Below are 288,358 nucleotides of genomic sequence, written 5' to 3'. Positions count from 1 at the left end.
GTGTCATGATTGATGACCAACTAACCTTTAAGGAGCATGTGGCTTCTGTTGCTCGGTCATGCCGATTTGCCCTGTACAACATCAGGAAGATCAGACCCTACCTGTCTGAGCATGCAGCAAAACTCCTAGTGCATCACGCCTTGACTACTGCAACTCCTTACTGGCAGGGCTTCCGGCATGTACGCTCAAACCTCTGCAGATGATTCAGAACACGGCCGCGCGTCTGGTCTTCAACCAGCCCAAAAGAGCACATGTCACTCCGCTGTTCATATCCCTCCACTGGCTCCCAGTTGCTGCCCGCATCAAGTTCAAGTCCTTAATGCTCGCTTACAAAGCAGCAACCAAAACGGCTCCAACCTACCTGAACTCCCTCATTCAGGTCTACGCTCCCTCCCGCCCACTACGCTCTGCCAAGGAACGGCGCCTGGTGCTGCCACCACAACAAGGCCCTAAGTCTCTAGCCAGACTCTTCTCTTCTGTGGTTCCTCGGTGGTGGAACGAGTTACCAAACTCCATTCGATTCGCAGAGTCCCTCTCAATCTTTAAGAAAAGGCTAAAGACCCAGCTCTTTAGTGAACACCTTCTCACCTGATGGACTGTGTAACCAAAAAAAACATTGCCTCTATGCACTGCCTCTATGCACCTATGTCCTGTTGGACCAGAACTTGGCTTTATGGCACTTATTCTCATTGTTCTCTCCTGACTAGAACCTTGCTTGTGTTGTATTAAAATCTCATGTGTACGTCGCTTTGGATAAAAGTGTCTACCAAATGGGAAATTGTAATTGTAATTGTAATTGATCTGAGGTGGCGGATGGGGGTGTGGCAATGGAGAAGGTTTGTCAGGTATGAGGAGGCGAGATTACTGAGAGCTTTATATGTGATGAGGAGGATCTTGAAGTGGATTCGGTGCTGTATTGGGAGCCAGTGAAGGTGTCGAAGGATGGGTGTTATGTGTTCTCTGGAGCGGGAGTGGGTGAGCAACCGGGCAGCTGAGTTCTGAACATATTGTAATTTTTGGAGGAGGGTGGAAGGGAGGCCATACAGGATGCTGTTACAGTAGTCTAGTCTGGAGGTTATGAATGCATGGATGAGAGTTTCAGCAGCTGAGACATTTTGTTGGTGGTGTGATATATGCTGAAATGCCTGTGCATAATATATTATGCCAGTAGGTGGCATGAAATATTTGTAGATATATAACAAGCTCTGTCCACTAAACCTCTTGGGAATGTGCTTTTATGCTTGTCTCTCTCCTCTCTTCTTATTCCTCCGACCCACAGTCAACACTCTCATGGGATACTGCTACTAATCACAACACCCTACTACACCTGCTATTTTCCGGTTGGTGGTCCCGACCGGACAATGTAAATGCGCAGTCCGGTTTTGCAACATAATCTGGCACCATAGCCAACATCGCCTACAAACATTCTCAGCTCCCAGTTCATAGCTTTGGCTCCATTATGTATGTGTATTAGGTATTTGATTCACATTTGCTACTCACTTCCAGCTCCCTCTGCAGTCTGTGCAGTCCATACTGCCCACATCTACCCTTCCACAACTTTATCCAAATGCGTTTTGGGTCCGTATTTCTTGGTCATTCTATTTTCCTCCCTCTCTGCTTGTCTCTCCCCTTTCCGCTTCCCAGGCCTTTGTGGTGCTGAAAGACGTATATGATGGTGCACTTTACAGAAAATTATCAAGACCAGGTGAAATTCTGTCTGATCACAATCATTTTTCTTATATTTAGGGGCCAGCAGCAGCTCCGCTAGTGTGTTTGTATGTATTATTATTATTCTATCTTACTAAAACCACCTTCCCATGCATTAAATGTCACCAAACGTGGCACATAGCTCCAGTTCCATGCCAAACGACACTCACTAAAGTGAAAGGCAAATAGTCCAGATGGTGGCACTACAGCAGCGATCTAAAGTTTAAAACTTAAAAAAAAATCATAAAAAACTTAACATACATGCTACAGCTCTGTAATTCTCTGAGGCTATTGGCCCAAACAAAACAAAACTTTCATACACTGGTACCTATTCTAAATAATGAAGTCCACTACTCTCACAAATTAAATCTAACTAGTCCCACATACTTTGCACAAATTACATGAAAATCACTGCAGAGCATCATTAGACCTGCCCAAATAAAACTATTGTGGGGTTTTTCATTTAATCAAAAATTTAGCCCACAGCTCATCAAAATGTCTGACTGTAAATGGTACTGTATACAGCCACGGTGAATTGCTGCTTACTCGATGTCCAATCTTCATGTAAAAAATATTTTCCTGTCTTGGTAGAGGAAACATACAAAATTTCAGACTTCTAACTCAAAAACTGATTTTTTTTAAGTTATTTGAATTCTGCCTTTATGGAAACCATTGTAGTCAATGGAAAATAGAGCATCTTTAAACATCAGTTATTCGCTTATGGAGCATTCAATCCTTGTACAAATAAATTACAGACATCTCTATGTTGTCTAGATAAAGTAGGCTAGAGTCGCCTTAAATGTAACGCGTTATAGTTGTAACACGCACGTTTTCTCTTGCTATGTAAATGCCATCATGACGTCATCACGTCGGCATGTGGCCAGTGCAGTACTAAAGGTCCCTGAGAATTTTCAACAGGATTCGTCCACTCTGCAGGGAATGGCGGCTGGAGCACAAAGTAAGTAAAAATTAAGATCCAGAGATATTTTTCGAATATAAAGCTCTGTTTGTATGTTGTGGAGCTAAAATCCACACGGTTGTCTGCATGTATCTGTTCTTCGTCAGTTAGCATAGTTTTCACATGTCATCCATGCTAGTTCTGGTCTGTAAGGAATGCCAAAGCATGGGCACGACCAGCAGCTCATTTGTAACACGTTACATTTGTAACTGCCTAGATTTGCAAACACAGCTTGATTGATTTTCCCCTTTGTTTGCTTGTTTGTTTGCTTTTCCAGAATGCCACCAAATAGGGAGAGGAAGAGAGGGTTAGTGCCCAGGGATGTGCTAGAAAAAGCATCAAAAGAAGTCCTCAGACGTGTGGTAAAAGCATATTGCATGTGCCATGTCACTCTGTACAGGTATTGTAAGGCAAGGACGAGCCTGGAGGAGAAGGGGAGCCAGGAGCTTCCAAAGTCAGGGTATAAGAGCCACTTTAGAGTCTTTTCAGATGAGCAGGAGAAGAAACTAATGATTATTTGATGAGGGCAGCTGAACTTTACTTTGGATTATGCCCCAAGGAGGTGAGAATGGATTGAAACAGCAGTAGCTTGGTCATCATACATTAAAATAGAAGGCTGTTGTTGTATTTCATGATTTTGAATTCATAGTTACATAAATGGTAAATAACATAAGAAATTCATGGTCTTAAATTCATAATTTAAATAAATCAGAAACTTGATTTGATAAGATAAAATGTTATGTGAAAAGTCATGTGTGGAAAAAGAACAGTACAATTAAATATGATACATTAGAAGGAAATACGAATAAATATGAATGCTATTTACAATACATATAATGTAACCATACATTTTTCAGCTCCGCAGACTTGCATACCAGCTGGCAAACCAATACGGCTGCAAATACCCAGAGGCATGGCGAGAGAAAGAAATGGCAGGAAAGGATTGGTTCGTCGGATTCATGAAGAGGCACCAACGTTTGTCAATACGGCGTCCACAGGCCACTAGCCTTTCCCGTGCCACCAGCTTCAACCAAGTCAACGTCCAAGCCTTCTTCAGCAACCTGGCTGATGTCCTGGGCCATCCCTTTGAAGCCAAGGATATGTGGAACATGGACAAGACTGGTATTACGACAGTCCAGACACCAAACAAAATAGTGTCCACCAAGAGGGTGAAACAAATAGGGGCAATGACCTCAGCAGAGAGGGGCACCCTCATCACCATGGCCTTTGCAGTTAATGCACAAGGTAACAGCATACCTCCCCAATTCATCTTTCCCAGAAAGAAGTTCCAGCCCTTCATGATTAATGGCGGACCCACTGGCTGCATTGGCACAGCCAATGGGTCAGGCTGGATGCAGGAGGACGATTTCATCGTGTTTCTCCTGCACTTTGTGAGGCACACCCATGCGTCACCACAGGCCAAGGTGATCCTTCTTCTCGACAACCATGCCTCACACTTGTCCATCCAGGGGATTGACTTCTGCAGGGAACACAGAGTTGTTTTGTTGTCTTTCCCTCCCCATTGCTCCCACAAACTCCAACCCCTGGACAGGAGTGTGTACGGGCCTTTGAAGAGGTATGTCAACATCGCCATCGACAGCTGGATGAAGAACAATCCAGGTAATAATAATAATAATAATAATAATAATAATCTTTATTTGTAAATTACTTTTCTGAGCAAAAGTTATAAAGTGCTAACTTTGCAAAATGCCTAGAAGATATAAAAGCATGGATGACTTTCTCCAGATCAGAGAAGTGCAAAAATTATCTTACAACAATAGAAAAATAGAATAATATTTCTCAACTGATAAAAACGTGACTGAAAAACTTGCTTTGAATCTTTTGCTTTGCAGGTAAGACTATAGGGATCTACGACATCCCAGCTGTTGTGGCAACAGGTCTGCCATATGCCGCCACACCAGCCAACATAATGGCTGGGTTCAGATGTACCAGAGTTTATCCCTTCAACCCGCACATCTTCACAGAGCAAGACTATGCACCTTGTTCAGTTACAGACAGGCCTGATCCCTCCAGTTCACTGGAGCCAGCTGCAGCATCACCCACCCGCTCCACCACTGTGAGTGCTGTCTCTCCTACACATGATGGCCCAAGTCCTGCTCGTCCCACTGGCTCTCCTGCCTCTCCTGGGGTTCAGGGTTCTGGCGCTCCATTTCAGGAGGGGGCAGCTGAAGGACCATCCACAGCAGCTGGAAGTACGGGGTGTTTCAATCCTGTTGCTGTTCGCCCTTACCCGAAGGCTGGACCCAGAAAAGCCACCACCAAGGGAAAAAAGAGGAGGACAACAGCTATACTAACAGACACACCAACAAAACGGGCCTTGGAAGAGGAGAGAGAAAAGTGAGTTGCACCACGCAGTTCCAAGCTCCAGAAGAAAAAGCAAACAGCTACCTGGGAGAATAGAAACGCCGAATGCCAGGTTTGTTCCACAGGCCAGACTAGGATCCATTTGGCAGTAGTGTCGCCAATATCTGCGCATGTCTGAAATGCCTGTTGCCAACTGACTGCCTCTACACTTAAAAAACTTCTGGAAGCTTGCGCTAGCTAGAAGAAGATTAATTTCAAGTTCCCTGGTTTCCTGATAAGGATTACATGGTTCCAGCCCACAGTTTTCCTTCCTTTCACTCTGTAATGCTACAGAGAGAGACACTGTCTATGTTTACATGCATGGAGTAACCACCGCTAGCGAAATCTGCTGCTAGCTAGCACCGGCTTGTTTTTAGCCAAAGTAGCTAGCTAGTGCTCCAAGACAGACTTTCGCTGTGTTGTATCTCTCCAAGACTCCGGACTTCTCTTACCTGTGTCAGTCGTGGTCTGCCACTTGAGAGACTGACATCCTCACAATAGTCGGATTGTATCTGGATCAGACACAATGAGCTGTGAAGACTGCCAGCTGCTCCAGAAGGCGAACAGAAGCATAACTAACCTCAAGGAGGACATCCGTAGACTCTCGGATGAGCTGAAAAAGAAAGATAGTCTCTTGTCCAGCTTCATCAACACCGCCTCTACTCAGGCTAAAAAGATATCAGCGATGAACTGCACTATATCCGACACCATTCTGTGGGATCCAGTAACCCGACCGCGACCCTCCTGCTCGACTCCCAGTCACCCGGCAACCTGGACCAAGGTAGTGGTCAGGGGCCGCAAGAAGAAGAAGAAGAATGGTCACCAGGCAGTCTCACCACCTCCCCTCAATCTTTCCAATCCCTTTGCGATTTTACAGAGCGAAGCACCGATACATCCAGCGGATCTCTCCGTGGATGCAGCCATCGACCCGCGCTCTGCTGCTGGCCCGAGGTCTGGAAGAGCTGCGCCCGCGGTTGCTTGCGCCTTCCACGCTCAATCCACCGCTGGCTACAACGGCAACAACGCACCAGGTTCCTCCTCTGCTGCAGTGGCCGTCTCCCATCCTGCCACCGCTGATCCTCCTGTGGTCACCTCAACTGGCTCCTCTTCCACATCACAGCCTGGGAATTCCCGGTATTGCCTCCCCAGGCAAAATAATTGGAGCACCGAGGTGCATCCCCGGTTAGATCTGCCACCACCACTGCCACAATCCCCTTCTCTGCCTTGTCCCTCGACACTGATTCTTGGAAGCTTCATGGTAAGGAACATCAGAGCCAAAGGTGCCCACATGTTCTGCTTTCCTGGTGCCCGCATTCTGGACATCCGTGATAAACTATCTTCTGTCCTAAAACGGCATCTGGACTGATCCAACCTGGTCATTCACGTGGGATCAAATGACGTCAGCAAACAACAGTCGGAAATCCTCCGTGCGGACTTTCAACAACTCATCTCTGCCCTAAAGGACACTGGGAAACGCATCCTCATATCTGGTCCAATCCCGTCCCTTGGGCGGGGCTGTGGTCGTTTTTCCCGTTTACTGTCACTGCACACCTGGCTGAAAGGAGAATCCAGTGCAGCACGAATTAACCTGGACTTTATTGACAATTTCGACCTGTTCTGGAACCGTAGCCAACTGTACAGACCCGACGGACTTCATCCAAACCTGCATGGGGCAAAGCTGCTCTCTGCAAACATTGACTATGCATTGGTTAACCTGCAAAATGCCTGTCAGACTGTCTGAGACAGTCCATGCCACCATGAGGTAACCCACACATACATTCAAAATAATGTTCACTGCCACTGTAAATTTAGTGGTAGGGTTCCTGTTACAAGTGACATTTCTGCAACATCAGGCCAAATTCATCCCCTACCAATCATGGGGCATGGACTGTCAAACTCACATTCAGCTGCTGTACCTGTAAATCACATCCCAATCTGTCTAACACTCAGACACTGTACTTCTGTCTCTAGAGTATCCCGTTCATGTCATGGCTCACCCCTGATGACTTCTCCCCTCTCATTGTGATAGATAGCACCCCGCCGGTTTTCTGTATACAGACCCCCTAAGCCCAATATTGATTTTATCAGTGAATTCTCTGATCTCCTCTCCCACATTGCTCCGAAATACGACAATATTCTCATTCTCGGAGATTTCAACATCCACATTTGCTGTCCCTCTGAAGCCATGACCCGTGATTTTATAAATTTACTTGAATCCTTTGGTCTCCAACAATCTGTGAATGGCCCAACCCATGTTAAAGGCCATACCCTAGATTTAGTTCTCTCCTCAGGTCTCTCTATCTCCAACCCTGTGATAGAAGTTTTTCACCTATCTGATCACAGGGCAATCATTTTTGACCTTGATTTGCCACACGCTTCTCCTGGCCGCCCTGCTCTTCTCCGCTCCCGCATTCTAAACTCTTCCACTGCCACTAGGTTTGCAGAAGCCTATAGAGAGGCTTCCATCACTACCAGTATCGAGGCTGCACCATCTCATGTGAGCACAGAGGAACTTGTCTCACTATTCAACAATACTGTTTCGGCCACCCTTGATTCTGTTGCACCGGTCAAAACTAAAAAACGTAAGCCTTTGGCCTCACCGTGGCTTAATAGCAGTAATATTAGAGAAATAAGGAGAGCATCCTGAGGGGCAGAGCGGAGGTGGAAGCGAGATAAATTGCAGATCTCATTTCAAATTCTGAAGGATCTCTTGGATAAATACCAGCTGGCTGTCAAAAATGCCAGGGCTCAATACTTTTCCAATCTTATTGACAAAAACTGCCATAATCCCAGGGTACTTTTTAGTGTGTTAAACTCTGTCACCTCCTCCACTCCCACCCCCTGCTTAGAAGTGTCTGTCTCTAAATGTGAGGATTTCCTAAACTTCTTTAGAGACAAAGTACTTGATTTCAGAGCTAGTATTAGTCCACCTGTAAATAGCCTATCCATCCCCTCTGAGAATACTGCAGTTCTAAATTCCCTTACTTCCATCACTCTACCAGAACTTCATCATATTATCTCCTCTATGAAGACCTCCACCTGTTCTCTCGACATTATTCCAACAAAACTCTTCAAAGAAGTTATTGGCACCACTGGCCCCAGCATTCTTTCAATTATTAATAGCTCTCTGGAAACCAGCCATGTTCCCCAATCTTTCAAACATGCAGTGGTCCAGCCACTTTTAAAAAAACGGAATCTAGATCCTTCAGTCCTCAATAATTACAGACCAATCTCCAAACTCCCCTTTCTTTCTAAAATCCTTGAAAAAGTAGTTTTTAACCAACTGTTGTCCCACCTGGATCAAAACTGCATTTTTGAAAAATTCCAATCTGGGTTCAGAGCTCTTCACAGTACTGAATCTGCATTACTAAGAATAACTAATGACCTCCTTCTAGCTGCTGACTCAGGTAACTGCTCCGTCCTCTTGCTCCTAGATCTAACTGCAGCCTTTGATACAGTAGATCATTCCATTCTCATTCACAGGTTAAACCATTGGGTGGGGGTCTCCGGTTCTGCCTTAAACTGGTTTTCTTCATATTTATCTAACAGATCTTTCAGTGTCTCTATTAGCGACTCATCTTCTTCCTCTGCCCCCATGTCCTGTGGTGTCCCCCAAGGTTCCATACTTGGTCCAATCCTCTTCTCCATCTATTTACTTCCGCTAGGCCACATTATTCAGAAACACAACATTTCTTTTCACTGTTATGCGGATGATACACAGATCTACCTCCCCCTAGAGCCTAATAACTACACCAAACTAACTGACCTCAAAAACTGTCTTCAAGACATCAAATCCTGGATGGCTGCAAACTTTCTTCAGCTCAATGAGAATAAAACTGAAGTTATCTTATTTGGACCACAGCATTTGACCAACATTATTTCTCCTCATCTTGGCCCATTGGCCCCCTCTGTTAAACCACATGCAAAAAATCATCAGTCATATTCGATTCAGGATTGAAGTTTGACAAACAAATCAATCAGATAGTAAAATTAAGCTTCATGCAGCTCCGCATCATCTCCAAACTCAGATCAATTCTCTGTACTTCTGACCTGGAGAAAGTCATCCATGCCTTCATATCATCCCGCCTTGATTATTGCAACTCGTTATATTTTGGTATCACTCAGTCTTGTTTATCCCGTCTCCAACTACCGTATTTCCTCTAATATTGGCCCGGGCCTTTATTTACCTCAACTGCAGAGGGTACCAGGCCTTTATTGGAAGCAGGCTTATATTAGAGACAGGCCTTTATTTCTAATTCCCTCTGTTTGATAAGTATATTTGCTCATATTTTAGTATGAAGCTTCCTTGTTTTCCGATCTGCTTCTGTTGGGGTACGTTAGGTAGACGTTTTTTTGTTACTGCAATGCATTACGATAATTACGGTAATCGACGACGGCATGCTCCAGAGACTTCCGCCGGCCGAGCCATCTTGTGGCACTTGTACGTTACTACAAACTATAGTTACAAACAGGCACCAGGAGTTTACCGGTATCCACCGTTGTTTGCATGTAAGCTGAAGCTAACTGAAGCTAACTGAAGCTAACTGAAGCTGGGCGCCGATGTGTTCCCGGTGATCCGGCCGAGATTTCGGCGGGGGTCCCGATGCTGATGCGTCACCGGGCGTCCGGGGCTTGGACCGGGAGGATCAATGCGGCTGTGGGCGCGGTGGAGAGGACAGCGGCGGAGAGAGGAGATGGACACGGTCCAGCCATACACTAGGTTTTGACCTAGTCTTTTTCCTTTGTTTTTTCCCCCGGCCTGTATTTGAGGCCGGCCTTTATTTGTTCGTGTCGACGACGGCCCCGGCCATTATCGGAGACCCGGCTTTTAATTGACTACAGGCCACTATTAGAGGAAATACGGTAGTTCAAAATGCAGCAGCAAGAGTTTTGACAAGGTCAAAAAAGAGGGAGCACATTACTCCCATTCTTGCCTCCCTACACTGGCTGCCTGTTAGCTACAGAATTGATTTTAAAATCCTGATGTTTGTTTACAAGGTGTTAAATGGTTTCGCCCCCTCTTACATTACAGAACTCCTGTCCCCATATCACACTGTCAGAGTACTGAGATCGTCTGACCAAAGACTTCTGTCTGTCCCGAGATCCAGGACTAAGTGTTATGGGGACAGGGCCTTCTCTATCGCTGCCCCAAAACTATGGAATTCTCTTCCTCCCACCATCCGATTCTCCCCCACTATTGAGATCTTCAAGAGTCATCTTAAAACATACTTCTAACTCATTAGCTTTTAACTGTGCCTAACTTAACTAGCTCAGGTATTTCTCCTGGAGTCTCTGTAGGCCTGTGTTGTCACTTTGGGCTCTGTGTGACCATGTGCCTTTACTATTATTATTATTATTATCATTATTATTTATCATCACTCTGACCTTTTCTCCTCTTCTATTGTGTTTGTCTCCTTCTTTTGTTTTGTTTTCCTCTGTGTGTGTTGTAAAGCACTTTGGATCAACTGTGTTGTGTGTAAAGTGCTATATAAATAAAGTTGAGTTGAGTTGAGTTGTGGGGAGGACTTTGTTTCATCGAAGCCTGGAGAAGTGTGGGTGCAATGCTGGAGCTGTAAAAAGTGGGCCCATGAGGAGTGCACAAAGGGAGAGAAAATCTACACGTCACAATTGTTAACTCGGTAAACCTACAGCAGGCAATGGGGTCCCTGGAAAAAATTCCAATCAAATTAAAATGGCACACATTTTAATGTATTTTTGTATTCTTTAAGCCACTGAGATGTTGTAGTCTTACCTTGAAAAAAAATTTAATTGACCAGCTCACAAGAGCATTTCTGGATGAAATATTGTTGCACTTGGTTATGTGTGTCATGTTATGGTGTGAACGCACACATTCTAATGTTTTGTGTTGTGTAAGCCACTGTGAGAGGTTGTAGTCTTACCTTGAAAAATTGACCAGCTCACAAGAGCAGCTTCATTTCTGGATGAAATATTGTTTATGCACTTGGTTCTGTGTGTCATGTTATGATGTGAACACACATTTTAATGTATTTTTGTATTCTTTAAGCCACTGAGATGTTGTAGTCTTACCTTGAAAAAAAATGTAATTGACCAGCTCACAAGAGCATTTCTGGATGAAATATTGTTGCACTTGGTTATGTGTGTCATGTTATGATGTGAACACACACATTCTAATGTTTTGTGTTGTTTAAGCCACTGTGAGAGGTTGTAGTCTTACCTTGAAAAATTGACCAGCTTACAAGAGCAGCTTTATTTCTGGATGAAATATTGATTATGCACTTTTTAATGTATTTTTCTATTGTTTAATGTAATGTTTAAATGCTGACAGGAAGTTGAAGTTTTTTCATACCATGGCCTTGTATGTCTGTTTTTTGTCAATAAAACTTGCAAATATAAATGGACTGTGTGGCTATAGCATAGACTGTAAAGCTTAGTGACTTGGGGTGTTGCTACATTTTTGACCCTCCAGGGGTCAGTGCGCAATTACGTACGGGCCTCCCCAAAAAGCATGCGCCATATTGGCCAATACTCTGTGTTCAGTCAGATGTCATTCAATTATATTCTAAATCAGATTAAGGTTGTATAGTATTTTTACAACTTCCATCAATCAAATTCGCTAACTATGTAGGTGTAATCAATGTACTTGCCAACAAGGAAGGACACGAATGCGCCAACTGGTACATCCGGTAAGTTTTAATAATATCATTATGTTTTATACATTATCTGATCACATCCTTGGTATGAAATCAACGTTAAAACAGTTGCTTGACTGAAATATTGTTGATTTGCCATGAAAACTATTTGTTTAATGCTGTTTTTTAGCCGTGTTACAACCGTAGCTGACGCTATTACAATTGAGACTCACATGCGCTTTAGTTGTAACATCGGACAGCGTCCACTTTCGGTTTAATTCCTCACGACTTGTTTTCTCTATTGAAAAACTTTAAGTGGTTTATGATAGCAGACACATGTAGGTCGTTTGCCTGAAAATATTACATATGTAGGTAAAAAAAATCTCTGAGTAAAAGAGTGAAAAGTGAAAAATCTTACAATTACGGCGACTCTCCCCTAGTTGAAAATGTTGAAAACAGAATATTGGACACTAGTTTGAAATCTGCCTTAATATGGATGGACAGATCTTATCATGCACCCTGCTGGTTGCCTCAGTCATAGTGTGAGGCCTCTCCTCTTCAAACCACCAACCAAGGGCGTAGAATTGGGTAGGGACGGTAGGGACGTGTCCCTACCAATATCAAGCGACTCTGAAATGTCCCTAGCAATTATTTTGATTGACAATAAACGTTGTTTTGTCCGTCAGTGTCTAGTCAATGTTAACAGATCGCGTTCTCTACTACGAGTCCCGCTGCATTGGTGTAGTGCATTGGTGTCCCGCGTCGGCATAGCAACGGACGCTGTAACGAAACTTTAGTATAACAGCTGTTATAGAATGTTATTGCGTCACCCGGATAAAAATTGGCGTGACACCGCCTCCCTAACCCCCCCAAAAAATCACTGATTGGCTTTGCCATTTCTTGCTAACGTATGAAATGCTGTGGGCAAGAAGAGCCAAAGCTCCGCCTACCGGCGAGCATGCGAGTGAAGACTCCATCCTATTTTATATTAGTAACAGTTGTGTTTAGCCATTAAAGTTAGTTTATTTAAGTACCGTGTCGCGTGCGTCTGTGACGAGTGACGACCATAAGTAGCCTACATGTCACAAGTGAGATTGAACAATGCTGATGTGTGCCACACTGGACAACACTGATGTAAAACAAATATGCCAACAGTTCATTTCTGTTAATGACAGGCGTAGGCATGTGTTTGGCTCCTTCAAATAGGAGCAAGGCAGTGGACACTCAGCTGTTTGTATGTAGGGCTTGGATATAGTTTACAATATCTTATTATTATTATTATTATTTTAAATGTAAATACAGATCGTTGGTTTGAATAGGCAACAGTACTACAGTACCTGCCTTAAAACAAAATGTGCTCTTCAAAGTCCCATTCAGCTGGCAAATTTGAGTAAAGGATTCATTAATGTGCTACACCCCTGTGTCTGTGTGTCTGTTAATGAGTGTATTGGCTACCATAACTATCTAGATCAGTGGTTCTCAACGTGGGGTCCGGGGACCACCAGCGGTCCTTGAGGGGGTTCCAGGGGGTCCCCAGCAAATTGATGAATTGTTAAACTTCAGCATTATTTAATTTACAAATAGTTAACACAATTACAGAATGTAGAAGAATGACTGTTTTGATCTTAGTTTCACTGTTATCTCTCTACCTACAATACAGACAGTCATGGGATTCTGGATCAAAATCATATCTAACATTAAAAGTATTCTCAGATTTGGGTCCGAGAGACAAAATCTCATCAAACGGGGGTCCATGACTCTAATGTGGACTAAACTAGGGGTCCTCGATATGAAAAAGGTTGAGAATCACTGATCTAGATGACATGAAATGGCGGTCAGAAGTCTATCATAAATGTAAAATGCCTCAGCTTCCAGTGGGGGTTACATCCCCTCCGGACCTCCCCCATTTGTGTCCCTACCAATGTCAAAATCAAACCTACGCCCTTGCCACCAACAGATAACTCAACAAGTTCATGACTTGCTCTTGGTGTCAAAGGTTGTGAGTTCGAGTCCTGGATGATGCTGAGTAAATGTGCTTTGTTTGCTGTAACTCTATTGTTCCTCTTACGCTACATCTGCCGGCCCCGTCCATGACTGCTTGCAGTCCCAGTTTTAATTCTGATGGGTCACCTTTGTACAAATCTTCAAAGTTTTCAATATGGCCCATACATCTTCACTTAAATGAATTAACCCCCAAGGTGAGATTTCAAAATGTTATTCTTGCGGGTCTGTGGTTTGGTGCTCATGAACCAGCTATGCACGTATTCCTAAAGCCTTTTGTTGAGCAAGCTAAATCTCTTATAGGCAAATGTGTGTCATGAAGAAAAAAATGGCATTTGTCACAAATCGGGTCTAGTAAGTGACAAAGAGGGAGTCCACACATGAATCAAAATACAACAAGCACAGATCCTGTACAGACCCACAGCACATGTGTTCAATTCAATTCAATGCACTGAAGCATCACAACACGGTTATCGGTTAAATAATTCCACTAAAGTCACTTAGATACCACAGGTAACAACTTTACCTAACGTCAAAGTTTATAGGGCAACAAAAGACGTGGATGTATGTAAATTAACAGCAGAGAGAGGAGCTCAGTTAGCCCCAAAGGGACGCTAGATGGCTATGTCATTACTAGCGTCCCAAAGATCTTTATCCAACTCACTGTTAAAGAGAACTTCATTTACCGACGCCTTCCAACGCGAATAAATGTGAATAAAAAAACTTTTATTCACTAAAGAGTGTGGCTAATTTAATTCTGGTCAATTTTGAAGTGGTTGTAAGCCCATAATATTTGGACTCTTGTGCTTTCTAATAATGTCACCAAATATTAAATAAATATGAAATGAAATATTAAATAGTAGGCTATATTATTTTTAATTATTTCCCCGGGCATCTGGCAGTGGCAAGAAAAGGACCTGACAACAAGTGAAATATAAAAATATATTTCAAACAGGTAGCCTCTTTATTGTAATTCTACACTTTCAACCAGGTAATGTGCAAGTAAGTGGACATTATTCTTTGCAACCCTCTCAATATTGTCTGAACGTTATGAGACACTGTACATTTATGTTGTGGATATAAATTAATTAATTAATTTATTGCTATCTATTAATTGCTGCAGGTAAATAATTCACTCACGACTAAATCAATAGCGTTTATGAAGATAATTATTTGCGTGCGCTAAAGGATCAATCTGTAAAAACACGTTTCCTTCTAAATGCTCTCCTTATAATGACAGCTCCAGAACCTCTTATAAACGGTGCATTCATTTCTGCTGTTGGGTGTGTGTGATTTCTGGCTTATATGTGTTCATACTATCCAGCTAATTAAAATTTAAACCTGGATTTTTGCAGGTTTGGGCTTAAGGCTCTGTTGCCCTGGTAACAAGTCTGGCTAAATTGTTATCTCGCTTCGTGAAACGGAAAATCCTGGGCTTATGCCAAATTGTCAACAAACTTATCCGGTTAACTGAGTTACCCACGTACGTGAAACGGGACCCAGAGGGCGTGATAAATGCATAAACCTCCCGTGCTCTTTGAGACAGAGGGACCAGCCAGTAACCTTTTAGGATGTCAAATTTACTCACATAAGTTGCCGATCCCACTTGATCTATACAGTCTTCCATGCGTGGAAGAGGAAAAGCATCTGGCTTCGCAACGTTATTAACTTTACGAAAGTCAGTACAAGGTCTATATGTTTTGTCAGGTTTATTGACCAAAAGACAGGGTGACGCCCAGCTTGAGGAAGGAAGGTTCAGCAATATTATTGTATTTAACTTCTTAGTCTAAGTGTTACGCTTATCAGGCGAAACACGATAAAAGCGCTGCCTTACAGGTACCGCATCTCCCACATCCACGTCATGTTCAATAAGATGTGTGCAAGAGGGTCGGAAAACAGTGAGGGATAGTTTTTAACAACTCTGCACGTTTAGAGTCATCCAAATATCCCAACATGCAATCCAAATTTCCCAATGTTTCTGAATTTTTCAACCGACCTTGCTAAACAACATCAGGGGTTGAGCTCTCCTCTGGCAAGGTGTGAGCTGAGGAGGCAAGGGCAACTGATGTTGTACAAAGAAAAGCATTAACACTAGAACTCACATTTTTCCCCCGTCAGTGAAACGCGAGTAATAGGGTTTCATAAGATTTACACGACACAACTTAGTAGCTTTTCTACTTTTAGGAGTCGCAATGATATAGTTGTGCTCCGAAACCTGTCACACCACAGTATAAGGGCCTGTCAATTTAGCTTGAAAGGGAGAAGTGACAATTGGTTGAAGAACCAGAACCTGATCACCAGCATTAAATTGCCTAGGTTCAGCACGTCTATCATAGAGACATTTTATTTTTTGTTATGCGTTTACCAACTTCTCTTTTGCTCTTTCACCAGCCAAAAACAGCCTCTGCCTGAAACCATTTACATAGTCAAGAAGATTTTGTGGGGGTCCTGTTGTTTTCCAGCTGTCTTTTAATACAGCTAAGTAATTCAGGCTAAAACCCGTGCTCTCCTGCACCACCTCTCTGGCTGCCAACAGCAGCCACGGCAATCCTTCCTCCCAGTCGCAACCCAGCTCTATACAATAGGAGCACAACAGCGACTTCAACGTTTGATGGAAATGCTCTAATGCTCCTTGAGATTGTGCCCGATAAGCTGAAGCTTTGTTATACTTGATGTGAAGCTGCTGGAGAATTTCCGCAAACATGCAAGAGGTGAAATTAGAACCTTGAGGCACTGAATGATTTTTGGTATCCCGAACACAGAAATAAACTACGTCAAAGCTTTTACCACGGATTTAGTGGTTATTCAGAGTGGATACGCAGCCGGGTACCTGGTTACTTGGCACATAACAGCGAGCAAATAATTACAAATAATTATGTCCAAGCTTTGAACGGGGGCAACGGACCAACACAGTCAATAATCAGATGCTCAAATGGCTGTTCAACAGCAGGAATTGGACAAAGTGGAGCTGGTCTGATTGACTGGTTTGGCTTGCCGGTTAACTGGCAAATATGACATGTTTTGATATATGCAGAAATGTTACGCTTCAAGCGGAGCCACAAACAGTAACGCAACACACGGTTATATGTTTTCTTAACCCCCAAATGCCCAGCATCATTGTCATGACAAGTCTGCAACACCAACTGTTGAAACTTAGACAGTACCACAAACTGAAAGACAGGATCACCAACAAGAGCTTCTCCATGAGGCACCCACTTCCTAAACAACATGCCATCATGAAAAAAATACCCTTGTGCAGAGCCATTTATTTCGCCAAGTGGCAGTGCTCAGTTCTTGTAGGCCCGAATCATTTTTCTGTTCTGTAACCAAATCAGCGCGAGACATAGACTGGAATTGCTCAGGCAAAGTCAAATCAACCCGGGTAATTTCAGTATCTGCATCCTGGGTGGTACTTGACGCGTCACTGGCAATGTTCATGGCACGCGTAACTTAAGCAACGACACAATCTGACAAACTTTCCAACTGAATTGGACAAGGCAACTTTTGAGTGACTACATTAGGTGGTGGCCCATCAGCCCACACCCGCACACCCAGAATTATGTCCACGCCATCCACAGGCAGCTCAGGGCACACACCCAGGCCGCAGTATCTTTACTGGCACCTGCTTATCACTGCCCACCAAAGATACATAACCTTCAGAGATGTATGGCCCATATTCATCCACACTCTTTTGCTTTAAAGGCTCAAGTTGTTGTACAGAAGACAATGCAACTGGGCTGAGTGAATTAGCCAGTGCAGGAGGTTTTACTCATGCATTAGACAATTTTCCTTTTGATTTAAGGACTGGACACTTGCTTTTCCAGTGCCCACTGCCTTTGCAGTAATTACACGCTCTGACTGGGGTATGCTTGTCCCGTGCGCCACACTCACTTCTTGAAAAATTTGACTCTGATCCAACCTTTGATTGAGGAGAGAAACTCTCCCTATGAAGATTATCTGTACCTGGTCCACTGAAGTTACCTTTGTGAATTAACACGTACTTATCTGCCAAGACGGCTGCCTCACTAGGAGACTTTGCCTTATGTTCCGTAATGTAAGTGGCAACATAATTGGGTACAGAGTTTTTTAACTGTTCCAATACCACCAAATCACAGTTTATATCGACTTCCGATGCAGAACACCAGTGACCAAATTGGGCAATCAAATCTCGCACAAACTCAACATGAGACTGTTTATCTCCTTCTCCTGCCAATAAGCCTCCGGCCATGTCGTAAACTTGACAGTCAGCGGGACTTAAAGCAGAGTATGCCTCTTGGGCTTTACCCGTCGCACTGTAACATTGTATGGTCTTCATCAGGCCATTGCCTCAAATCTGCTATACGCTGGAATAATGAAAAGAACGTATCCAGAACCTTCTCGTTAAATTTCGGAAGCAGACACAAATTACTGATTATATCAAAAGACGAAGCTGGTGCAACCGACTGATTAAAAGAATCGTCATTACCAGATGAATTCAACAGCTTACCGTCTTTGATTAGACTCGGTTTTGTATGCTGCAACTCCAATTTGGCTCAGTCTTTCGTCTTAGTTCTTCCAAAGCCAACTCTTTGTGTTGTCTAATCTTTTCAAGTTTTAATTCCAATTCATGTTTATGTTTTAACAACAAAAGTTATTTTGGCTATTCAAAACTCAAAGCAGTAGCTACAGACAGACTACCAGACCGAGCCCCATCTGCAGGCTTAAGAATTCCCTTCAACAACCCTGCTTTTATACTGTTCTTAAAAGGAATAGTTAACCCAAAAATGAAAATTCTGTCATTATCTACTCACCCCCATGCCAGTAGAAAATCAGGTCAAGTTTGTTAGTCCATACAACAGTACCGGAGATCCCCGGAACAAGTACATTGCAGCTTTCTCCAAAACAACTGTTTTGGTTGCTGGAGACCTGTCTTCAGACTTCAAAAAAATAACGGAGAATAACCATAAAATGGCTCCATGCAGCTCTTACAGCATAATGCAAGTCTCTTGAAGCCAAAAGATCCCAAAGTGACTTGAAAAGACCAACATGTACTCCATTATTTACCATCGCCACTCTAGCTGTTGATTTAAAAAAAAAACATCACGTTTGCGCGCACCCCGGCCTCAATAGAGCTCAGTGACCGCCCACTTTTGAACGGGTCTGGTTCCAGGAAGTGAATTTCCCATTCATTCCTCCATTGACGTTTCAGAAAATCCTTATATAAAGAGTTTTAAGCCTGGAACCAAGCCAACCAACTACGAGATGAATCGTGACCATAAAACATTTGATTCGGAGCAAAAAAAATTGGAAAACAGAAAAAAAGGCAAAGAGTTTTGTTGGGTTTTTTTTTGCCTTTTTTTCCGTTTTCCCAATTTTTTTTTTTTGCTCCGAATCAAATGTTTTATGGTCACGATTCATCTCGTAGTTGGTTGGTTTCAAATATACATAAATCCAAAACCCATTGCTTCCTTCCCTCTCATCCACACACTTGGCAGAGTCCAATTTAAAACACTGATGTGTAGTTAGGCAGCATTTATGTGTGTGCGTGCGTGATTGTGCCTCACCAGGAAGTGGACCTCGGAGAAAACAATGATTAATGGTGGAAAATAAAACAAACTTGGTACAAAGGAAATACAGTACTGTAACACAGAATAAAGTATCTGCATTAATCAACTAAACTGGATCCTGGTTTAGCAAATTAATACGTAACTTAAGAAATAACTAGAATATAATTAAGGATGAATTGTGAGTGAGTGTAGGGGGCTGTTCACCTGATTACTGAGGGAGATCCCTCACAGCCCCCTTCATTATGGTTAGGCAACTAAAACAACTTGGTTAGGGAAATGGTTTTGTCATGGTTAAATAAGAAAAACGTTCGTTAAAAATTAAAATGTGACTTGTGGTTGAAATGTCCTTTGAAAACGCTGGGAATCGTACCCTGGTCGCCACCTCACTGGCCACTGTGCTACTTCAATGTGACACTACTCCCTGTTTATAGTCATGTCTCCTTCACGTAACCGTTTCGTGCTGGGAATACGTAAATTTAACATTTTATGTTCCACCAACACGTAATTTGCTGTTAACAAGTAGTGTTCAATTCACGTTTTTCTGTGAGTTCAGTCTGAATTTGGCACACATTTGAAATGCCTCTCCAGATAATGCTGCCAAGTTTGATACTGATTTTGCAAATGTACATTGATCTATAAGCTATTACATGGTTATTACACCATAGGCCATGCCCACTTTAACCAATGACAAAATTTCAGATCTTGACTAGTACATGATCCTAGAACCCAAAACCCCCAATTTGCATACTATACAATGATGATGAAAAATGACACAACAGCCTGTCCAACCATAAGCAGTCCAGAAATCCAGCAGATTCTTATGATTATATCACCCTCTAATTATTTTTCATACCATAAAAGTTGTCAGTAGAAAAATGAGACCATCACTGAGAAAACTGGTTTAGTCTATGTGTTGCTTTCAGTCTGTTCATTCTCTGTGTCCGCGGGTACGAACTGGCGCAAAGTGTTGTACTGACTTATGGCAGAAAGTCAAACCAAACCAAGGAAACTATAAAATGAGGAAGGGTCATTACGTCACTGTGTAGCGCATGAACGCATATTGGTGCCAAGTGTGAAAACTTTCAGTTCGGCCGACATTGAGGTGAATAGGATCGCCATCTCCTCGTTTATGACCTGTCATTTTAACAGGTTATTACCCCGGATGGCAGAATCATCGGTAATTTGTTGCATTGTTTACTAGCTAACGTTTGATATATTGGTTGATGTATATTTCCTCAGATAGCTTGTATATTTTGCATTTATTTTGGATGTGGCAACCCCTCAACCAGGCTGAGAACTGGAGCTTTTCCCCACCGAAGTCAAGAGACGGACATCGTGTTGATAACGTTAGCTAAATGTTTTCTAGTAAGTAGCTTAAAGTTAATAGCTGTAGTGTAGCTAGTTAATTAACGTTACTTGTTATAGTTAAGGTAAATTGTTATTATGTGGTGAAGCAAATACGACAATAATGATGCTAACTAACTTTACAATGACATGCTTTCAAACTACATTGCTAGTGTGGCTTACCAAAAAATATTTTTAATAATGCTAACGCTAGCTAACATCTTGTTTCATCAATAGACACCCTAACTTAAACAAACTTATGAAAACACATTGCAATTATTTACAAATGTATTTATTGATTTGAGGTAGCTGATCATGAAATTAATAATAACAATGGTATAAATGACTGGAGTAGTTAATTGAGATTGAGATTGTTGATATCTATACCAAATAATCAGTTTTATAGATACTTGCAAATAAGAAGTTATTTAAAAAGTAAACAGATAAAAGACATACAGAATATTCATCCCCTTCTGAAATATGTCATGAACAATTACAATGGAAAATTCAAAAATACAATGGTCAATGTGTATAAAATCTTACAAGGGAAAGAAGAAACAACAATCAGTACTATAAAGATAAAATGGGAAGAAGAGTTGGGAACACAAATAACAGATGAAGAATGGAAACAGATGTTTAATGAAATTCACAAAACTACCAATTCCTTATTTTGGAGAGAATTTGCTTGGAAAATAAGTATGAGATATTTCTTGACCCCAGCAATTATTTCTAAATATGAAAGAAGATTAAGCTCTCAGTGCTGGAGGAACTGTGGTGAAAGTAGTGCAAATTATTTACATGTCTTTTATTCATGCAAATTATTAAATACATTTTGGTTAGAAGTTTTTAAGTTTATAGAAGAGGTTTTTAAAAAACCTCTGTATTTAAAAGCAGAGCATATTATACTGGGAAAACCTTCAACTGGTCTTAGTCAAGATGAAAATTATTTATTCAGAATCCTGAGAATCACAGCACTGAAGCAAATAATAAAAGGGTGGAAAAAAACCAAACCCCCAGATTTAATAAAATGGAAAAGTATGATCCAAGAAATGCAACTTATGGAGAGAGTAAGGAATATGGAAGATGTGTTTGAGAAAAGGTGGACTTTAGATGATGGGAAATTATAACTACATCATCAAAATGTATCAGAAGGTCAGTTACCAGCTTGTCCTCTCTTTTTTAAAACAGACGGACGACTATGTTACTGAAGATCTGACCACTTCCTGTAATTAGCATGTACGCTCGGGCGTGCATACACACACACATATATGTGTGTCTGTGTGTGAATGTATATGTATGGGTAAACGCATGTATGTATATGTGTGTGCATGTGTATATGTATATATGTATGTATGTACAGTATGTATGTATGTATATATATATATATATATATACATATATATATATATATATACACATACATACATACATACACACACATACAGTTTATACACATGTACATATATATGTGTGTATACTGTATGTGTGTGTATGTATGTATATGTATATATATATGTGAATGTATTTAATGTACATAAATGTGTGCAGTATCCAACCTGTTTGTCATATCTCCCTTTTTTGTTTTTGTTGTTGTATTTTTTGTTGTTGTTGTTGTTGTTTGTTTTGTTCTGTTTGTTTGTTTAATTAAAAATTTTGATTACAAATTTTCTTTATCATGAATTGTAAATTTGGAAGCAGCTAAGCTGCATATATGAAAATAGTTTTGAAAAAAATAAAGTATTAAAAAAAAGATTGTTGATATCTAACGTAACAGATTTGTTTGTTGATTTAACGGATGGCTGTTGCTCTCATGGCTGATCTACTGTCATACTGTATTTCTCTGCCTTCAGCCTGGCTCTTCAGGGAAGCTTGGCTCAGCAGCATATGAAGTTTAAGTGTGGTCAACCTTCTAATGACCTGTCTGCTGACGCCATGGCATGGAGGGTCCCAGTCTGTGTAGGCATCCATCGTCTCCATGAGGAGGCCTACAGGATTTTCAGCTGTAAAAAGGTTTGCTTTATTTTCCTCCATTATCTGGTGGAGCCGTAGATGGTGTGTGTGGACATTTTCTGATGGATGTACAAGTTTTCCTTTGCTCTTCTTGATGGTGGTGAGTGCTGCCACTGATTCTGGGTGTAGCTCTGTATAACTATGTTCCTCAAGGGCTTGTGGAGCAAGGGCAAACTCAGTGCAGGTCTGACAGGTGGTCTTCCTCAACTCCTTGAATACAGCCCATCCTGTGAGGTAGTATAGAACCTGCAGTTTTAGGAGTGGCAGAGGCTCTCTCTCCTCCTCTTTGGGAGGCTCCAGGATTTCCACAGGTTCCTCTTTGGCCAGGTGTGGAACAGTGTCGGTGTAGTTGATGAGGGTTGTCTCTGTGTCTGTGGCCTTGCCATCAAACTGGCTTAAGGCGATATTCTTCAGACGGGAGCGACAATCTTTTGCAGTTGGGTGCATGGTAAGTGCACGGAGCTGTGAGTGAAGGTTCTCATTTGCATCTGTAGAGATGGTGCCTGTGTGCAAATGTTGTAGGGGTGTTCTCTCTTCACATAACTCTGCCATCCACCTGATGCTCGAGGGGATATAAGATGGAGGAACATGCTGCAGGTCTGCTTCCTCCATGTTGTCTGGAAAGAGGGCTGAGGCTGCCATCACCAGCACAGTGGACGTTGCCATCCTCACTCCTGTCTGGGATGGCTTCCAGCCTACAAGAGACGGTAAGTAGCTGTAGTTAGTCACATTTAATTTCCTTATCTTAACAATAGTTGGATAGTGGTAATGGTTCAGGTCTTTCAGCGCTACCAACCCTCAACCTTCGCCTTTTTCTTTCTGAAGGCAAGGGTCGTCCACGTGACGAGGAATTCCTGTCTCCCCAACTTCTATGTTGCCCCCAGCTGTTTTATTTGGTGGGTACAGTGCTGCAGAATGGATTTTTAGATTAATTTATGTTAACACTGTTTATACTAGTAATTTCTCTCACAGATGAGGAGGGCATCTGATCCAGATGTGTGGACCTGTGTCACAAGGGTGGATAAACACGTTTTGGAGTTTTTTATATAGATTGTGTTAGGCCCAATCTGTAATTTTTTTGACCAAATCAATGTGGGGTATATTCACATACACTCTTGAAGAGCTTTATCTGTAGATGGAAAATATGCTATTTGACCCATAGTACTTCAGAATAAGTATCTGTTTTACTCCAGTGTTTACAAACATCACCAACATAAATAAACCGTTTCCATCCCCAGAATACAGCAAATACAATTTAAAAACGAATATTTATCTGTTGTCTAGTGTTAGTCCTTGTATCAAGTCATTCAACTGGAGAATGAAAACATGTCTCCATTCTTATTTTTGGTAGTGGGGCTACCCATTTGTTTACAATGGGATCAGTGATAGGGCCTTTAAGAGTAGAATAAAGACATGTGAGTGGACACTTTGTTTTAGGATTAGATCTACTTTCCATGCTCAATGTTTACTGACCATAAAGATATCCTCTTGATGTTATCAAATCGAACCAGTCATTGACAAGGTCGATAAACCAGGCTGTGGTCTCACACTCCTTTGGCAGGATGCTGGAGTGCTGCAGGAGTCGAATGCCACTGGCTGTTGAGTGTGAGAACACTTTGCATGCTGGTAATGCCTTGGAGCAGACAATGGACAGCAATATTGTATGTAAAAAATAAAAAATAAAAAAAAGAATTTCCCTTTTCTAAAGTCCAGTATTTATAACACATTGAAACACATGACATTTATGACACTAAATTTATGAATGTATTGTTTAGGATGAAAGTTGGATATGACATATACCTTCATTTTCTCAAAGCTTTGATCGGTGGAAATGGCTCTGGCTGTCAAGCCAGGTACCAGCTTTTCTGCTGTATCTTTCTGTGTGTCGATAACTTCAGCAACCACAGGGATGGAGAACTAGAGAAGGTATAATGTGTAGTTTTGGTTGTTTGATGATTCTGAATGGCATAAATCTGAGATGTGCTGTTATTTACATTTTTGATTTTTGTTTTTTTTAATTATGTTTACTCTGTGTCAGAGGGTAAATTATGTTTCTTCACTGTTTCCTCAGAAAGTATGAAGTCATGTTTGCACATAGCTGTTTTCATGGCCTTCAGTAGATGAGGGGGGTCTGGGCAGAAGAAGAGGTATGCCCCCTCAAAGCAAGGGTGATTGATGTGTGCCCTGTCCATGGACTGTCCTGGCCTCAGACCTGCCTCCTTCCACATGGCCTGGTTGGAGGAGTCCATGTCTGAGCACTGGAGGATGGATAGAGGTATGAGCTTTGACAGATAGGGTAAAGACAGTAGTATGATTGTCACACACTTATTGAACTGATGTGTGTGTGAAGTTGATATTTCCACATACCACTGCTACCACCTGAATGCCTCACTCTGCACAGGCCACAATCAGATTTGACATAGGCCCACAGATCACTTCCTGACACTGATTTTCCTGTGAACTCATATGCCACCACCTGCTTGTATTGCCTTGTTAGAGAGGACAAGATGGTGGTGAGGAGTTTTGTGGCCAGTTTATGGGGAGTTGGTGGCAAGGTGACTGTTCCCAAAGCCAGCTTGCTTCCAGGGTCGTATTTGAGGTCAGGCTCTATTCCCATTTTATCAATCTTTAGAAGAAGAAGAATGTTTGTTTGAAGTGCTAAATCTTTAATGTAAGGCAGTGGAGATTAATTATTGTTTTTCAGTATGGTTTGTCAAGAAGGTTTTGCTTTAATATAAGTTACCTTAAGGACAGCAAGTCTCGCATTGGATGGAAATCGCTGCAGCTTTGCCACCATCAGATCCAGTATTGTGTACTGGATGCCTGGTCCAAATGGTATGGATTCCAGACGACAAGTTTTTGTCCGGTAAGATGGGATGGGCAGATTCATCTCTACAAATGGTATAAAGAGTTTTGTTAAGTTGCTAATTTTCACCCAAAGAAAGCTAATTGAAACAAGGACTAGGCTGTCTACCATTGTCAGTGTTAAGAGGGACTGGAGTGTCTGCCATTTTCTGTAAAATTGTGGTGCGTAAAGTATAAAATGACCCAGTCTTTCCTGTAAAAATGTTGTAGAGCCCATACCTTGTCTCAAGTATTCATATGCATTCGACCCTGTGGCAACCCTTATTTTCATACAGTTGCTGATTGTTGCAGATGACCACTTTTGGACTCTTGATTCTAGTGGATTAATTCTAGGTGGAAAAATTTTTTATTTGTTCTGTTCAAACTTTTGCGTGTATTGGTTGTATTTTGAAACATCATTTACAATTTACACTTTTGTTCCTTTCTACCACTCCCTGCCTCCCTCCCTTTCCTCTTCCATCTCCCACCCTCTCTTTAGAAACCTGGTACTCCAAGAAGGACCCCGTCACCCCTGGGATTTCCGATGCCTCTCCACAGAAGCTCCCTCAAAGAAGTTGACATCATTCTCTCTCTCTCTCTCTCTCTCTCTCTCTCTTGCTCCCTCATACGCTCCATGTCTGAAAGCCAACCCAACCCAACCCCACTCATTGTGAGTCTTAAGTTTTAGTGATTTTGATACCTAGGAGTTTTATCTCACCTGCTCTTGAGGCATTGAGTCTGATCCTCATTAAAGACAGCAGCAAGCATTTGATTCTAAAAAGAATTAAGTTCATAACATAAGCTCAAGCACCATACAAAAAAAAGTTGTGTGTAGGGGTGTGAAATGTCACATGATACCTTAAGGTCTAATTCAGCTTTGAGCTGCTCAATCACGCAATCTCTGTTCCTCCACAGGTCACATTTGGGGTATTGCCTCCTGTGCAGTGCCATGTTCCAAGACCGAGGAGGGGGCCACTGCAACATCAACCTCAGAGGTGTTGTGGGCCAAATCCTGGCTCAAGGACAACTTGTTGGCATCATTGGTAGTAGTGGGGATTATGGCAGTTGTGTCTTGTACATCTGGGGATGGTGGAATACACATAATGGATATGTTTGTTTTGTTTTTTTCTTGAATTGTGAGTACACTTATTTTAGATAAATTATCTTTTCAACAAATTTGCTACTGTTATTAAGTTGTATGTATTCATTACTCATGTATGCTAAGGTATTTTATCTCACCTTGAGAGTTAGCAATATCTCTGTTGAGACGTCCGGTTTTTAAACCGTTAAAAACCGTTAACGTTAGTAAGAAATAATCCATGTAGGGTTGCCAACCGTCCCGTAAAATACGGAATCATCCCGTAATTGGAAACTAAAAGACGTGTTCCGTATTGAACTGATACGGGACACACTTTGTTCCGTATTTTTGAGAATCAATTCAGTGCAAATCTATGGGAGAGAAATATTACAGGTTAGACTATTAAGACAGGGCGATTTGTATGAGATAGAAGGAAACCCTGCTGCTCTCCCTCAGCCTGTCTGTCATGTTATGTTCCACTACCCAAACAGAGAATGTGCTTCTCATTGGTCGTGAGTCACGACCAATGAGAAGCGCTGTCAGCATTGCTACGATACGCCTGACAGCAGCGCAAGATTTAAAAAATGGCAACCTCCGAGCATAGTCCGCCGGTAAAAAAAAAGAAAAGATTACAAAAATGCAGAAGGGAATGGGAACATGACTACCAATGGCTGGAATGCGTGAGAGAGAATGTGTACAAGGCCAACTGCACCGTCTGCCACCGGGTTTTCTCTATTAGTCACGGCGGAATTTGTGACATCAAACAGCACATCATAGGAGGAGCGAGAGGCTGCGGAGGACACAGGGAGCACTCTCAAAGTTCCTTGTCCGCCACGCGTCTCCAGAGGCTGATATGGTATGTATAATAATCATATCGATTTTTTAAACCCAAATCTGTTTGATAGATACCAGTATTGGGGAAGCTACTTTGAAAGCATAGCTTTGCAAGCTACCAATTACTTCACACTGGAAAAAGTTGAACTACAGCAAAGCTACCCTAGGGAGAAATCTAGATTGGTTAACTAAAGCTACTTAGAAAAAGTAGTTCAAACTACTTTGTGAAAAAATTATCAAATTGACAATGTACATGTGATTCGAAATTATAACAAAATATAATACAAAAAAGTCACATGCCAGCAAAAAATGCCACTCAATTGAGTTTATTGCAAAAAGTGCCCCTTGTTCATAGGTCATACATAAACCAAAAAAATAAAATACCCCACTATTCATGGGAAAGTGCAAGGAATGTCAGCTTTTTATGGCCCAAATTTGTTTGTAGTTTCAGTAGTTAACTACACAAAAAATGGCAAATAAAAGAAGTAATTTAACTACTTGAATCACTATGCAAATATGAATGTAGTTGAACTACCAGCAAGCTACTGCAAAATGTAGTTAAACTACTAGTTTAATTACATGTAGTTCACTACTCCCCAACACTGATAGATACACTGTGATTATTTTTACTATAAAAGTGAAAGTGCATCATATTTAAGGTTCATATAATGTAAACAGTAACAACTGAATAGTAAATATTTACTATTTTATTTATAATAATAATAATACATACTATATACATATATATACAACCTTTTACACATATCTTACAAGTCCAAACAGCTCATATACATATACTATACAGGTAGTTCATATACTATATACATAAACTATACATATATACAGTGAAATTGCATCCTTTTTTCTTTACAGGTGACTGCTGCTGGGCTAGCACATATCTATCATACTGTGAAACACAACTTGAGCTACAACAGTTCTGACTGTGCGCTTAAGCTGACTCACCGAACACTGAGTGACTCCAGCATTGCCAAGAAGATGTCCTGTGGGAGGACAAAAGCCGAGGCAGTGGTCACAGATGTCCTTGCTCCAAAGGCAGTAGAGGAGGTGATCAACAAATTAAAAAGTGCTGAGAATCCACTCCCGTTCTCTATACAAACAGATGCCTCTAACAAGGGCAATCGCAAGATGTTTCCCTCTTATAGGTGTTTTCTCAGCAACTGTCATGCGGAACAAGCAGCAGAGGGAGAAGAAAAACAATGGACGTTTTTTTAGAAGGTGGGTGGAAAATTATGATTCAAGAAGCAACAATATAGTTAGTTAGCTAGCTAACAACACACCAAAATAACTGTAAGCCAGTTATTGTTCAGTGAATCAGTTTATCATGTAATTTGCTGTTAGTCATCTTTACCCAGTTGATGTATTATGTGTCAATATTTTTCAGTCAGAGTAAGGCAGACCAGGGAGGTGACACAGAAGGAGAGCCAAAAAACAAACGACAGAGTGACAGGTGTACAAGTAGTACATGGAGAAGGAGAACAGGCAAAAGGAGACAAAGAAAGTCCAGGGCACAGAGATGAGGGAGAAGGAGAACAGGCAGGAGGAGACTCTGAAGGACCAAGACACAGAGATGCGAGAGGAGGAGGAGAAAAGGCAGGAGGAGACTATGAAGGACCAAGACACAGAGATGAGAGAGGAGGAGAAAAGGCAGGAGGAGACTATGAAGGACCAAGAAACAGAGATGAGAAAGGAGGAGAACAGGCAGCAGGCAGGAGAAGATGAGACAGGATACAGAAACAAGGGAGAGAGAGAGGGAGAGAACAGGGAGGAGACAGGGAAGGACCGGGGCAAGGAGATGAGCAAGAGGTAGACGGAGCCAAGAGAAGAAAGACCACTGCCACCACTGTAGAGTCCTGGGGTTATGACTGGCTGCGCTTTGAGAAGGACAAGAAAGGCTTACAAAGGTGTGGTGCTGCATCAGCAGGGAACACTATAAAGAGCGCACCACAAAACACATAATATGCACAGATACATACATAACTGGCACCACAAACGTTAAAAAATACACAGCCAACACACATAATAACTCAAAAGCTCACATCGCAGCATGCCACCAAGCAACCCAAGCTCCAACTAATGGGGGGATTGCCATGTCCAAGGCAACTTATCTTGAAATCTGAAATTTGGTGAGCACAATCATCCTCCCAAAAGGATAAACCTTGTTAATTTTTGTTAAATCATGAACTTTCCTTTAGCACCACCATCAGGCCAAAATGTCAACTTTGCACATGAGATAACTCTTATTAGCAGATTGCCATGATATTTGGTGAGTGCATTCATACTCCCCAACATTTGTGATGCCTTTCTGATGCCTATTCTAGATTAACTCAGCTCACTTTATATTTGCCTGTCATACTGACCTGTAGGGAGAAATTCAAGAAAATCCTTGTACATACCTGTCTCAAGTTCTGTGGAAAAAAGTCCTGGTTAGATTTATTAGAATATCACCTTGTTATTTAACCTAAAGGAACCAGTTATGATAACAGCCAAATTACTTTAAATATTCAAACGTGCCTCTTTTGAAACATATAGGCCTTATGCCAGCTAAGGCATTTCATGTGTTTTTCCTCTGATTTTTCTCTTCTGGGCCTTCAGCAATAATTTAATTCATAAGCAACTATGTGGCGGAGGGCTCAGGCTAGTTCTCCCACAAAATGTACTAATAGAATGTGTAATACAATGTCTAATAAATGCCTTCATTTCTGTTTTTCTTTTACCAAGATTGATGACCTCCTGATGAGACTGTACTCTCTCTACCGTTGTTCCCCCCAAAAATGGAGGGAGCTGAAGGCCATTGGAGAGGCACTTGAGGAGCTCGTTGTGAAACAGGGGACAAGGTGGATTGACCACAGGAGGAGGGCTGTGTCCTGTCTTGCCACCTCAAACTACAGGAGCATCGTCACCCACCTCCAGGAAAGACAGGACGAGGCCATGCCAGAGAAGGAGAAGATTAGGTGCCATGTTGCGGCAGTTAACCTCGCCAAAGTTTGTTCTCAATATGGCACTGTATCAGGACCTTTTATCTGACCTGGCTGAACTGTAGCTTCATTTCCAAGGAGATCAACTGCCCATGTCGTGTGTGCGGAGTAGGATCCTGGCTGCCCAGGCTGTGCTGCGTAAGCAAACTCAGAAGCCAGGTCCCTATCTCCGCCCAGTCCTTGAATCCTTCACCATCACCCCTGAGGGATTTCAATACAATGGAGTAAAGATCAGAAACTCCAATGTAACTGCAGAGGCCTTCTATTGCTATAGGAAAGACACTGTGGACAACATCATTGCATGCATTGGCAAGAGATTTGATCCCGTGAATTTCCCAACAGAAGAAAAGCTTTTGGAGGAGTTTGGTGAGGAAGAGTTACATCACTTATGCAAGCACTTTGAGCCTCTTCTCACCAAAAACAGCTGCAATGTGGCTGAGATAGACAGGGAGTGGTTTAGAGCGAAAGTTGACATAGTGCGCCACCACAAGGGCCAAACTTTCCTCCCACTATGGTCAAGGTTTCTGATGGAGAAGGGAAGCACGTACCCCAACCTGCTACACCTTATTAGAATCATCTTAGTGTTCCCTGTCTCTACCTCTCAGGTGGAGCGGCAGTTCTCAATCATGAAGAGAATGCAGGGAGACTGGCGCTTAAGCCTGCATACGTCCACCACTGAAGACCTCCTCCTCATCAAGTCACAGGGTTGTGCTCCTGCAGATTATCAAAGCCAAGAAGCAGTGGTAAAATGGTGGGCAGCTGGCATCACCAAAAAGAGGCCAAACATTCATCCATATGGTCCAAGGAACCCCAAAACATACACTGCAACTCCCCCTGACTCCCCATCCCCATCTTCAAATGAGTCCAGTGGACTCTGATTAGTCCAGGGCTGAGCGTGTATGAACTTTTGACTCAGGAGTTTGTACAAATATTGGTAATTTGTAAATACCAATAAATTATTTTGTGAAATAAAGAGTTTTTTTTATTTATTTATTTCACTGATAGTTATACTATGTATTAAAAATACTTAAAATCATTGTTTTATTTGATGGCCTTGCTGCCCTGGCATTTGGCCTTTGTGCCCTCAAAAAATTGACAACACCAAAGGCCAAGTGGCCTTGCCCCTAAAATGATGAAATTCCAGGCCTGATGACAACATCCTCAACCCACATATTTCTGCAAAGAAATATACTGCACCACTACAATGTTGCAAGGAACAACAAAGCTAAGGAACAATACAGCAAGATTGTTCCAGCAAATGTGGCAATGCAGTTTGACAGCTATGGAAGGATAGTGTTGGGTATGCTATTCCATTTTTTTGTCCTGTCCATGTTTTTTTCATGTCTGCTGTTATTTAGAAAAAATAATGTAATATTTTATTTATTCAACAGCTCCTCCCCCACAAGCTGTGATGTCCACTACGTCCTCTGGCCGCAGTAGAGGAAGTGAGGAGCGACAGGAGTGTGAGTCAGCTGCTCTGATTGACATTAGGTTGTATGGTGCAATTGTCATACTTAATGAGTCTTTTTTTGGTGCTCTTTCCTCTAGCGAATGATGACAGTGAGCAGAGAGACTTCACTAGTCTCCATAAAGTAATGGCGAACAGAGCATGCTGGGGACAGGAGCTTCAGAACATCCAGAAACAACAGGTGACGTGAACTTCTGAGCAATTGTACATATCTATGAAGTGTGCTTAATATTATCAAAGATGCAGGTCTTCATTTTTTTTTTCTTCCCCTAGCTAGTGCAGGTTTTTGATAAGACCAAAAATCCAACTGCACACCTAGTATTAGTGAACAACATAGTCCTCACTCAATCTGACTTTTGGAGTCTGGGGTTGGCTGAGGACATGGATGGCATGGTAAGAGTAGAGAACATGCTGTATTGATACTTATGATGCTTATTGATTATGTGCATGTTTATTTAATTATTTGCATGTTTTAATTACCTATGTGTCTGTTCTGCCAGATCCTGAACAGCTGTCTCAAAGTTATTGAGAAGGTAGTGAAGCTCTTGTAAAATATGTTAATGAAATGGAATCGATACATACAATATATTTTTACAATAATAGATTATCAAACTACGTCTGTTACGAAGAGTAGACGATGTGTTTGCTGCAAACAGCCATGTCACTGCTGCTTGGTTTCCACCAGCATCATTGAACCCCATGGATCACCTGCCGGTAATTTATTTAATGATTCATCCATTTCTTATTGTGTTAGCTATTATTTTTGTAATAATGAAGTACTCACGTTTTGTATTCAACTATTGTTTTCCTTTCCCAGGAGAATGCAGCAAGTCTGCAGTGGATTCTTCTTCCAGTATGGGAACCTGGACATTGGACAATATGTGTAAGTAAATTTAGTTTTGCCTTTGTTATTGTTTGTTTACTGTAAAACGAAGTTGCTCATTGCCGATCTTATTCTTTGCTAGAATTACAATGCATCATAGCTATGTTTCATTAACCACTACCTCTAGTTTTTCAGTATAAATCCTACAACTTTAAAGTCATAGGTTTGAAAGTTGTATGTCAAAATGTGTCTGTTCATATTTGAACACATTTAACAGATACTGAGGCCACAAGCTAGGGAGATTTTCTTTCTAGATCCCCTCCGTGGCACTGGCTGGAGAGATGAAAGTCGCACCCAACCATTCAGGTTTTTAGGGCACCCGGTTTCATCCCATCTGGATAGTGGTAGTTCAGTTTTAGACCACTTGTCCATTTTTTTAAATCTATGGCTCTGTTTTATTTTAACTAAAATATGTAATATGTAAACTATGTACTTACATACATGTATGATACATAATTTCCCATTCCGTGCATTAAACAGATGGAAACAGAACCACAGATAACATTTATCAGTGGGGCAGTTCTCTTTGAACCCATTATGACAAAAAAAATGTAAGTTCGAGTTTGAGCCTCTGGGCTAATTCAGTTCCAACTGTGTTCAAAGCTGTTATGCATGTTGGAGTATAAAAAGCTGTTGAATTGTACTTTTTCTTTACTTTCACATACACTGTGTTCACAGAAACATTGCTCAGATCGTGTCCCCTGGACCTTGGAGGACTTTTGGTGTGGATGATGTTCAGGTTAGATATTTCTTTAAATTATTCCACTGAACTGTACCATTTGATTGTCATTCCTTTATTGAAAATTGTACCTTGTTCACACCACAGGGCCTACCAAAGCAAGGTTTCTCAAACAACTGTCGGGTGTTTGTTTTGATGGTAAGATGCTGGCTATTCAGTATATATTATATTAGTCCTATTTTCTGTTGTTATAACATATGAAAAGTTATTGTTATTTCTGTGCTTGCAGCATGCAAAGCACACTATTGTTATTGCTCATACTTCTTCTTGTTTATTATTCTTGCCCCTTTTGGGACCCATTTCCTACAGTTTTTACACTACATACACAATTCATACATCAAACTCCTGCAGAGCTGGACGCTGATGTGACATATATTCCTGGGGGGGGTGGTATTATTATCATTATTACGGTATTATTGTTGTTGTTGTTATTATAACTATCATAAACTTAACAACCTACTATTTCTTAACTTACAGTACGCTCTGTACATTGTAATGGAAGCACAATGTGATTTCACTGAGGTATGCATAAATTATGAAGTTATCTCATCACTAGTGGATATAAGGTTTTTTGGGATACCCATCCGATTGTGATTTTCTTTTTCAAAGGAAAACATGCAGCAAATTAGGCGATGGTGGTGCCTAGTTCTGCAGAACTTTCCCATGCCGTAAGTGTCTTGAATATTATAAAAACTGATTACCATGGATGTATTAAACTAAAGATGGAGCCTTCTTTGGTTCTGATTCACTTTTGCTGCTGCACACTCCGGCTCTTTGGGGAAACCATCGTCCAGGTATGACCCTATCATTTATTCAATCATATAACATTGACTTTATTTGTATACATTTTACATCTGATGTAAAGTTGATTCAGTCTGGATAAAGCCAAGCTAAGGTAACATTGGTAATAGTTAGCTAGAGTCAGCTAACACATCCATGGGTTAACGTTAGGCAAGTTAACTTAAAGATAAAAAGGTTCGCTAGGTGGCACAGTGGTAGCGTTGTAGCCTCACAGCAAGAAGGTCCTGGGTTCGATTCCCGTCTAGGTCGCTGTTGGCACTGGGGGTATGTTCTCCCCATGCCTTCGGTGCCTAGTGCCCAGGTGGGTTATCTCGTAAAAAGGGCCTTTCTGTGTGGAGTTTGCATGTTCTCCCCGTGCTCACTTGGGGTTTCCTCCAGATAACATCGATAAGAACCCCCCACTAAAAACATGCAAGAAGATCGTCGCCTGACCAGCGATGAACGTTAAGAAGTCGGTCCCCGGGTGCTGTATAAAAGCTGCCCACCGCTCCTGGCCTGCCCCCTCAGAGCCTGGCCTGCCCCGCAGAGGAAGGACGGGCCAAGATGGGAAAAATGCGGAGAACAAATTTCACGGCGCCATTAAAAAAATGCATGTGTTGTAAATGGTTGCATGTGACCAATAAAGACGGGGTTTGTCCGTTTTGTTCGACTAAAGTCTGCATGTGTGGTTTGTGCTCCACTCGTGTGTTGAGCGTTATCTTGTGTTTCTTACAGGGAGTCAAGTTCATCCCACACATCACTAGCCAGGCAGTCAGCCTGTGGCTCTGCGGGTTTACTCAGCTTAACCAGGTGAGGAGATTTATTTTGAACTTAAGTGTAGTATCTTCGCATATTCGCTAATATATGCCACAGACACAGTCTTCCGTTATGCCAACTTTATTAGCAACGTAACATGAGGGACATTGTCATCATGGCCTACTGGCTTCGAACCAAGCTCTATCTGACTGTCTAACGGCATGGTTATCTATTAGTACTTGAGTCCCACTATAGGTCAAGGCATGTAATAGCACTTATACATTGGCTTCATAAAATCCCTCCCTTCTTAACTTTTAACTACTCTGTAGTTTACAAGTCAATCAGCAACAAAAACATACCAGTACTTTCTATCCAAAATATATTTAGTTTAAACAAGGAACATTTAAACTTATATTCAGCTTGATTTACCTAGCTTCCTTTATGTAACCTTTACCAAAATAATGCAAGAACAAATTACAATAATATTATTTTCCCATAACATTTGACTTCTTTCTGTTACTTTTTTTTTTTTTTTTTTTTTTTTTAAACATATATCAAAAACACTCATCTCCCACAGTTCTGTGTGTTTTTGCGTGTGTGGTAAGTGTGGGTGGACTACCACACTACCTAAGGAGATAAGGGCGCATTCTTGCCCATGAAGGTATCTCCTTTATGTTGAGAAGTCCTTCAAATGGCGTGGGGGTCTTCTGGTCCTTTGCGATCGGCGCAACTCCTTGGTTGGTGAACCACCTGGTACTGTATCTTCAGGGGTCAAAACCGGCGTTGCACTGTCCTCTGTTTGGTGAGTACTTGTGTCCTCCGGTACTCCATTAGTGGGTGGACAGGGTTCCAGGTTGTCCTCCTCCTCTGTAGTATGGGGAGTTGGCGTCAGAAGATCCTTGTCCTGCCTGCTGAACAGTTGATCAACATGTCGCCTGACTACTCTTCCATCCCCCAGCAACACAGTATAGGAAACTGGTCCTGTAAGCTCCTGTACTAGTCCTGGTATCCATTTAGGTCCACATCCAAAGTTCTTAGTGTAGACAGAGTCACCTATCACGAAGTTGCGAGGTATGGCATGTCTGTCATGGTAGTTTTTCTGACTTGTTTGTTTTGACTCCACCTTTTGTTTCAAGTCTGGGTGAATCAGGTCAAGTGTACACCTCAGCCTCCTACCCATCATCATCTCAGCTGGTGACAATCCAGTGGTTGACTGTGGAGTGATGCGATAACTAAACAAAGCCCTATCTAACTTTGTCTCTACTGTATCACCTGTACTTTTCTTCATGAGCTCTTTAAAGGTCTGTACCGGCCTTTCGGCTAGACCGTTAGATGAGGGGTGTTACGGTGCTGATGTGACGTGTGTGATCCCATTTCTAGACATAAACTCTTTCATGTGATCGCTGACAAAACACTGAGCATTGTCTGACACTATCATCTCTGGGATACCATGTGTGCTGAAACTGTTCCTCAAACAATTTACTGTCACTGTAGAGGTAGATGAGTTCACCGGAAACACATCCAACCACTTTGAATGTGCGTCCACAATTACCAGGAACATTTTACCCATGAAGGGACCTGCATAGTCTATGTGGAGTCTTCTCCATGGCTTCTCTGGCCACTCCCATGGATGAAGTGGTGCACCTGCACTCGCAGGTGCCTTCCTGTGTTCCTGACATGTGGTGCATGACTTTACCTTGCTCTCTATATCAGCATCCATGTGAGGCCACCACATGTAACTTCTCGCCAGACCTTTCATGCGGCTCATCCCTGGGTGAGACTGGTGTAGTTCTTCCAGCATAGGAGCTCGTCCTCTCTCCGGTATTACAACACGGGCTCCCCACAACACACAGCCATCTTGCACACTCAGCTCACATTGTCTCTGTCGATAAGGAGTAAAGTCTCAGTGTCATGATTATCTGGCCATCCTCTCAGGATATACTCATGTACCCTTGAGAGTATGGGGTACTTTGTTGTCCATCTTTGTTGCTTTTCTGACGTCATCGGCGGACCGTGGCCCTGGTCCATCATCAGCACTTGATCCTCTGGCGATGACCAAGCAGGACACTCTGGGAGTGGGAGCATCAGCATTACCATTGTCTTTACCTGCTCTGTAAGTGATGACATACTCATATGCCCTCAACAGCACAGCCCATCTCATTATTCTCTGACGCCATCTGTGGAACTGCTTTCATCTCATGCAGTAAACTTATCAATGGCTTATGATCTGTACAAATTACAAACTTTCTCCCATATAGATACTTATGAAAACGCTTAACTCCAAAAACAATAGCTAAACCTTCTTTATCCAACTGGGAATAGTTCTTTTCTGCAGCAGTAAGCATTCGAGACACAAACCCTATTGGTTTTTCCTCTCCATCTGGCATGCGGTGGGCTAAAACAGCTCCAACACCATATGGCAAAGCATCGCAGGCAAGTATCAGTTCCTTGTTTTCATCATAATGAACTAACACACTGCTTGACTGTAACAGTTCTTTGGACTTATTGAAAGCCTTCTCCTGCTCTGGCCCCCAAGCCCATGGTTCATCCTTCCTAAGCAGTTTGTGTAGCGGTGCCAATAAGGTTGATAGGTTTGGCAGGAACTTGTTGTAAAAATTCAACAGTCCCAGATATGCTTTAAGCTCGGTCACCGAAGTAGGTGCTGGAGCTTCCTGCACTGCTTTCACCTTTGCTGGTAGTGGATGAAGTCCCGTGGCATCCACTCGATGTCCTAGGAATGTCACTTCCTTCTCCATGAATTGGCATATATCGTCTAGATACACAGCCACCATTTCAATTCCCTGCAGCACACCCTCCATAGTACGCTGGAAAATGGCTGGACTGGAACTCACACCAAAAGGTAACCTTGTGTATGTGAATAGTCCCTTATGCGTATTCACTGTAACATATTTTCTTGATTCCTCATCAAGCACAATCTGTTGATAGGCATGGCTCATATCTAATTTACTGTACTTCTCTCCTCCAGCTAAGGATGCTATCATATCTTCCATTTTTGGAATGGGGTACTGCTTAAGTGGTGACACTTTGTTTACCGTCAGTTTGTAGTCTCCACAGATTCTCGCTTCACTGTCTGGTTTTAAGACTGGAACAATGGGTGCAGCCCATTCTGAGAATTTCACCGGTTCTATGATTGTTTCATTTTCAAGTCTCTCTAACTCGCACTCTACTTTTTTTTTCATTGCGAAAGGTACTGATCTTGGCTTAAAAAAGCATGGAGTGGCATCACTGGCAACATGTATCTTAGCAGTGAATCCTTTCAACATCCCGAGCTCATCCTTGAACACTGTTTCATGTCTTGAGAGCACTTCCTGTAGTGTATCCTCTCTGTCCTCTAACTTGTGTACTGCTTGCCAGTCTATTTTTAGCGCTTTAATCCAACCACGCCCAACTAAACTTGGTCCTGAGCCTTTGACTACCACTACACTAACACCTTAGAAATACCTTGGTACTCCACTGTAAGTTTTGATGCACCTAGTACTTTTACCCTATGACCACCGTATGTCCTTAGGTTTATCTTACACTTCACTAGTCTAGGCTTCTTTACATCCTTCCATAAATTGTGGAAAGCTCTCCTAGACATTATGGTCAGTCCACAACCGGTGTCTACCTCGTAGGCTACACTTCTTCCATTTACTTTAAGTTCTTTCCTTATAGGCTCATCTCTGGGAATGAGCCTAGCTTCCTCAGCTCTGCCACATATTCAAACACACTTTCGTCGGATCTTCTATTCCTAGTATTGAACTTCCATCGCTGAACTATCTCACTCGGTCTCGGGTCGAAATGGTTCTTTAGCAATCTCACCAGTTCATCATATGAACGGTCTCCAGGTCGCTCCAGACTCAGCAGGTTCCTAATCAGTGTGTAGGTTTGCGCGCCCACACAGCTCAGTAACACGGCTCTTTTCTTTCCCGCATCACCAATGTCGTTGGCCACAAAAAAATGATGCAAAATCTCGCAGTACTCTTCCCAGGTCTGCGACTTGTTATCAAAAGGTGCCACCGATCCAACCGTAGCAGCCATGTGTCCTTATCTCTTTTTTATTTCACGATAAAGAGAGCGCCCAGCTTCACCTAGCTTGTAGCACAACGTCGATATCACACATTCAGCGACAGCGTCAGCTTTAGCCTAGCTAGCTACACTTCACTTGTTAAGCTAACTAATTACACTTAAAACTCATGCAACAGTCTCCCGAACATTCTTCCGATTTGTCCTCGTCGCCATATGTAGTATCTTCGCATATTCGCTAATATATGCCACAGACACAATCTTCCGTTATGCCAACTTTATTAGCAACGTAACATGAGGGACATTGTCATCATGGCCTACTGGCTTCACATGGATTGGTCTTTTTCCAAATCTGAGACTGTCTTGTAATGCTTAATACTCCCGATAATGATTCACCCATTTAAAATGGAACATGTAGAATTAAATATTGTATTTTTAAATAAATGTTTACGCTAGCTACATACAACAATTTGTCTTGGATCATCTCATAAATAAGTCTCATCTATCATCACATTGTAGTCCACTGCCCTCAAATTACTTTTCTCCGTCTTACCTTGGTTATTACATTTTACCAGCATATACGATACGATACGAAATACTTTATTAATATTGTTTTTCCAGTCACAAATATCAATATTGTGTTACCAACAGTGTTTTTAATTATACAAGCCAGTCTTACAGAATATACACAGATACATTTTTTCAATGTCTCTTCCTTGTGAGTACTTTCTGCCAACATTGACTAAAGCCACACATCTGGATCACACAGTCCAAGTTAATGAACATGCTGTTGCCTCAGTGTAGAGATAGTATTGCTTGTAGCCATTATTATTCTGCTGCATGTAGGCTACTCATTTAAGACATGGGAAAGGTGAGTCGCCTCACAACATTTGTCCATGACATAATATTAGAGCTCTCTGATCAAATGGAGTCCTATGTAAACAGTGAAGATAGGTTTGCAGTATGCAATTTAAATGCAAGTTTTGCTAGTGAAAAAAATCTGTTAAACTATTATCATATTCAGGGTTGGTTTGGTGTCACAGCAACACCAAGGTTTACTTGAGTTTACAAGTAATTAGTATCTAGACTGTCTGTCATTGCAAAATTTCTATATGCTTGATCTCCCTATACAGTGCCCAGACACACACCTGGTTGGAAATAGTCAATTATGTAACTCAAGCAGGTTAACTCAAATTGGACATCTAAAGATAAATTTACAGACGGTAAAAGAAACTTGAACAACCATCAAAGCAACATATATTCAGAACTTTAATAGGATAAAGAAAAGTACATAGGCATAGTCTGTAAACTGACAATTTTGAGATATAAATAAATATACCAGACAGGTGCATAAAACTGCATGCTACATGTAGCTAGTTAACTAACTACAGCAATGTTAGCTAGCTTGCAAGCGACCTATTTAATTGGCAGAGAAAATACACCAAAATAGAAACCATCCGTCATTGTTCTGAAGTCTTGCCTGGTAAACCTATGTGTCAGCGGACTTGTAGGTTGAGATTAACATGATCTAGTTTGATAGATACCGCTAAAAGCCTCTGCTAACAGTCAGCTATCTGTGAAGCCTGTCAACAGTCAGTGGAATTAGGAGCAGTGAATGCGCATAGAGCAGGGGTCTTCAACCTTTTTCAGCCCAAGGACCCCTTGGTCGATAGAGAAACAGAGCAGGGACCCCCTAGATTTAAAAAAAAAAAAATTGTGTTGCATTTTAAGCCTGACCTATAATAACATATTTATAATCCCTTATTAACCTATTTATATACTCAGTTATTATGCTTACGGTTGCAAAAACGTTTATACATCATTATTATTGATGATGATTTTTATTATGATTATTATTGATGAGGCTTATACTTTTTTTTTTTTTTTTTTTACAATGAAACATTTAGCTTAACTTTAGCTTCAGGATGACACATAGGCCTACCTCAGTGAGATGACTGACCCTGGTGAGTGGCACGCAGCTTGTCTATTCTGGGGGAGATGGAGGTTGTCAGGCAGAGCATCATATCATCCTCAGGCTGCAGTCTTGAACGGTATTTACTCTTCAGGTAGGTGAGGGAGGAGAATCCACTTTCACAAAGATAAGTTGTTGCAAAAGGCAAAAGGCTCACCATTGCCTTTGCTGTCAGCTGGTGGAAGGCTTTCTGGCAATAGATCCAGAACTGGATGAGAGGCCTTGACTCATACACATTCTTGTGCGTACTGTCTGTGGATAGGTCGATCAGCTGATCTTCCTCAAAGGCTGTCAAGTTTGAGCCGTCCGATGCATTGTGTTTGAATGGAAACTGTATCCATGTCTTGTCCCTTCTCCAGGACTCAGCCTCAGAAAAGTATTTTTCAAATTGACTTTCGAGTGCCTCCAAGTGTCCAACAATTGCACATTTCACGTCAGGTGAGAGCACCGCAGAATCAGCCAACTCCTCCATTGACGGAAACATGGAAATGTTACCTCCCCTGATTCGCTCTCTCCATCTTTTTGTTTTCTTCAGAAAGCCTTCCATCTTGTCATACAGCTGAATGGCATGTGTATTGCGGCCCTGCATAGAACTGTTCAGTCTGTTAAACTCTGAGAAAACGTCCGCCAGATATGCCAGTTTAGTGACCCAGACATTGTCATTGAAATCTGCAGCCAGCTCCACGCGGTTTTGACCAACTAAAAACTCGTGGATAGCTGTGCGTAACTCGAACACGCGTGCCAATACTGATCCACGAGAAAGCCATCTGACCTCAGAATGGTAAAGGAGCGCATTGTGTTCCTCTCCCGTAGCATCGCAGAGAGAAGCAAAGAGACGCGTTTGCAAGGCACTCTTCTTAATAAAACTGACAGCCTTCACAACAGTGTCCATAACGTCAGCAAATTCAGCACTAATTTCTTTGGCAGCGAGAGATTCTCTGTGTAACATGCAATGAGTCCACAGAACTTGTGGGGCAACTTTTTTGACAAGCGCAATCAGTCCACTTTTTTGACCAGTCATAGCTCATGCACCGTCAGTACAAATCGCAACACATTTTGCCCAGATTATGTTATTTTCTCTGAAAAAGTAATCAATCACTTTGAAAATTTCAGAACTTGTTGTGCGTTCAGGAAGCTTCTTACAAAACAAAAATTCCTCACACATTTCATTTTGGTCAACAAAACGCACAAATGTCAAGAGCTGTGCGTCTTTGGACATGTCCACAGATTCATCCAACTGTAATGCAAACGCCTCCGCCAATTTTAGTTTCTCGATTAATTGTACCCTCACATCAGATGCCATTTCACCAATTCGCCGAGCAATCATTGTGTCTGACAACGGGATAGTCTTCAGTTTATTTACATATTCATCATTCCCAAACATTGTCTTGCACATATCACTGGCTGCGGTCAATATCAAATCTTCTGCAATTGTATATGGTTTTTTTACATTGAGCAATGCGAAGAGCAACTTGATATGAGGCGTTCAAAGCAAGCTCTCCAACTTTTGCTGATTTTCTCATCATTGTCTGTTGGCATTGGAGAGAGTTCAGACGAGTCTGAAAGTGTTCCAGTGTTTTATCTTGCAAGTGGCCGTGATTCTTCTCCAAGTGTCGCTGCAGCTTTGATGGCTTCATGCTTTCATTTGAGAGCGTCGCCGAACAAACAACACACACCGGCAATTTAATCCCTTCGGTTTCTTTGAAGGTAAATCCAAACTGTGGTCTCGGACGAGGTGGAAGGAGTAACGGTAGGATCCTGGGCTCAAGGCCTAGTTACTGTTACAAAGCAATCCATTCTACTTCACATATTAACCTAGTAGTAGGCTAGTTATTAATTATTTTAGCACCGAACTGCGTTTTAGCCAACACTTAGCTTGTTAGCAAGCCAGCTATTTTTTTCAATGGCGGTTGGTCACGTTTTAGGCTCTGCATCACGCACCGTGGTTGCATGGGAATCATTCATTTTGTAAATTGTTTTTGTCAAAAGTAGCTTATTATTGCCTATTAATGCTTGGAGTTTACTCAATATTATTATTTTTGTCTAAAATACATTTAAAAATTTTTCACATTAAATTATTTTGACGAAAATTGGCGGACCCCCTGCAGTACCTCCGCGGACCCCCGGTTGAAGACCACTGGCATAGAGCATCCCGTGGCCTAGAGGTGCGTTCAGGGAGCTCCAGAAAATACAGCTTTATACGACACTTTGTGGCTTCTAAAGAAAAATTGACCCAATCATTTAAAAGTTGATAATTCAAAGAGTCCTTTTTGACTTTGTGCGATGTCCAGAAAACTTTTTCCAGAGTTTTACAGGCATTTCTTTTCTAATGTATCTATGGGAAAAAGTATTTTTGGGCCCCTTGGTGTCACGTCACTTGCAATTCGGAGCTTGTCCAGTACACCAAAATCACTGCACAGCTCAGAGCTGTTCCTGGGGGCTCCTTGAAAGGTTGGAACGAATACATCTGGGAGCGATTACTTGGACCTAGTGGGCGGGCCAAAACAAGTTGATTGACAGTTTGGGCTCGTAAGTAAAAGGCAAAGGAAATAGGGAAATATATACGGAAATAAATGAAGAAATAAATGCAAAAATATATATGGAAATAAATAAATAGATAAATTTAAAAAAATATATGAAAATAAATAAAGAAATATATATATAGATATAAATGAACAGATAAATGTGAAAATAAATATAAAAATGAATAAAAAAAATAAATGTGGAAATAAATGAACAAATAAATGTGAAAATAAATATAAAAATGAATAAAGAAATAAATGTGGAAAAAAATAAAGCAACTAAAGCAGATTTATCAATCTTTTTCTGTATATAATTTTTTTTTTTAATTCTTCTTTATATTTCCACATTTATTTATTATTCTTTTATTCATTTATTTATTATTGTGGCACTTTGAATGTTCCATACACTAGAGGTTCCCTTACATTACTTGATGACCACAATCTGTTTTCTTTCTAGATGATACTGAAAACAAAATGCATGGCGAACTGGGAGCTGTGAACTGGGTATGCAGTCTACTGTGTGTAATGCTGAAGGCTTGATGCATGGCAAGATATAATAGTTGTGATGACTTGTTGAGTAGTTATAGATATCACTGAAAACCCCTTTAGTAATAGTGGGTTTTGTTTGCATGCCTTTAGTGGTATTGTGAAAGTGGGATGTAATTTGTCTTGATCACCCAATGAGGCCCTACTCTTAATCCTTTTTCTTCGTATTGGGGTTGATTATACAGTAACAATGGAACTTTTTGTATTTGACATTAACTCACACATTCTGGGATTATGTTATAGATGTTTAAATAACTATTTTTTTGCTGCAAATGTGAGAGGTTAATTGATACTTAGAAGGTTGTTTAGGTTTACTATTTTGGTATATCCCACTGTTAACAGCTTGATATTGTTTATAGGGGACCCCACAATATTTTTTTGTATAATTTCATTTAATTCAGCTAACACATCAATTTGCAATTGCATCCTTATTTCTTTATATGCAGGCAATGTTTATATTTCAAATGTACTGGTGTAATATGATTTCTAGGCTTCAGTGTTCATAATTTAGTACTTCATGCAGTATTTATGTTTGTGAATGTGCTGTACGGCTCCCGCACCAGGTGGTGCCTTGAGTAAGTAAATCAAATCAAGTTTTATTGTCACGTACACAATCATACACAGTATAACGTATAGTGAAATTAGGTGCCTAGCTCCAGAACGAGTCTAACAATTAGATAAATAAAATATAATAAAGGTGATGTACGGATGAACTCACTGGATGTTCTTCTCTTAACTGGAGTCTGGGGAACAAAAATAGTCTTGTGTCTTTTATTAACGAATTGATTTAATTATTAATACAATAACAAGCAACCAGGCGGCTTTATAACAATATAATAGATCAAATCAAATCAAAGTTTATTTGTTACATATTCCATCATACAAGTACAATGTGCAGTGAAATGTTATTGCTGGCTCCTTAATGTGCTTAATAAGTAGAATAAAGTAAAAATAAAGTAAAAATACAAAATATATACAAGAATGGAATGAGCTGTCAAATATATACAGATATACACCGATGAATTGTACAGTTGAGTTGAATAGATAAGTATAAGTATGATCTAGAAAGAAAAAAATATGGATATTCACATGTGTATTCACAGAATGTAGATATGTATATTCCTAATGAGTAATCTGTTATAAAGATAAGGTGCTGCTGTGCTAAGGTATAGCTACTGAGTTAACTCCCAGGTGTGCGAGTAGTGAGGTTAGAGTGCACCGCCTGGTATAGATGTCCTGGAGGTGAGGGAGTGCACCCCCTGTGATACGTTCCGCTGACCGCCTCTGCAGGGCCTTTCGGTCCTGCATGGTGCTGCTCCCATACCAGGCAGTGATGTTCCCAGTCAGGATGCTCTCAATTGTGCATGCATAGAAGTTCCGAAGTATCTGGGGAGACACTCGGAATTTCCTCAGACGTCTGAGGTGATACAGTCTCTGCCGATGTAGATATAGAAATCTACATTTTTGGAGAAACTCACAAAAGCTGAAATTCTAAATAATTTACACTTGATGTTGCCTATTCATAGATCGGAGCCTGCATGTCCCAGAGGGACAGAGAGAAGTTGTGGCTATTCAGAAGGTTAATGTTTTGGCATAGAGCTGATTAGATCCGCCCCCAGTAACTGAATTTAATTCCAACAAGTAACCAGTATCATGCTCACATTTATAACAAACCAAATTTCATGAAAATACGTTCAGAATTAAGCGAGTTACAGTCGATTTTGTAGAGAAGTCTGCATCTCTCAATACACATTGGCCCTCATTTACGAAATGAACGTACGACAGAAAACTGGGCGTACGGTCATTTCCATGCAAAGCTCGGCATTTATCAATTTGGACGTGAGCGGAAGCTACGATCAAATCTCACGTCAAGTCTCAACTCGTGTACGCAAGTTTTCGAGTCAGCGTGGACTTGCGGTGCAGCATAGTAAATCTGGCTGAGTCGGAGAATTGTTATTAGACCATATATTCTGACTGGCATCTAAGCATATGCAGCCACATCACTTAAAAATATGTAGCCTATGGCAAAATATTCTATTTTGTACAGGCCTACATCGACTATGTGTCAAATATGATGGCCTTGGGGTCCCTGCTACAGTGTAGCTGGTACTCATGAAATTTCCCATATCAAGCTGGGACCCAATACACATATTGCTGGATCACAACCACCACCAAGAGTTTTTACGTCAGTGCCTGTAACTTTCCCCATTCCTGTTTTGACTAGCAGTAGAATAAGCAAGACTTACCCTCTCCATGGCAAATTTGATGAGTGTGAAACAACTTGACAATTGGATATGTGTCCCTCATCACTCGGGTTCAGGCCCTGTCAAAACTTCAAAATTAGCTTTACTAAATGTTAGGTCACTAACAAACAAATCATTTTTAATTAATGATCTTATTGTTCATTTTAAACTTGATTTAATGTTTTTAACGGAAACTTGGTTAGATGAAAATAGCAATGCTACACTTATTGAAGCATGTCCTCCAAATTACAACTTCTATCAGTCAGTTAGACAGGGCAGACGAGGGGGTGGAATAGCTGCAATCTACTCAGATCAGTTTAACTGTACAAAGGTTGACCTAGGAGAGTTTTCGTCTTTTGAATATCTGGCCTTTGTCCTCAAGGCTGAAGCTCCAGTACTTATTTTAACACTCTATCGGCCACCTAGGCAACTACCATTTTTTCTCCCAGAATTCTCTGAATTGGCATCACTTATTATCACCAGATATGATAGAATAATTTTGAATGGTGATCTAAACATTCACATAAATAATATGTCTGATTCGAAGGCTATGGAATTCATCAACCTACTGGACAGTTTAGAACTAACTCAACGTCACTGAGGCTACACACCAACATGGTAACACACTCGACCTGGTCGTGACGAAAGGGTTAACGATTGACAATATATCAGTGTCTAATGTCTCTGTTTCCGACCACTACTGTGTATTCTTTGATGCTCATTTGATTGTAACCAGGAACATGAAAGTAATTGTTGCTCAAAAGCGATTCCTAGATGCAACAGCAGAACTTGAGTTCTCAGAGCTTGTAAGAGAACTGGACTCATGTCATCTAAACTGCTCAGTACATGAAATGGTTGATGCTTTCAATAACAATCTGAGTAATACACTGAACAAAGTGGCCCCACTCAAGGTCAAAAAGAGGTTAAGTGGCAAAATAGATAAATAACTCTGTCCGTGAGCTCAAGAGAACATGTAGAGCAGCAGAAAGGAAGTGGAGAAAATCTGGACTTGAGGTCCATCATAGCATTTATAAAGAATCCTTAACTGCATATAACAATGCTGTACGTGCTGCAAGAAAAGCCCATTTCTCAAAGATCATTACAGAGAGCGGGAGTGATCCTAGAATACTGTTTTCCACCATTGACCAACTGCTGAATCCTGCCCCTGTCTCTGACATTTTAAGCCAAGCCTCTGATGCAAAATGTGAGGAATTTGCTAACTTTTTAAAAAACAAAATCACAACTATCAGGGCTAGTATCGCTTCAGGTGCTGGTAATTTCAACAACCAACCTTGTAAAAGTCAAACATCCATGACGGCGTTTACTAGTATTTCTGTTGCAGAACTTAATAAGATTGTAATAAAGAGTAAATCTTCCACCTGCTCTCTTGACCCTGTCCCCACTACATTTTTTAAGAGGGTTTTCAATAGTGTTTCAAACTCTGCTCTGAAAATCATTAATACATCACTTGAGACTGGGGTTTTTCCTGATGCCTTTAAAACCGCTGTTGTGAAACCGCTGTTGAAGAAATCACATTTGGACTGTGGGGTCCTAAGTAACTACAGGCCCATATCAAACCTTCCTTTTTTAAGCAAGGTACTTGAAAAAGTGGTTTCTAACCAAATTAACAACTTTTTAAATGAAAACAACATTCTGGAGAAGTTTCAGTCAGGTTTCAGAGCCAACCACAGCACAGAAACTGCTCTCACCAAAATAGTCAATGATTTGAGACTTAGCACTAATGCCAACAGGGTCTCAATTCTGGTTCTTTTGGACTTGAGTGCAGCATTTGACACCATTGACCACAATATTCTCATAGATCGTCTCGAGAACTGGGTTGGTCTCTCTGTGTCCTAAACTGGTTCAGAACTTACATTACATTACAGGGAGGACATTTTTCATCTGTCTTGGAGATTTCCATAGCTATGCTGATGATACACAACTATACATTTCTGTAGAGCCAAATCATGCAGATGCCTTAAGCTCCCTCACTACTTGTCTATTGGCTATCAATGATTGGATGAACACAAATTTCTTAAAACTGAATGAAGATAAGACAGAAATACTTTTGGTCGGCCCCAAAGCCCAAAGAGAAGAACTCTCCACAAGACTTGGGAACCTGAATCCCTCGATCAAATCAGAAGTAACAAGCCTGGGTGTTATCTTAGATTCTGATCTAAGTTTTAATTCCCATATAAACAAGGTGACCAGAACAGCATTCTTTCATCTTAGAAATATTGCCAAGGTGCGGCCCTTCCTGACCCAGAAAGATGCTGAAAAGCTAACTCACGCGTTTGTTACAAGTAGACTGGACTACTGCAATGCCCTTTTTACCGGCCTCCCAAAAAAGTCTATTGAGAGGCTTCAGCTTATCCAAAACTCTGCAGCTAGACTTTTAACAAAAACAATGAAACGAGAGCATATCACTCCGGTTTTAGCTGCATTGCACTGGCTCCCAGTGTCCTTTAGAATTGATTTTAAAGTTATTTTACTTGTATACAAAGCTCTTAATGGCTTAGGACCGGCCTACATTACAGAATCTCTGCTGTTCTACATTCCATCAAGAGCCCTCAGGTCTTCTACTGCTGGTTTTTTAGAAGTACAAAACCCCACTCAAAAGAAGATTGGGGATGCAGCCTTTTTTAACTATGCTCCTAAACTGTGGAACACCCTCCCAAAGAATATTAGAGAGGCGGGCTCTGTAAGCATTTTCAAACGACTGCTAAAAACTTATCTTTTCAGCTTAGCTTTGAAGTAGCCTTCATTTTAACTGTTTCTGTTCAGGATCCCAACAGAGCTGACACGGGCAAGTACGAATTTTCATTGGTCTTGTCCGGGTAATGCTTACTTGCACGAGTGAACACTATATGTGGGGGGGACAGAGCTTTACCCTGTATGATTCTCATCCATCTGTGGATGGTGAGGTTTTTGGCCTTAGGCAGTGAGATCTGACGTAAATATCAGATCAAGAGTAGAATCAGGAAGGACAGGGGAAAAGAAAATTAAAGAAAAACATATGGGTTCACTCACAATGTGCATCTAAAAGTGTGAGTATTTGTTGTGTTCTTTTATCTTTCTATTTTACTTGATTTGATTATTTTAATGCAATGCATCTTGCTTGTTCTTTTATATGAATTTTATCTTTTTATCTGTCTCTTATCTGCCTTTTATTGATGTAAAGCACTTTGAGCTACATGTTGTGTATGAAAGGTGCTATACAAATAAAGGTTATTATTATTATTATTATTATTATTATTATATTGCCTATTATATTGCCTAACATAGGTATTTTCAAATTGTTTGCTATTATATTACTATTATATATATAGGCTATACATATCACGGATGTATGAAATATTCAAACCTCAGCTGGAGTTCGATTGTCGACGATAAGGCTGTTGACCGCAGCAGTGATTTCTTTCCATACTGCATTTTTCCGACTTCCTTTGATGCCACTTTTCAGGCTGCCAAATAGAACTAATTGGTTCAATTGAATTTGCGACGTTAAGGTTTCTATTTCGAGGTCAGAGAAGTTTCTCTTCTTGGACGTATTACGCATCTCCATGTCGTAAACTCTAGGGGCGAGGCCTCTAAACCGAGAATATCTAGGGGCGTGATATTTAAATGACAATTCTGCCGCCACATTTATCAACGCCCGATCATTCTTACGCTGTGATTGGCGAGATACGAACGTTTCATGAATCACACGTGAACCCTGTCGTAAGATGATTTCTGCGCTCGGATCTGCGCTGGTTTCTACGTTAGATTGATAAATGAGAGCCACTGTATTTGTTTACTAGTGGATCTTGACCGCTCCAATATGGCGAATGTGCAGATGCATAGCGGCGACATACAGCAGCGCGGATCTTGACCGCTCCAATATGGCGGATGCGCACACGCATAGCGACGACATACAGCAGCGGCCAAAACGGTGGGCGGAGTCAAACGCATTTGACCAAACCAGGAAGAAAACAGAGGCAGTTTGAATGTAGTCTAGTTGCTTACATTGAACAGCGTGAAGCTAATCAATATGGCTGATAGTGGTAACATGGAGGACAGGACTCCGACTGCTGGACCCTCTGCAACAAAACAAGAAACCTATAACAGAAGAGGTTAAAAGAGCTAACAGGGAGAGGGAGGGGAGTGCGAGACCCGGAGCTCCCGGTAGCCCCACGGATTGATCGGCTTGAAGTAGCTGTTCCCCACCCCCCCGGAACACAGCAGACCGGAGACTACGGTCACCAAACCCCGGGAGCCCTACGGTCCCATCGGTGCCCAGCACTAGCTCTGCAAGAGGCTAAAAGAGCTACGAAGGAGCGTGACAAAGCACAAGGTCATGGTACGTTTCCACAGGATCCGTCATTTCCACGCTTCCCATTCATTTTCTCACCAAAATCAACAATTTTCAAATCCTAAACATAGGGGCTTTAATTACTTGGTAAAATATCTCGATTTTGACCTTTCATAAAAAAAATATTTTCAATAATTAGTTAAGAAATCCAATGGAATTCCCTTCTGTACATCCATTTCTGTGCCCATGTCAAATATTAACACATTTTACATCTTCTCATCTTTTTTTGGATGACTGCCAGAGGCCATGGTTAACACTAGATATCATCAGTCTCGTGCACGCGCAGGTCCAGTGCTTATACCAACAATGTCACATATGACTCAGTTTGACATAGGGCACTATCAGCCCCACAGTATAAATGGCCCTGTCATCCTGTAGTTTGTCCCTACAGAATCTTCTCGCCGAGATTCTGAGTGACTGAGTCCAGAATTCATAGAACTGGAGTTACATGCGTAACTCATTCTATTTAATTCTTCCTGACTGCCAGAGGAAGTGTTTAAAACTACACTAACCGATTTTCCGACCACTAGAGGGTGACAGAAACCGCAACACATTTTGTAAACACAGCAAACCTACTGGGCGATGGAAGACCTTAAGGACAAACTGTGCATAAAGGCTAATGGCTAAAATAAACGTAACGAAATGTCGCCGGTTACCAGTCTTGCTTTGCCAGATTTTTCACCCGTTGAAGGTTACACGTCCCACAATGACAAGTGAAGAGGTACGTAGCAAGTTTACTAGTTAAACAAGTTTACTCGCTCGCTTCATCGATTCCGCCATTACCAGAATTTTTTTCAGGGATGGGAGGGGGAGAGCACCGCTTTCAAACAGCGAGGGAGGAGACAAGCTAGTTTTAAAAAAAGGAAAAGCTACCACTCGGGCCGAACAACAAGCTTTAGAAAAAAGGTGAAAAGAACAACACAGCTGGCCCGCGTGTGTGGCTATTTGTTTATATCATTATGTGTCATGGAAATCTCCACATAGCACACATTAGTTTCAGGATTGGTTATAGGGTCTGAAATCGTTTATTGCAGGTTTAACACTGGATGACTATTATCAACAAGGACATAAGAACAGGCTGCAGGCCGACGTAGAACAGCTGCCACCACTGCATGGGGAGCAGCGACATTGACCCTGTAGAATCTGGCAAAGGTACGTGGTGAAACCCATGTAGGCACTGCACATATGTCCTAAATCCCAGGGTTTTGAGACACTTGGAATGGCCCTTAATATTAAAGGGTACAGGAAGGCTCTTCAATCTGTATGCCTGAGCGATGGCCTCCACAATCCAGTTGTAAAGCCTCTGTTTAGACAAGGCGCATGCTGTGTCCACCGTAGCAGACGAACAGTCCATCAGACTGCCGAAAGCTTGCTGTTACCTCTAAATACCGCTTAAGGGCTTTAACTGATCTCACCAACCTTGCCTTGCAGGTGCATAGGATTATATGCCGCTAGCTCAATGCCCTGAGTGGCATAGGAGGTTGACAGCCTCTTCTGCAAAAAAGAGGGGTTAGGCCACAGGGCCAACCCTGAACCATCAGAGTTCATGCGCATGCATGCCTGGCTCACAGACAGGGCATGAATCTCACTCATCCGCTTCACTGAAACTATAGCCAGCAGAAAGTATTTCAATTCAGACTACCCCAAGGGTTCAAAAGGGAGTTGGCAAGGGCTTCAAGCACCAAAGGTCCCATTAGGGAACTTGCATTAATTGGGGGGGCTTTTGTCACTGAGCCCCCTTTAAAAAACGGGGAACAAGGCTGTTTCCCACCAGTGTTGGAAGATCTGTGAAGGAATTGTTCATGGTAAACGAATCTTCCTAAGGAACCTGGAGTCATGACTCAATCTGCCAAATGAGTCGTTCATTCATGGCTCCGCAGCGCCTTGCGCAGAATTGAGTCTCGACTTACGACTCACAAACAAGAGCTGTGTGAGCACGTTGGAGAAATTCAGTTGGGAGTCGCACATGCGCCAAAAGCATAGGCAGGAGGCTATGCAGCAGAGGCAAACAGGCTCTCATCGTTACAAAAAACAGTAAAACAGAGGTATCACGGATTAAATAGTTTTTTTTTGTGACCAACTTTTTATTAGTTTTCCCACACCATCCTCACAAGGTGGCATAAACATACAAGTATACAAATTATACACACGTAAATACAAAAAAAGGGGGGCAAGGAGCCATCCCCTTGCCCACTCCGCCTCCCACACCCTGCCCCCCACCCTTCTTGCCGCTTCACAAATAATACAGATAGTGTTGCTTATCTGCAATCGTAGAAGTTCATCTATTCATACGCATATTAATAACATATCATAATTATACACAAAACTAGGCATGTACCCCCTCAGACTCACCCTTCCTCGTATAAAAATATACACATATCTACAATCATATTCTACATAAAAGATATCACCAGGTCAGCAGCTCTTTTAACGGCCTCTAATGTTTCTGCTTTAGCATTGTTTGCAGATGCAATTGACAATTCTAAGTCTAGTACATTATGAAAGGAAGATATCCATTGATTAATAGATATTGATTAATAGAGTATGTGGGGGTATCCATCTTGTGATAAGGATTTTTTTGGCTGCAATTGAGCCAGCAAAAAGAGCCGGATTAAATAGTTGAAGAAAATTAATGCATGCCTTTTTCTTAACTAGTGACTCTGCTAAATTTTTCATCACATTATAAACATCTACATTTTCTTTTCTAATTACCTTAAAACAGACAGATCAACGCCAAAAGTACAAAAACAGGCCACATCCAGGTACTGATACTGTCATCGCTTAAAGAACAACTTACAATTATTGTGAGAGCTGTGTTTACATCTGAATATTTGTCTGCCCCTAGGCATCATGCTGGGCCAATCTATGCCAGGCAGGTCCTTTGTTCATTATCAACAGCTTCACACAACAACAGTGTAAGCTTATACAACACGTTGATTTGTAGCATAATCCATCAGACAGCTACCTGTATATCCTATTTTTCTGTCAAACAATTTCACTTCTCCAAATATCAATAGACTGATGGACTATGGTATTAATCCTTTTGGTACCACACTCTTCTTTTATCTGTCTCAGTTTTGGAATAATATTGTGACTCCCCTTTAGTTTGTGCACAACAGCCGTTGTGCTGCCTTGTTAGTCAATTATTTTTATTTTGTCATTTAGCACCCCCTGCTGGTGGTTTTGTATAGTAGTCTTTTAGGTCATGTGATCTGTGTTTCTAGTTGATGACATCATCAGTAGGCATCTAGGCAGTTCTCCATGTCAGAGCCGAGGGAAAGCTCATGCCTTTTCATCTGACATCATCCTGACGTTCAGGTCTTTGAAAGCATCGTCGGTATGTAAAAGTAACCTTTGGGTTTATCATTTATCGATGTATATGCATATTTTCACAAATCAGAGATATTTGAACGGTTTGTGTGCAGATAAAAATTCAGATGGTGTATTCATGTTGGCCACATGTTCTGGCTAGCTTGTAGTGAGAAAATGTGCATGAGATACATTGGGCCTCATGCAAGAATCACTTGTACGAGCGATTTAAGAGAACTTGCCGCATTCACCAATTTTCTTGTATTTACAATTTTCTCTTAGGTACAAACAAAATGTACGAGTGATCCAGACCTGTCGTACGAGTCACGTACAATCAACCTGCCGTTCTCCAAAGCAAAAAAAAAACTTTGTTGTTGACTAATGGATTGTATCTCTGTCACTTTGAAGAAATTTTGAGTTTGAATATATAAATGACACTGTAAAGTAATGTATAATCATGTTGAGATTAACCAGTACAGTGGTTACAGGAACAGGGAAAATAGCAAGGGAGAACTGATGGCTTTTTCAAAAGAAGGTAGTGCGTAATTTATTTTACCAGAGCTGCATAAAATCTCATAAGTATCCATGTGGGTTACATAGTAGCCTATAAGTGCGCTCAATACAAAGACAAAACAAAAAACACTAATAATTGCCAGGTTATTTGACAAACACTCAGATGAGACAAAGGCAAGGTTAGATTGTATTGGGGGAAATACATTATAGAGGGAGATAAATCTGATTTATAGGCTATTTTACTCCAGTTGATAACTTTAATGTGGGTAAGTGCAAGAGAATCTAAATTTAGGTCTTACCAGGTTGAGGTGCAAGTCGCTGTCCAGGGCGACATCGCTGAACACCTGACACTGCTAAATCGCCAATTATGGCAGGTATAGGCCTATTCTTTCATCTGTCTGTGTAACGGAGAATTCCTCCTGGCCCCCTCCTGTTGCAGTCATGGATCGCCTTGCTTTTTGCATCTAATTTCATGTCAAGCCATTTCTTTTTTTTTATTTCTGTGACGGTGCCCTAACGACAAATCACTATAGTCCTATAATATTCCTATAATACTCTGATATGGACTTAGAGTGTCTGTGGTACTCAATAGTGAGTTTATAGTGACCTTATCATGGTACTTTTGTCTTCTGTAGTATCACTATAATATTCCTATAGGGAATTAGTTTTGTTGGGATATTTATTTAGTATTCATCTAAAATGTATAGGAATACTATAGTTGTTTTTCGTAAGGGGACGCACAACAGACAACACTGCATTAACAGCACAAGTTATTTTCTCCCATTCCTTGGCTTTAGCAGGGCCTTTGATTCCACTATTGAATTACAGTATATTAAATATTATATGCTTTGGTTGACTTATTTCTGATAGTAGGACTTCAATCTCAGAGCTGGTAGACTTCTCCTTAGTCTTCCGTGTCATTTTTATGAATGAAGCTTCCCGACATATGTGCCGGACGCCTAACCTTATATGGCATTATTGGGGCGTCAATTATGCAAATTCACAATTCTCATGAACGCGTGTTCATTTAGAACAGGTGCCATTCATCATGTTTACGCAGGTCATTTACGACTGTTTTCTGAAGATACGAGCGTTTGGTGAATCTGACGTGGCACACTCGTACGAGTCCACCTCACGAAAAAAGTACGAGAAATTTAAGATAAGAATACGAAAATGTTCTTGCATGAGGCCCATTGTATGTAGCAACATCATGCTTACCAGTAGCCTATCTTTATGATACATTTGGAACTTATTTGTATAACTTGTGTATTATTTTGTATCATTTGTGGTATGCTTAATACTTACCTTGTACTTACCATAAGTGGAATTTGGACACTTTTTGACTATGTTTTTCTTTCTGTTAGTTTTACCCTACTGCCAGTTGCTACATTAAAGAAGGTCAACTTGGAACATCTTTGTCCATGTAGTAATTGGGGATGGAGTTTATCTGCCTGTCAATTCATGCAAGGCGTGTGAAGAGGACAGGACAGCCATTGCAATGTCTTTGACAAAGTTGCAGGCACAATCCCAAAACAGTCTAGGACCATCCCTTGAGATCTTGTGTAATTTTCATTGAAAAGCTCTTTTGTAATTTCTTCAAAGCATGTATCAAAATAATATGGAGGTAATTCGTTAATACATGAATGAAATGGTCTATTATAGAGATAGTATGAATATTTACAGATTGCACAGTCACTTCTCACTATTAGAACAGTAATTTCATACAAATATTGTCCAATGGTTACCTTAACAGCATTCCACCCATTCCAGGATTCAGGGTCCATGATGTCTATATCAGTCTCCACCCGGTAGGTTTCACCTTCCACAGAGCCATCCTGTTGGGCCTCATACCTTGAGTGCTATTTAGCCCCGGACAGATTTTGTTTCTAAATATGTTCCAGTCTTTTTTAAAAAAAAAATAAAAATGTGTGGAGTATGTTCTTTCAAAAACAACTTATCTTACTCTTGTATAAAGATGTACTTGTCCTTTCTCAAGCAAGTACCCAGAAACACGTCCTGTGGAGCCCATGCTTTCTGGTCTAGAAAACATGCCAGGGTTTTAGGAGCACCCCTTTTAATAGTAGTAAGCATTAAGCCACTCCTAGAAAACCCAGAATTTAAATAGAGATCAAACGTATTTGACATGTTATGCAGCATCAAAGGTTTTGGTACCATATACGTACATCCACGTCATGCACCCCCAAACCACCGCACCTGTCCGTGCATTTTAATTACTTCTATTATTATTATTTTTAATAAAGTTTTCAGTCATGCTAATTGTTGTTAGTACAGCAGATATGCAAAAAAAATCTTTCAAATCTGGAAAGAAGCACCAAAATTTGACTGAGTGTACCTCTTGGGTCATTCTTTTGAAAAATCCCATTAGCCACGTAAATTTCAAAATGGCTGCCATTTTTAAAGATGGCTGCCATTTCGGCCATTTTTTACCATAGAATTTCATTGTCCGGGCCGATTTTGATGATTCTGGTGTCGAATGACAGGTTTTTAACTATGGAAAATTCAAATTTATACATCAGAAATCCTTTTTATATCTCCTTCTGCCATTTACTCAGAATATTTTTAAAAGTAATGTGAAAAATATGCATAAACACATTATTTCAGCAAAACTTTTATTAGAAATGATGTACAAAAATTGTCATTTTATTTGCACATGAGGAGCTGAATATGATCCTTTGGTTACTATTGTACATAGCATTTGTACTGCGTAGCATAAAACATACACAATGTAAAATGCAGTCATGTATAACCTGAACACTTAATGTTCAGGTTATGTTCAATGTATATTTTTCACATTGAAGACATCTGTAACCTGAATAACCTGAACATTCCAGGATCAACAGTTCTGTTAAAGTAAATGTACGTGTATAATCAACTAACCTATGCTCTGTGTTGAAACAGAGCCTAATCTTCACATCTGCAGCTACACAGTGCTGTGCAAGCAAGACCAAAGCTGTAGCATTTGCACCTTCCACGGGCATTCAAATTTGCATCCACACTTGGTCAGTTGTTGGCAACTCTCTGCAATAGGGGGGAGATCAGTCCACAAGATCTGCCACAGATCACCTTTCTTGATCCATCCCCAGTCGGCAGGACTTTGTGCTTCTGGTTGACAAAGTATTGATTGACCCCATATGCATCCTGCCTGGTAGGCAGCACGCTTTACATGCTGGAGTAGAGTAGCTTGAGTAGGAGGGATGGCTTCGTATCGCCTCTGCTTCCGAGCAAACATGTCCAGCCTTGCATCATCAACACCATCAGCTGTACTGGACCTGTCATACATCATGACCACAAAGTTTTCCAAGATCTTCATGTTGGCATCATCTATTGTTGGTAGATACTGGCTGAGTTTGCTGAAAACATCAGAAGCCTCGTCACAAACATCCCAGGTTTGCCATGCAGTCTTCTTGCCTTTACCACGGAAGGCTGACACAACATTGCAGCCAGTGAAGGCATGGAAGAAGAGAATTCCTTTGCTCTTCTGTAATCCAATAGACAAAAAGAGTTCATGGATGGGAATCCATCTCAGGTTCCGGCCTTGGCCAAAGGCAATCCATAGTTGCTGAAGACCAATCTCTTGAAGGGTTGGCAGAACACTGACCGCTATGACGAGAACGTCAGTGTCATTGGCTTTGATGAGGATGCTTTTGCAGCCCTCCTCTACTGCCTGCCTGGCATGCACAAATAACTAACCCTTCCTCATGACTACAGGGAGCCATTTTAGCCAGGCTTATTGGGTGATTGCTGGCAGCACCTTCTTCTTTGGTCACAATGATGATGTTTATGGCAGACATCTGGGCTATCTTGTCAGCCAAGAAGTTGAAGATCTCAGTTTTGTTGTCGCTGTCTCTTAGGAAGTTCCGCCAGTTTGAGGGGATGGGTGGTATACGCCAAATATAATGTCTTTCCGTTTGTACTTGGCGGAGTATGCCTGTATGGTGGGCAAAACATCCAATGCTGCATAGTCTTCAAATGTCTTTGAAGTTTGTGGTGGCAGACTGTTGACCAATGCTGAACCATCAATGATGATGCAATCAGCCTCTGGTTCCATATCTGGGATCTTAACAAGGGTCTCAAGAATAGCAGTGAGCTGAGATTTCTGACAGGTATGGAGCTTTCCACCATCACTCAAGGCAGCAGGGAATGGATGGTTCTCATGGCGAAAAAATTCATTGAGATCACATTCTCTGTTCTGACATAAGATGAACAGCTTAGAGAAGAGTTGGCAGTCTTTCTTCATGACCTTCTCCTTCAAAGAGTCAGCAGAGACTGGTTCCTGGCGGAAAAAATCAATTAGATTTTTCTTGATCGGTTCGTAGAAGGTGGATACGTCTTCTCCTTCCATTCCTTTCAAGAACTCTTGAAATCTGGCTCTGCCTTTCTCATAATGTGTGGCGATCAGTTCGGAATGAAGTTGGCTTCCCTGAAGGATCGGATCAGTAGCAGGATCACTAGCTCCATTGACAATATCAGATGCCAGAACTGAAACTGGGGACTCTGCTGTTTGCGACTATCACACCAAGTTTCGAAGCTGGACATTTCCTGGGAGCTACCAGCTGTTTCATTGCAGTAATCAGTGTAAGCTGTCTGAAGAAGCTTATATAGACTGCATGCTGTTATCTGATGCGCCTGACGTGTCATGGTGATGCTTGAAGCCACTAGAAATGATTCTGCTGTCCCAGGAGATGCTATCCCTGCCTCCGCAGTCCAGGGCCACTGTCCCGGAGAAGACTGCCAATTGACTTCAGTGCACCCATCTCAATATGTAGGCCTCCAAACATGAAAACAAACTTGTCTTCACCATACTTTTCAGGCCAGTGCCACTGAATTTGTTTTGCTAAATTCATAAATTGGCTGATCAGCAGCAATCATAGGTACCTGACCTGGGTTCAGGAAAGTCACTATGTCCTTGATCTTGTCCATCACGTGCCTTACTGTGGCAACTGAGTGAGCCTGATCTCGAAGGAGAGGTAACAGAGATGTAATGCTCACTTCAAATGGCGGGCTTCTCTTCATTGAAGTATGGTGGGCTGACCAAGTGACGTTCACCTCCCCATCTATGCCCTCAATCGCTGTGACCCTCTGCAGCCATTCGTATTCATGCCCCAGTTGTAGCCTCAGCAGAGTGGTATCTGGATCAATCACACCACCATGTGGAGGAAATGGCTTCTTTGCAAAGAAGGCAGGATGAATGTTGGTAAAGGAATCAGGAAGTTCTGGAACTTTTTTTACTCTCTCTTCCCCAAATCTGCATTGTTCACGCTCTTCCCCTCTGTCATCTTTGGTTGGATGCTGGACAACTGAAATGCTGGTTCCATGGAAAGAGGTGGTTGCTGTTGTTGCAGTTGGGTTATGGTCTATGTTATCCATGGCGGCTGTGGTGAACAATCCTCTCCGCAAAACTGGTGGACAGACAATCCCATCTGCAACGGACTTCTTGATTGTTGCCTCTCCTAACTGTGCAGATATCTCCAGCACTCTGTCGTAAGATATGCTGATGCCGTGCTCATGAAGCAATTCCACCAACAATCTTTTTCTGGTCTTGGCATAGACAGACATTCTCATGTAAACAGGAAAAGGGGTTTCCCGATCTTTTGAGTGTCTGTGAGTTGCTGCGCCTTCTTTGTACCTTGCGTAGCAGTTGTACTGCAGCAGCTGGGCAATTGCTAAGTCTGTTTTTGTTGCACCAAATCTGAGTTGAGACTTAATATCAGCCCCATGTTCAACCATTCCCACAAATTGAAGAAGACTGGGCGGAATGTCCTCCTCAATACATCCCTCGTGAAAGGTTCCATCAAATGTAGATTTGTGGTCGAGCATGTGCCTTCGCAAAATCTTCGCTGCCTTGGCAAGGATAACGGCTTCACTGTAGTCTGAAGCTTGCGATAATACCAAGCCTATGTCTTTCTGGAAAGCCAGAAGGACATCTCTTCCCTGCTTGTGTGCTTGGAGCTCAGGTAATTCTGCCAGAAGTTTGTCCTTCAGTCTTGTGGAGTTAACATCTGGTGTCTCTACACCCAGCTGTCCAAGACATTGCCTGTATAGGTTCACCATGTCTGCTAGTCGGAAGACAATAAGAGCTTCAGAGTTAGACTTGGTCTCCACAATGTAGATTACTAGCTCTGAAAATGCCAGAGGGTAGGCATCTTGATTGTTACTTCCCATGTATTGCTGATGTCTCTTGATGGTTCTCAGGTGGGTCCTCTCTCTGTTATACAGGTCTGTCAAACATGCGACATGGTACTTGAACTCCTGTGCAATAGCATCCCCACCACCCAGTTTTGCCAGAAGTTTTCCATCATTCAGACTTCGGGCACATTCATTCAATCGTTCATTAAGATGCATTGTCATTACCTGGCTCAGTTCAGATGCTGGAGCTTCTTTTTCACATAGGAAGCATTCTGAAGCTTGGCCTTCATGACTGGTTCTTCTCAGGTTTGTGCGCCCTTCTGCCGGCTGATTACTTTGACCAGCAGCTCTTCTTTTCTGTGCCCGTTCCAGTTTAGTGTTGTTAAAGAGAAGGCGACAGGTCTGGTGGTACTTTGCCTCGTTCTTTTTAAGTGTTTCCTCTATGCCATTACCCTCATCCAGTCTTGTTAGTGTAGCCAGGTAGTCTGAGCAGTCATTATAAAAAACAAAGTCATCAGACAGGTACGACAATATTAGAATAACTACTCCCCTCAGTTATTATGTTCCATTTGCGCTCCCTAGTGGCGCAATTGAGAGAGGGAAGTGAGCATGCGTCGCCGAGTTTTTTTTCTGTCTTTTCTTCTTGCTGAGACAGACACGAGCACAATAGTAGCGGCAGCAGGTAGCTCTTGTGCAGAAAGTTGAAATGGTCTAACCAATTTGATTAAAGTAGAAAACTAGCAACGATAAATGAGGAGAGATTCTTGAAAGCTGAAAAAGAAGTTATACAACAGCCACGGAGCTGCCGACCCGTCCAAACGGCGTTTGTATGGAACATTCCGGTGAGTTAGCTGCTAGCTAAAAAAGCGAATTATCACTCTGGTTGTTGCTAACCTTGATGATTGTTGCTTGGTTATATGTTAAAAAAAAACATTCGGCATGAGCTAATAACCTGATACTACAGACAGAACTGTGCTGCTCGAGCCGCCGTCATCCCACTGCCTCCTGGTCTCCATCTCCATCATCACCATCTTTTCACCGCTCACTGGATCTTCGCAGCCATCATCATCTTCAATCCTCATCTCCACTACTCATCAGATTCAACCTTCTTCATCTTCTCCATCCTCTTGGGAGCCAGGATGGACAGTTTTCCTTGTTAAGGGTGGTGGTAGGAACTTGACTGCATTCAGAAAAACTCATGAAACAGGGTTGAACAAACATAAAGACTGATTTCATATTCCCTTGGTTATTTCTATGAAAGGTATAGACTCATTTCATTTTGAGATTTCGTTTTATTTTTTTCGTTCTTGTTGGGCCTCAACATTTAAAAATTGTGGTTGAAGTACACTGGGTTTGAACCTAAATTGCCTAGCTAAAATTGGTTGCCATAGTGAATAATTTAGTTAGCCATATTAGGTTCTCTGTGCAAATTGATTATAAATTAGTCAATATTAGGAATTTTGTATCATTTCAAGTTGTAATTAGTCCCGGTTGCGGGTGCAATTTTGTTTCATGCCCAAGATGTGTACGAGTTCAAAAATTCCTGTAGCAAAATGGGAAGTGTAGTACTGTAAATGAAAGAACATATGCAAGGTTATTGTTCTAAGTGAAAGGAAATAAGACAGGAAAAAGAAACAATAATACACTACAGTTAAACATAAAGGTATTCGGTTGTTGGTATGAGTTATTAAGGGAAGGATTAAGAAATGTCATTGTGTACTTCACTACTTCATCATACGCCTGTCTACTCTTAGAACCTAGACCTTTACATCTACCTGCAAACTTGGCAACACACGCACCAAATAGGTTACATAAGGTCAAGGACAATTGGGAGTTCATTGATGTCTTGAAAGAGAGGAACATTGGTGGCAATCATGGTATAGCCATTATGTTTACTTGGTATTGGTGGTGATTAGAGAGCTTCCTTTGTCTCCTTTTGACAGAGGCAACATTTGCTCCAGTCAGTTTGCCATGTAGATGGCACTGGAACTGCATTGGCATTGGCCATCTTGTTGAACAGTACGCTATAGCAGACAATTAGAATATGCTATAGGTATAGAAATCTTCTGCAGATGGACTGCAGTGCAGCCCTAAAGCTTCTACCACCTACACCATGCGTCTTAGCAGCCCAGAGATCAGTAAGCAGATTATTTTCTTTCAATGTCTGAAATATGGTAGAAGGAAGCTTCTTAGGATTAGGAAAAATATCAATACCTCAAAGGATCTTTTCAACTAAATAAGCAAAAAATCAAAAGACTTGATTTTATCCAAGCTGGAGTATCAAAGGGTCTCAGAAACTACGCCTGAAAGAGGCTGGGGCGGGACAGAGGTGAAAATTTAACTTTGTCGTAGGACAAAATTAAAGACATTTTTGGAAAGGCCTTGACCTGGAGAGTAACATATGTCAATATGAAGAACATGGATGGATGGTAGTATCAATGCTTCTGGTCTCGGACAGCTTGCAGATAGTGATTTGAAAGTGAAACTAGAAAGCCCGAATGAACAGCTCGCTCAACAATGTACTACTTCCCCAAAGAGCGAGTTTGAAAGTGTGATGTCTTTGTTTAAGGTACATGGCGATCATTCAATCATTTCATGAGCTTTGATGGAAACTCGCAGTGGGAGGAACCAGTACGTACCACTACAGACTCTGTATGTTTCAAGCTCAAGAATGATTTGGTCAAAATGATTTGTTCGTTCTCTTTTGACCAGCACTACTAGACCATGGTTTAACAATAGATGGCTCACTTGCCCGCAGTGTTCTTGTTGCTGATTTGCTACTCAGGTGCATTTGGCGATGTGTCTGTATTATTTTATATAATAAAGTAATGGCTATACAACTCCATTTTCCCCTGTATATATTGTTGTATTTTAGAAATAAATACACAGACGCTGATTTGGTTTTGAAGGATGCCATTTTTTTTTCCAATGTAAGCAAAATTAAGTTATTAGATTGCTGTGGATGCAGGCATCAGCTGTAATGCTGATGCAGTCTGTTGGCTTTTAATTAGGCTAACAGGATTTGCCTTCTGTAGGCTAAATTGCCTGCACTACTGTAGCCTATTCGGTTTCTAGTGCCAATTTGTTCTATTTCACACAGGCTTCGCCCTCTAACAGGGCTCTATTGGCTTAGCCACTCATCTAGTCGCCTAAGCACACTGAAAATTTGCATGCACGTGCTCAGCCAATCAGGATGAGCCTATACACCCTCTATGGGGCCTCACACTATAAATGGCAAGCGGTCCCTCATTCAGCATCCACTTTTTCTTCAGCGCCTGATGAACAAGTTTGCCTAGGATGGCATCGTCTGAGACCAACATCGCTAAATACTGCCCGGGCTGCCCTGGCCTGATCGCGACGACGGATCCGCATGAGGCGTGTTTCGAGTGCCTCGGACCGGAACACGCTGCGGACGGTGTCTCCGATTCGCCAGACTGCAGCAGCTGCAGGGCTCTCTCCATGGTGAGACGCCAGCAGCGTTGGGCTCATTTCAAACGCTATCAGCATCAGTGTTCCCCTGAAATCGAGCTCTGCTGTGATGACAGCGAGGCGGATGTCGGCGGCAGCTTGCCCGAGCCCTGCCCCTCTGCCCCTGTCGCAGCGTCGGCTACTCCCTTGATAGCGGAGGATGAAGAAGGGATGCCGCCAGGGGACAGCTTTGACAACATCTCCTCTGTCTCCGTTATGGCTGCATCCTTCACCTCCGCCGCTCTACCTCATCCATCGTTGAGACAAGACTTCCCCAACGTGATGAGGATGGCCGCCGAGAATGCCAAGATCCCGCTTCCACCCCCTGAACCCCCTCGTGCCGCTGATCGCCTGGCCCAGGGAGTCTGGAATCAGCTAGCGGCAGAGACCAAGCCGGTCTTTGTCGCTCCCGCCTTGGACGAGATTTGGGCTGTGGAAGCATCCTGGAAGGAGCCGCTCCGCTGCAAAGCTCCTATCTCCGGCCTCTCAGATTTTTCCAATGTCCACGGGAAAGCTGCTATCTGCCGCTCTGGTCTTCCCCTGCTTGATGATGCGCTGGCCGCCCATTTTTCTCCTGACCAGCTGGTCTGGCAGCAGGAGACATGCTCCTCTTCAACCCAGAGACAAGGAGACAGTGGAACTTTACAGCAAGTTTTTCCACCTGGCAGCCCAGACGGCAGCCATGGCCAATAACCTGAGGCTGCTGGGGGTGTCCCTATCCACCGTGTGGATAGGGACAGGGAAAGCCTTCCTCTCCGCTTCTGAATTGGATCATGTATCCTGTATTGCGGGACAGATGAACAATCTAACCAGAGGAGTCGCCGCCACCGCTGGACGTGTCATGGCTCTGTCTACTGTCGGGGCTCGACACGTGTGGCTCGGTCTATGCGAGTGTGGAGGCGGGACTTAAGATGCCAGCGGGCCATTAATTGGCTGGCGGAGGGAACACCACTGGGGAGAATGACCTCCTACATGTCGGTGTTCACAGACGCCTCCCTGACGGGTTGGGGGGTCAGTGGTGTGTGGCCTTCAGGGACAAACCAGCACATCAACCTACTAGAGTTGACTGTAGTCATGCTGGTCTTACAGCACTTCCTGCCTCTGTTACAGGGGAAGGATGTGCTAGTGACGACCGACAACCGTTTGACGGTGGCCTTGAGGTGGCCGGAGTGGAATCCGCACCGTTGTTGAAGGCTGCCGAGAACCTGTAGCGCCTGTGGGCCACAGAGCACCTCCGTTCTCTCAAGGCGCTGCATATTCCAGGCCTGGAGAACACGGTGGCTGACCTCATGTCGAGGGGTGGGCCCCTGGAGGACGAATGGAGACATAGTGGACCAGATTTGGTCCCAATTTGGGAAGGCGGAAGTGGACCTGTTCGCCACCCGGCAGAACGCCCACTGTCCCCTGTGGTTCTCTCTGTTTCCCTGAGACGCTCCCCCATTGAGGGTAGACGCATTCGGACACGCGCCATGGCCAGGAAAGCTGCTGTATGCTTTTCCTCCCCTCCGTCTCATTCCTCCCCTGCTGGCAAGAGTGAGAGTGGAAAGACTGTCGCTCATTCTGGTTGCCCCGGACCGCACAACGGCACCGTGGTACGTGGAAATGAGACAGCTGCTAGTGGCTCCGCCCTGGACAGTTCCCAACTTTTGGGGGGCATTGTCTCAGGCGAACGGAGCGATAGGCGCGATGCCCAGCCTGGGACAGCGGCTGCGGTCGAATAGTCTTTTTTGCTTAGGAAGGTTCCTAACTGAGTGAAATGACCCGGAAGTACCTAAGTGGCAGCCATGATAAGAGCTGTTTGAATTCTCTACATGCTAAGGAAAGGTGCTTCAATGCTTCCTTACTTAGCTCCTTTAGCATAGGATACACTGGACCATCCTTTGCGAAAGGAAAGGAGATAATGCCGTCCCACAATTCTTTGCGGCAGCAATGACGCACCATTCGGCCGTTCACGAAAACAAACGATCATAACCGACAAGGGACGCAGATCATCAAGCAAGGTACCGTTGCTTATTAAACATGTTCCATCTTATGCCATAACTTGCTAATATGCTTATATGTTTTGAACTTTCAACAATATGTTAAACCCATAGAGGCGAACTATGAACGTTACGCTGCTGTCGTAAAATGATCAAAGTTGTTGTATTGCCAGCCTTTAGGAATATCATTAATTAATTTTACTTCAGTCACCCGTGCCTTAATAAAGGCCTGTATCAGCCATAACAACTTCAAAGCACAATCAAGGCAACATTTCAAGGTGTTTACTGAGTTGTGTGGTGGTTCTTAAGCTATTATATGCATAGGCTTATAATCAGATCATAATCAACATATTAACCATAACACAGAAGTCTGTCTTTCAAGAAAAAGGGATATGAGACGTTTTTAGCCAGATGATGTGTTTAATTCAACATGTTTGAAACTTAAGAATGATGATATGTACAGTAGCAGATTTGTAGGCCTAACAAGTTATGCCTATCTTGCATGAATTTAACAATAATTTTCATACAATCATACTAATTGGGATTCATGTCGATAAATATGAGTGGACAGGAGGGTGAGCGTGAGCAACCATTCTCAATGTGACAACCATTTCGTTTCACTTTTGTGACTGGTAGCCTATATTCCTTTTTTATTTCAATTCCAACCTTGGTGATGAAGCAATATTTTTCACTGGGTTGTCCACGTTTATATAGCCTGCATGAAACAACACGGTAAGAACGCACGGGGCGAAGTATCTAAGATGCGCTTTTAGTAGTCCATCTCCGGAACATTGTAGTTTCACCATGGCAGACCCACGTCATTAACATCCGCCGTCGCATAATTACGTAGCCTAGTGTAAGTGCAGTCGGATTCTCTTAGCACCGCGGTTGTCTTTTCCTAAGTCCTTATGAATTCTCCTTCACATCTTTCCTTGACCTCATGACGTTTTCCAACGAGGTCAAGGAAAAGTGGTTAGGAATAGGAGTTAGGACGTATTTTTTTGACTATTCGACCGCAGCCAGCCTCTCAGCCCTGTGCGTGCATTGGCATGTTATGTGGAATGCACAGCCACGGTGAGGCGCACACAGCAGCTTTTTGTGTGCTATGCAGACAGTGTGGCTGGCAAGCCCCTGTCAAAGCAGAGACTTGCCCACTGGCTCTGTGAGGGAATATCACAGGCTTATGTGCTGGCGGGTAGGGACCCTCCTGCAGGCACTGTTCGACGGCACTGTTCAGTGGAACAGGTGTGTAGGGAGATCTGCACAGCGGCGTCCTAGTCGACGCCCTGTCCATTCATTAGGTTCTATCTGTTGGATGTGTTGGCCAGCGCTACACCTTACTGTTTGTCAACATGATTAGGTGTAACGTTGGTTTTTCACGCCCCCCATTCTATGGACATGGGTGTGAGCGGAACCATATCTGGCTGACCTATTGCATTGTTACAGTCAATCAAGGCTATGAAACAGCATGCTGTTCGTGTTAGTGTCTCGGCAGGGAGTGAAGTCATCGGGCTTCGCCCCCTAAGTCAATAGAGCCCTGTTAGAGGGTGAAGCCTGTGTGAAATAGAACGACAGTTACGTATTGTAACTCTAGTTCTATGATCACAGGTGGAGCCCTCTAACAGCTCGCCCTGCCGCTCCACGAGTCGCTGAAGACTTAGTGGATGCTAAATGAGGGACCGCTCGCCATTTATAGTGTGAGGCCCCATAGAGGGTGTATAGGCTCATCCTGATTGGCTGAGCACGTGCATGCAAATTTTCAGTGCGCTGAGGCGACTAGATGAGTGGCTAAGCCAATAGAGCCCTGTTAGAGGGCTCTGCCTGTGATCATAGAACTAGAGCTACAATATGTAACTGTCGTTTTTCTCTTGTTATGGTCTTCACCTTCATTAGCCTACTGTAACTGCACTTGTAGTCGGGGTAAAATTGTGATTTGGAAGGTGGGGGAACGCTTGACCGTGACCGTGAAAAGAGGGAATAGGCAGCTCACCTCAAAAAAACTGCCAGAGCAGCACATACAATGAGCAATGTGTGCGGTTTTTTTTTGTTTTTTTTTGGCATTGTTCTCAATTCCCATATAATAATCCAGGTATCACTGAATTATTTTCAATAATGCCACATATCAATGTATTTAATGAGGTGTACTGTATGATGGGTGTGTGTTTCTTGTTGCATATTTTGATGTGCTGTAAATCCTGATGCCTACAGCTGTTTAACTGCCCTCTAAGCAGAGGTTGGTGGGAGTGTGTGAGTAAGTTGAGCCGAATCTGGTTAGGAAATCCCAGGGTCTTAGCTCCTGCTGTCAAGCCCTAGACTGAAATACATTATTAGGTGCTTGGGAGGAGAGGCTCTCTAAAAAAGCCAGGTTCTTTGTTTGTGTGTATTGCTTTTTGCGATGTGCACTGCACTGGGAATTATGGTATTCACTGGTTAGGTCTTGCATAGCCCTGCATAAAGGAAATACAGTGTGCGCTCATACACCAGAAAGTAACAGTAGTCAAACAAGCATCAACCAACTGGAGGTTGACTGGTGCACTGTACATCCACATACCAGGAAGTAGTTTGGTGATTTTCTAAGTCAATGCATGAATATTTTGTTAAGCAATTCTCTTAATTCCAACACTGTGCTACCACAACACTTTGGTGTTAACGGGTAGAGTTTTTAATTAAAGTCAACGTAATTTCACACACTGCAATCATGCATACCCAGTCCACCCCATCCCTCCACCTGAGCACCTAGAAAACGCACACTTGTGTTTTGGCTGCTCTTGTTGTAAATGCATATAACCAAAGCATTCATTAAATAAGGTAAAAACACTATATATTTAATCAATATCCAGATTCCCAGCTCAGAAATATGACAGGAGGCTGTCTCCAATAGATACCATTACTGGTATTAAACAGAATGGGCGCAGAAAGGTCAGGTCAATGTCACACTTACCATTGACACCAGGGTGACCCTTTTCAATTTTCAAATTAAGCGCCTGCTCCTCAAGCAGTCTTTGGATTGTCCTGCTAGCCTATCAGCAACTGGGGGGTGGGGTGGGGTGTGTGTGTGTGTGTGTGTGTGTGTGTGTGTGTGTGTGGGGGGGGTTATGGGGGGAATTCCCAAAAGGGAATTATGCCTGGCCATGGGAGTGAGAGGGGGGTGGAGAGCTGTAAATACAATACCTTTTGATTGGGGTGTTTTTCAGGCTAACAGCAGATCTGTTTTATAGTTCTTATGTCCCGGTATTAGGTATGTAACTGGGTAACAGGTAAACTCACTTTCCATACCAGGAGTGTCAAGTGTCAATTAGCAAGTTAGTTATGTGTCAATTAGCAACCATTTTAATTACATACTGCTCATAAACTATATTGCTTGGTAAAGGAATAACATTTAATATTATTTTTTTAACAATTAGCGATTAAAAATAAAAGCTTTTTTGAACAGTGGCATTCAGTATTAATACAATGGTGTGTTACCACCGTTTTATAAAAACAATAATTCACTGGAAGCCATTATTTCCAGAGATTTCAAAACAGCTAAGATAGTTCTACTTGTAGTAGCAGCAGAAGTAGTAGTAGCAGCAGTGGCAGCACTAGTAGTGGTACTAATGGCTGCAGAAGTAGTAGGAATAGTATTAATGATTAATCCCCTGGCTGGCTTTGTTTTGCAGTGATTTTAGCAAATTGAACAGCTAAGAAGCTTGACTCCACTTTGTATTATACCTGACAACACCTCTTAGCTAGTATAAAATCACTGTAAAGCGTTGTATTTCATGGCCTATATATAATTCTCAATGTATATGCTTCTGGACAGCCTTAACAGTAAACGTGATTACTGCAAAGAGAGACTTCACTTGCACTAGCCACAGCCTTAGACTGCTACTGAAACAAAATCACATAAAAGCAAGAAGAGCAATAAAAATCAGGTAACTGGTATACCCTGTAAGTGTAATGGGCTTATTCATCATTGTCTTTAATGTCGCCTTCATATTCTTACTATCAGCCTGAATGAAGGGAGATATTTGAGAAGAGTATAAAACAATGACTGCATCCTCTTGGGACGGATCATATGTCTGCTTTCTTGGCTCCTTCCCCTTGACAAAAACACACCCTTTCGTATCAGCATAATCAATGATGTGAGGGAGAGAGAGGGGAGGGGGGGGGGCGGAGAGGCCAGAGCAGTCTGCTTGCCTGTGATTCGCTGACATTCCCTCTAATTGGATCAAATAGGAACTTGCTTAGCTGGATGCTTTATGCTCAGATTGAGAGCAGCCTATGAAGAGAGCGCGGACACACCAGACAGGAAGAGGAGTGGACGAAAGACTGTGTATGACTTGGTGAGTAAAAGAGGGTAGGAAAGATTGAGAGAGGGGGAGAGAGATTCACAAGGGTAGAGGAGGGGTGAGAGAGGAAAAAGGGGAGTGTCCCGTCTTCTCCGTCCTTCCGTGTTAATGCAAGTGTCCTCCCCACCCTCTCTCTCTCTCTCGCTCTCTCTCTCTCTCTGTCTCTCTCTCTCCCTCTATGCTTCTGTGGCTGTGCTGAGAGGAAGGGCACCTGCCGCTCCCTGATGATTCAGCCTTTTGGCTGCTTTGAGCTCCACAGACAAGACAGCATGTCCCTCCTGCCACTGCAGTGCCTGGCTATTCTGCCCTCAGCACTATTACTACTGCAGCCGCAGCCTGCTCAACACATTTATACTGCCTCCTCTCTCCAAGTACTCAGGTGAGTGAGCTGCTACTATCCTGCGACTGCTTGGTAGTGGACCATGCAAGACATTTAAGTGAAGAAATCAAATTTTTTGGCAACCTTTTTGTGTTTGTGCTTGCAGCTAATTTGATGGTTCTATTTATAAACTTGGGTGTGCACTTAGTGTGAGAAAGCCATGACAGCAAACCTGAGTAAGGAACTCCTTTCCCTCCTGTACAAAAGGCTGCCTACATACCTACCAGACTGTTAACAAGGTTAGCCTCACACTGAAGAGCTTTTTTATCTCCCACTGCAATCCCAGCCCCCACGCCACGACCTGATAATGGGAAACACTCTTTATGAGACTCGTGGCAGCCAGCCACTGTGTGATGCTTTGAGTTAATTCTTCTGGTGACCAGAGATCCTTCATCTGGCAGGAGTCGGGAAGGATGACTGAGGGAATCGAGGACTCCTCTGTTGTCCCTCCTGGATCAGCCTCCCCCACCGGCTCCACTGCTGATACTGGACAAGCCCCTGAGGAGAAAGAGGAGGAAACGGTGGCAGGTGGTGAGGGCGGGGAAGAGGGCGTGGAGGGAGATGCAGAGAGAGGTGGTGGCGGCGGCAATGGGGAGCGATCAGGGGCTCTGGGAATTCTGGGCTTGGCAAGGACCTGCTGTGTGTGCATAGAGATGGAACAAATTAACCGTTGCCTGCACTCTGAGAAAATCTGCATCCTACCCATCCTGGCCTGTCTCCTCAGCCTAGCCCTCTGCACTGCTGGCCTAAAATGGGTCTTTGTGGACAAGATCTTTGAGTACGAACCACCCACACATTTAGACGCAAAACGCATCGGACAGGGCCCTTTTATCATATCAGCTGACCCCACACTTGGACTTCCTGTGTCATTTCCTCACTCATCCTCATCTGCTGCTTCCTTGATCACCGCCATCACCACCACCACAGCACGTCCTGAAGTCTTATTGAAAGAGAAACCTACAGGAGGACCGTACATACCTCAGTCCCCTAGAGGCACTCAGTTCACCCCTTCTGTTGCACTGGCATACCACGCTGACCAACCCACACAGTCCGGGGTCCCCACCATCCCAAGACAGACCCCCTACCCTCAAACTACTTTGGAATTGAATGACATAATCATCCCCACAATCTGTAAGTACACAAAACTTGTTCATTGAGTACATTGAGATTTTTTTTTCTTTTTTAGACAGATCTTTTTTTTTTAGACATATCCTTTGTTTCAAGACTTGCCACTGAAATACGTGAAATGATGACTGGCTTGATAAGAGAATGGAAGTGGAGAATGAGATGGATGTCGATAACTGATATGACAAAAAAACACTGTGCAAAATAAATGGAAGATTAAATTGATGTATACTTTGGGGAGTGTGACATAGGATGTGCAATTAGGCAGAGGTTACCAGCTGGAGTCCTGAGGATTTGTGCTAAACCACATGGGCTACAACATGTTGACTTTCATCATTACCAATACACACCAAATGTTTTAACCAAATGCAAACCGTTTTTCTTGTTTTTCAGTTAATTTTTTGAACACACTTTGTTCGATGAACTCTGTTGCTGCACCTTGCCTGAAAGCAGACATGTTATGACTTGCAAAGTTGAGGAAACTGTGGTTCTTCACACACCTATACGAGGAGACAGGAGCGACGAAGGTCTCAGTACGGAAACGTTGCTTATTTTCTAATAAGTGTTTTATCTGTAAGTATAGACAGTGTGCGGGAATCTCTTCTTATGCTCTGATGACTTGCAAAGTGTAACACAAGTGGCCATGACTAAGCCTCCAAAACCTATATTGCTACAAACATAGGTTTGCAGGAAACAGCAACTCCATTTCAAAACCACCTTACCACCAGAGAATGTAATCACTACAAAAAATAAACAATTAGGTACTTTTTAGTAAATGTATAATTACTACCATCCACTCTTACCTACTACTATTCATGAACACTTAAATTATACCATATTTAAAAATAAATAAATAAATAAATAAAAATGTAGGCACACTAAACTAAATGTATATTGTTATCGTGTTTATTATATTGTTCCACCAGAATGTTTTAGCTGGTAGGCAACATGGGAAATACGAAAGATCCCTAAAAGGTCCCAAAGCTGTCTGCACATTTCCAGTCATATGAAAAAATGAAAATCAATAAATGATGCATGACTTCCTAAAACTAAATGGTGCGGTGCAGGGAGACTTCCTCTTCTCTGCCTGAGCTCCATTTCAAGGTCAGAGCCTGCTGGAGGCTAATTGATTCCCCCTCCATCCCTGAGCCACAGGGAAAAGACAATCCCAGTAATGCTGTCTGTCTACTAGCAGCTCTCCACCATGACTTTTAGGTTGCATTCACAACAAGCATGTTTAGAGCAGTTTACTTTAACTCTGGAGCTCTTTACTTCGGTTCATTTTTACAGATGAGAACGATACCATTCGAACATAATCCAAACCATTTTATGGGTATAAGGAGACAATGTTGACATCCAGTAGCCAGCAGTTTTGACTACCCCACCACCAAAATCTCTAACCTGGTAGGATGAAAGGTTACCAAAACTCATTTGTAATTGGGAAGTGCCAAAGAAAACCACAGGAGTGGCTGTGCCTAGGGTGGCTGCACCCTAGGCACAATCACCTCTGATTGTGCCTAGCTGCTTTTGTTCAGCTAGCTCTTTATTTGTTTTAACAAATCTATCACTTGGCACCACTTTCTAGTGCACTCTTCAGTATTGGATTGCAGAACGTTGTCAATTTCTTGGTCGGAATTCATGGTTACATTTTGTTGTAATCGTTAGAAGATGGGTCATAGAAAAGCTGCTTCTGGTGAACTTGCTCTGCTAACGTCTCTTTAAATTTGTCCATCATGGATGAATTTCATAAACTGCCAGAAAGGATGTGAGGTAGTGTTTTCATTGGAAATCCTGCCTCATTACTCAGATAAGCGAATGAACGCAACTGCATCTATGGCCCCTCACATGTAGTGGCATTTTTCTAGTTGTGTACCACGCGTCTGTGGGCCCTCTTTCCGACCACCGCAGACATCCTGTGCTGCACTGTGACCACCATTACCATTCAAATATACATTAATCATTAGAGTTGCGTGTGTTACAAATGCTGGAAGTTTACCAGACTGGATTTGCAAGGTTGGTGAGCAGGTTTTTTAGTCCCCATGAAATGTTGTTAAGCCTCTCCTTATCCCTCTTGAACTGGCGACAGTCGGCTTGACTGATATAGTAGTGAGTCAAAATAAATGGAGAACTGAAGATGTAGCTGAAAATAGGATAACTAGTGAAGATTTTCCTATTATTAATGTATGACCAACTCTTGACTGTTAAAAATAGCATAAGTAGGTTTTTGATGTCAGGAGGAGTGTTATGTTGTTGCCTTTTTATATTTTTAAATTGGCTGATCATAGCAAAGAGATAACAAGAGTTATTTCTCATTGTTACATTTAGACATTATTACATTATTATAGTTTTCACTGTGTTGCACAATTGAGATATGAATCAGAATGATAAATTGTTTTTTTTTGTCATTTTCATAAATGCTCACATTTGTATCATGTGGGGCTGCTGTGAGGCCAGAGGTTGGATTCTTTAGAAGTGGATAAGTGTTGGAGAAACGTTAGTTATTCTGTAGTAACTTTTTTTTTTTTTGCTAAATCTACATTTTGGTGCGATATTCGGCGCAGAATTCTGCCCAGGAGTCCGCAGTGCTGCGGAGCAGAGAGGCGAGTTTGCATGCGCTTGTCGCCTCCCGCATAAAAAGCCCTTTAGGCTGCGTAGCAGCTACCTGCTCTTGCTTGGCTTCCTGAGAGGCATAAGGTGTTGCTGTGATGCCGAAGAGACTGCTTGTATTGTTTAGCAGCCTGTAGCTAGTATCACTTTGTACCTGCTGCCTAACAAACGGTAAATGACCATAAATGAAAACAGAACCGAAAATGTAATACGTTTTTATTGTTCCAGAATAGAAACGTTAATTTGAAATCTCTATTGTCGGTTAATACCGTTTTTTTGTTCCACCTAATATTTCACAAGAAACAAATTAGTCTCAAACAGCAAATTTGACAAAAATCCCAAATGTGGATTGATCTCCATCACCCACTGGTGCTTCATCCAATCAGTGCGCCTTGCCCCCTCACTGCTTGCTGGAACCATAATTATGACCATACAAGCAGCACTTTGTACTTAAAGGGTAACTTCGGCATTTTTCAACCTGGACCCTATTTTCCCAAATTTTTGTGTCTAAGTAACTAACGGGGACAACAATTTTTGAAATTGGTCCAGTATTGAGCGAGATGGGCTGCAATGTAATCCGACGGGGCAAATGTGAACCGTCAATGTACGTCCACTAAAAGTGCTTGTTTTTGCCACTGACAGGCTCAGATTGTTATTATAAGTGTCTGACAACATTATGGAAAGGACCCTACAGAAAAATGAAACGTTTTATTTTACTGATCCGGTCTGTTTGTTACTGTGTGTAACCAAGTCAATCTCCTATTATAATCTATATATAATGATATATTTATTTAGCCTATTATACTTATTTATTTAGACAATCTTCCACCTACTCTGCCCATTACTGTCCTCTCCGGTGCTGCTGGATAAAGCTGCGTCCTCCTCATCCTCCTTCCCCGCCTTGAGAGGCTCTGACCCCGGCCTCTGTTTGCTCCTCTCCCCGCTGTGACAGTCTCTCCACCGGGACCGGTTCGCCTCGTGTGCCCGGCGGCTCCTCGGTGTGCTCTCCGTTTCGGGACCCCCTCCCTCAGTCGCCTCGAAGAACGGGTCGAAACCCGGCGGTAAGATCCCGTTCCGCCCCACCGGGGAGAGGAGTGGGGAGGGCGGCTCCGGCAAACGCTTGGGCATGATAACGCGGACGGTAGCGCCATAAACCGTGCCGCCGTACAGAAAACAATCGTTATTGGGGTTGAAGATCCGCTCCGATGAGGGTGGGAGAGTCGGGTCCCCGTGAAAAACAACTTCCTCCGGGGTGTAGAAGCAGGACGGTGGCGGGGAGGCGACGGGACGGCTCGCCTGGTAAAGGGACACTGCTGCCGGGGCTCGGGGTAAGTAACAGTAGCCTCAGTAGTCCGGTAATCTCCCCGCTGGATGGCCGTTATGGTCCCTGAAAGTTGTGTCGTGGTTTTGTCTAGAGAGTTGGACCGACTTGTTGGCCCCGGTCTCGGTTAAAAACGGTGAATTAACTGAGCCAAATTCAGACTTGGACACATAGTAGGTGCAGCTTGGTAAATACATGGTGCATTGTAGTTTACTCTTTCTATAGGCTGGTGTTGTGTTTTTTAAGCGTAGACTTTATTGTGAAATAGGCTATAAGCCTATAAGACTTGGTTACACACAATAACAAACAGACTGGATCAAGCGAAAGGTAAAGAAAGACGTTTCATTTCTCTGTAGGGTCCTTTCCATAATGTTGTCAGACACTTATAATAACAATCTGAGCCTGTCAGTGGCAAAAACAAGCACTTTTAGTGGACGTACATTTGCCCCGTTGGATTACATTGCAGCGCGTTTCACGGCTGCCGGCTGATGCGATCTCGCTCAATACTGGACCAATTTCAAAAATTGTTGTCCCCATTAGTTACTTAGACACAAAAAGTTGGGAAAATAGGGTCCAGGTTGAAAAATACCGAAGTTACCGTTTAACATCAGGTCAACGCCAAGACTGTTGACTGTTAAAATTGATTTCAAAAAGATTTCAAATCTGATTTCAAAAAGATTTCAAATCTGATTTCAAAAAGATTTCAAATCTTTAGTAAACATGTAATGTAACTCCCACTTAGGGTTAAAAACACAGTTTTCTTTTGGTGCGCATCTTTCGCTGGGTAACAACTACTGTCGGTCGATGTTCTGTGAGGCTTCTGCTGTCTGGTCAACAAGAAACCTGTGAGGCCAGTTCCATTTCGATAGTAGGTGGGGCTCTCTAGTGGTCAAACAGAGTATTACAGCCAAAAAAAGTCAATACTTCATAAAAGAAAAAAAAAATTGATTGATCTGGCCCGTTGGCCACAAGTTATCCTTGCCTACATGATTCTTAAAGCCATATTCCACTTAGTTTTAATATGGGGGTTATTCGGCACTTGACTGCCTTGAAAACCATAATATAAACTTCTCACCAAGGTCGGATGCAGAGGGGACGAGTTTGTAGTGTTCATTTTTACTTTCCATTCATCTGATTGAGGCCACGAAAATAGACTGAAAATGTACATTTAACACGTTTGTGAACATATTCAACAACATATCCCGCTACTGTGATTTTCAGTTGACTGTTGGTCCAACATTTTAGAACATAATTCAGCCAAAAAGCACTTATATTGATAGAAGAGAACATAGTGGAGGGATACCATTTAGGAGAGATAGTTCCTGTTTGGGAGACAAGTTCAAGTTTGTTTATTTATATAGCCCTTGATCACAAGCATGTCTCAGAGGACTACAGAGAATGAGCCTAACTGGATCTAACTGATCAACAATCAGTTATAGAACAAAATTATATAGGACAAACATAGCAAAAAGCACAAGACACACAAGAGCAGATTTTAGCAAGACGTAGTTACGTGACATACAATTTTTGACAGTGAATAGGCATAATTCTAGGTTTGCAAGTTATGAATGGCTGTTAGATCTAATGGTTATGTAAATTTGAGTGTTGTCCGTGTAAAAGTGAAATTTAATGGCATGGCTGTGGAAAATCCGCCAAGAAGTGGGCATGTAAATGGAGAAAAGCAAAGGTCGTAGCACAGAGCCCCGTGGTACGCCAAAGTTAACTTTAGAACGTTTAGAGATTGATTACATTTGTTTCCGAAGCAAGTATATTGTGGCCTTTGAGAGACGTTTGGAGATAATGTTGCCACATCAGATTCATCAAACGGTCGTATCTTCAGAAAACGTTGTAAATGACCTGCGTAAACATGATGAATGGCACCTGTTCTAAATGAACGCGCTTGACATGAAATTTGATTAGAAAAGCAAGCCGATCCATGACTGCAACAGGAGGGGGCCAAGAGGAATTCTCCGTTACACAGACAAATGAAAGAATACCTGCTATAATTGGCGATATGGCACGTTCATATGTTAGGCGGATGATGGCGCCCTGGACAGCGACTTGCATGAAGAACCTCAACCTGCTGCAGCATGTGATGATATAGGCTTATGCATGACTCTAATGGTAAGACCTAAAACCATTTCTCTTTATTAAATTTAGATTCACTTGCACTTAAACACATTAACGTTATCAACTGGAGTAAAATAGCCTAGAAATCAGATTTATCTCACTCTGTAATGTATTTTCCCTGTACAATCTAAACTTGCCTTTGTCTCACCTGAGTGTTTGTCAAATAACCTGGTAATTATTAGTGTTTTTATGTTTTCTCTTTGTATTGAGCGCATTTATACTAACCCACAGGGATATTTTTGAGATTTGATATGGCAGTGGTAAAATAAATTACGCACCACCTTCTTTTGAAAAAGCCAACAGTGCTCCCTTGCTATTTTTTCCTGTGACTATAACCACTGTCAATCAGGATAATCTCAACATGATTATACATTATAAAGTGTAATTTGTATTAAAAATGTCTTCAAAGTAATGAAAGAGATACACTCCATTAGTCAACAATAACATTTTTTTGCTTTGGAGAACGGCAGGTTAATTGTATGTGACTCGTACGACAGGTCTGGACCACTGGTAAATGTTGTTCGTACCTAAGAGAAAATTCTATATATGAGAAATTTGGTTAATGCGGCAAGTTCTCTTAAATTGCTCGTACGAGTGATTTAAGAATGAATCTGTTCGTACGGTTTTATCTATTGGATAAGTAGGCACTTCTATTGGATAAGTTGGCACTAGTGCCAAAAGTGCTTTCTTGGGCCAAAAATAGACCAAAAAAAGACACTGTCGCAAATGCTTTTGCAACTTCTTGGCAGCGTTTTTTGCAGCTGGAATCTGTACAAAGTACCAGTAACAAAGTACTGCTGCAGATAACTTTAGCTCAAGCATTAGTTCCTATATTATTCCTAATGACATCATTGTACTATTAAGTCGTTTGCTATTGTGAGAACTCGGGTTAACAGATGTTTGGGGGATCGCTGTCGTTGAGAACATAGCCTATCCAACATTTTACTATTCTGATTCTACGAGCTGCAGCTAATGGAAAATGCTACCGCTAACGAACTAGACTAAACACAAATTAAGTAGCATAATCGGAATATGGAGTTGTATGTGGCGATTACGGCCAATCAAGGTGGAAGAAGGCAGGGCTCATGAACTGGACTAAACAACGCGATTACAACCCACACACTGGACAGGAGGAACGCCATGGTCTGCTCATTGTAAATCGCTATGATGGTTTCTTTCCCTTCTGTAGCCCTGGCTATGTACCAACAAGTGCAGCCAATTTGCTAGGTTAGGTTACATACTGTAAAGGTAGCTGACTACATAAATAAACTATGCCATTACACATAACTGCAGATATAACCCACACTGGTCCTAAAAAAATAGTTAAAAGCTTCGGTAACACAGTTTGACACCCTTATTGGTATTTCATGTGTACAAAAAAGAAAGCCAGCTCTATGTCGGTCTTAAACCCCTTCAGCTCCTGGAGCTCTCTGACAAGTGGCTCCCGGGGTTTGGTGACCAGGAGTGACCGGGGGCTCCTGCTGCTGTGTTCCGGGGGAACGGGTACTTCAAGCCAATCTATCCGTGGGGCTACCGGGAGCTTTGGGTCCCGCGCTCCACTGACTTTCCTTCTTAGCTCTTTTAGCCTCTTCTGTTACAGGCTTCTTGTTTTGTTTTGTTGTAGAGGCTCCAGCAGTTAGAGTCCTGTCTTCCATGTTACCACTATCTACCATATTGATTAGCTTCACGCTGTTCAATCTAAGCAACTAGCCTGCATTCAACTGCATCTGTTTTCTTCCTGGTTTGTTTGAGGCGCCTCCTGTCTGCCATAAGTCAGTACAGCCAGTTCATACCCGGGGACACAGAGAATGAACAGACTGAAAGCAACACATAGACAAAACCAATTTTCTCCACGATGGTCTCATTTTTCTACTGACAAACTTTTATATGTGTTTTTGCTTTTATTAATTGGATGATTATATAATCAGATACAAATTCTACACATAGAGGCTTTAAAGAAAGTTATAAAATAATTTGCAGTGAATGGAGAGCTGACTACAGGGGAGGGTTTGCGAGTAAGTTTTGCTGCCGTGTCGAATAGAAAATTAGGGCTATCTTTATTATTAGGCTATCGTTCCATGTAGGGGTGTAACGATACACTCAGCTCACGGTTTGGTACGATACACGGTACAGGCTTCACGGTTCGATACAATGACGATATTTTTAACAAAGTTTAAATGGAAACAAATTATGACTGTAGAAGATTCTTTCCATATTGCTTAGACATAAAATGTCAAAAAAACTATATTTTCAACTTGAAGTTTCACCTATTCCTACAGTTTCTTTAATAATGGTTTCTTTCTTTGTTATATATTTTTCAGTGCAAAAAGCAAATAATGGAATCTGTTGAATAAAATAAATCAGCTTTTAACAGCGGATGCTTGTCTAAATGAAACAAATTGTAAATTAAAATAAAATGTCTAAACAAGGATGTCCTCTTTACAATTAAGTGCAAATGTCTGAACATGGTTGATCTAACATTCTCCAAACACCTTGGTTGGCCAGGCAGGCCACAAAACTTAAACTTAAATTAAAACAACAAATATGTTCAGACACTGATTTTCTAACCTAGGAGGACATGTTTTCTTTTTTTTCACCTTTGACAGCTACGTACACACTGCCAGAATTTGGTAGTGACAACCGAATTTATGAATGAGAGTGAATTTGCATATGTCTGGTTCACACTGGAGCAGGGTAGAGTAAAATTACCACTGCCTGCACGGGTAACAGGAGTCACTCCACTCCTCCGACTTTGCAATGGTTGTAAATAATGTCTGTAACCATAGTAACGTTTACTTCAGACCAATATGGCGGCTACCATTGCCTGTGTTTTCAGTTTACACACCTGTAACACCAGTAACCAGAGGCGTCAATTTATCCATAAGATCTTAATAAACCGCCACTGACAGTGGCGTCATATTCTCTTTTTCCACCTAATGGACTTGATACTTTCAACCGCAACATTTGGGCCGGGCCGAGACCGCAGAACTGGTAGGAACAACCGCAATGTTGAGGAAACAGACTGGATGGAAAATTTGAGAATGTCTCACAACACTTACCTCTTTCAAAATAACGGTGATAATGTTACGTAACGTAACGACTGTATTTCGATTTCACCGCTTTCCATTTTTCTGTTGCACGCTACACACCTGGCTCATCCGGGTCTCAAGTGAACGTCAGTGAACGTCGGTGTCAATGACGTCATAACGCCAGTCAGGCAAACTAGGATCTAGGATTACTGATTCTGCCCTCTGGCGTTTAAAGTATGTAAATGAAAACAAAGAGTAGTCTACATTTTGGTGGTGCAGCTAATTGATAAGCTTTACTTGATATTGCAAACCATTTTTCACCTCCACGATGCCTATCATCACGTTTTTGGATTGTGAAATTTCGTCCCACGATATATCATTACACCCCTAGTTCCATGCTAGCTGAAAGACCTAAAGTTTGGAAGACCAGATCTACTTTAATTTTAAATACTAATTTTAGTGTAAACCAAGAATAGAAATGCACCAACCAAGGATTGCTTTATTGTCGTAAAAGTGGGATATGTTGTTGAATCTGTTCACAAACTTTTTTCATTTCATTTCACTTTTTTCAAACATTTTCGTAGCCTCATTCAAACGCTACAAACTCATCCCAGCTGCATCTGATCTTGGTGAGTACTTTATATTATGGTGGTCAAGTGCCAAATAACCCCCATGTTAAAACTAAATGGAATATTGCTTTAAGAATATTGTCTTACCAAGTTGATGTAATTATGATTTACTGGCCAAACCCTTGTAGCAGACTTGACCTCTCTAACCAACACGAGTTACTAAGGAATTTAGTAATATTAATTACATGTGAATTGCATGTTGGTTATGTAAAAGACATACTGGTACTCATTTTCCGTTGTTCTTGTGCATTTCACCTTGCATGCAGACCCGCATCACCTTAATATAACAATTGATATAACAATTTTTTTTTCCCTTTAACTTTTTTGGGGTGGCTGTGGCTCAGGAGGTAGAGTGGGTCATCCACTAATCAGAAGGTCAGTGGTTCGATCCCCGGCTCCTCTAGTCCGCATGTCGAAGTGTCCTTGGGCAAGATACTGAACCCCAAATTGCTCCAGATGGTTGTGCCAGCACCCTGCGTGGTAGCTTGCCGCCATCGGTGTGTGAATGGGTGAATGTAGGCATTATTGTAAAGCGCTTTGAGTGGTCGGTAGACTAGAAAAGCGCTATATAAATGCAGTCCATTTTCTAGTCTCTGGTTTGAACATGTTCTGTTAACTAGAGCTCACTTGGCCAAAGAATTACAAGAAATCTCAGTGTTTCACTGCTAATTTTAGCTGCTAGCCTAGTCACAGTGTCTCACCAGAGTAAAGGCCACAATATACTTGCTTCGGAAACAAATGTAATCAAGCCAAATTCTTCACATACCAGCCCTCAGTGTGTGACTGTCTGCAACTGATCTAAAATATCATCTGATTGGTTGTGTTGCCTTGTGGAAAAGCATTTCAATTTCCTTTTCCAGCTCATTGCCTCTCTTTCCATCTCTGTTTTAACACCTCATGGTCAACACTTCAAAATGAATTGTTTTGAGGGTTTGCATCTCTTTCATATTCCCTCATTCACCTTTGTTGCTCTTTCATCACAGCTATTGTTGTTATTCTCTGAGTTTTTGTCACCACTATTTCCGGTTTCTCTAGGTTGCAGTTACCTCTTTAATCTTCATGCACCCCCACTGGCATGGAGTGTAAATACAATACGAAGCCGCAGTGAGTATACACAAATTTGTATGCGGCGCCATGGTCAGCTGTGTTTCTGTATCAAAACAATGCCTTGTCCTGGCACATGTTTGCCAAGCAAAAGTTGAACCTCTTAATTACTGAGTTAGTAGTCTTTCATATTTTTAGGAAACAGATTTTTATTCTTTGAAGATATTTGTCCAATTGCTGGCACACAAGGTATTTCACTTTCTACTTTAAGTTCCATTAATGTTTCATTTATCCACCATAACCCTTCTCAAACTTCTGTCCACTATTCTGATTTGATATGTTTGGATAATTAGGGGCAAACAAGCACTCGAAAAGAGCACTGTGCCAGCAAAAAGCCCCCTTCATCACTAATTGTAAGTTCAAATATAGTTGCTAGTGACAATCAGCGGGGTCCAAGAAGAATGAGAACTGTATTGGCACATACTGTATATGCCAACTGTTGTCACGTTCTGTACATATGGGTTACACTTTTAACTACCATCTACATTCGAAATTTCACCAAATTTGGTATGCTGAGGTGGAATGATAGAGCGACCATATAGGTCAACTTCTGTGAAGATTGCGCTTTGTGTTTGCAAGTTATGGATCATTTTGTGAAATAGGTGCCACACCCCAAAAGAGATTGTGATTGTGATTCTCTATGGTGGCTCAACAATTTGGAGTACCAACAATCTTTTGATAACTTTGAGTCATGTGAGTTTGCAAAAATAGGTTTTCAAAGAATTCAAATTGGCGGAAAATTCAATATGGTGGAAATTGACTACATTATGTGCACTTGTTTTGGCTTGATCCAAGGAGTGTATGCAAAAAATTTTGATTCTTAATTACTGACCAGTATGTAAAGCTGCTTGTTATAGCGCCACCATTTGAACGATCTGTGTAATTTTTGTTGCCTGAGATTTTAAACCTTTGGTTGCTGTTGGTCTTACGGTTTCTGAATTCCAGATACTTTTACTTTCCCTAACAAAAACAATAAGCTTCCAGCACTTTATGCTTGGACCCCTAAATAGTGTGCTTCAGCTTTAGGACCAATCCACCAAAGTTGCCACCCTTGTGCCCTAAAGCCCCTTTATAATTGCTCTGATCTGAGACGCGATGATGATCTGAGACGTGTGATGATACCTGTGTCTTGCAGCAATGATAGCAGCCAAACTAAAGTAGCTGAAGATTTTGATGTATAATATGTGTATGTAGTTTTAAAATTGTGGGCATTTTCACAGTTTAAAAAAGGTATAAAAAGATGAGTTTTCAGCTGTTAGCCTCAATTATTGTATGTGCAGCGCTAGTGTCAAACAAACTTTCATAACTCAAAAACTATACATCATTTCACCTATATATTGGGAGTGAAAGGGGGAGTAGCTGAGCATTTTGATGTGTAATATGTGTATGTAGTATTAAAATTGTAGGAATTATGTTTGTACTACTACTACTAAACAACTTAAACTCTTTCAACTTTCAACTGCTTTACACACTTCAACTGCTATTCATACTACTACTGTTAGTATTACTGCTACAGCTACTAGTAATACTGCTACTAAAGAAACACACATATACACACACGTTAACACACATACTAACACACACACACTACTACAACTGACACACATGTCCACACAACATAAATGTATACAGACATACACCAAACACATACACACACACACACACACACACACACACACACTACTACTACTACAACTGCTACCATTTTAAACTACTAAATCAACCACTTCAAACAATGAAACTACTATTACTGTTGTACTACTACTGCTGCTACTACTAATGCTACTTCTACTGTATTTAATACTGATAGTCCAAATACTACTACTACTGCTAATTCTATTACCTCTACTACTGATATTTAGGTGTCCAAGCACGTAGTGCTGGGAACCCTATTGTTTTTGGTCTGATTATTATTATTATTAGTGTGCTTGCTGCAAGTGAAGCACACTCTTAATATCTTGCATACTTATTATTATTATTATTGTTATTATTATTATTTTTAGGGGTCCAAGCATGAAGTGCTGGAACCCTGTTGTTTTTGGTCGGATTACTAGGGGTTCAAGCACTAAGTGCTAAAACCCTATTGTTTTTGTTCGGATTATTAGTGTGTTTGCTGCAAGCAAAGCACACTATTATTATCTTGCATACTTATCAGTGTGCTTGCTGCACACTCTTATTATCTTGCATACTTATTATTAGTGTACTTGCTGCAAGCGAAGCATACTCATTATCTTGCATATTTATTATTATTATTATTTAGTGTGCTTGCTGCAAGCAAAGCACGCTCTTATTATCTTGCATACTTATTAGTGTGCTTGCTGTAAGCGAAGAACTATTATTATCTTGCATACTTATTATTATTATTCTTATGGAAATATTTTTGCTCACTTTCTTCGTCTACAGTTTTTATGTTACATAGACATATCATACATTAAACTGCGATCTGTCACAAGATTTCTGAGATATTCACGATAAACTGATACTTATTTATCAGACCTGGCAACACTGACTGGCAACCCACCAGGTTCTGCTACTGTCCTCCAATCGCAGGAAAGACCAGGAAGGATGTTAACCTTTAGTTTCTGACAGTGAAGTTCCGGGTTTTTCCAGCATTGACGTTTATCTACCCACCGGGACAGCAACGCTCTCATTTTTGTCCCACTGTTTGTCAATAAGTATTTTCCAGAGTGTGACCAGTATCATGCATTGTAATAAACTGAAGCGTGAAAAGTGAAATCTATACATTTATATCATATCGCCGTTTTAGCGATACATGCAGCACTGACGCTGCTGATGTCTCTTCTGCTCCGGGGGATTCGGAGAGAGAGAGTTAGAAGACTGGACTGTAACTTTGGACTGCTTCGAATACTTCCACGAGATCAATTATGGATGTATGAACTTTTATTCTTCATGAGCAGAGTGGAGTTAGGCGGCATGGACCTTCATCCATAACGATTCTGGCCATTCTTTGGATTTTCAACACAGAGGGAAAAGCTGTGTAAACACACATACACACACACACGCAAAATCTATACATCTATATTATATTGCCGTTTATTCAGATGCATGTGCACAAGACAGTCTCCTGCTTCAGAGCTGTGAGGCAGAGCGACTGAGCTGCTGTGTGGTTACGAGATACGATCTACCGCTACGGAACTTTCCAACGGTTCTATGCTGTTAATATATGCTGATAAAAACTATTTTTGCAGCCGAATGTTTACTTAAACTAGATTGAGCTAGCAGATGTGTGTTTTGTGTAAAAGATTTGGGATTTTTTTCACTTTGGCGAATACAAGACCCGATTTGTCTGTCTGTCTGTCTGTCTGTCTCTCTCTCTCTCTCTCTCTCTGTCTCTCTCTCAAATTCAAATTCAAAATATAGCCGCAAGCGGTGATTGAGGGGTCCAAGCACAATTTCATAAGACAGAGAGATAGACAAAACATTACAGAAGGTAGAAAGACACACACAAAAAAACTGACATGTTGTGAAGTTCGGACATGCAGTCTAACACCGGCTTTTGTGTTGGCCCGTGACTTCTGTCAAGTTAATCTTTTCATATGGTCATTTGTCCAAAAATTTGAAACTTAAGACATTACGCTTAGTGGTATGACGAGACAGCATTACCCACAGGATTTGAACCCACAGTCTTTGGCATTGCAGACGTATGCATTAACCATTAAGCTACTGAGGCCACAGGATGGGCATCGAGGGAACACCAAAAAATAGGGCCAAGTTATGAGACTGTCCAAGCTATAGGCTATTTAGAGCCTTAGAGTATTTTAACTATGGTCAACTATGGTTACAATATCACCAAATGTTGCATGCTACCTCAGAGTTGACCTGTGCACATATGTACCAAATTTGTTTAAGGTAGGCCAACAACTTGTATATTAGGCCTTGCCTACAAATTTTGAAAGCCAGTTGTAGCAAAACGGTATCACGGACTATCAAACGGACTATCAAAAAACTGCTCAATAACTTTTGTGCAGGACAGTCCAGACATGCTATGAGCGAAAATTGGTGAAGATTGGACAAAATATGTAGGAGAAGAAGCGAAAAAACTGTTTTGGACAAAATTCAACATGGCGGAAAACCTTGTGGGCTGAAATGGGAGTGGCCTATATGGATAGATGCGACTTGACCCAAGGAATCCAGGGTAATGGGAATTTTGATTGTGGCCCATACGGTTCAGAAGTTATAGGCCAAGACGTAAAGTTGCTTGCTATAGCGCCACCATGAGGCCAATTGACGTGGATTTCGTAACCTGTGTAGCGGCTGAGACTTTGGACCTATCTGCCAAGTTTGGTCGCTGTAGCTCTTAGGGTTTCTGAGATCCAGATACTTTTAGGGCAGAAACCGCAGAAGAATAATAATAATCCAAACAAAAACAATAGGGTTCCCAGCACTACGTGCTTGGACGCCTAATAAGCTTTAGTCAGAACAAAACAATTTGTGTTGCCAGAGCATTTGCAAGAATATAATCATCAACAATAAACAATCCTATTAAGAAGTCAAATATTATACATATGGAAATATTATAATAGCGCATATTGTACAACAACAATTCTTATCTGTTCATGTTCATTCAGATACATGGAAAATATATACAGTCAATAATAATAAGTTTATAGTAGTAGAGAGAGCAGAGAATATTTCTTTCAATTTAGGGTCATGGGTTTCTCTTATCTTGTCATTGGACATGAGAACAGAAAGTGTATTTCCATGAGATTGCAGTGCTGCAGAGCCTCTGGTCTTTGGTTTTCCAGTTTTTTTTTTCAAACCTGGAATCCCAAAGACCAAAACTGGAAACCCAAAGACTAAACCTGGAATATTTTTTTCAATTTCCAAGTTATGGTCCCCAAGTCTATATTTCCTAAGAATGTTTCTTTCTTTAACAGTATTAATGCTAGGTATTTGGCCAATTTAATTTCTCTGTTAAGTGTGTGATAGCGCTGAAGTTTATTCTGGTTTTTCATTCTGTTATTCCAATTATCTGTGTAGCGCTGTTTTAAGTGGAGGTCAGTGCACTTTATTGTGTCTCTTGGTGTGTTTTGGTCTCTTGGTGTATGTTGGTCTCTTGGTGTGTGTTGGTGTGTGTCTTGGTGTTGACATGCAGCTGATATCTGATACCATCTCGTTCAGGGAATCACGTTGTAGGTGGTTGGTTGCAGAGAAGGGCTTGATATTTTAATGATTATAGGTGGCTGGTTGCAGAGAAGGGCTTGATATTTTAATGATTGCTGGTCTGATTGGTTTAAGTGTTGCCAGAATTTATAAGTTTTCCTTTTAATATGTATGTGGAGGGGGAACAGTACTACTAGTATTGCTACTACTACTACTAGGCTGCTACTACTACTGCTACTGCTACTGCTACTACTACTACTGCTACTACTGCTACTACTACGCATATTACTATTGCTACCACTTCTATCACTACTACTAGTTCTACTGCAACTACTATAGTGGTAGTAGTTGCAGTAGAACTTGTAGTAGTGATATAGCATGTACAAACACCAAGTCAAAGGGACTGTTGCTAGGACAACAAGCACACTTAAATTTTCTTGTGAAAATTTTGCCTTTTCTAGTTAGTGTGCTTGCTGCAAGTGAAGCACACTCTTAATATCTTGCATACTTATTAGGGGTCCTAGCACGTAGTGCTGGGAACCCTATTGTTTTTGGTCGGTTTATTGTGAGTCAACAATCACACTTTTAATATTCTCGCTCTTTATTATTATTATCAATCCATATGTTTTTTTGGCACCTAACTACTCCTTCATACTTTAAGCCAGAAACTCCATTCAAACTTCAAAATGTTCAGCTTGTTTAGGACATAGCTGCTTGCATTCAACTTTTTGATAAGCTTTATAATTTTTAAGATATTTAACTTTTAAAATCAAATTTTCAACCAATCAGTGCTGTTGATATAATCATGTGACTATTCACAGACTTAAAGGTCCCATATTATGCTCTTTTTAGCAGTTTAAAACATTTCCCAGTGGTCTTTAAAACAAGGTTATGCATTCTGATGCAAAAAAACACAAATCCAGCCTCTGTGGTGCCTCTCAATCCTCTGTTTCTCCCCTCATTAACTATGCGCTGTTTTGAGTGGGTGGAGATGCTATGATAATGAAACGCTACTCTGATTGGCTGCCTGATTGGCCGGGTGAGGGGGGAGGGTGCAGACGCAGAAATCCCCCAAACCAACATGGCAGTTCCTGCAGAAGAAAACTCTGTGACAGAACATATAAGACCGTACATGTTCGAGGCGGAATCAAACAAGAGGAGACAGCTGCCGAAGTTTTACAGACACGGTTACAGCAGGATGTCTCTGACTGGTAGGTTGAAATTTGAGTTTGTTGTTCGGCTATGTTGTCTTGCTGGCTAGCCATAGCGGACAAATTTGTATCCCATAAAAATGATATCTAACGTTACCTGCCAGAGTGTCTCGCTTTGTGAGTGTGTGTTATTGTTTTGTCACTATACGGTAACTATGGTTTATTTGATTAATTTTTAGCCTGACGTTCACCGGTGCCGGTGGTTTGAGGTTGTCTAGTAAGTTCGTCAACACAGTAGTACTACTTTGATAGCTACTGTAATGTTGTTCCATGAAATAGCTCAACAGTTTGAGATCTAATGTATATGTACAACTGTAGCTGAAGTATTCAAACATTGCATCTCATGGAAGCCTGCTGGTCATTCCCCCTGTACATAACATCTTACCTGTTTGGAGTTGACACCTTTATTGTTTATGTGCTAAGTTAATTTTGTACAGTACTCACATCTACTCTAAATTGTCTGTGCTAAATAATAAACATATAATATAGATAGTGTAATGTTCTTATAAACCTTGCAAAATTCAATAACAGTTACCCTTTCTCGTTCCTTAGGTTACCAGAAGAATGAATCTTCAGGATCCATCTACATGCATGGTCGATCATCCTGGTCTGGAGCCTGTATGTTTGAATGTGTTCTCGCTACAGAATGTAATGAACATTTATAAAGCAGGCTAAGGGCCCTTATGGCTTAGAGGTATAGAGCAGTAAGTATCTTTTATGCATTGTGTGCATGAATTGATTTGCCAAATAATGATATGGCCAACATGTGACTTTGGTCAATACTGTACATGACGATAAATTTGAGTAAAATAACCTTGTGTTATACTTTATTACACATCCATGTAGAAAAACAACTTTAGCACACCTAAAAGTCTTTTAGTGACAGGTGCATCGGACAAAAAAGTAATATAATCCCGCAAACTGTCATTACATTTATATACATTTTTCCTTTACACACCCATGTAAATTAAATGTGAAATCAATAAGTAACCACAACACTGACTGTTCATACAGAATACAATTATTATAGAAAAGGCATAAAAAAGGCACATGTAAAAACATAACACTGCTTGTGCAGGACCATAATGGGGTGCTGTTATGTTACAAAATCTACATCTGTGAGTGTACACAGGGGTGTGTGTATCAATCACAAAAATGATTTATAATTTGATGTTTTTAGTTATCTGTTATGTATTCGTGGAAAACACCCAACTACAACCTGACCTCATGCCAGTTAACCAAAACAAAGGAAGAAGAGACTAAGTATTCAAATTAAATGTATTCACAGTATGTGTATCCTCTTCTCAGTGGTTACAGGTGTCTAGCCTACAGATACTTTGTCAGCTAGTGCTGGGGCTTTCCAGGTTGCAGGGTCAGAGTAGTGATACCAGTGTGTGTGATGCTGTGCATACACCACTGCGAGTTCCCAGGTGCTGTCAGCTACGTTGGGTTCAGACTCCCTCTTGATTGAACCGAGACACGTAGCCGCAATGATGTCCTCCTCTGCTGGCCTGTCAGACTGGCCGCACAGGTCTTTGCAGATGGGTATCTTCAAAACATGGCTCACATAAGGTGCAGGGTCCTGGAAGACGTGATCAAAGATGAGGTCCATCAACTCATCAATGTAATCTGTGGAGTAACAGAAACACAGAAATGTCACTACATCAGTTGTTCCATTACAGAAGAATGTACATGGCATACTAGTGGGTAGCAAAATGTGCAATTTTGGTTTATAGATTACTTTATACTATAGTTTATACTTTGTTATGACATTTGTATATTTATGTAATTTACAAAGTTTTGTGTGTGCAATAAAAATGTGTGTTGGTAAACATAATGAAAGTTGGTTCAGGGGGTCGGCTCAGCTGACCCAGGGTCGGACGAGGTCTCTTGGATGGTCTCTTGATAGGTGGGGAGGTCAGGCTAGGTTGTAGAGTAACAAAGGGGACAGTGGAAGTGCCTACTCCGAAATCTCTGCAGGGCACTGCTGCTTGGGTACCTTGTATACACAGAAGCAGATTTTGAAAATCCTGTCAGTGACAGATTGTGCAATATGAAGTAATGAAAATTTAACTGACTTTTCATGTCTGAGCTGCAATGAGTTATTCCTGTAAAAAATTCTGAAGACAATAACTGGTGTATTCAACATATCGTCTGCCAGATCAAGAACAAACCTGTGCTTCTGATGTGATGCTGCAGAGTTTTCAGTGATAGCTGTGTGCCAACCGGTCTGTCGCTACTCGCTGGGGGTGGGGGGGACTAATAGCAGTATGCTGGACTAATAGCAGGGAATAGAAATGTTTCATGCAACCAATTATATCAAATATTTTTTGGGGATATTGCATCATGACTAATACATACACCTTACAATATATTGCAATCCAATACTACATTACCACAAACTACAGCCTCAATAATCACTATGTAGTTGATTCTAAATGTCTCCAATACAGTCTCAAGGAAAATAGGATATTATAACCTCCAGAAAGGTGGCATTTACAGTAGTCTCGGTTTCAGGTTTTCTAGTTATTTTTTGCCACAACCCCAGCTGATTACAAGACTAGAGTTACCAGACTAGGTGCAAAGACAGAACGTGAAATGTTACATCTCGTCGGCTAGTAACTCCCTTCCATTCATTTGGCGTTAGAAGTGAAATGTTCGTGGTGACAAGAGTCCCTGATCAACAAAGTACTTTTCGAGTTTTGCCACGTTACAGGTGCAGTTGTCTCGTTTAAGGAGATGCGTCCGCAAAGTGAGCCAGAGGAGCTAACCTTAGCTAACACTACTGCTAATGCTAGATTAGCACGCTGCTAGCGGCACTAGCCCCTAACCTTGATCATAGTAGGTTTGCCCTATCGGTACCGGGTTAACGAGACGAGGTGCTTGTTTTGGCCGGCTGAGGTGCAACCGACTCTGGCTGCACATGTTTTTGCCCCAATTGCTAACGGTTGTCATTGTAGTCAACAGGCTTCCTCATATTCACAGGCCCGCAACAAACTCTGTCTCATCAGGACTGGAGCTAAATCGCTGCCTGACCCAAAGTGGCGATACTTATCGATTGCACGTTTGCTGTTGGGTCATGTCCAGTTGGGATAGATCCATCTTTCAGGAGCAGTTGCTTTTTTTCTGGACATTTTTCCGTGCTACTCTACACTACAGACAACAGGGTTTGGTCTTCCGCATTCAGTTGCTGGGTGGGCAATGGTGGATGGTGCTGTAGGCGGGCATATGAAATGAGCGTACCTTTGTGACATCACAAATTTACGGAAGTCTAAACGGCTCGTTTAAAGGCATAGTTTCTTTACATGGATAGTGTGGATTTAGCTGGGGAACATGTTTTGATACTTCCATGATGTTTAGATAGCACATCCAACTCCTTTATAATCAAAGAGACAAGGGAAATCTTGTTTTCCATATTCTTTCAGCTAGAAACGTCATTTAAACTGTTCCACTCTTTTTGGAGATCTGTCCTTGTATTCAACTTTTTGATAACGTTCATAGATTTTAAGATATTAAAGTTTTAAAAGCTATTTTTTCGACCAATCCGCGTTTGATATGCAAATTAGCATGTTTTGCGGCCAACCAGTTTTTGATATGCAAATTATCTAATTTTCATATCAAATGCGGATTGGCCGCGTCTACCGTCTGTCTACTGTAGCTGAAGCTGCTGGAATATGGCCCGGAGATGTTTCTATGGTGAAGTTTTTAATCAGCCTGGTGAGTAACAACGATCGCTTCTTTTGTCACAGTTGCTCACATAATACAGACTCAAAATGGCGTTTATTTTGCAATTCCTCTGCGCAAATATTGTTTATGTGCGTTTCTCCGCTGGATGCTGTAACGGTCGCAAATATACCTACTATGCTTTTGGAACATTGTTTGGTTGCAGTAACAGATTAAGTCACTGGGTGGCACTCCTTGTTTTTACTGAGACTGAGTTACAGCAACAGGTTGAGTACTACTCCTAGTCTATCTCCTGACGAGTAGCTTGTCTCTTCAGTAATGATTTGGTACGTGTTAAACTATATTAATCTACATGTATGTTGAGAGATTATAGTGCCGTAGAGACCAGGCATTGTATGGTTGACAAGTACAGGTGAATAAAGTGAGAAATCCCAATACTGACGTCGTCTGGCTCTGTCATGCTATCCAGGAGCAGCCTACTTCCCTAAAGCTATGTAAATGTAGCATGCCAATTGCACGCTCCCTCAAGACTTGCGACATCTGTGGCATTGTGTTGTGTGATAAAAACTGCACATTTTAGAGTGGCCTTTTATTGTGACCAGCCCAAGGCACACCTGTGCAATAATCATGCTGTTTAATCAGCATCTTGATATGCCACACCTGTCAGGTGGATGGATTATCTTGGCAAAAGAGAAGTGCTTACTAACACGGATTTAAACAAATTTGTGAACAAAATTTGAGAGAAATAAGCCTTTTGTGTGCATAGAAAAAGTCTTAGATCTTTTATTTCAACTCATGAAAAATGGGAGCAAAACCAAAAGTGTTGCGTTTATATTTTTGTTCAGTATACATTAAGTGTCACTGTATTCCTTAGCTTAATAGAAACTGTACTTGAGGGTTCATAGAGACATAGAAACTGCACGACACTGAGTGTTATACTGACACAAACATCTAAGTACTGGTACACACAAATGTCAGGAGACACACACACACACAGCTCTGCCATTAAGCAATCAGGATTATGCAAATTTTATACAGAAAAAGAAACAAAAAATGGTTGCACAACAAAAGACCAATATGGAACAGTAAATTCTTTCAAATTCTTTATTCTCTCAATGCCCAATTACGGTATGTTTAGGCAAAGAACATGTACCATACTGTAGTGGTCAACAACACTATGGATGAACATTTAGACTATTAAGTATTATCTTTAATTATGTTTAAGTATTTAAGTAATTAAGTTCAAGCTGTGTATTACAAAATGCGGCAGATTATTAAAAAATGCGGGTGTTATTACATAATGAAGTGAAAATGTATTACATTTGTCATGTTATTACATAATGCAGTGTTATTACATAATGCGTTGTTACACGCCCCTTTGGCTCCAAGCCCTTGGTTTGATAGTTAAACTAGCATGCTCTTGGATGCGCCTATGAAACTCTGTATTCCATCCGCCTTTCCAAAATAGGATGGTCCCAACACTTTCCCCTGTTTTTATTGTCTAAAAGAATGAAGGTAACAATGTTGTTACTGCTACTTTCTAGGTCCATTTCCTCTCAGATAATAAGCACAATTTTTTTTGTCATTTTTTAATTAAGATAATTGGAGCATGGAATTTGACCATGTAAAAGTTGTATTTATTTTCAGGCAAACAAAAAACGAATGCTTCACATCCACTCCATCTTTTGTCACTTTGTGGTGAGAGTTGGAGTTAACAGTTACTTTAGGGCTGGGTAATGTGACTGTGCCGGCCTAACTTACTCCATGCACAAGCTGTCTGCTTCCGTAGTCCACATACCAGCAGCTTCCCACAGTCTGTCTGGTGATACTGCTTTTATCCACAAGGGGGAGCAAAGCCCTGACAGCACTGACATAAGAGCCTGTCTAACTGACTGAGCTGTCTAACTAATCACCTGTCTAACTGACCACCTATCTAACTAACTTGTCTAACTAACTTACTGTCTTAACTAATTACCTGTCTAACTGACCACCTGTCTGAGTGAGCTGTCTGACTAATCACCTGTCTGACCATGTGTCTAACTGACCACCTGTCTAACAAAGCTTTGCAACCACCTAGTGCCACTTTATATTACCTATACACAGGGGTTAAAGTGGGATTTGGCAGGTGGGGGAACCCTGTCTCGGGGGGGGGGTGGGGTGGGGGGTGGGGGGGGTTAAAATACAAGATACATAATTGGTGGGGGGGTCAGAAAAAAATAGTAATTTAAAACAAATTTCCTACATTTCTACACCACCTAACCTCTTGGATTATGTCAAGAAACAGCAACCCTGTATAATGTGAACCAAAAATGTAAAATGATGTTATATTACTAGATTTCAGCATTGAGGTGCTTACATTCATGATTTTGCATAGGCACTAACCTAAAAACCTATTATTGGAAATCGCGAGAAAGTTTCAGAGCGACAGACACAGAGCATCCCCGTAACCATAGTAACTCACTCTCACTCCTGCCTGCGTGCGCACGGCGCGAGAGGAGAGGGAGAGACGCAGAAGAGCCGCTGACTGAGATTACTCTGAGCAGCATGCATGGGAATAAATTACAATATAATAGATTTGTGTATATTTCTCGCTATTCAGATGGTCTGAATAACTCTCTGCTGCACGGTGCTGCTCTGTCTCGTCTCGTGCGCTGTCAGTGTCTCTTTTCGCGCCGCGACGTTATCAGTTATGAATTTGTTTTTCACTGCGTGAGAAATTGGACTTGTGGCGTGAGAGCGTGTGAAAAATGTCATTTGCGTGAGTCTCACGGTCAATGCGTGAGAGTTGGCAGCCCTGTGAACTCGCTTGACATTATTATGTATGTAACTGCCAATCAGATTTATTTACTTATTAATCGAAGGTGCCGGAACGCCGTTCCGGATCGTTCCGGCCCACTTTAACCCCTGCCTATACACGTCCTACTAACTATGACTACTACTAGTGCTAAAAGTGCTACAAATATTAATGCTACTACTACTTCTACTGTTACTATCACTTATACTCTTGCCACTACCACTGCCATCTTTTTTATAACAAGACACTTTACGTAGTGGCCTATAACTTCTGAACCGTTTGACTTAGAAATTTTTTTTTCCTGGATTCCTTGGGTCATTTCGCATCTATCCATATAGATTTTGAATTTTCTGAAAACGTTTTTTCGCTACTCCAAAATTTGACTTCTTGCCTCCAAAATTTGTACACAGCATTATTAGACTGAGCTGCAATTAGCTAACGAACTTGACCCGGAATGTCGCTAAGCAGTAAAATGGCCAAAACTCATTGACTGTGTGGCCAATCTTCACCAAATTTAATACTTATGTTAAATCTTGTTCAGCAACTACGTTTGTAAGAGCACTGTAAAATTGTCCAACAGGGGGCACCAAAATGTTGCTAAATTTATTTCTCACAAACGGATGTACCAAAACTGAAATTTGATATACATACTCAGTGGACGAGTACTACATTAATAATAATCCAGAATTTGGTACAAATTACATCTGGTGGGCGTGGCCTATGACATTTTAGCTCTTATGATTGGACAATTGCTACGAAACTTGCTGATCTCCTTAGTAATCCTATTTGGAACATTCCCACCAAGTTTCTTCCCAATCAGTGAACATCAGGCCCGAATGGCTAATAACCAAGTCTCTCATAGACTCCCACTGTATTTGTCAATGAGCCGTATCTATTTTCATTGTATTCGTAAGCATTACGTACAGCAGAATCTTCTTTCAACTTTCTATGTTCTAAGTTTCTAGTTTCTTTCCTTCTTCTTCTTCTTCTTCTTCTTCAAGAAGTCATCTTCAATCAAAATGGCGTGTTGAGCTCGAAACACTATAATCGCCGCTTGCGGCTATTATTGTTTTTCTCCATTGGCTCAATTTCCTGTGACATGGTAAATGCTAGAGCCATGAAACTTTGCACCATGGTCTAGTATAGCTTCAATTAGAACCAGAAGAAATATGACCCGCATTGGCCAGATGAGGGCGCTATAATTAAATGTCAAATATAAAGGTTTAAAGGCCGATTTACACAAAACTTGGTACACATGTCCAGCTAACTTTACTCAACAAATTTGCCTACACCGTTTGACCAATTACCACCAAAATCGGTCAGTAGCATCTATGGACCAAGCTCTAAAAATTTTGTGTATAGATTTTTGATATCTACTTTAGCTTTGAAGATATTAACTCTTAAAGTTGTGAAGGAGGCGTGGCCTATAAGATAAATTGTCATAACTTTGTAATAGATTGTCCAATCATCATGAAACTTGTACCACATATTCACATGTAAGGAAGGAACATGTGTGCAAAGCCAATTTAAGATTGACCAATAGGGGGCGCCACAATGGCCTTAAAACTGTATCTCCTAATCCAATTTGTGAAATTGCTGAAGTTTGGTCATCATTAGTGAAAGTGTGCGTGGCCTACTTTGGCTCATAAAGCAAACAGAATCTTACCAATCGCTATGAAACTTGGTAAACATGTTCAAACCCTTATGTCAAACAGGCACACCAATTTCCATAAAGATCTGATCAGATTTTGCCCAACAGCAGCACTTTGAGTGTACAGCTAAACATTGCAAAGCCAATACAAAGTTGGATATTGACACATTTTAACTTGCTATTACATTCTTCAGTATCAGAACTTCATAGCTTGGGGCCTGATGGCTCAACAGCCTAATCTGGCAAAACTGACAGTAGTCTTAATGCAAAGTTCCATGTTTCATGGTTTTCAAGTTTCAGCTCTGGCTGCTGTACTGTCATGAACCCCGCCATTGTCGCTTACGGCTATATTTTTGAAGAGTTCATTTGCAAAAACAGATAACTCCATTTGTATTCATTTCTATAAATCTTTTTTTCCAAGTAATAAAAATCAAACAATCAAACTAGTAATGTATTACACCAGGCAATAATACTAAAAAATTTGTGACAAAATGGGTTTCGATTCAGAAAGTCCGTGAAGCGTTACAAACTGTTCTACAACAGTCTGTTCTATTTTTTCAGGAATGGTGTTTATCTGTTTTTGCAAATGAACTCTTAAATTTTTTTATTAACATCATTTGGTATTGAGTGTTGTCCAAAACAAGCAGTTCAGGTGATTTTTCCAGATTGCAAAGTAGCCCTGGTTTCATTTGTGGTCCATGGTGAAGAAGAGATCCCATTTTACAGTAGATACCATGTTTGCTTCATTAATAGCCAATAGTTGGATTCTCCACAACTGTTTTTTGCACTTCTTACAGCATAAATCACTGTAAACTAAAGAAAATAACAGTACACATTATAGGACATGCAGATGCAGACATATACTGTAAGTCTATGTAGAGTATCAGTTCATCAGTTAGTATTAAAACATTGTTATGGTAAAATCTACTCCAGTGCGGGACAAAAATTAATTCTAATCACAAACTGGATTTTCATAGGCTCGTGATAAGGGCAAGAATGGCAAAATATCATAATTCAAATCAATGTATTGTGAAGTTCTGTTTTATTTTGATAATTATTCCATTTATGATGTTGATTTAAAATACAATACATTTGCAAAGTAGGCTATCATTCTCCAGTCATGTGTAGGCTATATTCTAAAAGTTTCTGCAAAAGCATATCGTTTCACACTGCAATAGTAGCAACGTAGCTGTCCATCTTTGAAGATGTATTCGGCTATTTTTAACACTAAATCCATAAATGAACATGTGAAGGAATTACAATGTGCACAGCCCACTTCCACAATGGCCTCCCTGAAATTTCTGAATATAGGCCTATTATATGTATACAGTCATGGCTCAAGAATGCAGACACATAAGTCACACACCCCTCTCTACTGGCTGATTGTTTTTGTTATCTTCTTCAGTTGCGCTTTTACCAAAGTGTTATACAGCCACATACTAGACAAACGTTTAATGCAGTGTGATCCAAACAGAATGGACTAACACAACATATCTACTCTCATGTCCCACAGACACGTTAAAATTGTGATTACTCAAACAGCACCACTATTGTTAAGATTTATTGATATCTAAACAGTAGTGGTGCTGTTTAAGCACTGTATCTGCCACTGCTTGAGTACTTATTTACTCTGATCAAAAGTATTGAGACAAAACTCTGCCCTTTAGCACAAATTTCACACAAGTTTCAAACCCAAAACTACAGACATGAAAGCTGTGCTTTGAGGGGGTACACTTTCACAGCTTCATGGCCATAATATCTACAGCAAGGACAGTTAGATTAGATTAGATCTACTGAGGGGATAGTCAAAGAATTTTGGTATAAGATACAATAATAACAACAATACATTTTCTGAGGATGTACCATGCAAGGATGCTGTTGCAATAATCCAGTCTGTAGATGATGAATGCATGGATGAGTGTTTCTGCTGCTGAGAAGGAGAGGGATGGACGGCGACGGGCAATATTTTTGAGGTGAAAGAAGGCTGTTTTGCTTATGTGATTGACGTGTTGTTCAAAAGAGAGGGTTTGATCAAAGATGATGCCAAGGTTGCGGAAGTGAGCACAGTGGAGCTTGTCAATGGTGAGGGAGAATTTGTGGGTGGATTTGATGAGAGCTTTTGGGCCAATGGTGATGATTTCATATTTGTCACAGTTCAGTTTGAGGAAGTTGGTTTGGAGCCAAGGCTTTATTTCCATGATGCAGTTGGTCAGGGTTGAGTGAGTGGTAGAGGTGATTGTTTTGGTGATGTAGAGCTGGATGTCGTCGGCGTAGCAGTGGAACTGAAGCCCATGACAGCGGATTATGTGGCCTAGGGGGAGCATATAAAGGATGAAGAGGAGGGGGCCAAGCACTGAAACTTGGGGAACACCTTGGGAGAGAGGAGCAGTGGAGGATTTACAGTTGATGCTGATGTACTGGTCTCTGTCGGAGAGGTAGGATTTAAAGGATAAGGCTGGTATTTTTTAATGCATTGCTTACCGTCAACAAATCCTATGAAAATAACAAAATCAACAGTGCGTTTGCTCTACTCCCGTTACTTTCAGACATCCCACGTACCGTTTTTAGCCGTCAACCCAGAAGTCATTGGCTCCAGTTGTAAGCTAAAAACCTTGAAATACAGCTCACAAAGACATAATTTCAATTTTAAAAATTGCTAACTGTTACCACGAAAAGTCAGGCTGTTATAGTTATTACCAAATCAAATTCAAATGGGAACAAATTCTTCATTACGCCGGGGACTATTTTCGGTGCTACGAAACTACTTTCCTGAGATCGCAAACGTGTTTACAGCCGGCTTATTAAGTTGTTTGAGGAAAAAGTCAGCTGGCCCGGTGCATCACGATGATGAAATATGTTGCCCAGAGCAACGGCATGGCTCTTTGACGTGTTTTTAATGTTTTTTTAATACAATGGAGTTCTATGGCTGCTGGGACATGGCTTCATTGGGCAGTCGGCTATATGGACGAGACTTGTTGGCAAAACAAAATCATTGCTGATTTTGTTATTTTCATAGGATTTGTTGACGGTAAGCAATGCATTAAAAAACACCAGCCTTATCCTTTAAGCCAGGAGAGGTCAGTACCAGTGACTTTGAAGGAGGTTTCAAGGTGGGTGAGGAGGATGGTATGGTTGATGGTGTCAAATGCCGCACTAAGGTCAAGCAGGATGAGAATATTGAAGTAACCGGCATCAGAGGAGAGGAGAAGGTATTGGTATCTTTAAGGAGGGCTCAGGAAGGAGTTACATTTGTTGACTGAGAAAGATTGGTCCAAAAGGTTTGAGGAGTTTGTTCATTGTGGAAAATAGGACTTTGGGGTTACCAGCAGTGGTGTAGTGGTGCCTGGAGTGGGTATACTCTTAATTTATGCACCAATTTTTTTTTTTAAGCGGCCCGTCCAGCAAAGGATAAACGCCCTGTGTTATAAACAGTGACATGTAAGACTACTCTTGCATATTTAGTTCACCCAAAAATGGGCCAGTAGTATTTGCACATTGTCACTTAACTTCTGCTGCTTGACTTCAGGGAGTAAGGATCATTATGAAATTAACATTAGACACAGAAGGTGCAGATTTTGCAATCAATACTGGCCCACAGACTATAGGGTGAGACAACTACATAATTATGCATTTTGAGTGAACTATTCCTTATTCCGTAGTCCATCCACACACGAAAATTGGACAACTATTCTCTCACCTTGCAAGTAGTCTATGGACCAGTAGTTTCTTTTGTAAACTGTCTCTTGGAACAGCTGATTTGCAACAGATAGTGTAGGCTAGAGTGTGCCACCATTATAAAATTAACATTATTTTTGTCAAGGGGCAGTTTGCAAATATTACTGGTCCTACACAGGCCTAATGCATGAATATAAGATATATTCAAGATGAGGCAAACATGGTGTTTCAGTCAGAGATTAGTTTATTTTTAACAAACATTCAGAATAACACAGCCGATTTTCAAAATAAAATATTTCAAAACTGAATTTGACAATTCTCAATACATGTTCACAAACCAACTTTAGGGAAGCAAAGATTGCCCAGGTGCTGGTAACAGATTACTGAGTGTACTTTTAAGCCCAGAGCATTTCAAGAAATGGTTCTCCCCAAAATGAAAATTCAGTCATAATCTGTTCAACTAAATATTACCTCAAAGCCAGTTTAACCTCACAGGATCTGCAAACATGGTGAGTTATACCCAGCCTTTTCTCAAACTATTATGGAGCCATCTCATTACAGCAATGTCAAAGCAAGAAATAACATATTGAACAATGGCACTGTGCATCTACAGGTCTAATATTTAGCTTACTATCATCTACAATTTTAATCACCGATGACTCTAATTGGAGGTGTGCCCGGCAGCACTCTGGCATGAGACTGACTATGACTGGATGCTAATCATGTGACCAGCGTATTGCCAGTCGCTGCGTTTACATGCACTTAAGTAACCTGGTATTGTCGGCGTGCTGCAGCAAGTAAGCAAATACTTCAGAGAGTAAGTACTGCTATGACAATAGCAGAGAGGGATGACAGGAAAGATTATTTCTCGTACTGTGGCAATGCATCCTTGTTCATGTTTCACCTTAAATAAAAAACACATATCATCCTCTTCCACACATCAAAACCAATTAGATAAACTCAAAAATGCACAGTCCTAAAACTGAAAATGAAATAAATAATTTGGTTTCAACAGCTGAACACTATTTATAAAGATCAGGCATATTCGGTAAGTACCTCTTTAGGTATATATAAATATCATCATAAATATCAAATATCATCATCATTCAAAGAATTCAACAATATATTCAAAACAATGTTACAAAATAACAATATGTACTCGACTCAACAACACAGGCAAGTGGCAGTCTGAGTCTTGTGCTTCGGTTATCTCACTAAATCATGTTGCGCTACCTAGAACGCACATGGTTTTGTTTACATAATGATCAAGTAAATATTGAGGTCGAAAAAAAGAAAATGTGGATACTTTTTAACCAGGACTCAATTTGATGGATGAAATGTATGTAAAATGGAAACTGTTAGATCTATAATACTGCTATACCAGCTGCTATAACAAAACAAAAAAACTATCGGTATGGCCGATCGGTATCGGCAGATATGGCTCATAGATGATCGGTGGCAAAAAACATTATCGGGGCATCCCTAAATGTAACTACTGTATTCACATCTGTATGTGTGTAGTGTCCATTTCTCCCACATACATACAAGCACACAAACACACACACTGTATATTTCTCTGTGTCCACTGTTGTAGAAGCTGCCAAAACTAACAATCTACCTAAACCTACCCAATTTTTTATTTTTGTATCCTAACCAGGGGTTCTTGGATTTAAAATCTTCTTTTTGTTTGGCTGTCCACAGGTCTGGCCAGTCATTATTGGTGTCTACAGAAAAACAACATGAGTGATTGAATTATAACAATTACCATAACCTGAACATTACTGAATTTAGTTCATTGACACAAGAATTTCAAACAGACTCACTAACTATGTTAATTGGAACCTACAGGTAGCTGCCAAAATAATGGAAGCATTCAAGTAATTGAGGGATGCATATTATATTGAAAGCAGGCTCTCTTGTGGTGCCCTGCTGCCAAATTGGTCCCCCTCAATGTGTGACTGACTGTTTCTCCCATGACATACAGTAACGGGCAAATGGTAATGTCGAGCCCTGTCATATGTTATTAACAAAATTTACAAGGTACTGCTATTAAAAAGTGTTCACCATGGTTGACGTCTTCATTCGAAGTTGTAGTCGAAGAGGCAGCATCTCTGTCACTGTCGGCATCCTCTCCGACTGGGGTGGGGGACTGAGCGGGCACGGGCGCTGGGCTATCGTTAGCTGAGCTGCTGGCTAACAGCACCGATGTAGCATCGCGAGGTCGTTTGTAATTCCGAAAGCAAATTTTTGTTTGAGTAGTTCGCTTCATCTTTCCTATTAATTTCATTACCAAAGGCCATATTTTGTTGCGTTATTATTTGAGGTAAACCAACACCCTAAACCTAACCAACCCAACCAACGAAGGCAACGAGTACTAGCCAATCAGAGGCAGAGTAGGGCGGGTCATACCTTCGGCATCCTAGGAAAAAAATGTGCAGCACACTACTGAATGATGCACATCAGAGGGGATTTAGAAGTGGGTATACGCAATGCCGACTGAAAAATAAGTAGGTATACGCCGTATACCTGCGTATTAGTGATGCGCAGATTGCAGTTATATCCGCGGGCACCGCGGTTAATCTGCGGATCGGGCGGGTCAGGTCATAAAAATTAACATTCTGATTAATAGCGGATGGGTTGCGGGTGGGTGAAATAATACATCATTAACTTTTACTTTAAATAAATGTTTATTTATTTAAAACCAGCCTACTTCAGTGTAATATGTTACCATATCATCACGCTTACATACATGTATATCCCACTGAGAAATAATGGTAATGTGCGGTCGGGTGCGCATAAAAAAAAAAAATCTTTTTTGAGTTCATTAAATACCTGCAGCGATCCCACCGCAGCAGAAACGATAAGTGTGTCTCCCCATTAAGAGAGACGCTGTGTAGACACTAATAACAATTATTTCTATTACACAAGAGAGAAACGGGACCGCAGCATAAATATGAAACTGTATTGCAAAGGCACAGTTCACCATGGAAACGTTTAATTACTGAAAGCAGCCTCTCTAATCTTTAAAGTAAAGCGTTAAAGAAAACACTCATACATCAATACAACGAACACACAATAAAGAAATCACATAGAAAGCATGCGCTGCTCGACATTTATTTAATTTAAAAGGCAATATAGAGGTGGAGTGAAATGTCCATGTGGGTGCAGTTCTATAAATCGCAGAAAATAATTTGTTTGGGTGGGTGGCGGGTGGATGATTTATGCGTACATGCGGATTCGGATGGCGTCAGAGCCGATCCGCGCATCTCTACTGCGTATACCCTGCACTACACCACTGGTTACCAGAGCCAGACTGTATGAGTTGAGAGTAGTAGGTGGAGCGGGCATTGGAGAGGACATCTTTATATTTCTATAAAATATAAAGATAAAAGAACACAATCAAATTAAACAGTTCAAATGAAGGCTAATTAAAAGCTAAACTGAAAACTTTGAAACTTTTTAGCAGTCGCTTGAAAATGCTTACAGAGCCCGCTTCTCTAATATTCTTTGGCAGGGTGTTCCACGGTTTAGAAGCATAGTTAAAAAAGGCTGCATCCCCAATCTTCTTTTGACTTAACAATCCAGCAGTAGAAGACCTGAGTGCTCTTGAAGGGATTCTGTAATGTACGCTGGTCCTAAGCCATTAAGTATACAAGTATACAAGTAAAAGGACTTTAAAATTAAGCTAAGGGACACTGGGAGCCAGTGCAATGTAGCTAAAATCAGAGTGATATGCTCTCACTTCCTAGTTTTTGTTAAATGTGTAGCTGCAGAGTTCTGGATAAGTTCACGCCTCTCAATAGACTTTTTAGGGAGGCCGGTAAAAAGGGCATTGCAGTAGTCCAGTCTACTTGTAACAAACATGTGAGTTAGCTTTCCAGCATCTTTCTGGGTTAGGAAGGGCCGTACCTTGGCAATATTTCTAAGATGAAAGAATGCTGTTCTGGTCACCTTGTTTATATGGGAATTAAAACTTTGATCAGAATCTAAGATAACACAGAGGCTTGTTACTTCTGATTTGATCCAAGGATTCAGGTTCCCAAGTAACCAAAAGGATTTCTGTCTATCTTCATTTAGTTTTAAGAAATTTGTACTCATCCAATTATTAATAGCAAATAGACAAGTAGTGAGGGAGCTTAAGGTATCTGCATGATTTGGCTCTACAGAAATGTATAGTTGTGTATCATCAGCATAGCTATGGAAATTGACATTATGTTCTCTGATAATATCACCTAATGGAAGCATGTATAGTGAGAAAAGCAGGGGACCAAGACAGCTTCCTTGTGCAACACCAGAAGTTAGATCATGTTTCTCTGATACATGATCTCCAAAACAGATGAAAAATTTCCTCCCTGTAATGTAAGTTCTGAGCCACTTTAGGACACAGAGAGACCAACCCAGTTCTTGAGACGATCTATAAGAATATTGTGGTCGATGGTGTCAAATGCTGCACTCAAGTCCAACAGAACCAGAATTGAGACCCCGTTGGCATTAGTGCTAAGTCTCAAATCATTGACTATTTTGGTGAGAGCAGTTTCTGTGCTGTGGTTGGCCCTGAAACCTGATTGAAACTTCTCCAGAATATTGTTTTCATTTAAAAAAGTTGTTAATTTGGTTAGAAACCACTTTTTCAAGTACCTTACTTAAAAAAGAAGGTTTGATATGGGCCTGTAGTTAGTTGGACCCCACAGTCCAAATGTGATTTCTTCAACAGCGGTTTCACAACAGCGGTTTTAAAGGCATCAGGAAAAACCCCAGTCTCAAGTGACATATTAATGATTTTTAGAGCAGAGTTTGAAAAACTATTGAAAATCCTCTTAAAAAATGTAGTAGGGACAGGGTCAAGAAAGCAGGTGGAAGATTTACTCTCTATTACAATCTTATAAAGTTCTGCAACAGAAATACTAGTAAACGCCGTCATGGATATTTGCCTTTTACAAGGTTGATTATTGAAATTTCCAGCAATATTAGCCCTGATAATTGTGATTTTGTTTTTTAAAAAGTTAGCAAATTCCTCACATTTTGCATCAGAGGCTTGGCTTAAAATGTCAGAGACAGGGGCAGGATTCAGCAGTTGGTCAATGGTGGAAAACAGTGTTCTAGAATCACTCCCACTCTAATGATCTTTGAAAAATTGGCTTTTCTTGCAGCACGTACAGTATTGTATATACAATTAAGGATTCTTTATGAATGCTACGATGGACCTCAAGTCCAGATTTTCTCTGCTTCCTTTCAGCTGCTCTACATGTTCTCTTGAGCTCACGGACAGAGTTATTTATCCATGGTGATATTTTGTCACTTAACCTCTTAAGCCCAAAACGCCACATTAGTGTTGTAAACACTAACGACAGTTATCACTCCCAGTACCCTATACCTCTTTAGATAGATAGAATGAATAAAAAATAGAGTGATAGAGTGAGTAAAAGGCTAACATGGTGTAGTGTGTGCACTCACCCCTCCCCTGTTGTCTGTCTCCATCATCTGTTCTCATCTGTTGCTGTCTGTCTTGTCTGTCTCTCTCTCTTGCTCTCCTGTCTTGCCCCTCAATTTGACATGACACAGTAGAGATCACACATGAATCATGCCATAAACGTCATAAGGCAATGTCAATTGTAACTGCTGTCTCTGTGCTTGTTTTTTTTTTTTTTTGTGATCACATTTTTTTAATTTAATTTAAATCATAAACAACACCATACAGGACATACATGACTAACAAACAATCCCCCCTCCCCCCAGGGCTTTCCTCAACCCTTTGCTTAACCCGATGCCTTGCGCGGCTGCAGCCTGAATAGCTCCAGGTGGTCAAGCAGCCCCTGGGGCCAATATGGTTGCTGACCCTGGCAGCATTAGGCTAAGAATGCCTTAAAGTAGCAACTATGTTTTCAACAGCATTAACTAAAACAGTTATATTATCTTAGCTTATCTCTAGCTTTGCACCATGCATCCGAGCAACTGACTGTTCCATGTTCAAAATATCTAAAAAAGCGAGTAACCATTGCTGCTTCTGTAGGGAGTGCGGGGCCTGCCAACGTAAGGCAATCATTTTTTTTGCTGCTGTTAAGCCCGCCAGCCAGACCCGGCGTTGTTGTGATGTAAATTTCAATATCGAGTCATCATTTAGCAATAATAATAATGGAGAGCATGGTACAAAGCATTTCAATATGTTTGACAGATAAGATGAAACACAATTACAAAATCTAAACACTTCTGGGCACTCCCAAATCATATGAAAGAATGTGCCCGGAGCCCCCTGGGGGCAAAGCGAGCAATTTAGGGATTGTCTAACTTTCATCTGAAATAATTTGCATGGTGTGCAGTATGTTCTGAGAGTAAAGTCATAATGAATCATCTGATGGTTTGGATTTCTTGACAAAAATGAAATATTGGTCCAGACCCTGGACCAGTTAATGATAAATCTTACTTCCATAGAGTGTCAATTGGCATTGTCTTAAGTGTTGCTTTTAACAACAGAGAATATAATTTGGAAACCAAACCTAGAGTGCTCTCAGTGGTATATGCTATATAATGAGTGTAATGGCAATTCTTGTCCCCAGGGTACTCCATAAGCACTTAAAGCAGAACGAAGCTGTAAATGAAAGAAAAAAGAGGTGCCCGGGAGATTAAACTGTTGCTGTAGATCTTGAAATGTGTGGAGGCTGTAGTCTTTGATGATGTTTGCAACTGTGTGGATCCCTCTTTTAGACCAATGAGGAAATGAAATGGGTCGCCCACCCAGTAGTAAAGAGTAATTATGGAATAATGGTAAATGAGGATGGCATTTTGGGTTGATCTTGGAGTGTTTACACACCAAGCGCCAAACAGAAATTAGTTGGGAGATAATTGGACCAAAACGAAGTCTACAATGTTTAATCAGAATGTTTGAATAGACCAAATCTTGCAATCTATGCGGGGACACTAGTTTCTCCTCTAAGGAGCGCCAGCCCACCAATGAATTTGGGTTTAACCAAGAGTGCAGAGGCCGAAGAATGAAAGCCCAGAAATACAATTTAAAATTTGGAAGATTCTGGCCACCTGCACTTTTCTCACGTTGCAAAATAGAGAATTTGATACGGGGGCGTTTGCCATTCCAAATGAATTTTGAGAGTGTGGGATGAAGCTTATCCCAATACCCCACTGGAGGTGACAGAGGAATCACGGAGCTGTAGAAGTTTATGCAAGGTAGTACATTCATTTTAATTATTGAAAACCTAGACTATAAAGAGTTTGGAATTTGTACCCATCTATCCAAATCGTCCTTGACAGATTTAGAAATAAAATTGAAATTGACTAGTAATTTGATGAATTGAGGGATGGATCTGTAATCCAAGATATCTAAAATATTTAACTACTGGGATGTCAGGCGGCACTATAGTGTTCCGCATTGCCTCATTAAGAGGTAATAAAGCCAATTTGGTCCAATTAATTTTATAACCAGATATGCTACTAAAGTTGTTAAAAATCTGAAGGAGGAATGGTATTGACTGTGGAGCATTGCCAACATACAGCAGAATGTCATCCGCATACAGAGAAATGTGATGGTCTATATTATGTACAGAAATGGGTGCATGGTGCTCCGATAGATGGACGGCCTGTGCCAGAGGTTCTAAGGAAAGGACGGATAACAGAGGCAAGAGAACACAGCCCTGACGGCTCCCTCTAGTGACCATGAACTGCGAAGAGCAGGTTTTGCCAGTTAGAACCATGGCCATGGGATTGGAGTAAAGGACCTGAATCATTGAGATAAAATGTTCCCCAAAACCCATGTGTCTCAGAACCGACCACAAATATTGCCACTCCAGATGATCAAATGCCTTTTCTGCATCTAAAGACAAAACAGCAGATGGTGTGGCAATATCTGAGGAAGCCTCAATGATATGTAATAATCGTCGGATGTTGTCCGCAGCCAATAAATCCTGTCTGATCGTGGTGGACTAGATAGGTCATATGGGGTTCTAGACGGCGGGCAAGTACCTTTGCATACAATTTAGCATCTGCATTCAACAAAGATATAGGGCGGTAGTGAGCACAGTCTAAGGGGTCTTTATCTTTTTTTTAAGCAATAATGACATTATTGCAGTATTCACATCCCTAGAGAAGGAACCCTTAAGAATAGTATATTGCACCATATCAACAAGTATCCTGGTAGTGTCCTAACTGGAGCCAAAATGAAAGGATAAATTTGGGGTGAATACCATCAAATCCAGGAGATTTTCCAGTATTCGTATTTTGCAATGCCTCTTTCAACTCAACCAAAGTGATAGGAGCTTCAAGTGATATTTTGGCCTCTGTATTTAGCTGAGGCATATGGAGGTTGCTGAGAAAGGAATTACACTTTTAACTACTATGTGTGAGCTCTGAGCTGTAAAGTTTGAAATAGAAATTGCGAAAATTAGAGTTTACTACCTGTGGGTCCAAGCTAATGGTGTCATCTCCTAATCTAGTGGATGTAAAATTAGAAAATTGCTCGTTTTCACAAAGTCTAAGAGGAGGCGGGCAGGCACCATGGAAATAATAATTAGAACGGGATCTATAAATCAGAAATTCAGCACAGTGCCTTTGAATCAGATTCAGTTCTTTTCTGATAATCTCATGCTCAAGACAGAGTTGGGGAGAATTCTCAAGATGCATTTTTGCTTCTAAAAATGATAATTTGGCTTCCAATTCGTTTATTTTGCGTAAACGAGATTTATTTAAATTGGATGAAAAGAGGATAGAATTGGATCTGATGAAACCTTTGACCGCATCCCACAGTACTCGAGAGTCCTCTACTAAGTTTTTGCTAATGTCAATGAATCCTGATAATTGCTTCTCCATCTGAGATCTAAATGTGTTATTCTGCAATAAAGTTGTATTAAAACGCCATCGAGCAGCACTAACCGCCTCCTCTCTTAGAGAGGCTTTACAGAGCACTGCGTTATGATCAGTTAAAGAAATGGGCAGATACCCTATATTATGAATATTGGCAAAGACATCATTGGAAGCAAAAATAAAATCTATACGTGAAAATGATTTGTGCCTTGCGGAATAAAAAATAATAATCTCTCGCTGTAGGGTTAATGGAACGCCAGAGGTCCCCCACAGCAATTTCCTCCGCCCACCGTCGTAAAGATACAGTAGCCAAGCGCTGGTCTCTCGCCTCTGACTGTCCGGTCCTATCTAAAACATGATCCAAAACTGCACTGAAGTCACCACCAATAACTAAGCGGAAATCTGACAGTTCCAGCAACATGTTGGTTAATACTTCAAAAAACAAGCTATCATAGACATTAGGAGCATATATAGAAACAAAAGCAATCTTCCTCTCCTCCATTATAGTTTTAACAAAGGTAATTCTGCCTTCTGCATCACCACCGCAACCTAGATTGGTGAGTTGAAGGGTGCGCTTAGCAACAATTATCACCCCTCTCGATTTTTTGCAGTATGAGGAAGAAGCCAGCACCATAAAATGTTTATTAAGGCGATTTATGTCTTTTTCCAAAAGATGGCTTTCTTGAAGTAATGCTAGGTCAACCTTCTTCTTCCGCAAAAAATCTAGTCACCCCACTCGTTTGTGAATAAGATTCAGCCCATGCACATTTACAGAGAGCAGAGTTAAATTATTCATTAGAGGCCTAATATACACAGCGCAACAAGAGGATATAACATGCTACTATTTAATAATATGTAGAGAAGTCCTGTCCCGTCCCATCCCCCCACCCCACACAAACCCCACAAAGTACAACATATACACTCAAACCACAACCCTGTTGTCCCTCCTGCCCTCCTGTACCCAAAACATTGAAAACATATAGACAACATAAACATTGAAAATATATAGAGTGACATTCCCTTACCCCCCAAAAAATATTTTCCGTGAACATTGATAAGGAAGGCACAGCAACAGCCGCGCTCCCCTCCCTCCTATGTGCACCAGATAAAAACGAGAAAACAAACAACCAAAAAAAAGTATAATGTCCTAGATTGCGCTATCATAGATTGCACAATACCACAAATTAATCAGTGCATAGGTTATACACATCCCGACCCAACAATGACATTTAAACAAAGTGGCAAAAATAAGTACAGAGAGAAAGCCAAGAAGGCCCTATGGGAACATCCAGAGTCAGGCCTAGATTTAACATCATTGCGATCATAACAGTCTCTAACTTCATACGGCGTCATGTGTCCATGATGCGTATATACTTCCCGAAATGGGTCTTACCAAACTCGAGCCCTTGGGAAATCAAGTGCCTCCCTCCACTCCAAGGAAGCGCTCTGCTTCGGAAACAACCTCAAAGAAATGGTGCTCATGCCCCCGCGTGAGTTTTATGGTTGCTGGGTAGATGAGATAAGCCTGATATCCCGCTTTGCGTGCTTGATCCATCACCGGATAGCAGGGCTTGCGTCTCTCTCTAGTAAATGCACTGAAATCCAGGGTGAAACGGATCTGTTGGCCATCGACCTCCAGCGGGGATTTCCTCAATGCCTCCAGGATTAGGTCCTGATCGGTGAAATGCAGCAGCTTCAGAACCAGGATTCTTGGCCTGGAGTCATTACGAGGTTGTCCGATCCGATGCGCTCTCATTATTTCCTCTCTGTGCTGTGCTCTGTTTTTAATTTCACTCTACCTGTCTTTGTCTCTCACCACACTGTGTGATGTAGTCAATGCAGGTGTGCATCACAGGGATGTCTCTGTCTTAGAGCTGCTGCTGGCTCAGTGCGTCTCCTCCCCTCCTTCAGTCCCCTGGATGGCCTTGCACCAGCCAGCAAGGTCCAGCTTCCTCTCTCCCTCTTTGTATAGCTTGATTCACAATTTATTAAGGCTACTGTATTCATTGATCAATTGTTTGTCCGTTTGTGATGCCTCATTTAGCCTACCTCTACCTTCTGAAATGTTCAAATAGGCATTTAAGCCTCCCAAAAACATACGGTTTAAGATCTAAAGATCTTTTTTCCATCATAAAAACTTATTTTGTTCTTATTCAATGTAAAGAACCGATGAGCTTATAATGATCTAGGCTAACTGATGTAATGTCAATAAATGTGGCTACCCATAGATAGTTAACTCTTTCTTGGAGCTTTTATAGGCATATTTAAATGCCCTATTTAATTGCATAGATTATTGGCAGCAGCAACAGCAATAACAGCAGGACAATCAATACTTGTACCAAATGACTTTGGCTGGTACTTAGCTAAGTTAATGAATGAACACTGTCAGTTGGGTAGGGCCTACTAAGGCTATGGTCTGCTATCCAGTGATGGATTGCATCAGGCACACCAGCGCGAGACACAACACTACTGTGTGATAAGGATGATTGACTACAGTTTCTTCAAGAAGATTCCATCAACTGAAAAGGTGGGTAACTGATAATGAACAGGCTTTTAACAAACGTTTTTAATGACCGCTGATATAAAAACCTTACAAAATATGCTAAAAACGAAAAAAGCGTATTCTTTTACCTGAGAAATAGCAATATTCACTACTGTAGTCACATTCAAGAATGACAGCTTACCTAAGATAGCCAAAACTGACGTTAGCCTTGTAACGTTACGTTAGTAACGTTGACTGGCACTAGCTAGTTTTTAGTTTTTTCAAATCAAATTATTTTATCTTTTGAGTTTGTGTAGTAATAAATTGTAGTGTTAGTTTATTAGCAATAACACTAGGACTACTGTTTTGTTAAGCAAATAACTTTGGACAGTACTATCCAAGTTATTGAGAAAACACTGACAGTTAGCTAACCTAACTACATACAAGAGTTGGTTGCTAGTCATAACTGCCCACCGGCCATAATTTCATATTTCACGGACATACAAAACGAAGATTGCCTGAGCCCTAGTCTTGGATGCACAGTGTACAGCTTGCTTCAGTGTGTTACAGCTATGATAGAAAAATGAGGTGTTGTCTGCAGACTACAGCGTTGGACATCTCTCAACCGATAAATAAAACAAACAATTCAGTCTCCTCTATTAACATTAATTACTGAACAGGGCTCCAGACTGTGACCAAAATGCGACCATTTTTTGAGAGTGTGCGAGTTAAAATTTAACGTGGTCGCATTCGTGCGAGTGCATGATGATCATTAGGCTGTTTTGGTGCCCCTCCGGCACGGGTACTGCGTTAGCCATTGTGGTTGAAAGTAGTACCTTTTCTTCTTCACTGGCTCAGTCGGTCTCTCCCTACCTGCACTCTCCCTGCCTGCACTTTCATCATCAGTGCGCGTGTACGGGGGGGGGACGCACTGGAACGGAGATCAGTATGGATGTATGGTTGGGGAAAAAAACGCTATGTGTGAACGCAGCCTTATTGCAGAGTTTTTACCGGCTGGCTTGATGCATTTGGGACAGAGGGACCGCAGTAAGTCAAAACAAACACACACAATCTATACATTTATTGCCGTTTATTTCCATGCACATGCGCGAGCTCTGTCCACCTGACAGCCCTCTGTTCTGTCGGCAGAAAGAGAGACACAGAAGCATGGAGGCTTCGACGCGTCGGTCGACGTTTCCCGGAGGTTCCCGGGGGCACGGTGGCGTATGAGAAATAAGAAGATTTACGAAGAAAAAAAAAAAAAAGGGTGCGACCAAATCATGTGCTGGTGCGACCAACTGTGAAAGTTGGTAGCACCAGTGCTACCAGTGGAAAAGTTAGTCTGGAGCCCTGGGCCAATACTATATCTGAATTAAAACCCTCCAATGACACTCGTTCCCTACATTTGTCCTGTAAGCCTACAATAGTTTTCATGCCATCCCACACAGAGCCTAAGTTGTTATTGCCAAGATTGCATTACATTTTGTCTTTGTACATCTTTTTGGCTCTCCTGATTTCACATTTCACCTCCTTTTGTATATACCTCAGAAAGGTTGCCCTGCTTGAATGTCTGTTTTTTCTTATTTAACAACACTTTCAGTTGCTTAGTGACCCATGGTTTCCTATTAGGGTAAACCTTAATTCATGATTCATGACTCACATTCATGAATAACTACTGAAAAAGAAATACAGCAGGGGCCACATCAGGGTCTGCAGGAGATCCTACAGTGCATTAGGGATTTCTCAGTTGTATCTTGCTTTTGCATGTTGGCTCAAAACTCAAATGCATGTTTTAAAGGGTAATTGATCTACAACTGGCTATTAATGTTGACATTAAAGGAACAGTTCACCCAAAAATGAAAATTCAGTCATTACTCACCCCCATGCCAGTAGAAAATCAGGTAAAGTTTGCTAGTCCATACAACAGTCCCGGAGATCATTGCAGCTTTCTCCAAAACAAATGAAGTTGCTGGAGAACTGTCTTCAGACTTCAAAAAATAATAACCATTAAATGGCTGCATGCAGCTCTTACTACAGCATACTCCAAGTCTCTTGAAGCCAAAAGATCCCAAAGTGACTTGAAAAGACCGACATTTACACTATTATTTAGCTGAAATCGCCACTCTAGCTGTTCTTTCAAAATACGTCACGTTTGCACACACCCGGCCTCGATAAGTAATACTAGCTCCAATTAGCAGAAACAAGACTTCCGGTTTGGACGTTTAGCCTTCAAAATAAAAGCGTGAAATTTGAAAATAGGTAGAAATACTGTTTTAAACCACTTTGTATTACTTTGTATTTAATCATCAAATTCAATAAGTGAGCACCCATATTAATGTTTGATGTCCACTTTAGACTTAATTTCTCCTCTGCATTTTGCATAACAGGGAATTTAATGTAGAGCGAAGGGCAGTGATTTCCTTTAATTTAGTTGCTGTAGGATTTTTAATATACTCTTTTTCTGCTATGTTAAGTCTTGTTTCCAATAAATTTTGCTGTTCTGCAGTTTTGCGCCACTTACTTGCAATGTAAGAACTTATTAATCCCCTAGCATAAGCCTTAGAGGTTTCCCAGAGCAGAGATGGGTTACTGGCCGATGGAGAGTTAATAGATAGTTAATAGAGAGAAATGACTTGAATTCCGAGGTAAAGTAGTCAAATTATGATATTTTAAGATGAAGGGATTCAATCTCCAATATTTGGATTGTTTTAAAGTATTTTTAAGTTTGATATCTAAATATACTGCAGCATGGTCAGATATAATAATATTTCCAATTGTGCAAGAAACAACAGATTGTAAAAAAAATGTTGGGGGTGAAAAAGTAATAGTAATAATCTAATTCTTCACAAAGACTAGTAATTTGTTTTGTCTGTAGTAATCAGTTTTGATTGTCTCCAGACAATCAGTGGATTCATAAGACAATTAAAATCATCATCTACAATGGTGTTTTCCACTGACTATGAGAAATTTGAGGGGCTGACCTGGGGGACAATAGACATTTAAAATGTCAAATTCCTCCCCTTGTTTGTCTTTGAAACAATCTAACAATTTAAATGGTAAATTCTTCCAAACTAAAATAGCCACTTCCCTACTCTGGGTAGTGACAAATATAAGATAATGAGCCATAAAATTACTCACGACAATGAAGTCCTGCCGTTGGCCAGCCAAAAAAAAAAGCAAAAACAAATACGGACTAGTCCGATTAACCATGGCCAAACACTATGTGTACTGTCTTCATCTTCATACTGTCTTGGTGGTCCCATCATGGACAATCCGTTTTTTTCATATAATTTATGAGTTTTTCAGGTTTACAAAGCAAATACGGTATGATAGCATATCACATATTAATAAAACACAAGTACATCTCTATACAGCACATAGCGCTTCACAGTTTCAACAAAAAGAGGAGAGATTAATAAACAACATACCGACGAACAAACTAAAAAAAATATAATAAATACAATAAAAATGATAAATAAATACATAAATGGGGAGGAAAATATAAGACAAGAAGTAAATAAAAGACAAGGTGAGAAAAAAAAGGAGGGGTATTAAGTAAGTTATGATAAATAGAGGTTGTGGTATAAGTATACAAAGGTCAGATAGGTAGATGGGGTCAATGTCAATATTAGATCAAGAGGGGAGAGATAGGGGTTTACACAGGAAATGTTATTCGCTCAGTCGGGAGGTGGCGGGATATGAAATCTGATGAGAATGGGTCGGGGCCTTTGGTTTGGGCCTGGCTTTGGAGCAATGGGCAAATTTTTTGAGTAATGTCTTGAGGGCAGGATCGAGTATATTAGCATTGCTAGCTGTTGCTATCTCTTCGGCGACCGGCGAGAGGCTAGGCGAGCTACTGGCGGAGTCCGTCTCAAAAAATACTCATCGATGCTCATATTACTGTGTCCAACACCTGAATACTTTTGAATATGGATTTAGGTGAGGATATATCTGAAAATATCAATGCTGTGATGTGGAGCTCAACAAACTAGGCGTCTTCTACACCGCCATCTTGAAACCCCGAATTTGCGTACTTTATCTAGACAACATAGAGATGTCTAATTCATTTTTTTAAAAGGATTGAATGTTCCATAAGCGAAAAACTTTTAACTATTTGTGCATGACTAAGGATGCTCTGTAGTGATTTTCATGTAAGTTGTGCAAAGTATGTGGGACTAGTTAGATTTAATTTCTTTCTTTCTTTCTTTCTTTCTCTCTCTCCGCTAAAAGTATCTGCAGCTCAGAAACCGTCCTACAGCACCCATGTTTGGCAGGTGGGCTCATATGGCCATACACGACTGAGGCAAGGCAGCCCACGCACATTGGCCAGATGGTGGCACTATAACAAGCGACTTTACCTTTTGGCCAATAACTTCTGAACCATGTATCATAGAGAGAATTCTTGTATCCATAGATTCTTTGGAAGGTGCCCAATCCAGGAGAAGGAGTCCAATCCAGGTTTCACTTTCAATGTCCACCATATTTGATTTTCCGCCATTTTGAATTCTTTAAGAAACACTTTTTTTGCAACTCCTCCTTAGTGTGCACAATCTTGGGACCTTCCTTTTTCAAAGTTGTATTAAGGTTATTGATAGGCCAAGTGGTTTGGCTTTTATTGACCAATAAACTTTTAACTAAACACACCTTAACACTAAATTGGCCATAACTCATTAACCATTCATAAGGGGTCCAAGAACGTAGTGCTGGAACCCTTTCAATATGGGTTGGTCTATCACCTATGACCAATCACTTGTCCCTTTGTTTTGTTTCCCCATTCTGAACACCAAAGTGGAAGTTGGCAGAGTGGGTAAGCTCAGGTTTTTGGACCACAAGCTTGTGAGTTCAAGCCCCTGATGAACTGTGACCATTTTGAAGTTTCATGAAAAGTAAATCAACACTAAATCACACAGTGCAGAAAACTCAAAGCAGGTGTTTGACATCATCTGTCAATGGCAAAATACCTGATTGGCATCACTGATTGGGGTGAGGCCAGATGTTTCAACCCATAGAGAGCAGTTCAGCAGCAGTTTTCTGGCCCACGTGAGTTACTATTGTTTTATTCATTAATGGGGAGCACTACAATGTTCTATAAAGTGATTAGCACTGTCAGTCTTGGGCTGCAGTATCCCAATACTTATCCATTTAGTTATTTTTTTCCTCAGTAAACCTGTAACAGGTGTTTGGCTCAGTAGGTAAAGCATCAGCCTTTCATGTGGAAGGCCGTGGGGTCAAATCCAGGCTTGTCCTGTCCGTAGTCGTTAGTTGTCAAGAACAAGTAATGGAAAGTTTGGCCGTTGTGAATAACTTCAACAATGTGGTTGCAATGAACATGACAGCAGTCATGGCCAACACAAAAGCTGGTGTTAAGCCATAACTAATAGACTGCATGTCCGATCTTCACAACATGTCAGTTTTTGTGTGTCTTTCTACATTCTGTAATGTTTTGTCTCTCTGTCTTTTCAAATTGTGCGTGGACCCTGCAATTGCCGCTTGCGGCTATATTCTAATCAAGTCTTGCTTGAACACGCCCACAAAATGCAAAAAGTTTATATCTCATAATTGACTGCATAGATTTTTATAAAATTGTGTACTTGTTCTAGGAGGATGTTAAAGTCGATCCATGAAATTTGGTTGTGATTGATGAAAGTGGGCATGACATATTGCATAATAACCAAATTTTCACAGATATTAAAGTCAAAACTTCAAACATTCATAACAAATCAGCCATATGTCCTAGAGAGCTGAAATCAGAACATGTCGGCTGAAGTGAGATAAATCTTTCATACACTGGTACCTACCCCCGATTCTGAAGTTGCCCCCCTCTGTTTATAGCAAAAACTGACTTTGATCCCACAGTGTTGTCCTCCTAATCTACCGTATTTCCTCTAATATTGGTCCGGGCCTTTATTTACCTCAACTGCAGAGGGTACCAGGCCTTTATTGGAAGCAGGCTTATATTAGAGACAGGCCTTTATTTCTAATTCCCTCTGTTTGATAAGTATATTTGCTCATATTTTAGTACGAAGCCTCCTTGTTTTCTGATCTGCTTCTGTTGGGGTACGTTAGGTAGACGTTTTTTTGTTACTGCAATGCATTACGATAATTACGGTAATCGACAACGGCATGCTCCAGAGACTTCCGCCGGCCGAGCCATCTTGTGGCACTTGTACATTACTACAAACTACAGTTACAAACAGGCACCAGGAGTTTACCGGTATCCACCGTTGTTTGCATGTAAGCTGAAGCTAACTGAAGCTAACTGAACCTGGGCGCCGATGTGTTCCCGGTGATCCGGCCGAGATTTCGCCGGGGGTCCGGGGCTTGGATCGGGAGGATCAATGCGGGCCGTGGGCGCGGTGGAGAGGACAGCGGCGGAGAGAGGAGACGGACACGGTCCAGCCATATACTAGGTTTTGACCTAGTCTTGTTTCCTTTGTTTTTTCCCCCGGCCTGTATTTGAGGCCGGCCTTTATTTGTTCGTGTCGACGACATTATTGGAGACCCGGCTTTTAATTGACTTCAGGCCACTATTAGAGGAAATACGGTATACATTACAGAAAAAGAACTGAAAAATCGAATTGAAATCATTATACCTTAATTAGTAAACAGACAAAAAATTGTAATGATATCTTGAAAACTGAGCGTATGGTAGATTGAAATGTGCAGCTGCAAATAGTTTGATAAATTGACAGTGTGATATGTTCAAGATAGTTTGATCAATCTTTATCAAACTAAAGACAAATTATGTTTGTACACTCAAGATGATATCTATAAAGCCATGTTTAAATTGATTAATGTGGGACACTAATAATATTCTTTCTGAGGCTGTCAATATGGTTGGAACTATCACCTATGACCAGTTACTTTGTTTTGTTTCCTCACTCTAACACACCAAAGTGGAAGTTGGCAGTGGTTAAGCGCAGGTGTTTGGAGCATAAGGTTGTGAGTTCAAGTCCCTGATGAACTGTGATTATTTTGAAGTTTCATGTAAAGTCAATCAACACTAATCCCTTGTCCACACTAAGCCAGGTAAATTTGAAAACACATCTTTATTTCTCTGTTTTGGCCTTCCTTCCATACTAAGATGGCGTTTTTGACCATCGAAAACGGAGCTTTCTTAAAACGCTCTCCAAAGTGGATGAATCTAAAACACTGGCTTCGTGTTGTAGTGTCAAGGGTGTAATTTTGGTTTGAGAAGTGGGGGGGACACAATAAAACGGGGAGTCTGGGGGTACTCCTCCAGAAAAAAATTTGCGATTTGAATCCCATTTCCTGCATTTCTACATACATTTAGGGACTACGGTAACCAATACAAAATCCGGGAAATAATTAAGTTGGTCATCATGCTAAATTCTGCCAGAATAGTACTAAATATGCGTAAGAAAAACTGTCTTACTTTCTGTATTGTTTAACTCACAACTTTACTGAACTTCACATGTTGAGTTATTCAATTATGGATATATCTATTTTGAAGAATAGGACTAACAGATCTATGGTACATTATTGTGGTACTATCGATAGATAATGTGTCATTTGCAACTTCAATCCCAACAAACATATACAAAATGTATTTTGCATATCAATATATAATTCTGCACTTGTTATGCACGCCGCGGCGTAGCCCGTTTTAATGTAAGTGCTGACTCAGCCCACCCGGGCCAGTTTCGGCGTACGCCGGTAGCAATTACAAGTGGACCCTATCCTACACTCCCTGCTCTCAGCGGAGAGAGGGGGCTACGCTGTGTGTGGGAAGCGCTGTGATCATCAGACCTCTCTGGATTAGACAAGCAAGTAGAGAAAACCGGCATCAGCCGGACCAATTTATTGCCAAATGCTTTGGGATTCAATACATTAACATTGCTTCCCATGGTCAGAAAAAGTCACCAGATTTGTCGCTAGTCACTTTTGAGAAATAAAGTCACCAGGGGGGTCTGAAAAGTCGCTAAATCTAGCGACAAAGTCGCCAAGTTGGCAACACTGGTCCACAGACGCCAAAATGTACTATAGAACCGCGTAGGCAGGCTGTCTGTGTCCGCCCCTGTCCCCAGTGGAAATTACGCCCCAGTGTATTGTGGATGGGGAAAACGGAGCTTTTCAAAAACGCTGATGTGGGATTGTCATGTGATCTCAGGTGGTAGTTACACTCCCAAAAGACTCCCAGTCTATATTCTCCGTATATTCTCAAAAGCAGCTCAACTTTGTCGTCCGTCCAGACAAAGAAGTCTGGCTTGCTTTTTGTCTGTCTTTTGTCGTGATTTGGACACCTTGTTGGTGCTTAAGGCTCTGCTACTGCAGCCATGACAACACTTCCGTAAACAGTGGTAACTACGGTGGTAACGACATAAACATCATGGGTCGGAGGCTTGCGCATGCCCAATAGGGTAGATTTCACCGTTTTCCTATGTTTTTTGCATATTAGTGTGGACGGGAAACTTTTAGAAAACGGCATGGAAACGTTAGTGTGGACGGAAACGCAAACAACACAAAAACGCTGTTTTCAAATTTACCCAGCTTAGTGTGGACATGGCCTAAATCACATAATCACAGAAAACTCAAAGCAGGTGTTTGACATCACCTGTCAATGGCAGAATACCTGATTGGCATCACTGACTGGGGTGTGGCCAGAGGTTTCAACCCATACGGTGCGTGTCATTAGTCGTTAACCTGCCCTCGTTGACTTCCCCTCAGCACTTCCCCTTGGGGGAATCCCCGCCACCATCTTAAGTGCCCTTCCATTACTTGAGACTGACCCCTAACTACGACTGCTTGCAGTCGTAGTTAGGGGTCATAGTTAGTCTTTCATTTTTCGGCCTGACAGGGGAAGAAGAGGAAAGAGGAGGGAGGAGAAAGTGGTAAGAAGAGAAGGATGATGAAGGTGGAGGAAGAGGAGGAGGAAGAGGATGAAAAATATGGAGCAAGGAGGTTAGATGTAGAAGAGGTCACGGTTGTCATATCCTGTCAGAAGTCAGAAGAAGAAAAAAACTTGACACCAGTCTGCTTAACCACTGACCTAGTATTTAGTGTGGTTGCAATGCAGTTTTTACACACTACACTGTGACCTTTAACCCTTTCAGGTGTACGATCACACGTGAGATTAGAATTATGATTAGAAAACTGAACAATAATGTTGATGTCACAGTGCCTACTGGTCATTGAAAGCTGTAGAGTTCTAGAATTCTAAAATAGAATTCTGAGAAAACGTGACAAAAAAAAAATGGTGGTGTGGTGTGTAGCGTCATGAACACACTAGAAAAGGTTTAATTAGTTTGAATTTTTAGTATCCAAATGGCAGCCCAATTCATGCTCATCTGTAGTCTCCTCTGCACACAATTTTTTATAAGGCACATTCAAAAATAAGAATATTTAAAAGAAATGAGCCGGTTATCTTTTTTTTTCTTCCCAATATTAGGGCACATAGTTGGTTTCAGGTGAGGTGTTAACACCGATGGAAAATATATGAATCAGATCACTGCTTGGTCATTTCACTGGTTTTATATATTCACATATAAAGGAATACAACCATTCCCACATAAAAACATACAATCCACCATTAAATCATCTTTAAAACAAAAGCAAAGAAATATCTTCCATGATCTTCAAGGTTCAATTTGACATTTTAAAGTCAATAATTTTAAGCAACATTACACATAATTGTCTGAAAAATACAACACATTTAAAAATTGTATCATCTATACATTTGATAATAATGTCCATTGAAAAGCAACATGGTTCATCCGCTGGTTCTGAGCCTGGTCTATTGTGTTGTAGTGTAGTGGTTGGTGTGGAGGAGGATGAATCATTTGGTGTAGGAGATGACAGAGATACATTTGTCACATCCATACTTTGTTGTGATTTGTAGAGTTTTAAATTTGAGTAGTGTGTCCTCTGCCATGTCAGTATTGTTAAACTGAATATCTGGACATATTTTAGTTAGGAGTTGTGGTTTTATATTGAATCTTTTGGTTGTATAGCCGTTATTCGCAGTGACTATTTGTACTATTTTTGTCAGGTCTTTGATTCACCTCCTGTCCCCACAAGATCTACACTTGATGGAGAAGGTGGTGTCATTTTGATTGTGTCAATCTGTGGTTTGTCTACTTCCATTATTGTTGTATGTGGTGTTGTTGTGAGTGTGTTTGGTACTGTGAATGAACGTGTTGCAATATGTTTGAATGTGTACCATTTTTCAGTTGTGATTTCATGTGTGCCCCATACTGATAGCAAGGAGGAGCCAGTGTGGTCAGCCACTTCAAAGATGTCCATGCCTGTCCTCTTGTTGTTGGCCAGAGTTGATTTTTTGAAGCACTTTTGTAGTATTGCTGATCTGCAAAGGAAAATAAGGATAACATTAGTCCAACATTTTGAGATAGGATAGTATAGTAGACTAAAGAATAGTGTTGGGATTCAGACAGTGTTTTTTGTCCTTGCATTACATCAACTATAGTTTCACAAGATTGTATTTAGGTCTTTAAATTAATTTGATGTAGGTGAAAGTATTTGAAATCCAAAAGAGGATATATGTATATGTGTGTCATACACAAACAAATATCATGGCTTACTTTTCACAAATTTCAAATAGAAAGTAATTTGTCAGAAAGACTAGTGCACTGTGGTAAGATATTGCTGAATAAAGACATCTAGTGCTCAATCAATGACAATGACATGAAAATAGGATTAATCATGGATTCAGAGGGCGACAAGCAGAGCGTCATATTTCACTCCAGCCAAGAAATTGCAGATAGAGTTAATGCGTGAGTTAAAGCTACAGTAAGCAATTTTTTCTGACCACTAGAGGGTGACAGAAACTGCAACACATTTATAAACATTTGCTTATAACTACTTAATTTTCGTAGCCTAAATGTAGGCCTAGGCTTATTTGACTTTCACTCTGTAGCTAATTGGAAGAAGGCTGAGGCCCGTAAAATAGGTGGGGGTCCCCACCAACACCTTTCACACTAGCAGAGGAGCTGGCTCTTACTCTGAACAGTGGTAGACAGATAACTGATGGCGTGAAGGTAGCTGATGTATCTCATCAGAGCCAACTACCCCCAGGACACACGCGCCTACATAAAGGGTAGGTTTATCGCATTCATAATTACCATATCTCTTATCTCCAATGTTATACAGAGAGCTTCTAGTAGCGAAAAAATGAAGGGAAATGCATAACGGCGAAGGGAAGAGGTGTAAGAGGTCAAGGGAAAACGTCAGGCTGAAGTAGGCTATTCAAATGAATTAATGACTCTTTTGAAAAACGGTAACGCTTGCGAAGATATAGGCTACAGGTGGGTGTGATAAAATGTATCACGGTCACCCTCCCTCGACGTAAAGCCCTGCGAATAATTTGAGCTTCCATGTCCGCGGGATCTTCCATGACAGACGAGTCATTTTCAAGACAAGTTGAATGAACTGAATTGTGTGCTGCTTAAATGCTGCAGGCTCAGTCGGGTTTAACTCAAGTAAGCCTCAAGTAAACCTGCAACAGAGCAGGTTAGCTTGAGAACACAAGTTGCCATAGTAACTTCTCTAGACTTACTCTGATCTCTTTGGAGCAGAAAATCTGCATAATTTGCCAATCCTGCTTTCTGGAATAGACCTTTTTCACAGCAGCCATTTTGATGTGTCATAGCAGGGTAAACACAGGTGTAACTAATAACATTAATGATGGTTCCATTCCATTTAGGTGTTCCAGTGCCAGGGCCCTGTTATTGTGCATGCTGGCTCATGCTGGCTGGTTATTAGTTACACCTGTGTTTACCCTGCTATGACATGTCAAAATGGCTGCTGTGAAAAAGGTCTATACCCCTCTGGTAGTGGTTGGTGATTTAGGTTTATTTGTAGGGGTTTACAATTAGGCCAGCTGTGTGTAATTGGCTTTCAGCAGGTAGGATTGACTGCAGGTGTAGTGACTCTGCCCATCTTTGATTATCAATAGGTGATCAACATTTCAAATGATCAAAGTCCGTCAGGTCAATTGTAATTTGACTTGACGAAGATCCATCATGGATCGAAACGTCATGAAATAAAGAGTTGAATAATACTTCGGTGTGTGTGTTCTACTGAACTAATGATCAAAGTCCCTCAAACCATTTTGTATCAAAATTGAAGGTAGCAACATCACCTCTCATTGACAAATTTCAAACAACAAAAAGTAAACTAGAGAATTAAAAGCACAACAAGGGAGATGTGATGAGTGATTTAGTGAGTGTCGTTTGGCATGGGACCGGAGCTATGTGCCAAGTTTTGTACGTTGTCATGCATGGGAAGGCAATTTAGAAAGAAAGAATGAATAATATCTTTTAAAATATGTCTATATATCACTCAACAAAATGCCTGATTCAGCATGTTTACTCAGCATCACCCAGGACTAGAACTATTGACACCGTGAACTTGTTGAGCTATGATTGAAGTGATTTTTTTTTTCAAGATACAATATGAGAATTTGCATACTTTATCTAGACAACATAGAAATTGTAATTCATTTTTACAAAAATTGAATACTCCATGAGCGAAAAACTGGTGTTCAAAATGCTCTATTTTCCATTGACTACAATGATTTCCATAAAGGCAGAATTCAAATAATTTTGAAAAATTCGGTTTTTGAGATACAATCCTGAGATTTTGAAGTAGAAGAAGGAGAAGGATAAGTTTTATCTATGAAGACAGGGAAATATTTTTTTATTTTTTACATGAAGATTGGACGTAGAGTAAGCAGCAATTTACAGTGGCTGTGTAGTACCAGGCTGTTGCTAGGGTTTTTCTATGTGGTTGCTAGGGTGTTTCTAGGTGGTTGGTAGGATGTACTAGGGTGTTTCTAAGTGGTTACTAGGGTATTTCTGGTGGTTTCTAGAGTGTTTCTAGGTGGTTATTAGGGTGTTTCTAGGGTGTACTAGGTGGTTGCAAGGATGTTTCTAGGTAGCTGCTAAGGTGTACTAGGAGGTTTAAGTAGTAGTAGTAGCAGTACTAATGGTACTAGTAGAAATGGAGAAAGTCGTAGTGGTAGGTAGTAGTAATAGTATTGCTAGTAGTAGTAACAGTACTAGTAGTAGTAGTAGTAATACTAATGGTAGTTAGAAGGTAGAAAGAAAAGAGTAAAAAGAGTGGAAAAAGAGTAAAAGATAAAAACAAGTAAAAGAAAGAGTAAGAAACCAAGGACTTGAATTCACAACCTTTGACACCAAGGGCAAGTCAAGAAATTGTCGAGCTGAGTGACTTGACAGCAGGTGGCTTCACAATATGACTAAGGCCTAGTCCACACATACACAGGTATTTTTGAAAACGTAGCTTTTTCTATGCGTTTTGGCCTTTCGTCCACACGCAAACTGCGTTTTAGGTCACTGAAAACAGACCTTGTGGAAAACTCCTTCCAGGGTGAAGATGTTCAGAAACTCCGTTTTCAGTGTTCACGTGTAGACAGGGAAAACTGAGTTTTTGGCTTGTGACGTCAGTGTGCGCCGAGTTTTTGGCTTGGGACGTCAGAGTGTGTGCCGTTATCTCCTTTGTTTACGTGAGGCGACATTTTGTGCAGTGGCGGACATGGCTAAAATAGTGCTGGTTCTAACCTTGCTAACAGGACTTTTTACATGTTTACACATAAATGTACAGTTACTCTTCCACTATATTGAGGAACAGAGGCATCACGACAACACTCCTACGACACAGACACCGCCACCGCCAACGTCGCCGGTTTTGGACAAGACCTGGTCGGACCTCTAGTTGTTGGGACAACTTTGAGAACGAAGTGGTTGTTGCTGAAGAATGGCAAGAAAACTTTCGTCTGTCAAGGACATCGCTGTTGTCTTTGAGTGAGCTGCTTCGCCCGCACATTGAAGGGCAGACAACTGTAATGAGATCGCCTGTCAGTGTTGTCAGTTGCGTGCACACTGTACTATTTAGCAGACGAGGAGAGATTACGCAAGACGGCGAACATCTTTGGATTGTCAAGACAGGTGGTTTCGAAAATAGTAAGGCAAGTATGTGAAGCAATTACAGTCCACTTGGGCCCTGTGTATATACAGTTACCTGACACTGAGTCCAAAGTAGAGGAACTTGTAGCAGGGTTTCACCGAGCCCATGGCATCCCTCAGTGCATCGGGGCCGTGGATGGGACCCATGTGGAAATAAAGCAGCCATCCACAAATTCTATGGATTACTTGAACAGAAAGGGGAGGTTTTCTCTTAACATACAAGCCACCTGTGACTACAAGTATTCATTTATTGATGTCGTAGTGAAATGGCCGGGTAGTGTCCATGGCGCCCGTATTTTCGCAAATTCCATGCTGAACACACATTTGAAAAACGGCACGATCCCCTCCTCAAAAAACCAAATTCTAGAACACGAGGAGGCCATTCCAGTTTTTCTTCTTGGGGACCCAGCATACCCTTTGCTTCCCTACCTAATGAAGGAGTATGCAAATGGGGGAAGCACTGTTCAGGAACAGTATTTTGGACTGTCCTTGTGTCAAGCTAGAATGGTGATTGAATGCGCTTTTGGCAGACTGAAAGCACGGTTTGGAGCATTGAGAAGGGCGATGGACATTAATCTAAACGACCTCACCTTTGTTATCTATGCCTGTTTCGTGCTCTATAACTACTGTGAGGCCACCAAGGACACAATGGACGAGAACAGAGTCATCGAGGCAATTCAGCATGACAAGGACAACCAGCCAGCCACACAGACTTATTTCAGAGCTGACTGCATCACAGCAGAAGGGAAGAGGGTCAGGAGAGTCCTTACTGAATTCCTTGATCCATAAAAGGGACTGCAGTTCTTCTCTCTGCTGGCCACTGAGGCCACAGTCTTCTCTGCAGCGTGTGTGTTTGTGTGTGAGTGAGGTAGTGAGTGTGTGTGACATGCATACACACACACTTCACAGCTCACCCACAACAAGTGATGGACAGTAACTGTTGTAGAACAGGTGTGCATACCTATGTAGGCCTATTATACTGTTATAGTAGTGGTGTGTGTGTGTTACACACCGGTCAAACCTGCTCACGGTGTGCTGTGCAGCGTGATCCTGAACATGTGCAAAAAAAAAGTGGTATGTTGCCTTAAGTTAAAAGTTGTTCTTTACAGGAAATCAATGTTAATGCAAATGATGTATGCTGTATGTGGTTGTCATTTTCCTCTAAGTTGTGTGAAAGTAGTATACAGCACTCATAGTTCACAGCAATTTGTCTTATGTTAATCACTCGGACATCCGTACAATTTTCAAACTCTTTTTTATTGAATGAGAAATTCTTCAAATTGTTGGCACTGAATCTGTCACTGCACAAAAAGTCATAATTAGCCTGAATACTGTTTCAGCTGAATACAATTTAACAAATGAACTTAGCATTGTCGGCTCATTTTGGTGTCACCACTAGCCACTTAAAAAGAATAACCAAGTGGCATAACCTGACCTCATAAAAGTAAAAAAATATAAATAAAATATAAAATATATATAAAATATAAAGATGCAGGCCCCAAACAACAGCCTCCTAATACGTTTTGTCAAGAATTTCAAATATCATCCTGAAAAAGGGCCTGTGTGAAGGAAAACTGCCCTAATCCCTGCACAGGTGAGGTGGAGCCAGGTGTGTGTGGTGATAGAGTTGTGGTAGTGTTGAGTGGAAATGTGTCAAGTGTTGTGTTGGGTGGAAATGTGCCAGGTGTTGTGTTGGGTGGAAATATGCCAGGTACTGTGTGTAGTGGTGGTTCAGATGCATAGATGTGTCCATAAGGACCCCTGGTTTGGTATGGTGGCATGTTGAATGGTTATGGTGGTGGATGCATAACTTGTCTCAGCAGTGAAAAACCATCTGCAATTGAGCTTGTCAGCCTCTCAAGACTAGTAGATAGTTTACTGAAATTATCAGAAGCTTGCCTCTCCGATGTCTCCATCATGTCCAACATTCTCTTTTTCATCTTGATGTCTTCCTCGGCTGCATTCAGCAACTGTGTCTCAGCTGGAAGCTTTCTTTTAAGTCTCTCCTGTTTGTGTCCCTTGAGTTTTGCCTTGAAAAAAGTAAAAAAGTAGATCAAAAATGTTTTTCCAAGCTAGCTTAAATAAAAAAAGTAAAACTACATAGGCCTAGATGATGATAATGTACGTTACAATGAACAAATTAGCTGAATAAACATCACAACAGACACAGTAGGCATATAGGGTAGCCTACAGTCTACATTTAGAAACATATAAAAGCACTTTTTAACAATCAACGATTAGGGCCTACATACTTGAAGTAGCTCTCTTCTCTCCTTCACCACTGAGGGGGCCAAATTGCTGCCATCAGACTCTTGTAGTTGATCAGACACATCTGAGATTTCCGAGAGGCCAAGTGTAGATGAAGAGGATGCAGAATGATGGTGATGAGAAGCTGTATCAACATCTGTTGTTTCCATACCGGATGGAATGGTAGTCGTTGCGGGCAAACCACCCCATATCTGCTCACATAGTTCAAAGTAGAGTAGAACCACTCTGCCATGACCGCTTTTCCGACCGGAGTCTACTGCTTGCCTATATTTCCCCCGTATCGCCTTCAGCTTGGTGGTGATGATGGCCCTGGTTATATCCTCCTTGCGATGAGGAAACTCTGTGGTCGTCTCAGAAGGGTACTGCTCTAGGAAAAGAGCTAGGATGTCGGCGTACTTGGACTGGCAAGACTCCCAGTCCACGTTTTCCTGAGTTTTGTTAACTTTATATTCAAGTGTGATATTGAGGAATAACTCCACTTCGCTATCAGTCCACACATATGATTCCCCCCTTCCTCAATGCGCCATTGCAGCTAGCCTACCGGAAATAGCTTTTTTTCATGCTTCTGATTGGCCAACATGGCTTTAGGGTTAGGGTTATATCGCCGCCTGTTGGTTTGGCATGCTCTTGACAGCGCTTCAATTGTGTTTTTGCGTTTTCATTTGGACGGAGATTTTTTTAAAACGGTGCTTGTGTGGACGGGATTTTTTTTGAGAACGAAGGAGGAAAAACCCTGTTTTCAAAAATACCCATGTACGTGTGGACTAGGCCTAAGACAACTACCGGGGTGCATGATAACATCTGTCCATTAATATAAAGGCATATTTAAAACTAGTGTCAAAAATTCCGTTTTCAAGATAAAATTCTGATCATTTGGATCCCTTATGTTGCCAATATAGAGATGTCTGTGATTCATTTTTACACAGATTAAATGCTCCATGAGTGAAAAACTTTAAAATGCTCTATTTTCCATTGACCACAGTGGTTTTCATTAAGTTTGATTTTAAAGACCCCCTCCGATGAAAATCAAGTTTTTAACCTTGTTAACATGTCCATGTGGTGTTTTTCTAATGTTACAAGACATATCAGGAGCAAAATAAGCAGTCAACGCCATGACTGAGCATATCTGCTTTGAAACTGCAGTGTATCAAGGACAGTCTCAAAAAAATGGATTCAGTCAGGCAGGACTTCATACGTCACAAACCTAAGGAACCAATCCTGTAAAAGATACGTAAAATATACGCTCATTTCATATGCCCGCCTACAGCACCGTCCGCCATTGCCCGTTAACTGAATGCGGAAGACCAAACCCTGTTGTCTGTAGCGTAGCGTAGCACGGAAAAATGTCCAGAAAACAATCAACTGCACCTGAAAGATGGATCTATCCTAACTGGACGTGACCCAACAGCAAACGTGCAATCGGTAAGTGTCGCCACTTTGTCATTATATTTACAGTTTATTCCAAGTACAGTCAGCTGGGCTTGATAACATGTCGAGGTTTGCTACCGTGTGTAAAGTTATGTTCTATTTGCTTGTTTGTGACATTGTGTTCTTGTTTATTTTACACTCTATGATGCTTTGTTGCTAAATCAGTTGCCTTATGTGGAGAGATATGTCCGCTAACGTAACTTGAGAATGAGATGGATACGGTAGTTTATGGTATTTCAGTCCGATTAGCATCGGGTAGCGACTTAGCTCCAGTCCCGATGAGACTGAGTTTGATTCGGGCCTGTGAATACGAGGAAGCCTGTTGGCCACAACGACAACAGTTCACAATAGGGGCAAAAACATGTGCAGCCAGAGTCGGTTGTAGGCTACCTCAGCCGGCCAAAACGAGCACCTCGTCTCGTTAACCCGGTGCCGTTAGGACACACGTACAGCAGCAAGCTAATCTAGCGTTAGCCACTAGCGCTAGCTAAGATTAGCTCCTCTGGCTCACTTTGCGGACACATCTCCTTACACAAGACAACCACAACTGTAACGTGGCAAAACTCGAAAAGTACTTTGTCGATCAGGGACTCTTGTCACCATGAATATTTCACTTCTAACGCCAAATGAATGGAAGGGAGTTACTGGTTGATGAGATGTAACATTTCATGTTCTGTCTTTGCACCTAGTCTGGTAAGTCTAGTCTTGTAATCAGCTGGGGTTGTGGCAACCTAGAAAACCCGAACAACGACACTACAAAAAATACTACCTCTCTGGAGGTTATAATGTCCTATTTTCCTTGAGATTGTGTTGGAGACATTTAGAATCAACTACATAGTAATTATTGAGGCTGTAGTTTGTGGTAATGTAGTTTTGGATTGCAGAGATGCAGAGATTTCAGAGTTGGCTCTTCAACTGTCCCCTTTGTTCCTCCACAACCTAGCCTGACCTCCCCACCTATCAAGAGACCATCCAGGAGACCCGTCTTGACCTAACAGAGGAGGAAGAGGATGAGGAGGACCCTGGGTCTGCTTAGTCGACCCCCTGAGCCAACTTTCAGTATGTTTACCAACACATTTTTACTGCACACACAAAACTTTGTAAATATGAAAATTCAATAAATATACAAATGTCTAAACTATAAACTATAGTATAAAGTAATCTATAAATGAAAATTGCAAATTTGCTACACACTAGTATGTGATGTATACTCTTGTAATGGAACTGATGATTTCTGTGTTTCTGTTACTCCACAGATTATGTCGATGTGTTGATGGACCTCATCTTTGATCACGTCTTCCAGGACCCTGCACCTTATGTGAGCCAGGTTTTGAAGATCCCCATCCCAGAAGACCTGTGCGCCCAGTCTGACAGGCTAGCCAAGGAGGACGTCATTGCAGCTACGTGTCTCAGTTCAATCAAGAGGCAGTCTGAACCTGACGTAGCTCGCAGCATCAGGGAGCTCAGAGCATTTGCACAGCACCACACACACTGGTATCACTACTCTGACCCTGCGACCTAGAAAGCCCCAGCACTAGCTGACAAAGGATCTGTAGGCTAGACACCGAGAAGAGGGTACGCATAGTGTCAGTATATTTCATTTGAATACTTAGTCTCTTCTTTTGTTGTTTTGGTTATCTGGCATGAGATCAGGTTGTAGTTGGGTGTGTTCCACGAATACATAACAGATAACTAAAAACATCAAATTATAAATCATTTTTGTGATTGATACTGCACTACTTTACTACACTGCAATAATGCTACAGTGGAACACTCCCCTGTGTACACTCACAGATGTAGATTTTGTAACATAACAGCACCCCATTATGGTCCTGCACAAGCAGTGTTATGTTTCTACATGTGCCTTTTTAATGCCTTTTCTATAATAAAATAATTGTATTCTGTATGAACAGTCAGTGTTGTGGTTACTTTTTGGTTTCATGTTTAATTTACATTTACATGGGTGTGTAAAGGGAAAAAATATATATAATCCCACACACACTGTCTATACTTACATAGTGCTTTATTACATTTCAATGACTGAAATGTAATAAAGCACCATGCAAGTGTAGACAGTGTGTGGGATTATATTACTTTTTCAGTAACTTTTGTCCGATGCCCCTGTCACTAAAACACTTTTAGGTGTGCTACAGTTGTTTTTCTACATGGATGTGTAATTAAGTATAACAACACAGTTATTTTACTCAAATTTATTGTCATGTACAGTATTATCCAAAGTCACATGTTGGCCATATTATTTGGCAAATCAATTCATGCACAGAATGCATAAAATAAACGTACTGCTCTATACCTCTAAGCTGTAAGGGCCCATAGTCTGCTTTATAAATGTTCATTGCATTCTGTAGTGAGAACACATTAAAACATACAGGCTCCAGACCAGGATGATCAACATGCATGTAGGTGGATCCTGAAGCTGATTCATTCTTCTGGCAACCTAGGGAATGAGAAAGGGTAACTTATTGAATTTTGCAAGCTTTATAAGAACATTACACTGACAATGACGTTTATATTATATGTTTATCATTTAGCACAGACAATTTAGAGTAGAGTACTGTACAAACTAATGTAACATACGACATAAACAATAAAGGTGTCAACTCTAAAAGAGGTAAGATGTTATGTACAGGGGGAATGACCAGCAGGCCTCCATGAAATGCAGTTTTTGAATATTTCAGCTATAGTTCTAAAACTGTTGAGCTGTAGCTGAATAACACTGGCATAAATTACGACAGTCATATGTCCAAATGGTAGATAGCATGGGACATAACCATATGTTTGCCGGTGTCGTGACAATATTTGTATCCCCTGAAGATGAGTTCTTTTGCGTCTTCACATCAATTTGATGTAATTGAATGTAATAACTACATAATGTCTGGTGTGGATTTGTTTCCTATCGCTAGCCAGTACAACGGCAATTGTAAGACATTTCATGGAATAACATTACAGCAGCTATCCAAGTAGCCAGCAAAAAGCTACCGACACCTACTGTGTTGACGAGCTTACTAGACAACCTCAAACCACCGGCACCGGTGAACGTCAGGCTAAAAATGAATCAAACAAACCATACGGTATAGTTACCGTGGGAGACACTCCGGCAGGTAACGTTAGATATCGTTTTTATGGGATATAAATGTGTCCGCTATGGCTATCCAGAAACACCACATAGCCGCATAACCACATACACACGCACGGTGAGAAAGTACGAAAACTGTGAAATTTCAACCTACCAGTCAGAGACATCCTGCTGTAAACGTGTCTGTAAAACTTCAGCAGCTGCCTCCTCTTGTTCGGTTGACAGATTCCGCCTCAAACATGTATGGTTTTACATGTACATGAGTTTTCTTCTACAAGGAGCTGCCATGTTGGTTTTAGAGTTTTTCCGCGTCTGCACCCTCCCCCTTCACCCAACCGATCAGGCGGCCAATCAGAGCAGCGCCTCATTATCATGGCATCCCCGCCCACTCAGAACAGCGCATAGTTAATGAGGGGAGAAACAGAGAGGATGGAGAGGCCCCACAGAGCCTGGATATGTGTGGGGTTTTTTTGCAACAGAATTCATAACCTTGTTTTAAAGACCACTGAGAAATGTTTTAAACAGCTAAAAAGTGCATAATAGGGGGACTTTAAATTTTAGACTGCTGTTGTAGCACCACCATCTGGACTATTTGCCCCATATTCAAATGAGTGTCATTTGGCATGGGACTGGAGCTACGTGCCAAGTTTTGTGCATTTTCATGCATGGGAACGCCGTTTTAGCCAGCCCCTAATTTATTTTGAGGTGTGTATACAGTGCCTTGCAAAAGTATTAACCCCCCCTTTTTGCACATTTTATTGTGCAAGTGCATGAAGTTATTTCAAAATACATGTATTCAGGTTTTTTTGTCTATGCCAAGCAATCTGTTCCATTAAAGTGAAAACAAATGTGTAGAAATGTATGTTAAGGCATAGAATTAAAGTAACAGAATTCTTTTTAGCATAAGTTTGCTTTGTTTGGGCTAAATTGTCACACTAGCTTATCATCTATTATTTAGATGTCATATTTATATTTCTAGTTTATATTTATAGTTCTGATCAATGTTTTCCATTTAAACGTTTTTTCTTTTTAAATTTGTCTTTCTTGCTAACAAAGCTGAGACCAGGTCCCTTAATGGGACTTGAGGGTGTAGGATGGACTGTCCATCAGAATACTTTAACACAGCTTGGGATATATGGTTCATTTATGGATGACATTAGCATCCAGTTTTTGAAGTTTCAGAGTACATATAAATCATCACCCTCCCATCAGTTTGGGAAAAGACAGAATTTGAAATGCTTTTCCTGTCCAATTTCTCCATTGACTTCCATAGTAAAAATGGACTGGAAAACCCCACTGAAACTGTATTTTCAATTATAGTGACTAAAAAGTGATGATTATCTTCTCTTAAACTTCAAGAACTGGACTCTAAAATGGAATCTAAACTGGACTCTCAAAAATGACCATAGAGTTGACGCAACACATCAATGACAAGATAATGAGCTTCACATATGTATTGAACATGAACATGCATTCAATTGTGTTACATTGTAGGGTGTTATCGTTGTTTTGTCCATCCCCTGTATATATATGCCACACTGATGCTTAACTCCATTTTGAGCTTAACCTACACAGTCCATTTTCCCCCACTTTTTTAACATTTAGATGGAACCTATTAGGAGACATGAAGGAGAAAGGGGCCAGGCAGTTCCTGTCAGGAACCTGAAGATAAATGGTAGAGAATAATTTAAATGCCATCTTTTGTTCTTGTATAATGCTCACTTTCATTTCAATCAAACTATTGATATTTTACATATCAAAACTCTATAGAAAATACACATTTTTAGCCTTAATATGAATTGAAAATTGAAATTTCATATTCTTCACATGATTGTGGTGTGCATTTAGATCATTCTGTACAATTTCTAAACCAATGCTTATGAAGCCTATTTTATCATTAAAGGATGGAGCCTCTGGCGAGAGGCCAACCTGACTGAGCTGCAGGTTGGGATGCCTGTCAGAATGACACATATGAGGGGGAAACAATCCCCTTCATATGGGTATTCTTAACTCGAGTAACTTTACCCAAGTTGAGGTAACTATACAGTACATATGATGTATTTTATTTATGATAGCCTACTTGTCTGTTTTGTGTTGTAGCCTACTAAACTTCTAATGGACTACTTCATTGAGAGATTTGAAAAACAATAACACTTTTAAAAAGGTTATGTATGTATGGACAAAACACTTGTCTAATAATATGTTTGTTCTCAATAGATTGTCATCAGTGAGAGGAGGGAGGTCAATATCCAGGGCACAAGGGAGCTGGACTCAGGGGACCTTGAGCTCCTCCTGTATGATGACACAACCATCACTATCACCAGGGACGTTTTGGACCAGTCTGTCCCGTCCGGCCTGTCCCCTGCCAGGTGACCCTCTCATACAAGGGACAGGTCACGAACATTTTTCTGCCAGAGGTTTAAACATTGTTTTGCCTGACGAAGGTCTCAGTGTGCAGGAATCTGTTTTTATGTTCTGCAGACTTCCTGGTCCTGCCCTACGCACCTGTCTCTTGGTACAGGTGTGCGAAGAACCACAGTTTCCTCAACTTGGACCAGTCTGTCCCATCAGGCCTGGCAAATGTCCCCTGCCAGGTGACCCTCTCATACAACGAGGGACAGGTCACCAACATTTTTCTGACAGAGGTTTAAAAAAAAAAAAAAAGTGATTAAAATGATATTAGAAGAATACATTGTATATGTTGTGTACAAATTGTTGTCAATTCTGTTTTTTTTTTCTGTTTAAGGACCCTATAGACAACTTTTTTGCTTTAACTTATCATTATGAAGTAAATGTTGATTGCACAGTGTAATGGCTATAGAATAATGACACCATCGGCGTTTAGATTGGTTCCCTATAAGCCTCGCTTTCAGTATGCAATTCTGTCTGCCACCGGGTACGATCTCCCGGGAGAATGAAGGCTCGATTTACGGCACAAAGGAAGTGCGTCATCCATTGCGCAACCAAAAGAGGAATAAGATGAAGAAGGAAGAAGGTTTTCCCCAGCTGCTAGCGGTAGCGTTAGCAACATGGCTAACGCTACCGCTAGCAGCCAGAAAACTAACCAGGAGCTACAAGGAAGCCAGGACCAGCCAGAAACAAAAATCTATGTTTGTTTCTGGAACAAAAGAAACAAACATCTAACTATGTTTGTTTCTGGCTGCTAGCGTTAGCTAGCGTAGCTAGCGTTAGCAACGTTTTCCATGTTGCTAACGCTAGCTAACGCTAACGCTAACAGCCAGAAACAAACAAATGATCCATTGTCCGTTTGATAATCTAAACAAAGAACACGTTTTCTTGCAGTGGCCTTTCTAAAATGAGCAGTGGTGAAAGTTACTATATTGTGTTATGATCAAGGAGTTGATAAGCAGACAGATGGTTTGTTCTATTGCATGGAGCTAGGCTCTAACGGAAAGCGATCCGGTTGTCTTTGCGACAGCGGCGCAAACAACAATACCACTTGGAAACGCTAGGGGGGGACAACGGGGGGAAAGTTGAAAAGTTGTCTATCCACTTTAAATGAATACATTAAATATAACAAACTTGTTAAATAAATATAAACTTATTACTTGATAATGTGTCTTGATGTCTCTCGAAATATGATAGCTTACATGAGTTAGCCTATCAAACTGCTTATAGCTAACTAGATTTACTGTAATGCTCACTTCCACATCACCTCATTAGTTGTATAATGTAATATAGTGGTAAATTAAAAGCTGGATAAACTATAACCTTCACACATTGCTGCTATCCATTTCCTATCATTTTGATAATGAAAGCTACTGTACTTCTGTTAGTGTTCTGACCACAGAATTTGAATGGATAGAACGGTCTTTCCACTGTTTTCTATGGTATTTTGGCTGGTACACCAAAAAATGGCATCTATGGTTGGTTTCTATGGTGACAACGGAAGTTTGGCCATTAAGGCCGTATAGAGTGTCACACCGGCTGCCACACAGCGTGAGTGGGTTAGCTTTGTAATGTTATAAGACGAACGTTTAATTAATAAAATGTGACGACTTACCAACAGTAATATAGCGTGATTAAACCCAATCGGTCCAAAAATCCTTGAGAAGCCTCCCTGCTGACAGCAAAGCCACGGAGATAGCGCAACGCCAGTTTTCCTCTGCTTGGTCCTTGCTGCAACTTGCTGTAAGTCGGTTTATATGGAAGCTAGGCCAACGGTACCAAGGAAGTTTTATGTAGGAACGGTACACATAAAAATGGCCGCCGCTCTGACCATCCAGGAGCGTTGATTAGAATGGGAAAGACCGTTCTATTAATATTATCTAAATTCTGTGGTTCTGACTGTCACTGAGGTTAATTTGGGCCTTTTTGACTAATTGCGACCACCGTACAGTCACATGCAATTAGTATAGTATGGACACTCTCCCAATGAGACCTCTCAATTAGCAATGCAAGTTAGTCATCTGAAATTGTACTCCAAATGTTTTAAAAGTATTGAATTTATTAGGCCGATACCCACATCTTTTTTTTCCAATTTGAGGTTGTAGTGCCGAAACTGTTTTAACTATAAAATCGGTATGACTTCAACATACGGTGCTGAAAGGACCGGGTAGCTGTCGATTATTGCAAGACGAATACAAGTACCGTCAATAGAATTTGTGGAAGTTACCTGGTGTTTAGTGCCCATTAGTCAGACAGTAGTTACATTTACATCTCCCAGGAGGTATAATCCAGTTTGTTCTATTATTATCAGTACCGACACTATAATTATCAGTTGCTACCCAGTACTTACAGGATATGGGGATAATTTCCCAGTGAAGAACCTCAGAGGTAATCAGTGTTATAGCTACGCCTAATAGAAGGTATCATGTAGTTATCAGTACCTACCCAGTCCTTACAGGAGATTGAGTTTTATGAGGAGAATCCAAGTGGCTCTTTGTCAAAACATCAAATCATTTTCAGTTATTTCACTGTAGCTACCATGTAAGTTCACCAGGTGAGCACCGTATACTAAAGCAAACTTTACCCACTAGTAGTAACGTCATGCCTAACCGATAACTTACCGTGCCCTGTGGGAAAAGCCCCCGCATAGGGTCCATGTTGTGGTGGTAGACTAATGCAAGCACTTTAACAGAGATTGTAAAGTAATTTCAACCTTTCGACCTTTGAGTGCATCTGCCCTCAAAGTCATAATATTACCTGAGCTCCAACTGTGGGAGACCTGCTGCCTGCCCCTGAGCTACTGCTCAACCCTTCATCTTGAATCTGATACTAGCTTTACTATGTTACCAGCAGAGCAGACGGCGCAGCTGGCTCTGCTTTGATTGGCGGCGGTGGGTATTTGGGTTGGTTGTGATGGGCAGGTGTGGATCAATTTCCGGGGCCATTTCTTTATTTCAGTCCAACAGACAACAGTTGTTTACTGTTTGGTTACTGAGTCTGGTTTACGTTTCCTAACAGTTATTTCTAACTCAATTGCATTTTAATATAAAATCTTGTTCTAAAAGTTGCAAAAACTAGTTTGTGTTTTGTGAAAACATTTCTTCCTGTCGGAGGATGCCCCTGAACCCCCCTACATTGTATGGGTCCAAGCCATATCACACAGTAACCAAAAAAAAAAAAAAAAACACTGCTCTTTATTGTTTCACTTTTCACACTTTACTGCATTCACCTGATCCTGCTGCTCTACTCCTGTGTTTTCTACCACTTATAGGCCATTATTATTCTCTCATTGGCAAATGCGCCTTAATTGCAACAAAGAATAGGCATTTCAAAATCAAGAAACATAAACAGGCTAATAATTAAAATATATATGTAAAAATATGCCGTAAACATATGCAGTAGGGCTCTGGTGAATGGGGCACCCCTGCTGGGGGGTTTGCAGGGTCATATCTTATGCCATTGGTTGTCCATAAGTTTGAGGTGAGCCTGCCATACTCACCTATTGCAGATACCTTGAGGGGAGGGGAAGTGTCATTGATGTCTTCAGTCATCTAATATAAACTTTGATCAATAGCCAAAGGTAGATAGAGAGTAGAATTCTGTTCTATCACAAATATACTAAAAAAAAGTAAAGATATGTTAAATGCTGTTGTCCAGCGTCCTGTTCTCACTTGTACTACATTTTCTCATCTCCAGGAAATCAAGTAACAAAGGTTCAGAGATTCATAAGGTGCAGTAATGGCCCCTTGTTGTGGCATCTCTTCAGGCCAGAGTCTCTCTCCTCTTTCCAACACTACCAAGCACAGCACAATCTGAGCAACACAACTCGTGCTAGCCCCAGGGAAACAGTCAAACTTCATGTTTTACAGTCACACCTGTTATGTCACCAAAGACTTATGTTAATTTCGTGAAAAATACCAAATGTGTTATTTGTAACATGGCTAAAAGTTCTTTTTAGCTTTTCTATTATATTTACACCAAAAGATTTTACTTTTTTGTTTTTACTTTGTAAATATCTAAGTGATAGGATTTGAAAAAAACCAAAAACGATTTATTGAAACGATGAGGACAGCTAGTAAGAGCAGAGCTCCTGACCACAGCTAGGCCTACTGTTCAGAAGTGAAACAACGATTGTATCTCATAAGGAGAAGCTTCTCTAACCTGTTGTCAGACAGTCTGTTCCTTCTGGATGTGAGCAGCAAACTTCCTAAATTGAACAGCCGCTCCACAGGCGCTAGATAGGGTTGGGGTATTGTACTTCAAATGTTTTTGATGTTTGAGAACTGGTTGGATGTCTCAATCCCAAATCCTCCTGACTTCAAACAATCCATCAATTCTTTTTCTGCTAAGTAGCTGTCCACCACCGTGTCCTGCTCTGAAATCCAGCTTCTGTTTAGCTTCTGTTGTTTAGTCGGAGTGCATTCGTCGTTGGCAGTAGATGTCTCCTTGTTGGGTTGTTTTCCCCTGAGTTTCTCATCGGTGTGTTGCGTATCAGATGCTTTGATGTATTGGATGTTGTGTTTTTCGCTGTGGAAGCGGTTTGCTGCCACACAGAGTTTACAACGGATGATAATGTTCTTTGCATCCTTAACTGAGATCAATTCAAAGTAATGGGAAAACGTCCAGCTGCTGAAAGTCTGCGTCTCTCCCTCACCCTTCATCTTTTGTTTTGCTTTTTTAGGTAGTAGCCGACGTAAACTGGCTCGCGCATATCCTTAAGATACACGTGAGGAAAAAAAACAAACAGGGATTTGGGGAGAAAAAAACTGAGTAACGCGTTACTGCCCAACAGTGTGTTTAAATATCTAAGTGATACCACTTACAGCTTTTGAGATATTAAGCCTTGTATTGAGGCATGGTCTGCATACTGTTAGTATTACTGCAACAACTACTAGTAATACTGCTACTAAACACACACACACACACACACACACATTAACACACATTACTACTGCTGCTTCTACTAATACATGTATGCCAAATGGGAAATTGTAATTGTAATTGTAATACTGTAGTGCAGCTACATTGCTACTACTATTATGACTACTGTTAATACTAGTACTACTACAGTGTCGGCAGTCTCTCTACTCCACTCTAGCTGTTTTATAGACTTGCAGTGGCTTTTGCTCCTTTACTCTTTACTTTTACTATTTGTACTACTACTACTAAACTACTTAAACTCCTTCACTTTCAACTGCTTTACACACTTCAACTTCTATTAGTATTACTACTGTTAGTATTACTGCTACAACTACTAGTAATACTGCTTCTAAACAGACAAACATGTTCACACCAGAGCTGTTTTTAAGTCTTTTGGTGCAAGTCCAAGTCAAGTCTCAAGTCATTCGAGGCAAGTCCATGTCAAGTCTCAAGTCAATCAAGGCAAGTCCAAGTCAAGTCTCAAGTCAAGTCACAAGTCTGTCAGGGCAAGTCGCAAGTCAAGTCGTACTGTAAGTCCTCATAATTGCAAGTCAAGATGCAAGTCTTCAGGTCTGTGAATGCTGACCATGCCCATTACAATGACATGGGACATTTTTTAAGTTTTCCTTTCAAAGCTTTTTTTCTTTGCTTTTCTTTATCTTTGCAGCGTACCTGGCTAGAACATGAAATTAGACAGTGGATAACACCATGATAGCAATGATCCCATGTGCAGAGATGGAGTGAGCGGATTATTTTTCCAGCTGGGTTCTAATGCTACCGTCTCTTGCAGTTTGAGGACTTTTACAAGTTAATTTTGCTGGTTATTTGATGCCCACTCACTGGGCTCAGAGGTATGGGCTGAGGGTGGGATATGATTGGCATGCTTGGTGATTGATGACATATGACATATATGAAGCAGTCAAGTTGCAAGTAAGTCGAGTCTCACAGCAGACGAGTCCAAGTCAAGTGACCACGATAAAATATTTAGTAGAGTGAAAAACACCAACTGCAAACATATTTAAAAACTAGGCTACGTGAAATGCAGGCTGTAGTTTTGAGGGCATAATCAGGACTTTCATTGTTGATTTAATGAACTTCAGTAACTGTGGTAAGTGGGGAAAAAGTGAAATAAAATACAAAATGGGTGATTTGTGGCTGTGTGTGTGTGTGTGTGTTGGGGGCTGTTTAAAAGAAACTTTGAATAACTTGGCGACATGCTTAATAATAACAACACAGTGAGAACACTTGAGTCCCAGGCTTAGCCTACTCAATATTGTGTTTTACCTGGTACAATGTTGTCATATCACCATCTCCTCTGTTTCTGCGCTACTGCCTTTATTTTTTAAATATAACCTGTCATGGTATCCTAAGCAGCAAAACATGTTATTTTGTGTATTTTCAAGGTTTTGACAAAAGGCCTATTTGTGTGGAAATTAATGCAGTAAGCCTACAATCAACCATAAACAACTATGCATTTCAAAACTGGACAGCGCGACTAACTGTAGCCCACATTTACATATACCTGTCAAAAGTGGTTTCCAGAGCCCAATGTGCGCTCTCTCCATCATTCAAATCCTCCCAAAGACCTTCCTCCTCTGTGTGTGATTGGTTATCAGCTGCACAACTCAGGGTGAAGCGCAAAGTAATGGAACATGACCAAACATGCACTTAAGGTAAGACGCTCTTAGCTTAAGTGCTGTTTTGGGCAACGCGTGGAAAAATCTAAGAACCTTCTTAAAATTGCTCGTAGGATACCTTCGTAACCACTAAGAACGATCGTTATTGGGAAACGCAGCCCTGGTTCATACACATACTAGCATACAAACACATGTCCACACACAACATACATGTATACAGACATACACCACACACACACACACACACACACACACACACACACACACACACACACACACACACACACACACCCTACTACAACTGCTACCATTTTAAACTACTAATTCAACTACTTCAAACACTGAAACTACTACTGCTATTACTGTTGTACTACTACTGCTGCTACTACTACTACTACAGCTACTACTACTACTATTGTAGCTACATCTACTATCTCTAATACTAAAAGCCCAAATAGTACTACTACTGCTAATTGTATTACTTCTACTACTGATATTACAACTGTTGCTTTTAGTACAGCCCATACTACTATGACCTTTTGAAAACATTATTACCCATCCTTCCATGTGTTGATAACTACAGGACTTTTGACTGTCAAATAAATTGCTTAAGATCCAAATACTCAAAATTTAAACACATTTAAACTCTTTGTAATGAATTCAACTTTCTACCTTTTCAAACTGAAGCAAGCACACAAATCTTCTTAAGAAAATGTAGCCTTTTTTAGTTATTATTCTTCTGTACATTTTTTGGCACCTAACTACTCTCATACTGCTCATCCTTTAAGCTAGAAACTTCATTCAAACTACAAAATGTTCAGCTTGTTTAGGACATTAACACATTTTCAAATTTTTTTTTATACCTTTCATACTTTCATACTACTCACATTTTCTTACAATGCAAGTAAATGGGCGGAATGTTCAAACCCAGCCCTTTTTGAACTCTATGTACTGTTTTATACTTTAAGCTACAAACTTTATACAAACTTTAAACAGGTCACCTCTTTTAGTATTTTATCACTCTTATTCAGCTTTTTTGATATTTTTTGCACTTTTTGAGTTATCACAGTTGAAGTTGTATGCTTTTTTCAACCTTTATAATGGGAGTCAATGGAGCCCAGGTAGAGTGTGTGATGTCATCACACACTCTAGCCACTCTACAGACTTTACAGGCTGTGCTTTTTACTAAATATACACATTTATTAAACATAATTCACACAGTTTTAACACTACATACACATATTACACATCAAAATGCTCAGCTACTGCTTCTGCTCTCACTCACAGTGTAAATATATAAGCTATATGATGTATAGTTTTTGAGTTATGGACGTTTGTTCGACACTAGTGCTCCACTTGCTTTTACACTAGCTTCTGCTCCAATGCTGCTCTCCTTACACATGCAACTCTTCTGCTTCTCTATGTCTTTTATATATTTTCTTACTTTATTACTTATTACTATTGTAAAATTTTCACTTTCTTACTTTGTTTTTTTTCTACTCACAATACACCTTCTGCTCTTCCTGCTATTCATACTCCTGCCATTCCTATTTTTACACATAAGCATTCCTAAATATTTTTGTATTTTCTTACTTACACACAGACACGTATGTACACACACAGTCATGCATACACATGGACACACACACACACACACACACACACACACAGATACACACCCACACACACATACGGGCATATGTGGTTTATGGTTTTTCAGTGGTTTACAGGGACCCACCTTTCCCACCATCCAGTCAACTTAAAAGTCATGTTTCATTTGATCTGCAGAAGACAAATCTCACTTCAAAAACATCATTTCACTTTCAGAACATACATATATTAAATATGTCACATTTCACAGGCTTATGGGGTCGGGACCAAATTGTGGTGTATGGGGACAACTGAGATCACTTATGTCATGTCCGTGTTCGGAAACATAAGTTCAGACCTTTTTCTCACAATGTGACCAAGCATGAATGTACGTGTTTACTTTAGTTCCAAAGACCGTATTAATAAAAATAAGTCATGAAAATCATGTCTTACCACTTTCACTGTCTCCAAAATCAATTAAACAATCAATCAAACTTTATTTATATAGCACAAGTCATACATCAAATGCAACTTGAAGTGCTGAACATAAAAAGAGTTAAAAAGAACATGAGGTTAAATAAAATAGACGCCTTATTTCATTTCCCACCCGCATTCCACAAAGACCCGCCCTACTCTGCCTCTGATTGGCTAGTAGTAGTAGTCAGCGCCAGCTCCTCTGCGGGTGTGAGGTCCTCAGGTGGAGGTTCCCCACCAGTAGCAGTGGCATCCGTCTTTTTTTTGGTGGCTACAATGGTACATATTTACAGCTCAACAACTATTTTAACAAATACATTTCACATTTCATTATAGGCTACTTAGCAAACTGGAAAATGTTTTTGTATTTAATTTTCACTTGTTGCCACGTTCGTTTCTGGCTATTGAGATGGCTCCTGTTGAGATGTAACAGTGAAGAATGAATATAGGCCAAGGGTTACTAGGTCAGAGGGGCTTCACACACCTCACCGAATTAGGCTAATTAACAGTAAATGCATTGTAGTTATGTCGGTTCTCCTAAGTTAGCCTACACCATTATTTTAAACATACATCTGATATTATCTAGCCTACTGATAATATAGCCACACAGTCTTACTGTATCTAGTGATCTGAATGTTCATTTATTAATAAATACAAATGAAACAATAAGTAGGCTTGTATAACTTTTATTTACTTTTTTTAGCATTTAGTCTGTCTGCAATTTTTTGCCAAGCCATCTCCCTCGCTTTGTTGATTGCGGAAGTATTGCCCTTTTTGGTGATGACCCCTTTATATTCCTCGTATAATTCCATCAGCAGGGTTTGTTCCGCCGCTGAGAAGAACACAGCTCTCGTTTTCACTTCTTTTTGCGACATAGTATCGTCTTTTCGACAATCGACTCTTCTGGGCTGCTTATGTACTCCGTGCGCGCGCACAATGCAAGATTATTCAAACCTGGTTAGAGTTAACGTTGACTAGACACGGCTGGATTGTGTTAGTGGAACGGCTTGAGCCTTAAGTGAGAGTCGACGTTAATTCAAGCCGGGCTTTTTCAAGTAAGCGCGGCTTTCATCAGCTGCGTTGATGGAATACCCCCCTGGTCTAAGGGGACTGACAAACATTACAAGGTCTATACAAACATAATATCCCACTACTATAATTGGAGAGCGGTTTGTGTGTTTGTGTGTTTGTGTGTCCCACCATGGAGGAGAGGAGAGGAGAGGGGAGAGAAGAGGAGACAAGGACAGGAGACAAGGAGAGGAGGAGAGGAGACAAGGAGAGGAGAGGAGACAAGGAGAGGAGAGGAGACAAGGAGAGGAGGAGGGGAGAGGACAGGAGGAGAGGAGAGAGAAGAGGAAACAAGGAGAGGAGGAGACAAGGAGAAGAGAGGAGAGGAGGAGAGAGGAGAGGAGACGAGGAGGAGAGGAAGAGAGGAAAGGAAAGGAGGAGAGAGGAGAGGAGGAGAGGAGACAAGGAGAAGAGAGGAGAGGAGAGAGGAGAGGACAGGAGACAAGGAGAGGAGAGGAGGAGAGGAGGAGAGGAGACAAGGAGAGGAGAGGAGAAAGAGGAGACAAGGAGAGGAGAGGAGAGGATTGGAGAGGATTGAGAGGAGAGAGGAGAGGAGACAAGGAGAGGAGAGGAGGAGGTTATAAATTCTAGTTCATGGTAATGGGGTTGCAGGCTGAGCCCAGGGTTCTGCATCCACCTGTGAAATCACATTTACTTTGTATGAATTTTCCAACCCCACACTGTAAAAAAAAATCTGGTGTAAATATGGCATATAGATTGGTAACTGTTTTTTATTAGATTGTATTATTTGGTGTTAAAATGGTTTTGATGTATATCTTTCGATACCATTTTCACCAAAAGGATTTTTTGTTTGATTTGAGGATGTGCAATGCAAACACTGATGTAGTATAACTGACATCAAAGATCTGCTCCTCGAATAGATGCAGAACCCTGGGCTCAGTCTGCAACCTATTACCAACCTATTTTCACATAACTGTTGTCTCCCAAAAAACAAACCTTAACTGACCTTATGTCAGTATCACCATTCCATTAACCATGTTGTTTATGATTAAACCTCGGTTTAAATTAATAAATTCAATCAGTGCCCACACATCCTGTGCTGCTTTAATGCTAATTTACATATTGCCCGTCCAACATACCAGAACTTAATTTCTCTGGAGCAAACAAGAAAGAAAGAAAAAAAAAAGTTCTTCTTTGCGGATGTTCGGTGTAGCCAGTTTAGAAACGCTACCGCCATGTACTTACTCGAGTGCAAAACCAGTCTATAGGTTAATTACTATGAAACTACAAAATTCAATTAGGAATTACAGAAATTGTCAATAAAACTCAAGTGATGGAAAAGGTCTGTAAAATATTACCCATGAAGATACTGTAAAAAAACAGATTTCTTTAAGTGCATACTATAACAGCTGTTTGAGGTCTACAAGAAGCAGTAGTAATGAACAAGCAACAAAAACGTAATATTTGACATTAAAACCTATAAGAACTTAAATACCTCCAATTTCCTTGTAGCTCACGCAACTTTCCCTTTTCCAGTGCAAGAAGCAACTTTGAAATTTTTGCACTTTGTATGGTGGGCTCAGACAGCCGGTAGAATTGTCTATGCACCAATATATCGTGTCCCAAGAAATCAGAAAGCTGATCTATTTCATTGTTCTTTAAGTTTAGGATTTGCGAAGTGGTCGCTATTTCTTTGCGCAGTTGAGTAGATCGTAAATAATCAGGCTTCTTCGCACCACATTCATCTGCGAGCCTTCTGAGACTTTGATGTCCTCTGTAATAAGTCAGGCAATTTGGTACAGCAAATAAGTACTCGTTTTCGTCTGGCACACCACATTCCTTTCTCTTCTCAATCATCAGATTGAGTGCATTCATCATTTCAGGTAGCACTGCTACCTTTCTCCCCCTTTTTCCTTTCAGTTCAACCCGCTCAAAATAGCTGCACAGCTTCTGTTCATATTCTGACAGCCCCATTTCTTCATGCGTGTTTGAGCAATCTCGTTCCAGAAAATTCTTCAGTTTCATCTTCGAGACCTCCCCAACACGTCTTCTGTTGAAGAGGACTATCTTAGTCAATGTTGTTCTTGCAAGACTGGAATAGTTCTGCACTGTTGCCTCCTTCTTCAGTGCTGCGGTTGCTCATTTTCGTCAAGATGAAGTTTTGTGGTGTCCTCAGTGAGTGGTAGTTTGGTTGGTTTGTTATATTTCAAATCACTAATGGTGCTCAAGGCACAGTGTGATATGTACTCTGACCACTTTGCCCGATAAAGCTTCTGGAATGCTTCTGAGGATTTAATTAAGTCCTCGTCTCCAGCCATGAGAGCATGGCAATGAATAATGTCACTCACTTTTAACAGGGAGTGTCCGATTTTCAATGGAAGGCTTGGAGTTTTGTAACTGTTCTGATCCTTGTCAAATCCTGCTGTCTCTTTTACTGCCTCAATTACATTAATGAAAGTTCCTGGTTTTATAGCATCCTCTAAGGTTAGGATTGAAGACTTTTTGCGCATGGTCTGTAGGAATCTTCCAAGCTCACTGACTTTTTGGCGGATATAGTCATGTTTTGAAGGGTCATGTTGTTGTAAAGGGACTTGGCAAACCGTAGAAGGTCATTGCGAACTACACTTGCAATGTCATCGTCATGCATACGGCTTAACATCTTAAACACCCCATCTTCAACAGTGCTTGAACATGCTGACTTGACCGCTGATGCTAGGCCAAGCACTCTTTTTCTGCCTTGGTGTTCATGGTCCTCTGGCTTAGAGGCGCACCTTTTCATATGTCTCCATAGCTCTGGTCGCAAAAACATACCCCAGCAATGGATACAATATTCATATTCAAAGCTCTTCGCTTTACTTTAAGTGAACCACTTCCTTTTTTCAGAACCTCATTGTTAATGTATGAAGTTTCCCCTGTTCCGAAGTTTCTCTAGCAACTCCTTCCTACTTCTTGAGCCTGCAGGGAGACTAAGAGCCTTTGCTATGTCAGCATCCTCTTTTACATGAGTTTTGAAGTGTCAAGCTATTTTGAAATGAGCCTTCTTGCAAAAAAAGCAGAAATTTTGCCCCTTGCTACAGTGGTTGAGTGTAGTGTCTGAAGTTTCGTCTGTTGATTTTTCGTTGGCAGATTTTCCATTGATATCACTGGTGTCACCTATGATATCCAAGTCCATAGAGTTAACCATTAGTGATTCTTCAACAAACCAGAAATTTTGAGTTTGCCAAGCTGTTTAATGGTTCATCTTCTTCTGTATCAGTTTCTGGAACATATTCTGGATCACGTTCATCATCTGATTCTTCCTCTTCACTGGTTTCAGATTCATTCTGATTAAAATAGAAAGAAAAGAGAACAAAACATAAGGCATACATAACACCTACATAAGCACTACATGACAACCGACAAACAAATTGAGATTGCTGTTCTGTGCATACCTCATTAAGTCAAAATGACATAACAATTTAAATGAAGTGACATAGCAGGCCAACTAGACAGGTTCATGAATCCCTCTACTATAATTGGAGAGCGGTTTGTGTGTTTGTGTGTTTGTGTCTCCCACCATGGAGGAGAGGAGAGGAGGAGAGGAGGAGAGGAGACAAGGACAGGAGAGGAGAGGGGAGAGGAGAGGAGACAAGGAGAGGAGAGGAGAGGAGGAGAGGAGACAAGGAGACAAAAACACACACACACACACAAAAACACACATACACACACACACACACACACACACACACATGCATATACCCACACGGACATGCCCACACACATACGTGCCTACACACACCACATACGCTAGGTAGGCTATTTGTTATTATGGGCCGTTATCTGGTTTCTATGTGCCAGATACTGATTATTATGGTCTATCCTGTGATTGCTAGGTGCTAGATAATGATTATTATGGTCTGTCCTCTTATTTCTATGGACAAGATATTGCTTATTATGGTCTGTCAGCTGATTGCCATAGACCTAACAATGCCTAGAAACACCTTTAACACTACATACACATATTATACATCAAAATGTTCAGCTACTTTACTTTCATTCATGTTTAAATATCTAACCGGTACAATTGACAGTTTTCAAGTTATAGGCTTCTTTGCTTTATTACCTTCATTAATCTTTAGACACTCCTTTGCTTTCCTACTTTAACCTTTTTACTGCATTTTCTATTCAAAATACTCCTTATACTCCTTCTACTCTTCTTACAATTCATACTCCTTCTATCATCCTACTTTTACACCTTAGTAACCAATAAGTTCATGCTCTGAGTAATCACACACATTTTCTCCATATCTTTTTAACTTTCTTTATCAGTCTCTGCTTCTACTGTCTTCTTACACACTTCTCACTCAATGCAGTGAAGTTTTTCCTTCTTGATTCTTTTAACTTTTTCATACTTTTTTAACTTTGAATCACTTCTTTCCTGCTTTCACTTTCTTTATGTTTTTTCTACTCAAAATACACCTTATAATCCTCCTACTATTAGTACTCCGTCTACCATTCCTACTTTTTCACATAAGCAATAACATCAAGGTCAAGTTAAGCAATAAGCACACACACATGAGGCTGATGAGAACCGTGCTGACTCAGCTCCTTTCTAGGCTCAGCCCCTGTCCTCCAGTCACATGCGGGAATGTCAAACAGTTAAGTTTCGTTTTCTCCGCTATCTTGTTTCTCCGCTAAGACCGGGAGGTAGGCTTGTTTCTCCCACGGATTCTCCGATCAGTATTGTCCAAAGCAGGGTGACCAATATCCTGCATTGTGATGAACTGAAGCTTGAAAAGTAAAATATATACATTTATATCATATTACCGTTTATTCCCATGCATGCTGCACAGAGACAGCCGTCTCCTCTCCTCCAGAGCTGTCAGGCAGGACCAAGTGAGTTGCTATAGTTACGGAGACGCGATCTGCAGACATCAAGGTATGTAATGTATGTTGTTGATGCTGATAAAATTTGTTTTTGCTGGCGAATGTTTTAGTTAGAACTAGATTGAGTTAGCTCTCTCTCTCTCTCTCTCCCTCAATTCAATTCAATGACCTTTATTGGCATGAAGTACAATTCAGTATATATTGCCAAAGCTTTGGTAGTAATTAATAAAGACAACATTAATAATAATGATGATAAAAAAGTCCAATAAAATTGAAATAAACAGAATAATGGTAATAGTAAGTTGTAATAATAACAATGTAAAATACAGAATAGGTTGCTGTCAATATTAAGTATAGAACAGTATACTCTTGTATCTCAGGTTGTGGCACATAAAGACCTACTGGGCGGCAGTATGAACTGCCTCACACTCACCCATCAGTGTTCTTAACTTAGTCTGTTTATCTATAGATGAGAAATTAGGGATTCCGTCTGTGAATTTTTGGAAATAGTGTTGTCTGATCTGTGATCTGTGAGAACATTTCATAGTGGAGGAAGTGCATCTCTCTCAACCTCTCCTGTCCAACAGTGACCACAGATTCACTCCTCTTTGGGTAGCCATGACTTTTGTGTCTTCCTGTCTCTACTGCCAATTGGTGGTCACTGAGTCTTTACTTGTTCAGAATCTGCCTCTGCTTCCTGTCTCTGATGGAGATGAGGTAGTCTCTATGGTGTTTCTATAGTCATTCAGTCATTTCCTAAGTCACTGCAAATATGGCCACCTACAATGTATTTTCACCGTGTAAGATACAGATGCAGCTCTCTATCTCTCCCTTTGGCCCTCTGTGACCACTACTACTACTACTACTGCTACCACTTCTATCACTACTACTACTTCTACTGCAACTTCTACTACTACCTAATGCATGTACAAAAACAGCTAGTACACCCTAGCAACCAGCTTGGCCAACCTAGCAACTACATAGTAACTCCCTTGCAACCGGGTTGTACACCCTAGCAAAGACCTATAAACACCCTAGCAACCACCTATCAACACCATAGCATCCACTACTAACACCATAGCAACCACCTAGTAACACCCTAGCAACCACCTAGAAACACCATAGCAGCCACCTAAGTAACACCCTAGCAACCACCTACTAGCACCCTAGCAACCACCTATAAACACATAGCAACCACCTAGTAACACCCTAGCAACCACTATATTGACAGCCTAGCAACCACTAGTCACACCCTAGCAACCACTAGTCACACCCTAGCAACCACTTGTAACACCATAGCAACCACCTAGGAACAACTTAGCAACCACCTACAACAGCATAGCAGCCACCTATCAACACCCTAGCAACCACTTCTAACACCATAACAACCACCTAGCAACACCCTTGCAATCACCTAGAAACACGCTTGCAACCACTAGCAAAACCCCTAGCCCCTAGCAACAGTCTAAATTTAGCCTTTTCTAGTTATTTTTATTCTGCCATAAAACTATCTGTAGCTCAGAAACGGCAAGAGCTACAGCTCCTAAACTTTGTTATTATGAGATCATGAAGTTAGATCATGTTAGTAGAGGTAAAATACATGCAAACCCTAAGTTTGTGCATTTATCTAAGATGTGGGATGGCTATTTGGTGTTAGATAGATAGATAGATAGATAGATAGATAGATAGATAGATAGATAGATAGATAGATAACTTTATTGATCCCAGAAGGGAAATTGAATCGTCATAGCAGTCAAGATAAAAACACACAGATAACAAGATACATTAAAACACAACAGATAAGAACACAAGAGGCTATGATGACTAAAAAGAAGACTCACTAAATGAATAAAGATGTAAATACTTGACTGCTAGTGAGGTTCATAAATAAGATGCAACAATGTATGCCATAAAAGTGCATATTAATAGTGCCTAATTGAAAGTGCATATTAGAAGAATAAGGTCCAAAGTACTAGCTGCATATATTTTCAGGAATTTTTCAGGTGTGCAAAGTGCAAAATGGTTAAAAATAATAAAAGTTAGTCCACAAACAGTTCAATGTCATCAAGCCTGGCAAAGGCAGATGAATTACAGTCTGATGGCAGCTGGCAGGAATGATCTCCTGTATCGCTCCTTTACACACTGGGGTTGAATTAGTCTGCTACTAAAGGTGCTCTTTTGCCTGGCTGTCATGTCATGGAGGGGGTGGGAGGCGTTGTCCATAATCGCCAGCAGTTTTGCCAGCAGTCTTTCCTCCGCCACCTCCTCCAGTGTGACCAGCTTGGATCCGATGACCTTCACAGCATGTTAACAGACCAACAGTTTGTAAATGCAATGCATCTCAACAATTCAACATTAGTAAACAGTTTACATTCACTTAATTAAATATATATATGTTATTTTCCTAATGCTGTTGCTATGCTATATGCCCAGTCGCTACAATCTTACTTGGAGTCCTTTGTTTGTCGCGTTGTGTGCGGTTCGAAGCTTGCAGTTTCAAAACTCTGGTTGTCCAGGGAAAAGGATTGTTCTGTTATGTCCTGATGTCTGGGTCGGTGATCCAGCTGTATTCCTCTCTGTTGGCCACGTCTGTTGCATATGGAGGGAAAGAGAGAGAGTTTTGTGTGCTCCTCAACACGTCGTAGGCTTCTGGTGTAGGCCTTCTGTCCTGGTTCTGGTCACTCTGCTTTCTTAGCAGGGGAAAGTTCCTTTCACATCCGCAGTTTGCTTCTGCAGGGAAGAGAGGGTAGGTTGCGCATATTCACTCTGTTTTGGAGCAGGCAGGAGACAGTACAGGCCTTGGGCCTGCAGGAGAAGGGACACCAGTCCCTCTGTGCAGCCACCAGGAAAAAGAGAAGGGCAGAGCCCAAGAGAGCCCGAGAGAGAGAGGGGAGCCCCAGAGAGCTCAGGTTCAGGTTCAGGTTTACTTTTATTGTCTCCCATGGGAGAAATTTGTCCTGATGAGAAAGACACTGCTGCATGATTAAAAAACAGACATATCACAATCCTGCCTTAACATAGCCAGGAGATCGCATAAAGAAATCACAAAAAAACACAAAAAACATAATAGGAAGCACCTAGAAATATCAGATACAAGCATACACCTGTCACACTGCAAGCTGTCTGTCGGTCTGTCCATCCGGCTAAAACACTGACCTCATCCCAGCCTATCTGAGGGGACTACCAGGTGGGCAGATGAGGCACCTCCAATTACCTGTTTATAAGTTTAATGGATAGAGGTACAAAGGAATGTTTATAACGCTTGTACCTGCATAGGGGCACTCTATACCTTTTTCCATATTTCATTAGCTAGTACTCAGGATAGAGCACAAGTCACATCAGAGGTTATCCTATTGGCCTGCATCATAACAGATTGCTCAAAAATATCCTGGGGAGTGAGGGATAAGGGCATCCCCATAGTTTTCCCTGCCAATTTGATTAGCCTAAGTAGCCGTGCTTTGAGTTGTACGGTTAAATTACCGAACAAGCTGGTAATGCCATATCGTAGAATGGACTCAATTGTGGCCCTGTAGAAAATAAGCATGATGTTCTTGTCCACACCATAGACCCTAAGTCTCCGAAGAAAATGGAGGCGCTGGTGGATGCATGCACATACACTCTCGACATGGGAGCACCAGCCAAGATTGCTATCCATTTGGACCCCTAGGTATCTGTAAGAGCTAACCTGCCTGATATCATGTCCATGTATGTCGATAAGGTTATGATCACCAACTGAGTGGGGATCAAAAACATTAACATTGATGTGCAAATGATGGTCATCACACCAGTCCACAAACCTGTCAATCCCTGATTTATGAAAGCTGATGCCGGAATCCTTTGTCAACAAACTAATAATTGCGGTATCATCAGAAAATTTGACAAGAAAAAGGTTTCGGTGGGTGCTGACACAATCATTGGTGTGCAGTGTAAATAGGACAGGTGAGCGAACGCATCCCTGAGGGGCCCCTGTACTGCTTATTTTAGTGTCGGAAAGTGCAAGGTTCACTCTGACCTGCTGTGGTCTTTTTGTTAGGAAGGAGTGATACCATCTAATCAGAAAGGGGTTCACCTTTAGCTGCACTAATTTCTTGAGTAAAATGTGTGGACGTATTGTGTTACAAGCGGAACTGAAGTCGATCTAGACAGGGCTTTCTAGATGTTTCAGGGCAAGGTGTGTTAAAGTGGAGATGGCATCATCAGTGCCTCGGCTCTTCTTATAGGCAAACTGATAGTGATCCAAAGAGTGGTCAACTTTCCTACCAAGCTCCGCAGTCATGCTGCTCTCAAAAGATTTCATTACATTAAATGTTATTGCCACTGGTCTGAAATAATTATTTTCTTGTGTACAGGGCTTCTTGGGAACTGGAATTATAATAGATCTTTTCTATGGTTCTGACACTGTATGTGTGTCAATAGAGAGTTGGAAAAGATGGTGCCAGGCTGGCGTGAGTTCCTCTGCAAATGTCTTATGGAAAAATGCTGACATACCATCAGGTCCTGTTGCTATGTTGATACGTAAAGGATTTAAAAATGTTTGTGACAGTGCCAGGGTCAATTACAATTCTATCAACCAAGATATCACAGACAACCTTATGTAATACATCATCACATTCCCTAAAAGTATCTGTTTCAAAACACACGTAAAAATTATTCAGCTCATTTGCCTTATCAGTTTCATTAAGTGCATACACTGGTTTCAGCACCGGGTTCATGTTTGTAATTTATCGAATTGAGTCCCAAAGTTTCTTAGTGTCCATCTTTAGAAAGTTTTGTTCCACTCGTTCCTTGTGTTCTCTCCGTGATGCCTTCAATAGCTGGTTGAGATCCCTTTGTGCAATTCTCATTTTTGCGGTGTCTTTCGATTTGAAGGCTATTTTCTTTTCTATTGATGCAGTGTTTCATTTCCTTATTAATGTACACTTTATTTGAATATACTTTTATTGTCTTTTGAGGTATGATTGACTCAATACAGAACAAGATGTAGGCCATAATGGTATCTGTGGCAGTGTCAATATTTGTATCCTGAAGAAAGATGCTCCAGTCTGTGCAGAGAAAGCACCCCCTTAACTCCTCAATGTGGTCATCAGTCCAAACATTTACAGTCTGAGTGACCGGCTTGCATGTCTTAAAAACTGAGCGATAGGTGGGAAGCAGTTGGATGACATGATGATCAGAGTTAGAGAGAGGGGGCCTAGCTTTTGCCGTATAGGCATCTTTAACGCTACCGTAGCATCTGTCAAGGGTATTGTCCTTCCTCGTATTACACTTAATGTATTGCTGGAAGCCTGGAAAAAAATTTTTCCAGCCGACAATGATTAAAATCACCTAAGATAAACATTGGTGCATCGGGTTATCATTGAAGCTGCTGGTGTACGCAGTCTGAGATTTGGGTTGCTGCTCTGGCTGCGTATACACAGAGCAGACAAATATATTGCCAAATTCCCTCAGCAGGTGTGTTATGTTAACCAAAAATGTAAAATTATGTTATATTACTAGATTTCAGCATTGAGGTGCTTACATTCATGATTTTGCATAGGCATACTAACCTAAAAACCTATTATTGGGAATCGCGAAAAAGTTTCAGAGCGACAGAGACACAGAGCGTCCCCGTAACCATAGTAACTCACTCTCACTCCTGCCTGCGTGCGCATGGCGCGAGAGGAGAGGGAGAGACGCGGAAGAGCCGCTGACTGAGATTACTCTGAGCACCATGCATGGGAATAAATTACAATATAATAGATTTGTGTCTGTCCGTGCGCTGTCAGTGTCCTCTTTTCGCGCCGCGACATTATCAGTTATGAATTTGTTTTTCACTGCGTGAGAAAATGGACTTGTGGTGTGAGAAAAATGTCAATTGTGTGAGTCTCACGGTCAATGTGTGAGAGTTGGCAGCCCTGTGAACTCGTTTGACATTATTATGTATGAAACTGCCAATCAGATTTATTTACTTATTAATTGAAGGTGCCGGAACGCCGTTCCGGATCGTTCCGGCCCACTTCCCTGAGGGTTACATATTTTGTCTCTGATCGTAAAATTACTACACCAATTGTCCTTAATATACAGGCACAAAGACAGTACGTGGCTTCCTCTCTCTCCTCTTCTCTGACTCCAGTGCAGTGTTCTACCTGGCAGTGACGGATGCTGCCCTGGGTCTTCGTCATCAGTGCTGGCCTTCCTCTTCCCTGCTGCTGTTCCCACCTGGACGCTGAATTATGACTGCTGCCCTCGTTTCACTGAATTTTTAGCGCTGACCTCAGCCCCTTTTCATCGCCGCATGCTGCCTCTCTTTCTTTTTGTCTCCCTGTTTTCTCCTGTCATTATTGTTGCCCATGACTCTGTCAATGTTTTGCCCGGCATCTATTGCACGCTAAGCCGTCCCGGGGGGGGGAGGGTTGCCTCAGCCCGCCCAAGGTTTCTTCCAAGTTTTCCTACTAAGGTTTCTCTTGGGAGTTTTTCCTTGTGTGCATTAGGGTCTAAGGCTGGGGGTGCCGGGTAGGTTCTTTGTCTTGCTAAAATCTGCTCTTGCCTACCCTGTGTTTTTCGCTATGCTTGTCCTATATAATTTCGTTCACCATTGATTGTGTTTAGTTAGATCTAGCTAGACACATTGGGCCTCATTCACGAAACGTGCGTACGATCAGATTTGATCTTAAAGTGTACTTACGAACGTTTCCACAAACATTTCGGCATTCATCATTTTTTTTCTTACCTGAATTTGTTCTTTGGTACGATCAAAATCTACGTGTGTTTGGAAACATGCGTGGGGCATTACGCATGAAGTGGTTTCTACTTAAAATGCCTTATTCTTTAAGCAAAATCTATTAAAGCAGTCCCAGACCTCATATCAACAACAAAATGTGTTTCAGTCCATTTGTAAGCCTAGTGATAATAACCATATTAACAAAGCTAGGCCTATATGAACAAATTCATAGGCAATTCTATTCAATTGGAAACCTGAGTGATTAAAGTGATTAATTATTATCGTATATATATTATCATACATATATTATATTATTATATTATTTATTGATCAATAAAGTTCTATCTTATCTTACCACAGGAGCAATAGACTGTGCGCATCAAAGCACCGTCTCCAAACACATTTCCCTATTTAAATCGCAAACAATAACAAACCATAAACATTAAGTTAATTTGTGACGCCAACCTAAACCTCCACATGTGGTTTCCCCTGTCCAGGAGGGAGCCATGACTCGTTGGTGCTGCAGAACAGCAGGGTGGTCGTGCGTCTTTAGCAGGTGCTGCTGGAGACGCACGGTGCATATAGGACTGAATGGAAGTTAAATTAACCTGTGTCTCAAAACTAACTAGTTTGTCTCTAGGTGATAGAGGTTATGCCTTGACCACACTGCTAATAACACACCTTATAAACCTTCAGACCCCTCAGCAGCCATCATATAATTATCATATGTGCACTCGCTCCGCCACAGAGCGCAGCATACTGAGCTGGAAGGCTGTTGGATGTGCTTGGACACCGCAGGAAGAAAGCTCCTGTCAAGAGCTACAGTCAAAACCAGCAATATTATTATAAAGCCTAAAGTCTGAGCTTACCATCAGATGGACATGCTGCTTGAATTAAACCAGTGTCCAACTCCGCTGATGACTGGACACCTGACAGCACAGTCTCCATATTATTTCCCCAAACATTTTGGCAGCGCCCTGCCCTCCGCCTGAAGCTAATAAATTCTAATTCTAAATCTATTTGGAATTAGACTATCGCCATTGCTTTTTAGATTCTAACTGTAAGTCAAACCGTTTCTTTTTAATTTAATTCAAGGTGTGTGTTTCTGATGTTGCAGCATTGACAGCATCAGTAATTTCTTGCCATGTTTTTTCTCAGTTGCTGTCACTCCACCGCTTACACTTTTAAAAAGTATATATATTTTTTTCTCTCACTCCCGACAACAACACTTCTATTTCAGAGTTTGAATTTTTCTTCTTGGGTCTGTTTGCCATTCTCCACCACTCTAGTAATGCTTTCCATTTGCGCACGACTCTTCAGACAGCAGGCCTTTTATGGAGTTGCCAGGGCGTCTACCTATGCTAATCAGCATCAACAGGCATGCGCATCCAATTAAGGAACAAGTGGTATTCATCATCAGATACACCTGGAATACGCAAAAATCGAGACTTTGCGCATGCTTCATGAATCCCACGTTGGTTTTGCGTAGGCATGTTTCTTAAGAACAAAAGAACAATTTAAGAAAAGTTTCGTGAATGAGGCCCATTCTCTGTAAAGTCCTCTGAGACATGCTTGTGATAAAGGGCTATATAAATAAACGAACTTGAACTCGAACTTGAACTGCAGCACTTGGTTTTTAAGAAAGGTGATTTCATAGCTGAAATGACTGGCAGCCTATCAGGGCACAGTTGTAGTTCTTTACATAGGGAACTGTAGTTTTCAGGACGACTGAGGGGTTGTACCTACATAAGTCAGAAGGAGATTCCAAGATTCCTTGGGTCATTACGCATCTATCCATATACTGTAGGCCCCACATATTTCCGTCTGACTAGATTTCCAGCCATTTTGAATTTTTTCAACAACTGTTTTTTCACTACTACTCCTACAAATTTCTTACAACTCCTACAAATTGTCTTCGGCTAACGCAGAAAATTACTGAACTTGAAGGGCGGATCTCCACATTATACCAGATACAGGAAGATGATCAGCTGTTTGATTCGCTGGCTGCAACTGACTCCCAATTTGCTGGCAATGACATCACTCTCCCTTGGCCCGGCAGCACAACCACCACAGAGCCAGCTCCGCCAATCGCTCCATCTGTCCCTCTGGATGATCCCTGGCTCATGCTGGGAGCTGGCACCGGAGAACCAGTACCATCAATTGCTCCATCGCCTCCGTCGGATGATCCCTGGCCCAGGCTGGGAGCTACACTGCAGACCGTGGACCTTGCAATGTTGCCCGGGGAAAGAAGCAGAGGAGAAGGCATTCCTCCTGCACCCCTCCAAATGAGGGGTAACAGGTCTCAGTTGCTGGAGGACCTGGATAAGCTCCCCTCTACTGGAAACTAGGAGCCTGCTGCCGGACCCTGGCGGCAGCCTGCTTCGCAGAGGGGTGCTGCTGCATTGGGACCGGCTGAAGCAGCAGTACATCTCCCTGGCCAGAGGACACCTCATCCGCTTCACCAGCCTCCATCCCTAGCCTCTACCAGGGTGGTCAGTCGTGAGGCTACTGCTTTTGGACAACCAACCCATCCAAAGTCAACAATTTTTGGTGACTCCATTATTAATAATGTTAGGGTTAAGTCGGCTAAAATGTACTGTTTTCCCGGTGTGACAGTCTGGCACATAGCCAACAAAGCCCCTCAGATTTTATCCCAGATGTTGGAAGGGTTATCGTTCACATGGGCACGAATGACGTTCCCAAACAGCAGTTTGAAGTTTTAAAGTCCGTTTAAAGCTCGTTCAATACTCTGAAATTATCCAGTTGCAATCTTTACATCTCTGGTCCAATTCCCACATTCAGTAGCAGAGTCGGCTGGCTCAGCAGGCTACTGAACTGGCTCTCCTCTGCGTGCGCTACTCATAGCATAACGTATATTGATAACTTCAATCTTTTTTGGGGATGTAAGCATCTGTTCAGATTCGGGTCAAATAGGTTATCAGCCAACATAATATCACTCATTCACGTGCTGTCCTGTCTGGCTGCCATGTGCACGGGGATCACAACAAATCCTCCCCCCTGACCAGTGCAGACCAGCCCCGGTGACATTGATTCCCCTCATAACTCTGCTGATTCAGAATCAAATCTTTTTTCTGTCAGTATCTCCAGTAGTGAGCTTCTATACAGACTTGTAGTAGCTTAGCAGCTTCTGGAGGTGACTGAAGGACAAAACATTTTTGATAAATTTCAATCTGGTTTCCGACGAAAACACAGTATCGAGACTGCCATGGTTACAATTACTAATGACATCATCATGTGTGGTGAGGTGATTTTTCTATCTTAGTGCTTCTTGATTTAAGCACTGCCTTCGACACCATTGATCTTTCCATCCTCATTGGTAGGCTTAGCAGATGGGTTGGTATTTCGGGCACCGCTCTGAAATGATTCTCCTCCTTCCAACAGACATTTCATGGTTTCTATTGGTAATTCTATGTCCTCATCTACCCCTCTACTGTGTGGAGTTCCTCAGGGTTCCATCCTTGGACCAATTCTTCTTTCCTTACACATGCGTCCCTTGGGTCAGATTTTCAGTAGTTCTGGTTGTATCTCTTATCATTGTTACGCTGACGATACCCAGCTGTACCTATCTGTTAAGCCAAATAATTTATACAGTCTTATCCAACTCCATGACTGCTTGGGTGCTATTAAGGATGTGTTTTAACTTTATGCAGCTAAACCCAGACAAAACTGAGGTGATTGTTGGGCCAGTGATGTTCAACACCATATTGGCCCTCTGGCTCTAAACATTAAGGCCTCCTCTAAAAACCTGGGTGTTATTTTTGACAATCATAAGAATTTTGCCCAACAAAACTGGTTAAATCCTTTCTTCCAAAAAATAAATATTGCAAAAATTAGATCGGTACTATCCGTCAAAGATCTGGAACGACTAATTCATGTCTTTTCTCATGTTTAGATTATTGCAATGCCCTGTTCTCTTGCCTTAGCCAGGCAGCCCTGGCTCGGCTACAACTAGTCCAAAATGTGGCAGCCAGACTTTTAATGAGAATTAACCGTAGGGCCCACATAACCCCTATTGTTGCCTCACTGCACTGGCTGCCCGTTAACTTAACTTAACTAGAATTAATTTTAAGATTCTTTTAATCACCTACAAGGCCTTGAATGGCCAGGCCCCTGATTATTTGTGAGCTGCTGTCTCTATATAGGCCTGCCATCTCACTTAGGTCCTCCGGTCAAGGTCTGATAGTCATCCCCAGTTCCAGACTCAAAACTAAGGAAGACCGTGCCTTCCCAGTTATGGCCCCAACTCTTTGGAATCGTCTCCCCCAATCGATTAGATCAGCCAAGTCTGTTGACTCTTTTAAGCAGCTCCTAAAAACCCAGTTCTATAGGTTGGCCTTTTCATGACAATGTTGAAATGTTCAGTGTTGCATGTCTTTTACTTTATATTTGTGTTTGACTTTGTTGTTTTATGATGGTTTTTGAAGAGGTTGTCTCTTCTTAAAGTACGTGTTTTAAAAAGCCGCTATATAAAGAAAGTTTTACTTACTTATGATACTGTAGATCTGAATGTGCGAGAGTTTTCCATGTCACATTGCACAATAAAATATGTCCTAAAACTCCCAAAGGTGAAGATCCACAGACACTGGACAACACAAGTAGTGCTACAGACCATACACTACCAACTGCCAACAACACAACTCCTCTTCAGTCTTCTGCTCCAGTCCAGTGCAACAACAATTAAGAAATGGACACATGGTTACAGCTTCTCGATGTTGACATGGAAAAATATCAACCCTCCACCTCAACTTGCTAGCAATGGGGTGAAGGGAAAAGAAGAGAAAGAGGACACAGTGAATCCAGGGGTCACACAATGTTAAAAACATAATTTCGAATAGAATCATTGTCCATACACTTTACAAACTTTTTAAACCTTGACTGTGGAAACTGTTCCACACAGTGGGGTCAGAGACCATTAAGGATTTTTTGCACATGGTTTTAGGTACAGTCAGAAGACATGGGACCTAAAACTATACTAGGATGCTGACATTTTCCTTGATATAAATACATAAATAGAATGAAAGCTTTCACAAAAAAGCCTTATAAATGAAGGATAACCTTCACATGCACAGGGATGGCCAACCAGCCTTGGTACATAACGTGTAGTGGTGATTGAGAGTTTTACAGTTTGTAACAAATCTCAGAGCGCCATGTTAAGACAACGCCACCTGGTGGTTTGGGTGAGCACCAGGACTTAGGTTCGATTAGTGTGACCAGTTGGGAAGGAATCACAATGACCAAGACAGAGGCAGGAATGAGTATAAAAAGGAGGAACATTTATTTTAACATGTAGAAAATGTACAGGCGCTCTCCTTGGTTCCGTTCCGCTTTCCTCTCCTCCTGGCCCTCTTCTCCTCCAATCCTGAAACAAGCTAGCAGTTTCTTTGCACAACCGGGATGATGAAGCTTTCTTTTAACAAGGCTCCAGGCCGTAGTATTAACAATAAAAATCCAGATCCAGGTTTTCCCTTTCAAAAACAATATTGCCCAGTTCCCAGGTGGTCAACCACAATATTGCACAGTTCCCAAGTTGTCAACCACAATATTGCACAGTTCCCAGGTGGTCAACCACAATATTGCACAGTTCCCAAGTCCGTTCCTATTTGATTGCTTTACTTCCCTTTTTGCAGCAATCCCATCCGTGTTTTCCACTGTCCCGTCATTAACAGCCTTGTCCACCACTTCTCCGTGGTTCGGCCCCAGCAAGCCACCGGCAATGACCTCTCCCATCAGTGCCCCAAGCCGTTCTCCCGGTCTGATATGTGGGGAGTAGGGGTGTAACGATTCACTCAGCTCACAGTTCAGTACGATACACGGTACAGGCTTCACGGTTCGATACAATGACGATATTTTTAACAAAGTTTAAATGGAAACAAATTATGACTGTAGAAGATTCTTTCCTTATTGCTTAGACATAAAATGCCAACAAAACAATATTTTCAACTTTCTTCAACAGTTTCTTTTATAATGGTTTCTTTCTTTGTTATATATTTTTCAGTGCAAAAAGCAAATAATGAAATCTGTTGAATAAAATATATCAGCTTTTAACAGTGGATGCTTGTCTAAATGAAACAAATTGTAAATTTAAATAATAATTTGAGTTTAATAATTTTTAAATGTCTAAACAAGGATGTCCTCTTTACAATTAAGTGCAAATGTCTGAACATGGTTGATCTAACATTCTCCAAACACCCTGGTTGGCCAGGCAGGCCACAAAACTTAAACTTAAATTAAAACAACAAATATGTTCAGACACTGATTTTCTAACCTAGGAGGACATGTTTTATTTTTTTTTAAGAAAACTTGCATGTCAACATTTTCTGCTAGACTGCTAGAATTTGGTAGTGACAACCGAATTTATGAATTAGAGTGAATTTGCATATTATGTCTGGTTCACACTGAAGCAGAGCGGAGTAAAAAAAATTACCACTGTGTCTGTAAGGGTAACAGGAGTCACTCCACTCCTCCAACCTCGGGATGGTTGTAAATAATGTCTGTAACCATAGTAACGTTTACTTCAGACCAATATGGCGGCTACCATTGCCTGTATTTTCAGTTTACTTGACACCAGTAACACCAGTAACCAGAGGCGTTAATTTATCCATAAGATCACTGGCGCCTACACCATTTAATTAGGCAAGTAGGCAAAAATCGAATATTTAATCTTCAATCTCTCAATCTTTTCAATCTTTTCAATCTAATATTTAATTAAAGAATAAGTAAAATATCTGCTCTGTCTGCATAGTTGCATTTGGATTGCTACACCCCCTTTCCAGCCCAAGTGGTATATTCCAACCTGCGCTAAAAATAGCCTGCACTACGTACCACAGACTATGGGACGATACGATTGTGAATGGAGCGACAGCAGCATAATTGTTAGAACCGTAAAACGACAGCTAGCATTGCACAATTTGTGGGCAAAGAAAAGTTAAAAAACAGCACAGGTGTGTTTCTCTGAAGACCTTAACTGTCTCTCCACCAGAGGTGGAAGGCAAAAAGTTATGTGACCTACATTTATCTAGCTAGCTAACAACTTGTTTTTTTAAGAGTAGCTAGGTTTAGGTTGGCTAACGTTCCATGTTGTGTTGTGTGTGCCGAAGGTCTCTGTCTTTCTCTCTGAAACTGTTTAACATTTGGCAAGCTATCTAGCAAAGCTAAAGTGAGATGATTTCAACAGATTGAAGATGATAGCCTACTGTTAGAAGTGTCAGCACAACAGGTAGGATGCCAAAGCAAAAGGATAGTGTTAGAGAATATAAAAGAACTATGATATTCAAAATGAATTCATAATGTTTTCATGTAACTGGCTCATTTGTCATTTTGTGCAGTATAGCCTATGAATTATGTTAGTTTCCAAAAAAATAAATGAAGCCTTTGCAGACACCTCTCCTGTGTTTATAGCATCTCTTTAAATGAATTGGGTTCTTTAATGTAGCATTGAGAATCAAGCATCACAGTATACAAACCAAATACTGTATATAAAAATATATATGTAAAATTGCAGGAAATGGTGTATTAAAAAAAACAAATTCTGGGGGAGGGCCCCCAGACCCCCCGCCCTGTTCAGATTTTACCTCCCCACATTTACACAAAGTTAGGCACCCATGTATAAGATCTTAATAAACCGCCACTGACAGCGGCGTCATATTCTCTTTTTCCACCGCATGGACTTGATATTTCAACCGCAACATTTGGGCCAGGCCGAGACAACAGAACTGGTAGGAACAATCGCAATGTTGAGGAAACACAGTGGATAGAAAATGTGAGAATGTCTCACAACACTTACCTCCATCACTTTCAAAATAACGATGATACTGTTACGTAACGTAACGAGTGTATTTGATTTCACCGCTTTCCATTTTCCTGTTGCATGCTACACACCTGGCTCATCCGGGTCTCGAGTGAACGTCGGTGTCAATGACGTCATAACGCCAGTCAGGCAAACTAGGATCTAGGATTACTGATTCCGCCCTCTGGCGTTTAAAGTATGTAAATGAAAACAAAGAGTAGTCTACATTTTGGTGGCGCAGCTAATTGATAAGCTTTACTTGATATCGTAAACCATTTTTCACCTCCATGATGCCTATCATCACGTTTTTGGATTGCGAAATTTCATCCCACGATATATCGTTACACCCCTAGTGGGGAGCCTTAAGAATAGATTGAGGGGACCCTATTTCATACCTTCATGCTTACGTGTCAATTAGGTCTGCTGCTTGCATTCCCACGCGTACCAATAATCCTTTCCGTGATGAGTGCTGGAATAAGAAACTGCACACAAAATCCAGTGAAAACACAACAGCACGTGAAATATTTAAGTCTGGTTCATCATAAGGGGATTAATAGTCCTGAGTTAGTCATATCATGACATTAGACAGTATCTAACATATGATGACTCTGAACTTATGGATTCATGTACAAAACATCCCCATAATCAAGCAAAGGCAAGAATGTTGCAGCAACCAATTTCCTTCTGTCCTCAACAGACAAACACGATTTGTTTCTAAAATAAAATCCCAGCTTCTATCTCAGCTTTATTTTATTTGTATTTATTTATTACAAGGTTTTCAATATGTGGTTTAAAAGAGAGTCATCAATTAAAATATTCAGGTATTTATAACAGGATACAACCTCACCTTGAGCAATTAAGAAATTTACAAGGATTGATGGTCTCTTCCTGGCATGTAACATTAACTTTGTTTTTTCAGCATTTCAAGTTTCAGCTGAAAGAGCTGAGACTGAGCAACATTGAAAGCACATTGTAAATCTTACTAACTGTGACTCAGTGTACAACCAAAACAGTAAATGACATTAGCATAAGATACATTCTGTCCTAGATTACTTACATAAATAGAGAATAATAATGAACACAGAACTGAACCCTGGGGTACCCCTTAGCAGACATTCAGTAAACTAGAAGACAAACCATCAGCATGAACACACTGAGAAATATCTGAAAGATAATTTGTAAACAAGACAATACGATGGAGCAAGCTCTGTAGTTGGGGGACTGCGATGGCGCAATTCTATCTGGGATGAGTAGTTTCTTTACCCCCTAACACCCATATGTACACAGCCTTGCACGCAGCTGCTATTTGTTTGAGCTAATGGTTCATTCCGTAGCGGTTCAGGCCATTCAACTGTTGCAACTCGAACAAATGGCATGTCACGTGACAATGTGTATGCGAAAATGAATGGGTTTTTTGCTTCCGGAACCGAGAAATAGCCACACCCATGTCTTCATGTCTCAACTCTATTAACACTAGTAGTTGGTGACCAACCAACATCTGTTACTGCCCCCCACTGGGCTTGGCTCAAGCTCCGATGTATGTGCCAACCGGTCCAGCTGAGAGCGAAATGAAAATGGCCTGAATCAATACTGATGTGCATGTAAATGTGCTTGTCATTCCATTCTCTGTGTGACAAAATGGCAAAGCTGGAGCAAGACGAAAAAGAGAAATTTCCCCAGTGGCTTCAGTTTGGGCATCACCAACAAGTTGAGTATTGAGTGGCAACACGTCACAGCAGCAGTTAATGCCGCCAGCTCCGACAGATTTATGAACCTTTATAAAACTAAAAATATATAACCCTTTATAAAACTAAAAATAAAAAAGAAATGGTCCAATATAAAGTATGACATCAAGACACAATGTCAGTACACCGGCGGAGCGAGGCTCTCTCTCCTCTTGATGAGCGTTTCACCTCGATAACGGGGAACGGCGTTGTGTTAGAAAAGAGGGAGACACCGACATTACAGGACGATGAGAGTGCTGCATCTGATCCAGGTATAGCCTAAATGTGCCTTTTGTTTTTGGAAAGAGTGAACCTAACCATGCATTCAACATTTCACATCCCATTTGATTCACATCCTATTTGATTTGACAAAAAAAAAAAATCACATAACAGACTTAAGAACAGACTATACAAGTTCTTTATTTTCATTTTCTGTATCGGTAGCAGACAGGGTGCGGTCGATGGTGAAGAGGTAGTTGAAAAGGATGGTTGTGCGCCCACACGGGCGTCTCCAATGTGCCCATTTCCGTAGCAGTACACACATTCTCAGGCCAAATTTCTTTTTATAAATCCGAAAATCTGCATGAAGAATGGCGCACACACTTTTCAGGCCGGTTTTGTGTGCATGCAATGTTTTATAAATGAGGCTCCAGGAGTCCTTGGACTACAAGGAATGACATGAAGCAGTTTTATAAAATGAAAAATAGGAGGCTGAAATGTCCTGCCTCTTGTTGCTTCTCTGTAACATGGCCACTTTTTGCTGGTTGTGAACTGTGAAAACAATGGCTTTCATTTTATATGTTAAACAGCCCTGTACAACTGTGTACATGAAAACAGTGGCTTTTTTAATGTTATATTTAATTTAATGTTAAACAGAGCCCCTATTTTGTTAAATTAAAATATGTAAATAGAAAAAAAAAAACATTATATAATTGTCATTTTCTTCACTCATTGTTTGCTTCACACATTGCTTGAGCCAGATGAAGGCACGGTGCATGTGCACGTGATCACGATTAAAGTACCACCTCTGCCTCATTTTGAGCCAGGAAAAACCCTGTTTATGTAGTCAGCTACCTGTACAGTATGTAACCTAAACTAGCAAATTAGCTTCACTTGTCTGTACATAGGCGACTGCCGACAGAGAGTGGGCTACAGAAGAGCAACAGTGAGCACACCACAGCGTTCCTCCTGTCCAGTGTGTGGGTTGTAATCGTGTTGTTTAGTCCGCATTTGCCGTCTGGTTCCGACATCCTGTGTCGGGTTCATGTGTCCTGCGTCCTGCCTTCTGCCAGCTTGATCGGCCGTAATCGCCACATTTAATACAACTCCATACTCCGATTATGCTACTTAATTTGTGTTTAGTCTAGTTCGTTAGCGGTAGCATTTTCCATTAGCTGCAGCTCGTAGAATCAGAATAGTAAAATGTTGGATAGGCTATGTTCACAACGACAGCGATCCCCCAAACATCTGTTAACCCGAATTCTCACAATAGCAAACTACTTAATAGTACAATGTTGTCATTTGGAATAATATAGGAACTAATGCTTGAGCTACAGTTATCTGCAGCAGTACTTTGTTTACATATTCTAGCTGTATAGACATTTGCGACAGTGTCTTTTTTTAGCACTACCACTAGGAGTCGCCAAAATCAACAATTTTCAAATCCTACACATAGGGGCTTTAAAGAGTAACTAAACCCCAATTAGATGTCAGGCTTCACCACAGATTTGGGTTTGGGGTTCAGTTACTCTTTGTTTATTGTTTATTAAATGGATCCCCATTAGCTGACGCCTTGGCGACCACTAATCTTCCTGGGGTCCACAAAAAGGACATAAGACATAATACATACAATACATAACATAAAACATACAGTTAAAAATGGTACAATCAGATACTTAGGTGTATAGTATCAGTACAAACAATATACATTATATTTGGTCAAATACAATTCATATGGTCAGCGGCCCCAAGTGTGCCTTTAATAGTTTTTTGAATGACAATTTGTTTTGTGTGCGAGTTATGTGAGGAGGTAGTGAGTTCCAAGACATTACTGAACGGTAAGTAACTGTGCGTTTGAGGAGGTTTGTTCTTGGGGTTGGAGGTATCAAGTGACCTGAGCTGGCATTCCTGGTGTAATGGTTATGTCTGTTGCTTGTGTTTAGTACTTGTTTAAAAAAATATTCCGGTGTCTGATTAAATACTACATTTCTGAAGAACATGAGGAGGCTATAGTGGAGTTTAGTTTCAACTGAGAACCAGGACAGGCGAGTGTGCATATATGCTATATTTGTGCGTGTTGAGCAATGGAGTGCCAATCTGGCAGCTCGATTTTGAACTAGTTGTAGTTTATTTATGTCTTTCTTAGCTGCCGCTGACCATATAACTGGACAGTATTGCAGGTGACAAAAGACCAAGGACTGTATTACTTGACAGATAATAGAGGATGTTAAATAAGTGGAGCACTTTCTAATCATTGCTATGCCTCTTCCCATTTTGGTCACAATGCCGTCAATGTGATCAGACCACGACAATAGTCCATCCAACATTACACCCAGTAGTTTTGTCTTTTTGACCTGTTCTATTGCCATCCCTGATATCGATAGATGCAGCTGTGGGTCACCAATAAGCATACTTCTTGAGCCAAAAACCATACTTTTAGTTTTGGAAATGTTCAGGGCTAGCTTGTTATTTTTCACCCAATTAGACACTCTCTCTAGATCTTGATTCAAGATGGTTACTAGTTCATTTTTCGTTGAAGCAGCGCTATACAGTGTCGTGTCATCTGCATACATTACCATGTTAGAATTCTCAATCGCTAAAGGCAGATCATTTGTGAAAATAGAGAAAAGTAAGGGGCCCAAGCAGCTTCCTTGTGGAACTCCACAGCTGTTGTATATACAGTCAGATAGGCTACCATTAAAAAAGACTCTCTGCGATCTCCCAGATAGATAGCTGACCATCCAAGAGAGTGCCGTACTGCTAAATCCATATTTCTTTAATTTAATAATCATTATGTCATGATCTATTACATCAAATGCGGCACTGAAGTCAAGCAACACTGTGCCTACCATTTTCTTATTATCCATTTGTTTCAGCCAATCATCAGTTAACTGGGCTAGGGCAGTGGCCGTAGAGTGACTTTCTCTGTATGCGTGCTGCGAACTAGTGATCAGTTTATTCCTGGTAAAATAATCTTGGATTTGTTTGAAAACTATTTTCTCCAACAATTTGCTCAGGACAGGAAGTATGCTTATTGGACGACTGTTTGTACCTGTGAAGATTGATTTATTATCCTTTGGTATTGGAATCACCTTTGCCTCTTTCCAAACCTTTGGGCAAACCCCATACATTAAGCATTTATTAAAGATGTGACAAATTGGAGTAGATACATGAGTAGAAGCAATTCGTAACAGTTTACCATCTAGATGGTCTATACCAGCCGGTTTCTCATTTGGCAGAGACAACAACAGTCTCTCGATATCAGGGGTGTCAACCTGCACAAAATCAAATTGACAGTTTTTATCCTTCATCATACAGTTCTCAATTAGTGTGCATAGGGAGGAGCCATCAGTAGGTGTCAAGTTCTTTCTGAGATTATCAACCTTGCTCATGAAGTAATTATTAAAATAATTGGCAATCTCAACTGGTTTTGTTAAGAAAGTACCATTAGTTTCTATAAATGAATTTGCCTGATGTAACGACCTTCCCATTATTTCATTCAATGTTTTCCATAGTTTTTTTCCATCATTTTTAGAATCATTGATTTTACTCTGGTAATGTTCTTTCTTTTTACTTCTATTCAGTTTGGTTACCTGATTTCTTAATTTACGGTAGTTTTCCATATCAGATAGTAAGCCAGATGTTTCAGCCACTTTTTTCGCCTCATTTCGTTGCGCCATGAGTGTTTTTAAATCACTACTGATCCATGGGGCACATTTTGCCCTTACAGTTGTTTTTTTCAAAGGTGCATGTTTGTCAGCAATTTGCATAAATAATCTCATGAATATACTCAGTGCCAAATCCGGGTCCTCCTCATGACACACTGTTGACCAGTTAGCGTTTCTCACATCCTCCATAAAAAGTTCTTGCTGGAAGTGCTTGTATGACCTTTTGTGTATAATCCTACTGGCTGCTTTAGGGACCTTAGTTTTCCTTTTTAGTGCTATTAAGTTATGATCACTAAAACCAACAGCTACTGATACTGCTTTAGAGCAGTGTTCAGGAATATTTGTGAAGAAGTGATCAATGCATTTAAATGATGATAGTCCATTCTTATTTGTGCTGGTTCTTGTTGGTAGTGTAATAGTTTGTGTTAAGTTACAAGCACTAGCTACTGCAAGGAGCTTCTTCTTTAGCGGACACACAGCTAACCAATCAATGTTTAAATCACCTACAAAATATGATTCACGGTTTTCATCACTAGATTTGTCCAGCATTTCACAAATAGAGTCTAAGTATTTCATATCCGCACTAGGCGGCCTGTAGCAGCAACCCACAAGTATTGGTTTATTTTGTGGCAGGTGAACCTGTACCCACAGTGCCTCTATATCACACAACATTAAATCCCTTCGTATTTTTACTGGAATGTGATTCTGGACATACAAAGCTACACCTCCCCCATATTTATTTCGGTCTTTCCTGAACAAAGTGTATCCATCAACCGCTAATTCTGTATTCTCAAATGAGGGGTCTAGATGCGTTTCAGATATTGCCAGTATATGGATATTGTTTGGCTGCATCACACTACTTAATTCATGGATCTTATTTCTTAAGCTACAGATGTTTAAATGAGCAATCAACAGGCCTTTGCCTGGGATATTAAGAGTGTTAGAGCCCATATTAAAATGACACAAAGTAATAAAAAGTCAGATTGCAGGAGTAGGGCTTAATGACCCAACTCACCCGTAGGATAGGTGGTTTTCCCACTGCCTCGTTGTTTCGTGGAAGGATGGGTTATCAGCCTGTCATGTCTGAGATAGGCAATGTCCCCTTTCTCACGCGCTGCCCTCATGGCTGGCATGAGATCCCTTCTCTTTTGGCGGACTGCCTCAGTGAAGTCCTCATTGATAAAGATGTTAGTTCCTTTCAGGTGTCTAGCATTCTGAAGAGCAGCTACTTTGTCCTTGTACCGAAGAAACTTTACGACGATCGGCCGTGGTCTGTTGCTGTCCGCTCCCGGTCTTCCCATTCGATGAGCTCGCTCCAGCTCCAACTCATGGTTTTTCCCAAGCTGTAGTTTTTCCGACAGCAATCGCCGCACCTTTTCCTCCGTCTCTGCCCATCCTTCGTTTTCGGTTTCCACCATTCCATCGATAACCAGGTTATTTCTCCTGGACTGGCCCTCTAGATAGTCCATTTTTTTGTTGATGTCCTGGATGTTTTCGCTCATCGTATGCATGACCTGTTGCTGACTATTGCAGGCGGCTAGCTGTTTTGCACTGGCTGATTTCAGGTCGTCCGTATCCTTCTGGGTGTACTGAATGCTTGTTTTGAGATCATGTAAATCCTTCAACATGTCGTCCATTCGTTTGTTTGTAGAATCCAGTATGATTTGAACAAAACATTTGAAGCTCTTCTCTTGTTGCTGAATGATCTCAATAAACGTCTCCTTTTGTTGTTGTAGGAGTTCGCGCACCTGAGCTATAGTAACCATGATTGCACGAAGTGTTGTTCACCCGTGTTAGCTTCTGTTAGCTTCAGAGCTGCTGGAATTGCGGGCGGAAAGCCAGTGAGACGTGCAGCGGCTGCAACAACAATTGTTGCTGAAAAGTAACCTACAGCAATAGTTAGGATGTCCTTATGTTTAACTTCACTTCGGTCACGCTTACTGTTTCAGTTCCTCTCAACGCAGAAGGCTTCAGCTCAACAGCACAAGATGAGACTAGTATCACTAGACTAGAATCCCTCAATTTAATTAATAGGAAAATTAATAAAGGAAAATTAATTTGGGAGTGAAACAGTCTGCATCACACCGTTAAAGTGTTTTGTCTTTTCAAATCAAAGCATACAGCAGGACTTAACCCTACATCTCTCTTTTTTTTGGAGCGGTATCCTTGTTTGAGTTATAGTTTAGTAGTCATTTCAGATCTTTATGAAAGTGAATGTGTGTTCTATATAGCCTATACAACCCTTGATGTTAGAGTATATAATCAAATAAAAGAAAATTCTCAAAATCTGTTGATTTGTTCTTATGAGGAAATAATTGTAGGTTAGATCTGTCCTGTAATGTTTTAACACGTGGCTACATTGATTGACAGGATTATCAAATTTTCCTGAAAGACCAATTTTGCCTTGTGATCTTACAGTCATCTAATGATGGCCACTTGCTTTAACATACTCATATTGACATCCAAATAGCTTATAATAGTAAACTTGCCTTGATCTTACTTAGGACTTGACTTTGCTTGCTTTATTGGGATTTGACCCTTGATTTGAGATTCAACCCTTTTGACTTGGATCATATATGACTTGAGATTTACTTGTTACTCAAGCAAAGATGTCTTCCCACCTTGGACCGAGATATGATAGCAGTAATACAGCAGTTTCTTTTTATTAAATTTTGAAGACATAGGAATGTGTTTTACATAATTGGCATGATGCTTTACTTTGTGCTGTTGAAGTGTCATAAGCCCCTTTAACACATGAAACCCGTCAAAGTGCCAGATTGAGTGTGCTGGTAATGGTGGCAGTTTGTGTTGTTCACACAAGTCATGGTTCCGCCTTTGTAAAGTAACGCTGCCATTCACACAGCACTGGCAATACCGTTACATTCCGCTGTTGTCATCTCCCGGAAATTACGTTTAACCGCTGGAGTCTCTGCAGTTTAAAAACACGGCGGGTTAATTTCTCCGTCCACCCGACTGCCAGGATCTCTCTCATTTCACCGTCTGTCCAACTCCATATTTTTCTCAAAAAAAGTAAAGCTCCAGCCTTTTGTATGGTGGTTTGTATTCCCCTCCTACTACAGTCCTAACGTTGTGCTTGTTCAGTCCGTGCATTTTTTTGGTCATTCTGTTTTCTTTTCAGAAACAGAAATGGAAAAAAAAAAAAGAAAAACGTATTATGCCAGAAAAATTAGACTCGTTAATAATAATAACCTGTTGATTGATCATGCACGATAGGTCTAATATGCGCGATATTCTAATGTCCACGTGTTGGAGCTTTCTCAGCTCGCAGGAAGGTGAAATTATTCCAGACAGGACGATGGATTAGCAAAATGGTCTTTGAACATATTTTCTATCAGAAATAAAGTTTATTACTGAGTTGAGCAGCGTCTCTCTCTCTCTCTCTCTCTCTCTCTCTCTCTCTCTCTCTCTCTCTCTGCTGAAAGACGCACAGCAGCGGCTTCTCTCTCAGATCCAAAACGGGCTTTTTCGTTATTGTTTTCTTTATTTATTATTTTTATTGTCTGTTTTACAAAGAAGAAAAGGAAAATCAAGTCCTTTATAAATGTTGATTCTGCCGTTTCTGACCAGAAAATGAAAAATACCTTCTATTTCCATTTTTCAGTTTTGGATTTTTAAATGAAAATCAAATCACCATTCGTTTTTCATTTTTTCATTTCTGTTTGTGAAAAGAAAATAGAATGACCAAAAATACACGGACGGTGCTTGTGCCATCAATGTTCTGGCATCATTCATACATATAGTCGATACGGAACATTACTAGTAACGTTACAACGTCCTGAGCTGGGAAATTGACAGCACTGATATACTGGCATTTCCACACCGGCGCCTGTTCACACATGACGGCATGCCGTTACATTGCCGTCACATTGATGGAACAGGCTTCGTGTGTGAAAGGGGCTATATTGTAATAGAGTCCAGTGTTATTTGAGTGACAGGGTTAGGGTTGCAGTCCCATCACTGCAGTGATTGCAGTGAGTCACGGTGAGACAGATGTCTGCTGGTGCAGTGCGTTGTGGTTTGCCCTTGACAACACCTAGCGAAAACTGTCCTTTCAAAAACACCATCCACTGCAGTAGACTGCTGGGTCTGCAAATACAATTACAGCACTGCCGAAAAAGCAGAGGGATGAGGCGGCCTCTCGGCTCCCCACCAGTACTCAATGTCTCTCACTGGTTTTGGGTTTCTTATCTACCAGCAAAAAAAAATTAAATGGAACTGAATCGATCATCTGCTGCCTTCTTCCATCAGGCATGATTAGGAAGAAAAAGGCTGGTCAGCTCTGCAGCATTGTAAATTAAACCCCTCAGTTGTGTTAAGCAGGGCACCCCAACACACTCAAACCCTAAGCCACTAGTGTTAAAGTAATAATTTTTCAGTGTATATTATTCCATATTAAAAACATTTTTTTCTTCATTTTAATTAATGGGTGAACCCCAGTGATTTTAAATGAGCAGGCAGCTGATTTCCACTGGATGTTTACCTTTATGGTTGTCAATTTCTAATGTATCCAATGATTACTGATGAAATGTAAATTCTGACTTTTGCCAATTGAATCAGTGGCAGTAATGGGTTTTGTATTGATAATAGGGTGACATTTGAAAGGTCCCAAACAGAATCAGAAAGATCAGTAGCAGCAAACAATTGTCCTCGTTCACTGAGCAATTACCTATATTAGGGACACTTGTCTTAGGTAGTTGTTAGTTGTAGTACTGAAATGTCCTGTATAATACAGATACAAATCTGTTGGTAGTTCAGGGTTTTTCCTGGCTCAAAAAGAGGCTTAGGTGGTGTCTCAGTGTGGCCGGTCTGGCTTTATCAATTTAACACCCAAACCCCATCTATTGTAATTTTATGCTTTTATAGACAACAGTTTTTGGCATAGAATAACATAACACTGAGGCAATCTTTAGCTTTTAAAATCCAATTTTATTCATATTTCCATTGTTAAGAGGAGCAAAAAAGAAGCACAAGTTTTTCAATATTAATTCATCACTCAATTTTTTCCCAACATGGATAAGTGGCTGGGATCTCTTACTTTAATTCCATGGAAGATGATTGCCATTGCACCCACAATTTCAAGCATTCCTTATGACAGGATTAGCCTAGTTTTTAGCACTGCGACACCAGCAGCTCTAACTATGGCCGTAGGAAGCACGGGGGACAGAGGGGACATGCCCCCTCCAATATTAAAAGGTGCCTAAAATGTCCCCATCAAAAAATAAACCACAAAATTGTTTTTTGCATTGAAAAATGAACTGACCTTTATTTTGAAAAGCCTTTGGCTTCACAGCAGAGCATTGTGGAATGAAGTTTAATGCAGATAGTATCTGCATTAAATAGTGTTTTATAGTGATAGTGTTTTTGTATTTTTGTGTGTCGTCAGTAAACCAAGGCGTTGGTTTCTTTAGATGGTGGTGTTTTGATCGCAAGTGTTTTGGTATATTGCCGAGGAACCTTTACTCTGAAGGGTCGGTGTTATCTGCGTGGTAGCATTAACTGTAGCTCCCAGCTCCAAAAAGCTGGGTTTTGTGAAAACAGAAGACTTTATTGGAATTTTTATGGTGGCGTTAACATGATACTAAGGCCAAGGACATTCAATGTAAGTTTGAGCCACCAAGGAGCAGGCTTTTGGAAGGCGACGCTAAATTAAGTTCTCGATAACGGTGTTTTGAAGAACGAACATTGAGAGGCTAGTAATGGCACAGCCATCTCGCGTCCCTTTGGGGCTACACCTGTGGCTCCAACCAGCTTCCTCTCCTGTCAGTACTGATAGAATGGCATGCGCCCTCTGTTGGTGGAAGACGTAATTGCATCACAGTCCTTGTGCTTTTATTTAAATGTAATTTCCGAGACGATTTAAATTGAGAAAATTTCCTCAGGCAGCTCAAAATTTTGCTTAGGCAGCCGGCCAAACAATGCAGAAAAAACCTGCTGTTACAAATTAGGAAAAGAGAGACCAACCAACATCAGGGAATGGAGGGCAGCAGTGCTCATCTTGGCGAGATTTGTCAGAGCCAAAAAAAAAAAAATAGACAATGCTTAGCAAAAGATCATTGTTTTTGTTCTTGTGGCAGTGGTGAAGGTTGTGCATGGTAGATTCACCAGTGGCTGATTGATAACATCATTCCTTGGCTCTAATCACTGTCAGGCCATGGCATCTGAGTTATGCTTGCATAATTTCACTCTGGCAAGTGAAAGTGTCACTGGTCCACTGTCTGTGTCACTGTGCATATTTGTGTTGTGATAGGTGAGAACTCATTCCCTGAGTCTCTTGAGCTCTGCTAGTCTTTTCACCAGACAGCAGTGGTGCATTTATGATGCATAGGACTTCTGTTGCCAGAAGTGCTGTCCAGTTGAAGCAGAAGGTTAAGGGGAACTTGCTTATTTAAAATGTTTATGAGTTTTCCCCACACTGCAGATATAGAGAGGACAGGTAGTGAGGTAAAACATTAAAGCCACTGTAAAAGTGTTTACAGCTACAGTTATTGATACTGGGCTGAGACACTCAGATGAGCTGGACAGGGGAAATGCACTTCCACATGGCAAGACTTTTCAGAAACCTCACAGGTGAGCTTGGGAGTTCCACAGCTGGCAGACTCCTTATTTTTAACTTCTATTTTTACTTACTGTGTTGTTTGACAAGATCATTTAACTTGCCTTGGCATATTTTGAAAATGTGCTCTTTAATTTATATCAGTCATTGTATTATGTGTACTTGCATTTTGTTGCATTTCTCAGCTTTGTTGCAAGGTCATACTACTGGGATGTAATACAGCATCTTGTATCTCTGTAAGGGCTTCATTTGCATTAATGGGTTCTTAAATAGCATTTTAACAACAAAAGTGATGGATTTGCTAAAGGGACTTTACCCATATCTTTCCAAGATGATTATTAGATTTAGGTCCTAAGGTTAGAATGAATAAGCAAATGGTTATGAGTGTTTTAATTAAGTTAGGTTTCAGAGGATTTAAGTTTTAGGTTTTGTTTATTGAATTTCCTTTTTATTCACAAATAAGCCAACAAGGTTGGTAATGAATCATGGGCAGTTGTCTCCACACTGAGCAAACATGAGGCCACAGTGCTTTTTTTTTTTTTTGAAGAATAACTTGCTTACAAGTTATTCTTGACAACCCCAGGGGTAAGCTATGTGCCTGTGTCCTGTGTGCTGCACTAATTGCCCTCCCGGTGTCTTCTGCAGCTGCTACCAGCACCACCCCTGCAGGAAAGACCTCCAGTCACGTGACGCGCTGCAGCGACAGCCAGAAGAACTACTGTGTGAATGGAGGGGAGTGCTTCACCCTGGAGATCATGCCAGGCAGCACCAAGTTTCTCTGCAGGTAGGACAGGGAACTCAACACTAAGTACTGACTTTTACCTAAGTTTTCAACTGATTGAATTTCTCATAACACAGTTACAGTTTTAATTTTTTATATTGTACTATATGCTGAGTAACGCCAACGGAGTGCCACTTGGCTGTAAAATGGCAGATAGTATAAAGTGATGTCACTTGTATTTTCAACCTTTTCGATAAGCCAGAGAAATTGGGTCCTCAAAAATGTATCGGCCTTTCGGCTTTCATAAATCATTCTTGAATTCTCACAACAATTTAACAACAACTTGGTATCACATTAAAGGATTACATGCCAAGGAATTTCATAATTTAACCCTTTAGGTGCCAGTGTTTGCAGCGTATAAATCCAGAAGACTTCTCTTTTGCTTAAAATATTTTCGATATTACCCCCTCTGACTGGAAGATGTGCCTTTTCTATTACAAAATGTTATATGTAATTTTATATAAATAACATGAGAGCTATTGCAGGTAATTATATAATTAATGGCATATATCTTTCCACTAACAGGGTGTGTAAAAAAATGCATTTTAGCATGTTACATCGGGCACATCCTCTAAATTAACTTCCATTTGGGAGATGTTTCAACAGTAACTGAGTGGGTTCTGGACCTGGTTTTGGTTTTGTGAAGGCATGTACTAGTTTGTCTCTGAGGCTGCGTCCTTTTCTATATATCATTAGTGGAGGGTTTTTCAAATCAGGAGATACTGATGGGTCTGATGGCCAAAATATGCCAATGTTTTCTTATGGCTGCATTCAGTTTATAGGCCTTAGGTGTGTAGGTGGTAGTAAACATCACAGAATGTTCTTTTGTTTTTCGAGGATCTTTTTTGTAGCAATTCACCTCTGGGTTTGTTTAGTGCCATATTGAACGCTTCATCTATCCACTGATGAGGTTTAACCCCTGTCCAGAAATCTTTGTTTCATCTCTTCTGATTTCTCCATATAGTCCTCTGTAGTGTGACTGATTCTTCGAAGCCTAAAGAATTGGCTTCTGGGCAGCCCTCTTTTTAGATGTGTGGGATGGTAACTATTGGCTGCAAGTAAGGTATTCCTATCAGTGTCCTTTCTGTATAAAGATGTTTCTAGAGTCCCCTTTTCTACCCACATTTCTCTTTTAACATCATACTCTATAGTGAACCTCAAATTGTGGGCATTTAATTGTGGGCATTTAACCTTTGCTTCAACCAGACAAAATATGTCACCTATAAACCGGTACCAGCCTTTTGTTCTATTCAGGTAAGGGTTTTCAATAGGATTGTAAACAAAGTTATCTTCAAATAAACCTACATACTGTATGTTGAACAGGACCTTTGTAGTAATCATGGACCCGACCAGACCAAACCTAAAAGATCCCGCAAAATCCTCTCTGTTGGATTTGATCCTGTCTAACAGAAGTGATAAAATTACTGCTTCTGGGGTATTTGATCTTGGATTCAGTGACCACTGTCCCATAGCCTGTATCAGGAATGCTCGTCTGAAAAAAACACACTCACATCTTGTGGTTAAAAGAAATTTAAAACATTTTAATGAACAGGCTTTTCTACATGATCTCCTGCACAGTGGTATTCAGTATACTTATGAGATTCCAGTTGCTGAGTCTGCTTTGGAGTATTTTGTTGTTAAACAGGTTGCTAATTTTCATGCTCCTTTTAAGAAATGTAGAATTAAAGATAGATCAAACCCATGGTTCACACCTGAGCTTGCTTCTCTGTTCAAAGACAGAAACAAAACCTGGGCTGCTGCTCGGGGAGCCTTCACACTGACTCGCTTTTAAACAACTTAGAAATAAATATATATGTGTGTATGTGTATATATGTATATATATATGTATGTGTATGTATGTATGTATATGTGTATGTATGTATAAGTATGTGTATGTATGTGTGTGTGTGTGTATATATGTGTATGTATATGTGTATATATGTGCATGTATATGAAACACTTTGCACTATTATACCCCCCTTCATTACTTTTTTTTGTTTTTGTTTTGTTTGTTTGTTTGTTTCTCTTTAATATTTATTTATTTATTGTGCCTTTATTACTGTTGTGCTTTACCGCGTTTCTGTCAATGGGTAATACCTGGGACGATCTTGGTGTGTTTCCGATGTCTATTCCCATGGACTATGTATTGTAGTTGTGCATTTGCTACTTGGTTGACCCAGCCTAATTATGTGGGTGTTTTCGCTGGCGTACTGTGGATGTTTTGTGGATAGTAGGTCAAGCAACGTTGTACTATTGATGGCTTGACACACACATGCACGGAACTTGTACATCTAAATTTATTTGTTTGTTTTTTGTTTTTGTTTTGAAGAGGCCTGAGAGGGGGAATGGGGAAGGGGAATGCTAGCGGCCCAAGTCATGTATATGAATCAATAAAAAATTGGTCATAAAAAAAACTTAGAAATAAATGCGCAACAGCTGTGAGGAAAGCAAAATCAGATTTTTACCTTGATTTAATATCAATCATCTTCTCTCAGGGTTCATACGGTCATGAAAAACCTGGAAAAGTCATTGAAATTTAAAATGCAATTTCCAGGCCCTGGAAAAGTTATGGAAAATAATATTTTTGGAAAAGTTTTGGAAAAGTCATGGAAATATAGCTAAAGTTGCATCAAATATAATTACTGATTAATCCAAGCATGAAAATAGTCACGTAAATTGGCATGTAGCCATTGCACGTAACCATCGCGGTATTTTGGTGGTGTGAGAAGTTAGTTCAGTCTGGGTCGGTCTGTTTACATGCTCGCCCACTACAGTTGCTTTCTGCTAACGTAGCAGTTAGCGAACTTACTTTGCCGACAATATGCCAGGCAAATGCAGCTTCAACAACTGATCGGCTTTTTAAGGAAAAGTATGGCCAAGTATGGCTGGCAAAAGACACTGACCCAAGACGTGCTACACGCAAACTGTGCTGTAAAACCTTCGATATTTCGAATATGGGAGAAGCCGCGCTTATTAGCCACGTGAAGGGGAAAAAGCACAAGACGCAGCTGCTGTTGCCGGCAGCGCAATTCCTATCAGTGAGTTTATGAACGTAAGTGCTGGTGCTGCAAAGACATCCACCGATGCTACTGCAGTTTCCACCGCAAAGAAACAGACAAGTGTATAGTTTCAACCAAAAACAAAGTCCTCAAAGCTGCGATACTATGGGCTTTCAAAATTATGAATTTGCACTACTCGTTCAAGTTCCCGGACAGCCAGATTGCAGCAAGATTTGTCTGCGGTGAGAGAAAGTATACTGTGAGCTAGGGAATCAGTAGTTAACACTGGCATTCCTACCCCAATGCACTATTTCTCTCTGTCTCTCTCTCTGTCTTTCTCATTCATTCGCTTTGTCTGTCTCTCTCTCTCTTTCATTTTCTCTTTTTCTCATGCTCTCTCTCTCTGATAGAAAATGTGATGGCATTTTTGATTTATCTTTTGAGACACTGACAAAAATGTTAAACTGGTATTGGATTTAAAATATGACAAAATCTAGGTGTGTCTGTCTGGTGTTTATTTGTTCTAGAGAGGCACCATATGTTTGAAATGCAGACCTAATTTTACTTATACAGTGTTACAGTACAACATTTTCAGTGGTACTGCAGAGAAGTCATTTCTTTTGGTCATGGAAATTAATTTAAAGGGTAACTTCGGTATTTTTCAACCTGGACCCTATTTTCCCAACTTTTTGTGTCTAAGTAACTAATGGGGACAACAATTTTTGAAATTGGTCCAGTATTGAGCGAGATCGTCAATCTACGTCCACTAAAAGTTCTTGTTTTTGCCACTGACAGGCTCAGATTGTTATATTCGCGGAGGGGCTGCCGTGGAAAGTCCGAAGGGCTCCGGCAAACGCTTGGGCGTGATAACGCGGACCGGGAGCGCCATAAACCGCACCGCCGTACAGAAAACAATCATTATTGGGGTTGAAGATCCGCTCCGATGAGGGTGGGAGAGTCGGGTCGAATCCTGGCGGTAAGATCCCGTTCCGCCCCACCGGGGAGAGGAGTGGGGAGGGCGGCTTGGGCGCGGAGGGGCTGCCGTGGAAAGTCCGAAGGGCTCCGGCAAACGCTTGGGCGTGATAACGCGGACCGGGAGCGCCATAAACCGCGCCGCCGTACAGAAAACAATCGTTATTGGGGTTGAAGATCCGCTCCGATGAGGGTGGGAGAGTCGGGTCCCCGTGAAAAACAACTTCCTCCGGGGTGTAGAAGCAGGACGGCGGTGGGGAGGTGACGGGACAGCTCGCCTGGTAAAGGGACCATTTCCCCGGTGGAGGACACTGCTGCCGGGGCTCGGGGTAAGTAACAGTAACCTCGGTAGTCCGGTAATCTCCCCGCTGGATGGCCGTTATGGTCCCTGAAAGTTGTGTCGTGGTTTTGTCTAGAGAGTTGGACCGACTTGTTGGCCCCGGTCTCGGTTAAAAACGGTGAATTAACGGAGCCAAATTCAGACTTGGACACATAGTAGGTGCAGCTTGGTAAATACATGGTGCATTGTAGTTTACTCTTTCTATAGGCTGGTGTTGTATTTTTTAAGCGTAGGCTTTATTGTGAAATAGGCTATAAGCCTATATAAGACTTGGTTACACACAATAACAAACAGACCGGATCAAGCGAAAGGTAAAGAAAGACGTTTAATTTCTCTGTAGGGTCCTTTCCATAATGTTGTCAGACACTTATAATAACAATCTGAGCCTGTCAGTGGCAAAAACAAGCACTTTTAGTGGACGTACATTGACGGTTCACATTTGCCCCATAGGATTACATTGCAGCCCGTTTCGCGGCTGCCAGCGGACGCGATCTCGCTCAATACTGGACCAATTTCAAAAATTGTTGTCCCCATTAGTTGCTTAGACACAAAAAGTTGGGAAAATAGGGTCCAGGTTGAAAAATACCTAAGTTACCCTTTAAAGGTTGTGGAGAAGTCATGGAAAAGTAAAAAAAAATGAACCCTGTTCTCTAATCCACCAAAGTTTTGGAAAGCTGTTAAATCCACTGGTATCAATACCTCTTCTATACTTTTAATAAGTATTTTGCTAAAGCCGGGCACTTTTTTGTGGTTTGAAAATGTGTATTCAGGACCCCCTCCTAGTACCACTGATGGTGACCGTGTGCACTCTCCAGGCCATGTCCCTCAGTTCTCCTTGCTTCCCTTTTGAGCTGAGGCCGTTAATTCTATTGACCTTAGGAAATCACCTGGAGAGGTCAACAAAGATTCTTTTTTCCTTTGGCTCTCTGCTCCACTGATAACTGAGCATTTAACCTATATTTTTAATCTCTCCATTTCCACTGGAGTAGTCCCTAGAGTTTGGAAGAAAGCTCACATCATTCCTCTACACAAGGGAGGCGAAAAGAGTGATCTGAATAATTATAGACCAATTTCCAAACTCTCCTGTCTAGCAAAAATCCTGGAATCGTAAACAATCAACTCAAGATATATCTCTCTGTTAATTCATTTTTGACTGGTTTCAGGTCTGAGCATAGCACCGTCTCTGCAATTACCCTGGTATAGAACGATATTGTTTCTGCGGTCAACAGAAGTAATCATTGCACTGCACTTTTTGTTGGCCGATCAAAGGCCTTTGATGCAGTAGACCACTTGTTACTATTTCAGAGTCTGTTTAATATTGGGTTTGATCTAGATGCCCTCGCTTGGTTTCAAAACTATCTTTCGGAAATATTCATTCTGAGTTTTTACCAGTGACTAAAGGTGTTCCTCAGGGTTCAGTCTTAGGTCCAGTTTTGTTTACAATTTATATTTATAGTATTATTTAGTCTCTTACAAGCTGCCATGTCCATCTTTATGCAGATGATACAGTTCTATATTGTTTTGCTGACTGTTCAGTTAGCCATTGAAAACTTACAGCACTCTTTCAATATTCTGCAAGGTGCAGTTATTAACCTCAAATTGGTTCTCAATGCACATAAAACAAAGTTCATGCTGTTTTGAATTTGAATTTGAATTTATTGAAAGGATAGCCCCTTGTGATGTAGCATCTCATTTTCGAGGGGGTCCTATAGACACAAATACAAAATTAGAAAACACATACAAACAGAAACAAAACAGCATTACATAACATACACTACAAATACACAGATACAGACAGCTCGCTCACCCTCTCCCGCCCACACCCCCAGACCTCAGCTATTGTACAAGAAAAATTGGTTACAATGACCCGGATAATAAATCAATTACATCAGCATAAAGAGCAATTGAAGCTGTTTGTCTTCAGTTTATTTGTAGCACAAATAAGCTGAAGATTGAAAGTATGCACAAATTAAAAGCATAAACAGCTTGTTTTAAGATAAGGAAATAAAGAACACCTAAAGCAGCGGAAAGAGGTAATAGATCTCAGAGAAGAAGGAAGATTATTCCAATCGGAAGGAGCTTTGTATTGGAATGACCTGCGTCCGACGTCTTTGACAATTCTAGGGACAAAGAAGAAGGGATATTGCATATGTCTGAGAGGATATGAAGATCTACATGGAACCAAAAACTGTTTCAAATAGGAAGGGCAATTAAAATAAACACATTTGAAGATGAACTGAACCCAGTGAAATTGCCTTCTAGATTTAGGCTGCAACCAATTAAGCGATTCATACATGAAACAATGGTGAGTTCTATATGGACACCTCAAAACAAATCTACATAGAGAATTATATACAACATTAAGGGGCCTAAGATAAGTGTCAGAGGTGTTCTGATAGACAATGTCAGCATAATCAATAATAGGTAGTATCAACTGAGAAATAATTATTTTTCTGACTGGGAAAGTAAAACAATTAATTGAGCGATAAAGTGAACTCAGACAACCATATGTTCTTTTTATAATAAAATCAATATGGGGCTTGAAGGAGAGTTCAGAGTCAATCCAAAGTCCAAGATATTTGAACGAATCAACTTTCTCAAGGAGTGACCCATCATCAGAAATAATCAAAGGGATATGAGCGACTGTGTCGCATACCAAACACCATGCTGCAGTACTTCTTCTTATTCAATACAAGTTTGTTGTTATGAAACCAGTTTTGGACCAAGTTAAAATCGGACTGTAAAGAATTCTGGATTTGTAATATATCAGAGTTAGAAGTGTAAATAACAGTGTCATCGGCAAAAAGATGAACAAGACAATTTGAGCATATTTGAGGTAGATCGTTGTCCCAAGAAGTGGTCCCAAGGTGGAACCTTGTGGAACACCATTTTCAACAATTAAATAGTCAGACTGAGAACCCTGAAAGACAACACACTGACGTCTATTATGAAGATAGGCATTAAACCAGAGGAGAGCATTTTGAGTTAAACCAATAGAATAGAGCTTATCAAGGAGGAGGTAGTGATCAACCATATAAAAAGCCTTGGAAAGATCAATAAAAATAGCACCTGTGAGTTGGCCTTTATTAAACGATGAGAACACATCATTAGTGAATTTTAGAAGAGCTGTGGTTGTGGAAAAGTTAGGTCTAAAACCAGATTGGAATGGAGATAAAATATTGAACAGATTGATGTACTGTGATAATTGATTAAAGATAAGTTTCTCAAAGATTTTAACAATAGTACAAATAATAGAAATTGGTCGATAATTATTCACATCGGATGGGTCTCCACCTTTGAAAAGAGGGGTAACTCTGGCACATTTCCATATGGGGAGAATTGAACAAGTAGACAGAGACAAGTTAAATAAATCTGCAAGGGGATACATTATTACATGAGTGGCAAGTTTAACAAATTTGGCTTCCAGACCGTCTGGACCAGCACTACTACTTGCTTTTAGCTAACATATAGCATGAAAAACATCAGTAGGCAAGATTTTTCTAAAGGAAAATGAACCATTAGAAGTAATAAAGTTTGAGGAACCAGCCGTACCATAGGAATTAAAGAGTTGGGAACCACATATAGAAGAGAAATGCTGATTAAAAGCATGAGAAATAAGTAAAGGATCAGAAATAACGAATTATTAATTCGTATCTGGTTTATGAAGCTTTTGTTAGTTTTATTGAGAATACGGTTCAATTGATTCCAAAACTGTCTAGGGTTATGAAAATCCTGGGAAAAGCTATCTTTATAGTAGTTGGATTTTGCATTCCTTGTTTTGGTTTTACATACATTCCTCAGGTATCTATAGGTTTCCCAGTCAGCAGAGTCTTTAGACGAGCGATATTTGGCCCAGGCTTTATCCCTTTGTTTGAAAAGGCTGATAAGATGTGAGCTGATCCAGGGTAAATGTCTACCTTTAGCTCTAATTGTTTTCATAGGAGCATGTTTATCAATTACGTTAGTAACTTCAGAATAAAAGAAGTTCCATGCATCATCAACAAAAGGAATTAACTGAAATCTATCCCAGTTAATAGCAATTAGGTCTTGAATAAAACAATCTACATTCATATTTTTGCATTGTCTCAGTCTAATATATTTAGGAGGAGAACTTGGAATTGTAATTTTCCAGACACAAAATATAACAGAGTGATCGCTTAAACAATCTGACATAACACCAGATTTAGTTATCCTTTCAGGATTAGTGACAAGTATCCAATCCAACAAAGATGAGGTCCAATAATCCACTCTGGTAGGTTCATTAATTACCTGAGTAAGGTTTACACTACCAAATAAATTTCTATCATTGGAGGAGGAACAATCAAGCCAGTTACTATTGAAGTCACCCAAGATAATCATTTCATTATGCCTCTCAAGAGAATTAATAGTTGACAAAATACATTTTGTGGAGTCAGTCGGAGCAGAGGGAGGCCTATAAATGTTACCAATAATTAAATGTTTGTTATCATGAAGAATAATGTTAATAAAAAGACATTCAAAATTAACTGGCTCTACATTAGGAATGACACTCAGAAACAAGATTTGCAGAAACATATGTGGCTACCCCACCTCCTCTAGAAGCCCTATCAGCTCTATACAGAACAAAGTTGTCAATTTTAATTTCATCATCAGTGATTTTACTATGTAGCCATGTTTCAGAAATAGTGATAATAACATAAAAGAAGTGAGTGGCAGGTTAACTAAAATAGATAGTATTATAGTTTTCCAGGGCCAAAGACATTAAGTACAATATTGTACGTATATCCACGCTGAACGGATCCCCCATTGAACGAGTCTCTGAATATAAATATCTTGGTATCTCGTTCACTTTTAAATATCACATAACAACCTTGTTAGCAAATTAGGGCAAAAAATAGGCTTCCTTTAGAGGAACAGACCCAGCTTCCCAATGTTTTGCCGGGCAAGGATTATTGATGCATTTTTGTGTGTCATGTCTGTTTTGGATTACGGTGATATTATTTATAAACACGCCTCCAATTCCACCCTTAAACAGCTAGAATCTGTATATCATTCTGCACTTAGGTTCATCACTGGTGATAATTACAATACCCATCACTGCATTCTGTATGAGAAGATCGGGTGGCCATCTCTGTGGGAGAGACGTGACAAGTATTGGTATCTGTACATTTATAAAGCAATTATCAGAAAGTTACCATCTTACATCATGTCCATGTTGAATTGGCCCTCAGCATCCCGCCACACATGCTCCAATGACTGGCTTTTATTTAAAATTCCACATGTAAATACGGAACTTGGGAAAACTGCCTTTTGCTTTAATGCCCCAAGATTGCCACTTTTAGATTGCCACTTTTAAGAAAAACTTTTAGTCATTTTCGAGAATTAATTGAATTTAAACTGATGTCTTTTCTCCTTAAATTTTATTTTCTATTGATGTATTCTATTTATTGATTTTACTCTGCTTTGTTCTAGTCTGCTTGAGAATAGAACATATCAAATAGGGAGAAAGAGAAGACAGTTAAAATAAAAGGCCAGGAGGCCAAAAGAGAGTTAGAGATTAAAAGCAGTTTTGAAAAGGTGTGTTTTAAGGGATTTCTTGAATGTGGAGAGTGAGGAAGAGTCTCTGATGTCCTTTGGGAGAGAGTTCCATAGGGAGGGAGCAGCAATCAAGAAAGCCCTGTCCCCCCAGGTCTGGTGCTTGGTCCTGATGGGGAGGGACAGGAGGTTGGCGTCAGCAGACCGGAGGCTGCGAGTGGGAGTGTGCCGGTGAAGGAGCTCAGTCAGATAGGGGGGAGCCAGGTTGTGGAGGGCTTTATAGGTGATGAGGAGGAGTTTGAATTGAATTTGCTGTGGGACGGGGAGCCAGTGGAGCTTTTGCAGGACGGGATGATGTGGTCACGGGTACGGGAGCGAGTGAGCAGACGGGCCGCAGAATTCTGGATGTGTTGAAGTTTTCTGAGGATTTTGGAGGATGTACCATAGAGGACGCTATTGCAGTAATCCAGTCTGGAAGTGATGAATGCATGAATGAGTGTTTCTGCGGCTGAGAAGGAGAGGGATGGACGGAGATGGCCGATGTTTTTGAGGTGAAAGAAGGCTGTTTTGCGGATGTGAGGGGAAGTGAGGATATAAGCACCTTAGATATTCAAATTCATTTGCATCTCCCCTCAGATCTTATTAACTTATTCAGTATTTCTCCCCATTTTTGAGTAAATGTTTTATCATTCTTCCATATGGTTAGCTCTTTTTGTATCCTTAGGCCCCTAAGTTTGTTGCGGCAGTACTCGCTCAGGGTTGTGCCATGTAGAGACAAGCGCATCCCCTTCTCTTTTAGTCTGCGGAGTTGGATTTTCAGTTCTCCCACAGAGAGGAGATTTGTGTCTAAGAAGTTCGAGCTGGGGAATAGTATTTTGTCAGCGTCTTCTTAAGTATATGAACGCATGTGGGCACAGTTTGTTGTGAGAGAATTAACCCCCCATTAATGATATATAGAAGAGGATGCAGCCTCAGAGACAAAATAGTACATGCCTTCACAAAACCAAAACCAGGTCTTGGGAAGACTACTCGCCCACTGAAACAACGCATAAGTGAGCATTAAAGCTCCATTCACAGAAACAACAGAAATGATCCTGTTGCAGTACATTTTACAATACAAAGCATGATATTACAACTCTAAAATTTTGTGGAATAGAAAAGGCACATCTTCCAGTCAGAGGGGGTAATATAGAAAATATTGTAAGCAAGAGTCTTCTGGATTTATCAGCTGCAAACACTGGCACCTAAAGGGTTAAATGATGAAATTTCATGGCATGTCATGCTTGAATGTGATTCTAAGCTGTTGAATTGTTGTGAGGATTCAAGAATGATTTATGAAAGCCGAAAGGCCGATGTCTTACATTCTTGTGGAAAACACTTTTTGTAAATACTTTGTTTATTCATATATGTAACTAGTGACACCTGTGTTGGATGTAGGATCCAAGGAGGGGGCTAATTCAACCATCCAATCACTGTCCCACATGAGTTGAGAAAGGGGTGGAGTATTGTATATATAAGAAATGTCATTGTCATGATACCTGTTTACTCTGAAGAAGTAAGTATTTAAGTATTTAGTAATTAAGTATTAAAGGGTGATAAATTGCAAGAACAGTGTGCGGGATTCGTTCTACTAAGAACTGTCAGTTTCTGAAAAGCTTCAGTTCCTCCACTGAGCATCAGACCTGCCAATAAATAAACTGACACACTATGCTCCATGTGAGAGGCAATGGCAATGCCTGTCTTTGTGATTGATATTCCTTAGGAAGAATAGTTTCCATTCCAGAGCAACTTAGAGTTAACTTAAAATAATTGTCTTCAAGGGGGATGGACAATCATGGAGAATGATTATTCATTTATTACCAGGATCTCCAGATTCTTATGTACTGTCACTGTGGCTATTAGTGGGCTAAGATGAGGCTAAGTGAGGCCTCTAGCAAATATGTTGTGAAGGAAAGATCACTGCAGCTTGACAGAGCTGTGTCGAGTGATTGAGTTTTGCCATAAATACATAAATGAATAAGCACAAAAATTCTATTGTCTCTGAGGATTTTCTGTCCCTTCAGTACACAATGTAGCATGAAGTGGGAGAGAGAAAAAACTGTCTGTCTCTCCACTCCACCCATTATGAACACCCATATACAGTATATCCACAGAAATAACCCGTCTTCCAGGAGTTTCCTGAGAGGCCAATTCGCTGAAGTCACAAAGGAAGTTACAACATCTAGGATTAATACTGATCCCTGCTACTATGATGTAAAGCGAGTGATATATCCACTAGGGATAGATCTTTACTCTATGGGCTTATTTTAAAAATCATTAAACAAATAATACCTTTCTGATCTTGCTTTTTTTTATAGTCACGCTGTGTTATGTATCATGGAATCATTGAGCAATATTTGCAATATTGCGGCAATAGCAATTATGCAGCTCCTACATACATGGTCAAAGCCTTAAATGGAGTTCTCTGTCTACCAGATCTCAGTCCTTACAGTACCTGTGGAGAGTCAGTTTCCTGCTGCAAGGACATCAGCATGTACACCACTCCATCAGCTCCCTTCTCAAATTCTTCTATTTTTGGTTTTTCCCTCTTCTGTCCCTCCTTCTGACTACAAGGGCCTGTCCCACCAGCCTCTGAAACGCTGTAAGCTGCAAAATTGGACAGAGCCACTGCATCTCCCACCATTATCTCTATTTCAGCAGGGTTTTACATGGACTCCTACTCTGTCTGCTGAAAACCCTTGGGTCAAAAAAACAGGCTTGGCTACAAACCCTGTTTTTTAAATGCCAACTACAGTACAAACAGCCTTAGCCACCATTAGATAAAGTCATATCCCCCCTCAAAAACCAAAAATGCCATCCTGGATTCCATTACAGAGCCATCTAGGGCCAGCCAGTGCTTGCTGAGGATTCATGTTACATAATGTTCCCGCAAAACAACATTTATGTGATTTGCTTTGCAGTCCTTTTGCATCTCTTGAATGGGCTATGCTACTGAAAAAAATAACATCATCCTGTAATAAACATGTTAAGCTGGCCCTGACCAGGGGCCTCATTTAAAAAACATTGCGTACGCACGCACATTCACGCAGATTTTCGTATTTATAGAAAGAAAAAAATCATATTTTTAAGAAGCATTTTAAATGTAGCCCGATTGCTTTTAACCATTTTACCAGCTTTGAGATTTTTATGTTTAAAATTTGTTGCTCAGATCCGGTTTTATGTGTGGAATCTATCGTCCCCCAAATTCAAATGTTAATTTCCTGTCTGAGTTTTCAGAATTTCTATCCTCTGTGGTGTTGAATTATGACAATGTTATTATGGCGGGGGATTTCAATATCCATATTGATTACTCTTTAAATAGCCTTGCCACTGAGTTCTTAAATGTCACTGATTCTTTTAATTTTGTTCAACATGTATCTGTGGCAACTCATAACCGTGGTCACACATTACATTTAGACTATTGTCCTTGAAGATGTGTTTTTATCAGATCATTTGTGCATTAGGTTCGATTCAGTATTGCCAGCTGTTCCTAACTGCCATAAATACACTTCACACTCCTGCATCTTTAATGAACATAGCACCTCTAAATTCTCATCCTTGTTCAACTCCTAGTTACCTCATCTTTTTCAATTTTCCAACACCAATGACTTACTACACTGTAACAGTGTAACTCTAGTAGGGCTGAAACGATTAGTGGACCTAATCGATTACGTCGATTACGAAAATACGTCGCCGTGGATTTTTATCACCGACACGTCGCATATCTGTACATCTTCAGGCTGTATCAGGGCCTCATAAAGTCAGTGATGCAATGCGCAAAGGCAGCGCTAGGTGGCAGCAGTGATTAAAATGTCCAGCTGATCAACATGCAGTAGACAGGCAAAGAAGACGTTTCCTAATGGAAGATGGCTGAAAATACCATGGAAAATACCATCGGACCTGTGGGAGAAATTTACCGCAAGACCGCAAGTTTAAAAAGTCTGGGAATTTTTCAGATCTAAAGCCAACGATACAGCAGAGTAATTTAAAAAACTACTACTACCGACATTTAAAACTTAAGTATCCCGGAGCCACGTCTGAAACTGATAGTAGTTGGTGAGTAACGTTATTTATGCTGCCTGGCTGTCAGTGATGAGTAACGTGACTATACAGACCTGATATGTGCTGAAGCTCTGGCTAGTTATGGTTAGATAACTACTGACCTGAGAGGATAAAGATTAACTGACAGCTCTCTTCTTCAAAGAAAACGTTTTCATAAAACTTAAACATAAATCTACAATACTAAATTAATGTTTATGTGAAGAGTAGGCCTATTTTATAATTTTGAATTAAACAAAGGCGCTCAAATAACAGTTACACAATGTTAAAGAACAAGCCCACAGTTAAACTAGTAAATTAATCTGGTCTCTCACCTCTACTTGTACACAGAGAATCCATGGCATTTTTACAGGCATGAAATTACTGAATAAAATTCATCAATACATTTCTGTATTATCAACACCTAAAACAATATTATTCTATCATAACATACAAAGGTGTATAGATGATTTTCTCCTTGAAGTCTTGACAGAAAGCATCCTCCACCTGCTCCTCAACGACTTGAGAGCTCAATAAAGCTTTCAATGTTGAGCCGCTTGATTCAGTTTTATTTTGTTATGACTAATGTAACAATGAAAAAATATGTGAAAATAATCGTTGGATTAATTGAAAAAATAGTCAACAGATTAATCAATTACCAAAATAATCGTTAGTTGCAGCCCTAAACTCAACATTGCCCCTGTGCGTACGTACGGTTTTATAAATCCGATTGTACTTTTCCTCTTTTGTGCGCACGTAACCTTTTAGTGTGGAATCCATGCACACTTGAGGCCCCTGGTTAGGCCCCATTTAGCCCTGATGTAGAAATCAGGTTAAAGATGCCTCCATTATGGCTAGTTTAAACGGATAATGAAATCACCCATTATAAGATAATTACCCATTATGAGACAAATATAGAGGGAAAATATAACTTTCAAGTCCTCTTGGGATGTTATTTGGAATTGCACTTGGTTGAGCAAAATAACTAACTAAATAATGTGAACAATTACAGATAATTAAGGGGATTGTACATATTTGTTTGTTATTGATAATTCATATGTATTGTGTGTCACGTGTCAGTGTTGTACATCTCACTTCCTCTCCACCCCTCCCCCAGGTACTTGGTGGGATACACTAGGAATCGATGTCAAGAAACTGTACCTAAAAGAGTCATGAACCCAAAACGTATGTGAACACAACTGAATCCAATCCCACGAGTCATTGCTGGTGTTTCAACCACGTTTAAAGTTCCAGTCAAACTTTCCAAAGCCAGTGGACCAATGCATCTGTCCTGACAATTCGTTGTGGACAGATGTTTAGAGAGCAGGGTTACACATGGGCTTCTCATCTGGCTGGGTAATCGTAATCTCTTATCAAGTGATAAAATTATGTTGATAAACTGGGAATTGTTCCTGCTGGTCAAATCTAATTGTTATCTATTTAGTCTCCCCAAATTGGAGATCATGATTCAATGTATTTGTGTATCAGGACCTGGTGGAATGATGACTAGAGCTCAGGTTGTACGTCTTCTCAGAGCTGACAGACTGGTGACATACTCGCCTGCTCGCCCTTCCTGACAACACCAGTGATGGAAGTCGTGGGTCTTAGACAACTCTGGTGTAAACTCACTGCTCTTCTCTTCTCTCTCTCTTCTCTCTGTTACTTTTTTGTTTCTCTCTCAGGTGCCCAAATGAATTTACTGGTGATCGCTGCCAAAACTACGTAATGGCCAGCTTTTACAGTACGTCTATTTCTACTCCTGTCTGTGCTTGGATTGGAACATGTCCAATCAGCACTACTTCCTGTTGCTTCATTTTCTCTTCAGATTCCAGACAGATGAAGTTATAGTATTTATGTTTTACGCTGCCCATACCTTCTTCTCGCATGTTGAAGTTTTTTTTCTTTGTTTTATTTACTTGTATGTTAAAGCAGTTTGTGGCACTGTAGAAGTTTGGAGAAATAGGATTTACATTGTAATGTGACAAGAAATAAGAATGTGCATGTTTACATTACTCAACTGGAAGAATCCTACATGCCAAATGTTCCAATCCTTACCTTATGTAGATAATAAGGAATTGAACAAAAAACTGCATCACTACTTCAGAAGCCCTCTATATTGACACTCCCTTACCTTACCACAACATTACCACTCTATATTTAGAGTACTAAAAAAAATAAAATAAATTTGAAGTACCACTACCTCATTTTTCTGAAGATTAACTAAGAGCACTTGCCAAAAAAATTGCTCAAGTAAAAGTGAAACAGTAGTTTACAAAAACACAGTTTTTAGTTACTTACAAAAGAAATGTGATAATTAATGATTTTAAGGTTGTATAGACTAAGGCTAATACTACTTTACTACAGTTTTAACTCTACAAATACTAGCTTGAATCCATGATTGTCTGATGAATGCAATTTGCTTGCCCATGGCCAATTTCCAGAACTTGATTACCTACTGAGAGAGACCAGTGGTTTAAAGGTCCCATATTCTACACTTTCCAGTGTTTTATTTTATGTCTTGAGGTCCATTCAAAGCTGTTTGTGCGGTGTTATGTACCAAAAACACTCTCAATCCATTTTTACACATTCATTTTCCAGCATCTCTCTGAGCCTTACCAAGAACAGGTTGTTTCTGTTGCTGTGTCTTTAAGGCTCATTAATATTAACAACCCCACGGCAGCTACAGACAGTGACAGGAAGGAAAAACTCTCGGAAGTCCAAACGGCTCGTTTAGAGGCTCGCTTTTCTAATATGGATTGTGTGGATTTAGTTGGCTACTGTGCATTTTGATACTTTCACGATGTTTAGATAGCACATCCAACTCCTTTATAATCAAAGAGGCAAGGGAAATCCCATTTTACACAATATGGGACCTTTAAGGGAGGGCAGAGTGACAGCAGTTCTAAATGGACCTCTACCAGCTCTGCCATTCTAAAATGGACTAACATTTACCAGAAATAGTCAATATCATTTAATAGCTTCAGAAAACACAAACAATTACATGACAATTGATGTGGAAGTCCAGATGTGACATTATTCAATTGAAATCAATGAATTTAAATTCTAACCACTTTTAAAGACTCCATGAAGTGGCATGGAGAGCATGATTTGCTTCTGTGTATTGACATATTTCCGAATGAAACAGAAAGTTGGGGCGTGAAGCATCAGCTGGAGGGACTTATTTGAATATCTCGGAAGTGGGTGTGTCAACATCATACCCACTCAGATCAATAATGGACAGTAGTCTACATTCTACACACTTGTGGAGGAATATTCTCCACCTCTGTTGCCCCCGTCTGGGAAGAGTTTTAGGTGAAATTCAGCCAAAAACACACCTTCGTCCCATGTTGCTAGCTGAAGTGAGTTTGTAACATAGAAAAAAATAGTGGGGGGTGTATCAAAATTTCACTGGATGAAATTTTTGTATGTGTAGTGCAGGATGAGTCCTCAACAGAAATGTGCTGTTTACCAGAAAGAGACAGACTGCTAATTTTGATAGAAATTTCTAGAAATCAACATTTTTTGTCTTTTTTTTTGGCCTGTATTGGCCCACTGCCACACCCTTGTGGCAGTGGGCGTGTCGCCAGCAATGCAACAGGAGACATTACTGCTGCAGAGGGGGAGGAGGAAAGATGGGTATAGAGGCTGAGAATGGAGAGGCACAACTATCCTTAATAACTTGACCATCAGGAAATGTATTCAGTGTTGAGTCGGTGTCGGTAGTATTCATACTTTAATGTCTTGGTTCCCTTTTGCCCAAACTCCAGCACTCTCCCACCCCAATCCAGTGGTGGGATTGCAGCTCTGGTCATTTAGGACAATCATAAAGACAGCAGCATCAGCAGTTTAGACAAGCTGACATTATTTACCACTGAAAATCATAGGAGGCCAAGGATGTCAGTCATTTGTAATATTCATTTACCAGTGAGGAGTTATTTGACTGATTACAAGAGTCTGTATTGCCTGTTGGAGTGTGTTCGTGTGTTTCCACTCCAGAGAGAGAAAAGAGACAGGAGTGAGAAAATTGCACTCACTGAGGATCAGCAGTTATGTGACAACACTGAAGAAGGAAATGTAGTGGTTTGATTCATCAGTGACACAAGTCAGAGAATTTGACCCAGAAAAGAGGTTATTTAAAGCCTCTATGTATAAAATCTTTACCTAATATATCATTGTCAAATAAATTTTGATAGAATAGTATAGTGGTTGTAGAAAAATAACACTATCACCAAGGAAGGTTCAGGCGATGTTGGGGGTAATGCATGGAGTACTGAGATTACTTTTTTTGGTAACAAGTAACTTAATGCCTTAGTTTTTCAATTTATGTAATCAGTTATTAACTTTCTCAAACTTGCATTTCATTACTTTTATTTTCCTTTCAAATGGTAACATTTTTAGTGCAATTTAAAAAGGAAAAAATGTAAGTATTGTGCTACATGATGTTATTAAAAGCAGACTACGCAGTAAGCTGCAGTTGGCGTGGTGGAGGCTTGAGGGCTACAACTAGCTTTCATAATGGACACAACAATTAACTTCAGAACTTGGAAATATCCATATTACTTTGAACTGATTGAAGAAAGGCATAACAACATAATTGTTAACTGTATTGTGCATCAGGGAATTGAAAGCACTTGCCAATGCGTTGTGAGCCAAGTCAAGTTTGTTTATTTATATAGCCCTTTACCACAAGCATGTCTCACAGGACTTTACAGAGAATGAGCCTAACTAGATCTAACTGATCAACAATCAGTTGTAGAACGATAATTACGCATTGTAACTCCAGTTCTATGATCACAGGCGGAGCCCTCTAACAGGCTCTATTGGCTTAACCACTCATCTAGTCGCCTCAGTGCACTGAAATTTGCATGCACATGCTCAGCCAATCAGGATGAGCCTATACAACCCTATGGGGCCTCGCTGTATAAATGGCGAGCGGCCTGTCATTTAGCATCCACTAAGTCTTCAGCAACTCATGCAACGGCAGGGCGACCCGCCTGTGATCATAGAACTAGAGTTACAATGTGTAACTGTTCTGTTTCACACAGGCTTCGCCCTCTAACAGGCTCTATTAGCTTAGGGGCGAAGCCCGATGACTGATGATCACTCCCTGCCGTGACACCAACACGAACAACATGCTGTGCCATAGCCTGAATTGACTGTCACAAGTGTTACAGGTCAGGAGCAAGAAGAACGCTGCTAACACATGGCTGGGGCTGAACTGTGGCTACTCCAGCTGGGTCTGCTCCCCACCGCCAATTATTACCGCTTATTGCTGGCCGGCTGGTCTGCAGCCTTCCAAGAGCAAACCAGCGGATGCCGACTTAAACGGTGTCGCTGGAGTAGCCTCGCCTTCCAAGCGGGACCGCGGAGCTGGTTGAGCCGAGGAAGAGGCTGCTGGGGTCCCAGAGGAGCGCGCCAAGGGCGGGGACACCCTCCCACATCACCTACGGCTTCTAGCTGCCACAGAGCGCCTCCCAAGAAGCCAGCGGAAGATGATGGTGCAGCTGAGCTCTGTCTTCCTCCAGACGCTGGAACCGTTGAGTAGCCAGGGAGATGGATGCTCTGAAGAGACCGCCAGTCAACAGCGGGGTGCCCAGTAGGTCTTCCTTGTCCTTCTGTTGAAGAGCGGTGAGGCACAGACACACCCAACATCCCCACAGGTTGTTGGCCACCGCCGCTGCCTGAGCTACCAAATGGAATATCTTATCAAAAAATTCCACCGTCTCCTTATCCCTTGGGTGTGGAGGAGTAGGCTTCCTATTCCCCGACCAGTTGGATGAGTTGGATACCAAGACGCCAGAAGTCAGACTTCCCTTCTACTCTGGTGAAGTTGACGAGACCGGAGATTGGAGCCTTGCAGCAGAGTGCCTCATGCCACGGTGCTTGCACACTCTCCCACATTTCGTCCAGGGCGGGAGTAACGAAGACCGGTCTGATCTCCGTCGCGACTGATACACGCCTTGGTCCAGTCGATCCAAACGGTGTTTGTCCTCTGCCTCACTGACGTCACACCGGAGCTCGATTCCCGGAGAACGTACGTAGCGTTGGAAATGAGCCCAGTGGTGCTTGCACCTCACCATAGACAGTGACCTGCAGTTAATGCAATCCCGCAGGTCACTGACACCGTCAGCAGTGTGGTCGGGACCGAGGCACTCAAAGCAAGTCTTGTGTGGGTCCACCACTGCGATGAGGCAGGAGGCCAGCACCGACGACTGTAAGAGCCAGGGCAGCACCCGTCCACTGCCAGGTAGAAACACTGCACCAGAGTCTGAGAAAGAGGAGAGAAAGACAGCCACACACACTCACACACACACACAGCTGTGCAAGCGCAACACATATAGTCAGACATATTCAGCCACAGACACACTCACACTGACAGCACATAGAAAGTGAGTAGACACACTATAACCAGGAGGCAGCCCTATGCTATGTTCCCAATGGCAGATTCCTATGTAAATACTGTATAAGCTAAGGTAAAAGAATAGACTGTGTCGATCCCAAGCTAAAAGGTGCTATGATAAGCCGTATGATTGTGAGGATAAATAGGTTCTGAGTTTGGATTTGAAGATTTTTACAGAATTCACTTCCCTGATTGTAAGAGGTAGCTGATTCCAGATACTGTCTGCTGATTTTTTTCTTGATTCTAGAGACAGTAAGGTAACCAGCGTCCTGCGATCAGAGGGCACAAGGGGAACATAATGATGAGATCGGATAAATATGACGGTGCAAGCCCATGCAACGATTGATATGCTAACAGAAGCACCTTAAAGTCAGACTTGGCTTGAATTGGTCAGGATTGGAGTAATGTGATCAAATTTTAGTTGTGGTTAATATTCTTGGCGGCAGCATTTTGCACAAGTTGTAGTGTTTTAGTTGTTGTTGTTGTCATTGTAGTTTTAATACTGCAGTTAGAAAGTCAGAGCCAGAAAATAAGACGCTACAGTAATCAAGTCTTGATGAAAAAGAGTGTATTAGGGTTTCAGCATCCACCACATTTAGCAGGGAACAGATTTTTGCAAAGGTGGAAAAATGCTATCTTAATATCTTGATATCTTAAATGTGAGAGTCAAATAAGAGAGCTGGGTCGAATGTAACAGCAAGATTTTTAACTGTGGAACTCTGGGTAATTAAGCAGTCCCCAAAATTTAAAGTAACGTCCGCAACAAGAGGCCATTGGGTTTTTGGGCCAACAAGTAGCATCTCAATTTTGTTGACGTTTAGTCGCCAGAAGTTACGTGACATCCAAGTTTTGACAGCGAATACGCATAATTCTAGGTTTGCATGTTGTGAATGGTTGTTAGATCTAATGGCTATATAAAATGTGAATGTCATCCACGTAACAGTGAAGTTTAATACCATGGCTGTGGAAAATTTCACCAAGAGGTAGCATGTAAATGGAGAAAAGCAAAGGTCCTAGCACAGAACCCTGTGGTACGCCAAAACTTTAGAGGGTTCGGAGATAATGTTGTTGTGTGAGACACAATGCGTGCTATTAGATAAGTAAGAATTGAGCCAAGAAAGCATGGAGCCGCAGATGCGTACGTAGTGTACGTACGCATACATACGTAGTTTGCTAGGCAGTTTAGGAGAATATTATGATTGACTGTATCGAATGCCACGTTCAAAGTAAGATAAGAACAGAGGAAGAGTCAGAATCTGAGGCAAGGGGTAGGTCATTTACCACCTTTCTGAGAGCGGTCTCAGTGCTGTGGAGAGACCTAAAGCCAGATTGAGATGGTTCAAAAAGACTATTGCAGGAGAAATAGTCGGTTAGTTGGATAGAAACTATTCTTTCCAAGACTTTAGAGAGAAAGGGTCGATTAGAGATTGGTCTGTAGTTATTAAGAACATCAGGATCGAGGTTAGGTTTTTTGAGCAGAGGTTTAATCACAGCTGATTTGAAGGCAAACGTCATCTGTCCTGCCCACCCCGACGTCACCTGTCCCTCCCACCCGACATCAATCCTTCACTCCTACCTGGCTGGGCAGGTGACCCTACTACCAAATGGCTAGGTGTGATGTTTTGACATGTTTGATCATGCCCGGGCATGTTTTTAAACAAGGGTTTAAAAAAGGGTTTTTTGGTTTTACTTTCTTCTTTTTGCAGCAAGCCGTCTGACCGTTCATCATCACCACCAGTTGCTGCTCCAACTACCCATCACTTATTCAGCATGGCATCCGATCTTGCAGATACATCGTACAGGGTCAGCCCTGTCATTGATTCGGTTGTGGATGCACCAGTTGAGGCCTGCCATGCCCTGCCAAAAAAGAGATGCATAGACGCTGGTCTTACTACCATGGTGGAACCTGAACTAAAGATAGAATTCAAGGGGGTGCATGGGTATATTTATAGTGTTAAATCTGTAAAAGTATTATCTGTAAAAGACTGGATGTTGTTTCGTGCTGTCGTTTGTGCCAACCTCGCCCAGCCCAGCTTTCCCAAGACACTCTGTGCAGTAATGGGTCAGTGCTACATGACCGGCGATACACTGAGTTGAAGCTGACCGTTTCATCAGGCCAAAAGACGAGTTTATTTTTTTTTGTTTTTGTGAGGATAAAGAGGGGTTGATTGTAGGGGTGGGAAAAAAAATCGATTCACTTAAGTATCGCGATTTTTTTAATTACGATTTTTAAATCGATTATTTTATTCCTGAATCGATATAATTCAAATTCAATTACTTCGTTTTAGTCTATGCTTATTAGATGAGGTGGAAAGAAGTTACCGCTTTTATCCAGCAGATGGCGAAATGTAGCCTATTTGTGTTGAGGTAGAAGAGTCTAGACTTTGATGGTCAGCAGCTCCAGAACCGGGGAGCAGTGTGTATTTAAGACACAGACATCCATGGCCCATGAAGAGTGAACCATAAAGCACACACCCCCTCCCCTCAACTTGCCTGAGTCCTTCGTTCTGTCTTGCCGATAGACGGAGAAACCCTCCGGCGTGACGGCACAGTCGGACAGGCTGGGCTCCAGCCACGTCTCGGTGAACGCTGGAGTGCAGCAGCTCCTAATGTCCCGTTGGTGTTTAATCCGTGCGTGCAGCTCGTCGAGTTTGTTGTCCAAGGACTGAACTTTAGCTAGCAGAATGCTGGGCAGAGGGGGTTTGTTGTTTCTCTGTCGGATTCTGCACAGAGCCCCGGCGCGCTTCCCTCTCTTTGTTTTCCTCCGTTGGACGCAGGTAAACAAAAGACCCAGGGGAGTACGTGGTCCGCGATGTCAAAAGCTCTGAGATGCATTCCATTTGGCCAAAATGCGTCCTCTCCTCCGTCCTCGCGGCCTCGTCTCCTCGCTGACTCGGCATCCAAAAATGAGCCGCCATCATGAAGGACGTTCCAATAGAACTCAACAGTGACCGACCACTTTTGAACAGCTCCGGTTCCAGGAAGTGAATTTCCCATTCATTCCTCCATTGACGTTTTTCGTTTTTTTTTTTTACGATTTTCTGAAACTTCAATGGAGGAATGAATGGGAAATTCACTTCCTGGAACCGGAGCCGTTCAAAAGTGGGCAGTCACTGTTGAGCTCTATTGGTCAAAAAATGAAGGATGCATGAAGGATCCTTCATGTCTCCTCGTCAGTGCAGCTATCGCACGGCGCACCAGAAGTCTTTTGAGCACTAGCTTGATGAGCAGGAACAGCTAAATGTAGCAGTTTACTTCAAAAATTATATATATTTTTTATTCATTCTATTGTACATTTTATGTACCACTTTTATATGCAGTGTAGCAGTGATGCTGCTGAAATAAATCTCAGAAACACTGACTGACGTGATGTGCATTGCTTTTGGAAATATGACAATGATATACAGTCTCTAGAAGTGTGTGATTCAACTTTTTCCCATGGTCTAGTGTTAAAAAAGCAAACGAAAATCGCAATAAATTGTAATATCGAATCGCAATACTTGTAGAATCGCAATACTTAAGAATCGCAATACATATCGAATCGGCACCCAAGTATCGTGATAGTATCGAATCGGGAGATAAGCATATCGTCCCAGCCCTAGTTGATTGTTGTCAGGGGTTTGCAGCCGTACCCTCTCACTTGTGAAGAATCTGACACTTGGTTTAAAAAAAAATTTCATCCAGTGGTGTGAAGTTGACGAGGCAATCAATAGAGACAGGATAAACACTTCTTATCAAAGTATTAGAAAACGTCTTCTTTTCACCGATCTGTCATTTGGTGTGCAAGTTAGGGTCTCATCCTTTCATTCACTGTCTCGGCCGAAAATCATCAGACACCCTGACTACTGACTGTAAAAAATGGTAAATATATTTGTATTATATGTAGCATTATGGCGTGAGTAGTAATATGAATACTAGAGTAATGTTTTTTTAATTGTTGATATACGCATATATACGTGTATGTTTTCCTTTCTGATGTGCGTGGGGTTTTTTTTTCAGATCACAGCTTATACATACAACGAAACGACTCAAGATGGCTTTTTAGAAAGTGACTATCGTCCCTTCATCACCTCTACCACCGCCGCATGTCTCAAGAGGAGGAAGAAAAGGAACAAGACGCGGTTGGCACATCCAACCCCTCAACTTCTGGAGAGCCTGCCCCTCGTGACTATACAAAACCCCCGCGGCTGACCATAGAAGCTGTGGACAAAATAAAAGCCTTCATATCCCGTTGTATGACCCAAATTGTTCGGGATATCAAAACACTTTTTTTACACACACTTTTATGGCCGTCTAGTCCACTATCCGAGTCAGACCCAACATTCATGTCTATACAAATCAGACTATTATGAAAACCATCTTACTGATATTTGTGATGAGATATTCAGGCCGTCGTTCAGATCCGTCGTTTGGATGCCATATAAAATGCGGTGTTTGAAATTAATGATCATATCTTCCCACGTAGCAAATTTCTAGGAGCTGCAGAAGCCATTGTGTCTGAGCTGTGTTGGCACCGAGATGTGGCCGAAAAAGTGAGAGATATGGAAAACGGGGATGTCAACTGCAATGACGATTCTATCATCGAGGACTCTTTTTATATCTGGCTTACTTACTAAGACATGGAACTGATTTCTATGGTGGTGTACCTTTTGACCGGTGGTAGACAATGGGCCTCATGCAAAAACATTTTCGTATTCTTATCTTAAATTTCTCGTACTTTTTTCGTGAGGTGGACTCATACGAGTGTGCCACGTCAGGTTCACCAAACGTTCATATCTTCAGAAAACTGTTGTAAATGACCTGCGTAAACATGATGAATGGCACCTGTTCTAAATGAACGCGCGTTCATGAGAATTGTGAATTTGCATAATTGATGCCCCAATAATGCCATATAAGGTTAGGCGTCCAGCCCATTTGTCGGGAAGCTTCATTCATAAAAATGACACGGAAGACTAAGAAGAAGTCTACCAGCTCTGAGACTGAAGTCCTACTATCAGAAATAAGTCAACCAAAGCAAATAATATTTAATATAATTCAATAGTGGAATCAAAGGTCCTGCTAAAGCCAAGGAATGGGAGAAAGTAACTTGTGCTGTTAATGCAGTGTTGTCTGTTGTGCGTTCCCTTACGAAAAACAACTATAGTTGTTAGTTAGTTTAGATGAATACTAAATAAATATCCCAACAAAGCTAATTCCCTATAGGAATATTATACTGATAATGATAGTGATACTACAGAAGACAAAAATACCATGATAAGGTCACTATAAACTCCAGTACCACAGACACTCTAAGTCCATATCAGAGTATTATAGGAATATTATAGGACTATAGTGATTTGTCGTTAGGGCACCGTCACAGAAATAAAAAAAAAGAAATGGTTTGACATGAAATTAGACGCAAAAAGCAAGGTGATCCATGACTGTAACAGGAGGGGGCCAGGAGGAATTCTCCGTTACACAGACAGATGAAAGAATAGGCCTATACCTGCCATAATTGATGATATAGCAGTGTCAGGTGTCCAGCGATGTCGCCCTGGACAGCGACTTGCACCTCAACCTGGTAAGACCTAAATTTAGATTCACTTGCACCCACATTAACATTATCAACTGGAGTAAAATAGCCTAGAAATCAGATTTATCTCCCTCTATAATATATTTCCCCCATTATAATCTAACCTTGCCTTTGTCTCACATGTTTGTCAAATAACCTGGCAAATTAGTGTTTTTTGTTTTGTCTTTGTATTGAGCGCACTTATAGGCCCGCATGGATACTTATGAGATTTTATGCGGCTCTGGTAAAATAAATTACGCACTACCTTCTTTTGAAAAAGCCAACAGTGCTCCCTTGCTATTTTTCCTCTGACTATAACCACTGTACTGGTTAATCTCAACATGATTATACATTACTTTACAGTGTCATTTATATATTCAAACTCAACATTTCTTCAAAGATACAGATACAATCCATTAGTCAACAACAACGTTTTTTATTTTGCTTTGGAGAACGGCAGGTTGATTGTACGTGACTCGTATGACAGGTCTGGACCACTCGTAAATTTTGTTCGTACCTAAGAGAAAATTCTAAATACAAGAAAATTGGTGAATTCGGCAAGTTCTCTTAAATCGCTCGTACGAGTGATTTAAGAACGAATCTGTTCGTACGAGTGGTTCTTGCATGAGGCCCAATGTGTAGAAAATAGGTTAATATTGCTTTTGTGTACATTGATTACATGTGACACAGACGGCAGTGTTAACATACTTCCAGAAGGATATGATGTTTTTAGTAAACATGTGCTTTATGTAAGGACTAATGTCAAGATGGATTTTTTTATTGTAATGGCCTCTCTGCTGGTAATGTGTTTAAAGTGGGTCATATTATATGTCTAGTTAAAATATACATCTTCCAATGCATCAGTGATGTAACCTGGGGTCATCGAGTGTTTCGGGTCTTGCAACATCAGACACCCTCGCCCAGGCGACCCCGCCAGGATTGATCAAGCCCTGGCTTGTGTCCCAGTCGCACTCGCACTCCACAGCTCACTCCTCCTGATCCACAGCCATCTAGAGGATCTTTCTACTGCCTCTGTAGCAGTCTTGATGGCTTTGATCTTGTTTGCCCCCACCATTCCCAGTACCCTGTAGGCTTTGCTGAGGGACTGGCCTGCGAATACCCTGCAGCCCACCTCGACTGATTCACACCTGGCTTTCCACCTCTGGGAATCTCAGCTGTTCAATAAGGTCAACCCTCAACTGCCAGTCTCGGGCTGACACAAGGACCCCTGCCGAAGGCTTCTTCTGGAGCTACTCTCCTTCCCTGACAAATGTGATGGAGCTCGTTGCCGGTCGGAGATGCTTGGTGTTGCTGATAGTGCTGGAGGTGCTCGTGGCGCCACCGGTAATGAAGAGGTCGGATGGGCTTGGCAACATATCGTAGATTAGGAAGCTGATGTGCTGAAGCATTGCTCTCCAGAGGCCATGCCCAACCACCACTGGAGGTAATGGCTGATCCTTCTCTCGAAGCCCTCCACTGTTGTTAATGGGACCTCGTAGATTAGCAGCGGCCAGAGGATGCGCGGTAGAAGCCGTGTTGGTAGACCCAGGCTTTGAACTTGCCAGGCAGACCCGACTTGTCCACTGCTGCCAACCAGGACTCAAGAGCCTGATTGGTTGCCTGGATCGAGGCTGTGACTTTGAGGCTGCATGTGAACATTTTGCCCAGGCTCTTCACCGGCTTTTCTGTGACTGACGGGATTCTGGTACCACCAATGTGGAAGTGGAACTTGTCAGTGACCTTGCCCTCTTCAGCACCAGGGACCTTGATATTGCTGGTTTGAAGCTCATCCTTGCCCGTGTGATGAGCCTCTGAAGTTCTTGGAGAATCCACCTGCCTCCTGGCACTGATGCAGTTGTCAGTCAGGTCATCCATGAACGCTCTTATCAGGGGTTGCCTCACCCCTGACTTCGACAGGGGGCCCCTGCACTCCACCTCTGCAGCCTTCATCAGCATATTCATAGATAAGGCAAAGAGGATCACAGAAATGGATGCCTTTCTCCAGGTGATGCCACTCTGATGTTATCCCTCCAGTGGTGACTCTCAGATGGAAACTGTCATAGTAGTCAAGGAGGAATCATGAGGTCCCTTATCCTCCCTGGAACATAGTGGCGGTCGAGCAACCCATAGGCATTGGCAAGGCCGAGCCAAAGCACTACCAGGTCTACTTTTCCTTTGCAAGCCTCTCTGATGAGCTGGGTAACCACTCCTCTGTGCTCCATGCATCCAGGCACGTGTGGGACTCCACCCTTCTGCACTGAGGTGTCAATGTACCTGTTCTTAAGGAGATACTCTGTCAGCTGTCAGGATAAAATGCTGAAGAATATTTCCCCTCCACATGAGATGGTTCTAAACTGCTCAATTGATTGTGAATTCTCTTCTTTAGGACTCCACACACCCTCAGCGCATCTCCATTGATTGGCCACCCTGCCCCTGCACCAGGTCACCCTCAAGATCTTCCAGAGCCTGCGGAGAAGCCTTGGACACCTCTTGAAGACCTTATAGGCAACCCCGCTTGGTCCTGGGGCCGGGCTTGCACAAGCTGCTCTGACAACCTCCTGTATTTCCTTCCAGCCAGGTTCCCTGCCATCAAACTCTTTGGTGGGGCTCGGTGGAGTGAGCAAGGCGCTGCAGTGCCCTAGATCTTGTTCCCACTCTGGGTCACTGTAGGTGTTCTGGAGGTGTTGGCCAATCTCCTCCTTCAGGCATTGTAGCTGGCTGTTGCATCTCTGGCCAAGCAGCCTCTTTGTGAACCCAAAGGAGTTGGTGAAAAGGCAGCTCGCTTCTTTGCCCTCTATCTCCTCCTCCTCCTATACCACTGACAAGCTTCTTCCTCAAGATGTTTCTGAGGTCTGCAAAGGGTGCTCTCTCAGGCTCCTCAGCTGATGGATTTTCTCAGCTCTTCTGTTCATGATGTATGGTGTCCTGGCCAACTTCCTCTCCTCAGTACCAAAACCTCTCGGCTGCCAGGGTGAAGGTTATTGCTGACATGATCTTGAAACACTGGTCAACACCTCCTCTGGTCGTTACCTCAAGAATTCTGTCTGCATCCTCGTCAAACTGTTGCCAGAGGTTCTCCTTGCAGACCTAGGGCCACTTCACCCAGCAAGGTTTGCATGTCCTGCCTGGGGCAAGAGCTAGCGGCGCTTGGAGGCTCTCAGGGCTGTGGGGTTGCTCCGGGTCTTGCTCCTCCTCTGACTCACCAGGGGAGGCCCCTGTGCATTGTGCCGCTTGCTCCCTCGCCAGGCATTACATCTTGGCCTGGTGGATCTTCAGGCCACGCGGGTTCTTGCAGGTCTTACCGCATACACATGTGGCACTCATTGTCGTAATTCCATTTGCTGAGTTCGTCATCCTGAGGTCTGTCCGGTTGGGGTGCTCATCCTCCCCCCCTCTCGGGCACCCCCGGGGATATACTCTTCTGGAGTTTTCCATAGGTTTCTTGGGTTCTTCCTCATGGAAGATACAGGTCGGGTTGCTAACCCTTTGTGCCCTGGTTGCTATCTCTCCGTGCTGTCCACTGTCTCTCCAGTGTTCACCAAACTTTCTCGGTTGTCATCCAGTCTCTTCCTGGATGTTACTGGCCTGCTCAGAGTAAGCTAATTAAAATATACCTATATGTACATTTCTTAGTGATGTATGTGTCTTGAAGATTAAAAGTAATATGTGTGTTTTTCGACAACAAACAAGACTAAGCTAGTGTTGTGGAGCATTTTAACAGAACCCTCAAGACCCGTATGTGGAGATATTTAACATCTGTTAATTCATGCAGATATGTTAACATGCTCCACGACCTGGTTAGTGCCTATAACAAATCTTATCATAGGTCAATAAAGATGGCACCCGCCGAAGTGGATAAGGACAATGAGAAAACCACTTTTAACAATTTGTACAAAGTAAAGCCACAGCGAGTTGTATCATTTAAATATAAATTTGAAATTGAAATTTTTTTCACACTTAAATTTAGCGTGGGGCATACAATACGAATATCAAAACTCTGTGGCGTGTTCAGGAAAGGATATGAACAGACTTTTACAGATGAATTTTTTGCAATAACAACTTTCCACACTTCTAGATCAATTCGCTCATTCAACCTTTCATGTACTTTTTTGTCTATTCTCACAGAAATTTGTCTTGCAAGACATGCACAATCATTGAAATATCATAATGCAACGTTAAAACACATCATCAACTAGAAGGGCACTCAGAGAGCGCAGACCTCCACTAAGGTTTGTGCTATTATTGCTTGTTCGTGAGTCGGATCCGGATCCGCTCCAAAATTTAATGGGTTCTTCCTTGGCCCATGCTACACCCTTCCACGAAGTTTCATGAAAATTGGGCCAGTAGTTTTTCCATAATCCTGCTAACAGACAAACAAACAAACAAACGGCACCGAAAACATAACCACCTTGGCGGAGGTAAAAATGACATGACACAACATTAAACAAACATCATCAAAATGACATGATACAGTATAGAAACAACACCTGCTGAAAACAGAAGAGAACACTAAGTCCTTCGCCTATCCATCTGTCAACATGCCATAGTCCCCAGCCTACCCAACAGTCCATGTGCAAGGTCCCCACCCTACCCAACAGTCCATGTCCAAGGTCATGTGCACAGTTTGGCCCAGATCTACTAACATGTCGCAATTCCAGGCGCAGTGCAAAAGCAATTGCGGGTGAAATTGATACCACCAGCGCAAAGTAGGGCACGCAAATGAGCGGAGGCGCAGATAATTAACTAGAATTGCAACTGCGCAAATATAAGGGCCAAACAATGCGCACAATAGCAGCAACGTAATGACGGGCAAAAGAAGCGCAAAATTCTCTCCAGTGGAGCTGGAAGTGTTGGTGGCAGAGAAAACCCCAAATAGCAAAGAAGAGATGTTTTACCAGAGCGTAAAAAGTCACTCTGGAATGACATAACTAAAGTGAATACAGTTGGGCACCACAAGCATGATTTAGCGGAGATAAAAAGCACTGGTATGATATGAGGAGGTGAACCAAAATGCTTACCACAAATAAAGCCAAGGAAGAGCCTTAACTCCCTTGGAGGAGCAAAGTGCAGTGCGTCCAGGTGTTTTGAAACGAGGTGCGTCTGGGTTGCAACAGCATCTACATTACTGCGCTCTCGCTTATACGCAAACTGATAAGGTTCTAGTTTATCCTGGATAGACTGAGAGAGCATGTGAGAGATGATTCTCTCCAATGACATTAAAACAGAGGTTAGGGCCACAAGTTGAAAATCATTGCAGCCTTTGGGGCATTGTTTCTTAGTAAGTCGGATGATGTGTGAAGTTTTCCAGACTGCTGGGACAGTGGGTGTGTCTAATGATTGCGGGAATATGGGCTGCCACACCGGGGCTAACTCCTCACTGTATGACTTCAGAATAGAGGCACTGATGTTGTCAGGGCCAGTGGATTTGCGTCCATTGAGGTGTCGAAAGGTGCAGGCCACCTGACTCACTGAAATGACCACTCTATCTTCAGGCCCTACAGTTACTGACTCCAGCACCTCCCTGCATCTTTCAGAGCTCCCAGTGGTTTCAAACCTGGTAAAAAAGGAGTTTAGCTCATCATTAGTCACAAATGTGGTGCTGCCACAGTACACAGAGTGATATAGGTTGATGCGCGCAGGGTTCTCTGCAGACTATCCATGGTGCACAGGGACAATCCACCATTTCATGCTTTAAGGCAAAATGGTTCAGTTAATTGCAAATCCTAACATGGTTAGATGTTGCATCTCCCATGAAAGAGCGGTTATGCTCTCTTGCAAGGTCATGAGCAACTCTCTCAGTCCATTGAAGCGGGGAGGGACACATCGAATCTGGACCACATAGCCCAGTTGGAGTGTTCTGTCCATCCACCGGCCTCACCATTCCTGATAAAATTATAGTCAGAGGGCAGTCTCGCAACTGTGGAGTGAAGGTTAGAAAGCGCTCAAACTGCCTCTGACCAGCCCAGTGACCAGCTAACCCTAACCCTAACCCAATGTCTGCATAGCACGTTAATTAGACACCAATTTCAACAGAGGAGACAGAGCCGGGGCCGAAAAGCAATTCTCGGCGGCTTGGAGGACGGGTCTATAAGGCGTGATTTCATTCAGTGGACTAGAGCTCCAGTCACTCAAATGCCTACCTGATACCTGACCAAGACCTGTAAGATTTGACCAAACACCTGACACCACACCAAGATCTGCCATAGACTTACAATGGTCACACAGACGTAGGTGTCACACCAGGTGAAATGTCTTCAGGTAGGTGTAGCGTACATTACACGTTTTTTCAATGTGTAAAGGACGTGTGCGCTATACCTATACTACACTGCACCTACTTGGCACATGTTTACACATTTACGCATTGGAGAATGCCTAACCTATGATCTGCACTCATATACTACACCAGTACTACACCTGCCTGAAAAATGTAGAAAAATCCTCACACGCTCACACGCTTAGGCATAAGAGGATCGCACCTACTTTGATAATGATCTACTAACTGAATAACACACGTCTGCCTGCCTGCCTGCCTGCCTGCCTGCCTGCCTGCCTGCCTGTTGCAAGCCTGCAGAAATTAGTATCAGTAGTACTTCTGGTTTAGCGATGTAGCCTTCAAAGTAAAAGTAAACTAAACGCCCCCACAGTGTTTTTTGGTTTGCCACTTCTCATTTCCCTTTTGCTTAGTTGAATAGGCCTACAGTATACTTAAATGTACTTGTATACTTGCCACTACAGTATCAATTTGCTGTAAGTGTACTACTGTAAGCCAGCAACATTCTGGCTCATATAAACTGAGTTTTTATTTATCACAGTACGTTTACATGCACAATAATAATGTGATAATAATACGATTAAGGCATCCTACCATGTGAAGGTAAAAGTTAATTGTAGTCTGTACTGAGATATTGGTAAGAATAACCCCCTAATCTAGCTGTCATCCACAACAGTTTGTAGGATATATTTCGGTTGATGAAATCGCTATATCCATCCAAAGGCGGCTTGACAGTTATGTGCGTTCCATCTGCAGCCTCTAATGTGGTGCGCATTTTCACACACGCAATTACGCACACCACAACCAATGTAAATTGATTAAATATTGCAATACCAGCATCAGGCTCTTGTAAAATATGTACACAAACTTCTGTGTTTTTGTGCACACCAAGCTGGTAGGCTATTCCACACAGCTTCCAAGTTTATACAGTGCAAGTCATCAGGAATACAGAGGACAGACGGTGACACTCTGGGTGTTGACGTGTGTCAACAGGTTTCCCAATAGTAGAGCCTGAAGCATGCCATTTTGCAATTGTAATAGAAATAGGCATAAGGCTGCGACGAACAACATGACATGGTAGAGCAGAATTATGGCTGTGATTGTTTTGATTAAAAGATAACGCTGGTGTTTTTTAATGCATTTCTTACCGTCAACAAATCCTATGAAAATAACAAAATCAACAATGAATTTGTTTTGCTAACAAGTCTCGTCCATGTAGCCGATGCCCAATAAAGCCATGTCCCAGTAGCCATAGAACTCCATTGTATTAAAAAAACGATTAAAAACACGTCAAAGAGCCATGCTGTTGCTCTGGGCAGCATATTTCATCATCGCGATGCACCGGGCCAGCCTACTTTTTCCTCAAACAACTTAAGCCGACCGTAAACACGTTTTCGATCTCAGGAAAGTAGTTCCATAGCACTGAAAATAGTCCCCATCATAATGAAGAATTTGTTCCATTTGAACTTGATTTGGTAATAACTACAATAGCCTGACTTTTCGTGGTAATAGTTAGCGATTTTTAAAATTGAAACTATGTCTTTGTGAGCTGTATTTAAAGGTTTGTTATTAAAAAACACCAGCGTTATCCTTTAGATTTGAAAGTGGTGGGACAGGAAAGTTATTTTTATCAAAAAAAAATTAATTCTCTCTGGATAATCAAACTCAAATCCTTTAGTCATGTAAACGGGATTATTCTATGGAGTTTATGCAATCATGTAAACAGCTTCAACAGACTAATGCCTTGATCACAATATTGACAACAGTCGCATTATTGTGCGCTTGTAAACGTAGACAATGAACGCTGCAGGTAGGCTATTAGATTGTTGTCAGGAAATAGCCTACAATACACATACACACGTGAAATGCTGATCAGAAAATAATGGTAAGTTAAAACAGTCTCCATAAGATAAGAGAATGAATTCACAATCATTTATTGGGCTACCTAAACCCTGGAGAGCTGCGGCAGTTCGCTTCCTAACTCAAAGAATGTAACAACTTACCAATAATTTGTAGCCACACACACACACACAGGATAGGCACATTAGTATTGAACACAGCAGCTAAGATAGTTGTACTCATGTTACAACCCGGCTGAAGGAAGTAACAATGAGGGGAGACATATGCCAAAGTAAAAGTTAAAACAATGATTTATTAACTAAATCCTAGGGGAAAACAAACACCACAAACTAAAAGAACAGAACAAAAGGTGAGAATAAGTGAGGAGGGAGAGAGACACTGATAGTCCAAGGCCTTCTTAAGCCCAAGGAGTTCACCGGGCCCAGGTGCACTCCATCAGCTCTGATGATGACTCCACCCACCAGGCTCCTGCAAAATGCAGAGCCAGGAGAGTGGGAGGGTCATCACACCCCCCCTCCATAAAAACAGGGTCCCACTGGGAAGCCCTGTAACACAAGCAAAAGACAAGTTCACAAAATTGTACATTTAATGTCTCCAACCCGCCTGCCCCTGGCCAGCTGCTTGCCCCATCCTCAGCAGACCTCGGTACCTAGGTAGCAGTTTAAGAGGAAGAGAACAGCACAGGAGACAGAACAGGAAACAAACGTAATTAGGCTTCAGGGCAGGGGCAACAGGACCGTCACCATGTTGTCCATCCCTTAACGTGGTGAGTGTTGAGGTTGTACGACTCAAGGACAAAGACAGAATAGCAAGACTGTACATCAAAGACATACTGACAGATGACCAGACATAATCAATTCACCAACACACTCCCACCCAAAAGAGATGACACTCACACCGTCATCACCTCAGGTGCAGGAGAAGATGTTGGCAACAATGTTCTCTGAACTCACTGCTAGGTTTGTAAGGCTTGACAAGAGGCTGCTCGTAGCCAGTATACCCTGCTCAACAGATTGGCTGCAACCCCCAGTCCTATTACCTGGGATTGCCAAAAGTGTGCTTTTACCAGACTGCTCCGAAGTATGACACTCATATCTCCAAATTCACTTCCATATTGGAACCAATGAGAATTAAACCTACTGTCATTGTGGCAAACACAACAACCACAAAGACACAGCAGTCACCCAAGAAGCTGCACAACCAAGTAAAACCCAAGGTAACACACGTGTTACCAAACAAAGCACAGTGCTGGCCACACCAGCACAATACAAAGATACACTTGCACACAAAACCAAAATGCTACAGAGCAAGAGCAGGTAACTTGCACCAAGCCTTCAGGGAACACTAGCAGTATCCAAAGACATCGTAACTCACAATGTTTACCAACATGCTATTTCCCAATCCTCAACGAGCCATACTTAATCACAATACAACCACAACAAAAAGCCTAATTACAAAGAACCCAAAGGGACCAAAACATAGCTACAGTGCACCCTGCAGACATGGTTCAGGCAGCCTACCCAAACAGAGCTTCCCCATTAGCTACCTAACCAGTAACTAGCTACAAACAACCCTAGTCTTCATGTGACTACTTGTGGTGGGTATTTATGCACTAAAACCCGCTGGTGCGAGAAAAGCAATCAGCAAGCCAACAACCCTCTCCAGACCAAGGATATGCTCCCGAGACAATTGCTCCTTCCACGTTCGTCACAACACTACCAAAAGGAAACGAGTGAAACCCAAAGGGGAAACACTGCTATGCCCAACAGGGGAAATTAACAACAATGCTCCAAAACTTACCAGGCTAGGCTACCCAAACTAGTACTGCTAGTACACCAAGGCCAAACAACACTTACCTAGGTCCCCACCACAAACATCCCCAGCACTGGCGGATGCCAGAGATGGCTCTCTCCTCACCAACACCACAAAACTACTGGCACATATAAATGATACCCGGCAACCAATGAAACAGGAATAATTTACCAGCGGGAAAACAGTAACCAAAACCCTAACACAAACTAGGCCAATCAAACCCCAAATACTCCGGCGTATTACTCCCCAATACAGTACAAATGCAGCATAGCCTCTCACTGACCACGCTACAACTGTGCCGACAAAGTCAAAAAACGCAAACCAAGTGCTAAACAAAGGACAAAAGCTTAAGACGAGCCCCCATATGTTACAGACATAGGGATCCCGGATGAGCCCCCATATGTTACAACCCTGCTCAAGGAAGTAACAATGAAGGGAGACATGCGCCAAAGTAAAAGTTAAAACAATGATTTATTAACTAAACTAGGGGAACATAAACACAAACTACATCAAACCAAAAGAACAGAACAAAAGGTGTGCATAAGTGAGGAGGGAAAGAGACACTGATAGTCCGAGGCCTTCTTAAGCCCAGGGAGTTCACCGGGCCCAGGTGCACTCCATCAGCTCTGATGATGACTCCACCCATCAGGCTCCTGCAAAATGCAGAGCCAGGAGAGTGGGAGGGTCATCACACTCCTCACCGGGAAAATATATTTACAACAATAATATTATTTGTGCGGTCGGACTTCAGTGGCTTTCACGTTATTTAAACACGACAAGATTATATTATTATTATTATTATTATATGATTATCAATATGAAAAATTATCCATCGTAGGTCACTAAACTACCAGTTTAGAGGGAACATTGGTCCCGATGCTCTCTGATGGGATTTTTCTTATTTCGCTTATACAATTAGATTTGAGTTTTCAGGTGTAGCGCTGACGTTCCAGGTAGGCGTTCCAGTGACTGGAGCTCTAGTAAGCTGACACAAATCACGCCCCATACGGGTCCCCCTGTGAATCTCAGCACTCAGACCTAATTGGCTGGAGTGTGGGCCCTGAGAGACATGGCTAACCTGCCGTTCATGTTGGTGTCATGTTCAACAAAGAGCCGACAGGCAGCATCATGAGAATGAATATAGGAATTATCTTTGTTAGTGAACGGGTAATGTGCTTTATTATTATTAATGTAACATAAATGCACATTTACTCCCTTACCACCAGAAGAAGGGAGGGTATGACGAGGTCGCTGAAGGTCGACCGAGGCTGGGAGAGGGGAGCCTCACTGGCCAGTCCAGCCCCTCCCGCGAGGAGTCACGCTGTCTTCTTTGGAGGCAGCTGGGATAAAGATGTCCCCCCAGGCACAGGCCAGCTGGCAGCGGGGTCCTGGTGGTTCGTTGTTGTCGGTGGAGCGCCATTGTCTTAGGGTTGAATAGGCGGGGCAGCCTGGGCGGGGAGGGGGGCTGTCTGACAGCCAGAGAAAGGAGCACAGGACATAGACATGGCCTTACGGCAATCTTTCTTCCCGGCCATTGGCAATCGCCGTCCCTTTCCCTGTTGAAGCATTAAGGGATGAGAGGATGAGGCCAGGGGTATGTGGTGTGTGAGCCAGGCTCTCTCTTCCTCCAACCACTGGAATTGCTGAGTGGTGAGGGAGATGGAGGCACCAAACAAGCTATAATAGGATAGCGGGGCGCCCAGGAGCTTTTCCTTGTCTTTACGTCAAAGGGTGGTCATGGCCAGCCAGCCACACGTCAGACTGTTGACACAGCCATGATATGACCCACGATGGTAGCAACATGCTTGGTGAGGTTGTTTAGCTGTCCCACCATGCGGAATGCTAAATAAAATTCCTTGGCTGAAAGGGAGGTCTTGACTGTCAGCAGCAGTGACAGAGAAACACCTACCTGAGCCAGGAGCTGCCAGGAGGAATATTTTGTTGAAGTATTCCACCGTCTCCTTGTCTTTGGTTTGCAGTGGAATAGGTTTCCTACACCCCGCCCAACTAACAAAGCCAGGAGAAAAATGGCCAGTCAGGGTATCGCAAAGTGGGGCAATGCCCTGACAGAAGATGTCAGAATTCACCTCCACCCTGGTGAAGTCAGCGAAGCTGGAGACCAGAGCCTTGATCTTCAAGGACTCTGACCAGGATGCTTCCACACATTCCCAGATGTCGTTTAATACAGGGGCAACGAAGGTAGGTCTCACCACCACAGCTCAAGTCCATAAAATGGTTGAGGTATTGGGGGTGGAAGGTCTAGGCCGACCATCTCTGCAGTTGCTCTTATGCCAGTGGGGAATTTTTTTTTTTTTGTCTCGCCGACGGAGCAGGAGCGACACAAGAGGGTGACAACACCTGGGGGGAGACAGACAAGAGACTGTCATTTTCAGTGTTGTCAGTGGGAGTTATGAGACTCTAGCAGAAGGGCCAAGCACCGGAGGGCTGTCGCTGTACTCTACCTTGCTGTCATCGCATTCCAGCTGCAGCTCTGTGTCCCCCCACTCCCCATGTGGGTCCGATCTCCCTGGAGAGTATCAGTCCAATCAGTTGTCAGAATTGCATGTCAATCTACGATGACATCACAGCTGGATTAGCCTACTAACTCAGGAGTAACCTATGGAGCAAATTGTGGAATTGTAAGTTTCACTTTCAGGCTCTGCTGTGAATCGGCAAATGACAAACATGGCGTGATGCGTACATCGGCGCATTAGAGATCGATTTTTATACATTGACCAACTTTTGATTTTGTGGCTTCCATGTCGATATTGCAGCAGTGCACCGCAGAACAACCCAACTTCACTCTTTAGTCACACATGCAGCAGGAAGAGGGGAGGAGGAGAGCCGGAGGAGAGCCGGTAGGACCAAAACAACTTTTTCTTCCCGCAGCAGCAATCTCTCAGTGCGAGTTCAGACAGGCACAGAGCAATAACCAAAACATTGGGGGTAGTGATGTGAGGGTCATTTTTTTTTAACCCGCGATCGCCCGATCTGACATGTCAACATCCAAACCCGCCCGTTCGTTCTCAATAATATCTTCAAACAACCCAACTCGCCCCATCCGCAGATAAACCTGCGGGAGCCATGGGTTTCGGACTGACCCACGCATCACTATTTAGCAGTGTTTATAGCAAAAATGTGTAGCCCTATTCAGTAGTGGAAGATTTCACTTGGTACATGATTGAAGTTGCATTTTATGTTGCAATTTATGTTGATGTTGGCCTACGTAGCCTACAATGCAGGGATATTTCATGTTAAAATAACAAAGCCAGTATTTACTTTACTTTTGAAAGAAAGTCTGTTGATTTAGTTATACTGGACTTTAATTTTCAGTGAAAACAGTTTTCATTCAGGAAAACTTAAGATTGTGTAAATTGGAATTTGCAATTGTACTTTCCCTCCCCAGTGCACCAGATATATATACCAAACCAAACCGAAACCGTGATGCCAAAACGGTAATATGAACCGAACCGTGAGTTTTCTAAACCGTTACACCCCTAACGTGCGCGCACACACACACACACACACACACACACACACACACAAAACAACAACAACACAACAAAAACAACAATACAGATGTTCAGGCCAAATTAAGTGCATGTCCATCCTCGACTAGCCAATATGGAGCGAGCCAGCAAACATTATCGTAAGAGTAACTTAGGCTATCAGTCAATATCCAATAATGTGTTGGATTTTGAAAACAATGACCTGACAGCCTAAAATACAAGTGGAAAGAGGCCATCATGGATAAACACAGAAAAACACCATAAGCAGAAAAACACCATAAATTAAAGTCATACTGCAACATTTGCAAGCAGAAATACACCACACCACACCACATAGTATAGTCACATTGCAAGCAGTTGGTGTATTGTTCAAAAATCTGTTACAGTTTTATTATTTGGAAACTTTATTTACACCCACTGCTACACCATGAGGTACCCATTAAAGGCACACAGTTTTCCAGGAAGTAAAAGTAATGGGATTGTGTAATTTTTCAATTCATGGGTTCTTTAAAGTCACAAAGAAACTATAATAATGCGGATAATGAAAATAATGCGGATCATTCAAATCATCAAATCATCGGATCATTGAAAACCAATGGGATCGGAAGGGCAGAGGGGTGGGATTGTTCAAAAATCTGTGATGGTTTTATTGGTTGGAATTTTTAAGTATGCCTCCTCAGGGGCGGAGCTAGACTCTCAGCGCAGAGGGGGCGGAGCATTCTCGAGGGGCCCTTCTGATAGTCATTTTAAAATTCACAACTGTAAAATAGCTGATATATCCTATCCTATCCATAAACACAAATTGTCACTTATTGAGCCAAGCAAGCCAATGTCTAAGAAAACATACAGTGAAGCCAGAGCCACTTTGTCAGACAAGCTTGTTCTGAAGAACAAAAAAAGAAAACAGGTTGCCAGTCGCGTTCAAATGTTTCAGCACCGAGGACAGCGCGCGGTTCAGCACCACAGCGACACCACCAGGCTGTCGCTGTCTATCGCCGGTGGTGCTGATCGCCGACAGGCCAGGTGCACTGTCTCAGTACCACGTCTTTCTTACACGGGAATAACATAAATATAAAATAGACACAGCGGTCTACAACACTATACAAGGCCTATTCAAATATAAAATAGACACAGCGGTCTACAACACTATACAAGGCATATTCAAATACAAAATAGACATGGAGGTCTATAACGCTATACAAGGCATATTCAAATATAAAATAGACACGGCGGTCTATAACAATTACAAGGCCTATTCAAATACAAAGTAGACAGTAACACCACAGGCAGTGACACAAATAGGTGCCGAGATGCGGTAAGCATGGAGTTGAACAACAGATCAATCTAACATTCTGACTGATTTCTTCATAACCAAAATTTAAGTTAATAAAGACTAATTATGGATGTTTCACTCACCAATTGTTGTCCCTGCTCAGCCTGCTGTAGTTTAGTGTAGTCCATTTGTGTAACATCCTCCATAGAACAAAATAATCCGAACAGGTTAACGAACTTTGTACATATCATGATGGTCCCTTTTTAAAACTTAATCCTCCTCTCCTTCATGGTGGCAAACCTGCCAACCACTTTGTCTTTATCAATGTTTATGTCCCGCTCAACACACAGCAAAGTGAGGTTGGATAGTCTGGCCTCATCCATGCACGAACGCAAATAGCTGAAACTTCGTTCGGCACTAAATTAACAAGACTAGGTCAAAACCTAGTATATGCTGGACCGTGTATGGGTGTGCCACGTGCCACGGCCGACCAATGGTATAACTAACTCCGCTGTAGACTGTTAATATACAGAATAGTCCATACATCCATACTGATCTCCGTTCCAGCGCGTCCTGTCTCCTTTCTCTGTCGCTGTCCTCTGGTACCCATCGGTGCCGAAAACGCCGTTCGCCGCATCAGCGTCGAAATCTCGGCCAGATCACTGGGAACAAATCAGCGCCCAGCTATCGGCACTGGCCGGAACCGTGCCGGTGCCGGGAAGCGTCGGCAGTAAGCCCTCGGCGCACCGAAACCTCAATGCTTGTCTGTGTCTCTCTCTCCGCCAACAGAACAGAGGGCTGTCAGGTGGACTGAAAATTAGGCTATAATGAAAAAGTAGCTCAGTAGGGGGGACCCTACTGAGTGTGGGCCCTGGGGTGGTCGCCCCCTCTGCCCCCGTGGTCGCTCCGCTACTGTACCTCCTGGTACCCAATGAAGTCACCACTCAAGATTTTCTGTTTTCTGGAAGTAAAAATAAATGAGATTTTGATATAAAAATACAATAAAATATTTTTTTTGTCATGTTTTGGGCATCAATTGTCAAACAGGTGTATGGTGTGATCGAATGAGCGAAAAAGTCATTTTTCATGTAAGTGTGACTTTAAGCCTGTCATTCTGTAACATTTGTAGGTTACCACCAAAGATATATGCTATGTGGTAAGATATGTACAGTAAGTTAGGGCTTACAAGAAGTTTACAGAAATGCTTCTGCTTCACAAACTGCCAGACTTTCTGTACACCTCATCTCAACTCACAACCATTGACCAAATCTTGTTACATCTTTTTAGAGAAAAAATGACCCACAGCTCGGGAAGAAATGCAACAAACGAAAACAAAAAAATTGAGACAAGAATTTAATCAAATATATGACATGGTTAAAATAATGTTTTGATGGATTTTTAATTGAGAACAGCATAATTGTGTCAGTCTTGTCATGGAACTCTACTGCAAAGAGGCAAAATAACCCATTTGTCATAAAATCAGTAAATGAAATAGAGAAAGGGATATCACATTATGCCAGTCATTAGCACAGAGTTTGTTTTTTATATTTGAATGTTATTTAAAATACACAAATAATTTACTCTTCAAAACTACAATGTCTAAAAGCCTTACTTAGTACTTGAAATCAGGGGTGAGGCTGATTTCCGCTGAACGTTTGTATACCAAACTGTTAATGCATTGCTACAGTCTAGAATGACATGCAATATCTATTTAATTATTATGATTTTTTTTGTATATTCTGGTAAATATATTTAACAGGCATGGCTGTTGAACCGAGTAATTAAAAAATTAGAATTTGGTTTGACAGAAATATTGACTTTGTAGATCTGGATAGTGTGTTGAGAATGTTGCATGATCTTCACAGCATGCTAACCTGAGAGGCCTAGATGTTTTGTAGTGTTGACTCTTGTGTGACTATATGATATGATATGATATGATAATACTTTATTGTCAGATCCAGTCTGAAATTTTTCTTGCATCACAGCTGCTCCATTTGCAACATCACAAAAAAGACAAAAATTAAGACAGGACACAAAGATACATACATTCAACATATCATTACAATCACAAAAGACAGTATTCAAGGCCCTTCAACGTGCATTTGATCTGGGATTAAGCTCTATATTTAATTTTAGGATTGACTGGTGTACAAAAGAGTGCTTCAGTCTAACCCTATTAAATCGTGGAACCCTATATCTCCGATTTGATGGTAACAGTTTGTATTCGCTGTTCAGGACGTGGTTGGGGTCAGAGACAATGTTGTTGGCCAGCCTTAATATGTTATTATGATAGGCTGATTCATAGAGTTTCTCAAGTGATTGGCCTACAATCTTTGAGCAGATTTTTATTTGGTGGAGCAGTTTTGACTTTAAAGTAGTGGACAAACACTTGTGCCATGTATTATTACAATACTGTAGAACACTCATAATCACAGAAGTAAAAAACAAAAGAAGAATTTGTCTACTCACCCCAAAAGACCTAAGGCGGTGAAGAAACCAAATTCTTTGTTTTGTCCTTTTACAGACAGTTTCAATGTGGTCTTTCCAGGATAACAGATGGTCTATCATTACACCCAAGTATTTATATGAAAATACCTGATTGATTTTTTCATTATGGATAACAATAGAAACTTTATGAGAGTCAGATGGTGAGCCAAATACAATCTCTTCCGTTTTCTTTGTGTTAATCTCAAGAGCATTATTATCACTCCACTTGACCACTTTGTTCACGCCAAGTTGGTGCAGCCCAGGGTTGCCTGAGTTACTTAACAGAGATATTAGAACTGTATCATCAGAATACTTTAAAATATTAGTATAGTATCCTTATCCTGGCTTACTGACAGTCTACTGACTGTTTGACATGACGGTCTAGAAATGCAAGCACAGTGATGTTTGCATAGCATGCCACTGCACTAAGCCAGATCACTACAGTAGTAGTACCTTACAGATGAATACACAGTAATACATTTTATATCATTATGTATTCGTATATGTTTAAGTATTTCATTTCTGTTGTGCAGTAGTAAAAAATATATTAGCATCTGAATTAGTTTGCTGTAATTAAAACAGCAACAACACTTGCACCAGTATTTTAAAGTGAGATTCTAGTTTGTATTTAGAGTTGTATATAGAGAGTTTGTGTATCATGGGTTAGCTTTAATCCATCACCAGTAAAATTTTACCAGTTTACTTTTTTGGTAACACTATATAATACGGTTGTATTAACTAACATGAGTTAATGCATTAATTAATGATGATATATCATGAAATGTTTAACCAAGGCATGAATAAATGTCTTTATGTTAACTAAGTAATTAACAAATGCATTTGTAAATGCAGTAATTCAACTCTGTTCATTAGCTATTTATGACCGATCTGTCTCAGTTTTGGAACTTCCTCTTCCATTAATAAACCATTTACTAACATTAACAAAGCATGCCCAAAACTGTACTCAACACAACACCCTTTAAAAAACTTCATTGACCATTAGAGGCCACATCAGACGGGGAGCAATGCAGTTTCAACTTGCCAGGAAGTAGGGTCTTGTCTATTCTCAAAAGGCCTATGATGGCTTCCTCAGTTGTTCACTTTGTTCTGCGTCTGTGGGTTATTTAAGAGTTAACAAACATGAACTAATGTCTGCTAATTAGGAGGAAACCATTACAACTGAGACAGATAGATCATAAATAGGTCATGAACAGAGTTTAATTACTGCATTTACAAATGCATTTGTTACTTAGTTAACATGAAGAAATGTATTCATGCCTTAGTTAAGGCAAAGGAAAGCTCACAGACCAGAGATTCCATACCAGTGGAACACCCATCCCAATGGTGTCGGAGATGCCAGACAAGAGCTTAGGGCGGTGGTACAATGCAAGCGTCAAGGACGCAGACCAAAGTGAACAACTGAGGAAAGAAGCCATCATAGGCCTTTTGAGAATAGACAAGACCCTACTTCCTGGCAAGTTGAAACTGCATTGCTCCCCGTCTGATGTGGCCTCTAATGGTCAATGAAGTCCCTATTACCAAAGTTGAGAAGCTGGAGAGAACAGTCAGTTCATACATCAAGCAATATCGGCTTGTATGGGAACGGTGTGCTGGAGTTGCCCATCTCTAGCGTTACCGAGGAGTACAAATGCGCCAAGGTAAGGCTGGACATGGCCCTCACTGAATCCCAAGACTCCACAATATGAGCAGCTGCTCACAGGCTGGCTACAGGGAGGAAGTGGGCCCTGTCTGAAGCTGTACAGCAAGCAAAATCTGCTCTCAGGCATGGAGACATAGAAGGTCATGTGCAGCATGGAAGAGGTGGTTTTGGTCTCGTAACAAGCACACCTACTTGGCACAAAGCAACATCTGGCCAGAGGAGAAAGCTTGTGGTAGAAGAGGTGCGGCAGCAGGAGGAAGCAGAACGATGTGCAAAAGCCGTCTCACAAGCTAAGCAGGGCCAGTGGAGAAGATTGGAAAACCTTTGGGAGATGAAAGGAAGCAGACTTAGCTTCATCATCAGCGCCACCTACGACATTCTTCCCACTCCTAAGAACCTAAACCAGTGGGTTGGAGAAGACCCAACATGTCTCCTCTGCCAAACACCAGCAACATTAAGACACATCCTCACCAGCTGCGAAACAAGTCTCACCCAAGGGCGTTATACCTGGAGGCACAACCAAGTCCTCCGGCAACTGGTGCTTATTCTGGAAGGAAGGAGGAATGCCACACCCTCTCTCCCCCACCTTCTGGCTTATCATACACCACGGCCTTTGTACCAGCAGGACAACTCCCAAGGAACCCATCTGTAAGAAAGGAATCAAGCCTACTGGATACAGCCCCAGATTGGAAAATACAGGTTGATCTAGACCAGAAGCTCACCTTTCCACCAGAGATCATCATAACCAATCTCAGGCCGGATCTGATCTTGTGATCCACCTCACAGAAGTCCATGTACATCGTGGAGCTAACTGTGCCATGGGAGGCTGCAGTAGGATAAGCGTACAAACGCAAGAAGCTGAAGTATTCAGAGCTAGCAGCCGAAGCGGTACAACGGGGCTGGAGAACTCAGGTGCTCCCTGTGGAGGTAGGCTGCAGAGGCTTTGTAACCACATCAACCACCAGGCTGTTGAAAGGGATGGGAGTCTGGGGACAGGCCCTCTGACAAGCCGTCAAGTTGCTGTCCAAGGCTGCCGAGGCAGCAATTGGATCTGGTGGAAAAGAAAGGATACCAGCTGGGCTGCAAGATGCAGATCAGCCAGCAGGAGGGGTAAAAGCGGAGGGGGGTGCACCTGGGATGCCAGGTGTCAGTGTTGAGCCCATTGGAGGTTTCGGGGCCTATCAACGAAACACCAACTAAAGAGGGTGCCCACCTGATGACCCCAGTGAAGTGGTTACCCCTACCCCCACCCAAGCAAGCAAGAGCCAATTACTGTTAGAGGGATTGTAATATCAAGTCCTATGAGCTCAACTCAACCAAGCATTTGTTTACCATAATTAATGCATTAACTCATGTTAATCAACCTTGTTAAAAATGTTACCACTTTTTCCTTAGAAACATTGACATAAAGGACAATTCCAGTGTGATGAGGTTTTGTTTTTTTGTTTTTTTTACATTTCCCATTCCTTTAATGTTAATTGTGACAGTTTTTACATGCCTGCGCCATGATTAAAAATATTTTTCAATAAGTTTTGCTGTATCTCTTGGGCTCATTCACTCTAATTCAGCTCCAGATGGCATAAAAAACAAGAATACTTCTAATTCAGTCTGTAAAGGTAATCACTGTGAATGAGAAGCCACCAATCACTTTTTGAAAAGTTGCAGAATGCTAATATCAGGCTGAAAATCTTTACATTTTGAAAGAAGTTCCGTTAACCGTTTGATATCAATGCACGCATGATACAGGAGGGGGCATCTTCCACTTTCTGCTTCTCTGATTTCTGTGTTTTCAACCAATAACAAATGTTCTCTGTAGTTACGTTAGGACCCGCCTTTTGTCTGTCACAACCCATTCAAGCCAATAGACGAAACAAAGCAAGACGTTTCTGCCAGCTGTATTCTGTAAAATAAAATGGAAAAATAAAGTTTGATTTTACACAATTACTGCTTAAAATGTGCACCCTCTTCTTTACTGGAAGTACCTCATAATATTTAGACAGTGCTTATTTAAAAATATTTACTTTTAAACACAACTAAGACGAGGGAGAAATAGCAAATATCTCATAACATGATGAAAGTGATCTGCAGTGATGTAAAATAGTAAGGGACTGCAGGAAATGAGAAAAAACTCCAATCACGCTGGAATTGTCCTTATTGTCCTAACCTTATGTGAGAAATACTATAGCTCTGAATAACACCTCATCTAAAAAGTACTCTTTTCTTTCTTTTTGTCACCTTTCTGCACTGGCAGAGCATCTTGGGATTGAATTTATGGGTATGGATCATTCCTTCCTCCTTGTTTGCAGATGTAGGATTAGAAGCTTGAGCCTGACCCTCTACTTCAGCCAGTTTCCTTTTGCCAAATGAAGGGATCATACAGCCTTGACAGACTACATTCAGCACAAATAATATATGACATTTCATATAATAATATTTTTGCAATCAATAACAACACCTAAAATGTTTTTATGAAAGTTATCCTCTCAACCTAAAATGCCACATGCCCCATTTTGTTATAATTGTCCACATTAGCCTTCCCATAAACAGTGCAAATGCTGCTGATTGATTTGAGCACACCACTAAAGCCAGAGTGGCTGTACAATGGTTACGCTGTATGTTCAGATCCCTTCAGCCCTCCCTCCCTGCATCTTCTGTTTGAACCAGTGTTCAGCATGTAATGATAGACTAGCATCACCATCTAACTCCTTCCATTTCCTGCCATCTGTCTTCCCATTTCTTTCCAACTTTTCCTTACATTCCCTCTTCCTTCTATCAGCTCCATGGTTTGTCCTTCCTCTCAGTGTGATGGCAGTTGTTGTCTTTTATCTTCTAAATGATGAATGCTACCTGAACCATTGACAAATGACTGTTTTCCTTTAAAATATTTTTTTGGGGTAGCATCATTTGTCTCCACTGAATTCCTGGCACTGGATTAATAGTCTCCATTAATCAATTCATTAAAATGACTTTTTAGAGAAATATGATAGATTTACAGATCTCTTTGCAGTAGATCTCTTTATAACTGACAAAAACACATAAAGCATTCAGTTGTTTCAATTCCAAGTGTTATTTCCTGTGAAAACGTAGTGCTTGTACTGTTTTGATTATAAACCATTAATATTTTACTGTTTGAGTGTGATTTTAATGAATTCCTATGCTGTAAACAGCACCTGCATTATTAGTGTAGTGGACTGGTTAAAATGTATTTCAGGGAGCGCATTCTATTGTCATTTCCTCCATTATGATTGCTCAGGCTAACCTTGAACTAACACATTGTGTCTGACTGTACTAAGCAGAATTGTCTCCCAGCTCAGTGGATTAGATTTCCACCGCCTCAGTAACAGCTAATTAACACTAATACAATTATCCATTTGGACTGTTGGTTGTTGTGAATGTAAAAACCTCCACCTTAAGAGCCTGTTCTGATCATTTTGGGTGTATGGCTAGAATGGCCCGTGTGTGTGTGTGTGTGTGTGTGTGTGTGTTTGTGTGTGTGGGAGGGTGGGTGCGCATGACCTGCATATTGTGGAGTTTTAAGAATGGGCTGTCCTCTTTTCCAGAAGCTGAGGAGCTGTATCAGAAACGTGTATTAACAATAACAGGAATCTGCATTGCACTCCTAGTGGTTGGAATCATGTGTGTGGTTGCCTACTGCAAAACAAAGTAATTCATGTCACATTTTTATACTAAACTGAAAATTAAAATTACATTGTTACTTATTTTGTATTGTTGTCAATACATGAAAATATGATCATTCATCATCCATTACAACATTCAATCCATAATAACATTAGATCAAACGTGATTCTAATTTTGCCTTTTGGAACATTTGGACCCTTCCTCTCATATATTTTGTCCAGTTGCAAGCCAGGCAGCCTCACAATCCAGTTTCTTCCTCCACAAATAGGAAGCAGAGGAAGAAGCTCCATGATCGTCTAAGGCAGAGCCTGAGAAATGAGAGGAACAACATGGCAAGCTTGGCCAGCGGACCTCCGATTTCCAACTCGCCCCTTGAAAACTTTCAGCTTGTGAACGTAAGTTATTACTTATTGATATTAATTAATTTAAAAGCGTGCTAATCTCTAAAATATGTGCACTTAAGTATATTATCATTCATGGTTTCCTGCTCCTCTTTTCATAGCAATACGTGTCTAAAAATGCAATGACTATACAGCATGTAACTGAGAAGGAGACAGAAACATCCTTCTCCACAAGCCAATATGCTTCATCGGCACATCAATCCACAGCAGTCACCCACATCTCTAGCCAAAGGTAAGGAAAGATTCTACATGGCAGCTTTTTCTGTCAATTTGGTTGAGTCCACCATTTTTAAAGAGGGATGCACTGTGGCTTAGAAAAGTACTGCAATTTCAGCCTCTAAAAGTACTGTTATACTGTATAATAAGGTCTTTGTATGATGTCCTTTGATGTGTCACAACTGTCAAAATATACTGCCACCAGGCTCTCTATATTGTCTTAACCCCTTGTTCCCTGACTTTAGCTGACTTAACCCCTTGTTCAGGGAACTATTCCTTTGACCCCTTGTTCCCTGAACTATTCCTTTGACCCCTTGTTCCCTTGTTCAGGGAACAAGGGGTTAAAGGAATAGTTCACCCAAAAATGTACTCACCCTCATGTCAGTTGAAATGAGATTCACGTGAATGCACCGGGTCTGAGTACGTGCACGCACAAACGTTTTTCGTAAACAATGGCTCTAGTGAAGATTTCCACCAAATAATGGTGTAAATAAATAAATCGGTCTTTTCCACTCACTGTGCCATCGTTTGGCTTCAGAAGACTTGGATTATGCTGCACGATCTGTGTGGAGTAATTTTATGGATATTTTTTGTTCTTTTTTTACAATTTTTGGAACTCTAAAGATCAGTCCCCACGGATTTCAAAAGTGTTTCAACTGGCATGAGGGTGAGTAGATAATGACACAATTTTCATTTTTGGGTGAACTATTCTGTTAATTGGCAGTGTTATGGAGCAGTTAGCTAGTCTAGAAGTTAAACTGCATTAATTAAGCTCCCACATACATTAAACTTGTAGATGAACTCTTTTAACTACAAACTGTATGGTTCTATAAAAACGTTTTCACAAGAAATAAGAATATGTGCCAGCTATCAGTATCAGCTATGAGTTTTAATGAATTTTGAATCTTAAGCATGTTTGTTTACATGCAACACCTTACAGGCTGTAATTCATTGTCTACATTCTCGCACATCCTGATTTTGCTGAGTTAGAACCATCCCAGTGTCAACAAGGGCGGTGTTTGCCTTAAATCTGCTCAGCCAATCCCAAACTTCATCATATGACATCACTACCTGTGCATGGTTTTGTTATGGTTTTTGCGCCCTCTTCAGCATTTTTTAAAATCACATCTTTGACTTGTCCATCTCTGTGCCAGAGGTAAGGACCTTTATTTTATATGTTACTTGTTGATGTGATAAACATTATGCATTGGTGGTTTTAATTTTTTTTTGGTTTTTTTTGTTGTTGCAAAGTTATGGAACTGGTCTGGATATCTTAGCTTGCTTACCACTTTTGTGTTGACCCAGAGACGTCATGCCTAATGTTGACTTGGGGACATCATGTAGGTGTGTTACTGTTGACCCAGGGACATCATGCCTAATGTTGACCTGAGGACATCTTGTAGGTCTTGTAACATGGCTAATGTTGACCCGGGGACATCATGTAGTTGTGTTGACCCAGGCACATCATGCCTAATGTTGATCTGAGAACATCACAGTTGTGTTAATACTTTTATGGTGACCCGGGAACAATATATAACGACATTAGGCATGATGTCCCTGGGTCAACACAACTACATTATGTCCCCTGGTCAACAATTGGCATGATGTCCCTGGGTCAACATTAGGCATGATGTCCCCAGGGCAACAATAGGCATGATGTCCCTGGGTCAACACAAAAGTATCCATATGTGTGGTAAGCAGTGGCAAGTGGTAAGCAAGATCAGATATCCAGACCAGCTCCATAACTTTGCAACTTTGGAACAAGTATTGAGGCAACTGTTCCAACATAGCAATAGCTATAGCCAAGTTAGGTAGCAAGCATGCTAATGTTAGCTAAAGTAGCTATTTTAATGTGTCATTAAAACCACCAATGCAGGGGTGTCATGCAAACTAAAAAACAGGAGGTGCACAAAAGAGTGTGGGATTTTAGGGTCCTCATACAGAAAATGTTTAAAGGTAGAGAGTGAGATATATAGAGAGGTATAGTGAGAGGGGTAGAGAGAGAGAGAGAGAGAGAGAGAGAGAGAGAGAGAGAGAGAGAGAGAGTAGGATATAGATGTATATATATATATATGTAGAGAGAGAGAGAGAGAGAGGGTCAAGACCGGGTTTCTTGAGGCGCAGCTGAACTATGGCGTGTTTGAAACTGGGTGGCACAGTACCTGTGGCTAGGGAACTGTTAAAAATGGCAAGTAAGCTAGGACCAATTGCCTGGTCCTAGCTTGGAGTTGACTGGTAGTGGGCTTCATACCTGCAATATTTTTTTGGAGCGAAGGAATAGAAATCAGGTAGTTATTACAGTTCGCAGAATTCTGATTTTGTAGTGAGAAAACCTTGTCAACGGGGTCATGTTAACCTCAACTGTATTTAAAACAAATGCTTTGAACTCCTCGCAAATTATTGGAGAGTAGTTCAAAGTAGAGCTGGCAGAAGGATTGATTACCGAATATATAGTGTTAAACAGAACCTTTGAGTTATGACTGCTTTTAGGGGTAATGTCTGTGAAGTATTTTGCTCTTGCCCCTTTAATCGTCAGCTGATATTTAACTAAGAGATATTTAAAAATCTCAAAGGAAATGTGAACTTTGTCATTCTTCCACTTGCGCTCTGCTTTTCACCAGTTCCTTCTTAAAGAGTGTGCTTGATAATTTAACCAAGGATCAGATTTAGGTCTGCAAGTTCTCATCTGAAGAGGGGCAATGAAGTCTAAGTTGGACAAACAGAAACAATTAAAGAGGCCTATTAAGTCCTCCATACTTGAACAGAGAGGAGAGGATTCAATAATGGAAGTGATAGGAGCTGCACTGTATGCATGGGAGAACAAATTGGTTGTGGAAGGTTTGGACAGTAGCAATTTCAGCAGTAGGTAGAGGCAACTCAGTATCAAATGAAATTGCCTTATGATCAGACACACAGATTTCATTTAACTCAAAGTTTCCAAGAGAAAGCCCATAAGAGAGCACTAAGTCCAGGGTATGTTTTTTTCTTTTTTTACATGTGTAGGACCAGTTACAGACTGTACCAGCTTAAAAACGTCAGTAAGATTCAGAAATTCAGATGCCAGCGCATGTGAGGGACAGCAAACATGAATATTAAAATCATCATATGTGTGTTTTCCTAGGCATTGCTAAGGTGTGCTAGGTGGTTGCTAAGGTGTTTCTAAGTGGTTGCTAGGGTGTTTCAATGTGGTAGCTAAGGTGTACTAGGTGGTTGCTGGGGTGTTTCTAAGTGGTTGCTAGGGTGTTTCTAGGTGGTTGCTAAGGTGTACTAAGTGGTTGCTAAGGTGTTTCTAGGTGGTTGCTAAGGTGTACCAGGTGGTTGCTAGGGTGTTTCTAGGCAGTTGCTAAGGTGTGCTAGATGGTTGCTAGGGTGTTTCAAAGCGGTTGCTAAGGTGTACTAAGTGGTTGCTAGGGTTTTTGCAAGTGGTTGTTAGGGTGTTTTCTAAGCGGTTCTAAGATTTTGCAATCACAGGACAGCCCATAATAACACTGCACAGCCGATAACAACCATAGGACATCCCATAATAATCAGTGTGGTTAATCAGGTGGACAGGTGGATAGTTAGACAGGTTAGTCAGACAGGTGGTCACTTAGACAGGTGGTCAGTTAGACAAGTGGTCAGTTAGACTGGTGGTCAGTTAGACAGGTGGTCAGTTAGACAGGTGGGCAGTTAGACAGCTGAATTAGACAGGTGGTCAGTTAGACAGGTGGTCAGTTAAACAGCTGAATCAGTTAGACAGGTGGTCAGTTAGACAGCTGAATCAGTTAGACAGGTGGTCTGTTAGACAGCTGAATCAGTAAGACAGGTGTTCAGTTAGACAGGTGGTCAGTTAAACAGCTGAATCAGTTAGACAGGTGGTCAGTTAGACAGCTGAATCAGTTAGACAGGTGGTCAGTTAGACAGAGAGACAGATGTATGTGTGTGTATGTGGCTGCACAGCTGAGCCTGTGGCAGCTGAGTTCTATGGCAGTTGATGACATCAGCTGCTGTGAAAATTCCACCATGATTGTGAATGTGGAATTAATTAGCGATAAAAGTTAAATATCTTAAAAAGTATAAACAGTATGAAAAAGTTGAATACACACCTCTCATTCCAGTATGAGCTAAACAGTTTAAAGCTTGAATGAAGTTTGTAGGTGAAAGTATGAAGGAGTAGATAGTCAGCAAAGGGGAGAATAATAATAAAAACTAGAAAAGGTTCAATTTTCTGAAGAAAATTTGTGGGCTTGCTTCAGCAAGACAGGTTGAAGACAGTTGAATTCATTACAAAGAGTTTAAATGTCTTTACATTTTGAGTATTTGGATCTTATGCAATTCATTTGAAAGCCAAAAGTCATGTAGTTATCAATACATGAAAGGATAGGTAGGCCTAATAATGTTTTTAAAGGTTGTAGTATTATGGGTTGTAGTAAAAGCAGCAGTTGTAATATCAGGAGGAGAAGTAATACAATTAGCAGTAGTAGTAGTATTTGGACTATCAGTATTAGAAACAGAAGTAGCACTAGTGGTAGTAGTAGTAGCAGTAGCAGTAGTAGTAGAGCTGTGTGTGTATGTTACACAGTGAAATACACTGTAGATGCTCATATTTGACTACAGCAAATGACTGGATCACTTTGGAATTAGGTGGCAGTGACTATAAGAAATGACTGAATATAAGCCTTCAATGTTAAGGGTACAATGTCAGTAGAGCTCCCCGTGGCGTCATAAACATGACACAACAGTCCAGGGAGAAACAACAGTGTCATGAATAGGGGGGGGGGGGGTCTGCTGACAGTGTCTGTAGAGAAAGGAGAGAAGCCTTCTATCAATAGTAGTATTTGGACTACCAGTATTAGAAACAGTAAAAGTAACTAGAGTCTATAGTTACTAAGTCACAGTTCATCAGGGGCTTGAAGTCACAACCTTGTGGTCCAAAGACCTGAGCTTTACTACTCTGCCAACTTCCACTTTGGTGTGTGCCACAGTGGGGAACCAAAACAAAGGGTCAAGTGATAGGTCACAGGTGCTAGTCCAAACCATATTGAAAGCCTCAGAAAGAATATTATAACTGTACTAGCGCATTAATCAATTTACACATGGCTTTATACACATCATCTTGACAGTCCAGACATCATTTGTATTTAGTTTGATGAAGATTGATCAAACTATCTTGAACATATCACATTGTCAATTTATCAAACTATTTGCAGCTGCACATTTCCATCTACTGTGCGCTCAGTTTTCAAGATATCATTATATTTTTAGGGCTGTTTACTAATTAAGGTATGGCGATTTCAAAAATCATATTTTTTTCCTGTAACGTACAGTTTAGGAGGACAACACTGTGGGATCAAAGACAGTTTTTGCTATAAACAGAGGGGGCGACGTCAGAATCGGGGGTAGGTACCAGTGTACGAAAGATTTATCTCACTTCAGCCGACATGTCCTGAAAATTTCAGCTCTCTAGGACATACGGCTGATTTTTAGTGAATTTAATACCAATGAAGATTTGGTTATTATGCAATAAGCAACGCCCACTTCCATCAATAATGACCAAATTTAATGGATCGACTTGGACATGATCCTAGAACATGTGTAAAAATTTTCATAAAAATCTATGCAGTCAATTATGAGATATGAACTTTTTGTATTTGTAGCGCCCACTAGTGGTACAGCTCAAAATGCTTTTGTGGGTGTGTTCACGCAACATTTCTCAACATGTGTTTAAAATTTTGGCTTGATTAGATGAATAGTTAATGAGTTATGGCCAATTTAGTGTTATGGCGTGTTTCATTAAAAGTTTATTGGTCGATAAAAGCCAAACCATTTGACCTATCAATAACCTTTATACAACTTTGAAAGAGGACAGTCCCAAGATTCTCCACACCAAGTTTCATGTGAATTGGATGAATAGCCTAGGAGGAGTTGCGAAAAAAGTGTTTCTTAAATAATTCAAAATGGCAGACAATGCAATATGGTGGACATTGAAAGTGATATATGGGTTGGACTCGGCACATTCCAAAGAATCTAGGAACAGAAGAATTTTCAGTCTACAACACATGGTTCAGAAGTTTTTGGCCAAAACATACAAGCATAAAGTTGCTTGTTATAGCGCCACCATCTGGCCAATGTGCATGGGCTGCCTTGCCTTGTAGTGGTGGGCCATAGGAGCCCACCTGACAAATTTGGTTGCTGTAGGACTTATGGTTTCTGAGCTGCAGATACTTTTAGCGGAGAAAATGAAAGAAAGAAAGAAAGAAAGAAAGAAAGAAAGAAGCAGAATAATTCCAGCAAATACAATAGGGTTCTAGCACTACATGCTTGGACACGTAGTGTCCAATTGTTGTAGAAAGAGTAACACAATTAGTAGTAATAGTAGTGGTATTATTTGCAGTAGTAGTTGTAACAGTAACAGTAGAAGTAGTTGTAGCAGTATTAGAAGTAGTAGTAGTAGTAGCAGTAGTAGTAGTAGTAGTAGTAGCAGCAGTAGTAGTTGTAGCAGCAGTAGTAGTAGTAGCAGTATTAGAAGAAGTAGTAGTAGTAGTAGTAGTAGTAGTAGTAGCAGTAGTAGCAGTATTAGAAGTAGTAGAAGTAATAGCAGTATTAGAAGTAGTAGTAGTTGTAGTAGCAGTAGTAGTTGTAGCAGTCGTAGTAGTAGCAGTATTAGAAGTAGTAGTCGTAGTAGCAGCAGCAGTAGCAGTAGCAGTATTAGAAGTAGTAGTAGTAGCAGTACTAGTAGTAGCAGTATTAGAAGTAGTAGTAGTAGCAGTAGTAGTAGTAGTAGCAGTATTAGAAGTAGTAGTAGTAATAGCAGTATTAGAAGTAGTAGTAGTAGTAGCAGTAGTAGTTGTAGCAGTAGTAATAGTAGCAGTATTAGAAGTAGTAGTAGTAGTAGCAGTATTAGAAGTAGTAGTAGTAGTAGCAGTAGTAGTTGTAGCAGTAGTAGTAGTAGCAGTATTAGAAGAAGTAGTAGTAGTAGTAGCAGTAGTAGCAGTATTAGAAGTAGTAGAAGTAATAGCAACATTAGAAGTAGTAGTAGTTGTAGTAGCAGTAGTAGTTGTAGCAGTCGTAGTAGTAGCAGTATTAGAAGTAGTAGTAGTAGTAGCAGCAGTATTAGAAGTAGTAGTAGTAGCAGCAGTAGTAGTTGTAGCAGTATTAGAAGTAGCAGTAGTAGTAGTAGTAACAGTAGTAGTAGTAGCAGCAGTAGTAGTAGTAGTAGTAGTAGCAGTAGTAGTAGTAGTGGCAACAGTAGTTGTAATGGAAGTAGAATCAGTCATTGTAGATGTGTGTGTCTCTCTCTCTGCTTCTCTCCCTGTCTCCCACCAGTCACCAGGTGTACTCGATTCCTAATCACACACTCTCTACAGAAGGAAAAAGAGGCTGTGTGGAGACTGAGAATTTGTTTTGAAAGTGGAATACTCTGAAACAAACGTCCATAGCTCAAAAACTACAAATGAGTCACATGACTTGACTGACTTGACATGACATGACTGAGTCTGACTCGAGTCACAGTTTTAATTGCTTGAGACTTGACTTGATGCATTAAGAGAAGACTTGAGACTTTACTTGGGTTCTGCTGACTTGGGACTTGACTTTGACTTCTGCTTTGATGACTTAAAAAGATTTCTAAAGTCTTGACAAAAGATCTTGGCCCGGATCTACTAAACGTTTGCGCCAGTGCAAATCGCATTGCGGGTGCTAAAACCTTGTTCTCTGCACAACACATTTTGCGCCTGAAATCATGGGTTGATCTAATCTTTTTTGCGGTTTGATATAATTGCATATGCATTTGTGGGTGTTCCAAGGATGATGCGCAAAATTAAGGGAGGGTTTTATGGAAATTGGCAGAGGACGTGATTTATCAAGAGGCGGTGGCCGTTAACACCTGTTGATTGCACACAGAATTTAAGACCTAGGAAAAGCATGTCTTGCGCACAGAATGGCTCCAACGAGACTGGCTCTGTAACCGGCTCTAAGATCAAGGTGACACAGTCATCTACACATCATAACATGTAGACATTAGATGGCATCCCTATTATAATTCCAATCAGGTTTAAACAGGTATGCTGATTTAAAAATACACTATTTACGCATCATTGGCAGAGTAGCAGAATGCGCACTCAATATGTAGACTATTACCTAAATATACAAAAAGGACACTTATTGTGAGCCAATATCTGAGCGGCATAGCCTTGATGTAAACAATGCAGCTAAAACATGTGTGTAATAACCTCTCCGTGGAGAGGTGTGTGTGCGGCTTCCAGTGTTGGGCAAGCTACTTGGAAAATGTAGTGAGCTAAGCTACCAGTTACTCTACATTAAAGGAAGCTCCACTACATAGAAGCTATCCCCCAGAGAAATTTAGCTATAAGCTACGAGCAACATGGCAAAAGTAGTTTGCTACATCGAAGCTACTTTTTTTTTTTTTTTTTACATTGGGCCAACTTCATGCCTAATCAATGTTATCTCAGTGATCAAGAAAAACTGTCAGTCAAACAAATAGGCAGCAAAGAAATGTTCAGTTCAATTGTTTATTATAAAAAAAAAAGCTGTGCCTTTGCGAGCAACTGCTCTTATAACAATACCAATTTGGCAACAAAAACAAACAAACAAAAAAACATGCTCCACATAATAACATAAAGCAAAGTGTTGTATGTTCATCTATGTTTGTTTGCGTGTGTGTGTGTGTGGCTGGGTACTTGTGGTGCCCAGCTGCATTCACTTTATTAGTGTGCTTGCCGTAGACAGAGCACACTCTTATTATCTCACATACTTATTAGTGTGCTTGCCAAAGCACACTCTTATTATCTCACATACTTATTAGTGTGCTTGCCGTAGGCAGAGCACACTCTTATTATCTCACATACTTATTATTATTATTATTATTATTAGTGTGCTTGTCGTAGGCAGAGCACACTCTTAATATCTTGCATACTTATTATTATTAGTGTGCTTGCCGTAGGCAGGGCACACTCTTATTATCTCACATACTTATTAGTGTGCTTGCCGTAGGCAGAGCACACTCTTATTATCTCACATACTTATTATTATTATTATTATTATTAGTGTGCTTGCCGTAGGCATGGCACACTCTTATTATCTCACATACTTATTAGTGTGCTTGCCGTAGGCAGAGCACACTCTTATTATCTCACATACTTATTACTATTATTATTATTAGTGTGCTTGCCGTAGGCAGGGCACACTCTTATTATCTCACATACTTATTAGGCCGACACTTAACGGAGCTTCTCGGGCACACGGTGCCGCTCAGTGACGATAGCTGGGCGCCGATTTGTCCCCAGTGATCCGGCCGACATTTTGGCGCGGGTCGCGACGCCAGTGCGTCACCAGGTGTCCGCCGGATGGAGTTTTTTACCAGCTGGCTTGATGCACTTGGGACAGAGGGACCGTGGTAAGTCAAAACAAACACACGCAATCTATACATTTAACGTTATTGCCCCTGGTGTGTAGCCCTATATTTTTCCATTTCAAATTTTATTTAGGCTACGAGAGCTTACTAGGCTATGAAAATTAAATGGTCGAGCTCATTCATGTCAGTGCTTCGACACAGCCAGCAGATGGCAACAGAGACCATGAGTTCCCCACATGGGCTTTCTGTCAGCCTCGGCTGCCGTCTTTGTGATGCGTTTAGGGTCCTTGGAAAGCTGGGAATCTGTAGTTTCATTCGATACCAAACATGTTGTTGTGGAGTGATGAGAAAAGTATCCCAGTGCCTTTGAACGCAACTGGCTCTGTTTACTGAGTCTAGTCTGTCAAATTCAAAAGGGGCCAGTGTTACAATTACCTAGGTATCTGGTTAGATGAAAAATTGTCTTTTAAACCCATGTCAATGAACTGACTAAGAAAGTAAAATTTTAACTGGGTTTCTTTTTTTAGGAATAAGCAATGCCTTACCATGAGTAGTAGGATGCAGATTGTATAAGCAACACTTTTTATTAGTGCTTGATTAGGGTGCTGCTGGGTGATGCATTTTATAGGGATTGCTCTTGTTTTTCTTAGTAGACTTTCTTATTTTGTCTGCATGTGGATGGTCTGGAAATAACTTGTCTTGGATTTTGTTTGTTGTTTTGTTTTCTTGTTGTTGTGTACACAGGTCTGTCTTGCAAACAAGATCTCGATCTCAATGGGACTTACCTGTTTAAATAAAGGAAATAAAAAATATATTTTAGGACATTATTATTAAAACTCTTTATGATCAGACACAGTTTGGACAAAATACAATTGGTTTACAGATTTACGGAGCAAAATGCTAACAATTGCAATGCTGCACTGCTTAGCAAAACTAGCCAAGTCTAAGGGCAGGGGCATTGCAAGGGCGGCAAGCACACTTACATTTTCTTTAGAAAATTTAGCCTTTTCTAGTTTGTTATATTGTTCCAGAGTGACTTTTTACGGGTAAAATATTCTCTTCTTTGCAGCTCTTTGGTGTTTTCTCTGCCACCAACACTTCCAGCTCCACTGGAGAGAAATTTGCGCTTCTTTTGTCCATCATTACGTTGCCGCAAATAGGCTATTGTGCACATTGTTTGGCCCTTATATTTGCGCAGTTGCAATTATAATTAATTATCTGCGCCTCCACTCATTTGCATGCACTAGCTACTTTAGTAAATACCTTGCGCTGGCGGTACAAATTTCACCCGCAATTGCTTTTGTGCTGCGCCTGGAATTACGACATGTTAGTAGATTCGGGCCCTTGTGTTGACTTAGATTGAAAGTGATGCGATTTGTTCCAGCAGACGACTGAATTTAAATTCTGTTTTCTCAATTTGTATGGAATGAATTCATTGAAGTTGAAACTGATTATAGAAATTAAACTCATGATGCTCTTACCAAGTTTTTATCCTATTAAGACCATATTGCATTGAAAAGTCCTAGATATTTAGTTTTCTTTAAGATATTAAATTGATACTGGACTCTCGATTTGTTCTGACTTGACTTGCTGTTCTACATGTAGACTTGAGACTTGACATAAATTACTTGGACTTGACTTGGACTTGACTTGGTAATCTACATGTTGACTTGAGACTTGACTTGAGACTTGTGCCTCAAGACTGACTGATTTGGGACTCGAGCAAAGTTGACTTGGTCACACCTCTGGTTCAGGGTCTTTGATTGGAGTGGGCAGCTGACATGTTATGTAGCGATCAACAAAGGCACACAGTTTGACTGTCTGACCAAACAAACAACCAAGTCACTGAAATCACAAGTCTACCTTACATCAAAACAGGAAGAATTCAAACGTGGATGTTTTTATAGCATGTTCTATATGGAGCTTTTTTCCTATCTTTATTCAAGAGCGTGGTCTTTCAATTTGAGAGCATGATTTATTGATTTCACGTTCAGATTTTGTAATGCTTTCCCTCAAACCCTGCCCTCTCAAATAGCTCCTGCTTGCGCTTAGATTTGCTCTACTTCTGCTCAAACTGTATGCTTGCACTCAGATATAATGTTGCTTGCACAGATTTCCTGCGCTCCAGCTTCAGCCCTTCTCCTTGCACTCAGGCTGCTTCTGTGCGCTCGTGAAACGTCTGCTCTCAGATTTCTGCTCTGCTCTCAGATTTTTTGTGCAACAACCCTGTCAAAATTCCCCAACCAATAGAATGTCAGGTGTAGTGTTGACCAATGAAATGATCCCTGCCTCGTTGCGGGCGCGTTCGCTTAACTTCTTAGAGCGTCCCGTACGGGCGGTTACTGTTTAACCGGGTTCATCCACTCCCGCCCTCCAGGGCTTTATTAAATACGACTTTTGGAATAAAAGGACAGTTAATGTATATACCAGCGCCCGTACTTTTTCTTTTACTATAATAGCTACATAAAATAGTAGCCGTATAGCACACCGGCCTCCCCTCGGTGTGCTAGAGGAGAAAACGACATCACCTTCATGACTCAGGAGCGGGAGTCTCGCGGATCGCTGGCCAACATGGACCACCAAAGTCAAGGACCTCAAGTAAGTTTTTTATTTTAATGGTGCTATTACTTCCTTCAAATTGAATTGGTTAAGTCATATTTGCGGCACAAGAATACATCCATGATAATATGCTTGGCTTTCCAAGTGTGGTACGTTATGGGAACACTGTTACTAGGCAACTAACAACAAAATGGACGTCGCCGTGCTTCTTTTTTTCCTGTATTTTAGTGTTTAGGAATGGGAAAAGTAGCAACAGCAAAAGTAACCAGCTAACACATTAAGACAGTAGAAAACAAAAGTAAATTCAATGAGCTACTACATTTTAAAAACGCAATTGGTGTGTTGTGTGTATATATCCTTCTCTTCAAATTATGTTTACCGTTGCTGTGTCAAAGTCTGCTCTATCAGAAAGGTTTCACATATTGTAAATACGGTAACGTTAAACACGTCCCCACTTGCAGGTATCATATTCATATCTGTAACATATCTACAATTAAATCAGTTACATTGCAGACATTAAGCACTAGCTTTCCAGTTGAACAACGAGGGGTCTGTTGCTGTTAAAGCTGAGGAAATCCTTAAGTTGTGTCACAGATATTATTCCAATTTATTCCAATCTCAGTTACAGCATGATTACTGGAGATTGAGATACACATTTAGCTACTCATAATTTCTCTGGGTTTGACTGGGTTTATAAGCATTAATTAATGGCTTCATTAATTGTTAATAAATCATTTGCTAATGCTTTGAAAATCATTTAGAAGTCATTAATAGGCAATGTAACTGATTTAATTGTAGATATGTTACAGATATGATACCTGCAAGTGGGGACGTGTTTACCGTATTTACAATATGTGAAACCTTTCTGATAGAGCAGACTTTGACACAGTAAACATCATTTGAAGAGAAGGATATATACACACAACACACCAATTGCGTTTTTAAAATGTAATAGCTCATTGAATTTACTTTTGTTTTCTACTGTCTTAATGTGTTAGCTGGTTACTTTTGCTGTTGGTACTTTTCCCATTCCTAAACACTAAAATACAGGAAAAAAAGAAACACGGCGACGTCCATTTTGTTGTTAGTTGCCTAGCAACAGCGTTCCCATAACATACCACACTTGAAAGCCAAGCATATTATCATGGATGTATTCTTGTGCCGCAAATATGACTTAACCAATTCAATTTGAAGGAAGTAATAGCACCATTAAAATAAAAAACTTACTTGAGGTCCTTGACTTTGGCGGTCCATGTTGGCCAGCGATCCGCGAGACTCCCGCTCTTGAGTCATGAAGGTGATGTCGTTTTCTCCTCTAGCACACCGAGGGGAGGCCGGTGTGCTATACGGCTACTATTTTATGTAGCTATTATAGTAAAAGAAAAAGTACGGGCGCTGGTATATACATTAACTGTCCTTTTATTCCAAAAGTCGTATTTAATAAAGCCCTGGAGGGCGGGAGTGGATGAACCCGGTTAAACAATAACCGCCCGTACGGGACGCTCTAAGAAGTAAAGCGAACACGCCCGCAACGAGGCAGGGATCATTTCATTGGTCAATACTACACCTGACATTCTATTGGTTGGGGAATTTTGACAGAATTGTTGCACAAAAAATCCGAGAGCAGAGCAGAAATCTGAGAGCAGACGTTTCACGAGCGCACAGAAGCAGCCTGAGTGCAAGGAGAAGGGCTGAAGCTGGAACGCAGGAAATCTGTGCAAGCAACATTATATCTAAGTGCAAGCATACAGTTTGAGCAGAAGCAGAGCAAATCTAAGCACAAGCAGGAGTTATTTGAGTGCGAGGGCAGGGTTTGAGGGAAAGCATTACAAAATCTGAATGTGAAATCAATAAATCATGCTCTCAAATTGAAAGACCACGCTCTTGAATAAAGATAGGAAAAAAGCTCCATAGTTCTACTACTCTGCTGCCACAATGAACAAGTAAAACGTCAAGATTTGGACTCTGGGGTGGATGCTTTTGGTGACTCAACAATCCCATCCAAGGACCCTACAGTATCACTTCTAAAATGGGAACAACAATCTACTTTTAATCCTGGGTGGTTAACATGCTTGGGCCCAGATGTCTCCTTTTGCATGTATGTGGAGATATAGAGTAAAATCCTGGCCCCACACAAGACGGACTACCTTAGAAAGGCCTGGCGAGTGCATTTTACAATGTGGTCTCCCTATATCTACATCTGGAGGATGTTCTAAAAGGGCCTAAAATTCATGTTCTTGGACTATGTGAAACACGCTTGTGAGATTGCATTCCTAGCACAGTTGTTGACATAAGTGGATATACATTTTAACAGAAGAGACAGGAACAGACAGGGAGGAGGTGTTGGGGTGTACATACTACAGTCTGTCCAATCACACAGGAGAGCTGAGCTGGAAGTGGATGGTTTAGAGGTTTGCTGTGTGGAGATCAGGCCCCTCTTAACAAGAAAATGATTTTGGCATGTTTATATCACCTACCTTCCTCTGGCTCAGAATGGCTACTAAAGGCAGAGGTCTTACTATAAACACTGGACATAACTGCAAAGATGGAAAAGGCAGATTTGTTAATGCAGAAAACAAATGAGAACGAATCACAAATTTAACATTTAATGGGGTTATACCAACTCTACCCTGTCATAAAGGAACCAACACGTATTACTGAGAACTCTTCAACCTGTACTGATAACTTCTTTGTGCCTGACATAGCGAGGTATACGCAGGGGTTAAAGTGGGATTTGGCAGGTGGGGGAACCCTGTTTCCGGGGGGTGGGGGGCGTGTGAAAAATGTCAATTGCGTGAGTCTCAAGGTCAATGCGTGAGAGTTGGCAGCCCTGTGAACTCGCTTGACATTATTATATATGAAACTGCCAGATTTATTTACTTATTAATTGAAGGTGCCGGAACGCCGTTCCGGCACTTCCGTTCCCACTTTAACCCCTGGGTATACGTCATGGGTATCTGTGCCTTGGGGACTGTCAGACCACAACATTATCATGATCTGTAACAAAGACACCGTGGGGAGGGAGCAGCCCCCATTTATTCTGACATATAGATGCTACAAACAATATAATCAACAACTGTTTATTGATTCTCTCAAAAAAGCCCACTGGGAGATAGTTCTGAAATGTGATGACGGAAACACAGCATGGAAATATTTCAAAGATTTATTTTTATGGATTGCTAATGACCATGCACCCCTTAGACAGAAAAAAGCAAGGGTAAGAAGAACATCATCTCCTTGGATAACTGAGAGATTCAGTGATAAAAATTGCTATAAAAACAAAAAATGCAAACAAGTGGGAGGAGCTTAAGGTACTACGTAACCAAGTCACAGCACAAATAAGGAAAGAGAAGAAAAACTATATATCCGCTGCCTTGGAAGGAGCAAATGGTAACAAACACTATGTGGCAAATCATCAATGGCTTTACAGGAAAGGGTGGAGGTACCAAGGTAACCTCAACCATTCAAAACAATGCACGAAAGACCGGTACACCTGATGAGATGGCAGCTAAATTTAATAACTACTTCTCCGCCTGTGCTGCCAAGCTTGCTGACCAAATAACTGCTCCCCCTATAGACCCATTGCAATACATGCCAAAACGTGATGGCATTTTTAGGCTACAACCAGTTATGGAAACAACTGTGCTAAATTAACTTTTTAAAACAAAAGCCAACAAAGCTACTGGTCCAGACAGAATCCCTTCCAAGTTGATTAGGGATGCTGCCCCTAGTTATAGTGAAACCGTTGATGCATAGTTTCAATTTATCAACCGCCATTGGGGAGGTGCCTGAAGAGTGGAAGGTTGCTCAGGTGACACCAATACACAAATCAGGTGACCAGACTGAGGTGGTAAACTATCACCCTGTCTCCATCCTCTGTGTGGCTTCCAAAGTCCTGGAAAAACTGGTCCTTAAGCAAATCGTTGAGTACTTAAATGAGAATAACATCTTCACTGCCAGTCAAAGTGGATTTAGGAGCATTAGCATAGCACAGCTTCTGCAGTGCAAAAAGTGGTGGAGGACATTAGATCAGCCTCAAACAGATGGAATTTACAGTTGCATTATTCCTGGACGTAAAGAAGGCTTTTGACACATTTCAGCATGGAACATTACTAGGTAAACTAGAAAAGATTGTTTTTTGCAGTAATACAAAGACATGGCTCCAGTCTTATCTACAAGGGAGGAGTCAATTTGTAAAATTCCATCTGATGTAGCCCCATGTAGTCACGGAGTGCCACAAGGAAGTGTTCTGGGGCCTTTGCTGTTCTGCATATATATGAACGACCTTCCAACACAATTGACCAAGTGTAACGTCCATATGTATGCGGACAACACTGTCCTTTACTACTCAGCCAGAACTACAGAGGAATGTCAGCAGGCACTAACCGAGGACATGACAAGAGCTGCCTTATGGTTTGGAGTCAACAAACTCTCCCTACATCCCAAGAAAACCAAATCCATGCTCTCTGGGCTCTCTCATATTGATTACTGTGGAATGGTCTGGCTACCAGCACTGATTCAGTCCAACAAAACAGGGCTAGACCAGCTGCAACAAGTGGCCAATAGAGCTGCATGTCTCATGACAGGCCATACATTAAAAGACCATCTCAAGACTGGAAAACTGTTGCAAATGGCTGCAATTAATGCTAGAGTGGACAGAGTCAAACTAACAGTACTGACTATGGTCTTTAAGGCTGTACGTCAAATTGCACCCCCATACCTCACAGAGCTTTTCAGATGGGCCTTACCACCTGCTCCTCATGGACGCACGAGGGCAGCATCTAAGGCCTACGAGAAGTGGGATCCACACCAACTTCAAATCCCCCTGGCCAAAAATGTTGCTTTCAAAGGCAGCTTCCAGCATTATGGAGCCACTATCTGGAACCAACTAGACAGATCCACCAGAGAACAAACAAACTTGCAGGCCTTCAAACTTGAACTCAAAGCGGGACTTTAATACACACACATTGCCATGCTTGTAATTGCAATTGTTTTTAACTGCTGTTTTTAATTGTTTTTAACTGTTGTTTTGTCTCGTTTTAGTATATGTACCCAGGACTGCCTGGAAACCAGTGTAATTACTGAGTGGACTATCCTGGTAAAATAAAGTTGAACTGAACTGAACTGAACATAGTGGCATCAGAGTCTACTTCAAATACAGGTGCATCTTGTATCCAAACCGTGAGATGAATATGCTGGCATAAATAGGCTGCCTCTAGCCTGGAATTAGACATGGTAAAAGTATTCAAGTACCTCACCAATGGGCTTTGCCTCTGACATGAGCAGATCTCTCATTAACACATCAACAAGTTTCTCAAACATGCGCATGACTGTGACAGGGTTGCTTCGTATATTACCCAGTCAAGCTCTGAAAATTCCACCTGTTCACCTTGTTGTGCTTTTATTGCTGTTATGACCTCTGGCCATCTCATCTCTGCAGCACTGAATGTACAGAAAAAAGTAGGCTTCCGCAACTGCAACTGTCTGATCATGGCGAGCAGATCTTTGAGTGTTTTGTCCCAAAATGCTGGAGTCCCTCTCAGAGGTTGCATGAATCTTGTTGCATCCTTATTCTGTACCAGTCTCTCAACCTCATTTTATCCAACCCACTGTCATTCCCAACTCGTCCTATGTTGACTCTTTGTCAAATCCCTTGGCGTCGCTATAACGACACTAAAGGTACCCTTTCGCACCTGTATAGGACGCACCGGGTGTTCCATAGACTCCATAGAGTATTGGACGCCTACAACTTTCTCTCCTAGACCACAGAACACATAGTCTAGCCTACATTTTCTGCCCAAATAAGGGATTCTGGTTTGCTGCATTTATTTGCTTGAGGCTATATGGTGCTAATATTGATTTTTTTTTTTAAAAATTGGTTAGTATGGTTGTAGATTAATTTCGAGGCCAAATGGAAAAAAAAAATCACTTGCATTTTACTATTTAATGTCACCTGCTAGATAAATAAATACATTTGGCTCATAACCTATATAACAAGTTATTTCAGTGGCATCTCAATAAACTGCAAACGACTGTATTTTTACCTCTACAATAAGCATAATTTAAATAGAAGAATGCAGCCAGGAGTTTCGTTTCTAAACATTGCATAATCCGTTTCGTCATTTAACATACCTCTTTCTGCCCGTGAAACATAGCTGATGAAATCGCGGCAAAATAGCACCAACAAAAGTATATTTTTGTAAAAAAAATAAATTATTATATCCTCTAACAACATCAACCTTTTGGTTCAGATTGTATTGCATCTTTGTAATACTGAGCAGTTTGTCTTTTCACAACTGTAACCTTCCACCCGGAAAAACTACAGTTTGCACTGTTTGGCACTTCCTATGAGCACTTCACAAAAAAAGCTAGTTTTGTTGTTGTTTCTCCCATAGTGGACGTTGTAAAAATTGAATTGACATTGTTACTGGGGTATTTGAGGGTGAAAAAAAAACAAATCTTTTGTCAGATTTCAGCCATCTTAATGGGAAGCAGGAGAATTTCAGAAAATATTGCATTTCAACCCAACTCAGTGCCGCCCGCCATCAGTAACCCCACTCCCATGAAAGTGCAGCTCATTAGCTTTCTAGAAAAGTTGACCCCATGTTTCTATCCCCTTCTGTTGCTGCATAATAAGCCTTCAAAAGTGGCCCGGGTTCAGAGTTCAAAGGGCAATATTGCAGTACAGAAACCACCCACGTTCTTCATATTGACATACCGTATAATAGTGGCCTGTAGTCAATTAAAAGCCGGGTCTCCGATAATGGCTGGGGCCGTGGTCGACATGAACAAATAAAGGCCGGCCTCAAATACAGGCCGGGGGAAAAACAAAGGAAACAAGACTAGGTCAAAACCTAGTATATGGCTGGAACGTGTCCGTCTCCTCTCTCCGCCGCTGTCCTCTCCACCGCGCCCATGGCCCGTACCTATCAGGGACACCCGGTGACGCATCGGCGTCGGGACCCCGCCGAAATCTCGGCCGGATCACCGGGAACAAATCGGCGCCCAGCTATCGGCACTGGCCGGAACCGTGTCCCCAGGAAACTCGAAGCGTCGGCAGTAAGCCCTCGGCACACCGAAACCTCCATGCCGCCGACAGAACAGAGGGCTGTCAGGTGGACTGAGCTCGCGCATCGAAATAAACGGCGATATGATATAATTGTATAAATTCTACTTTAGCTTCAGTTAGCTTCAGTTAGCTTCAGCTTACATGCAAACAACGGTGGATACCGGTAAACTCCTGGCGCCTGTTATACATGTAACTGTAGTTTGTAGTAACATACAAGTGCCACAAGATGGCAGTATGCCACAAGATGGCTCGGCCGGCGGAAGTCTCTGGAGCATGCCGTCGTCGATTACCGTAATTATCGTAATGCATTGCAGTACCAAAAAAAACGGCTACCTAACGTACCCCAACAGAAGCAGATCAGAAAATCAAACTTCATACTAAAATATGAGCAAATATACTTATCAAACAGAGGGAATTAGAAATAAAGGCCTGTCTCTAATATAAGCCTGCTTCCAACTGCAGTTGAGGTAAATAAAGGCCCGGGCCAATATTAGAGGAAATACGGTATGTTAAAATGTCTTCAATTTTGTCCTACGGCAAAATTTAATTTGCACCTCTGTCCAGCTCCAGCCGCTTTCAGGCGTAGTTTCTGAGATGCTTTGAGACTCCAGCCTGGATAAAGTCAAGTCTTTTGATTTTTTGCTTATTTAGCAATTTAGTTGAAAAAATCCTTCAAGGTATTGATGTTTTCCCTAATCACAGTCATACTTTTGGATTTTGGATGGACGAGTTGGGAATGAGAATGGGTTGCTTTATCCGGCAATTACATATTTTGCGGCCATGTTTAGTTACAGGTTTCCCTTTTCTTAACTCTTTTGACATACTAGATTTAGCCATGTGTATCTCTGTGACTGTGCAAAGAAGAGATAGGTTTGGTCTCTTGCAAAACGAGTATCCACAGAAAACAGCCTTGCATTTAAGTACATGCTTGGAGATATTTTTATTTGTCCTTATCTAGTGTATTCTTTCCAGTAGGGAACTGAACAGGGATGGCCATTTCCTCTACTTTTGGTGTTTCAAAACAGCTGACAGGCCTGTTTTTTTCAGCAGGGGCAATACTGATTATTCCTTCACCATATGATAGAATATCCTGTCCAATATTAGCTGGTTTCAGGCAAGTGTCTAGAGCAAGACCAGGTCTCAGATCATCTTTCTCCTCCTCTGAGTTAGGTGACTGCTCATTTTGTCCATCACTTTCATTTGTAAGTGCTGCATCTGTGTTGTTCTGCTCAAGTATGTTATTGTCACAATGCATTTGTGCCCTTTTCTCTTCTGTTGTTTCATGGCTATCAACCTCCATCACATCACTTAGGGAATCTGATTGTTCATTGGTTTGTTCATTTTCTTCTACGGGTGACAAGTGGTGCTGTGTTACTTTTTGATTTGCCAAACCAAATGCTCTTGTGCCATTGTCAAATCACTGCCATCACAGTTGTCAATATCCATTAACTCAGAGTCATTATATGACATAGCCTTGACATTTTGAATATGTGATGCATCATTTTCATCAGAGGGTAACAGGTTTATGTTTCTCTGTTCCAGGGTCCGATTTTCCAAACCATTCTCTTTTGCTTCTTGGATTGGTAAATAATTGGGCATGTTCACTTTCAAATGACACTGGCATGAAATCATATTGGGCTTCATCAGCATGAACTTGGAACAACATGTGAATCATATCACTCAGATGTGTAAAAGTGAGCATCACAGCAGTTCCTTTACCAGGGTGACACAAACCATCAGCTGTTTTCCAACAGTGAGAATCAAATAAGCAGAATCTTCCTGATTTGTCCCTAAACACAGAAATGCATTCAGGAGATACAATAAGCAATGCATGGTTGACCCCTGGGGCCGGTTGCACCAACAGGGCTTACGCCTGGTCTTAAGCTAAGCCGGTCATATCTTGGCGTTCTAAGTCCGACCTAATAGTTACGCCGGTTGCACCATCTAGGCTTAAGCCTTCTTCTCACTAAGACCGGGCATAAATCTTACGCCTAGTCAAGAGCAGGCGTAAAGTCAAAATCTAGGCCGTTTCTATAGTAACAACACAGCTTGACAATGGCGCGTCTCGTATATCGCCTTTACAACGAGCAGGCTTTTAGACGGGAGAGAGTTATTAGGGACAGAAGCAATCCATTGGACATATACAATGATGAGGAGCTGATTGAGAGGTTTCGATTCTGTAGGAGAGATCTATTTGAACTTATTGAAGAGCTGTCACCGGACTTGCAGTTTGTGTCGAACCACAACGCAGCGTTGTCACCCGCGTTGCAGCTGCTAATGACACTTCGTTTTTATGCAAAAGGTGCGTTTCAAAACACAGTTGGAGACATGATCAGCGTCCACAAGTCCACCGCCTGTTGGGCCATCCGCAGGGTGTCACAGGCACTGAGCCGCCGCCTTGCACTTTATGCTCACCTCCCCACTGAAGCGGAGTCGGCGGTGATGAAACAACGATTCCGCCAGGCCTCTGGCATTCCTGGCATCGTGGGCTGCATCGATGGGACTCATGTCCAGATCCAGGCGCCATCTGAACATGAGTATCTTTATGGCAACCGCAAGGGATACCATTCAATCAATGTTCAGATTGCTTGTGACGCCAATTATAACATCTTTAATTTGGTGGCAAGATGGCCTGGATCTACCCACGACGCACGCATCCTCCGGGAGAGTGTGTTATACCAGGACTTCGAGGCTGGAAGAATAAACGGGCTGCTCCTCGGCGACAGTGGCTACCCACTGAAACGCTGGCTGATGACACCGATAATCGCTCCGAGGACTGAGCAAGAACGGTGGTATAACACCATCCACGCCACCACTAGGTCAGTTGTTGAGCGATGCATCGGAGTCCTCAAGTGCAGGTAAGCTACATAATGTGCATATCTTACAAAAAATGTCCCTTGCACAGAAACTATAGCCTAATTAGCTTATTTCTTCTATTACTCCCACTTAAACTTCAATAATTGCCTTTATGCTGTCTTTATTCTGAATTATTCATTTCATGCCTAAAATTGTCTGTAAATTTATTCTGAATAACTGAACAAATGTGTAAACATGGAGATACATAAATTGGAAAATGCAGGATAAAGCTAAATAAAGTTGAAAAATAAAGGTCAGCACCATGATCAGCACCATGGATAGCGCCATGGGCCGAAGGGGGGAGAGGGAGACAGAAAATGACTATCCATCTGCTGACACATTGATCAGGACAGATCATTGCAAGCAGAGCTGACCAAGATATGTGCCCATTTAGGACTTTAATCCATTCACTTTTTTTCTTTTAAATCATCGCCTCATGTTAATTCTAAATATGAAAGAGACAAAGATAAAGAAAAATAGACTAAACAAACAAACAAACAAACTCGCCACTGCACCGTAATAGCAGCGTGCACTGTCCTCCACAACATCTGTGTCAACAAGAGGATCCCCCTCCCCAGGCAACACCATCAGCCGGTGCAGGAGGAAGATGTGCACCCTGTGGTCCCAGCACTGCATGAGGACGTCGGTGGACAACTAGTCTGTACACACATTGTTAATGCCTTATAAGTCCAGACAGATCTCTCTTACTGTTTCAAAACATCTTAATCAGCTCCTTGTCGTTGAACTATTTCCAATGTATTGCTTCAGTTCAAAATAATTCCCGGCTAAATGTCTGCTCGTTGTAAACCAAATATAAAGGACATATAAAGAAAACAAATATAAAGAATGGACAGCAATGTTTGTAAATAAATATTTTATTGTTTACATAAGATTGTGGTTGATTATTATTATTATTATTATTATTGTTATTATTATTTTCATGTTGATTTAATTCAAAACCACATAGGACTGCTCCTCCTCTTCAAAAATGCAAGAGGAAGGCCTATTTAGTTGTTGTTGGAGCAACTGTATTTCTAATGTTATTTTCTGTTTTTCCAGCTCCAGCTTTTCCTGCTCCGTCTGTAATTTTTTGGTTTCAGCCTCCACTCTGAGGATTTCCTTCTCAAGCAGCATCTGCTGAAGATCGTCCTGTCTCCTCCGTTTCGTTGGTGGTGCTCTGCTGCTGCCATGACAAGTTTGTGGAGGAGCATCAGTCGAGTCTGAAATCAAATAGCGAATTCATTAAATCTGGCCTATAACGTTATGTGACAATTTCTAAGACTTAACGTTAGCCTAACGTTATTACACTAGAAGCAGAGTTTATTGGCAGATTTTGTTATTAGTTTATTTAGCTATTATTAAACTAACAAACTTACTAACTAAATAAATAAATAGCCTAAATAAATAAATAAATAGTAGTTTATGTGGAATACACACCTTCGCAATTCACAGTATCGTTAGTGCTCTCGTCATTAACCACATCCATCTCTGGAGAGACATCACTCTCTTCCAGCGGTTGGTCGATACTGCCGCCGCTTTCCACACCGACCAAACCAGTAAAAGCAGGGGAATCCTCTCCAAAAACATCAACAATGATGTCACTGTATACTGACGTTTTCGGGGGAGGACCCCCGCCTGTTTGATGCGTTTTTTCCGAAGAAACATCTTTCTTTGCCTTGCTCAGGAGGTCTTTCCACTTTATCCTTACATCGTTTTCTGAACGAGGGCTGCCTGAATCTGAACAATCATTTACGGCGTCCGTTATTTCTCTCCAAGTCGACTGCTTCTTCTTATTTATTACGTTGGACTGCTTGGCAGTCAGCGTTTTCTTGTGCTGGCTGTACAGCTCTATTAATTTTCTTATCTCAATGTCCGTGAAATTGCCTTTTATTTTTCTTTGATCCTCCATAACGTTGCCGCAAATTTGAAATGATTAGCAACAAATTAGCAAGACAGCGGGAGATTGTTAACAATGTATCCTAGCAACGCACGCTGCTAGGCAATAGCCATAGTCGTGTGGGCATTCACATGGACACGCATCGCTAAGACCGGGCGTAGTTAAGACTAGGCTTAAGTTTGGTTGGTGCAACCGACGTAAAGTCCATTCTAAAGACTGGTCTTAACAAAGACCGACTTAGCAGTTAGGACCAGGCTTAGTAAAGACCAGTTGGTGCAACCCACCCCTGATGACAGATACTGAAGTCTTGTGGAAAGATCAAGCCACCAACTCTCCCTGTCAGCACTTGAAGCTTTGGCTCTCAGGTATCCCATCATCACTGGAGGCTTAAACTATGTATTCATCTCTCTCAGTTTGAACACTCTGTGGCACTTCTTTCATGGTCAAGTGGTTGTCTCTAAACTTCCCCTCTGCAATGAGCTTTTGTTTGACACCAGTATAGAGAGAATCACCCTGCTTCAGTATGTTGTCAAGATCAGCACTGCTTAACTCTGCTTCCTCGTTATGGTGGGACAAAAATGTGAGAGCCATGTGCATTGTTTATTACTTGAAAACTCCTTAGTCCTTGTGATCCTGACAGTGAGATGCCTGCACAGAGATAACACTGGGTGTGATGGATACTTGTGCCTCTGACGCTTCAACATCGTCAATTTCGTCCTGCCATGTTGTCAAAAGCTTCATAATGAAAGGAAGCATTATTGTTGACTGTTATGTCTTTGTATTCAGAGTGGGTCTCTATCAGTTTTGATAGGCCAGCAAGTACATTTTTCATGTTCACAGTCTAGAATTGCTGGTATGGTTTATAGCTTAGGCGCCTTTTCAATTTCACTTTCAACAGCTGGGAGGTTCTGTGAGATCTTGGTAAGCTGGTCACTGTGGCTTCCACCTCAGATGGTACACACACCATGGCACCATGTATAGCTCTCTGTTTTCCTTTTGCAAGTGTCACAATCACACTGCTATTGTTGGTATTCGTCCTGACTTGAGATGACAGTTATGACAGATCCATTCAGTTCTCTGAGGAATGCAGCATTGTTCAAGGTCTGCACATGTTTCATTGCATACATGAACATACAGTAGGTGCCACTCAGGCAAGCAGGAATGATAGTGGGGTTCTTTATGTATGTTGCATGGTTAAGTTTCACTTGGTCAAGAAACAGGGCTCTGTGACACACTGTACACACATGCGTTGGGTCACGTTGTATAGCCTGCTTGAAAGATAATATAGCTAGCTGTATCAGGCTGTTTTGCATTTCATTTGGTTGATTATTGGTTGTAATGTGTTGCTGAAATCTGTTAGGGCACAAAAGGTTCTTTTGTCTGTATTTTCTCTTTATGTGTAGTGAAATTTGTGAGGCATCCTGAAAGCTGGTTCACTGGCATGCTTATTTTTTGTGTGAAGTCTACAGTGTTTTCCATGGTGTGATCTGAGGTTTGGATCATTTCTCTATCTGTTTACTAGAGCTTGTTTTTGTTTCATTCTGTACACTTGGGCCCGGATCTACTAAAGGTTTGCAGCAGTGCAAATCGCATTATGGGTGCGCCTTTTTTTGCGGTTTGGTCTAATTGCATATGCATTTGTGGGTGTTCCAAGGCTGAGGTGCAAAATAAAGGGAGGGATTTATGGAAATTGGCAGTGGACGTGATTTATCAAGAGGCGGTGGCCATTATCATCTGTCGATTGCGCACGGAATTTAAGACCTAGGAAAAGCATGTCTTATCATTTTGTGCATAGGATAGCTCTGCCGAAACTCTGGAACCGGCTCTAAGGTCAAAGTGACACAGTCATCTACACAGCATAGATCGCAGGGTTTAAAAGAGTATGCTGACCTGCTGACTGAAATGTACCATTTAAGCCTTATTGGCAGAGTAGCAGAATGCGCACTCAATATTCAGACTATTACCTAAATATAGGCTACAAAAAGGAAGCTGCAGACTCTTCTCTGTATTTGCTGACACTTATTATGAGCCAATGTCCCTGCAATATTGCCTCGATGAAAACAATGCAGCTAAAACATGTGTGCATAATAACTGTCACGACAGTGGAGAGGTGTGTGCGCGGCTTCTCCAGCTATATGTAACCGTACCTTCACCAGGTCTCCATCCCTCCCACACTGGCACCTGCGTCTCATTCAGGCTCTCCTGCCCTTGCTCCTCCAAGGGAGTTAAGGCTCTTCTTTGGCTTTATTTGTGGTAAGCATTTTGGTTCACCTCCTCATATCATACCAGTGTTTTTTACCTCCGCTAAATCGCGCTTGTGGTGCCTAACTGCATTCACTTTATTTGTTAAGTCGTTCCAGAGTGACTTTTTACGCGCTGGTAAAACATCTCTTCTCTGCAGCTCTTTGGGGTTTTCTCTGCCACCAACACTTCCAGCTCCACAGGAGAGACTGGAGTACAGGATTATGTTGCCGCTAATGGGCTATTGTGCGCATTGCTTGGCCCTTACATTAGCGCAGTCGCAATTCTAATTAATTATCTGCGCCTCCACTCATTTGTGTGCCCTACTTTAGTAAATACCTTTCGCTGGCGGTACCAATTTCACCCGCAATTGCTTTTGCACTGTGCCTGGAATTGCGACATGTTAGTAGATCCGGTCCTTGGTCATTTGCATATCGTTCTGTTATATAAGACATTTGTCTTTATCTTTGTTTCAGACCAATTTCTGTCTTTCCTTGTTGGTTTGATAATTTTGCATCATTACTTGTCTGTGTATAGGAAATCATAGCTCAAATATTTTATTATTTTCTAAGGGAAATTATGAGTTATTAGACATATCCCAAATAGACAATTATTCGTCCAGCGAACCGATTTCTATGAAGGGACGGATAATAACACAAGGGAAAAGCCCTCTACGTTGGCCAAACACAAGAGGTTAAGTAGTTATTATAGTTATAACTATAATTGTTATGATCATGATTATTATTACTACAGAATCATTATTTATAAAAGGGCAGCACAGATCTTTTCCGGTTTAGTGATTGATATTGTGATCAAACAAACACAGAACATGTTACTTTTAGTAAAGTACACATTTCTTTCTACCGTTATATCTACAACTACAACTAAACAGTACTACAGGAAACAACACAAAAGGGATTTTCTATAGGAAACAACACAAAAGGGAAAATCCCTTTTGTGTCGTTTCCTGTAGAAAATCTTTGGGAGAATTAGAATGAAAATGACATCAGATTATGGATAGACTGAGATAACCAGGCCTATAGATCGTTCCCTGAGAAACATAAAGTTGACTAAGTAGTTCAAAATAACGATACTTGCTTGCGTCCTGGAGTCTGCGGCGGCCGACATTGCTGGACTTGGATGGTGAGACAGTCTTTGGGACCAAGTTGGACGGACTGGACTGGAGTGGAGAAACTCTTGATCAAACGACCTTGAAACAAGCTAACTCACTGAACTATTCTCTGGGAACGATTTATAAGGAATATGGTGTCTCAGCCTTCGGCTGGCGTTCAGCCAATCAGACTCGGCAGTGGTGCCGTGGGAGGGCTTTCCCCACCTACTTATCACCGTGACCAATGGTGTGTTGATCTGGGTGATAGCACCTTTGAAATCTTATGATTCTCTATTATTTTCACCAAAGTTGTACACTTGGTCATAGTACCTTTCTGGTGGCAGATTTGAAAAGTCAAGATCAAAACAAACAAATTGATACCAACTTGGGATCTGTAGTGTCAAGATTGGTGAAGTAATAGTGTTTTGTTCATTAACTTAATAAATTCTTACTTTATGAACTTACAAATAGGACAAGATGCTGACTATCACATCCACAGAGTAAGACAACATAAAATAATCATGTTCCTGTATGGAAAAGAAGTTAAGAATGTTGTATTTCAGTTCATATAGTTTTCAGTCCTTTGTTTCAATGATGGGATTCCTGAGGGTCCTGCGGTCATGCGGAGTGCGCATGTCAAAGTGTTTTATGGCAGTGTCTGGTGACTCATTATCTTTAGTCATGCCGGGATGGCTGATCGCTTATCAGCCATCAGTTGATCAGGAGACCCAACGTTGTTGGTTTTAGCTGGACTGAAGAAGGACCAATCAATTTGGTCTCACTTGGGGTGAAAACCAGGTCAGCTGGTTTTTATGAGACCCTGCTCATTTGGCGTGACATGAGGTTGTTGTAACCAGTGCCTTGCCCAGGTGCGGATGCAGTCTCTCCAGGGGGGTGGTGTGTGTTTGTCACGGCAGGCGGTCTCTGTGCCACTTCAGGAATGTGGATGTCTTCCTGCTCTGGAAACAGAGGGGCTTGTCTCCTACATGTGTTTCAACTTGCTGAACAGAAAGTGTGACATTTCACCACATGCAGCTGGATCAGGGATGTGTGCAGCAGAATCTGCTTGGTGTGGAACATCATTTACAGATACATTTACCCTCTGAAATGACACGGGCATGAAATTGTATTGGTTATCAGGAGACACCCGATCAAACATGATATGTAAGCTCTCAATCATGTCATTTAAACTTTTGAAAAAGAGCATTAAAGCTATACCTACAGAATGTGCCATTAGTTTCTGTCCATCAGCTCAAAGATGCCATATCTTCCAGAGTTGTCCCTGAATAAATCTATGGTGTTCCCAGATAATGTAAGCAATGCTTCACTAGCATCAGTTGAGAGACACTGAAGTCTTGTTGCAAGATTTGGGGACAGTGCTTCCATTTCTGCACAAGTAAGAGTAGCAGTGAAGAAACCATTCATTACATCTGCTTTAATAACATTGTACTCATTGTTATTGCTTCTAACCTGGCATGGGAGCTTATCAAAAGCCAAAAGTCTGTCCACAAATCTCCCCTCTCTCTCTAGAATTGCCCTGACACTAGTGTACACAGCATCACCTTCCTTCAGTATGTCATCAAGGTCAGGGCCTTGGAGCTGCTCGTTTTCATTGTGATGGACAAGAAATGTGAGAGAATTACAAGTACACTGAGTATTTCTACTGAGTATTCATTATATCTAACAACACCCTGGCAGTGGGAGGCTCTTACATAAATCACATCTGACTGGCTGGATGTGTCCTGTAATTAGTGATGAAAACTTAGCAATGTAAAGAAGTGACAAACACTGCTATACAATTGCAATCAGTGTAACAGGAATAACAGGAGTAACATTTTAAGAGAGTAAGCAACAGTATAATCTGCTGTAATTACTAATGTAATGTAAATAAAATTCTGTACACACAAATCTAATTTTCAAACTAACTGCATATTTAGATGCCTCTTACAATATATGCAAAATATCAACTGGTCAAATTGATTAATTCTATTTAAAGACAATATAGATATGGATCTGCTTACTTCAAACAATGTCTTTAGAAGGCACAAATGCAGTGTCACTAAAACTAGTATTTGATGATATAGTATAGTTTTCAGTATCAAGTTCTCTGTTTTCAAGGCAAGGTAGGAATCTGTATAATCAGGGCAGGTGGAGAGGTCAGTCCGCTGGCGCTTGGGTTTCCTAACAGCAGTTGAACCTGGAAGAAAAAAAAAAAAGAAATGAATTTACTTAAGCAATCTATATGCTGATTTGTACATTTTAACATGTATTCCTTAATGGAAGATGCAACATTAGCTGCCCCTCAAGTCCACAGTCATCACCACTGTTTAGGCTTTTTCCTTCCAAGGCAGCCAGACAAATGCAAATGGCAGAAACTGTTAATAAATGGGTCACGTTATAGCACCTTATCTGTATTGGAACACAATCACTCCTATACATTACATAGTTAAATAAATACAATGAAACAATTTTGCCCCAGACATCTGGAGCAAAGTCTCCTATACCTTATTTCAGTCTCCTATACCTTATTTCATCAATTCCTATTTATTCAACTGAGTATTCAACAGAGCAGTTGTATAATAAGACTAAATTATCCCTAAAACAGGCAACAAGCTCTTTCGCTGAAAAGAAAAAAGTGTGAACTTACTGTTGAGAGTAGCTCGGGACCAACCAACAAAAAAGAGGCAGAGAGAGAGAGGGTTAGACAAAATCAGTCAGCTACGATAGCCACGTTAACATTAGGCTAGTTAGTTAGTGAAGCGGACATCGTTAGTTGTTGAGTGGAAATAACTTGTCAACAATGCTATGGTAACATCAGCCCCTTGCTAGCTAATGTTAAGCAGGCTAATGCTGGGCAGTTGACAACCTTTTAAAAGCCATCTTAACGCTACCCAGCGTTAACGTTAACTTTCGAAATCTGTCATTTGTCCAAGTTAGCACGTAAATCTAATGTTATTAGCCAATAAAGCGACACTGCACTTACCTTCTCTTAAAAAAGCCCAACTGATGTTTTTCCAACCGTCATGCAGCATTTAAATGTGGTACGTTAAGGTGAACTGGGAAATGGCAGACTTCATACTTGGAATTTCCTACTTCCCACCTCAGGGCATTCAAGTGATTGAGGGAAAGTATGGATGCTCTAAAACTATATTATATACTATACTATAGCTATTAAGCCTACCCAGTTCTTATACAAATAAATACTCTGTAGTTTGTTTGTGGAAATGGACTAGACGCCTGGCAGGAGACGTTTAGCGAAAAAAAAAAGATTGCAATAAATAGGCCACTGTGAAAGCCACTCAATTCACACACAAATGCTACATGTGTTAAGCTAACCAGAATACTCATGAATAAAACTTCCAGTTTGGGCGTTCAGCCCTCAAAATATAAAAGAAAGAAAAGAAAACACAAGGCTGAAAAATTATGGCAGGCCCACAAAAACATGACCACTAATACTACAACGGGATTCATTCTGTGCATTCTAGGAACCCAGCTAATTATATATATGGATGTAATATATGCACCCTTTGCAAGTAGTAGCAGTACTAGTTCAATTAATGGTGAGTCTTAGTTAAGTCAGATTTTGGAATGACACGCATGTAATTTAGTGGTTTAGTCTACACAGTCCTCATGCTGTTGGACCTGCAGCTTCAATGGAATTACGACCATGTAAAGTCAACCTCAATTATGTGGTTATTTCATGTAATTGTACATGTATGAGTCTAGACAATTCCTCATCCCAAATGATTGAAAATCGTAGTTAATGTAGCTTTAAATGTGTCTTCAATCTGTTAGTTGGGAACACAGGGTACAGCAGTGGTGTAGTGGTGTCTGGCGAGGTGGGTATACTGTGACTTCTCAGGGTGGTCTTTTTCATTTCACATGCAATGTGCTCCACTATTTTGGTGGGACTGCATCTTGAGTTTTTCCTCAAGAAGGCTCTCGTGGCCATCAAATGGATGGTTGTTTTTGGTCAGATAATAAGCAGTTCTAAAAATGGCAACTTATTTTAATGCAGTCTCTGAAATTGTCTCCACCAACTGGCCAATGCTATTGTTTTGCTTTTGTTACAACATTTTTTGAGCCATTCCATGGGCCTCAGAATGTTGCTGCCTTCTTATCTTATTTCGTAGCACTGGCAGAAGATTTTCTCTATTACCCATCCCAGAGGAATCAACAATAAAACTCATCCACTCTTCTGAAATCGCCACCCTCTTTTCCTTGCATATTCCAGTTGATTTGATAGTACTGCAGACATCACATGTTCATATATAGGATGGACTAAAAAAACGAGTAGCTAGCAACTTACCGGTGGCTTCTTCGTCCCCTGACCCACCCATGCCAGGCCCTTCTTCTGGTGCACTCGACCCAGCTTCAGTTCCACCTTCTGCTGGGGCGTTGTCATGGTTGATGGCGCTGATAGTTTTCCCAGGAGAGGCTTTGGCTCCCCACTTGACTGCCAGTGTCATCAGTGCTCTCCACAGTCGGTCACGGTCAAATAAAAATACTCAGTGCCCACCTGGGTTGCTAAGTCTAACACACACAATGAAATGGTATTATTGGTTACTGTCTGATTAATGGACACTGAGCTGTATCACTCGCTGTTTTTAGGAGAGTATACAGTAAATTCCTCTCCACAGAGGTGGGTATACGCCATATACCTGCATATACGGTCCACTACACCTCTGGAGTATGGTTTGGTATGTCATGGGTACACTGGATAAGAAAATGGCATTGTCAGCAAAATTTGCTTTTTTGTGTTTTTGGTAAATGAAACTTTACAATCAAACCATTTTCAAATTCTAAATAGATAGAGGTTAATATATATTGTTAAATACTGTGGATGTAAAGCTCCAGGTTGTCACCATGACTCATGTAACATTTCCAAAAAGAAATTCCATGTCAGGATTTCATACAGATATATCAGTAACAGATGTGTCAAAAGATTTATTCATTTTACAACAGAAGAAATTTGTTCCTGTGTTCTGTCCCAAAAAAGTGGAGCAGCAGAGAAGTGGACATGAGCGGACACATACTGCCCCATTATTTTGGGACAGAATGTTGTGAGAAGAATTAATCTCTAGTTGAAAGGATGGGGTTGCACACGATGGAAAGTTACTCACAGATGAGGTACTTGGATGCCTGCTACAGGATATTAAGTCTGCATTTAACATTTAATCTGCAATTTCTACCAGACCAAAGTGCTTGGCTGTTTCGTTTTTTTGATCTGTTAATTTCATGGCAGTCTACTGACTTTCACGCCTATAGGTAAAGGGTTAGTTTTTTTCCCCACATCGCAGCCGAGGGCATCATGAGGCAAATTCAGGTTAGGCAGTCAGTCAATCAGTCAGTCAGGGGATGCTTAGTGAGATGATGCGCTTCATCGGATGGCCTCTAGGGGGGGCGTCTTTGACTGCAACATTATGTTTCATGTTTGTCATTTGGATATGCACAGACCAACAGCATTGTACTCAATCCACAGAGTCTCCTAATGTGAAAACAAAAGTGAAACTTAACATTCCACAATTTGCTCCAAACTCGCCTGTGTTAGTAACAGGATTTGAAAATAGTAACCCGTCTTCTGCTGCTCTACAAACTTTAACATTAGGTAACGTTATTACCTTGTGGTATTAGTGGTATTAGGTAATTTAACCGTGTCGCAGTGCTTCAGTGCATAGAACTGAACACACGTGCCGTGGGTCTGTACAGGATCTGTGTTCATTTTTAACATGTATTTTGAGGCTCTTTGTGTTATTTTTCCTTGACACTGGAGACAATATGACCAGAATTTCAGTTAGTGTGATGGTGTCAAACTTGCTGTAATGTTAAAAACATGTAACTTGTTGATTTACAAAATCACTTTACAAAAACTGTGGTTCATTGTTCATTGTTTTTTTTAACAAAGGTACAGAGTTGCTACAGAGTAAAAATCTGTGTAATATTGAGGTATCAAGCCTGACTTTACTTGGCAGTACAGTTCCCATGGTGTTATCTAGTACTTTCATAATAGGTATTGGTATCAACCTCATCACCCTATTGAACCAGGGAACAGAGTTACTACAGAGTAAAATCAGTGTAATAATGAGGTATCAAGCCGGCAGTACAGGTCCCATGGTGTTATCTAGGTATTGGGTAACAATACTGTAACAACCTCATCCGTCCTCTGAACTAGAATATGGAAGTTCCATTTGAGAGAGAAGGAAATTATTCATTACTACTCATTGCACAACTTACTACATTAAGGTAGTACTGTTATAATGCTAATACTCGGTAGTAATACAATACAATACGGGTAGTATTGCCAATCATACAGAGCCACTGTGCTTACCAGCATTTAACCGAAAAATTACACATTATAATTACAAATAATGATTTGTTATTACCAGAACATGCTAGCATTTAACCAAAAAATTGCACATTATAATTACAAATAATTACTCGTTATTATCAAAAATGTACAGCATTTAACCAAGAAATTGCACATTATAATTATAAAGTTACAAATTATTACCAGAAATTACCCGTTACTTTCTGATTATTTTTATGTAATTACACAGTTATTACCCTGTAATTTATGTACTGTCTGTGCTACTGGCTTAAGTTCCAAAACTGGCCAGGTTTCTGGGTTAGGGTCATTGTGAATTAATTCAAAATGATGTTATGTTATTTGACGGTTGGCTTTTCATTATTGACGTGAATATTCAATATTTTTTTCATTAGATATGATCATTCATTGTTGGATTGTGGCACAGAAAATGTTCCACATGCATAAACACAAGACATATTTGTGTCATTGTCTACAAGAAAACCCTGTCTGTCTCCATGTAAATTAACTCATACCCCTCTCTGTCTCTGCAGCTGGAGTAATGGCTGGACCAACAGTGTACTGTCTGACAGTCAGTCAATCTTGGTGATGTCATTGGCGGAAAATAGCCAGCATACCACGGTGAGCCACCGGGGTCGTCTGAACGCCACCAGTGGTGCCAGAGAACTGAGTGCCTATGTAAAAAACTGCAGAGACACTCTCAACTCCTATAGAGATTTGCCGCACAGCGAGAGGTAGGATGATACCTCAAGCCTTATAGAATTGTCTTTGCATGATTAATGAAGCTGTTGACCACTCTTTAAAAGCTATTTGCAGTCAAACGAGGACTCATTTCTCATAAAGTAACATGAGTTTAAAGCTGCAGTAGACAAGATTTTAATGTAAACATCCAGCCGTCTCATCAGCCTAAATCACAAAGTGGGGCTGCAACAGTGAAGAGTGTCCCATCGCCACAAAACTGATTCACCCTATCTGTCCGTTTTAAACTCTGTCAGATATGGTCACTGGTGGGAAGTAACGGATCAAAACTTAAGAGAGAATTCTAAAAGTGTCTCCTAAACAGCAGTAAGTGAGCGCTCCATCCACAGAAAGATGGACTCACCAGTGTTAGATCTTTTGCCTCAATCGACCCTTTGATATCTTTGGTATAAAGCATCACATATCAGCTGGGGCTGTGCTGACATCACCTTACAGGATTCCTGGCCAGAGTCCTCAACATTCAGTTACCTCTTGCTGCCATTTGGAGCAGTGCAATTTTTTACGTTTAAGTCCAAAATTTATTGCTGTTCTATTACTATGCTATCAGCTCTTGACTCTCAGAATGACACAGCTGTTGGCAAATTTCTCAAATGAGGTATTTTCTATAATTACATGTATAAAAAGCCTCTTAAATCAAAGGCAGATGAAAATACATGCTACAGAGCTATCATTAGTAAATAAGCGATGAGGAATACAGGCATAATTGGTAGTGCAGGTAGTTTCCCCAGGTCACTAGCCTGTCTACAAGGGCCCATCTGTGAACATCACTTTAATGAATGGCTGGGGCAGATGTAGAGACAGCGTGACTACTCCTTCACATCAATGTCTCATTCAATACACACATGCTTAGCACAGAGAGGAAGGCCTATATATGGTCGAGCTACTTTTTGCAGTGGCTTATAATCTAAATCGGAGCAAGGAGATCATGCACAGATAACTAAACACAATGTGTTAGAGATCCAGAATTCATTTGTGCCCATTTGATGCTTCTAGTGCTGTAAAGACTGCAGGGAACAAATGGTACTGGCTACTGTTGAAAGCAAAACAGTTAATTTAAAGAACAAGACTTAATAGTCAATGTAAAGAAAAAAAGGCGTAGAAAAATCTAATCAAGGAACACTGAAGACCTTGAACATGCAAGTAAACATCTTGCTCTCAAAGAAATTGTGTAAAAAGCATTTGTATTGGTAACTTACAGAGGTAAAAGTGTGTTTCCTGTGGTAGGATTGTATCTGCTGTGTCAACCCCGACTCTGCTGTCTCCGATGCCTCTGGCCTCTCCTGCAACACCAGGATCTCCTCCCTCAGAGATGTCGGCCCCCCTGTCCAGCCTGGCCACCTCTGTCCCTTCAATGGCCATCAGCCCCTCTGCTGAGGAGGAGCGCCCCCTCCTCTTGGCCACCACACTTCAGTCACACAAGCCCTCACGCCGAGACCACAACCAACACAAGAGGAACTCTGCCCACTACAACCATGGCCATGAGGCCCACAGCCCCTTGCCCAACCCACTGATGATTATGAAGGATGATGACTACCAAATCACACCTGACCATGACAACACAGTTGCCGTTCAGGTGGCCCCAGCTTCCCCTCCGAACCTACCAATAAAAATGGCCAATACCAACAACAACAACAATGGCCACAGTGCCAAAAGACCAAAAGCCAATGGCCACATGGGACACAATGTGGAGTCCAATGGTGACAGCATGTTAGAGAGCGAAACAGAAGAGCCTGTGGGGGAGGACACACCCTTCCTGACTATAGATAAGCCTACAACCCTGTCAAACAGGTCTATGGACAGCAGCAGGACTAACCCAGCATCACCAAGCGATGACCTGCAAGCCAGGTTATTTAGCACCATCACCAAACAAGATCCAATTGCTGTTTAAGGTTAAAATAAATATAGCTTAGAAATCTTTGTCATGAAAAAGAGTCACTATTAAAACTTTATTTTCTATAAATTATTTGATGTGTAAAGAATTTTAAAGATAAACAGAAAAAAAAAATATTTTAGTGATGTAGTGAATAAAGACTTTTATAAATTAAGAAAATGTACAAATGTGTTCAAGTCATGGAGGTAAAGTGCCATACACTAGTATGTAGCAATGGTTCACAGTATTTCAGTGGAGAAAAATATCAATGGTGCCTTTTGGTTTGGTGTGCTTAAGGGAACTGCAACATGGCACACTGGCCCATGTATTCTTCACCTTCAAGTCACACTGAAACGGCATTTTGAGTGCATCTTGCTTCCTTAATGTGATGTATTTCCTGTTGAAACAGGATGTTGGGGTGGGAGGGATCATTCAAAAGTGTAAACCGATAGGATATCAGTTAGGGAGCAGAAGATAGTTTTATTTGATGGGAGGGGAAGAGGGGTGGGATTGATCTGTAATGATTTTATTGGTTGGAATTTTTAAAAAGTTATGAGATTTTAATATAAAAAAATATAAGAAAAGAACATTTTTGTTATTTTTGTGGCATAAATTGTCAAATACAGTAGGTGTATGTTATGATAGATAGAATGAGCTAAAAAGGCAAAAAAGTAATTTTTTATTTTGTTGTGACTAATCTTCCAGTTAACAATCCTACTGAGCTAAATAACAAATAAAGAATCGTCTAGCTGCCTTTAATGTCCTGCAGTTGGAAGTGCCACAATTGTCACAATAGTTTGATAGTAAATCTCTTATGTGTTCAAAGTGCATGTTCTCTCCTTTAATGCTGTGATGGAATTCATGAGCTGTCTATTTAGTTTTCTCACCAGCTACTCCCCTCCTCCACCCAGAATGGTTTAACTGTTCTGTCAGATATCCTTGGTCTGTTTATGGGCTGTTTAGTCTCTCCAGTACTCTTTTGGAAATACAATGCTATTGAACAATTAAATGAATGATTAAATGATTAATCAGTTCATTACCTCCATCAAGAGAGGAGGAGAGAGGTGAGAGATAAGATCATTTTTATTATCCACAAGACAATATATATTTGGTTATACAGATGACTTGTGTAATTTGGTATCCTGCTGGTGAAATAATATTGTAACATCTTGTTAAATAGAACAAAAAATTACAAAAGGTTAAATATTGAATGGAAGATTGAATATATGGCTCATTTTGTCTTTCATTAACACATCCAAGGGTTCCTAAGTAATGCATTGTGGGGATCAAAGAAATAACACCATATATAGATGCAATAGTTAGCTTCTTTCATTTGTTCAGTCGTGTCTCTGGTATGGTAACTGAATTCAACATTTTTTTCTTTAGAAATTGAGCTTTTTAAAATATCCAATAAAATATCCACATATGTTTGTGTTAATACAACTGTTTGTTTGTTTGTTTCAACTTCCACAGTGTGTTCATATGTAAAGTTACAGTATGTATGTGTAATATCAAAAAACATTAAACTGCTTTGATGTTTGTTCCTCTATATCCCAGGGATATGTTAAAGCATGATGTTTGACATAAATTAGTTGAAAAAGTTAAATATCTTTTTGGGGCAACCAATTTCTCAGAGTTTCTATATATACAATCAGCAGTCAGTCTGTCATATGAGTAAGTAGAATTTGGGGCCAACAACTCCCCATATTACAGTTTTAATGATGGTCCAATATAAAAGTATTATATTTATTTTATTTATTTGTTTGTTTATTTTGTGGCCCTTATCTTAACTACAGGTATTAACAATTGTTCATTGTTAATACCTTTTCATTTTCTATTTATGTATATATATATATATATATATATATATATATATATACATATTTATATATATATATATATATATATATATATATGTGTGTGTGTGTGTGTGTGTGTTATATTTAACAAATGGGATTAAAAAAAATAAAATGGCCTAGTTCTGGCAGGACACTCTAAGTCATGCTATGCTGTGTCAGCTGACTGCTGCCACACCTACCGCATCTCACTGCACTGATTTTGGTGGTCTATTTAAAAGCCTTACATAGAGACAAGGAAGGATGTCCGCACACTGAATATAAGCTCCCAAAGAATTTATTGCAACGTTTCGACCAGCACGGTCTTCGTCAGGCACTTTGGCAGCTTATATTCAGTGTGCGGACATCCTTCCTTATTTATCTGTAGGTTGCTGTTTTTGTCCTGCACCTGTACCTGTACCCAAGTTGAATTGGATGTGCACAGCATTCTCGTTTTTCCATTTAAAGGCCTTCACACTCGCATCCACACTGTACGCTGATGCATGCTTTGCTGCTGCGTACTTGCTGCTGTTATTTGCAAGAACCTCCTCCACCCCAGCCTCCACCTGATTTGGCTCTGCTCTGTTTATATGCACCCTGGAGGGTCTTTACTTCTAAATTAATCCCCATGGGAGGATTATTGCAATGCTCCCTGCATCTTATTTACCATGTGCTGTTTCCATGCATATGCTGTAGCAGGGAGCATCCACAAGAGTAGAACCATACCACCAAGTGAAACTGTATTGCCATCTCTATTTGCATAAATGGTTAAACTATGATGTGAGTGATTCCTGACAGAAACGTAAATTGTGTCCCACATGTTTATCAGATATGATTACAGTATTAAGAAACTAGATTACATATTCTGTCAATTATATGCTTAACATACCCCATGATGCATTGCTTTTAAACCTCCGTGAGTCTTCAAATGATGTAATACACCATGAAAACCTTTAGTGCTTTAGTTTCTAATTAAATATTAAATGAATATTTTGTGCTTGAGTCTCACAACCTCAAAGTGTTTCTTTCTCCTGATTATGGTTGAAAACAGAACTTTTTTGGGGGGCTCTGATGAGTAAGTTGCCATGCAACCATTCTCAAAAAATATATTTCACATAATCAGGCATTGTCTTCAACATGAAAATGTATAAGATACAGAGTTAGGTGGCAATACAATATGCATGACACAACAAGGTTAAAAAACATGAGCACTGTACTAAACGTGTATTTTGCACAACTGGACATACAAAGTCAGATAATTGCAAGATTCTCCCGGTTTGACTGATTTATTATTCAAACAAATGTTAGATCTCTTATTTCCATCTTCAACTTAGCATATGTAGCATTTGGAGTAAAGACAATACCCAATTTCTTGAATCTGTTTCAAATACTTGTACTTTTTCTTTGTAGCACATGCCTCTCTTCAATAGCAAGAAATCGTAGGGTTAGGGTTCTTTACCTCTTGTACAATTTTACAAAATTGGACTTTTTGAAAACAGGGTCTCTGCCAAACACTAGCGTAAGAGTTTCACAAGGCGCTTGGGTGTAAGAATTGCTATGGGCGCCCCCATAGCCCATGATGATGATGATGACATCACACACTCTAGCCACTCTTTTTGCAAAACATACACATTTTTTAAACTGTTAATTCCCACAATTTTAACACATATTACACATCAAAATGTTCAGCTTCTTCTGTCACTGACAATGTAAATACATAAGTGATAGGATTTGTAGTTTTTCAGTTATGAATGTTTGTTCAACACTAGTGCTACACTGTTTGACAGTAGTTTTGTGTATCTAATCAACAGCTTTGTCTTTTTACACATTTTTTAAACTGTGATAACTCCCACAATTGTAACACTTTATACACATATTACACATTAAAATGTTCAGCTCTTCCTGCTTTCATTTATATTTAAATATCTAAGTGGTACCACTTTCAGTTCTTGAGATATTAAACCGTCATTGTGTGTGGTCTTCCACACACACAATGACGGTAGACAGAATGTCTTAGTTTTCTTAAAGGTTCACTCTTTTACTCTTTCTACTGCTACTACTACAAATATTACTTCAGCTACTACTTCATCTACTATTTTTACTACTACTCCTAAACTACTTCAACTTTCAACTGTTTCAGACACTTCAACTGCTACTCGTACTACCAACCCGTTCTCATTCCCAACTCGTCCTATGTTGACTCTTTGTCAAATCCCTTGGCGTCGCTATAACAACGCTAAAGGTACCCTTCTGCGTCTGTATAGGACCCACCGGGTGTTCCATAGACTCCATGGTAAAGCCTCTCGCAGCAGTATTGGACACCTGCAACTTTCTCTCCTGGACCACGGAACACACAGTCTGGCGTACATTTTCTGCCCAATAAGGCCTTCCGCTTTGATGCATTTCTTTGCTTGAGCTCTTTGGTGCTAATATTAATTTTTTAAAAAAATGGTTAGTATGGTTGTAGATCAATTTCGAGGCCAAATGAAAAAAAAAATCGCTTGCATTTACCATTTGATGTCACCTGCTAGATAAATAAATAAATTTGGCTCATAACCTATATAACAAGTTATTTCAGTGGCATCTCAATAAACTCCATAAAATATAGCACTTTATAACGACTGTATCGTTACATCTACTTTACAATAAGCACAATTGAAATAGAAGAACGCAGTCGGGAGTTAACGTTTCTAAACGTTGCATAATCCGTTTCGTCATTGAACATACCTCTTTCTGCCCATGAAACAGAGCTGATGAAATCGCGGCAAAATAGCACCAACAAAAGCATATTTTGTAATATTTTTGATTATATCCTCTTACAACATCAACCTGTTGGTTCAGATTGTATTGCATCTTTCTAATATTGAGCAGTTTGCCAGTAAACAGCAAACAGATTGCACTTCCTATGAGCACTTCACAATAAAAGCCCTGCTCCGTGGGTTTTGTTGTTTTGTTGTTGTTTCTCCCATAGTTGATGTTGTAAACATGGAATTGACATTGTAATTGGGGTATTTGAGGGTGGAAAAGAACAAATCTTTTGTCAAGATTTCAGCCATCTTAATGGGAAGCAGGAGAATTTCAGAAAATATTGCATTTCAACCCAACTCAGTGCCGCCTGCCATCAGTAACCCCACTCCCATGAAAGTACAGCTCAATAGCTTTCTAGAGAAGTTGACCCCATGTCTCTAGCCCCTTGTGTTGCTGCATAATAAGCCTTCAGAAGTAGCCCGGGGTCAGAGTTCAAAGGGCAATATTGCAGTACATGTTCTTCATATTGACATATGTTACTCTCCAGGTCAAGGCCTTTCCAAAAATGTCTTTAATTTTGTCCTATGACAAGTTAAATTTTCACCTCTGTCCCGCCCCAGGCTCTTTCAGGCGTAGTTTCTGAGACCCTTTGAGACTCCAGCCTGGATAAAATCAAGTCTTTTGATTTTTTGCTTATTTAGTTGAAAGGATCCTTCAAGGTATTTATGTTTTTTCTAATCACAGTCATACTTTTGGATTTGGGCTAGTGTAGACCTTATTACCTACCAAATACATCTGTCTGTTGACTGAAGAGTCAACATAGGATGAGTTGGGAATGAGAACGAGTTGGTACTATTTTAGTATTACTGCTACAATGACTACTGCTACTATTTGCTATTTTGTCAGGGACCATGTACAAAAACATTAATCTCAGTTAATGAGAAGAGATGCTTTGCACCAGATTTAGCTACTAACTAATTTCCATCTGTAGTCCCTTAGGCAGGTAGACATAAAAACAGTGCAAAACATAAAAAAAAATATATATATATAGCCGCAAGCGGCAATTGCAGGGTCCAAGCACAATTTGAAAAGACAGACAAAACGGCCAAACTTTATATTACTTGTTCTTGATGAGTACTGACCTCGGAAAGGACAAGCCTGGATTTGAACCCACAACCTTCCACATGAAAGGCTGATGCTTTATCTACTGAGACAACTTATGTTACAGGTTCACTGAAGAGAAACTAACTAAAGGGAGAAGTATTGTGATACTGCAGCCTATGATTGGCAGATTGAAAGTGCTAATCACTTTATAGAACATTGTAGTGCTCTCCATTAACAAATAAAACAATAGTAAGTAACATGGGCCAGAAAACTGCTGCTGCACTGCTCTCTATGGGTTGAAACATCTGGCCACACCCCAATCAGTGATGCCAATCAGATATTTTGCCATTGACAGATGATGTCAAACACCTGCTTTACGTTTTCTGCACTGTGTGATTTAGTGTTGATGTACTTTTCATGAAACTTCAAAATGGTCACAGTTCATCAGTGACTTGCACTCACAACCTTGTGGTCCAGAGACCTGAGCTTAACCACTCTGCCAATTTCCACTTTGGTGCACCACAGTGGGGAAACAAAACAAAGGGACAAGTGATAGGTCATAGGCGCTAGTCCAAGCCATATTGAAAGCCTCAGAAAGAATATGATTACCGTATTAGTGCCCCACATTAATCAATTTACACATGGCTTTACAGACATCATCTTGAGAGTCCAGACATCATTTGTCATTAGTTTGATGAAGATTGATCAAACTATCTTGAACATATCACATTGTCAATTTATCAAACTATTTGCAGCTGCACATTTCCATCTACCGTACGCTCAGTTTTCAAGATATCATTACAATTTTTCAGCCGATATATCCTGAAAATGTCAGCTCTCTAGGACATACGGCTGAATTTTTATGCATTTTTGAAGTTTTGACTTTTATATCTGTGAAGATTTGGTTATTATGCAATAAGCCACGCCCACTTTCATCAATCATGACCAAATTTATTTGATCAACTTGGACATGATCCTAGCACATGTGTAAAAAACTTTCATTACAATCTATGCAATCAATTATGAGATATAAACTTTTTGCATTTGTAATGCCCACTAGTGGTAGAGCTCAAAATGCTTTTGAGGCCGTTTTCAAGCAACACTGCTCAACAATGTGTTTCAAATTTTGGCTTTATTAGATGAATGGTCAATGAGTTATGACCAATTTAGTGTTAGGGTGTGTTTCGTTAAAAGTTTATTGGTCGATAAAAGCCAAACTTTGGAAGGAGGCGGTCCCAAGATTCTCCACACCAAATTTCATGTGAATTGGATTGGAAAACAGCCTAGGAGGAGTTGCGAAAAAAGTGTTTCTTAAAGAATTCAAAATGGCGGACAATACCATATGGTGGACATTGAAAATGATATATGGGCTGGACTCGGCACATTCCAAAGTATCTATGGACACAAGAATTTTCAGTCTACGACACACGGTTCAGAAGTTTTTGGCCAAAACATACAAGCATAAAGTTGCTTGTTATAGCGCCACCATCTGGCCAATATGCGTGGGCTGCCTTTCCTGAGTAGTGGGGGGCCGTAGAAGCCCACCTGCCAAATATGGTTGCTGTAGGACTTATGATTTCTGAGCTGCAGACACTTTTAGGGGAGAAAAAGAAAGAAAGAAAGAAAGAATTCCAGCAAAAACAATAGGGTTCCAGCACTACGTGCTTGGACCCCTAAAAATACAATAAACACACAATCACAATCATAGTCACATTCCCAACCCTGGGCAAAGTAACCTACCAAACCCCTAAACTCCTCTTACCAATAACAATGCACACAGGGTCCAAAATTAACTTTTTAGCTTACCTGCCAAGGTGGCTGGTAGATGAACAAATTTACCAGCCAGCCAGATTTTTTACCAGCCAAAAATAATAAATTGCTTTTTACTATTGCAATTTGCTATTATTACTATTTAGCATGTCATCTTGGTCTCATATGCGATTCTCAATCAATATTATAGTAGTGTGCAGTAATAATAGTAGTAACATTAACTGTATGCAGAAATATTAATTCAACTGTTTCAACACTAAAGTGTAACACATTTTAATTAATAAATTCAGTGGTATTCGCCTTTAAGTGCAAGAAGGATAATTTATTAAGGAGTTTGAGAATATAACAATTATAGAGGAATTAACAATAACAAGTAAAAATAAGTAAAGGCCCATTCACATCTAGAACAATAACTATAAAGATAACTATAACTATAAAAAGATTGAAATCGTTGTAAGTAAATAGAATGTCTGTGTTCACACTACAACTGTAACTAATAAAAACATCCAAAACGACAACTATAACTATATTCTTGGTTCCATCTCAGAGCGATTTTTCTGGCAGTAGAGACAACAATAAAACATTTTCAACCAATCAAACTAAAGTTCTACAAAGAAGGGCTGGGAGAATTCAGTAGTTCATTGCAGTGATGGAGCTGCTGCTGAGGAACTGATTACAGAAGTCCAGAGGAACCCAGCGCTGTTTGACAAAGACCATCGCCTCTAAAAATGTTGAAAAGAAACGTGACATACCGGTCGGGATCGGAACAGCTCTTGGGATTAGCGGTAAGGCTGTTTACTGACCTGGAAGCAAGTTAAATCGCTACCCTTTGCTAGCATGATGCTAAGAAAATAGCATAATCTCTTGGCCAACCGCAAATGCGCTATTATCCTATGTTTTCAATATAACCGGGAGGTAACAACAGAGTAACAGTCAACAGTATCCTGTTGAAACCCGTTTAGCCACAGTGACGTTCAGGTGTTTCTCTCAACATGGGCTACAGGAGACTTTACTCTTTGATCCACAGTAGATGTGGTGTGCAGAGTCTCCTACTGGTAAAGAAATTAATAGCTCCACTTGGTGACCATTAGTACCATTAGCTCTCATATAAACAAAGCACAATAATGTTATGAAAGCGCCATAAAAGAGCATTATTATCTGCCATCTCCTCTCTCTTTTGCAGCAATGCATGAACCCAAATCCTTTGGCTATGTCGTTATTTACTTTAGCGAGCAAGTAAAATAAAAGCACGTCGGTATTGTAATCATGCTCCATTTTTTCTCTGAATATTCGGCGCCGATATCGTTGTAGTGTGAACGGCCTGAAGTTTTCTTTCTCTTTCCTGGGGGCTCCACTCCTGCAATAAATCTCCACATGGCTGGGTTTGTTTCAACTGCCCGGATGACAACAAGGACCTCACGTACTGTAACAAAAAAATCGCACGGTTTGATGACTGACGCAATTACGTACTACGCACAACACACGCAGCACGGCAGATCTAGCAGATTGAAGTGACAGCAAACCAGCAGCTTTCTCCAGCGCGTGTAGGAAATTCATTTTTTTCTACCGGTCAGAGTGGCGGGTGGTCTCCATAATTTACTCGTCAAAGACTAAATTTACCCGCATTTGGCGACTGGCGAGTGTTAATTTTGGACCCTGCACACAGGCACACTCTCACACACACACAACACAGACAGACAGACAGACAGACAAACACACACACACACACACACAGAGAGACACACACTGCAACTGCTACTATTTAAAGCTACTATTTCAACTACTTCAAACACTGAAACTACAATTACTGTAGTACTACTACTAATAATAATAACAATACTGCAGCTACTACAACTATTGCTACTACTATTACGACTACTGTTACTACTAGTGCTACTACAATGTCAGCAGTCTCTCTACTCCACTCTAGCTGTTTTATAGCCTGATATTCAGACTGAATGGCCATTTTGTTACCACTCCATTATTCAGTCTGACATTGCCTCCATGTTAGCCGTTTTCTGTGTGTGTGTGGGGGGGGTGTTGATTTTCCCCGAACCAATCACTAGTGACTGACGTATCCGGCCGCTCTGATGTTGTTTTCAGTTACACTGATGCTGGCCGTATTTACAAATTTTACCAAGAATGACGGTAATTTTTGACAAAAATATTGTCTTCACAAAGACAATATGTTGGTTAAGGGGTGATTTCAATAAACATTATTATGGCAATGAAACGCCAATGAAAAACCGTTGCACGAACGGTTCAAACTTCACGCAACACTAGTGCTCCCCCAGAAATGCAAGACGGCACTATCTAGGTTTCATTATTTTTCTTAAAATACAGTACATAGATACATTAATTGGGATTTAGAGTATCTACACAGGTCAACACAATGTTCCTAATACAAGGAAATTTCTAACCAAGAGCTATTCAAATGTGCAGGAAACATTTTCTTTTCTTCGTCCTAAATTATCACAACAAAGTCTTAACTCGCTCCTCTTCAAAACTTAAATTGAACCATGAAAAACAATATACAAAAGGAAAAACAGTGACACCTGGTGGGCAAAGTAAAAAGGTGCGAAAATTATAACATTTAACAAAGGAAAACGCATACCTGCAGAAGACAATACAACACACGAGTTGCCTTCTGGTCTTTCCTGCACATCTGCTCCTAAACATGCAAAATAACAGAATTTACACTAGGAAATGGATGCTAAAATCTCTGCGGCGCTACGTTGGTCACATGGCACAGGGCAGCCTGCCGTAATACAAATGGCGCCAAGCAAGTTAAATGAACACGTCTACAAAACTTATATTAACGGTCAAAACAACACAAAATAGCTGGGTAACGTAATAGTATAAACAATAAACAATATGCATTAAAGGTTACAACATAAACGGTTCAATTTCCAAGGAAAACAATGAAATAGTGCGGCAGCATTTTTCCACACAACTTACCCCCAGCAATGCAAGACGGCACTGTGGGGGGGGGGTGCTACGGAAACTCAGGAGGTACGGAAGAGATGATGTGCAGCAAGGTAATTTCCACAGGAAACATTAAAGGGTAACTTCGGTATTTTTCAACCTGGACCCTATTTCTCCAGTATTGAGCGAGATCGCGTCAGCCGGCAGCCGCGAAACGGGCTGCAATGTAATCCTATGGGGCAAATGTGAACCGTCATGTCCAGTAAAAGTTCTTGTTTTTGCTACTGACAGGCTCAGATTGTTATTACAAGTGTCTGACAACATTATGGAAAGGACCCTACAGAGAAATTAAAAGTTTTTCTTTACCTTTCGCTTGATCCGGTCTGTTTGTTATTGTGTGTAACCAAGTCAATCTCCTATTATAATCTATATATAATGATATATTTATTTAGCCTATTATACTTATTTATTTAGACAATCTGTATGACTTCCACCTACTCGGCCCATAACTGTCCTCTCCGGTGCTGCTGGATAAAGCCGCGTCCTCCTCATCCTCCTTCCCCGCCTTGAGAGGCTCTGACTCCGGCCACTGTTCGCTCCTCTCCCCGCTGTGACAGTCTCTCCACCGGGACCGGTTCGCCTCGTGTGCCCGCGGTGTGCTCTCCGTTTCGGGACCCCCTCCCTCAGTCGCCTCGAAGAACGGGTCGTATCCCGGTGGTAAGATCCCGTTCCGCCCCACCGGGGAGAGGAGTGGGGAGGGCAGCTTGGGCGCAGAGGGGCTGCCGTGGAAAGTCCGAAGGGCTCCAGCAAACGCTTGGGCGTGATAACGTGGACCGCGCCGCCGTACAGAAAACAATCGTTATTGGGGTTGAAGATCCGCTCCGATGAGGGTGGGAGAGTCGGGTCCCTGTGAAAAACAACTTCAGGCTAGAAGCAGGACGGCGGCAGGGAGGTGACGGGACAGCTCGCCTGGTAAAGGGACCATTTCCCCGGTGGAGGACACTGCTGCCGGGGCTCGGGGTAAGTAACAGTAGCCTCGGTAGTCCGGTAATCTCCCTGCTGGATGGCCATTATGGTCCCTGAAAGTTGTGTCGTGGTTTTGCCTAGAGAGTTGGACTGACTTGTTGGCCCCGGTCTCGGTTAAAAATGGTGAATTAACGGAGCCAAATTCAGACTTGGACACATAGTAGGTGCAGCTTGGTAAATACATGGTGCATTGTAGTTTACTCTTTCTATAGGCTGGTGTTGTGTTTTTTAAGTGTAGGCTTTATTGTGAAATAGGCTATAAGCCTATATAAGACTTGGTTACACACAATAACAGACCGGATCAAGCGAAATGTAAAGAAAAACGTTTCATTTCTCTGTAGGGTCCTTTCCATAATGTTGTCAGAGACTTATAATAACAATCTGAGCCTGTCAGTGGCAAAAACAAGCACTTTTAGTGGACGTACATTGACGGTTCACATTTGCCCCATAGGATTACATTGCAGCTCGTTTCACGGCTGCCAGCGGACGCGATCTCGCTCAATACTGGACCAATTTCAAAAATTGTTGTCCCTATTAGTTCCTTAGACACAAAAAGTTGGGAAAAAAGGGTTGAAAAATACCGAAGTTACCCTTTAATAAAAATAACGGTGAATAAAATAACTCATTAAGATAAAATTCACAAATACTCAACAGAATCATTAAATGATAAATAAAATTCACAAATACAAATTGGAAATAAGAATTAATAAAATGCATTTTTAACTCAGTTACACCCACCCCCACTGAATTTTATCGAATTTGAGCACCAACTACACAGTTTGCACTAAAGAAAACACAACAAATTGACACAAATTGATACAAAGGGTCAGCATCAAGAAGACCAACACCAAATGTATCCCATAAGGATGAAGTGGTATGAGAGCAGCGCTTATCCCTCAATCCAGCAACTGCCAACAGGGTGCCTTGTACACCCCATAAGACCCCAACACACAGTGTAGTGCAGGCCCATGACAGAGGTGAAAATGAAAACAGTGGAACATTATACCAATACAAAAACTTTCAGACCCATAAAGGCATAGGCTATCTGATTAAGGTTTTAGTCAGCAAAAGCCTGGAACATAAATTTGCAAACAGCCTTAACATTGAACTTGTCCCAAACAACATCCTGCCTAGACATGGATTGTATGAGCCTGTTCACAGGTTTGACTAGGCGACCAAATCTTGACCTGACCTGTGTCTGTGCATCAGAAGGACCACAGTGCGTGGATGAGGTCTGATCAACAGTGTGCAGAGTGTCTGATGTATTGTCTGTCTGTGTCATGGTGTTGAGAGCAGGGTCTGGCTGTCTCACATGCACTGGAACGTCCACAGCAGTCACAGGGCTAGAAACACAGGTCACAGACTGATCTGTCACGTGGTCCTCGGGTGAGACTGAGGTGTCCTGGGGGTCAGAGGTCACGCTTGTTATGTCAGTCTGACAGACTTAGTACAGACAACTACACCCATTCTATTCCAAGAGCACTCTGTCACCGATTTCAATTTTGGATCCCTTTACTTTCTTGTTGTACAGCTGAGCATGTCTATTCTGCTCTTTCACAGCATGGTCCTGGGCAATCACCATCGCTTCTTTCAGATCACTGGCGAGACATGCCACATACTTATCATAGCTCATCACAGCAGAGTCATGAAGGACAGTACAAAAGAGGACATCAACAGGTAGGCGGGGGACCCGGCCAAACATGAGGTAAAAGGGGGGATAACCCGTCGTCTCATGCACCTTTTAAGATGGATATCATCATGAATACCCATATTTACCAAGACATTTAAAAATAATAATAATCCCCTCCCCCTCCCAAAGAGCTCAGGACCTTCCAGCATGACAATGATCCACAGAATACATCCAAATCAACAATGAATAAAATTAACTGACAATAAAATCTGTTTAAATGGCCCATCTGAAACTGAAGACTGAATCCATTTCTTTAAATGATGACGACTGACTAATGGGGTTCTTACAGTGTGTTGCCTCCTTTTATACTCAGGAATGGCTCAGGAGTGGAATCATTTCATAACTTACTTAAATATTGCTCATCAGTCTCCAGCTGAACACAGTGTGTGGTGGCTGCAGGGGGGGGGGGGCTGCAGGGAGGAAAATAAGGTATTAAAATAGTATCTGCTGCAAGTTTGCTAAAATACGGCTATGCCAGCTATGCCATGCCACTCACCAATTGCGCAGCCCTTCTTGGTCGTTTAATTGGGTCTTCATTACAATTCCTTCTCCATCGTTTTCCAGGTTTTCGTCTGGTCATTTTGAGACTCAGCTAGTCAATGGAGGTACAACAAATTACTGCTAGAATAGCCACGTGCTACAATGAATGAAATCTTTGACATGTCTAAATATTCAATTAGGCTAACAAAGGCATGTGTTTAGTGCCAACAAAATGATACCTTAACTGACACTGTGAGCTTGACAACTACAGCTGTATATCATGTGTGTTAAAGTATTACAAATGTAAACTCAAGGGCTCACTCGGACATTACCCGGACGTTGTACTAGGGTGCTGGCAGGTTAATGTCCGGTTAATGTCAAGTTCAACTGATTCGGACATTTGCGTTCACACATACAGCTCGCCCGGGTAATGTCCGGAAAAGTTCAGGGTAGCAGTGCATGTGTAAATACGGCTAAAATGTATTACTTACTTAGTCTTAGTCTAACACAACTTTACGCCAAACGTCACCCGGAAATAAGAGCTGGATGCTCTAAACAGCCCGCGCCAAGGAGGTTCTGCCTGCGCAATGATCAGAATCACAAACTTTATTGTCCGTCGCAAAGCGAGCGGTCGCAAAGCAATGGCCAACTGCAAAAACTGCGGGAAAGACAGTTGGAGTTGGAGATTCAGATGAGATGGTAACTTACTTGGGAAGAGTCGGTGTGTCACGTTATCAGCAGGTAAGAATCGTAATGTTAGTTAGTCGGTCAGCCGTATAACGTTGTGAAGAGTTGAACAATGACATTCTCTTAACCCAAGGTGAAACATTTAACAATTGTCACGGCTAGGTACTAACGTTAACGTTCGTTAGCTAATGTTAACGTTAGCACGGCATGCCGGTCCGAGTTCAGTCACAGACAGAGTCGGCTAACATTAGCTAACGTTAACGGCGGTGTGTTAGCCTGGTAATTGTATGTAAACGTTAGGTAACGTTAGCTAGCACGGCATGTCCCAGGACTGAGCTCACAGTCACAGACAGAGTCGGCTAACATTAGCTAATGACAGTGTGTTAGCCACGTAATTGTATGTAAACGTTAGGTAACGTTATCTAGGTAGTTCGCTAAGGTCACTGTTTGGGAACGTTAGTTGCGAGTCACTCTCAGCTAACGTGACGTTTTGGCCAAATAAGTCAATGTGGTACATCAGGTCTTGTTTATAAAGTATACTATATTTAATTCACTTTTGTCTGAAAAAGGCAATTTACAAAATGTATTCTTGTCTTGAAAACAAACAGATTGCCATTACAGAATGGACAAAAAGAGATCAAATCCATCAAAGAGACAAATGGTTTCCCACCAAGAAATTACTGGAACTCCAGAAGTCTCCAGAATTGGCTCCCCCAAATGAGCAATCTGGTGAGTATTGGGATAATCAACTGGTATCATTTTTTGTGTGATGTAACGTTAGATTATATTCTAGGGATGGGAGGAAAAACCGATTCAGTTACAAATCAAAACATAACAGTATAGGCAGAATAACAGTCTAGGCGATACGATATTACGATACTTGTAATATAACAATAGCCTACTTGTTGTTATATCGTAAAAAAAAAAAATTCAATTTGTAACTGAAAAACTGAGTATTGTTGTAATATATTGTATTGCCTATGTTGTCATTCTGCCTATACTGTTACTGTAATGTTCTGATTACATAGGAAAACGCATTGTTAACCTTTGAGACACCTCTTACTAAATGTCTTACTCAGTGCTAGGATGACTTGAGAGGGGGTCAATATGACCCCCTCTCATTTTTTTAGGGGGCCAATCATCTCTTTCAGGGGGTCAACATAAGGAAACATGTGAAACCTGAACAATATCAGACTTAGCGTAGGTGTAAATTATGTTAGCAATCTGATATTATTATTAACACTGACTTGTCACTTAAAACTGGAATAATTGGCCGAAACCAAAATTAAAGAGGTAGAGTAGCAGACTTTTGAAAACTACAAAAAACTACAATTATCACTATTTTTGTTTACATTTTTGTTGTGATCACACTCTATGATTGGCCAAAAGAAACGGAAGTCCACCCCTAATTTTTTCTTTTGGCCAATCACAGCGTGTGATCACAACAACAAAACACAAAAAAAAGTGCCCTTTTAGCTCAACAGCACCGTAGTGGCCAAACATCCGCTACCCTACCTTTTAAGGAAACACTTGGCCGAATACCGAGTGCGTACTGGTATTTTAAAGTGTATTTTGCCAGGAAAAGTGATAGGTTCTTCTTTAGAAACAGTAGCTTCTCTGCTTTCTCACACGAAAGTCACATGAAACCTTTAAATATTTCCAAACTGCTGACATGTTTGCTGCAATTATATGGCTAGGCAGTCATTCACTCAACGCTCATTGCATTCACAGAACAGCATGGGTTGCTGGCACTGTTTGAACGTGTTATCAAAACAACGTCACATAATAATATTATTTGGTAGACATTTTCGGTCTTTCCCCTCACCGAACACCGAATGTGCTTTTTTTGCTATTTTCGGCCGAATAATTTCTGTTCCTGAACATTCGGTGCATCCCTAGTTATTCTCACTATTTAGTGCACTATAATGCCCACATTGATTGTGTGCCAACTGTCCATCCCCATTCTTGTTAACATTACTTGAGAAATTGCCTTTGTAGACTCAAAAACACTGGCCTCCTCTTCTCAATTTCTCTCTCAGGACATTTTGCTTTTGTCAGGTTTGAGGATGGATACACTGCCAAAATCTTCCAAACATCAGACATTTTGGGCAAAGATGACGATCCTGTCCAACAGCTGCAAGATCTTAGGTCAGGAGAAGCCATTCTAGCCAAGTGGTCCGATGGGAAATTTTATAGGGCCACTGTTATACATTGCACAGCCAGACCAGGTAAAAAGAAAAGGCTGCCCAACAAAATTTGCTCAAGGTTCATTCACCTACCTCACCAAACACGCCGTCTTCAACTCCTGACACAGTAATAATTGAGAGGAGCCCACTATATGAATACGAAGAAGAATGCAGTGCTGGCTCACCACCCAACGGCGGCAACACCGCAGCCCCATCGTCCGACGGGGGCAACGCAGCCGACCCACCTCCTTACTGGGGCAACACCGCTGGCCCATCGTCCGACGGGGGCAACGCAGCTGGCCCACCTCCTTACTGGAGCAACACCGCTGGCCCATCGTCTGACGGGGGCAACGCAGCCGGCCCACTTCCTTACTGGGACAACACCACTGGCCCACCACCCTGCTGGGGCAACGCAGCCGGCCCACCACCCTACTGGGGCAACGCAGCCGGCCCACCACTCTACTGTGGCAACGCAGCCGGCCCACCACCCTGCTGGGGCAACGCAGCCGGCCCACCACCCCAGAGGGGCAACGCAGCCGGCTCATCATCTGACAAGGGCAATGCAGCCGGCCCACCACCCTACAGGGGCAACGCAGCCCCTGGACAGCAGGCAGCAACTGCATGGAAACTATGTGATGGATGTAGGGAGGAGGTCGAAAGAATCATCCTTGACAAGAGAAGGGTGGATGAAGCCATCTTGAGAATAGGTAAGTAATGTAACATGTCAAACTTACTGTTTGTACATGTGTACATCAATTTGAATAAATTACAAATTCATTTCTGTTGTGTGGTTCTATCATTTTGTTTACCTATGGATTAGTGATTGGGCCTGAACACATAATAATGAATGTACTGTTTGTGCTATTTCCCCCTTTCAGACCCAGGCCAGGTCAGACAGCTTCAGACTCTTCTCAACCTCATTGGAGAGAGACATTGTGAGCTGGATAACAGCCCATTGGCACCATCAGGCCAGCAGGAGCTGTTTCCTGACAGCGGCTTGTTCCTTTCATCGTTCCGCCTTGCTGCCATGCATCGGGCATCAAAACAAGATTGCCTGCGCCTGTTTCATTTTCTTTTTGATAATTTTTTCTCTGTTGAAGATTGTGTGAATTCGGTTGCCTTTGGACGCCATGGCAAGATCCCTGAGGGGAAGAGAGTCCTTGACCGGAAGAAGGTCAACGGAATTCTAAGTAAGTTTTCTCAAACTTAGGCTGCGGTTAGGGTTACCACAAAACATGAAAAAAAGTGCCCTTTTAGCTCAACAGCGCCGTAGTGGCCAAACATCTGTTACCCTACCGTTAACACTAGAACCGCCAGTGACGTCAATTTGACACTCTAGCTTTTTCAAATTGTAATTATTACTGCAGTGTAAATGCCACGATATCCTCTTTCCTTGACTTTTCCTAATTCTCCCAAACAATTATTTGTTTACCCAAATAATTTAGATTTGGCTATAGATTTGAATACTTTAGTTAGACTAAAGGACACAATCCTTTTCATCAATCAATTATTTTTATTTAAGTGCAGAATAAAATAAAAACAAAAACATAGTTTTCACATAGTTTACGGTGTAGGCTAATTAGAATAAAGACCGTAAATGTTTGCATCTTTGATCCAGCTAGATACAGTAGGGCAGGCTATAATGCCCGTCACAGTTTGTGGGAGCAATTATTAATAATAATAATAATAAAAAGGAATGATCAGCTGACACGTGGAATATCTACAGGCAAGTAAAATGATTCTTTGATCTATTAGTTTCCGATTTGTTTGCAGAGTTGCTCAGATTATTATTGTTTTATTTTATAAATATTGGATGTATAATAAATATTGGATGTGATTTGATGCAATGACAATACATAAAATATTATCTAAATTATAAAAGGTATAAAATATAATATTAAAAGGAATTATTAGCTGATTATATCTACAGGCATGCACATTTTTTCTGTGATCTTGCCTGTCCGATTAGATTACGTAAACAAACACCATTGCTGATTACTCAAATATAGTATTTCAAACTGCTCAAATTAACTGCTAAAACAAAATAATATTTCGAGAATCTATCTGCCAAAGAATTGTTTTTAGTCTGCGGGGACTAGCATTGGACTCTCTGCGCTGGTGATGCGCTATAGTGATGCAGATAATCGCCCTTCAGAACAAAAGACGTCATTTTGACCTCAGCTGGCGGTTATAGGTAATCCAGAATTCCTGGCGGTTCTAGTGTTGAACAAAAGTGTAACTTCCATACAGTACAATTGCATTGATTCTTGAAGAATATGATTTACCGTATTTCCTCTAATATTGGCCCGGGCCTTTATTTACCTCAACTGCAGAGGGTACCAGGCCTTTATTGGAAGTAGGCTTATATTAGAGACAGGCCTTTATTTCTAATTCCCTCTGTTTGATAAGTATATTTGCTCATATTTTAGTACGAAGCCTCCTTGTTTTCTGATCTGCTTCTGTTGGGGTACGTTAGGTAGACGTTTTTTTGTTACTGCAATGCATTACGATAATTACGGTAATTGACGACGGCATGCTCCAGAGACTTCCGCCGGCCAAGCCATCTTGTGGCACTTGTACATTACTACAAACTACAGTTACAAACAGGCACCAGGAGTTTACCGGTATCCACCGTTGTTTGCATGTAAGCTGAAGCTAACTGAAGCTAACTGAACCTGGGCGGCGATGTGTTCCCGGTGATCCGGCCGAGATTTCGGCGGGGGTCCGGGGCTCGGATCAGGAGGATCAATGTGGGCCGTGGGCGTGGTGGAGAGGCAGCGGCGGAGAGAAGAGACGGACACAGTCCAGCCATATACTAGGTTTTGACCTAGTCTTGTTTCCTTTGTTTTTTCCCCCGGCCTGTATTTGAGGCCGGCCTTTATTTGTTTGTGTCGACCATGGCCCCGGCCAATCGGAGACCCGGCTTTTAATTGACTACAGGCCACTATTAGAGGAAATACGGTATGTAATGTGCTTGCTATTCACAACTCTCTTGCACCATCTTAACTTAAAGCACAATTGAACTTTGGTAGAACACTGGGTTGTATCGCTACCTGGCCACGATATTAGTCCATATATTGGGTGTGATTTAAAGCATGCTAAAATGTTGTTTTCTTCTTTCTCATTCTACTATATATCCATTAACATTTATTTCTAACAATGTCAGAATGTTAAAAACAGTAATTTAGAAAAAGTCACAGACGAGGAAGCACGTGGAGTTTACGACGGAAGAGTAATTATAATTTTAAAAACGCTAGCAGTTTAAACCCAGTGCTTTTAGTGTTAAATACATCAAAAATACACCACACTCAGGCATTTTTTATGAAAATAAAGGACCCATAGTGGTATGTCCTTTTAACTTAACTCTAAAAAAAGAATTGGCATTCACATATTGTCAGTTCTTGAGTACAGTTGTTGTGTTATGTCTTATTTGTCAAAATAACTCATACCATTTTTGAATGCTTTTGTATTCCAGCCTACGTCCTGAGATGTGCCACCTTGGATGGTTGGACAGGAATCGATGAAACCAAACTGAAGAAAGCTTTCATCAACAAGTGTCGGGCAAGAGCAGGCCATAAACAGTCGTGACTTGCAAGCCACTGCTATGGCCTGTGTGGACTGCTTTCTCTATCTCTCACTTTCTCTCTCTCTCTCACTCTTTCTCTCTCTCTCTCACTCTTACTCTCACTCTCTCGGACAGTTTAAGTTACCTGTTAAGTTAACTCAAATGTTTTGAGTAATGCATCATTATGCAACGTTTTCACATTGTGAGGGTTAACGTTAACGTATAATTTCCTCGTTTAAAACAGGTAATTTAGCTGTAATACATAGCCTACACATGTAACTGGTTGGATTAAAGTGTTAAAACGGTTTTCACTCGTTTAAAACAAATGTAAGTTAACAGTATATTGCTATCTCAACTAAAGTTATGCTAACATTAGCAAGCAAGTTTTCCTATGTTTCAGCAATTATGGCAATAACTGGATTTTTGTTTATTTTATTGAAACGTGTTGGGAAATAAAAGTGCTTTACAGTTTGGTAAAGTCTTAAACTGATCAGTGTTGATTGTTGTTTTTACAGCTAATTCTAATTAATATAGTTAATTAAATTCTTAATTGTTTCTCATATTTCTCAAATATGGCTCAAAGCTCATGCTACCTTCTCATATATAGCTTCAGTTGGACATTTAAGAGAAATAAATCAGACAAGGAGGAGACATTGGACATACAATGATAAGATCTCTTACAGGGATCATACTTCTCAGATTTGTCTCATGAAAGTATCAGACTCATCTCACGTTCTTCTCTTTACTATAACCAAGACATGAATGAGATCAGGGGTATACAATGATGAGATCTCCTCTGTTTATCCTACTTCTCAAATATTGCTAAAATGATTATCTCAATTCAACTTCATTTGTCTTAGAGAAGTCTACTAATTCATCTCTTTTTCATCTCTTTATTGCTCCTAAGGGACCCTTAGGAGAAGTAACTCAGACACAAATGATCACAGAATGATTCAAAAATGAGAAGCTCCAGTTAGTCTCAAGAGATCAGAATGAACAACAGATAAGCAACAGATTTTTTCCTATGGGTACCCAGCGTTGCTCACAACAGCCTAGTTTCGGCTTTGTCAAGATGTGAGTCAACGGGTTATTGTCCGTCCAGACTGTGAATTTGTGGCCTTTCAGCCAGTGACTGAACTTTTCGCAGACTGACCATTTCAAAGCCAGAAACTCTAAATGGTGAACTGGGTAGTTCTTTTGGGACTGAGATAACGACTTGCTGGCGAAAGCAATGGGTCTGGCTTGTGCTTCACCCTCTTGAATTTGAGACAGAACAGCACCTATGCTATCCAAGGATGCATCAGTTGACAGCATGAAGGGACGGGTGAAGTCAGGATGAGCCAGGACGACACTGTGAACCAGCAAAGCTTTCAGGTTTTCAAAAGCCTATTCCTGCTCCAGTGTCCAGTCAGACGCATACAACTTCCTGCTTGACAGTTTGTTTTTGTGTTGTTTGCCTTTTCTTCTCTCACCCTTCAACAGATTAAACAGCGGCTTGGCGATGGCAGAGTATCGGGGCATGAAGTGTTGATAGTAATTTATCATGTAGCCCTGGCTAAAATTCATTTAGACATCAGGATGTAAGTAGTTTTTTAAAAAGGAAACTAGTTCAAAATGTATAAATAGGGTTAAAAATATATATGGATGGATAAAATGTATAAAAATATGAGTCATAATCTTTACAGTTTAAAAGGTCAAAGGTTGGAGTTCATGCAAATGAGCATAGTTTGTTTGATATGTACATGAGCCAGCACCAGCCCCCAGGCGTCAGATCTCAGCCTTGCTTCCAATTTGACATGGTGGCCAACGGTGGTACTGCAGCCTAAAATTCACCTGCGGCCCAAAAAGCTTTTTTCCCATAGACGGCCATTATAAAAGACAGTCCTCTAAAACTGTTCAGAAGATACCTACAACACCACACAAGACCTTAAAACACTCTATGAATTATGTATTTTTTAACCATGAAGGACGATTTTTTTTTAAATCACTCAGAGCCGTATAAAACACAGTTTTTTGTGTGTGATGTCACCTCAGGGTACGAGCAAAGCACGCGCCTCTGAGCTCTGCATCGGGAACAAGCCTCCTGCTTCCGCTGCTGCTCCGTCTGTCAGCTGTGTTCGTACAGTCCGGCTTCGCTTTTATTAAAATATGAAGTATTTTACATGAGTAGCCCACCGGTATTTAATATGTACAGATAAGAACTGATCACCGAAAACGGAGGTTTGGGATTAGGTGTGTTTTCTGTGCTTGTTCATGTCACGGAGATGTAGACAGCAAGCTAACTATGTTAGCCTTGTTTTTAGCCTACTTGACATGTATTCCACAGGTCTGTCTGACGAACCCAACTAGTCATGCTATTCATCACTTTTGTATTTCGTTGTGAATTAACTTTATGTTCTTTTAATTTTTTTAAATAAACGATTTTAAATAACTTGACCTGTACGCGATTTCTAATTCAGTTTCATGACAGTATTGTATGGTGCTGTATGGTTGACCTGCTTGCATGGTAGTGACTGTGAGTCTAGCTGCCAGTCAGAGTTGCACTGTGTTTCTGAACAGAAGTGTGTGGCTGCTGTGTAGGGAAGTGAACCAGGTTGACTTAGCTTTGACAGACTAATGATAAACTCTTGACTGAAACTCTTGTATGATGACATCTTGTCAAACTACCACAGCAAAGTGCTGTAAATGCTACAGGGCCAAGGATACAGGGCCAACTCATGATTTTCATTACATGGTTCTTCTAAGTAACTCAAATAAAAATAGCAAGGAACTGAAGCTGCATTTAAATGTCAGAATGTAAAGTCAAATTCATCAAGCATGACATGGGTTTCATCTTGTGTACTTTAGTCCATTGGTTCTGCAGGCTGTATCCAGCAGACAGCTACAGGTAGGACTGTGTGAACATCAGGCATCACAACATGCATACTCATGAAGTTGGTCTATGCTGTGCGGCTTCAGTCAAGCTTGGGAGAAATGTAAACATTATCCTACTATAGAATGAGGAATACTCTGTCCGTCCGTCTATCTGTCTGTCTGTCTGTCTATCCGCATCCATTTTGCTCCTCAACGGGTTGGCCAATCAATCTCAAACTGCACATGGGCATTGAGCATTGGCATAGGCAGGGACTGACAGAGCTGATTTTTCCATTTTCCCAAATTTACGCTGTTTATGCGCCTTTTTGGCAAGTCTGCACGGAGTTGTGGGGCGCGCATCCCCGGAAGTCTGCACGTAGTTTGGCGCGCGCATCCCCGGTTATCTGCGCGGAGTTGTGGCACACGCATCCCTGGAAGTCTGCTCGTAGTTGTGGCACGCGCATCCCCGGTTATCTGCGCGTAGTTGTGGCACGTGCATCCCTGGAAGTCTGCACGTAGTTGTGACGTGCCCATCCCCGGGTATGGACTAGTAAGATTGAATGAGCAGATATGCTTGGGGAAACCTGCCTAGTAATAACAAAAGTGATGACATCTTTATCTTTAATACAAACTTAAGACAACTTCTCACAATGGAATAGTGACGTGGAAATTAGAGTTGCAAGCAAATGACTTCTAGCAACTACTGGCTGAATACTTACTAATATGTATTAATATAAATATTAATATCATTATATAATACATTTTATTAATATATAAATATAATTAATTATAATATTAATATAAATATTAATTGTATTAATATAAATATGTATTGATATTATAATATTTATTATAATATTGACTGGTGAGTAATCAAAAGTTGACATCTAAAAAGTTTTAGATTTTAATTTTAGGAGATTCCTTCTCTCTGCTCTCTCTCGCCCCTCCCCCACCAAACCGTCCATTCCACACTCCCAGCTGCAGCTGCACGCTCCCGACCTGCTCACTTGATGACGAGAGCGCGACTGGGCTCGCTAGCTCGCTCGTGGGCGCGCTACTCCTGGCGGGAATACGTAAGCAGACACTACTGCGCATGGTCTGTGGGCCGCACATCACGGAAGTAAACCAGGAAGAAAAAAACTTTTTTGGCGTGTGCGCTGGGTGAGCAGCTTACGTTCAAATGAATGGGCGGCCATTTTCCCGTTCATCCTCCAGTTAATATAGAACCTCCTTGGCCAGCACGTGTAGTCAGCCTAACAGCCTAACTTGGTTTGCAACATAATATGTCAATGTTTGTTTTTCTTTTCTTTAATTGGAACGTCCTAAAACTAACAGCCAACCCAAGTCCATTCTTAGGTAGAAGGGTGGGGCTTAGTCATAAGGTGCTAGGTCCCAGGCTTTGGAGAAATGCAGAAGCGAATTATCACCGTCGAGTGAACATTGGATATTGTACGAGAGCAATAACGTTCATAACTTAGGGGTTGACGACCAGTTATCGTATGGTTGGGACTTTTGTGATCTACAAGAGGTAAATACGAGTTTGTGTATTGTTTTCTATACTGTGACTAAATGTTATAGTGTAAAAACGAGTTGTGTTGCTAATCGCGAGTAGCCATTAGCATTAGCATTATAGCCATTAGCTTTGCTTTCATACTGTTAGCTTTGCATTTGAAGCAATTGGTTAAGACAAGCTATTGTTAGATCATCATGAAATAACGTATGGACTTGTTGTTTAGCTGATGTATCTGATTCAGGAGACGGACATTTGTGACTGTAAGAGAGAGGATCGGGAAAGCTCCTTTGCACCACTATGGAGAACTGTTTCCCTCCTGCTGGTGTGCCAGCTTCCCCTCATCTACCCCTCTGAATATTCCCTGGATTCGTGAGTACTGATAAACTTGCATGTGCTTTTTCTTTTGATTGCTTGTGTGAACAAGTGAAGTGGCCATTACAGTTTTAAGGCCTCCACGCTCCCAAGCCACGACTCAGGCCTGCAACAGGGGTTTTGGTGTACCTTTTGGTTTATGTTGCAGATTGAGAGTGTGGGCCCACAGTATATTGTTGATGTTCACATGGTAAAGATGCTATGCACTTGTGATATTAGAGCCTAATTAGAGGTAACAGATGAAGATTTAAAAGAGACTGGAAGGTAATAAGAGAAACTTATTTTGTGTTTATTAATATTGGGTATTACGTCTATGGTCATTTATTTTATACGTGACCTAAAGTAATTTTGTTTTGTGTACCTGGACTAATAAATACTTAAATTTGGTTTTATTGCAGTTAAAGTATACTTGTTGTGTCATGGTTAATCATAGGTAATTAATGTTTTGGGTAATAGCTGTTTAAAAAGGGTAGATAAAATTAAGACACAAGATAAAAAACCTAATAGGAGGCATATGTACCTTTATTATACTTCCTCAATCTTATTGGAGGCACCGCCAGAGTCGTAATAATTTATAAGTACATGTAATAGCGGCATTAAATTCGAAACCGTACCCAGGCCCCGCCCATAGTACTATTCCATATAGCAGATTCACATAATATTATATAGCTACATGGGACGGGTGTTACACCTAAAAAGGATCTTATCCACTTCTGGGACAGGGTCACGCCATCAGGCTCCATGAGGTCAGTGCTTGTCATGTTTGCGATGTTCTCAACCTTACTGGGGTCTGTTGAAACACCATTCTCATCTATTATGTGGCCGAGAAACTTCACAGACCTCCTGAGGAAGAAGCATTTTTTCGGGGCCAACTTCAAGTTATGGCCACGCAGCCTGTCAAACACCATCTCCAGGCGCAGCAAGGCAGTCTCCTCATCAGGTGCAAACACCAACAAATCATCCAAGTAGCATAGCAGACTCAAATAGTTTTGGTCCCCGAAAATGCTGGTCATCATGCGCATAAAGCTCCCAGGGCTGTTGCAGAGGCCCTGCAGCAGACGGTTATACTCATACAGGCCCATGGGAGTGGTAAAGGCGGAGTACTTCCTGTCGTCCTCATGGAGTGGCATATTGTAGAACCCGGAGGTCAAATCCATTGTGCTGACGAGGCAGTTGCCTCCCAGCGCTGCCAAACAATCTGCCTGGTGGGGAAGGGGGTGAGCGTCCTTCAGGGTCCTCTTATTCAGCCAGCGAAAGTCTGTGCAGACGCGGAGATCTCCGTTTTTTTTCCACACCAGCACCAATGGTGATGCATGTTCACTGGTCGATTTTCTGATGATTTCATTTTCCTCC

General features: G+C 41.2%; 1 protein-coding gene and 1 long non-coding RNA gene across 4 annotated transcripts; both read left to right on the top strand.

Moving 5' to 3' along the window:
• Positions 1-70,531: 70,531 nt before the first annotated feature.
• On the top strand, positions 70,532-262,795 carry nrg1 (neuregulin 1). Of its 2 annotated transcripts, none has more exons than XM_078287920.1 (9): positions 70,532-70,705; positions 71,107-71,836; positions 177,096-177,234; positions 192,816-192,874; positions 225,517-225,619; positions 225,864-225,990; positions 226,098-226,228; positions 260,156-260,356; positions 261,606-262,795. In XM_078287920.1, the coding sequence occupies exons 2-9, from the start codon at positions 71,119-71,121 to the stop codon at positions 262,267-262,269; spliced, it is 2,142 nt and encodes a 713-aa protein (XP_078144046.1). In that variant the 5' UTR covers positions 70,532-70,705; positions 71,107-71,118; the 3' UTR covers positions 262,270-262,795. The 2 variants fall into 2 exon arrangements, with proteins under 2 accessions (XP_078144046.1, XP_078144044.1); XM_078287918.1 differs by having other exon boundaries at positions 70,812-71,836.
• On the top strand, positions 134,783-136,095 carry LOC139908304 (uncharacterized). 2 transcript variants are annotated; one of them, XR_011784476.2, is made up of 3 exons: positions 134,783-134,868; positions 135,051-135,226; positions 135,315-136,095. It is a non-coding gene; the product is annotated as an uncharacterized LOC139908304 (long non-coding RNA). The 2 variants fall into 2 exon arrangements; XR_013507128.1 differs by having other exon boundaries at positions 135,051-136,095.
• Positions 262,796-288,358: the final 25,563 nt, after the last annotated feature.

Source organism: Centroberyx gerrardi, chromosome 2 (assembly GCF_048128805.1).
Source record: "Centroberyx gerrardi isolate f3 chromosome 2, fCenGer3.hap1.cur.20231027, whole genome shotgun sequence".
In the NCBI taxonomy this organism is placed as follows: domain Eukaryota; kingdom Metazoa; phylum Chordata; class Actinopteri; order Beryciformes; family Berycidae; genus Centroberyx; species Centroberyx gerrardi.
This window is presented reverse-complemented; position numbering and strand designations above follow the sequence as displayed.

Bases quoted from the DNA above. Each gene is read 5' to 3' on its own strand.
- nrg1 (XM_078287920.1), top strand. From the start codon at position 71,119: ATGACTGAGGGAATCGAGGACTCCTCTGTTGTCCCTCCTGGATCAGCC. The intron at 225,991-226,097 runs GTAAGTTATTAC...CTCTTTTCATAG, and splicing joins AAAACTTTCAGCTTGTGAAC to CAATACGTGTCTAAAAATGC. The intron at 226,229-260,155 runs GTAAGGAAAGAT...CTGTCTCTGCAG, and splicing joins ACCCACATCTCTAGCCAAAG to CTGGAGTAATGGCTGGACCA.